The sequence below is a fragment of the Hypomesus transpacificus genome, chromosome 2, assembly GCF_021917145.1.
Source record: "Hypomesus transpacificus isolate Combined female chromosome 2, fHypTra1, whole genome shotgun sequence".
NCBI lineage: Eukaryota > Metazoa > Chordata > Actinopteri > Osmeriformes > Osmeridae > Hypomesus > Hypomesus transpacificus.
Genome location: NC_061061.1, coordinates 8028446 through 8316803, shown reverse-complemented (window position 1 = coordinate 8316803; position 288358 = coordinate 8028446). Strand labels below are relative to the sequence as shown.

The window sequence follows — 288358 nt, the reverse complement described above, 5'->3', positions numbered from 1 at the left end:
GTGCAAACTTGTGATATCAAAAAGATTTGAGAAAAACAACAATATGGTCAAGTATGAGTTTTCATGTCTTTTACCCCCATTACTATTCAGAAAATCTTGCCCTACATGGAAAAGCTACTCAGTCATTTATACATGACATCGGTCATGCCTCCAACGCCATTGATGGAAACCGAAATTCACAATATGAGGCTGGGTCCTGCTCTCACACTCCCACTCAAGCGTACCCCTGGTGGAGAGTGGACCTGCTTGATACGTACATCGTCACCTCAGTCACCATCACCAACAGAAATACTTTCCATGAGAAGCTCAATGGGGCTGAGATCCGCATCGGAAATTATATAGAGAACGATGGCATTGAAAACCCACTGTAAGATAATTCAAGCTTCAGCTTCATTTTCAACAGCAAAGCAACATTTTAATTTGATGATAAATGTGTTATGTTCTCTCTCCGTTCTAATCTCTCTTACCTCTCTCCATCTCTCTCTCTCTTTTTCAGTGCTGGGGTTATTAACTTCATTCCAGCAGGCAGATCTCTCACTCTTAGGTGGGACAAAGGTGTAAAGGGACGCTATGTGACTGTAGTTCTACCGGGAACGGGAAAAACTCTGACTCTATGTGAAGTTGAGGTTTATGGGTACCTCGCTCCAACTGGTAAGTATCTGTGTGTTACATTGATAATTACATTATGATTAGAAATACAATTACACTACTACACATGGATCAATAAACTAGGCGCCACCATGCTGCCGCTCTTAGGCCACACAACTGTGTCATGAAGAGCACCCTGAACATCTGATATTTTCATGCCACCAAAGGTCTGCCACAGAGTATGTGAGGCAGGTTATGGGTGTGTCAAAAGAGAAGTTGAGAGAAGGAGAGGTGCATCAGAGCACAGCTGCAGAATTGATTTTTAAAACCAAAGTTTGAATAAAGGAGCATTAGACAATATCCTAGAGTGTTAGATGACACATTTAGTCATTCTTCATACTCACTTTAAAGGTTTAATCATATGGTTACACTTTCTCTATATGGTATACCCTATTTGAAATCAATCATAAAACTTTACTGAAAAGAGAATGTAAAAGCAAAGAGTAATGGTCACTACAGTATAGTTGAACAAAGTGAGATGTGTAGTAATCGCAAAAGGTTTTTGCATTGAATTTGCTACTAACTTGGGAATGTCTCAGCAATGGCTGTTTTCCGGTTTGTTATTTTTTCCCTGCCCATAGTGTCTTCTGTCAGTCTCGCTGGGTGTATGTTCTGGTCCTGGTTTTGTCTCTCTCCCCTGGTTCCTGGTTCACTTTGTTCCTGTGTCACCCAATCACTCAGCTGTTGTCAATTGTGAATGTGATTTCCCCTCAGTTTTCTCTTTGATCTTGTCTGCTTCTGCTTACATGTAGGTCCACCACCACAACTCCCACCTGACAGTAAATCATTTTAATATTCATTGTTATTTCACTATTCTAGGAGATAATTTGGCTTTACAAGGAAAAGCTTCGCAATCGTCACTCCATTCAACAGGAATAGCATACAACGCTATAGACGGGAACCGTGCCAGTAAGTGGGCACAGGCCTCCTGCACCCACACTGCAGCAAATTTGAATCCCTGGTGGAGGCTGGACCTTCGCAGGATCTACAAAGTTTTTTCTGTCGTTATCACTAATTATGAGTCACCCGCTAGACTCAATGGGGCTGAAATTCGCATTGGAGACTCTCTCAACAACAACGGCAATAACAATCCCAGGTAAACTGTGGGAGTAGTAGTTATCCAGTTGTTGTCCATTGAACTCGAACCCAAGTGTTGCAACTTATCATGCTTCTACATTCATGTAACTTTTCAGGTGTGCAGTGATATCTTCAATTCCTGGTGGCTTTACTCAGACATTCAATTGTAATGGGATGGAGGGTCGCTACGTCAACGTGGTCATTCCGGGAAGGACAGATTATCTGATATTGTGTGAGGTGGAGGTGTATGGGTCACCCCTCAACTAAAATGTTGATAGTTCTGAATGAGTCATTTAAAAAAAAAATATGTGTATGTATGTCGGTGAGGTGTATAAGTGTATATATGTATAAACTACTGGATCACCTAAATTTCCCTTGGGATTAATAAAATATCCATTAATTCACAAAGTAACACAGTAAAATCATTTACATGAATTCTTATGTTTACACATATCGTTTTTTACTTTAATTCCATTTCTGAATCAGAATCAGTAAGGGTTTTAATCGCCATGAAAGTTTGCACAGACAAGGAATTTACTTTGGCAGGAAGGTGCATACATTAAACATATAAGAATCTTAAAACTTAAATATGTCGTCTCACTATACAAAAGGAACAAAGCTTAGCTAGGGGATTTTGAATTAAAAAAAATATAAAGTAGCCATAATTTACAATCTAAAAATACAGATAGTACAAAAGATACAATAGTACAAAAGATACAAATAGTGCAAATTGCAATGTGCCACAATCTTTCTCGCTTGCCTCAGGGTCCTCGAGGTGTGCAGATCCTCGACGGTAGGCAGACTTTTCAAATGACGTTTGAATCTAAACATAGTTTTTGAATTAGGGTTAAAGTAGCTATTCAATTTACCCATGCTATCAACAAAACTATGTGTGTTTTTTTTCAAAACCCGCTTTTGAACATTGTTATTTAGACCTATGAATACAAAACGACATTGGAGTGTGTCAATTCATAACTCAGAATGCCACAAAGACAGACTTGGTGAGTCACCAAAGTCACCTCCGCTTGCGTCCGGTGCAACAACTCACTTTTCTATGATATAATAACTATATACCACAGCTTGTCATATGCTATCACATTTCAGAAAATCTTCCTTTATATGGCAAGGCTACCCAGTCATCCTTGGGTGAAAATCCATATGCCCCATATGTTCATGCCTCCAACGTCATTGATGAGAACCACAATACATGGTATGAGGCTGGGTCTTGCACCTACACTGAATAGAAGAAAAAAAACCCTGGTGGAAAGTGGACTTGCTGGACACGTACATATTCACCTCAGTCACCATCACCAACAGAAATGTTGTTTCTAAGAGGCTCAATGAAGAAGGATGGCACCAGGGGCGTCGTTAGACACAAAGCCCTACTCGGGCACAGGCCCCAATTAACATCCCTTTTTCTTCTTCCAAGCGTGCTGCGCACAATGCACTACTCGGCTATAGAAACTCCCCTTGCTTAACTCACTATACAACAGTTCAGGGTCACAAGTTTGATATCAGCTTTGGCAGGGACATCAATAGTTGTAGCGAGGTGAAGTTAGTTTCATATTCGACATTCAACATTCGTCTCACATTAGGGTTAGGGCTAACCCTAACCCTTTTAAACATGTGTTAAGGTACTTAAAGGGTGTAATACACCAGGAGATAGACAATGAAGGACTCAAACTTGTAGCATATAGTGATGCTGATTGGGCTGCAGACCAAAGTGACAGACAAAGCACAACAGGGTACTGCTTCAGTTTAACTGAAAATGGGCCTGTTATCTCATGGAAATCTAAGAAGCAGCCAACAGTAGCTTTATGTACATGTGAAGCAGAGTATATGGTGCTGCTACAACTACACAAGAAAGTTTGTATCTTGTACAGTTGTTAAAAGGGATGGACAGTGAGCGTGAATATGCACCAGTGAAAATCTTTGAAGACAGCCAAGGTGCAATTGCTCTGTCAAAGAACCCAGTATGTCATCAGAGATGTAAACATGTCAACATCAAATATCATTTCATTAGGTCTTCACTCAATGACAATAAGATAACTATAGGCCCCATCACACCTTAACGTTCTGGTCAACGTTCTATGACGTTAGAGGAAACGTTGGTAATCGTCCACTGGTATAGCGCCAGAAAAGCGTTGTTGACGCTGGTAATCGGTATTAACCGTCGGTGATCGGCAGAGAACGCTGGTCCAAAAAAAAGTTTTGAACATGTACAAAAGTGCTAATAGTTTTCAGGGGTGTCTTAGTTGGTCGCTGTTACACGCTCCTCATGCGTCAGTCCCACGCTAGTCATGCGTAAGTCACACGTTAGTCACTCGCCCTAGAACGCTCAACATTGAATGATTAGAACTTTCAGAGAACGTTGACAAAAACGTTATAGTGTAACGGGACCTTATTGAATATTGTCCAAAAGCATACATTACATTTACATTACATTTATGCATTTAGCAGACGCTTTTATCTAAAGCGACTTCTAAAAGAGAGCTTTACAAAAGTGCATAGGTCACTGATCATAACAACGAGACAGCCCCAAACATTGAGGGTAACCAAAACATGAAGCATACATTGTGAAAACTAACTATAAGAGCATGTAGCCCCTCCCTGAGTCACCACCTTACCGCGGTGGAGGGGTTTGCGTGTCCTAGTGACCCTGGAAGCTATGTTGTCGGGGGCTTCATGCTCCTGGTAGGGTCACCCAAGGCAAACAGGTTCCAGGCGAAGGATCAGACAAAGCGTGGCTCAAAAACCAACCATAAAGAGTACAAACAATGTAATAATTCCTTCGTTAATAATTCGTTACACAGTTAATTTGGTAATAATTTGTTACATTAAATATTAATCCAAAATGATTCACACCTTCACAAATTAACAGCAACTAACATCATTTCTGCATTATGCATGTAGCAACGCTAGAGCTAAACAACTATTTAACTGGTCGGCTCCATGACGCCGAGTAAGTAGCTAGCTCTTGAGACTTATCACCAAAAGAACGAGGGGGAAACTTTGAGTACTGTCAGTCGCTCTGGATAAGAGCGTCTGCTAAATGACTAAATGTAAATGTGAGTAAGGTACCTAGCGAAAAGTAGCCTCAACTTTCCTCGAATTTTAGCTACGGCACTAATGCTGAAGGCTCGCTGATATAGCTGTCGGTCTTACTAGAACGGCATATGTATGCATTATTGCTAACGTGTGCTGACGTTGTGACTGTGTGCATATGTGGGAAAGACGCATGAGTGACAGAGAGATGGAGGGAGAGCAGGGGAAAGGAAATGCAGCTGAACGAATACGCTGCGAGTTTTAACCTAAATAGCGATAAAAAAAAAAGTTTTACGAAACGCAATGTGTGGCGGCCGGTGTTGATTCTGTGGCGCACCGCCACAAATTAGTCTATGTGTGGGAAACACTGGACCTGGAGGGGCGTGATTGGGAGGAACGCCCCCACCCGATCTGAACCCGATTGGTGTTTTGTTGTTGGACTTCTGTGCTAGACACGGCTTGTCCATAACAAACACCATGTTCAAGCACAAGGGTGTCCATATGTGCACCTGGCACCAAGACACCCGAGGTCTCAGTTCAACGATCGACCTTGTAGTCGTGTCGTCGGACTTGGGGCCAAATGTATTGGACATGCGGGTGAGGAGAGGGGCGGAGCTGTCAACTGATTTCTGGCTTCAATGGTGGGGGAGGACGCCGGTCAGGCCTGGCAGTCCCAAACATAATGTGAGGGTCTGCTGGGAACGGCTGGCAGAACCCCCTGTCAGAAAGAGCTTTAACTCCCACCTCCAGGAGAGCTTCGATCATGTCTCAGGGGTGGCTGGGGACATTGAGCCACATGGCCCGGAACATGGGCCATGTTCCGGGCCTCCATTGTTGAAGCGGCTGACCGTAGCTGCGGCCGCAAGGCGGTCGGTGCATGTCGTGGCGGTAACCCTCGAACCCGGTGGTGGACTCCGGAGGTGAAGGATGCCGTCAAGCTAAAGAAGGAGGCCTATCGGACTTTATTGGCCGGTAGGACTCCAGAGGTTTCGGCGAGGCCATGGAGAATGACTTCCGAACGGTTTCAAAAAGGTTCTGGACCACCATCCGGCAACTCAGGAGGGGGAAGCAGTGCTCTGTCAACACTGCATACGGTGGGGTGCACTGCTGACTTCGACGGGGGACGTCCTGGATCGGTGGAAGGAATACTTTGAAGACCTCCTAAATTCCACCAACACGCTTTCCGACGTGGAGGCAGAGTCTGAGGACATCGGGTGGGGGCCCTTCTATCTCTGGGGCTGAGGTCGCAGAGGTGGTTGAAAAGCTCTGCGGTGGCAGGGCCCCTGGGGTGGATGAAGTCCGCCCGGAGTTTCTTAAGGCTCTGGATGTTGTAGGGCTGTCTTGGTTGACATGACTCTGCAACATAGCGTGAATATCAGGGACAGTCTCTGGACTGGCAGACAGGGGTGGTGGTTCCCCTCTTTAAAAAGGGGGACCAGAGGGTGTGCTCCAACTTTAGGGGGATCACACTCCTCAGCCTCCCTGGGAAAGTCTATTCAGGGGTCCTGGAGAGGAGGGTCCGTCGGATTGTCGAACCTCGGATTCAGGAGGAGCAATGTGGTTTTCATCCTAGCTGTGGAACAGTGGACCAGCTCTATACTCTCCGCAGAGTCCTGGAGGGTACATAGGAGTTCGCCCAAACATGTTTTGTGGATTTGGAAAATCCCTCGGGGGCATGTGGGGGGTGCTCCGAGAGTATGGGGCACCGGATTCCCTGATCGGGGCTGTCCGGTCCCTGTACGACCGGTGCCAGTTTGGTCCGCATTGCCGGTAGTAACTTGTTCCCGGTAAGGGTTGGACTCCGCCAGGGCTGCCCTTTGTCACCGATTCTGTTAATTACTGATATGGACAGAATTTCTAGGCGCAGCCAGGGCATTGAGGGGGTCCGGTTTGGTGACCTCAGGATCGGGTCGCTGCTTTTTGCAGATGATGTGGTCCTGTTGGCTTCATCGGGCCGTGACCTTCAGCTCTCACTGGAGCGGTTCGCAACCGAATGCGAAGCGGCTGGGATGCGAATCAGCACCTCCAAATCTGAGGTCATGGTTATCAACCAGAAAAGGGTGGACTGCAATCTCCGGGTCGGGGAGGAGATCTTGACCCAATTGGAGGAGTTTAAGTATCTCTGGGTCTTGTTCACGAGTGAGGGAAGAATGGAGCGCAAGTTCGACACGCGGATCGGTACAGCGTCCGCAGTGATGCGGGCTCTGCATCGGTCCGTCGTGGTGAAGAAGGAGCTGAGTAGAAAGGCGAAGCTCTCTATTTACCAGTCGATCTACGTTCCTACCCTCACCTATGGTCACGAACTATGGGTAGTGACCGAAAGAACGAGATCGCGAATACAAGCGGCCAAAATGAGCTTTCTCTGCAGGGTGTCCGGGCTCTCCCTTAGAGATAGGGTGAGAAGCTCAGTCATCCGGGAGGGGCTCAGAGTAGAACCGCTGCTCCTCCGTGTCGAGAAGAGCCAGCTGAGGTGGCTCAGGCGTCTGATCAGGATGCCTCCTGGACGCCTCCCTTGTGAGGTGTTCTGGGCACATCCCACTGGGAAGAGGCCCCGGGGATGACCCAGGGCACGCTGGAGGGACTATGTCTCTCGGCTGGCCTGGGACGCCTCAGGGTCCCTCAGGAAGAGCTGGTGGAAGTGGCCGGGGAGAGGGAAGTCTGGGCCTCTCTGCTTAGGTTGCTGCCCCCGGCCCCCGGACAAGCGGCAGATGACGACGACGAGAGCATGTAGTTAAAAAAGATACAATAAAACAACATGAACGAAAAAGTGCAAGGGTACACCAGCGGTAAAAAGCAAGCAACAAAAAATATACATATAGTACAATAGTTTTAAGTCAGTTACAACAAACCAACAAGAGCAACAAGTCTCTCAATAAGAGTCATTGTGATCCTGGAGGAAACATCAGGTCCAGACAAACATTTGTAAGTGCTGTTATTCTCCCGGAACAAGTGCGTCTTGAGCCTTTTCTTGAAGGTGGGGAGACAGTCAGTGTCTCTGATGGAGGTGGGGAGTTGATTCCACCATTGGGGTGCCAGACAGGAGAAGAGCTTGTGTTGCCACTGGTTGCTCTTGAGTGGTGGGACCACCAGACGGTTGTCAGAAGAAGATTGTAGGTGGCGGGTGGGGGTGTAAGGCTGGAGGAGAGACTTCATGTAGTCGGTTGCAGTCCCGTTCACCGCTCGGAAGGTCAGTACCAGGGTCTTGAATCTGATACGGGCCGCGATGGGAAGCCAGTGAAGGGAGATGAGGAGCGGGGTATCATGGGAGCGTCTGGGTAGATTAAAGACCAGGCGGGCTGCCGCGTTTCGAATCCTCTGGAGAGGGTGGGTTGCTCATGTTGGGAGACCGGCGAGCAGCGAGTTGCAGTAGTCCAATTTCGAGAGGACAAGTGCTTGGACTAGTAGCTGGTTGGAATGCTCAGACAGGTATCTCCTGATCTTCCGGATGTTGTAGAGGGTGAATCTACACAACCGGGAGACCGCAGCAATGTGGGCTGTTGCAGATGTTTTGACTACGCTTGTAGCAGAGTTCAAAATTGAAAAGTCTGTGGGTTATATGTTTGGAATGTGAAGTACCAGACAGTTGTGAAGTGTATAGCTGAGTAAAGTTTTAGCATGATTTGTACAGTATAAGAGAAAGTGGGGGTGTTGACATGCTGAAAGTTACGATGCTGTTTAAGGTGTGTTCTTACACTGATGTAATGACGTGTGATTGGTCTTGAGAAGGTCCTACTGTAGTAGGCGATGACTCGTTCCCCCTTGGCTGTAACCTGGGCCAGGACTGCTCCCAGGCCCTCATTGCTGGCATCTGTATCGAGTGATGCTTCGGTGCTGCTCGGGTCCCCATGCAAACCAGATGTTGTTGTTCGTCAATCGGTTAAGCAGGGCTGCTTTCATAGCAAATCCAGCAATGAACCGACGGTAATAGGACGCCAATCCTAGGAATGATCGATACCTCGGTAAGGTTTTTGGGAGTTGGCCAATCTCAAACAGCAGTGACCTTGCCTTCTTCCTCGTCCACTCCTTCCCCACTGACCTTATGGCCCAAGATGACCAGTTCCTTCCTCATCAGCTTGCACTTCCCTGGGTTTAACTTGAGTCCAGCCTGTTGAATTTCTAACACTGTTTGAAATGTCAGCGCGGTTTTTAAGTTGATTCCGTGAACCAGTACATGTCTAAGTACACCAGCAGGTTGCTGGCCGGGACCCCCGCCAGCACTCTCTCCATTAGCCTCTCGAAAGTCACTGGTGAGTTGCACAGCCCAAACAGCATGGCAGTGAACTGCCCTAGGCCTGAGTCTGTTGAGAATGCAGTCTTGGGGCGGGCCTCTGTAGACAGTGGGACCTGCCAATATCCACTTCTCAGGACCAGCGAGGAAAACCACACCGACCCGTTGAATTGGTCCAGTGACTCGTCGACTCGGGGCAGTGGGTATTAGTCCTTGACTGTGATGTCGTTCAGCTGTCGGAAATCAACACAGTAGCACTAGGTTCCATCTTTCTTCTGTACAAGTACAACCGGCGACATCCATGGTCTTTCCGATGGTTCTGCCATACCTGCTTTGTGCATCTCTTCTAGGCACTGGTCTGCTGCTGTTTGCTTCATGAGTGGTAGTCGTTGTGGCCATTGAAGTATCGGGTGGGCTGTTCCGGTGTCAAACTTGTGTTTTACATGGGTATGGCCCAAGTCTGGTGTTCGTAAATGATGTCCCACAGTTGTTGCTGGACCTTCTTTGTTCTGTTCCTTCATTACACTAATGGTCTCCTCCACTGCCTGGTCTGTTGTTGGGCCGTTGGGCTTCAGGGTGCGATGCGTGTGGGGGCCTACTCAGTGGGGCAGGTGAGGCAATTTCCATCAAAGCTGGATCAGTGGGTCCTGCGCCTATGCTATCTCACCTATTGACGGCAGCTCTGTAGAGCTGGGGGTCTTTCACTTCACTGGATCCTAAGGCCGAATCCCAATACTCCCCCTTACCCCTTCCCCTTACCCCTTCCCCTTAGTTTTGCGCGTTCCCGTGAGAGCTAGTGGTGTCCCAATACTCTTTTGGAGCTAGGGGAAGGGCTAAGACTAAGGGGTATACACCCCTTAAAACCAAGTAAGATCACTTACTTGAAACCTAGGGCTATGTGAAAACTGCGCGACCGGCAACATTGGCAACCAGATCATCCAAGAGAGTCCGATAAATGCATTATTTTCGGCTTAATTAATAGATAAAAAAATTATGACAGTCTTGTTTTGTGTTATATACAGTCATGAACATATATATTTGCAACCATTTTCCTAATTGAAACGTTTCTAAAATCGCTAGTTTGGTACGCTAATGTTACAGTTCTGAATTGCACAACAGTCCCGCATTTCTTTGACTAGCATGTCTACAGTTCTAAGTAAACTCCATTATCAGCGAATTTCGTTTAATATCAGTGCTTAACACTGCTTGCTTTGGAGATATCGATACGTGCTAGATGACGTACCTGTAACCAAGTGGCGTCCCATTTCCTAGGGCTATGTAGCCCTTACCCCTTACTTTCGAGGGCCAAGGGCTAGGGGTAAATTAAGGGGAGGGGGTAAGGGGTAAGGGGGAATATTGGGATTCGGCCTAATTCTTCGTTTGGACTGGGCCTAAGGCATACTAGCTTTTAGGGTCACTCATGCTTATTGTAATTGTGTTGTTTGTCTGTTGTTCCTACTTATTGTTGTTTTGCCCTATTTGATGATTTTGTACAGCACTTTGGTCAACATTGGCTGTTGTTAAATGTACTCTAAAAAACAACTGACTTGACCAGAGATTATTATTCCCCAGTATCACAGTGTTCTTGACTAGATTTAACACACAGCCGGAGGCCCTCATACAATTTGTATCTAGTAGACTTTGTTAAGGAATGTTGGCTAGCCAGGTCAGATGTGGGAAGGTCTGGTTTCCGATTTCAATGTTGACCTTGCTCTGCCCTAACATTGCAGCCATGTCCCCAGTGACCGTGATCAACGAAAAGGTTGTGGAAAAGAGTACCTTCCCCTCCCCTACCAGGTGGGGACGGATGAGCGTGACTGTAGACCCTGTGTCTACCAGTGTATAACTGACCTCTCTTCTACTTTAACAACTGGCACTCCTCCCCTTCCGGTGACCCCAAGCACTAGCCCCTATGACATAATTATTCTTGGCTGACAAGGGTTGGAACAATACTGTTTCGGGGGCGGCGGTACTGTTCTTTACACCGCCCCCGTGCAGTTTCCCAATGACAACCTGTTGTTTTGTGTGTCATCCAGCACTGGGCAGTGGTATTGGATGTGGCCCTTTTGCCCACACCGCCAGCAGGTCTGGTGTGGGTCTGGCGGAGTCTGATCTGCATGTGTTATGGCTGCTGGACTCTGTGTTTGGGGGATTTGTGCCATTCGGGGCCGGGTCGGCCATTGTTGGTGGGTTATGGTCTCCCTTCCTTCTCACAAAATGTGCTCCCCCTTCTGGGCCCGTTCCATCGCTTCTTCCCAGGACCCGGGGTTGTTTAGCCGTACTTGTTGTCTCAGAGTGTAGGATCTCAGTCCACTGTTAAATGCCTCCTTGGCTAGGAGGGACCACTGCTCCCCGTCCTTACGGCCCCTCTCAACAAATCTTCGCCTATCTGCTGAACTGGACATTGGGTCTCCAAACTCTCTCTCTATAGCCCGCTACTGGGTCAGTCATGTCCACAGCAGTGAGGTCCAACTACACCTGACGAGCTTTGCCTTCCAGTGCAGCTGCCAACTGCACTGCACTCTCTCTGTGGTACCCCACCGGTTGGTACTGGCTATCAGTTGTTTGAGGAAACTTCAGCCAGAGCAGGGGTGATAGCTTCGGTCAAAGCCGCTATGCCCATTGTGGAAGTAGCGTTGGTTTGTTGGGTCACATTCCCTACCCTTCCCTCACTATGAGATGCCAAGCCACTTGGGTTGAGCACTGCCAGGGAAGCTACAAGTCTGGGGCCAATAACACTAGCTGTTGCTGGGACAGACTGGCTAACCAGAGTACCCCAGCTAACAAGGAACGTCCTGAGGATGTTCGGTGACGTTCCTATTTGGTCCCCTAGAGGTTATACCGTGACGTTATCTTTAGGACGTCCCTAGGACGTCCTTAAAGTTCCTAAAAGGTCACAATTTAGACATTTATTTTTAAACTTTCAGGGGACGTTCCAGGAACGTCCCAGGAACGTTCCTGGAACGTCCCAGGAACGTCCCTGGTTATGATATGACATTATTTTAAAAAACTTTCAGGAGACATTCGGGACGTTCCAGAAACGTCCCTGGTTGGTTATGACGTCCCTGGTTGATCACTTCAACCACTTGTTAAAGTTAGCTTTCTCGGCGTTATCTTTAAGCGTGATTCCCAGCCGCTTGCTATTACCACCTGACGTTCAGCCTACCTCGCTCCAGTCGATAGTTCTCTTCGACTCTCCATCACAAGTAGACGTGCACTCACTGAAGTGCCATAGAAAGCGTTCTCTTCTCCCCTCCGTTTCTCTTTTCTGCCATCTGTCATCTTCCGACTCCAGTGGTGTTAGCAGGTCTAGTGAGGTCAGCAAGACCACAGATACCCCTTTTCCACCAACGCATTTTGGGTGCCGGTGTTACGTCCCAACTGGTTCCCAATTCAACTGGTTCCCCAGCTGTGCGTGCACCTATCAGTCCGCCTCCATCACCAGATTCGTCACAAATTCGCAAACATACTACTGGCGATTTTTAAGTTGGATCTCATATTTGCTGCAGCAAATATTTCTTAGCTATCCATTTAGTATGGTGTGCTTGGCTGTAATGTAGCGCTCAGTACATTTGTTCAGAATATTCAATTATGAAACGAATTGATTTCAAAAGATATAGCGAAGAAACACTCAGCTATAGGCTACACAAATCGCATAGGAAACGGATGTTTCCATGTTGTGTTACGCGTATTTTGATTGTACGACAATACGTATTTCGTATTGTCTGGGTTAGCAGCAACGTTCTTCGTATGAATTTGTAATATGTGGTGTCAGAAGGAGCTTTGATGTCGTGGTAAATACGACTATTGCCTCTGAACAACCCCAAATACGTGATTAGTAGCCTACATTCGGGTAGTGTCTATGGGAACCAGTTGATTCAGAAGAAGCCAAATCAAAATGTTACCTGAAGGCCAACGTAGTTAACAAGTACGTAATCATATTGCCTTCATCTCAGAGCTGGTATGGCACGTGGCATAAGTCATCGGACTTACGTGTGAACGTATTTTTGCTCTAGTGGGATTGAATCCCACTTCATGCGAGCCTGCAAATGTTTTATTTTGTCTCCATTTATTTTGTCGCAAATGGTAGCCTTATGTAGTGCGCACGTAGGCTATTAGCCTACTTTCATATTTGCCGCAGCAAATATGAGATCCGACTTGAAAATCGCCAGTCATATGTTTGCGAATTTGTGACAAATTTGGTGATGGAGGCGGACTGATAGGTGCACGCACAGCTGGGGAACCAGTTGAATTGGGAACCAGTTCGGACGTAACACCGGTTCGGAGCCGGTGCCTAACCGCGAACCAGTTCTTTCTTTTTCGACAGACTGGGAACCGGAAAAGTGGTTTGTATGTGGTTCGTACGTGGTTCGCAACGAGCACCACTTCGGAGCTGGTCTAATTTACAAACCAATAAAGAACCGCTTGGGGCGGGGTTACCGTGACCAACAAAACGCTTTGGCCGCCATTGCTTTTACAATTCATGTCAGCTAAACGGTACTTGTAAATCAGAATCTGAATGAAAATGTATCGAGAAGGGGGCAGTGTAGTTGCTGAAAATGTGCTTATTTTATTGATGAAACTGCTAATTTGTAAATTTGCTCCGACTTTTCGGGATGCGCGCTCAATGTGGCTGCAGAAAACCGGGAAAGGATAGCATTTTTAATGGCAAAAGGACCACACGGATAATACAAATAGTTAGATTTAAAAAGACCAAAAAGGTAGAGGAGTAAAGCCTTTAAAAGAGAAAGCGATTACCCATTGATCTGTCGCATCAGAATTTTTATTTGGGTCATGAAAGTCTTGAAATTTGAGTGAGAATGTCGCCCGGTACAGACCGCATAGTCGAGCGGCAACCATGTCTTTGTCATGTCACTAAGTTCATAATTTTACAGTTTTAAAGTCAATTTTACATTTTAAAAGTCGAGAAGGACAGCTTTCAAGAGATATGGGAATTCTGCTTTTAGCCAGCTAGTCCGATTGTTTTTCTGATTTGTTCAAACTGGCAATCTGAGGGTGCTTTCACACCTATTAGTCCGTTTGCTTGGTCCGAATCAGTGGATGATTTGCTACTTTGTTGCATTTTTCATTAGGTCCGGTTTGTGTTCACACGGTCCTGTTTTAAGCGAACCAACGTTTGTAAAAATACAAGGACGTTAGTAAAAAACAATGACACACGGTCATACAGGTTGTTAATCTATTGGACAGAAAATTATTGAGGGAAAATCACTTCCTTGTCACAAACAACAATGTAGCAACAGCAGCGAATTGAGATTGCAATTTATCTTTAATTGTTATGACCACGTTTTTTGGCTTGCTCGTTGGTCTTAAACTCAGGATTATATCCAGGTCATCAAACCATGGGAATTATTTTTTAGCTACCACTTTTCCATAAAAAATCACACACTTTTCTGTATTGCTGCCTACGTTTTTTAAGTTTCAAACGACGTTGGTCCACTGTGCAATAATAACCCTTTATTTCAGTATATCACTAAATCATTTAAATACCTCGCTATTCTTATGTGTCTCCACAAGTATATCTGCAATATGATCATATTTGCAGACAAACTTTCACTTTATCAGTTCCCCACGTTTTCCCTCAACAAATTTTGCTGCTAATGAGTGGCACGGCTGTCTCTGTCAAGTGTCAACATCCTTTTTCAACCCACAATGCACTACATTTTGGTTTGCTTCCTGGAATAGGTCAATAATATGTCCGATTATGTTCACACCTAAAGCGAACCGAACCATGGTTCACTTAGAACCGGACCGAGTCCCGTCTTCTTAGGGGGACCATGGTTCGGTTGTTTGGTCCGTACCAGAGTTAGAATGCGTGTTCTTACCTATCCAAACGAACCGGACTTTCAGAGAAAACGGACCATGGTCCGATTGAAACGGATCAAACATGTCAGGTGTGAAAGCACCCTGAGTGAGACTGCGTCCCCGTTTTGACGTTAGCTTCAGTCAGACTCGCTCACTGGCAGTGTGCACAATGTTGGGATTCACTAAATTTTACACCAGAAACGTCAGGGAGGACTGCCTAATGTAGATACGGGCCTGATGAAGATAGCCAGCATCTCGGATTTCTTTAACCAACCCTGTTTAATTTGTCATTTGCCTGAGAAAGCGACCTCAGTTAGCCAGGCTAGTTTTGGCCGATCACTTGGTCAGGCTATTTTAGGGTATCGGGGTCAAGTGAATTTTGTGCATAGACAAGTGAAAAGTAAATGTATTTGTCCAAAGGCCAAGAGCCTCAAAAAGTTAATATCAAGCCCTGCAATCCAGTGGCCAGAGATATATGATGACCTGATCGACACTCCAAGTGTAATAGACCGGGGAGAAGTTCGTCTTTTACAACCGACATGCGCAGTTGAGACTGCTTGACAGTTGTGTGACGTAGGGTGATTATTGGTCTATACAAATGGCGAGTTGAACAAACACGTCGGATGCGCCGTGTTTGGATGCCGATGTAGGTTCGCAAAACCATGAGCAACAACTGCATCGAAACGTCCGCCATTGTTGATGTTGTGTTTGGCGCTACCGCGTTAGCGTTGCTGGGAAATATGAGACGTATACAGTGACGTAATGACGTGGCTCTGTGGTGGCTCTCGCCCGTAGAAAAGCAAACCGGTTCTTAGTAAGCTCCGTTCTTGAACCAGCTCCGAACTGGCTCTAGCACCAGCTCCGAACTAGCTCCCGGTTCACTTTGGTGGAAAGGGGGTAACAGAGCCAACATCTTGCCACACCTGAAGAGTGATTCAATCACATCAGACAAACCTAATCAGCCCTTGTGACACCCTCAGTATGCTGATTACCCACCAAACGCCGATGCAAAGGAACCATAGAATTGGGGGGGGACCTCCCCAATCTCAGCCCTCCTGCTAGCTTGCAAGCTTCAAAGGGCCTGCTTGAGACAACACGTCTCCAGCAACCATTTGCATCCGTTTTGGCGGCAGTTGAACAAAGAACATACCTTAATCAGAACTTTTGAGGAAAGTTCTTCAGACTTCACCTTTACCACGAGAGTACAAGGTGAGGGATATTTGTGTCATGTTTGTTAGTTTGTTTTAATGTTGTGTTCACTGAAATCTTGATTCTAGTAACTACTCCTTCTTCCTGAAAGATAACCATGTCATTCTTGGTATCTACACAAAGCTCTCATAATAAAACAATCATTCAACTATATTTTGTAACTGTACCAAGATGTCCAGAACAATATTTGAATGATCTTTTGAACCAGTCAGAGACCAGATCACACCTTTGGTAGGTGTGAAGGAAGGAGGGGGGTGTTGACAACCCAGCTTCCCCCAATCAACGTCTGACCCCAGACAGGTCCTCCCTCGAACTCTGAACTGTATAAATATCTGAGATGACCATCAATCTCGGACTCCAGCAAAACCAACCATGGCATGAACGCCATCGGGATTGGCGTTCCAAAGGACGCCCCCAAGCTTCTCCTGAGATTCAACTTTATAGTGATCGCGACACTATCTAGACGTTTCAAAAGAAGAACCAAAAACGCAATTATCATTGCGACTTGACTGAGATCCCGCATATTCAGCCACATGACCCGGCAGCGCAGCCGCGCTTTCACTTCCGATTCTTCAAATGGACCTTTGATGCAAACCGCCCTCAATCTCATTGATCAACCCCTGATGAAACATAACTATGGCCAACGCTCTTTCCTCCCCGACTTGGCATTGGCGTGAGCTCTGTTTATGATTTGTAAGGATGTAATCATTGACTTACCGTTTCTGTCTTTCTTTAAGTTAGACTATTTCATTCTGTTCATTGAAACCAATAACTCATATCAAACTCATAATCTAAGTTGTTCATAAGATCTGTTTACCTTACTTGAATAAATTAATTGTAAAGATATTTTGACGTGCGTGTTCACTGATGTTACGATTGGCTCTACACTTAAAACAAATTCATTCCTGAAGATAAGACTGATTATTACATGATAAATATAGGATTCCCTAATGTCCTAAACCAATATTAGGGTGGTGCCCCGAAACTTTATGATAAATTAAGTATTTCTATTTTAACACCACGAGACCCCGCTACACAGGTCCCTGGTCTTGTCCACGTTTTCTGTTTTCGGCTCTGAGAGTTTAATTCCACTTGTCAAAACCCAACAGTTTTCCTACCCAGTCAGGTTCAAAGAGACCTGGGAGGTCTGAGAGACCTTACCCTCCCTCTCTGTTCTCTCACCCCACCCCCTTGAACCTTTCCACCAATACCCAAACCAGGCCAGACATCTCCCCCAATTAACCAATACAACTCAAACTTATGTAAACCAACCACTCCCAAGTCTATTCCTCCGTAGCACCCCCCAAAGTTCTACATCCCAGCGTTACAATATTATAAGTTTCATATTATATAGGTAAAAATGAAATAACAATATTCAACATTTCATTTTCTAAAACGTACCCTTTTCTTCGCAACTGTCAAAATTTAAATGCAATATGCAGTGTAGCCTAATTTTAAATTAAAGCACTATTTAAGTTTCAATTAAAATTAAAATGCACTTTCTTATTATTAGAAAATTTAAATTAATGTGACATCTAATTTCTCATTGCTCTCAAAGAGCCGAATGTGCTCGGTGTAATGTTTTGATTCAATTTTCAGATGAACTTGCATCCTGGTACCCCGGATGTTGCTCTGATTTTTTCGGATCAAATGTTGTTGAGTTATACTGTTGTTGCAGCTAACGTTGTATTCGGAGGAAAAGAGTGGACGATAGGTTGATCACCTTTTTACGGTGGCCCTGAAGTGCAAAACACACCCCCTAATATGAGTATATCCCCCAAATGAAAGTACTCCCCCCGAATACGAGTCAACTCCCCCCAAATCGGATGACTTGTTCACCTCCCCCCAATACAAAAACACGCTCCCCCAAATGGAAAACGACATTACATTAACTCAAAAACACATTAGGCTACATTAACTCTGAACGGAAAGGGTACTACACTGCAGCACTGATTGGATGCAGTAGGCTAACTAACAAGAAATTGAAGTACGTGCACCAGGACATTTGTTTGGCTATCGAAGAATGTAGCAAATAGGCCTAGGATACTTATGCAAAAGTATTGCGTGTTAAATGTGAAAATTGATAGCCAAACAAGTATCCTTGTCCACGTTACTCTGTCATTGTGGCATTTCATTCTATAGTGGACTATTAGTTTTCTCTTCTGAAAAGTCCTGTTTCCTTCAAATAAGCGGAGCTAGTTCAGGCATGGAACTCGGGCAGCGCGCGCCATATCACCCATCGCCGTGTTCTCAGCTAATAGGCTTAGCTTGATAGGCGGCGCTATAAAGTCGCACACATGCACGCACACGTCGCGTCCTCGATTACCCTTGTGTTCTGCGCTGCTGCCATTGCTGGTCGCTCCCCGTTCTCTGTGTTGTGTTGGCCTGTCTGTCGTTCGCGTTTCCCTGTCTGTCGTTCGCGTTTCCCTGTCTGTCGTTCGCGTTTCCCTGTCTGTCTCTTCGGTCCCGGACGCCGTGTGCGTGTTTTGGGGATCTGAACGAAGGTTTCGAGCTGCTTCCTGATGATTCTCCATCCGAGAAGCCCTGCACCGATGGGGTCGGTGGAATTCGGGGCGCCAAGTCAGGCGCAGTCCCGTTTGACCAACAAAGGACTGTCCGTTGTACAACATGGGGTTCTGCCACTTGGAGCTGTTTGTTCCTCAAGTGGCGAGGCCGTTCCTTCCGCTCCCCTGCATGCTGCCCGGGGAAGGCTCCGGCGAAGGGCAGCTCCGTTTCCCGTGCTGCTGTTGTGCTGTCCAAAGGGGGGCTCGCGTTCAGGAGCCGACCACGAGCAGTAGCGGCATATCTGGCATATCCGAGGAGCGACATTTGCAGGTACCATCGTGAATCACGTTCAGGTTTTCTCGGTGCACTGACCTAGGTCAGTTAGACAGGCGTCTGATCGAGTGCGGGGGTGTAGGGTCGGACATATCGTCCAAGGACAATGCTATGTGCATGCTTCTCAGTCTACAATAATAGGGGCATTAAGGCTTTGCTGCACAAACCCGCATTCGAAGAAGCAGCCAGAGTTCGCTAGGTAGCTGCTAGCCATTAGTAGTGTTACTGTTACTAAGCCGCCCTGTTTGTCACTGCTTGAACGAGCCGAACAGAATTACTTGCTGTATTCGCGCCATTTAAATTGATTGTTAGAATCGTGGAGCAGATCCAATCTACTCACTCCCGTTTGATGACGTTCTTTCAATTCCGTGCAGCGGTATTATGAATACAGCGGAAGCACTGGAGTACATCGTCCTAGTGAGATTTAGCCTAACAATGGAGACGGCAAACGTTGTCGGTTAATAGCAGTAATAGTTTACTAGGATGCGTCCTGTAAAGGAATGAATACACTATGCTAATCCTGCTGTAATTCCATATACCATACTGGTTCCGTCTCTTACTTAATAGAGACTCATATAAAGCCCCATGACATGCTGTTTTGGATGCTTTATCAGGGTTTTTCCTACATAGAGAAAATGTTGGCGCGCGCCAAAGCCGTTTTCCCAAGCGCCAATGACAAATCCCGAGCGCCAAAGGCAAAAAAACCTGTGTTCATCATGCGTGCAATGCATGTCAGCGAATATGTTCTCAATAGTATGTTTCAAGTAGGCTACAGCCATTGTTGCCAGGTCCGCGGTTTTCCCGCGGAATTGGGCTACTTTTGAAGTGTTGCCGTGGGTTGAATTTTTGGTCCGCTGGTTTGGGTAGACCTATTTTGCATGCAAATGACATGAAAATCTTTAAATAAAAATCTATATTTTAAATGAAATCATTTATTTATGCCCAAATCCTACCAAACTGACTCCAGATCAGCACATACACACATGGACATGGGGCATGCCCACATACACACACGCACTGTACGTGTGCACACGTGCCTAATGCTCTCAGTCTCCTGAGAAAACCTCCTAAAAACTGCTTTTAATGCTGGCATACTAAACATTTGGTGTTACTTTGTAGATATTACAATACATTTGGCAATGATAGCAATGCTGTTTGACTTTAAAAGCAGTGTATATGGTTTGGCAGACGAAAATATGTGTGTGTGGGAGGGGGGGGGGGGGGTGCAAAACACTTGGGAATAAATACATTGATTAGAAAAAAGAAAATATATATACATATGTATATTTTTTTTTGGAGCACCGAAGACCCATTTTAACCCAGGAAAAACCCTGTTTATACAGGCCGTAGCGGTCCCCTAATATTGTAGCCTATCTGCATGTTGTCTTGCGACATCCTAAGAGGAACATGTTCAATTGAAGCATTGAGCTGCGTTTTCTCAAGGCAGAGAAGAATACCCTGCCCCGGTTACACATGTAGATATACCAATGTGTACTGACTATGCTGAACATGTGTCTGATGTAATCAGTGTCAGAAAATGAGTAACGATAATGATGAACCGAGAAGCTTGTGAGACGGTCCGCATGAAGCCAGCTACACTGATTGCAATAGGTATCTGCATGCTGCAGGTAGCCTGCAGGGACGCTTCCCCGATCTGTGCCCTCGTCAAAGGGGTGCACCGTTTTGAGTCCCGCAAGCTGCAACCTTGTCCATCAAAGCATTGGTGGCAGGTGTCCAGTTGAACGTTCGGTGTGCGGATCCTTCATCATGCAGCCTTCTGGGGAGCCCGTCTCTCCGTCTTGTAATGAGCGGTTCAAGGAAGCAGCGGGCCGAAAGCAGACAAACGTCTTCCTAACACTCCACCTTTACTGCACAAACGACCACTGAGACAGGGGTGCTTCGTGCTAAGTCGACACCCTGCTCGATAGCGTTTCTCGGGTTCTGCGGTGTAAAGGTACCCCCACTGTGATGGTCCACACTAACTACCTTTTGTCCCCTCTCCCTCATGCGCCAGTACCTGCTGTACTGCCCCGGGCGACACCTGATGAGCCCCTGTTTACCAGTGACGCAGCCGGCAAGGCCACGACCGGATCGTAGCTCATGCAACTCCACTAAGTTCTGTGCGAGTGCTATGGCCTGTCCCCGGAGCTGTATACGGCGTATTCCTGCTGGCGTATTCCTGCTGGCGTATTCGGGGTGGCTGCTTCTGGTGTCCACGTCCGCGCTGGACGTCGTGGAAGCGCAGAACTCATGAGCGCTTGAGACCGGGACCGTGTCGGGCGATGCTTGCAGCCGGTACACAAGAGGCTTGCATTGGATAACGCTCTGCGACTATCTACTCTAGGCCGAGCAGCTGAGCAGGCGCTCAAGAAGAAACCGAGCAGGCCCTCAGGAAGCTGAGCAGGCGCTCAGGAAGCTGAGCAGGCCTCCAAGCTGAGCAGGCGCTCAGGAAACCAAGAAGGCGCTCGAGCAGAAGCCGAACAGGCGCCCGAGAAGCAGCCGAGCAGGAGCTCGAGAAGCAGCCGAGCAGGCGCTCGAGAAGCAGCCGAGCAGGCGCTCGAGAAGCAGCCGAGCAGGCGCTCGAGAAGCAGCCGAGCAGGCGCTCGAGAAGCAGCCAAGCAGGCGCTCGAGAAGCAGCCGAGCAGGCGCTCGAGAAGCAGCCGAGCAGGCGCTCGAGAAGCAGCCGAGCTCGAGAAGCAGCCGAGCAGTGTCTACATGGGGACGTCCGTCCAGACGCCCTGTGAACAGCGGATGCACCGCTGATTTGACTCACACATAGTTTTGTTGCTAGTAACAGTGGGATGTCACATGGTCCTCCTGAGGCTCAGGAGGCTCTCCGCTCTGCTCTACGCATAGTATAGACTGGCGGAGTGTCGGTGTTTTGGGGATTTAACTTGTTGCTCCCTGCCTCATGTCATGCATGCTGCAGTGAAGGCAGGGAGCGCTTCCCCATGTACATCCATTCCGCCAATGTTAAACCATTTGTCATGTGTATAAATCCATCACGTGAGTGTCTTGACTGAAATAAGCGGAGCTAGTTCAGGCATGGAACTCGGGCAGCGCGCGCCATATCACCCATCGCCGTGTTCTCAGCCCATAGGCTTAGCTTGATAGGCGGCGCTATAAAAGTCGCACACATGCACTCACACGCGTCCTCGATTACCCTTGTGTTCTGCGCTGCTGCCACCCACCTCCATCCCCTTCGCCCCCATGTGGTCTGTCTGTTCTCCCTGTGGGGGATTTAACTTGTTGCTCCCTGCCTCATGTCATGCATGCTGCAGTGAAGGCAGGGAGCGCTTCCCCATGTACATCCATTTCGCCAATGTTAAACCATTTGTCATGTGTATGAATAAATGGTGAAATCAATCACATGAGTGTCTTGACTGAACTGCGTTTTTGGCGTGCGCATAGTACTTATTTTAATATTGTGAAACGGGCATTTCTATCTATTTCTATTTCTATTATTTCATAGGAATGACCCTGATTCAAATAAAGAGTATAGTGTCTCTGAATGACTCTGAATTGTTATCACAAATGTTTTCGTCTTTCCTTCCAACCAAAACGATCAAGTTCATGATATTGACAATGGACTAGTTGTTTGGCTATCGATGTTTACGTTTAACACGCAATTTATGCTTTTGCATAAGTACCCTATAATACATGCTTCCATACCCTATTAAATGTCCTGGTGCACGTAACTCTGTGGGTATGGCATTTTGTTCTTCTGTCGATCAATTTCTTATTTCTTGTTAGTAAGCCTACTGCATCCAATCAGCAGTGAAGTATAGTACCTACCCTTTCCGTTCAGAGTTAATGTAATGTGTTTTTGAGTTAGTGTAATGTAATGTCGTTTTCCATTTGGGGGAGCGTATTGGGGGGAAGTAAACAAGTCATCGAATTTGGGGGGAGTTGACTCGTATTCGGGGGGAGTGTTTTCATTTGGGGGATGTACTCATATTAGGGGGTGTGTTTTGCACTTCAGGGCCACCGTACCTTTTAGCCGTTCTTGGCATATTTATTGTATGAGCTGCAGACACCTTAGTTTCACGGTCAGACAGCTTCTGATTGAACGTATCAACTGAAACAAAAATTACGCCGAGGCGCCCCTCACAACACACGCTACAGAGGTAGCGCCTTCCCGTGGCACAAACAAACATCCAACCACAGAACAGAACAGCACAGCACCACATCACATACAATTGAGGACATAATGAACGCATTTTAACAGATGTTTTTGGTTTGAATTTTTTGGATCTGAATTTAACTTCAAATCTGAGTGATACAGAAATGTGTGTCATAGTAAACTGAATTTGACTTATTTTGAAAATTGCTCAACTTTAATAATTGTATTAAAAAACACATTTAAATTTTCTTTGAACTATTTAGGTGCATTTTCAGATCCACCTTCTGTTCGTGAGTCACTACTGACCCCTTGTGGATGTGGATCTGCGCAGGACCTACAAAGTTGTCTCCATCCAAATCACCAACCATCAGGAACAAACTAGAATTGATGGGACAGATATTTGCATCTGAAACTCCCTCAATAATGGCAACAGCAATCCCAGGTAAAGTGTGGGAATTGTAGTCATCTAGTTGTTGTCCATTGGATTCCGTTATGCCGAGTGTTACAACTTATTGCTCGTACCATCTAACTTTTCAGGCGTGCAGTGATATCTTAAATTTCTGGTGGCTTCACTAAGACTTTTCATTGTAATGTAATGGAAGGTCACTATACATCAACGTGGTCATTCCAGGAAGGACAGAATATCTGATATTATGTGAGGTGGAGGTGTATGGGTCACCCCTCAACTAAAGCAGAAATTAACAGGTCCTTAGTCTTAAATCTTATTGTCCTAAATCCTTAATTCTGATTCAGTCAAGCAGATAAATGGTAACACAGATGGCTAGGTTACATTCTAGTGTATTTTTTATTTCTGTTCTAATTGTTTTTGGAACCATATGTTTTCATGAAAACCACACTTATTTGTCCAAACAGGTGTTGATATGGGAATGGTGGTTGATACTTTAGCAGTGTTGTTCCTGTATTTAGATTTATGCTATGCAGTTGTATATGACAAATGTAAGAAAGCTTAGTGTTGGAGCTGCAAACAATTTAATTAATTGATTAGAGCAGGATAACCTAGCAAAGTAACCAATCAAAGGGGGCCTTACAAGCAGATTTGACCTATACCAAGCCGATAACACTATGCATTATCAATCATGTAATAACCAATTAAATACTGTATTGGTGGTTCTTCATGAAATAATATGGTAAGATTTAATTATATGATTGAACATTTGGAATAATGAGTATTTTAAAACTGTTTCTTTTGGACCTTTCTTTATTCGTTGTCAACTTACTTGCTGAATCTTTATAGATATATAGACATTTTATTATAGTCCATTATATCTAATGGTTAAATATTGTGATTGACTTCAGTGATGGTAAAGGTTTACAGACAATACAGGTTGTATAATAAATAACTTTCACCACGGAGTAGGTGATGCAGGTAGGGGAGTATTGAGCTCACCATACTGTACAGATCCTGCACCTCACCAACACAATATGCATGCAACCAATGCTATCAACAGACTGAGATATAACAGAAAGTGCTTCCTTTGTGGAATGTTGTATTCTTTATAATGTTGTCATTGCCATGCCTAATGAATGGCACATGTACATCACTAAACAGACATTGCGGGGCTGTAGGAATCGTCAGCTGGTGGCAAACCACAAGAGTACCTATTAGTGGTAAGTTGTTTGTAGATTTTCTTTCTTAATTAACTTGAGGTACCGGCATGTTTTATTTTAGGGAAATGGGCCTTAGAGTTGAGACATCAATATTATTACGCAATATGACATTATTATTTGTAAGGAGTGGACATAGCCTTGTTACAGTTGATAATTTCACAATCTGCAAAGAGTTAAACCTTAGCTGGTATGACACGTAACAGATTCTTCATCTTAAACCAGTAACAAGGAAATAGAATAAGGAAAACTAGATTGGATATTTGTTATCTTAAACCTTTGATCGCTGTAATTGGACTGACCCTCCCCTTGAAGCCTATCTATACAGATAAGCTCCAACAGTGTTGCCAGTTTTACTAATAAACAAGCACTATCAACAACAATCAAAAACGTGGTCTATGTGGACTGTATAAATACCTCACCGTGATCATGCTTTGCTAAAAGAAGATTTACGTCAAAGTCTTGTGGTCACTGTGTGTTAAGGTAGGTAAAACAGTTTTCTTTAGGACGTCATATGTTAGCTTGTTTAAACTTAAACAAAGTGGTTGTGTGAGGAATAATTGATGTTTAGTGACACTGATGATTGTGTGTTATAGGGGAGCTATAAATAATGTTGCTGTTAATAACTGTAAATCAATCTCAACATTGACACAATCAACATCAGCTGAATAGCCTGACATAATATGAAGGCTTCATCTTATTTGTAACATTTATTACCCATGTTTTTATGATAATGTAAAACAAAAAAATACAACACTCTCTTTCAATATAAAACTCTTTTATAAATCCAGTTTGTGTCTGTTGTTTCCTTATTAGTATGTTAAAACACGTGGTTTTCTTCCTCTGGTTGGATCTCCTTGGGCTGTCCATTGGTGCCGCTGCCCAAAGTAAAACTTTCAATACACCTCCTCTTTGTTATTAAGCTACAGATACTAGTCAGGTGAACATAATTACCTTTACATTATAGCTCACAAATAATGTAAGTCTTATTTTAATGATCTCATACATCTCCTCAAGGTCAAGTTCTTTTTATTAGTTTGAGGCTTTGACTATCCCATATTTTAAGCCTATAAGTTATAATTAAGTTATAGTGACCCTCCTTTAAGTAAGTAAATAAACTGTTTGCATTTGTACAGTTCAGTACAATTATGTCCCTTCATTTTGCCATCCAAACAAGCTTCATTATGGCTGAGGGAGTTAAAACAAATCACTGGAAACTTGTGATATCATAAAAAATGAGAAAAACAGCAAAATAGTTGTGTTTTTCATGTCTTTTATCCTCATTACATTTCAGAAAATCTTGCCCTATATGGAAAAGCTACCCAGTCGTTTATACATGACATCGGTCATGCCTCCAACGCCATTGATGGAAACCGAAATTCACAATATGAGGCTGGGTCCTGCTCTCACACTACCACTCAAGCGTACCCCTGGTGGAGAGTGGACCTGCTTGACACGTACATCGTCACCTCAGTCACCATCACCAACAGAAATACTTTCCATGAGAGGCTTAATGGGGCTGAGATCCGCATCGGAAACAATATAGAGAACGATGGCATTGACAACCCATTGTAAGATAATACAAGCTTCATTATCAGTAAAGCAACATTTGAATTTGATGATAAATGTGTGTCTCTGTTCTAATCTCTCTTCCCTCCCTCCCTCCCTCTATTTCAGGTCTGGGGTCATTCACTTCATTCCAGCAGGCAGATCTCTCACTCTTAGGTGGGACAAAGGTGTAAAGGGACGCTATGTGACTGTAGTTCTACCGGGAACGGGAAAGAATCTGACTCTTTGTGAAGTTGAGGTTTATGGGTACCTTGCTCCAACTGGTAAGTATGTAAGATGTGTAAAACATGCAAATGTTTGTGTGTTGTCAATGTACCTTGAAAATGACAGTGTGATGTGAAGTACAATCACACTACTACACATGGATCAATACATTAAGCGCTACCATGCTGCCATTCCTGGGCCACACAACCGTGTCATAGGGAGCATCCTACTCATCTGATATTTTCATGCCACCAAAGGTCTGTCACAGAGTAGGTGAGGCAGGTTAGGGGTGTGTCGAAAACAGATGTGAGGAGGAGAGGTGCATCAGAGCAGTGCTGCTCCGTCTCCTAAATGGCCTCTTCATTGATTTCATACATTATAAAAAAATAACTACACAATTTGAATAAAGGAGCATTAGACAGTATGCTAGAGTGTTATATGATATATTTAGTAATTCCAGAATGTTAAAACTCACTTTAGAAGTTTATTTAATATGTTTACACTTTCTCAGCATGGTGTACACTGTATACCCAATGAAAAATCAATAATACAATTGTTTTGAAAAGCGAATGTAAAAGTAAATAGTAATGGGCAGTACAATATGGTTGAAAATAGAAAGATGTGTTATAATTGTAAAAATGGGAAAAAGATTTTTAAATTAAATACACAATTTACTAGCAAACGTCTCAGTTAGTTTGTTTTTCCAGTTTTCCCTGCCCCGAGTGTTTTCTGTCAGTCTCACTGGTACCCCTTTTCCACCAACGCATTTTGGGTGCCGGTTCGGAGCCGGCGCCTAATCGCGAACCAGTTCTTCCTCTTTCGACAGACTGGGAACCGGAAAAGTGGTTCGTACGTGGTTCGCAACGAGCACCACTTCGGAGCTGGTCTAGTTTACGAACCAACAAAGAACCTCTTGGGACGGGGTTACCGTGACCAACAAAACGCTTTGGCCGCCATTGCTCTAAGTTTTTACAATTCATATTTCAGCTAAACGGTACTTGTAAATCAGAATCTGAATGAAAATGTATCAAGAAGGGGGCAGTGTAGTTGCTGAAAATGTGCTTATTTTATTGATGAAACTGCTCATTTGTAAATTTGCTCCGATTTTTATTATTCTTGATTGTAATGTAAACATTCGGGATGCGCGCGCAATGTGGCTGCAGAAAACCGGGAAAGGATAGCATTTTTTATGACAAAAGGACCACACGGATAATACAAATAGTTAGATTTAAAAAGACCAAAAGGTCGAGGACAGCCTATAAAAGAGAAAGCGATTACCCATTGATCTGTTGCATCAGAATTTTGATTTGGGTCAGGAAAGTCTTGAAATTTGAGTGAGAATGTCGCCCGGTACAGACCGCATAGTCGAGCGGCAACCATATCTTCGTCATGTCACAAAGTTCATAATTTTACAGTAAATTTTACATGTTAAAAGTCGAGAAGGACAGCTTTCAAGAGATATGGGAATTCTGCTTTTAGCCAGCTGGTCCGATTGTTTTTCTGATTTGTTCAAACTGGCAATCTGAGTGAGACTGCGTCCCCGTACACTGTTTTGACGTTAGCCTCAGTCAGACTCGCTCACTGGCAGTGTGCATAATGTTGTGATTCACTAAATTTTACACCAGAAACATCAGGGAGGACTGCCTAATGTAGATACGAGCCTGATGAAGATAGCCAGCATCTCGGATTTCTTTAACCAAGCCTGTTTAATTCGTCATTTGCCTGAGAAAGCGACCTCCGTTAGCCAGGCTAGTTTTGGCCGATCACTTGGTCAGGCTATTTAAGGGTATTGGGGTCAAGTGAATTTTGTGCATAGACAAGTGAAACGTAAATGTATTTTTCCCAAGGCCAAGAGCCTCAAAAAGTTAATATCAAGCCCTGCAATCCAGTGGCCAGAGATATATGATGACCTGATCGACACTCCAAGTGTAATAGAACGGGGAGAAGTTCGTCTTTTACAACCAACATGCGCAGTTGAGACTGCTTGACAGTTGTGTGACGTAGGGTGATAATTGGTCTATAATGGCGAGTTGAACAAACACGTCGGATGCGCTGTGTTTGGATGCCGATGTAGGTTTGCAAAACCATGAGCAACAACAGCAACGAAACATCCGCCATTGTTGATGTTGTGTTTGGTGCTACCGCGCTAGCGTTGCTGGGAAATATGAGACGTATACAGTGACGTAATGACGTGGCTCTGTGGTGGCTCTCGCCCGTGGAAAAGCAAACCGGGTTTTTAGTAAGCTCCGTTCTTGAACCAGCTCCGAACTGGCTCTAGCACCAGCTCCGAACTAGCTCCCGGTTCACTTTGGTGGAAAGGGGGTATGGGTGTATGTTCTTGTCCTGGTTTTTTCTCTCTCCCCTGGTTCCTGGTTCCCTTCACTCCCATGTCTCCAAATCACTCAACTCTTGACTATTGTGATTTCCCTGTCCTCTGTATGTATGACCGCTCCTTTTGTCTCCTACGTTTGATTATTCCCTCATGTTCCTTAGTTTTTGAAAAAAAAAAAAATCTTAATCTTGCGTTTAGGTCCAACTCCACAACTCCCACCTGACAGTTAATATTTGTTTATATTTATTGTTTTTTGACTACTTTAGGAGATAATTTGGCTTTACAAGGAAAAGCCTCGCAATCGTCACTCCATTCAATAGGATTTGCATACAATGCTATAGATGGGAACCGAGCCAGTAAGTGGGCAGAGGCCTCCTGCACCCACACAGCATTGGAGGATAACCCCTGGTGGAGGCTGGATCTGCGCAGGGTCTACAAAGTTTTCTCTGTCGCAATCACTAATCGTTATGAAACACACACTAGACTCAATGGGGCTGAGATTCACATCGGAAACTCTCTCAACAACAACGGAAACCTCAATCCCAGGTAAACTGTGGGATTTGTAGTCATCCAGTTATTATCCATTTGATTCCGTTACTATGTTAAATGTTACAATTTATCGCTCTTCTACATCCATCTAACTTTTTAGGTGTGCAGTGATATCTTCAATTCCCGGTGGCTTTACTGAGACATTCCATTGTAACGGTATGGAGGGTCGCTACATCAACGTGGTCATTCCAGGAAGGACAGATTATCTGATCTTGGGTGAGGTGGAGGTGTATGGATCACCCCTCAACTAATATGTTGATAGTTATACACAGCTTTTCATCTTTTTATCAGACACCTTTTGGCACAACTCAGTCAAATAAGTAACAATGCAAAAATCATTTGCATGAATTCAGAAATATTTACACTAATATTGGTTTTTACTTTCATAACTTTTCACTCGTAACAATGTTATAATATTCGCATATATTTTATTATATGTCTAAAGCTTCTGTATCAAGGGTTGTTAAACTGAAAATATATCAAGCCATATTAAATATATATTACAATATTTTAGCTTTTGTATCAGGGGCGTAGCAAGAAAAATATTTTTGGGTAGGCCTAGAAAAATATGGATTGGCATCTTTTCAGTTTTTTTACTTATTTACCTTGCGATGTGCACCCGGTGCAGAATTCTTCTGAGATATTTTTGCTTTTTGGTAGGACTTAGAACAAATTGTGTAGGCCTGTGCTACCCAGGCCTACCCATTTTTTCCTACCCCAGTTTGTGTATTATTGTATTATGTGCTGTTGTATATTAAACATGTATTGCTTTGTCTTGTAATAGTCATCCATTTTCTACTTCTGACTTTTGTTAGGTTGAGAATGTGACAAAATTAGAAGTTAAGTAGCATATAGGCTACATGTACTGTACACCAAAAAATATATATTGCAAGGATTGAATTACAATTGTGAGAACTGAGTGTGGAAATATATATAGAGAGTTACATTTTCAGTGAGGATCCATTACAGTTTCAGAGCAAATGAATTCAGTTAAATTTTATATTCAGTTCAAAACTATTCCTGATAAGTAACGTACAGAGTACTATTATTACACATCTTTATGATTGAGGTGGTGATTGATGAAGCAACATGTAACATAAATACAAGGATAGATATTGATTTCAGATTAAGAGAGTTGTTGTTTGTATTATCAAAGTTAAAATTCTATTATAAAAATTCTTTTCGCGATTGAAAAAGGCCTAATATTTGAAGTTAAGGTTTGCATTGGGTTGAGGTTTCCTAACATTTACGAATGTTGATTAGCCTACAGTAGCTGTGTAAGTTAATGTTGGAACTTCGACTCCAATAACAGACAAACTGAGACAGTCAGTAGGCTTGTACTTCGTAAAAAAAAATGTAGTCCGGTTTTAGAACAAAAAAGTGGCTTTGTCTCAAGATCTCTACAGACCGTGCAGCTAATTTAATGCTCAACACTTGAACGGGGGCTTATTACTTGAAAGAGGAATTATTTAGGCTATCTCAGTTACACTATCAGGGCTTGGAAATTCAGTGACTTGCTAAAGTAGGCAAATGGCTAGTAGAACATAACATTTCATAATAATTTCAGTTAATCAAACAGCTGCAAGACCCAGTGAAATTTTATAGGCTAGCTAACTTTAGCAAAATAACGCTAGCATCGCTAACAACATTACTAATTTAACTTTGGTAGTGTATCCGAGCTCTTTGTAAGTTCGGTTTAGATCTACTTGTATATGATCCTGTGGACAAAAAGACACAGACGGTGTCTCTTTTAAAGGGGAGATTGATTGCAAAACCGATTTTACCTTGTCATAGTTGAATAACGACAGTTTGGTGGGTAAAATGAACATACAGTGAATATCAAAGTCCATTGACAGCTCTTTCCTATGCAAATCTCAAAAAGAAAGATTTGGCTGTAAAACGCTAGCTTTTCAACAAAGCCACCGGTGTGACGTAGGACGGGGACCGCCCTTTTTGGCTCTGGTCTGTATCTTTGTCATGCCCCAAACTTTACATCCAGACCAGCCCGAGGTAGCGTCTATCTCCGATACTAGTTTAGCTGCGCGCTACTCTGTGTGGGCTACTTATAAGGAATTACAAAGAAGAACGTTTTGAATTATAACAAGGATATTGAAAATGGACCACGGTCGTAAATGCTGTGTTCCAGGCTGTACAGGGAAGGCTAACACTCAGTCTTCCCAAGGAGCCAAACATTCGACAGGCATGGCTGCTGCTGAGAAGATCCCGGTGTTACAAGCCAACTGGTTTTCAAGCCAACTGGTTTCCCAGCTGTGCGTGCACCTATCAGTCCGCCTCTATCACCAGATTCGTCAGAAATTCACAAACATATTACTGGCGATTTTCAAGTCCGATCTCATATTTGCTGCGGCAAATATGAAAGTAGGCCAATAGGCTACGGGCGCACTACATTAGGCTACCATTTGCGACAAAATAAATGGAGACAAAATAAAACATTTGCAGGCTCGCATGAAGTGGGATTCGATCCCACTAGAGCAATAAAACAATCACACGCAAGTCCGTTGACTTACACCACATGCCATACCAGCTCAGAGATGATGGCAATATGATTATGTAGTTGTTGACTACGTTGGCCCTCAGGTAACATTTTGATTTGGCTTCTTCTGAATCAACTGGTTTCCATAGACACTACCAGAATGTAGGCTACTAATCACGTATTTGGTGTTGTTCCGAGGCAATAGCCGTATTTACCACGACATAAAAGCTCCTTCTGACACCACATATTAAAAATTCATACGAAGAACGTTGCTGCTAACCCAGACAATACGATCAAAATACGCGTAACACAACATGGAAACATTCGTTTCCTATGCGATTTGTGTAGCCTATGGCTGAGTGTTTCTTCGCTATATCTTTTGAAATCAATTCATTGAATATTCTGAACAATTGTAATGAGCGCTACATTACAGCCAAGCATTGCCTTGAGACAACTCCAAATACGTGATGAGTAGCCTACATTCGGGTAGTGTCTATGGAAACCAGTTGATTCAGAAGAAGCCAAATCAAAATGTTACCTGAGGGCCAACGTAGTCAACAAGTACGTAATCATATTGCCAATATTTCAGAGCTGATATGGCACGCGGAGTAAGTCAACTGACTTACGTGGCGATTGTATTTTTGCTCTAGTGGGATCGAATCCCACTTCATGCGAGCCTGCATATGTTTTATTTTGTCTCCATTTATTTTGTCGCAAATGGTAGCCTAATGTAGCAGTCAGCATCAGACTAGCTGCAGTCAGCATCAGAAGTGAAGCTTCCGAAAAAATAGCCAGAAAACGAACAGCAGTCTGGCTTGTTGCTAACGCCAGTCTAGATGATCTATTTGAAAGAACTGGAGAAAGGCAGGTGCTACATACAGGATACGTGAGCATTGCTAGTAACTGTATTACTAGTAACACCCAGACTGTAAGCATGTAAACTAGTTTAGCTGGCTAACGCAAGAGCATAGGTAGAATGTGGGATAATTTAGCCTAGTTTATTGGCAATGGGGCTAACGTTGTTTCATGTTCCTGACTGTGTTTCATTCAAATAAATAACCTGTGTTTTGTAAATCTACAATTCTCGATGCATGTTTGTCCAGATCTTTGTCATGTTATTTTTCAGCAAGATATCTAGAGCTAGCGAACTGAAGCCGATTAGAATCACGATCTGGTTTGGTTGCTAAGCTGTAGCTGTTACGTTCTACCCACCTAAGTCAATCCAGTTTGCTTCAACAACACAAGTGGAAACAAGTAATGTTATCATTTCAAATGATATGTAGTCAATCTGTTGAAAACAGTGTTGTGTAGACACAATATATTTATTTGCACGTTTTTATTTCAAGTCTCCACCTTCGGTGTTTCAGTGAGTGCTGTTGTTGGCCGTGTTGCGTTTTTGCTCCCCAGCTTCACTCGTTGAAAACCAACCAATCAGCGCGCAGCTTATCTAAATATTAATGAGCATACCATAAAAATAGAAAAGCTAGTGTTTTTTCCCGGGAACATTTCAGAGGATCTATCAGGGGGCTTAGTACAGCACCTGGGCCATTTTCAACCCAACCAATGTTACATACCCTATTCTGAGACCTTAAGGAACAGTGTGAAATACCCCAAAAACCCAGTCAATTGCCCCTTTAAGGGAGGTTTCATTAGATTCCGTAGATGCAGAACAATGCGACGGAACCCTATGGCGACTTTATTAAAAGTTTTGCTTTGCTGCTTTGGCTACTGAATTTCCATATCGAATGCTGCTTGGCCCCTTCATTGCTGTTTGCAGCTATATTTATCTCTGTGTTTGTAATGTAAAATAAACATTGCCATTTTCCAATTGGTAAAACCTTGTCTAGGAAGGTAAAGTCTTCATCATTTCTGGCTCCAAATTGTCGACAGGAGAAGCAGAAACATGCTACCTTGGCTGAGTACTCATGTTCGAGAGCGATACCAACTTGGGTTGAATGCCCGAGGACGTTGGCTGAAAATGCGCATGGGGTACGTTTGCAGAACCGGCTCCATTGGAGTGCTGTCATTCAACCAATGCTCACCTTCACCCAGTTAAACTTTGCGTTTAACACTGATGTGCATACACTGCTCATTAGAGGCGGGATGTCATCACTTTGCCGTAACATAATCGAAATGCATTGTGAGAGATGTAGTTTATGGTCAATGCACGCTGTAAAGCAGCGGAGACTTATTTCAATACACCATTTAACTTCCGCGGGCCACATAAAATGACGTGGCGGGCCACACACCAACCACTGAGGTGCTATGATCAGTGAGGGCTAATTATTTACTATTCACAAGATATTTAAACTCTTCTTAAGTTGATTGTTTTCCAGACTCGCAGTCAATTCACAACTGACAATGGTCATGGAGGTAACTGAGCTACAGCAGAGGTCTCTATCAATTGCGACAAAAAGCCACATCTCTCTGCCCAACTTAAACTACACAACATGCAAAATCAAAGTGACCAACAAGATTATATTAACCAACCAACAGTAACATTACTAACATCTAACTAAATGAAAAACAACTAAAATCCTTCGCAAGGCTGTTGTAACCAAACTATTTTCCAAAAGTCTTTGCGTTTTTTGACATGCCACACTGCATGCTGGGTACCCAAGGGTGCTGACGCTGATTATCTAGCTCTGCTCCAACTGCGTGATATGAGTATTCGTTTTGTCAGCTTTGGGACAAAGGTTAAGAAACGGTTGACATTTCAAGGTGAGATTGCATGAAATTGTGCATGGTATTTCAGAAGGATGCCTGGTTAACTAAACAAGTAATCAAAATTATGACAGGTCAAAAGACTGTGCCAGGATTCGAATCTGTGACTTTGCACTTTGTAGGACACTTTTTCAACCCCTTGAGCTACCCTCAAGGAAGAGAATTATGGTCAGTTACTCTACAAAAAAAGGAAGCCGTTTCTCCTGTAGCACGGTTTGTTTGATTTGGCCCAAGTTTAAACAGCTGTAATTCAATGATCTTTTGACATAATGATTATGTACTTAATTAACCTGACTCATGAATGACATAATTGCTGCAGTAGTTCCATGACATGGTCTTGTCTGTGATTTTTGAACAGTAAACAGGCCAGACGCACACAAAGAGCAAATGGTCAATGAATTCCTCGGTTTAACCTTTGACCTTGTAATTATATATTTCTAGGGGTTGTTGAACATCTACAGACTCCACTGAGGCCAACCGTACTAGTGTAGAGACAGTAAGTTCCTGCAATCCTTAACTCATTCAGGTAATTTACAGTTCAATTGGATGCATACAAATCTGAAATAATGTTGATCATATACAATTGTAGCTACATTGCATTCAAATGTAGAGTGCATAGAATATGGAAGGAAATATTGATGGATGATTTTAAACCATTTGTTACAATGTGTTGTCATTATAGTATTTCAAGCAAAACTATTATACAATTATTTTTATACACTGACTGACTGTTGTTGCTGATTAAACAGACATATTGTATATGTCTAACATATCTTCTGAGGTCATTGAAATATACAATAGACACAAAAAAACCTCCTCATCCATTTAATTGTTTCTATATGTATAATGAAATGAAATCCCAAATAATTATAGGTTATTTGTACATTTCAAAGAAACTAGTATATATGATTTGTGGATCATATTCACTGCTTTGTCTCTGTGGTTGTTGTACCTGTAGCCCACAACTAAAGCCACTGTTACTTTGAATCCAGTGACCTGTCATATATTACCAAGAATATTATAAAAACGACTCAAGTGTGGTCATAGTGGAGGAAATGTTTGTTGGTCCAGTGAGCTTGTTTCTCATTGAACACTCAATTTTTCTTTCAGGAACATGGGGGAAGTTATTCTGTTTATCCTACTTGCAAGTGTAGGATTGGGTCATTGTTTTGAAGATAATACCTCAGGTAAACAATTCTTTGTGGTTTCATTATGACTCCATAAACATCTGATGGATTAAAAATGTTTTTCCTCCTTAATGCATCTGTCTCTTTGAACAGATTTGACAAGAAAGTCTCCACGCATTTTAATAAGATGATTTGTTTAGCTACAACATGTTTGTCCTATAAAGGTGGTTAAAGAAGACAGGAAATTGAAATGACCAACACAATCCTTATTGTGGTCGATAATGGTAGCATTATTGTGGTTGATAAGTAGCATGCCTTGCACATAACAACATTTTAATACCATCGAAATAACTCTTTGTCCCCACAGTAAACGTTGCAACACGGGGAAGAGCGACTCAGTCCTCCACTTTTGAAGTGGAGGGATCTGCAAAACACGCCATTGATGGGAATAGGAATTCAGACTATCATAAGAATTCCTGCACAAAAACAGATGGGAGAACCAACTCCTGGTGGAGGGTGGACCTGCTGGACACCTATGAAGTTTCCTCTGTCACCATCACTAACAGGAATCAGCTTCCTGAGAGGATAAACAGGGCTGAGATCCGTATAGGGAACTCTTTAGAGAACGATGGCAACAGTAACCCCAGGTATGCATCCTCAATTTAAGCACAATATTAAATAGTTTACACTCAAAGGAATTTAAAGAGCTGGGATGCTGATCTATCTATTCTAATAATTTACTTGCAATGATGCTGTAAATTCAGAAGTAGCCAGGAAACTTACAGTGAAATCATTTTCTAATTTTACACAGGTGTGCTGTGATCTCTTCCATACCAGCAGGAGGCTCTACCACGTTCCAATGTCAGGGAATGCAGGGGCGCTATGTAAACGTTTTTCTCCCAGGATACAAACAGTACCTGACTCTGTGTGAGGTGGAGGTGTATGCTATTCCACTACATTCAGTTGGTACGAACTCAATGTGAACCTCACATAATCATTCTGTTTTACTGAGTGTCATCTTTTGTAGTTGTCTAATAGTTTGTTGGGGGAAAAAAACATTCTGATTGCATATGTATGTTTTATCAAGGACCATCTCAAACTCCTGAACTTGATCTTGCTGTTCCAGTGACAGGTAATATGAAATCTGAAAGAGCACACATTTTGTTGTATGTTAACACTGCTGCTACTGTAGTTTAGTGAGTAAAATAAAAACAAAATCATTTTAAAGAAAACGTGGCCTTGGGAAAGACAGCTGTGCTGTCCTCTGAGTACAACTCCAATAGGAGAGCCAGTAAGGCTGTCGATGGTGAACACAACTATAACAACGGATACAGTCGCTCCAAGACTCAGACCAACCCATGGTGGAGGGTGGACTTGCTACAGGCTTACAACATCAGCTCCATAACTATTGTGAACATTGAAGATGATAATCCAGAGATGATTGACGGAGCTGAGATCCGGATCGGAAACTCCCTGGAGAACAACGGCAACAGCAATCCGTTGTATGGGAAGACATTTGATTATTTTCATACACAGATAATGTATACAGATGAGCCACCTGCTTATTTTCAAATCAACCAATGAAGGACTGTACAGCGTGGTATTTTAATTCTCTAAAGTGTTGATCAGCAGAATTTTCTTAGTATTATTTCTGTGTTATTCATGACTTACATGATCACACACATTGTTTGACTTCACTTTAGATGTGCTGTGATATCTTCATATCCGGCTTGGAGGGTCAGGATCTTTCAGTGCAGAAGGATGGAGGGACGCTATGTGAACATTTTCTTGCCGGGCTGTGACAAGCACTTGGCACTGTGTGAGGTGGAGGTGAATGTGGGTGGGGATAAAGGTGAGACATGAGGTTCATTTACACAAGAATACTGTTGCTATCAATTGCACTGCCTGTTGTGAGAGATTCACAGTATTTAATCCATGAAGTATTGGACATCATGGCTAGTAAAGTAAATGTTTTACAGAAAATGATAAGCGTGTATTAACTTCATCCACGGCCGATTCTGGTATGTCCATTTACTATGTTTATTTGGAGTTGTATAAATATTATGATGGGAAAAGTACGATAGCTGTCTTAGGAAAATTCATACTCCTCTTCGTTATGATCTGTCTCTTTCAGAAACAAGGGCACAGGTTCTTCAGAGACGACAAGATGACATTGTCTGTCCTAACTACAAGAACAAAAATAAGACTATACAGGGTACACAATAAGCTTCAAGTTCAAGTCTTTTATTTGTCAGGTGCACAGAGCAACACAAGGTTAGACTGGGCACTGAAATTCTTAAGACAAGACAACGCAAGCACTTGGCATAACATAACATATAAGTACACAGAACAAATTTACATCTATGCCGAGCTTCTCAAGCGGTCTTATTTATAAACAGATTAGCATTTTGTGTGTTACAGTCTAACTAGTGAATGGTGTACAATAATAAATTAAATGAATAATACTGTACTGTATATCATTCACGTATCTCTCCTTGGCAAAAGTGTCCAAAGGGAATAGGTGAATGACACAAGAAAACTCACACTTCCCCAAAAATTACCAGAGTTCACTCATATCATCATTTTGTAATTAATATTGCATACATTTGACTTTATTTCCATACAATCAAGAAAATGCATCTACTGGGGGAATTGCAGCTCAATCATCACAATGGAATAAAGACGGATCTGCAAGCAACGCCATTGACCAAGATCGGAAGAACATGTATACAAGTGGATCCTGCAGCCACACCAAAGCAGAGATCGACCCCTGGTGGCAAGTTGACTTAAAGAAAACCTACAATGTCACCTTTGTCACCGTCACCAACAGAGGGGACTGCTGTTCAGAGAGGATCAGCGGTGCAGAGATCCATGTTGGACACTCCCTAATTAACAACGGCAACAGCAACCCAATGTGAGTCGTCATAACTCTGTACATTTGCATGCATATCCTTCTTTCCTTTCTCTCTGACAAAAGCCTAGACCAGGTGTCCCCAAACTACGGCCCGCCTTTATTTGGACCGGCCCTCTGAACAATGGCAGTAAAAAATAAATTTAAAAAATATCATTTTTATTTTTATTAAGTAGATGTTTTGATTTCAATAGCAATGAATATGAAAAAAGTTATTTACAATATTAATAATGCTCTTTTAATAGGCTGTATATATCCTTTGATATGTACGAATGTACGGTGCATAACAGTAATAAACTAATCTAGCATAATAAATACATTTAAAAACATAATAAAATCTCCACAATAATACTGGTAGTTACTCCGGCCCAATACATTTTCTGTTCCGACCCGGCCCCTCATTAAAGAAAGGAAAATTATCTGGCCCTCGCAGACAAAGGTTTGGGGACCCCTGGCCTAGACGCTTCCCCATAACTTTCTCAAATATCCCACAGATGTGCTGTAATACCCTACATCCCTCTTGGCCAAACCAGAACATTTCCATGTGGAGGAATGGAAGGGCAATATGTCAATATTCTCCTTCCAGGCCGTGAGAAGTACCTGACTTTGTGTGAGGTGGAGGTGCATGCAAGAAACTTTATAAGAGGTACGTCATCCATTCCGCTGCAGTTTCTTTTTGTAAAGTAATGCTTATTCAGCTTGCATTCCTCTTTGAACAGGAATCAACGACGGTAACAGTATGCAAAATGTCAGTGCTCTAGTCTTCAACATGGTCTGTGTAATGGCTGGTAAACTACTTATACTAATGTGGCTATATTTCTTACTGCATGATTAAACAGCACTACATTTTTCATGCTCAATTGGGGTAAGGTAACCAGCTCTTGCAAAAATAAAACAACACAGAACATGCTGCGGATATAATTGATGGTAGATTTCATAAATTGACCTATTACCATGTCTCGTATTGTGCCCCAGAGTATCCCCCTCCCGCCCTAACACCACCTAACAACCCATACCTGGCCTGGCTGTGGGAACCATTACGCCAGCTGAGGCACCCTTTAATTCTTAAAGGTAAGACATTTTACCCACTATCAATGCTGAAACGCATCATACAAATATTACTCACTCTCTTTGTTTTACTTTTATACCTCTACTTATTTTCTTGCCTTGTCATCAGAATTTCATTGCCCAAAATAACCTGTGCACATGATACATTTTTTGTTGTTGTCAGTGACGACATGATTCAATATTTAATACATGATTAATCCAAATCATGTTTCTATTGTGTGAATGAAGGGAATGTGGCATTCATGGGAAGGGCTGTCCAGTCCTCTCGATTTACCCAGTTGACAAGTGCAGAAAATGCCATCGATGGGCGCCTGGATACTGATTACCTCTCTGGCTCCTGCACTCAAACTCGCCTCCAGAGTGACCCTTGGTGGAGGGTGGACCTCATGGCCATCCATAAAGTCAGTTATATTACCATCACCAATAGGGAGGATTGCTGCATCTGGAGGCTAGATGGTGCTCAAATCCTTGTTGGAAACTCTTTGCAGAACAATGGCAACAACAATCCTATGTGAGTGTCCTGAGAAATTAAATTGACCAGATATTTCTACTGACAAATCTAGCAAAAAACGGTATTGTTTGTTGCAGTATTAAACAATTCAGTCCAAAACTGTCACAATTGCAATGCTACTTTGGAACAGATAAATAATCACTGACCAAGGTGAGCATCTCCACAAGTGTCAAAAATGCCCCTTAGAATTAGTTCTACTACTTAGTACTACTACACAAGTACATGTACAGTTAAAGGAGCCTTGTACCACCATTACACAAGAGTACTGTGAATTGCTGGCATGACAGATCCAGCAATGTCACCAATGTCTGTATAGTATGACCTTACCCTCTGACCATTACCAGGTGTGTTGCAATCAGCTCCATACCAGCTGGGGACTCTGTCACCTTCCAATGTAATGGGATGGAGGGGCGCTATGTCAACATCATCCGTCCTGGGTGCTTCAAGATATTGACTGTGTGTGAGGTGGAGGTGTATGGTGAATCTTTAAAAGGTGTGTGTAGTGTACACGTGTACCAAAAATCCACAATACCAATGTTTGCTTAAATTAAAGATGTTTAATTGAAATTGAAGGCAAGCCTTCTAGTCTAGGAATTTCTCAAATCTAACCCTTTTTTTCCACAGAGGCATTGACAGATACTCAGCAAGAGAATAGTGAGAGTCAGATGATAAATCATGAGTGCATGCAGGCATGCGAAACACAATGTCCTGTTGAAAACATTCCTCGTAAGAAACTACTATGTGGTCTAAGCACAAACCTCTTTCTTTGGCTCTTACTTGACATGTCAAATATTTTGGTGCATTCACATATTGGTGCCTAAAGACTGCTACAACAAAAAAGCAAATAATTACGACTGTACATTGTTTTTCTTCATTTGTTTCTGTCAGAGAATCTGGCTTCAGCTGGATCAGCCACTCAGTCATCTGAGTATGACAACCTGGGAGGTGCCAGCAACGCCATAGACAGGAAGCGTGATCCGCGGTACCACTCTGGCTCCTGTAGCCACACGAAGGCAGAGACCAACCCCTGGTGGAGACTGGATTTGTTGGATATTTATAATGTCAGCGCCATTAGCATTACCAACAGAGGGGACTGCTGTCATACAAGGATCACTGGAGCCGAGATCCGCATAGGAAATCACTTGGATGGAGTGAAGAGCCTATTGTGAGAAGTTATTACAATGTTTATCATAACAAGGGTTTAGAGTTTTAGACTTTGAGTCTTAATGTCCTCAAAAAGATACTTTAACATGTTTGTGTGTGTGTGTTTACCAGGTGTGCTGTGATTCCTGAGATGAAAGAGGGAGAGGTGAGGGAGTTTGCATGTGGGGAGATGGAGGGACGCTACGTCACTGTTGTCCTCCCAGGGAAGGACAAGTATCTCAGTCTGTGTGAGGTGGAGGTCCAAGGTGGCCCAAGGAAAGAATAACACCTCAACAACCACATTCCCATGAAACCCAACAGGAGTCCAACAATATAATAATATCTTTAAGCGGACCTCTGCCTTTAATAAAAAATACTTTTGAAGCTCCTGTCCAGTTTATTTGAGTTGAATTTCTTTTTCAGCGTGACAGATTACAGTTTTTTTTACAATCGCTATGACAGTTTTTTCAATACCTTTAACAAGTTCCCGAAATTCTTAACACAGTTAGCACAACATCCGTATGTGTTGGCTATACAATTAACACATTTCTTGTTGCTTTGACACAAAATGCATAGAGTAAACACAAATTTTAAATGCTTGAACTTCTTTTACACACAAGCTCAACCAAGACCAAAACAATCGATTTTTACGGAGCATTTTACCAATGCTTTAACACTGTATGTCAGAACAGATAACACTATGTTCAAAACCTAATTTATTGGCTAAAGTCAAAGTGAATAGCTGTTCATGTTGTGAATTGAAACACAAATATATCCCCTGTATTTTACAGTATTCCATTGCTACTGAGAAAAAGCTGGTTGAAGTTATGCAAATACTCTAAAGTTGATTCCCAACTAGGAAACACTAGGGTGTTGAGGTTCTTTCAATCGCATGACCATATGGTATATATACTGCAAAGTGGAGCTCTTTGTGCTGATCTTGTGTGGAAAAAAAACTATATAGAGCAACAATAAGAAAGTAAGGATACAGTAATACCTGCACGAAATAGAGGAAGACAAGTACCAGGACAAGGGAGAGGAGTGGGACAAAGGCAAGGGAGAGGAGTTATAATGTATGGTGGCGTTCAGAAAAGAGCCAGAGCTAAGGTAATACCGTAAATGGCAGCTGTATTGCATATTTCTTGCAGTAATGTCCTGTTGCAAATGAAGCCTTTACTGCAGCAATTATGTTTCTGTCTTCTTTTTTTCAATACAGTAACCGTACATTCTATAAAGGTACTCTGACATCATTTCATGTCATTCATTTTTTGTTCTGAATTCCTGCAGCAAAAGAAACAAAATCCATGCATTTACTAAACCCAACAAAACAAAAATGTAGAGGCTTCAAAAGAAACTGCATTGCAAACACAATCTATAATCTATATAATGTGAGACCTGACACATAAAAGAATGCAGTTTCTGTAATTCCATCTGATGTTAGTGTTTTTTATGACATTGTGCTATGATTGACTAAATGTTCCTGTGAAAAGAGAACATGTGTTAGTGTTTGGTAGACATGGTGTCATGTTTAGTGTATTTTTGTGTTATGACAATTAGTGTTTGAGTTTAGTTTACACTGTGTGATTTTGAGCATGAAATTTACAGTTTTGCCAATGGTGTGTGGTAGGTGTGTTGGTGCGTTAAGAGTTTAGAAAACTTGTTTAAGGTATTGAAAAAAGTGTCATAGCGATTGTAAAAAACTGTAAGACTTGGACTTCAGTCCAGAGAGGATGACGCATGGGCAAGGTTCAATTGGTTCAATGTATGTTCCCTGCATAAACTCTCATTAAATACACAATGTTTGGCAAGGTAACACATCAGTGTTGAGTGTTGAGATCAAATTGGATTGAATGTGATAAATTTGTTAGACACCCCTGCTATAAACAGTGTCCACCATGCACCACCAAAAAGGAAGAATAAAGTAATTACTTTAATCATCTTTAAATATAATTGTTCACTTATGAAATAACTAGACACGCAATGTAACATAGTTACACAAAGTACCTTCTCTTAGTGTTACCAGTAGAAGGTAACATTTGAAAATGAGAAAAACTATTTTTTTATCTGCTTTTTTGTCTTAGAAGTCGTATTTTCCTGTACTAACCCCAACAGAGCAAAAGGACTCTTGGAGTTTGGACTACATTTTGATCCAACTGAGGCCGTAAACAAACTCTTATCAATGCGGGGCAACAGACGGTACATTATGCAACTCTTGTTAATTTAACATATACAGTAGTGCCAATGCCTGTATGTCACTTTGTAAGTTAGGGGTAATGAAAATAGCTGAATATACAGTGCGATGGCTGGATAGTTATTCTATAAGGGTTAGGATGATGAAAGTAATTACTTTATTCTAAATTTTTGGTTGTGCATGGTGGATACTGTTTATAGCAGCGGTGTCAAACTAATTTGAGGTCATTGGTCATATTCAGTCCAATTTGATCTCCAGTGGGCCAGACCATTAAAACCACTGATAACATAATAGTTTTTCCCTTTCTTTTACTGGAAAGAAGTGCTATACAGTCTGAAAACATCACAATTAATGTGATTAACTATTTACAAAACAGATGTTGAACAGCCCTTAGATGTCCGAAATGTCAACAATATTATGTCTGCTTATGTTATATTGATCCAAATGTATTATATTTGTAAAAAATGTCTGCAATGCTGTAAAATAGTCTTGTATTTTCTGTATCGCATTCGCATAAATGAGACAACTGAGAGAGGAGACTAAATGAGTATTGTTCCTGTCATGTGCCCGTTTGCAGTGTTTGGAAAGTTCACTTTCTACATGAACTAGTTCAGTTCATAGTTCACAAATTTAAAAATGAACTAGTTCAGTTCATAATTCAAAATTTTGAACTAAGTTCACAGCTCCAAAAAATGAATTTCAATATGTTGCAAGCTATAATTTGTCTAAATTATTTCCACAGCCCATATACAACCACAGACAGCAATTATTTTATTAGTTTAACACTGAAACGCATGTGGCGGTGCGACACTGGTGGCTGCCGTTGCCAGATTGAAATCTCCGTCTGAAATACCGCTCTCGGCCTCTACGCAACTTCGGCGCTCTCACACTTGCCTGGCATAGACAGTAGAAGAAAGCACACGCAGCGATCAGAGAATGTCTAATATAGCCTTAAACAGGCTCTGCAGCGATTGACTGGTTGGGCAACCAGTGGCGGATTTAGTGATTTGACGGCCCCAGGCGAACACAGTTATGGGGCCCCCATAACTCCTATTCTCACTCGTTTCAATCCATATAATAATTATTAATATAATAATAATAACTAGAGAGGGTACAATTTCTAGAGAATTTGTAGGGTGTGCTTGCTAGCGTCGGTTGTAGAAAGATGCGTTTATTAACTGTAATTTTTACAACTGATATTTCTGTATATTTTATATAAAAATGCGTATGCCTATACTATTTATGGAGATTGCATAGATTTAAAAGCATACATTTCTTGCTGCTCATTTACAATTCAAAATACAAAAAGTGAAGTGTAGAATGAAACGGTTGTCTTCTCATTTCCCTTGCAAGAGGGAATATTGATAAACATAGCAGCCTCAGTTGAAATGATGGATCAAACGAAGATATTGGGCAATCCGGTGTAAAACGGTGCTAACCTCTATGACACCTTAAGTTTTTCCCTTCTAGCGATATTTTGAAGCATTTAGCCTACTCATTTAAGCAATAAGCCCCAAGAGGCCGTGTTTTGCGCTGATTTTAGAACAGGTAGGGGTTAGGCACGACGGGAAGCGGAGACTCGTGGGCCTTATTGCTTTTCTAAAACTTTACTACAAATATTTAATACGGTTTCATAAATAAAAACAATTAAAAACGAAATAGTTTAATAATAAACCGTCATTCTTCCGCCACTACAAAGTATAGTTCCTACGTAAATCGTTGCCACGCAACAGCCAGATTGTGAAGTCCCTATGCGTTTCACGCTGGTATGCCCTTACGGTGCGTTCACACTGCAACGGGGCGGGCAGAGCGGGGCGTCGGCTTCCAATTCATTTTCAATTAAACCAGGCGTTGACACCCGCGTAGGGCATTGTGGAAAGGCAAGCGGGGCGTCAACGCTCGAGTAGGGCATCGTGGGTAGGCGAGCGGGGCGGCGAAAGTTTGATTTTCTCAACTTTATGTAAATGAGGAGCGTGAAAACGCCAGCGATGGCCAATCGGGTTGGTTTCTTGTTTCTTGTAATGTAGCAACTGTTGGTCATGGTAAACATTTCTAGGTTTGACAATTTCAAGATGGAAGAGCAACTCATCGCATGTGTGTCTTCATACCCAGTATTGTATGATACGTCTTTGTTCGATTACAGAGACGTAAACAATAAAAATGATGCCTGGCGCAGGGTTGCTGAGGTTGTCGGCGTCCCTGGTGTGTTGTATTTTGTACTTTAATTCAGTTTCTTCACATTACGTAACTTTCTTCTGTGCTAGCTGCATAGTCTAGCTAGCTCACCCGGCACACGATTTGACATTCAACGCTGAAATGCTGGCTGGCAGCCACTCGCTATCCATACAGTGAATGTGTAGTGGCAAGTCATAATCTAGTGATTGATTTGCAGAGATTTCGAGTAATATAATAAAAGGTTACACATGTCAACGTTTATGTCTGATGCATCTTTTTTTCCAGCCGGCACAAGACCCGTTACATAGAGTGCGGATTTATGCTTAATGTGTGTAAAAGTTGTATTTTGTCCGCACATTTGCCATGACATTATACGAACTACAACAGTGATTTAAGAAAACTACAGCTCTGAATTAATCTGTCTGGAACACCCCCGAGCGTGGTGCACTGTGGGAAGGCCGGCGGTGCAGAGCGGTAAAAAACGCTGCAGTGTGAACGCACCGTTAGCTGACTACGTAGGCCTACTCCACAACCTTCAGGGGGGTGTTCCATCAACGTCGATTAAGGAAAAGCGAGACTTAAGTTGCTGTAAGATGCCTCACATTTAGCCATTCTCATCTGATCACCCTGGTTTGCAGAGTATGAGGTGCACGCTCATAGTCATTTCAAAGAAGAGAAAGGCGGATATCGCGCGCCATAACACCAACAGCAGAACGGTTATCCAAATAACAAAGAAGTGTACAACACTCGCGTTACAGCGTTTGTATTCACACACACACTTGATGCCATCTACCTTTACATTAGCAACAATAACTCAGCTGTTAGCTGCAGAGCTAATGTTACAGCCACATTCTAAGGGTAGCAAGCTAGGTAACCATATACAGTAAAGCAACAAAATTATATAGCGTTAGTTAACTTACTTGCCCAAGGTTTGTAGCTTGACCAAGGAGAGTTAGTAATGATACAGAATTTTTTTTCAGCAAGGCCAGTTTTGTATTGGCTCAAGTTGAGGAAACAGTAGAGGCTGAAATGTTTGGCGCAGACATACAAAACTTTGTAAAGTTGTGTCGGCGCAATTCCAGCGAAAATCAAATTAAGATACTGGTTGTGCAGAAGCTTGGATGAAGGAACTAAACAAATACTTTTGTTTTGATTTGTACATCCAAGCACTGAGCAACTGTTATGCTTCGTTTGTTTGCTCGCCATGATGTCTCTCCAGGAAAAACCGATATCGCACTCGCCCTTGCACGGTGGTAGCTCAGTTTCTCATGGGCGGGCCAGATGATCTGGGTGGGCAAAGCAGAAAGAGGGGAGGTAACCTTGGTCCTATCTACGTCACTAGGAGTAGATTTTCAAACAGAGCAATTGAGCCTTCATATTATCAAAGGCGGAGAAGAACACGCAGGGCTTGGTTTACACTTATCGAAAATTCTAGCCACTGGGGGACCAAAGGCAGGCTAGGGGAACTCATATTAATGTTAAATAACCTCATAAAATGAAGTTTTCATGTCATGTCTCCTTTAAAACAATTCCATTCTGTAGGAGAGTTTAATGGACTTCTGCTTGGGGGCAGAGGTTATGCTTGTACGCCATATCTGCTGACACCCTACCCAGAACCAGCAACAGACCCAGAGAGAGCCTTCAATCATGCCCATGCCAAAACCAGGGCACGGATTGAGATGGTCTTTGGCCAACTGAAATCGAGGTTCCAGTTTCTAAAGGGTCTCAGGGTTGCTCCAGACAGGGCCTTGACATTACAGTTGCCTGTGCAGTCTTGCACAACATCGCCACCCTACGCCTTGAGAGACTGCCCAGAGTGTTGCCGGAGGAGCAATGGGAAGATTTGAACCCAGCCCTTCAGGACAGAGATGGAAGAACCGTGCAGGATCTTTACAAAAATATTATTTCAGTTCCATGCCGTTTCAACACATTTTAGTCACGGTCACCTTTGTTTGAATTAACCATTTATTTCAAAGCTCAGAATTTAAGTTAAATTGGTTTGAATTAATTTAAGAGGGAAGTTTTTCCTTGTCTTCCTTGAGGGTTTAGGGGGGTTTAGGTGCAGTTCTATGGGCATGTGTAAAGGCCTCTGTGACATTGCTTGTAAAACATAATATACAAAAAACATTGCAATTTCATTGTATTTATTCATTAATTTTCATCAAGCTGTGAAGACAAAAAAGAAAAGTTATTAAAAAGCCCAAATATGACCTTCTGCAGGGTTTTTAAATGTATACATACATCCTTCTCCAGTTTCTTAATCTCCAACTGCAATTTTTTTTTTTTAATCTTCTGTACTCCATGTCCAGTTTTTTGTGTTCAATATCAAGAAGCAAATGCCTCTTGTATATTGCCCGGACATCCTGTGAAAAAGAAGATCGTCAGAGTAGCCGATTATGTCGTCAAAAGCAGTATTAATAGTTACCTACTTCGCTCCTTGACAATGTTCTTGTCATTTCCTGCAACAAGGTGTATGGTTAAACATAATTTAAAAGAAAACAGACATCCAATTACATGATTTGGTCTTACCTCTGGAATTTCTGTCATGGCAGACATGCTTCATCAGGGGCCATACACATGCTAACACCTTCTCCCTGCAAATAGTGCACAGCTGTTAAAATGGCAAATAATGTAATCATGCACAGACTTTAAAAAAGGAGTACTTACGGGTAAATAATTTATAATACATTAAAGAACAACTCCAGAACTATAATCATTAGCTGTATCACGGGCATGGCACTATCTATAATTCCAGTCATTAATAATCATTAGCTGTATCACGGGCATGGCACTATCTATAATTACCATTTTTTAATATTTCTGGCAACTTAATCACCAAATACATCACAGGCACTGTGCACTATATAGCAATGGGAACAATGCTCGTAAGACTTTATTAAGAATGCATGTATTAAAGTTATGTATTGTGCTTATTAAAAGTATGCCTAATGAATTTAGAAGTGTGCTCAGGCTTAAAACATTGTGTCTCACACAGGGTGTTGGAAACAGGCTGTATTTTGTGTGTTATCTCTCCATTTCAGAAGCAACCTTGAATCCAGGCTGAGACAGCACCCGAGCAGAAGGGATGCGTAGGGAAGAACAAACTCCTTGATACACGAGAGAACAAGCTCAACCCTTTTTGATATTTCTGTTTCAATTGCACTGTATAATACATGCTGGGGCAGGGACAAATAGCCAGTTGGACTTCGTGAACCAGCCCAAACTCTGTTGCGGGTAGGGAAACGTAGACAACCTCAGACCTCTGTACTTGTTGATTTCCAACTGCTGCATTAAAGCTGATATTATCGGACCTCTGCGACTCCAGACCACTCTTTCTAGAACACATATTTGTGTCATTGATTACCATCATTACATATTGGATTAGACACAGTAAATTTAAATCCTTCACGGGATCAATGTAATGGCCTTGGGCCCCTTCAGTGGGATCAGTTTCATCTCCAGTCACTGAGAGATAGGCCTATTAATTTTACTATAGAGAGACTGATACCTTTTGAGGAAATGTATAGCAGTCAAAATACCTTGAACATATTTCTCCCGAACACCTTGGGGAAGGACGTCAGAAGAGGTCCCACCCTCTATTCCCTCTACTAGAGGGCGCCCCCGGTTGAGGCCCCTCTGCAGGTGTGAGGCTCTCTGGAGGTGGTCCCCCACCAGTCGCAATGGTGTCACCCATCTTTTTAGTGGCTATAAAGGGTGCAATTTTACAGAACACTTACACTAACCTTTGAATTTACTAGGCTACTTATACTTACCACTCTGGAGAATGTTCTTATATTTAATTTTGACTTGTTGCCAAGTCCGTTTTTGAGTGTTCAGTTGGCTGCTGTTGAGAATAGAACAATAATTAGGCCTACGGTCTGAAAGGCTTTAAACACCTCATCAAAATGGACTAAAAACGGTAAATGCATGAATTTGTCTACACACCACAATAATTAATAATAAAACAATCCTACAATTAACGCATTTAGTCGGTCAGCAATGGTTTGCCAAGCCACCTCCCTTGCTTTATTAATATCGGCTGTATTTCCATTTTTGACAATGATGTCTCGATAGTCCTGATATAATTGCATTAAAAATGTATGCTCCGCAACTGAAAAAACATCAGCTCGGGCTGTCTTTGCTGTTCTTTTCGGCATTTCTCTTCTTTTCGACAATCGCCTGCTCTGGACTGCATTAATACTACGTGCGCGTCCACAGTTTGAGATTACGCAAGTCTGGTTTGTGTTAGCAATGATTGTTAGTGGAACGGCTTGAGGCTTAAGTCTAAGTTGACGTTTACCCAAGTGAGACCTATTCGTGTTAGCGCGAATTGCGTTAGCGACGTTGATGGAACACCCCCCAGGTGTAGTAGAAACAGGTTTATTGATGTTTAACCTCCAGCAGGTTAAACGTGTGCATTTGGTGCTTGCAGTAGAATAACCATACATTACGAGAAGTATTTGTACATGTTTGTGTGGTTTCTGTAGAATAAACGAAATACAGAATATAACATAAATATACATAATTAGCAATATGTACCAGTATGCGTAAATATATGCATATCTGAACAATATAGGTAATTACATATCGATTATGAATCGTTTATAATATATTATTCACTGTTATGCAATAAACAGAATTGCTAATGCTGTTACATTATTAGCCTACCATAACATAGCACTCTAAGACCACAAATGGCCTGGCAGTCTGAACTCTAAGCTACCAGCGATATCAAACAATTGGATCTCCAAATCAACGTTGAAGACAGGTTAGAACAAATCGATGCAACATATGCGAGAAATGACTAGTTATAACAGCTATTTATTGCCGCGGGAACTAGGGGTGCTGCAGCACCCCCTGACAGCACAAAAATTTAAAATGATAATAATGATAAATGAAAATCCACCACCGTGGCACAGCACCGCAGTAGCGGACTGGCAATCGGGAGCACCGGGAAAAGAATAACTATGGAAAACCAGGGTAAGAAACGTAGGGTGGGGCTGAAAAATTAAGAGACAAAGAAATCACCTTCACTAGACAAGGTTTTACAAATTGAAAAACTGCTGTTTATTTACATGAAGCTCAACTATTTTGCGCTCAAATAAAGGCCCCAATTTTTTTCGGCTTGTGCGCTATGCTTATGTAAATAAGGGGGAAATGGCTAATTGAAAAAAGGTTTGCTGGAAGCGATCATTGTCAGTAACAATGCCAAATTTGGTCTCAGTATAGAGACCTGCGTGGAGAAGCTGTCCCTGATTACAGGGAAGGCTAAAGCCTAATTTACACTTAGGTCGCAGACACTTTTGAAAAGGTCGCCGGCAGAAATGACATCACGGTCGACACTTTTAACCGTCGCTTGAAAGTGTCGCAACAGAAATTTCTACTGGCGCTGATGTCGTCGCATAGTGTCGCGCAAGTGTGATTGGCTAGATAGACGGCACGCGTCGTAGACTGCATTGTTTTGAATTTTCAGTGAACGCTTAACAGCTGTTTAAGATGCAAGGAATAAACCAATTATCACCCTACGTCACACAACTGTCAAGCAGGCTAAACTGTGCATGTCGGTTGCAAAAGACAAACTTCTCCCCGGTCTATTACACTTGGAGTGTCGATCAGGTCATCATATATCTCTGGCCACTGGATTGCAGGGCTTGTTATTAACTTTTTGAGGCTCTTGGCCTTTGGACAAATACATTTATGTTTCACTTGTTTATGCACAAAAGTCACTTGACCCTGAGACCCTTAAATAGCCAGACCAAGTGATCGGGCAAAAATAGCCTGGCTAAGGGAGGTCGCTTTCTCAGGCAAATGACGAATGAAAAAGGCTTGGTTAAAGCAATTCGAGATGCTGGCTATCTTCATCAGGCTCGTATCTACATTAGGCAGTCCTCCCAGACGTTTCTGGTGTATAATGGAGTGAAATACAACATTGTGCACACTGCCAGTGAGTGAGTCTGAGGCTAACGTCAAAACAGAGTAAAGGCCGATATATGCTTCTGCTCTAAAAGCTCTCCGTCAGCTTGACGTGCACATCCTTAATTTTGTAACTATCCGTCATAGCTACGGAGAGCTACGGAGACCCCCTTGGCTGTGATTGGTATTAAGTACCGCTTGCGTCAGGGGTAGGGGCGGGGTTGCCGTGATAGCAGGACAAACAGAATCCTTTGACCGCCATTGCTTGTAAAGTTTTTACAATTCGTATTTCAGCTAAACGGTACATGTAAATCAGAATCTGAATTAAAATGTGATGAGAAATGGGCAGTGTAGTTGCTGAAAATGTGTGTATTGTATTGATGGAACGGCTAATTTGTAAATTTGCTCCGACTTTTCGGTAACCTAGGTAAATAAACACTCAACGACGTCTAAACAAAAAAACGTTGCGCCACCTACTCTTCTGGCGGTGAATTGTTTTCAGCACCCACAGCCTACGGAGAACCATAAACGCAGTCTATCCGTCCGTATCCGTGCGTATCCGTGCGCCCGCCCATCCGTAAACGGAGACGCAGAAGCATATTTCGACCTTAACGGGGATGCAGTCTCACTCAGATTGCCAGTTTAAACAAATCAGAAAAATAATCGGACCAGCTGGCTAAAAGCAGAATTCCATATCTCTTGAAAGCTGCCCTGCTCGACTTTTTAGATGTAAAATTGACTGTAAAACTGTAAAATTATGAACTTGTGACATGACGTGAAGACATGGTTGCCGCTCAACTATGCAGTCTGTACCGGGCGACATTCTCACTAAAATTTCAAGACTTGAGTGACCGTAATCAAAATTCTGATGCAACAGATCAATGGGTAGGCTAATCGCTTTCTCTCCTAAAGGCTGTCCTCCTCAACCTTTTTGGTATTTTTAAATGTAACTAGGGTGAATACTGGTAAAGTGGGACAATGGGTAAAGTGGGACAGTTAAGCTTTATAATTGTTATATTTACATGTATATGTCTCCATTAATAAAAATCAACACTGAGCTCATCCTAAGCAAGTATGTCATAAAAAAATATAGGTTGTCTGGCTATGACATCACTTCCGGGGTGTGTGGCTTACCATATTCAACAACCTTGCAGTGATCGCGATGGTAAGTAAAAATACATAGCATTCTGAGGTAAATAATGTTAAGGTTATATAAAAAATAAAAATAAATGGATTGTTTGTAATTGTTACATATTTTGTTATGGGATGTAATGGTTAATATTTAAAAAATAAAATAAAAATTCGATTTTGACACTGTCCCAGTCAGCCAATTGTGTATTGTTAAACTGGGACACGGTATTACTGGCAAACTGGGACATTCAAATGTAGTTCCATTTTTATATACCCCTCATCAATTTAGTTAGTTAGCTAGTTGCTAAATGAGTAAATGTAGATATTTCAACCAAGATTGATTCAACTGACTATATTGAGCTAATTACTAATATGCTAATACACAAATTAGCATAATACACACACGCTTTTTAGCATAATTAATTAGCCAACTTTAGAATGACTGAATAATATTAATGACGATAATAATCATGTATTTCAGAATCCAATGACAGAACAGAGGTCAGGGAAGAAGGGGAGGAAAGCAAAGAAGAATAGGCCAGGCCAGAAGCCGGGGCAAAAGTTGAATCAATGGATTGAGGATAGGATGAAGGGTGCGATAATGGAGTATAGGGAGCAGGTGGAGGCAGGGCAGGCTCCACAACTTCGCATGATTGCACGTGCATGGAACGTGCCAAAAAGCACTCTACAGCGGAGGGTCAAGAATAATGTACAAGGCTACAAACATGCTTCGGGTCACCAACCATTCTTACCTTATGAGAGTGAGGCAGAGTTGATTAGGCTGATTAAGACCCTTTCCAAGAGAGGTTCCCCACTTAGGAGAAAGGATATCCAGTCGCTTGCCTACCAGTACGCAGAGGCAAACAACTTGCCTGGATAAAAAAAAAAAAAAGAAGAGGGCTGGGCAGTACTGGTTCGAAAACTTCATGCGCCGAAATCCTGACCTCAGCCAAAGGAAACCTGAGGCCCTCTCTGCTGCAAGAGCAGCAGGGATTAACCCCATAACAATAGATAAATGGTTCCATCAATATTTCCTTACTGAGTTGGGAATCAAGGATGTGCCTTCCCACATTTGGAATTGTGATGAGACAGGAGTGCAGGACCATTTTCTGTCAGCTAATGTGATTTCAGAGGTGGGGAGTGCCTGCTACGAGGTCACGTCAGGCGAAAAGGGGGAGACGACAACAGCTTTGGCAAGCTTTAATGCTGCAGGGGACTACGGCCCTCTTTTGACTACGGCCCTCTTCTTGGCTTTATAATGTTACCCCCAACACAGTGGTGAAGGTGTCTGATAACGGGTGGATAACAACGGACCTGTTTTTGGATTGGGGCAGTTTGAGGACATGCTCCCTAAGGATGACCTCAGACCACGTGTTGCTGCTTGACGGCCACACCAGCCATGTATACAACCTAGAATTCCTGAGGCTCATGCAGTCACATAGGGTACATGTGGTTTGCTATCCTTCCCACACCACCCACTGTCTGCAACCAGCAGACAAGTCCCTCTTTAAGTCCCTGAAACACCATTGGAATGAGGAGGGACGGAGCTTCATGCGGCTAACAGGAGGGAGAAAGCTCCTTAAGGCAGAGTTTTTTTCCAGGTTTGGGAGGGCATGGAGGAGGGCAGCCACAGTCCAGACTGCCCAAGCTGGCTTCGGGGGGACTGGAATATTAAGTTCACTGTATGGTAAGTAAGGGGTTTGTCAGTAGGTAATGGAAAAGCCTAGTGAGTTGAAGTTCTATTAACTATCTGTAAAGGATACTTACATTCTGAAATATTTGCCCCTTGATGGCAGTATGTCATTGGTCTGGCCACCAATTCCTCCATCCAACTCGATGTTGTGACTTCAAATAAAAAATCATTAATTCTTATGGGTCACACATTTCTTTTACCAATGGCATAATTATGAATGCTTGTGTCAGTGAATTGTTCATGTCCATTTCTTCGCTATGTCCTATCTCTTACATTCAGAAGAGTCCACATTGCAAGGTTGCCAGGCTGGAGCTGAACCTTGGCAGCTGTAGGAGGCTGTTGGTCGGGCCTGTGAATTCTCTGTTAAGAATTGAAGAAAATATTTCTACATCAATCTAGCATGTCTCTATCAGTGTAATATTAAGGTTATTTTAGATCATTGTTGTGTTTTATTGATACAACATAGATGCAATAGCAAGGAAGTCTGGTGAAAACTTGAAGATAAAATGAATGTATGTCAAGCTTACCTACTCTGATGGCATTTTCTTGGCGTCTCTTTGGTCTTATGACAAGTGGTAAGGGAGGAGGGGCTTTTAGAGCTTTTGGAGGGGCTCTCTGAACTCTTTGTTTTTTTTGGGGGGGCAGAGGTTGCTTTTGAGGTAGAGGAAGGTCATCTTCCTCTGAGGACAAGTGTGATGAGGATGATGAGGGTGATGGTGTCCTAAGCCGTTTTGGTCTAAATATGTAAATAAACCATTATTAGAATTGTTCATGCATAATAATTTGCAATAGAAAGAAGGCTAATGGTAACATTTTCAAAGAATCACACAGTTCTTGAATTTGGTGTGATGTAGACAAAACTCAGTTAAAATGATGATGATTTCATAGTCAACAAACATGTGCTCACTTTATCCGTTTTCGGATTGTTTGGGTTTCTTGCTCTTTGTCCGTGTTGAGGTCTGATGTTGCACATGACCTTTCCCACCGCTCTTGAATTTTTTCATTTAAATCTGTATGCCCCATTTAGCATGTCAACTATTATTTAACAGTTACGTAAACTTGTGAGTATGTAATGATAGTAACAAGTGACAATATCAGAAAAAATCAGAAGTTATTCATTTAACTTATTAGACTTGATTGATGCATTAAGGGCTCTACTTTGAAAATTACCTGATTCGAAGAGAATGCGTGCAGCGTACTGCTTCCATCCCTTCAAGGGTTGTGGGACAAGCCTCTTTTGAAAACTCCGGATTATTTGAACCTTGTCCTTATAAGGGGGCCACCAAGCAAGCCCATCCGAAAACCACTCCTTTGCCAGCGGGCCAGTTCTGTTTTCCACCTCAAAGAGTACTATTAGGTACATATTGAGCCTAATACAAAATGATTCACACAACAAAAAGTGTATTTCAATCAGTAATCAGTTGGGCATAAATATACCACCTGGTACAGTGATGAATATACATTCATATATATTCAGTAAAGTAAAACAGTAAAATATCAAACAATCAATTAATATGAAGACAACATAGTGTAGGTTGATAAATACATTTTCAGGTAATCACTTACTGTTCAGACTGGCTAGGAATTCAGGGCAGATCAGGGGAAGATGCTCTAGTGAGTGGAGAGGCTGCAAGAAGGGGGACAGACAGTAGTAGACAGACAACATAAAAAATGCATGACAAAATAAACATACCAAAACAAGCAAAATACCCCCAACTGCACTTATTATTGTTATATGGTGTCTTATACACCCAGTACTTCTGAGCAAGCAATTTGACTGGTTGACAGTCTTTACGGTTCATTTTAATTACCATTGTAGATATTGTTCAATATTGTTGATTAGCATGAATGATGGATCAGTCTCTGCTGAATTTACGTAGTAAAGGAATTTTGATTGGTGGGATTCGGACAATTTGGAGCTCAAGGTTATCCGTACAACCTATGTATATGTTCAATTACTGTAACCTTTTTAGCTGTATACAAGTACTTACTCAATTAAACTAGGTACACCTCCTCCTCCTTAACAATGATATTTCTGATCTTTGCTACCTTTCCTTGAATGTAGACATGGCTGTTGGCTTGGTCCAGTTTAATGGTGAAGAGCTCTGTGTCATATTGGGTGTACTGTTTTGCGCAATGAAACAATGGTGGCAGAGGCCCTGATGTGTGCTCTCTCCTTGCACCTAAACTTTCCACTCTCTGCACTTTTACAGATGCTTTCTCTGAAAGCCTCTTCACTACTTGACTGCAGGGAGATCCTGGTTTCCTCACAAGCTTCTTTAGCTTTTGCATGAAATTTTCGAACTTGAAGGCACTGAAGGAGTCCAGGTTCCCATGCACCTGGATGTCTTGTGCAAGATGCACAAGGTTGTGGACATTGTAGGAGAGGTACATCTCACCATACAACTCCCCAATGTGCTGAACAAACAACACGACAGCCTCATTCCCATACTCAGTGTACTCCTCAAGCAGTGCCTTGTTTGACAGTATGAACACTCCAACAAAAAGAAGTAAAAAAAAAAAATTGCTGGTACACTGCGGTATGCAGGAGGTTTTTAAGGAGCACAGGACCGGTATAAAGCAGGAATTGGCGGAATTCAGACCCTTTCCATCGGTCTACCTCCTTCAGGGATCTTGCCCTCGCAAACTCCACTGGCACACTTGTCCTGATCTTCAAGAGCTTCTTCACCTGAAATCCTGAGAGCCTGCAGGCCAGTGGACCTTTGAGCCACAGGTACAGGAGTCGCCTCATGACACCCAGGCAAACAAGATGCATTTAGTCTAATGGGAACCCACTGACCATGCCCAAAGATGTGGCGACAAGAGGTGAAGGCCCGAGATGATGCCCTTCATCAGACATTTCTCTGAAGTTCTTGTCAGTGCGAAGGAGGGCATCAGTTTGAGGGAATATCACCCGGTTGCTCACATATTCCCTTTCCTGCATGCATTTCTCACACCCCGAGTATAGCCTGAGTGTCCTTTGACATTCTTTACAAATGCTCGGGCTGGAGCATCACAGACCATGGAGGACAGTTGGAGCCTCATGGTGATTCCTTGGAATGTGAATCCCCCCTCCAACTCCAAAATATCAGCAACAAAATCTTCCAGGTATTCATTGAGTGATGGTTTGCTGGTACCACAAAACAGCCAGATCACAAATGGCTGATGCTGGGGAAGGTTCTTGATGACTCCAAGAATGGGCCAGAATTGGGTGGAAGAACTTTTAAAAACTGGCAACCCGTCCACATTCACTTGGAGTTCTAAGCAGACACCACACGCCAACTTGCATTTATTTGCCTCCAAAGTGGTCTTCATCGACTTCAGGACTCCAAAGTAATGGTATGTCCCACCAGCCTTTTCCTTGACAACTACTGACTCTGACCGTGCAGTCTGCAGCAGTGTTCTCGCATCAACTGGCAGTGATGGATGATGGTACTTCAGAAATGTCAATAATTTATTCAATGCGCTGTGTGTTATATTTTTTTCTAATGCCCGGTAGCCAAATTACTTTCCAAATGATTCCCCTCGTCTTCGCTATCAAACCTATTGTTGTCAGAATCTAAAGTGTCTTCAAACTCCTCCGGCTCAGCAAAAGATGATAAACAATCCATAAAGTCCTCCTCAACATTAATTGGAAATTCATTGCAAGTATCAACAAATTCCTCTTCATAAGCCTCAAAGCCAGTGTGGATAGACTCTAATTGCTTGTCAACCCTTGCCCTAGATTTCCGCTTCAATGTCCAGTAAGAGGGTGTATTTGTCATACTTTACGCATCAACATGTACACATCAGGGAAAGAAAAGAAAAAGCATTCAATACTACGTACAATGCCACTCTAATTCACTTAATGCTACTCTATTGTCAAATGTGACACACATACCTTATTGGCTGGATGGGATGGTCTGTAGGAGAAACAAAGTTTCATATTACTGTACTGTGACAAGATAGCTATTGCATACTTTTTCAATCACACCCATCACACATCTCATTGTCAGGTTTCATCCAAGTCTGTTGAATCTGTGTTTTGTCATTGGCAGATTAAATTGTCTTACCATCTTTGACCACTAGATATCATATTTATGTACAAATATAAATGTAATGAATGTATTATAATGTATGTTTTTGCTCTCGGGCGAACGAATCCCACTTCATTTGGCCTTTCATTTTTTAAATTTGGTCTCCATTTATTCTGTCGTGAATGGCAGTAATGTAGTGCTCACTTATACTTCGAAGTCTAGATGTAGGTCTATTGACTTTTTTCCTCAAAGAGGTCAAGAGATATGACGATATATAGGTTCAAAGGCATTTGATTTTAATGCAGTTAGCCTGTGCGTAGGATGGGTTACTCAGACAGGTCGAAAACAACAGCCTTCTGATCCAGAATAGGCTCTCAGCAGTCCTGAAAATGGACCAAAGGTTCACATGCCTATAGCCTATAGTATTAGTAGCCCTATGGACTGCATCAACTATGTATGAACATCAAAAGAAATGTTCTCACCATAAAATCCTTTTTTAAGATAGGATATATTACTTCTATTGTTTAAGTCAATGAAATAAATTAAAAAATAAAACATAATAATCCCCCACCTACCACCTATTCTGTTTTCAGACCTGTCCAACCTATACACATGTATTGCTATTAAATGTATGCTATTAAATGTAGATAATGCCGGGGTGGAAGGGAAGAAAAGTATGCGGGAGGAGAGCATTTCATGGCAGGCCTTGTTTTCCATTTGATGTAAATGCAATGCACCCCTGCTAACTCTGACTAGAAAAGTGTCACATGCCTGCACCTTACTCTGTTTACTTATACTTGGCCCCTCAGTGTACAGTAAGAATCATTTGATGCTGGGATATACAGAACAGACAATAGATGAGGTGCATCTCATGGCAGCCGTAATGCACCCCTTACTAACTCTGACTAGGAAAGTGTCACATGCCTGAAACTTACTGTGGTTACTCATACTAGTCCCCTCAGTGAACAGTAAGAATCACTTGATGCTGGGATATACAGAATAGACAATAGAGGGGGGTGCATACCGTGTTCCTCCATGAGGTAAAAATATTAATAAAGTGTCTAGATACAACTCTATTCAATTCTGCCCATAGTATCTCAATCCTTTGGTTGTGGACTGAAACACCTGTAATAACACTACAACTGTTCAGTCTTCCAACATAAAATGGGCATTATGAGCACATTTCACTAGTATGTGTGAGAGCTTTTCAGTACTGTGTTGTAACGGTGGCAACCCAAGGTAGTGAATGTTCGGGCGCCAGGCAGGCCCGGAATCCTGCCAATTAACTACGGGTGTGTTACCGTCAGCAATTAAGGAAAATACAACAAATTTAAATAAGGAGAACAGTTCAGAAACTCAATGCAAATGTATGTGGTACTCTTTACTAAACAATAAACACACAATCAAAAAGCAACATAATTCCCCCCTTGGACCCACGTCAAGGCAAACGAAACAAGATACGTTAGTAATTTAAACGCCTGTATCCACGACACTCAAATCCCGATAATAAAACAAACAAACGATGCAGTGTAACAGTCTGTGGTGTGTAAGGGTGTGTGGGTGTGGGTGCGTTTATGGGGTGGTGGAGTGGCTTGAGAGTCGCACAGTAGTCGAGCAAGGTGTTACTCCAGTCTCCACTCACGGACACGTTAGACGCCACGGATCTGCCCTGCTCCCCAGGAAGTTAGAACGGCAGGTCGGCGGTTCACGTTGACGATCATTTGATTCTCCATGTCGCGTCGGGTGGACTTCACCGGACCACGGACTCCAGCACTTCGGGTCGGTGGGCAATCGTCGCAATTTCGATGTCCTGATTAACTGGATAACCGGATGACTCCTCCAGGCTCCGTCTGTGTCCGTTTCTCACCATTCATTCGGAGCACCCTCATATGCGCAGGGACACACCCACGTTTATGTGATTGGAAACCGCGTTCCTGACATCGTATCATTTAAAGCTGCGGCATGAATTAGGCACTCTGCTACAGTGTGTGAGAGCATTTCAGTAGTGTGTGTGAGAGCTTTTCAGTAGTGTGTGTGAGAGCATTTCAGTAGTGTGTGTGAGAGCATTTCAGTAGTGTGTGTGAGAGCATTTCAGTAGTGTATTTGAGAGCATTTCAGTAGTGTGTTTGAGAGCTTTTCAGTAGTGTGTGTGAAAGCATTTCAGTAGTGTGTGTGTGAGAGCTTTTCAGTAGTGTGTGTGAGAGCATTTCAGTAGTGTGTGTAAGAGCATTTCAGTAGTGTGTGTGAGAGCATTTCGGTAGTGTGTGTGAGTGTATAGTTTTTCAGTAGAGTGTGTGAGAGCATTTCAGTATTGTGTGTGAGAGCATTTCAGTAGTGTGTGTGAGCATATAGCTTTTCAGTAGTGTGTGTGAGAGCATTTCAGTAGTGTGTGTGAGAGCATTTCAGTAGTGTGTGTGAGCATAAAGCTTTTCAGTAGTGTGTGTGAGAGCATTTCAGTAGTGTGTGTGAGAGCATTTCAGTAGTGTGTGTGAGCGTATAGCTTTTCAGTAGTGTGTGTGAGAGCATTTCAGTAGTGTGTGTGAGCGTATAGTTTTTCAGTAGTGTGTGTGAGAGGGTATTCTGAATAATGTCCCTCATGGCCCCTCATAGTTAACCGTGTGTTTTTCGCCTGGAAGTCTTTAGAAATCTGGCACCATAGTGAATGAAATTTAAAAAGAGTGAACGTGCCGTGCCGTTCACAGACACCAGAATGAACGCGTTCACAGTATCGTTCATCAGGCAGTAATACAGTACGTTCAGTTCACGTTCACCAAAATTATGAACAAGTTCATGACCTTTCGTTCAATGAACGCGTTCGGACGCGACACTGCCCGTTTGTGGATTGCTATAGCCATGCCTCAAGAAAACGACCAAGAAGGCTAAAGTGGTAGGAAGGTGCCCATGTCCGTGATGCAGCTGGTGATTATAATGTTGTACAGTGTTGCAGGGGCGGATCTAGAAAAATATTGTTGGGGTGGCAAGAGGGTGGCAGGAGATTTTGAGGGGTGGCACCCCAGTGAGAGAAGTATATGCTGATTTAATCTCAGTCATATTAATCAATGTTTATTTGGAATCAATGTCTATTGAAATGGCTGCTTGGTTTTTCGGCATTCGGGCTGTCTACTCTTTTACCCCGGTCCCTAAATATGACACAGAGCCTTAACGGAGGTACGAATATGAGTGTCTGTTAAATCTCCAATATAAAATTGATTTCACCTCAGTCTCAGTCGGCGCAGTGGGGAGGGTGGGTTGGAGTCGTCTAGTGCTCCATTCACTTGCAGTGGGATATTAGCAGGCCCAAACGTAATTCGCGAGCACAGAATTCCGACAAAAACCTGCAGAATTGCAAATCGAATGCATTGGTCTGAGGCAATGCAATTAATATGCTTGTCAACTCATTACGTCTCTACTCTTTCTAAATATTTTACCTGTAAACAGAGCCCATTGCCACCAGTGTAGTGCTAACATTCAAACTGGTTGTATTGAGAATGAACACGGGTCCTAAGAAAAATCTACAGTAGCCTAATGCTGCAGAATGTTGTAGCCGCAAAAGGCCAATTCAGCAATAAAAACGGTGCTATCTGGGGAATGTGCAATTTAAATAATATTGTATAATTATAATTCATGTAACAATTTTTTTTGTTTGTAAATATTTGGGATGCGCTCGCAATGTGGCTGCAGAAAACCGGGAAAGGACAGCATTTAAAACGGCAACAGGACCACACGGATCATACAAATAGTTAGATTTAAAAAGACCAAAAAAGTTGAGGAGGACAGCCTTAAAGAGAGAAAGCGATTCCCCATTGATCTGTCGCATCAGAATTTTGATTTGGGACACGAAAGTCTTGACATTTGAGTGAGAATGTTGCCCGGTAGAGACCGCATAGTCGAGCGGCAACCATGTCTTCACGTTTTGTCACAAAGATCCTAATTTTAACATTTTACTGTAAAATCAACACCTAAAAAGTTGAGCAGGGCAGCTTTCAAGAGATATGGGAATTCTACTTTTAGCCAGCTGGTCCGATTATTTTTGTGATTTGTTTAAACAACCTCTTATGAACAGTGGCGGAGCCAGACTTTTATATATGGGGTGGCCATGGGGTGGCCAGGGCTACTTCAGGGGGTCCACAGACCAAGACTGAAAATGTGTGTGTAACCTTAGCCTGGCATCTAAGCAGTGTAAATTATTCATATGATTGCTGATGAGAAATATACATTTAAATTCACTTAAGCCTGAGTTCTTCAGTGTGGCCTAGTATGGTCCACTAGGGTTACTTTAATCAAATTATACATTTACTATGAATAGACTGTGTCTCTACATCTGAATTGCAACTCATTTCTGTCCCTTACGGAAGGAAAATATATTGCAGTATATTGGAAAATATCATGTGATATATTAGGCAATATATGTCCATATATGGGATGTAATATTTATATTGTACGAAAATACATGGGATGATATATTGATGCTAAATATATTACTAATATATTATAAACTATAATATATATTCATGTAATATATTGCAATATATTGCAGAATACAGCAATGATTGCTGTTTTCCATATATTGCAACATATTCAACATGAATATATAATATGTGTTTATATATCCCAAAATATATGCAATTTTATATCTATAAAAACCACCATAATGTATTCCGATTTATATGGGAAAATGTATTGGTAATATATGTAAAGATATAGTGTCACATGTATGTTTAATATATGGTAGAATATATTTGAATTATATGTAAAAAAAAATATAGCTGCAAGCAGCAATGGCGAATTCCTCCTTCAAAATGTCAAAATATTGTAAAATTGACATAATAGATAGTTACACCGGGATTACCCAGAAAACCAAAAATTGTTTTGTAAAAAAAAAAAATTGCCTATGTCTGGAGCTGAACCTGGTACCCTTCATTTACCAGCACAACCTCTCATCCAATTGAGCCATTCTAAGATTTAAACTTTGCAGTGTTCAGTTACTGAATAATAAAATAAGACGTTTCTCCTATGGCAATCATAGTCACATTTGGTCCAAGCTCAAACAGCTCAAATTCAGTCATATTTTCACATATTAAGGTGAAACGTAGCAGGGTACTTCAGGCGGAAGTCACCTTAAAGCCTATTCCTGACGGGGGAATCCCAATTATATAGAAAGATGTACATTATATAAATGTACAGATATGTGTTCAATAAATTGTGGAATATATTTTTAAATATAGGTAAAATTATATGGGAAAATATTTGAAATATATAATAACAATGATCGCTTCCAGCAAACTTCTTTTGAATTAGCCATTTCCCCCTAAATAAATGTCAATCTTACGGTATTTACGTTTTTGGGGGCACATTTTCAGTTAGCAGGTGGTACTGTTTGAATCGGGATTCCATTCGCAATAATGCCATTGACAACCTTCTTAGAATACCTTCTAGATGGCTGAGCGGTTATGGAATCAGGCTATTAATCAGAAGGTTGCCGGTTTGATTCCCGGAACCGCAAAAATGAAGCTGTGTCCTTGGGCAAGGCAATTCACCCTACTTGCCTCGTGGTATGTCCCTGTACTTACTATAACTTACCTGTAAGTCACTCTGGATAAGATCGTCTGCTAAAGGACTAAATGTAAATATCACCATATATGTCTGTACATTGTATGGGCATGTTCTCATTTATATACACATGCATTGTACAATATATCTTTCCATATAATATTACATATATTTAAAATAAATTCTACCATATATGAAGCATATATGTGACACTATATCTTTACATATATTACCCATACATTATCCCATATAAAGCGGGATATAAATTGCATATATTTTGGGATATATAACCACATACAGTGCCCTCCAAAAGTATTGGAACAGTGAGGCGAATTCCTTTATTTTTGCTGTAGACTGAAAACATTTGGGCTTGACATCAAATAATGAACGTGAGACCAGAGATCAACGTTTCAGCTTTTATTTCCAGGTATTTACATCAGCACAACTAAGAAAATATCACATTTTGTTTGAATCCACCCATTTGTCATGTGATCAAAAGTATTGGAACAGATATACTTAAAACATATTTAAGTGAATAAGACTTAATATTTAGTTGCAAATCCTTTGCTTTCAATAACTGCAGCAAGTCTGTGACCCATTGACGTCACCAAACTTTTGCATTCTTCCTTTTTGATGCTTTCCCAGGCTTTCACTGCAGCCTCTTTCAGTTGTTGTTTGTTTTGTGGGGTTCCTCCCTTCAGTCTCCTCTTAAGCAGGTAAAATGCATGCTCTATAGGGTTTAAGTCTGGAGATTGACTTGGCCAGTCTAATACCTTCCATTTCTTGCCCCTGATGAACTCCTTTGTTGTTTTGGCAGTGTGTTTTGGGTCGTTATCTTGCTGCATGATGAAGGCTCTGCCAATCAGTTTGGTTGCATCTTTCCTTAAATTGGCAGACAAAATGTTTCTGTAGACTTCCGAGTTCATTTTGCTGCTGCCATCATGTGTTACATCCTCAATGAAGATTAATGAGCCCGTCCCAGAAGAAGCCATGCAAGCCCAAGCCATGACATTACCTCCACCGTGTTTCACAGATGAGCTTGTGTGTTTGGGATCATGAGCAGTTCCTTTCTTTCTCCAAACTTTAGCCTTTCCATCACTTTGGTAAAAGTTAATCTTTGTCTCATCAGTCCATAAAACTTTGTCCCAGAATTTTTGAGGTTCATCTCTGTACTTTTTGGCAAATTCCAGCCTGGCCTTCCTATTCTTCTTGCTAATGAGTGGTTTGCATCTTCTGGTGTAGCCCTTGTACTTTTGTTCATGAAGTCTTCTGCGAACAGTAGATAGTGATACCTTCACTCCTGCCATCTGGAGGTTGTTGCTGATCTCACTAACAGTTGTTTTAGGGTCTTTCTTTACAGCTCTCACAATGTTTCTGTCATCAACTGCTGATGTTTTCCTTGGTCTACCTGTTCGACGTCTGTTACTTAGTACACCAGTAGTTTTCTTCTTCTTCAGGACATTCCAAATGGTTGTACTGGCTATGGCCAATGTTTCTGCAATGGCTCTGATTGATTTTCCATCTTCTCTAAGACTCACAATTGCTTGTTTTTCACCCAAAGACAGCGCTCCGGTTTTCATGTTGTTTTCACCTCTGAATACAGTCTGCATAGACAAAACCTATCTTACCCAATCTGAACCTGAGTGTAGACATTCAGTGGTATTTATTGATTGAATAATGTATGTAATAGGACACACCTGGGCAACAAAACACACCTGTCAGTCACATGTTCCAATACTTTTGCTCACGTGACAAATGGGTGGGTTCGAACAAAAAGGTGATATTTTCTAATTTGTGCATCAGATCCTGATGTAAATACCTGGAAATAAAAGCTGAAACGTTGATCTCTGGTTTCACATTCATCGTTTGATGTCAAGCCCAAATGTTTTCAGTCTACAGCAAAAATAAAGGAATTGGCCTCACTGTTCCAATACTTTTGGAGGGCACTGTATAATGTATGGAAATACATGGGATAATATATTTATGATAAATATATTACTAATATATTATAAACTATAATATATATTCATGAAATATATTGCAATATATTGCAGAATACACCAATGATTGCCGTTTTCCATATATTGCAATATATGGAACATTAATATATAATATACAGTGCCCTCCAAAAGTATTGGAACAGTGAGGCCAATTCCTTTATTTTTGCTGTAGACTGAAAACATTTGGGCTTGACATCAAACGATGAATGTGAAACCAGAGATCAACGTTTCAGCTTTTATTTCCAGGTATTTACATCAGGATCTGATGCACAAATTAGAAAATATCACCTTTTTGTTCGAACCCACCCATTTGTCACGTGAGCAAAAGTATTGGAACATGTGACTGACAGGTGTGTTTTGTTGCCCAGGTGTGTCCTATTACATACATTATTCAATCAATAAATACCACTGAATGTCTACACTCAGGTTCAGATTGGGTAAGATAGGTTTTGTCTATGCAGACTGTATTCAGAGGTGAAAACAACATGAAAACCAGAGCGCTGTCTTTGGGTGAAAAACAAGCAATTGTGAGTCTTAGAGAAGATGGAAAATCAATCAGAGCCATTGCAGAAACATTGGCCATAGCCAGTACAACCATTTGGAATGTCCTGAAGAAGAAGAAAACTACTGGTGTACTAAGTAACAGACGTCGAACAGGTAGACCAAGGAAAACATCAGCAGTTGATGACAGAAACATTGTGAGAGCTGTAAAGAAAGACCCTAAAACAACTGTTAGTGAGATCAGCAACAACCTCCAGATGGCAGGAGTGAAGGTATCACTATCTACTGTTCGCAGAAGACTTCATGAACAAAAGTACAAGGGCTACACCAGAAGATGCAAACCACTCATTAGCAAGAAGAATAGGAAGGCCAGGCTGGAATTTGCCAAAAAGTACAGAGATGAACCTCAAAAATTCTGGGACAAAGTTTTATGGACTGATGAGACAAAGATTAACTTTTACCAAAGTGATGGAAAGGCTAAAGTTTGGAGAAAGAAAGGAACTGCTCATGATCCCAAACACACAAGCTCATCTGTGAAACACGGTGGAGGTAATGTCATGGCTTGGGCTTGCATGGCTTCTTCTGGGACGGGCTCATTAATCTTCATTGAGGATGTAACACATGATGGCAGCAGCAAAATGAACTCGGAAGTCTACAGAAACATTTTGTCTGCCAATTTAAGGAAAGATGCAACCAAACTGATTGGCAGAGCCTTCATCATGCAGCAAGATAACGACCCAAAACACACTGCCAAAACAACAAAGGAGTTCATCAGGGGCAAGAAATGGAAGGTATTAGACTGGCCAAGTCAATCTCCAGACTTAAACCCTATAGAGCATGCATTTTACCTGCTTAAGAGGAGACTGAAGGGAGGAACCCCACAAAACAAACAACAACTGAAAGAGGCTGCAGTGAAAGCCTGGGAAAGCATCAAAAAGGAAGAATGCAAAAGTTTGGTGACGTCAATGGGTCACAGACTTGCTGCAGTTATTGAAAGCAAAGGATTTGCAACTAAATATTAAGTCTTATTCACTTAAATATGTTTTAAGTATATCTGTTCCAATACTTTTGCTCACATGACAAATGGGTGGATTCAAACAAAATGTGATATTTTCTTAGTTGTGCATCAGATCCTGATGTAAATACCTGGAAATAAAAGCTGAAACGTTGATCTCTGGTCTCACGTTCATTATTTGATGTCAAGCCCAAATGTTTTCAGTCTACAGCAAAAATAAAGGAATTCGCCTCACTGTTCCAATACTTTTGGAGGGCACTGTATATTGGTCAATGTAATGGAAAATAATATATTACAATATATTAAAATGTATTTCAAATCATATATTGGTAAATATATTTTCATTCCGTATGGGGTCTTACACACACTGTAGTGTAGGTTACTCACAAACTGGAGACACTTTGGTCACTCTGTTTTCGCGAATACACTGTATTATCTGGGTCTAACCAGGTTAGATCCTTCTTTTACATTAAAACATAACTTTTAGTGTATACTACTCACACACAAAAATGCCACAGCCATCAAAACAAGAACACTCATGAATCAACAACCAACATTTTAAAGTAAGGCTTAATCTGGGGAAAAACTTTTGTGTAGGTTTACATGTGTGGCCTACAAACACAGACTAAACTAGTCTGACTGACTAGTATGCTCCTCTGAGCTCTTGGGGTGGTGCAAGGACTGGGGTCTTTTTCCACCTGATCCTGTTTGCTCAGCTTTTTGAAGAAGTCTGCTATCTCACCCTTTCTTTTAATGTTTGAAGTGAACACTAAGCAAAAATAACATGTAGGCTTACACATCCAATTACTCACATTTGAGTCCAATCTCAATCTTAAACATATTCCCATTATTATCTACAATCAACTACTAGATCATGGCTATCTTTACTCTGAAATTTCGAACAGGCATTATACAGTAGCAAACAGGGTAGCTATCTGACTGTAGCGTTAATCTTTTGTAACGTTAATAAATTGATAAGGCATCAAGGAATCTTATCAGTTAAAGTACAAAAATAGTGTAGCGACCTACATCGAAAGACGTGTGTTGTGTTAGGCTGTTAGTTGGTTGTTTACCAGTATTCTTCGCGGGGTCCGACATGCCAATCAACCTGCTGTCTGCTAATCACGGGAATGCCCAGAATGTTCGGATGCCGGGCATCCTGGTGGTTGGAGAAGGGGTATGGAGGAGGGTTTGGTATGGTAGCAAATCGTGACCAATATTCAAATGAAAATGCATTTCTGGAAATGCATTTTCATTTTAAGAATGTGGCTGCATTATTTGACTCATAAATAAAATTAGTAATCAATCATCCTATTTGCATTTTCTTCCTCAAGACTGCACATGTTATGCCATAATCAAAAAGAAAACAGAGCGGACATTGCATTTTCATTTTCATGTTCTGCCCGCAAAGAACTTAGCCTGACGTTGTCATACTCATAATTCTAGTCAGAATATGAGTCTGAGAACTCTCCGTTGGGCTTTGACTACAGGGCGTGTTTCAAACGAGCCTGGAAAACAAATGCCTCTTCGCTCAATTGGATAGATCTACAACCAATCAGAGCAACAGAGTATGTGACGTATGTTAAGCACCGCATAGTTGTTGTCAACAGAATTAAACTACAAGCAGACTTGAAGTATGCTTGAAGAATGAATACAAACGATTTTTGCCGGTGTTGTAAAATTAATTTAAGGGTAGGGAGAGTACTTGTTCACACGGTCAACCTTTTTGAGCGAAACAATAAAGGGCAATGCATATACGAAGTTCTCCGTTTAGGATTACAACTCCATCGGGGCCAGCTGATAAATTAAACTTTTACCGAATCCCGTAGGAAGGACGGCAAAAACATATTTTCCATCGACAAATGCCTTGATTGCGTCTCTCTGTTCCTATTTCAAAATTAATGCGCTGTCGATGTCTTCAAAAACAGACTCGATGGCAGAATCACAACATCCCAGATCTCCGGCGGTAGCCATGTTTGTTCAAAACAAATTCAACTTAAGCGCTCTTTTGTGACGTGGGTGATTACGTTACTGTTGATCATCTGTCCATCATCGTATAAAGCCCGCCCTGGCAATTTCATTGGTTCGCCCAGATTCTGGTTTTCTGTAGTTGGTCCCCAATACGAGACCCTCCAGACCCAATTTCCCGAACAAATTTCTTTTGGGAGGGGAGAAGTTGGGCTGGCAGCCAGGCTACAAAGAACTGCCCATAATTCGAAAACGAAAATGCATTCTGAGCGGCGCAGTAGAGTTACGTCAGTAGCCGCTCTTCTTCAGCTCCCTGCTGACCGAGCTACCCATCTTCTTCGTTAGGGGGCGGTGTGCACATACGCATTGCATTACATGGCAAATGTGCCGGGAAATTGATTGAATTGCCGGGTCTTTAGAGGACGCATCACAGATCATGGCGCTCCCTCAAATTGTGCAGACACTGATAGAATTAGCTGAGCTGGTAGAAACTAATAATATATCTGAGTCTGATGCCCGTGACCGAGTAGAACAAACTGAGTTGCTAGTTTGAGGAAGACCCAGATCATCTGGGATAGCACACATGTCTTGCCGACGTCGGCCCGATGTGTAGAAGATACGTCGGCAAAATGTAGTATGGAGGTCGTTGGTATTTGATCGAAACTGACTTCCAGACGATGTGTGGACGATGAATCAAATCACACCCGGCCGCACTACAGATATATTCTGATAGATAACTCCTTATATGCTGTTAAATACTAGGCTATGTCCAATCTCTCAGAAAGCAAATATTTCACTATCCATAACAGATATGAAATGTCACTTAGCAAATGAACATAGCCTATAGGCTGAACATTGACTTTGATAGGAATAAGGAGACAATGACAAATATGCTTGACCATTAGCAATACAGTAGCTAGCTAGCGTGACTTGATTCAACCTGGATTTTCTGTTTGGGTATTATAATTTAGAGACACAATTTAAGTTCATGATTTTATATCAGGCTATGTTGATGGCATCAAGCCATTAAAAGAACTCCAACACAGAAAAGAGAACAACGGAACATAAATATATAGGCTATAGCTTTGCCAGTTGTTCCACGTCTTCCATCGGTCTCCGCCGCCCTCCAAGTTTGTCTCAACTCACTTGGTAACAGTAACTGCCGATCTTGGCAAAGGAGGAGACACAAGTTATTACAAGTTTCATAAGCACTTGCTCCATACTGTTCCACCAAGGAGCAACTTAGCTTTTGTTCTGAGGTAAAGTTCGGTCGTTCTGAAATCGTCTACTTTTCCCTGTGAAAGCAAGCTGTTTCACCTTTGCCCTCAGACAAAATCTGAATTTCCGCAATCTGAATTTGAATTTCAGAAATCTGAATTTCAGAAATCTGAATTTCAGAAATCTGAATTTCAGAAATCTGAATTTCAGAAATCTGAATTTCAAGAATCTGAATTCCTGCAATCTGAATATCAAGAATCTGAATTCCTGCAATCTGAATTTTAGAAATGTGTATTTTTGGATACAAATAATTCAGTTTTATTAAATTCGGCATACAAATAATTCTGATATTATATATTCAACAGCAAAATATTTAAGTTTTATGAAATTCGACACACAAATATTTCAGATATTTAATATTCAAATGTAGATACTTTTGTCAGCTTTCTAGCTCCATAAATCTGTTGCTTTCCATCCTCCGACGGATGGTCTGGTGGCTTACGCCGAACAGCTCCGTTATGTCCTTTATTTTTAAACCATTTAATAAATAGTTTTCGAAGGACTCGAACGGAATGTGGATGGTTGCTCGTCCCCTTCCCATTTGAGGCTCCACAGCATCCAGCCGTTCCAGGACTGAAGAGAGGTTTACTATGGCAACCTCATTAATGTGTACGTCTGTGACGGCAGAGTATGCAGCCAAGCTCTCTGTGACTTGTTCTACTCGGTCACGGGCATCAGACTCAAATAAATTATTAGTTTCTACCAGCTCAGCTAATGCTATCAGTGTCTGCACAATTTGAGGGAGCGCCATGATCTGTGATGTGTCCTCTAAAGACCCGGCAATTCAATCAATTTCCCGGCACATTTGCCATGTAATGCAATGCGTATGTGCACACCGCCCCCTAACGAACAAGATGGGTAGCTCGGTCAGCAGGGAGCTGAAGAAGAGCGGCTACTGACGTCACTCTGCTGCGCCGCTCAGAATGCATTTTCGTTTTCGAATTATGGGCAGTTCTTTGCGGGCAGAACATGAAAATGAAAATGCAATGTCCGCTCTGTTTTCTTTTTGATTATGGCATAACATGTACAGTCTTGAGGAAGAAAATGCAAATGCAAATATTATAATTATAATTATAATAATATATATGATTGATTACTAATTTTATTTATGAGTCAAATAATGCAGCCACATTCTTAAAATGAAAATGCATTTCTGGAAATGCATTTGAATTTGAATTGTGGTCACGATTTTGCAGCCACGTTCTTGAAAATGAAAATGCATTTCTGGAAACGCATTTGAATTTGAATTGTGGTCACGATTTTGCAGCCACGTTCTTAAAATGAAAATGCATTTCTGGAAATGCACTTTCATTTTCAAATTTTACATTTCAAATTGAATTTTGGTATCTATTTGCTGGGGCATATTTTGAAAATTAAATTTCAAATGTCTTTTTCGTTTCCATTTTAATTACGTGAAAGAATGAGCAGTCTTAAAGATGAAAATTAAAATGCAAATAGGATGATTGATTACTAATTTCATTTATGAGTCAAATAATGCAGCCACATTCTTAAAATGAAAATGCTTTTCTGGAAATGCATTTTCATTTGAATTTTGGTCACGATTTGCTTCCATAGTTTGGCAGGGGGGTTGGAGCGTTCGAAGTTAAGACCAGGTGTAGCGTTGTTCTTTCTGTTAGGTCTGGGTTTCACAAGAGACGGTTACTATTGTTTTGTGGGCTACCTTTCTTTTATTTAGCATGGGCTAGGGCTAAACAGCTGTTTGGCTTATTGTGCCTGTGTACCGTGTGGTTAATAAACGTCAATTCGGGAACTTCATCTTATGCCTGGACGATTGTACCTTTCTGACCTAGTATGGAAGCAAATCGTGACCAAAATTCAAATGAAAATGCATTTCCAGAAATGCATTTTCATTTTAAGAATGTGGCTGCATTATTTGACTCATAAATCAAATTAGTATTCAATCATCCTATTTGCATTTTCATTTTCTTCCTTAAGACTGCTCATTCTTTCCCTTAATTAAAATGAAAACGAAAAAGACATTTGAAATTTAATTTTCAAAATATGCCCCAGCAAATAGATACCAAAATTCAATTTGAAATGTAAAATTTGAAAATGAAAATGCATTTTCATTTTAAGAACGTGGCTGCAAAATCGTGACCACAATTCAAATTCAAATGCATTTCCAGAATTGCATTTTCATTTTCAAGAACGTGGCTGCAAAATCGTGACCACAATTCAAATTCAAATGCATTTCCAGAAATGCATTTTCATTTTAAGAACGTGGCTGCAAAATCGTGACCACAATTCAAATTCAAATGTATTTCCAGAAATGCATTTTCATTTTAAGAATGTGGCTGCATTATTTGACTCATAAATCAAATTAGTACTGATTAGTACTGAGCGGACATTGCATTTTCATTTTCATGTTCTGCCCGCAAAGAACTGCCCATAATTCGAAAACGAAAATGCATTCTGAGCGGCGCAGTAGAGTGACGTCAGTAGCCGTTCTTCTTCAGCTCCCTGCTGACCGAGCTACCCATCTTGTTCGGTAGGGGGCGGTGTGCACATACGCATTGCATTACATGACAAATGTGCCGGGAAATTGATTGAATTGCCGGGTCTTTAGAGGACGCATCACAGATCATGGCGCTCCCTCAAATTGTGCAGACACTGATGGAATTAGCTGAGCTGGTAGAAACTAATAATATATCTGAGTCTGATGCCCGTGACCGAGTAGAACAAGTCACAGAGAGCTTGGCTGCATACTCTGCCGTCACAGACGTACACATTAATGAGGTTGCCATAGTAAACCTCTCTTCAGTCCTGGAACGGCTGGATGCTGTGGTGGAGCCTCAAATGGGACGGGGACGACCAACCATCCACATCCCGTTCGAGTCCATCGAAAACTATTTATTAAATGGTCTACTTTTTCCTGTGAAAGCAAGCTGTTTCACCTTTGGCCTGGTTCAGACAAAATCTGAATTTCCGCAATCTGAATTTGAATTTCCGCAATCTGAATTTCAAGAATCTGAATTCCTGCAATCTGAATTTTAGAATGTTTTATTTTTGGATCAAAATAATTCAGTTGTATTAAATTTGGCATACAAATAATTCAGATATTATATATTCAACAGCAATATATTTCAGTTTTATGAAATTCGACACACAAATATTTCAGATCTTTCATATTCAAATTCAGATACTTTTGTCAGCTTTCTAGCTCCATAAATCCGTTGCTTTGGATCCTCCGACGGATGGTCTGGTGGCCGACAACAGCTCCGCTATGTCCTTTATTTTTAAACCATTTAATAAGTAGTTTTCGATGGACTCGAACGGGATGTGGATGGTTGGTCGTCCCCGTCCCATTTGAGGCTCCACAGCATCCAGCCGTTCCAGGACTGAAGAGAGGTTTACTATGGCAACCTCATTAATGTGTACGTCTGTGACAGCAGAGTATGCAGCCAAGCTCTCTGTGACTTGTTCTACTCGGTCACGGGCATCAGACTCAGATATATTATTAGTTTCTACCAGCTCAGCTAATTCTATCAGTGTCTGCACAATTTGAGGGAGCGCCATGATCTGTGATGCGTCCTCTAAAGACCCGGCAATTCAATCAATTTCCCGGCACATTTGCCATGTAATGCAATGCGTATGTGCACACCGCCCCCTACCGAACAAGATGGGTAGCTCGGTCAGCAGGGAGCTGAAGAAGAGCGGCTACTGACGTCACTCAACTGCGCCGCTCAGAATGCATTTTCGTTTTCGAATTATGGGCAGTTCTTTGCGGGCAGAACATGAAAATGAAAATGCAATGTCCGCTCAGTACTAATCAGTACTAATTTGATTTATGAGTCAAATAATGCAGCCACATTCTTAAAATGAAAATGCATTTCTGGAAATACATTTGAATTTGAATTGTGGTCACGATTTTGCAGCCACGTTCTTAAAATGAACATGCATTTCTGAAAATGCATTTGAATTTGAATTGTGGTCACGATTTTGCAGCCACGTTCTTGAAAATGAAAATGCATTTCTGGAAATGCATTTGAATTTGAATTGTGGTCACGATTTTGCAGCCACGTTCTTAAAATGAAAATGCATTTCTGGAAATGCATTTTCATTTTCAAATTTTACATTTCAAATTGAATTTTGGTATCTATTTGCTGGGGCATATTTTGAAAATTAAATTTCAAATGTCTTTTTCGTTTTCATTTTAATTAAGGGAAAGAATGAGCAGTCTTAAAGAAGAAAATGAAAATGCAAATAGGATGATTGAATACTAATTTGATTTATGAGTCAAATAATGCAGCCACATTCTTAAAATGAAAATGCATTTCTGGAAATGCATTTTCATTTGAATTTTGGTCACGATTTGCTTCCATAACCTAGTCAAGTCATTACAATAGATTTCAAATGTCATTGCAAGATGTCAAGCGAGGCGGACAAACCTCACAACTAAGTTTTTACTTTTCATATTTCAGCTAAACGGTATGTGTAAATCAGCATCTGAATCAAAATGTGACGAGAAATAGGTAGTGTAGTTGCTGAAAATGTTCTTATTTTATTGATGAAACGGCTAATTTGTAAATTTGCTCCAACTTTTCCAGATAGCATCTCAGTGCAGTGCAGACACTAGTTAACATTAGGTAGGCATACTGTAAGTTAGCAAGGGCTACAGAAAACGTTAAATTACAGGTAGACAGACCATTTTTTAGCTTTGTTATCTAGTTTTTGTAGGCAGTCAGTGTTATCATAATCCTACGAGTCCAGGAAAACCCTAACCATCTCAATTCATTCTCCGTCCTTGCATCCTTGCAAGACCATTCTCGCAAGGACGCTTGCAAGAACGTTCTTCAAAAGAATGTACTTGCGTTCTCAGCGTTCTTCGGATTGATAAACAGCCATTGCCATTTACAGCTAGCGCTAAGCTACAAGGATAACTAGCTCATTTCAGAGCCAGTCGAAGCCAGTTAGAAAGAATTGTGTAGAGGGGGTGGGACGCACAGACCTAGTTGGCTTTAGAGGGCTGTCATCGGGGCATAGAAGCTTCTATTGGGTCAAACAAGGTGTCAATCGAAAGGGTAGAGTGTAGCGGCCATTTTAAGACTATCCCTGTTTGTACTCAACCCACATCTCCTCCTATGAGCTATAGTGCGTGAGAGACTGAAATAAAAATAATTGGCAAAGGAAGAATGAAGCAACAAGATCGTGGCTATGTGTGGATATAATTCACTGTTTGGACAACTACTTGACATGGTTAGATACTTTGGACCTTTGGGAATTATGCCGATTAGGTTTTGATGGGTTGTGTGCATACCTGGAACATTCTGAAGTAATGGTAGGTAAGTAAAACCTTTTTCTCTGGCATTGTTGAAGGAAATGTTACCGGACAAAGACGTTGACGGTACTTGTTGTTGCGAGTTGAGCTTGAATTGGTTTATTTCAATGGAAGCACGTAGCTTTCCAAGGATGTATCATTTGTGTAGCCGTCTAAAAAATATAATAGTTACGATTGAGTGCGTTAACTGAGGGAGGGAGGGGCAGCGTTTCTGGCTCGTGGGCGCACCAGGAACATGAACAGGTTTTAAACTGGCAATCTGATGGAACGCCGACAAGGTCATATGTACGCTCACTTGCAGTGTGCATGTTGTATTTCACTCCATTCTACACCAGAAACGTCAGGGAGGACTGCCTATCGTAGATACGAAACTGCTAAGATAGCCATCTCGGATTTCTTTAACCGAGCCTGTTTCATTCATCATTTGCCTGAGAAAGCGACCTCCGTTAGCCAGGCTAGTTTTGCCCGATCACTTGGTCAGGCTATTTAAAGGTACCGGGGTCAGGTGACTTTTATGCATTGACGAGTGAAACGTAAATGTACTTGTCCAAAGGACAAGTGCCTCAAAAAGTGAATTTCAAGCCCTGTAATCCAGTGGACAGATATATGTGATGACCTGATCTACACTCCAAGTATATTATACCCGGGAGAAGTTTGTCTTTTGCAACCGATATGCGCAGTAGAGCCAACTTAACAGTCGTGTGACATAGGGTGAAAATTGATCTATATACACACACCATCAAAACCTACCTCATTTAACACTGTCCACAGAGTGTAAGGCACGTGGCACTCCGTGCCCCCCCACCTTTGGCTCCGCCCCTGCAGTGTTGGGAATAACGCGTTACACAGTAATGCGTTACTGTAACTCCACTACTTTTGGCGGTAACTAGTAATGTAACTAATTACTTTTGTCAATTAAATAACGCATTTACATTACTGAAATTTAAATGGGCTCGTTACTCGTTACTTTTTTCTTGCATGAATTCCCCAATTCCCTGTTTTTAATCTAACTTAAATAAGTTTACGGCGACGCAGTGTATGAATGAATCAATCCGCAATTTAGACTTGCCCACACAATGGCCGACAGTTCGGACCGTGCAAGCTTTTTGTCATGGAAATATCAACATTATTTTCCCTTGTCCAGATCAAGGATACAAATATACTGGTTAGTTGTAGTTTGTGTGCAGGTGCGAGAACTTTATCCACTGCGAAGGATAGTAATTATAATCTTCACAAGCACCTAGTAAAACAACACGCTTCTACAAAGCTAATTGTGAAAGAACCCAGTGATAGCTCCGCTGATCAAGCAGTCGGAGCCACTTCATCAAAACAGCCAAGGCTTGATTTTAAGTATTTCCACACAGCAAAAATCACAGTGTATATATGACTCTATAGGAGTACATTTAACACCAGTTTCGGGGTGTATATAGGTCCAAGAGTTTGGTGTTTAGCGAACACTGTCAAAAGTGTATAATTATATACTTCCGATATAGAGTAGATTTCAACCCTTGGAGAGTGTAAATGTACTCTAATACTGGTATTTTTTGACACTGCAGAGTAAACATTGAACACTAGTGCAAAAAAAAGTACTCGTTAAGCACTTTGTAGAGTTTTACTCAGTAGAAATGTACTCTATAATTAACATCTATAGTGTAACCCTTTAACACCCTTTGAGTAAAAAATGTACCCCAAATCAGGGCTTTTGTATCACTTTCTAGAGTTGATTATTTACACAGCAAGATTGAAAATATGCTCTAATAAGCGGAGCTAGTTCAGGCATGGAACTCGGGCAGCGCGCGCCATATCACCCATCGCCGTGTTCTCAGCCCATAGGCTTAGCTTGATAGGCGGCGCTATAAAGTCGCACACATGCACGCACACGCGTCCTCGGTTACCCTTGTGTTCTGCGCTGCTGCCGTTGCAGTGCAGAACGCTCCCGAACGCTCCCCGTTCTCTGTGTTGTGTTGGCCTGTCTGTCGTTCGCGTTTCCCTGTCCGTCTCTTCGGTCCCGGACGCCGTGTGCATGTTTTGGGGATCTGAACGAAGGTTTCGAGCTGCTTCCCGATGATTCGCCGTTCCATCCGCTCCCCTGCATGCTGCCCGGGGAAGGCTCTGGCGAAGGGCGGCTCCTTTTCTAGTGCTGTTGTTGTGCTGTCCAAAAGGGGGCTCGCGTTCAGGAGCCGACCACGAGCACTCGCGGCATATCTGGCATATCCGAGGAGCGACATTTGCAGGTACCATCGTGAATCATGTTCAGGTTTTCTCGGTGCACAGACCTGTTGGACAGGCGTCTGATCGAGTGCGGGGTGTAGGGTTGGACATATCGTGCAAGGACAATGCAATGTGCACGCTTCTCAGTTTACAATAATAGGGGCATTAATGCTTTGCTGCACAAGCCCGCATTCGAAGAAGCAGCCAGAGTTCGCTAGGTAGCTGCTAGCCATTAGTAGTGTTACTGTTACTAAGCCGCCCTGTTTGTTACTGCTTGACCGAGCCGAACAGAAGTGCTTGCTGTATTCGCGCCGTTTAAATTCATTGTTAGAATCGTGGAGCAGATTCAATCTACTCGCTCGCGTGTGATGACGTTCTTTCAATTCCGTGCAGCGGTATTATGAATACAGCGGAAGCACTTGAGTACATCGTCCTAGAGCAATTTTAAGTAGCCTAACAATGGAGACGGCAAACGTTGTCGGTTAATAGCAGTAATAGTTTACTATGACGCGTCCTGTAAAGGAATGAATACACAATGCTAATCCTGCTGCAATTCCATATACTACTAGTTATGTCTCTTACTTATTAGAGACGCATATAAAGTCCCATGACATGCTGTTTTGAATGCTTTATGCAGGCCGTAGCGGTCCCCTAATATTGTAGCCTATCTGCATGTTGTCTTGTGACATCCTAAGAGGAACGTGTTCAATTGGAGCATTGAGCTGCGTTTTCTCAAGGCAGAGAAGAATACCCTGGCCCGGTTACTCCTGTAGATATACCAATGTGTACTGACTATGCTAAAACGTATGTCTGATGTAATCAATGTGTCAGAAAATGAGTAACGGTAATGATGAGCCGAGAAGCTTGTGAGATGGTCTGCATGAAGCCAGCTTTACTGATTGCAATAGGTATCTGCATGCTGCAGGTAGCCTTTAGGGACGCTTCCCCGATCTGTGCCCTCGTCAAAGGGCAAGTGAATACCGTCAACCCCTGCCTAGCTTCGATATTCTTATACATACCTTGATGCGAGCCCTCTGCCTGTAAACATGTCTGTGCTGTGCCCTTAGCAGGGTGCACCGTTTCGAGTCCCGCAATCTGCAACCGTGTCCATCAAAGCATTGGTGGCAGGTGTCCAGTTGTACGTTCGGTGTGCAGATCCTTCATCATGCAGCCTTCTGGGGAGCCCATCTCTCAGTCTTGTAATGAGCGGTTCAAGGAAGCAGCGGGCCGAAAGCAGACAAACGTCTTCCTAACACTCCACCTTTACTGCACAAACGACCACTGAGACAGGGGTGCTTCGTGCTAAGTCGACACCCTGCTCGATAGCGTTTCTTGGGTTATGCGGTGTAAAGGTACCCCCACTGTGATGGTCCACACTAACTACCTTTTGTCCCCTCTCCTTCATGCGCCAGTACATGCTATACTGCCCCGGGCGACACCTGATGAGCCCCTGTTTACCAGTGACGCAGCCGGCAAGGCCACGACCGGATCGTGGCTCATGCAACTCCACTAAGTTCTGTGCGAGTGCTATGGCCTGTCCCTGGAGCTGTATATGGCGTGCTGCTTCTGGTGTCCACGTCCGCGCTGGACGTCGTGGAAGCGCAGAACTCATGAGCGCTTGAGAACAGAGACTGGGACCGTGTCGGGCGATGCTTGCAGCCGGTACACAAGAGGCTTGCATTGGATAACGCTCTGCGACTATCTACTCTAGGCCGAGCAGCTGAGCAGGCGCTCAAGAAGAAACCGAGCAGGCGCTCAAGAAGAAACCGAGCAGGCGCTCAAGAAGAAGCCGAGCAGGCGCTCAAGAAGAAGCCGAGCAGGCGCTCAAGAAGAAGCCGAGCAGGCGCTCAAGAAGAAGCCGAGCAGGCGCTCAAGAAGAAGCTGAGCAGGCGCTCCAGATGCTGAGCAGGCGCTCCAGATGCTGAGCAGGCGCTCCAGATGCTGAGCAGGCGCTCAGGAAGCTGAGCGGGCGCTCAGGAAGCTGAGCAGGAAGCTGAGCAGGAAGCTGAGCAGGAAGCTGAGCAGGAAGCTGAGCAGGCGCTCAGGAAGCTGAGCAGGAAGCTGAGCAGGCGCTCAGGAAGCTGAGCAGGAAGCTGAGCAGGCGCTCCAGATGCTGAGCAGGCGCTCCAGATGCTGAGCAGGCGCTCAGGAAGCTGAGCAGGCGCTCAGGAAGCTTAGCAGGAAGCTGAGCAGGCGCTCAGGAAGCTGAGCAGGCGCTCAGGAAGCTGAGCAGGCGCTCAGGAAGCTGAGCAGGCGCTCAGGAAAGTGAGCAGGCGCTCAGGAAAGTGAGCAGGCGCTCGAGAAGGCGCTCAAGCGGAGCAGGCCTCCAAGCGGAGCAGGCCTCCAAGCTGAGCAGGCGCTCAGGAAGCTGAGCAGGCGCTCAGGAAGCTGAGCAGGCGCTCAGGAAGCTGAGCAGGCGCTCAGGAAAGTGAGCAGGCGCTCAGGAAAGTGAGCAGGCGCTCGAGAAGGCGCTCAAGCTGAGCAGGCCTCCAAGCGGAGCAGGCCTCCAAGCTGAGCAGGCGCTCAGGAAGCTGAGCAGGCGCTCAGGAAGCTGAGCAGGCGCTCAGGAAAGTGAGCAGGCGCTCAGGAAAGTGAGCAGGCGCTCAGGAAAGTGAGCAGGCGCTCGAGAAGGCGCTCAAGCTGAGCAGGCCTCTAAGCTGAGCAGGCGCTCAGGAAGCTGAGCAGGCGCTCAGGAAAGTGAGCAGGCGCTCAGGAAAGTGAGCAGGCGCTCAAGAAAGTGAGCAGGTGCTCAGGAAAGTGAGCAGGCGCTCAGGAAAGTGAGCAGGCGCTCGAGAAGGCCTCCAAGCTGAGCAGGCCTCCAAGCTGAGCAGGCGCTCAGAAAGCTGAGCAGGCGCTCAGGAAGCTGAGCAGGCGTCCAGGAAAGTGAGCAGGCGCTCGAGAAGGCGCTCAGGAAGCTGAGCAGGCGCTCAGGAAGCTGAGCAGGCGCTCAGGAAAGTGAGCAGGCGCTCAGGAAAGTGAGCAGGCGCTCAGGAAAGTGAGCAGGCGCTCGAGAAGGCCTCCAAGCTGAGCAGGCCTCCAAGCTTATCAGGCCTCCAAGCTGAGCAGGCGCTCAGGAAGCTGAGCAGGCGCCCAGGAAAGTGAGCAGGCGCTCGAGAAGACGCTCAAGCTGAGCAGGCCTCCAAGCTGAGCAGAATTACAACAAGTGGCACATGTTTAAAGTGTACTACCTTTCAGATTACTTGGTAGTGATTATGCCAACACTGATTATATTGGGTTACTTTTCTGCTTACTACACAAAGATGCATTAGAATATACAGACAGTATAACGTGATCCTCTGAAATGATCCTCCTTGTAATATCAACATCATCTGATACTTGGATTGGAATTGAAATTTGTAATATGGGTACACAAATAGTGGCAAATGATGGTTAATTAAGAAAACATAACCTTAAAAAACTGTTTTAATTAATGTTAACTATAATCGTACAACCCTTTACCTGTCACTGAAAGGAAATCCACAATGGTCCACAAGATCTCGGGTTTTTCTTCGAGGATATCACTGAAGACGTCTTCATCAACTTCTGTTCCAGTATCATCCCACACTTGTATGTCTGCCTCTGTAGGAATGTGGAACTTCTCTTTGGCTGTTAATACAGGTACAAAATCGATTGAATGAATTACTAAGCTAGAATGCCTTTAGACAAGCTATCCACCATGTTGAATCAAGGCGTTAATTGAAAAGGCAGCAAATTAGGAGCAACTAGCTGGTAACGTAGCTAACTCGTAATGACACAGAACTTCAAGAAAACATGGTCCTGGAATTTGATCGACTTCAAATTTTCCCCGCTTGGCGCTTCTAGTGTTACGGTAAGGATTCAAATGTTACCCGCGAACATGTGCACATTACAAAAAGCAGTTGGTAGCAGGCTTGAAATAAGAATAAACATTAACATGCCCTCCTTGAGAAGTGCTGCATATGACACTCAATTTAGTTTGAGGTACTTTTTGGATCCTCGGTATTGGACTTTGAAAAGCATTGTTGAATTATACAACAAAAGGATAAACTAATTTCATGCAAGGACCCAAATGAAGTTGCAAAATCCGTGCATCCTCAACTGAACATTTCAAGCGGGAGTCTGGACTTTGAAATTTAAAGATAAATAGGCTGCAAACAGCCAACATACATGTTGAGTTTAGCTGCTAAAATAGTTTTAACCCAATGTATGGTAAAATTCACAAGTAATTGTACTCAAGTAGTCAACTCTCACAGTAGCAAGCAACGTGGCATCATGATAAACCAGTTAGCACCTACAGTAGCTAGCTAGCTTAGCTATAGGCTACTAACGCTACTAGACTAGCGTTAGCTAGTACCTAGGACGCTTTCCACTTTTTACATTCTGGTAAATCGGCCTAATGGCGACTCAAAAGCGTAAATACTTGACCATTATAATGACTAATATAACCGACTACCATACTGTAGAAAGAATAGCTTATTTTAATGTAGTTATAAAAAACGTGACTAGAGAGAATGCAGATATGCTGCTTACCGCTTCTAAATCTTCCACAAGTGGCAAAACGCTTCCCAACGTCACAACTAGCTGATAAAAGCCCGGGAATCAAGCAATCGACCGTTGACGTTCAAACTTAACTGTGTGGGACAGTACTTCCGGTGAAAACTATCTAAATCTGCTGAACATAGGCTATCTATTTCAATAAGTACTGGTGGCCAAATTAAATTAATCATATTTCAGTTGATTTCTTGCCTGCATTCTTGTCTCAGTATCTTCAGAAATATCGCCTTCATCCGTTGTTTTTCAGCTGCCCACCAAAATCAAAGTCAAATTGATCTAATTTATAACAAATGGGAATACTTTCAGGGGTGGCCAATGTGGCGACTACAAATACATTTTGACTTGATTTTTTGATTTGACAAATAGACAACTCCACGGCAACCAAAACAAAGAATATTACAAATCACTGCAAACCAAGAAATAAGTCAATGCAACTACATATACACACACTGTACCTCAACTCAAGCCTGTGACGCATGCATCTGAATAAAAATATTTTGCAATTCTTTGGGATGGAGCCACTTCATCACCACTTTATTCATAGCTTTTGGGATTTAACATCTTTAAATTATCAACAGTAGACTAATGGGCAAGTTCATAGTTTTGCTCTGTATCAACTCACAGAACACAAATGTTTGTCAAGACACATTTCTCCACATTAATGAAGTTTCATGTTATCTGCTTCATGTTTGCTGTCCAGATGTCTTCTTTTTCTCGGAACTCAGAATCAGAAAGGGATTTATTCGCCATGAAAGTTTGCACTGACAAGGAATTTGCTTTGGCAGGAAGGTGCATACAATAAACATATAGGAATCTTACTCCAGCAAACCATTGTAAGCAAATTGTATTAGTGAAGCAATTTTGCTAAATTGCAAAAGGAAATTACTTTTGGATGCTATACTGCATTTTGACCTTGATCTTTGAGACTGTAAACACGGCCTTATCAACAGCCTGAGGGGCATGAGACAATAAGTTATTTAAGACTGATTTTGTATATGCCTACTGCCTACACAACATGCCTGTATACTGTTACTGTCCAATTTAAGGAAAATAAAATAGATGAATTTTGAGTGTAATATCAACGTGATTATAATGTTGAATAACGCCTTTTTCAGAAAGATGAAAGACATTTCTTTATTATTTCTGTTTGGAGGTGCATGGTTTGGACAGTGTTTGGAAAATCATCAAACTACAGGTAAAACTAAGTTGTTATTCACATCCACAGATCATTTGGCTTGTAACTTAGTAGAAATATGATTTAATTGAAAATAGGCCTACAGTTGGAGTGGAGAATACGTTTAGCAATGCCAGACAATTTGTGGAAAAAACTATGCAGCAAATATAGATGTTTTTAACTCAGTATCAGAAGTAGGGACATACATATGGTTAATATTATTTGTTGTGGTGGGCATAGATTCATTTTTTTAATCTAGAGTAATCTCACTGTAATGTTGGCGATTGGCGATTTTAGATTAATCTAGATTAAAATGGCTCATTTGAATTCCGCCGAAGGCATTCAGAATATGTGTGCTACCCAAATAATGACTAAAAGTAAGTTTTTGACCAGGGGCTCGTCTTCTGTTTCCAAAATGCATCACAAACTGCTTGAGAAAGCTGTTCAACTATGACAATTGGTAATGAAAATAAATTATGTTGAATAAGATGTACTTGTGTTTATTAACTGTTTAATAGATTAGTTAGCTTGGCTGATAGAGCTGTGCTGACGGGCTTGCCATCGGTTGCACTCAAACAAAGTAGGTTGACGACGACTCTTTCCCTGCGGAACATCAGTGCTTGGCCCGGCATCTTCCGCATTAGCTAAGGCAGCGATTCCCAAAGTGTGGGGTGTGAAGGTACTAGCCTGGCTGCCAGCCCAACTTCTCCCCGCCCAAAAGAAATTTGTTCGGGAAATTGGGTCTGGAGGGTCTCGTATTGGGGACCAACTACAGAAAACCAGAATCTGGGCGAACCAATGAAATTGCCAGGGCGGGCTTTATACGATGATGGACAGATGATCAACAGTAACGTAATCACCCACGTCACAAAAGAGCGCTTAAGTTGAATTAGTTTTGAACAAACATGGCTACTGCCGGAGATCTGGGATGTTGTGATTCTGCCATCGAGTCTGTTTTAGAAGACATCGACAGCGCATTAATTTTGAAAGAGGAACAGAGAGACGCAATCAAGGCATTTGTCGATGGAAAATATGTTTTTGCCGTCCTTCCTACGGGATTCGGTAAAAGTTTAATTTATCAGCTGGGCCCGATGGAGTTGTAATCCTAAACGGAGAACTTCGTATATGCATTGCCCTTTATTGTTTCGCTCAAAAAGGTTGACCGTGTGAACAAGTACTCTCCCTACCCTTAAATTAATTTTACAACACCGGCAAAAATCGTTTGTATTCATTCTTCAAGCATACTTCAAGTCTGCTTGTAGTTTAGTTCTGTTGACAACAACTATGCGGTGCTTAACATACGTCACATACTCTGTTGCTCTGATTGGTTGTAGATCTATCCAATTGAGCGAAGAGGCATTTGTTTTCCAGGCTCGTTTGAAACACGCCCTGTAGTCAAAGCCCAACGGAGAGTTCTCAGACTCATATTCTGACTAGAATTATGAGTATGACAACGTCAGGCTAGTGAAGGTACTGCAGGTGGGCCGAAAAAATAAAACGTTTTTAATTTTGAAAAGTTTGACATTAATATAAAATATTCATGATTTAAATTACGTGTTATTCTTAATTTATCTGACCTATTTTTGATCCGTGACGTGTCTTGTATCTCGTCAATGGCGGGACATTTTAGTTGAAAAGATTAGGCTACCTCAAAAATCGTGCAATGGAGCGGTGGTTATTATATCGTAAAAGGAAAGCTGGAGAATCAAACGCAACAAGCGAGTCCTCAGAAAATGAATCCCTGAAAACTAAAAGGACTCATAGAAAGTACTCAAGTGAGAACCTATCGATGACCTGAACCCGTGCAGTTGCTCTTGAGAAAATGCGCTTGGCTACACAGCCTGCAGTTCTCGAATCGATCTCATTGTAGCCTACTTTGATGGCGAGGTCACAGTGACGTATCCTCGGCGCCGTCTCAAGTCGGACAAAAAGTCTAACCAGAATTCACTGAAAGACTTGAAACAGTGAATTCTGGTTAGACACCATTTAGTGGTCATTATATAATATCACATTTTTTCCGTTGGTCATTTGCAGCAGCTACAGCTGGCTCGTATTATTGTTTATTGTTTCCAGGGCAACAGGCAGGCTCTGAAATAATTCATTTTTTAACGTAGCTAATACAAACAACACTACTCTTTTAATCTGAAATCAATATCTATCCTTGTATTTATGTTAAATGTTGCTTCATCAATTACCACCTCAATCAAGATGATAATAATATGTAATAATAGTACTACACGTATATTCCATATTCCAATAACGTGGGATTGCGGCACAGTGTTCATGGGAAACTGAGGCTACTGCAGGGGGATAAATGAACAATAACCATGCCGAGAAAATAGCCATATGTATCGTTCATGAAATGCCTCATGTATCACCGGCCAAACTGGCTAGCGAGTTTTTATTATGAAAATAAAATGTACCCCGCATTTGGCGGGTCGGCGGGTGTTAATTTAGAACCTTGTACGTAACGCTAGCCACAATGATAGCTAATTTCCGCTATGTTAAACTCTATTGACTTATGCTAAAACCGAAGTTCAATATAAATTATGCTATTAATATAAATAGCCTACAGTATCCTCCGACCAGCGGTGGCGCTAATACCTCGGATACACATGAAAAAAGGGTCCTGAGGAGAGAGTTCCGGCTTCAGGGGCCTGAGGAGAGAGTTCCGGTTTAGAGGGGCCTGAGGAGGGAGCACCAGACATTCTCTGGGAGCACTGTAATAGGGGTTATCATAGAAATATATATATATCTATGGGGGTTATGCGGAGCGCTCAACGTTCGAACCGGAAAACAGATGTAATCGTTTCCGCTTCTCACTTCTGTACACATCTGCAGCGCTAGGTGATCCAAATAACTTATATTGACAGGGAAGTTCAAGGATTTTATGAGTTGTATTACTCTCTACAGTAGGGTAAGTGTGACAGGAATAAAGTGATGACTTCATATAACGTTATAATAGCCTAACATTAGACCGTTTCCCAGGAGGTAGCACTAACACTACCTCTACACATTAACTACAACGTTACAGTAGGCTAGCTACACAACTAGTGCTAAGTTATCAATGAATTTGAATTCAGCAAATTAATTTAAGAAGCTCATTTTAATTTAGTGTCATATCCATATCATTAATCTGGTTTCTATAGCTAGGACCTATCGTTCCTAGAAGGAATTACGTTTACTAGCCTACTACTATAGGCCAAAAAACGTTAAAGTTAGCAGGTGTATAAGATTACGCTACCGACAAAATTGACCTGTAAGTAAATACTGTCACACTGGTAGTTGTTGCAGTTGATTGCCAAACACTGCATTCTTTGTGTCCACTTGGACTTCTACAGGTAGTCTTCGTTTGACTGTTTTAATCGTCTGCGGCCAAAAAAAAAGGGTACTCCCCAGGTTACTCGGGGCTCTGGAATCCTGTGTACATGGGAAATTGTAATTAAGGGTAGCTCCTTAAACACCGGCTATAATGGGTGGCCTTTACTACGCTGTGTTTACCTCAAAAGTGGCCGGCCGGCAGTAGTTACATCTGTTTTGTAGAACCCGGAAGAATGTTGCGCATAACCCCTATTGTACCCTATTGGCATTTGGACCCTTCTCGCTAGCCTGGCTCTGCCCTCCTACGTACTTCCGCTCAATTTGGATTTTACAAATGAAATGTACGAGGGTCTGGTTAGCATAAACATATACATGTCTATGCTGGTTAGGACCAGGCTACCTTGCTGCTGCTCCCAGCACCAGCAGAATCATCAATCTAGACAACATTAACATTGTTTATAATGTAATTGTTGTGTGTTACACGGTAATTTTAGCATAACAAGCTATAGCTGTTTTTTTTACATAAATTAGTAGAAATAATAAGATTGCCCTCTTTACAACTACCACAATGGATAGCTTTCTCATCGATTGTGAGCAAGTAAATACGATTGACATGTTAAAATAGATCATCTTCATGATAACAACAGCGCCAGCATGCTTATTTTATCAGATCATAACAGTCTCAATTTTAGACATTTATCTACCTAATGTTAACTAGGCTATAGCTTGTAGGGAACGTTACATCATCTGTGAAAAGCAAGCTAACATTGGCCAAACGCCACAACTTATCATCGTATCACTGTCACCAGTCGGTGGTTTCCCAAATAAATGAGAGATTTTTTAACATTTTGATGCACCTTCCTCCAGATATCTTTTCATTTTCTCCCTGAGCTTTTCAGCTCCTTTGCTTTTGGGTACCGACATGCTCTCACTCTCAAAAACAACTTTGTTGTTGTCTGCTCGCTGCAGCTATTTTCCGTATTACATAGATTACCACGTATAACGTGTCATATATAAAGTTGTCAAGGCAACACGTTATACGTGTTCAAGCTGTGATATATGGAAACTAGTTCAACTAGTAGTTGGAGGTGCCAGCGATCATGTCAGAGGGAGGGCCGGTTGGTGATGGAAATGGGCCGTTATTTTGGACCATCCGAACCCCGTCGGCCCACCGGGGATTCCCCCGGTATCCCCGATGGCCAGTCCGGCCCTGAACCTGCTACACGAAATATATTTCCTTTGGTAATCATACTGGGGTATATTTCCTCAGAATGCGATGTCGTGGAGCAAGAATGCTGGTTCGCGTTCGTAACTATACGTTTTTTGTGTTGAAAATAGCATCTGACGTTTTTTTGTGTTGAAAATACGTTACACAGATAACCGATATTCTTCTCTAGAATTCTATAACAAAGAAAGTAAAGAATGTAAAGTGACTTTGAGTATCCTGAAAACCCTGAGCAAGAATGCTGGTTCGCGTTCGTTACTATATGTTTTTTTTTGTGTTGAAAATAGCATCTGACGTTTTTTTGTGTTGAAAATAGCATCTGTTACACAGATAACCAATATTCTTCTCTTGAATTCTATAACAAAGCAAGTATAATGTGAGACTTCTGTCTCCCCTTCGTTTGGTTGCGATATGAAGACGAAATACTTTACTATTTGATTCGCGCGCGCTCTCGCGAGGGGGTGCCAATCCAGAGAGTCATGCATCGGGTGATACAACAAGACAGTAGTACAGCAGGAGGATTTAGCATAAAGATTTACACCGGAAAAAATCTTATCTCAAAACATTTGTTGAAATAAGAGAATATATACGGGGATGATAGTTTTGGATATTTTGACATAAAGTACAATAGAAAGATATAATGTACCATGTAAAGTGACTTTGAGTATCCTGAAAAGCGCTATATAAATACAATGTATTATTATTATTATAATGTCCTGTTTCCAATTCACATCAGTATCTCTTAAAGATGCATCTCAAGAAGGTGCTAATCATGTACTACTCTTGAAAAAGTAGTTATAAGACACTGAACTTTTGGTGGATGGAGGACACTTATAGAACGTGTCCTATTGTATATGATGCCTGGACTCTAAGTTACATATTTTGACAAGATTAGTTCATGTAATTTGTTCCAAACATGCCACTGACAACCCTCTCAACTCATCTCTTGCTCCAAAGAACTGCCAACTGTTCCAGGGAGGAATGTTTTCAGGGCCCTTTGTCACGATGAAAAAGTACCTGGGAAGGAGCAATTGCTGTGTGCCCTCACTGCCATGCAAAATAATTGCCTTTGGTCTTTAAATTATAACCTTGAAATTAGGTATTTTAGGAAAGTTTGGCTAATTTGCTGTTCATTACTTATGTATTTCTTTATTATTGCCTGTGTTTAATCGTGCTTCTTTCAGAGAACCTGGCTTCGTCTGGATCAGCTACTCAGTCGTCCCAGTATAACAATCTGGGAAGTGCCAGCAACGCCATAGACAGGAAGCGTGTCGCAAATTACATGTTTGGCTCCTGTACCCACACAAACCCTGAGACCAACCCCTGGTGGAGAGTGGATTTGTTGGACACTTATAATATCACCTCCGTCACCATCACCAACAGATGGGACTGCTGTGGTGAGAGGATTGCAGGAGCTGAGATCCACGTAGGAAATGGAATGGATGGAGTCAATAACCCTCTGTAAGGAGATAAGATATGATCCTTTATAGAATGATAACGCTCACGTAATCATTAACTTGTTCTCATTTGAATTAATCTCTAAATATACAGGACCTGGCAGTGCTGATGCTTTTCTACAAACAGGATCAAGAAAATGTGAGGTGTGCTCTCCACAAAATGGTCATTGCCAACTTACTTACATTACGTGTTTGTGTGCTTATGTGTGATTGACCAGGTGTGCTGTGATACATGAGATGAAAGATGGAGAGGTGAGGGAGTTTGCATGTGGTGAGATGGAGGGGCGCTACGTCACTGTTGTCCTCCCAGGGAAGGAGAAGTATCTCAGCCTGTGTGAGGTGGAGGTCCACGGTGGCTCAACAAGGAAGACAACAAGTAATTCCTTAGCGCATATTGTACATACACCGGAGGTTCCAAATGAAACCTGTCATTTTTTCCAGATACAGTACAAATGTTAAATGTCCCGTATCCAGTTCACCTCCGTATTTGTTAAAGTTGCATCTGAAAAGATGGCTACTCATGTACTACTCTTGAAAAAGTAGTTATAAGACACTGAACTTTTGGTGGATGGAGGACACTTATAGAACGTGTCCTATTGTATATGATGCCTGGACTCTAAGTTACATATTTTGACAAGATTAGTTCATGTAATTTGTTCCAAACATGCCACTGACAACCCTCTCAACTCATCTCTTGCTCCAAAGAACTGCCAACTGTTCCAGGGAGGAATGTTTTCAGGGCCCTTTGTCACGATGAAAAAGTACCTGGTAAGGAACAATCGCTGTGTGCCCTCACTGCCATGCAAAATAATTGCCTTTGGTCTTTAAATTATAACCTTGAAATTAGGTATTTTAGGAAAGCTTGGCTAATTTGCTGTTCATTACTTATATATTTCTTTATTATTGCCTGTGTTTAATCGTGCTTCTTTCAGAGAACCTAGCTTCGTCTGGATCAGCTACTCAGTCGTCCCAGTATAGCAATCTGGGAAGTGCCAGCAACGCCATAGACAGGAAGCGTGTCGCAAATTACATGTGTGGCTCCTGTACCCACACAAACCCTGAGACCAACCCCTGGTGGAGAGTGGATTTGTTGGACACTTATAATATCACCTCCGTCACCATCACCAACAGATGGGACTGCTGTGGTGAGAGGATTGCAGGAGCCGAGATCCACGTAGGAAATGGAATGGATGGAGTCAATAACCCTCTGTAAGGAGATAAGATCTGATCCTTTATAGAATGAAAACGCTCACGTAATCATTAACTTGTTCTCATTTGAATTCATCTCTAAATATACAGGACCTGGCAGTGCTGATGCTTTTCTACAAACAGGATCAAGAAAATGTGAGGTTTGCTCTCCACAAAATGGTCATTGCCAACTTACTTACATTACGTGTTTGTGTGCTTATGTGTGATTGACCAGGTGTGCTGTGATACATGAGATGAAAGATGGAGAGGTGAGGGAGTTTGCATGTGGTGAGATGGAGGGGCGCTACGTCACTGTTGTCCTCCCAGGGAAGGAGAAGTATCTCAGCCTGTGTGAGGTGGAGGTCCACGGTGGCTCAACAAGGAAGACAACAAGTAATTCCTTAGCGCATATTGTACATCCACCGGAGGTTCCAAATGAAACCTGTCATTTTTTCCAGATACAGTACAAATGTTAAATGTCCCGTATCCAGTTCACCTCCGTATTTGTTAAAGTTGTATCTGAAAAGATGGCTACTCATGTACTACTCTTGAAAAAGTAGTTATAAGACACTGAACTTTTGGAGGATGGAGGACACTTATAGAACGTGTCCTATTGTATATGATGCCTGGACTCTAAGTTACATATTTTGACAAGATTAGTTCATGTAATTTGTTCCAAACATGCCACTGACAACCCTCTCAACTCATCTCTTGCTCCAAAGAACTGCCAACTGTTCCAGGGAGGAATGTTTTCAGGGCCCTTTGTCACGATGAAAAAGTACCTGGTAAGGAGCAATCGCTGTGTGCCCTCACTGCCATTTAAAATAATTGCCTTTGGTCTTTAAATTATAACCTTGAAATTAGGTATTTTAGGAAAGCTTGGCTAATTTGCTGTTCATTACTTATGTATTTCTTTATTATTGCCTGTGTTTAATCGTGCTTCTTTCAGAGAACCTAGCTTCGTCTGGATCAGCTACTCAGTCGTCCCAGTATAGCAATCTGGGAAGTGCCAACAACGCCATAGACAGGAAGCGTGTCGCAAATTACATGTGTGGCTCCTGTACCCACACAAACCCTGAGACCAACCCCTGGTGGAGAGTGGATTTGTTGGACACTTATAACATCACCTCCGTCACCATCACCAACAGATGGGACTGCTGTGGTGAGAGGATTGCAGGAGCTGAGATCCACGTAGGAAGTGGAATGGATGGAGTCAATAACCCTCTGTAAGGAGATAAGCTCTGATCCTTTATAGAATGATAACGCTCACGTAATCTATAACTTGTTCTCATTTGAATTCATCTCTAAATATACAGCACCTGGCAGTGCTGATGCTTTTTTACAAACAGGATCAAGAAAATGTGAGGTGTGCTCTCCACAAAATGGTCATTGCTAACTTACTTACATTACGTGTTTGTGTGCTTATGTGTGATTGACCAGGTGTGCTGTGATACATGAGATGAAAGATGGAGAGGTGAGGGAGTTTGCATGTGGTGAGATGGAGGGGCGCTACGTCACTGTTGTCCTTCCAGGGAAGGAGAAGTATCTCAGCCTGTGTGAGGTGGAGGTCCACGGTGGCACAACAAGGAAGACCACAACATCCCCCAAAGATGCCAGACGTACTTGATTTAAATAAACAAAGTCACACAAACGAGTCACAAATCTTGTTCCATGAAATTACTTGTATAATTTCCAACAACGGTCTGTATCAGTGTTCAGGATATACGGACACTGAATGTCTTGAATTAAAACATTTTAAGACTGGCACCTGAATCTCAGTCGTTTACAAGCATTTATTCACAAAACATTTTACTAAACGTTTGAGAGAATATTGCTTTCAAAAAATCAAATTAACAATTATTATAAAATACATTGTAAACCAAACTAGTCCTTTAACACACAAACAAAAGAGAAAAAAAACTAAACAAACAAAAAAGTAACTTGTTACATCAAACCACATCCAAATGCAAATTCTCAACTGTGTTAATTATACAACAAAAAAAGTGAAATTAATAATAATCAAAAAGTAATGTCAGATATTTTGACTGTATAAATTTCCTCGTAAGAAAAACTGGAATTTAGGACCACAATTACATTTTTGGCCAGCTGTACTACACAACTGTAAAGCTAACATTTGTAAGTGATTTTCTTTGCAGAACACAATTTGTAGTGTCTCTTGCTTGGAGATTTTATATTGTGCCTACTGGATTGAATGATTTAATCTCCATTATAGGTGAGCAGCAAAATGTCCAGAAGTTGGACATTTGCACGGTAGAATAAACTAGACTGTTACAGTCAGTTCCATGCTTAACAATACCACAATGTTTAAAGGCAGAGGGAATCATAGGATTGATGAGACTAATACTAAAATCTGGAAATATTGTGCCCAGCAGATTAACAGGGTCGTTTTGTCCAATTCACATCAATACTGTATGTACAGTACCACATTAATACTTTATTTAATGTTAGTGTTGACAGCTTTAATGCTGTTAAATAGATGGATGATACTGCAACGGTATTAGAACGGCAGCCCTAATGTTAAAGGTTCAAGAGAAAGTGAAAGCAAGAGCATTACAAGGGTGCAACGCATTCATGTTGTCAAACATGGATGTCCTCACCACATTTTACTGTGTCCAATTACTTTATTTAAGCTCAAATACCACTGTTGAAAACAGGTGCTATGGTAAATGTTACAAATACATACAAATGTGCAGTAACTCCCTTCTTGTGCTGCAGAGTACGAGTCTTTTTAAAATAAAAGTGAAAAAATGAGTTTCAAAGGACTGCTAAGGAGTAAGTAAAAATACTGTATCTTATGATTTAGGGCAAAATGTACTGCTGCTAGTTGTAATGTGTTACCTCGTAGACATTTCAGATATCCTTTACAGTACATGAACCAGAATATTTTATCTGTAATAACAGGAATTGACCTTATGACAACACAACACTGTGTACTGTAAATACAAACAAATTAAAATCAGTAGGCCATAGAACAATATCGGTACACACACTGAACAGGCCCTTAAACACAAAATAAAAACCTAACATACAAAATACACCACAAATTAAATTTGCGATACAAAAACTATTAGCACAGGTTTGCATAAAGCTATCAAATAAATTGCTACGACCAATAAATTATCATAAATGTATACTAGATAATGACATGTGAAATCTTATAATCATTGTAAAAAATGAATAAAGCCTTTGTCAAGTTTGAAAAGATATTGCTTCACATTACAATGTACCTCTAAGATAGTTCCTGGCTGACAGCATAGGCTACGTATTCTATAATGAAAAATAGACCAAAAGTGGGGGCGTTTTAAAACTTCTCAATAATACTGACATTGTATAGCCTAGCTACAATAGCTTGTTCAATTAACTGAACAATTACACACAATAATCATCTCAGGTAACAGTGAGTACCAGGGAAAACTCCAACACCACAGGATCAATACTCAAGAGCATAAAATACATTTCAGAAATTCAACAATAACCTTTGAAAATGCAGCATTATTGATGGCAGATTTGTCAGAACACAAACGCTCTCAAAAGTAGCAACACAAAGAAGAACCGGTAGGATCATCCTAAGCCTCACGACACAAAGAGGGACATTGATTCATCAATACCTCCCCTATCAGAACCAGAGCTTCACCAAATATGAAGCAAACACAGCACAGGTCAGTGGCTTCTTTAACAGGCAAACTGACCAACCAAAATAGAGGAATAATCCCTTATTAAAAAACACACCAGCCATTGAAAAATACTAGAAGGTGTGGCTAAAAACAGGACTGACCCTGCTGTTATCTGAAGTCTGTAGCTGCTTTGGGAACTTCCAAGACTTTGTAAACATTGTTTTGAAAGACTGTGGTGAAGTGAGGTCTGGAGTCCCTGGAGATGAACGTGCACAGGGGAACTTTACCCATGTTTTTGGGGTCCTCCACGTCCCAGATCTCTGGCATGCTGCAGCCGGGCCTGCATTGGACAAACAACAGAGTCAGGTTAATATTTAACCCCTCTGCAAATTTACCATACCTGATCAACTAATTTGTCAGGGTCACCAATCATTTCAGACCATGTCAGTAAATATTAGGACTATGACTCGCTGAGTCACCTGGTGCGACGTGTACACCACGAGTCCTCTAGGACAAAGTAGTCCACCTCCAGCTGCAACAGGTTCCTCTTGACCGCCTCAGCTGACTTGCGACTATACATGGAGTACACCAGCTTCGTTCTCTCCCTAGAAGAACAGCATAGATGGATTATGCTTTTTTGTGTGTGTGTGTGTGTGGGGGGGGGGGGGGGGGGGTACGGTGGGGGATGGGGCTACGGTTGTCATATCTGAAATCATACAGTGAGTTTGACACATATCTGTATCGCCGTCAGTGGTATATTCATGCTTGTTTTCCACCCGATAATGAATTATTTCCATACCATTACTAGTAGTAACTATTAGTACTAAGTCCTTAGTAAGGGTATGGATTTCAGGCAATACATTGCCCACCTCAGTCCTGCGTCTTCATAGTGGGGGTGATTGACAATGGGACGTCCGGTGGAGAGCTTCACACTGGCCATGGTGGGCATGGCCCCAGCAAACACAGCATCTGTTAGACACAAAGAGTAACAACCACTTATCAGAGTAGAGTACCCCTAAAAGCAGTAGCGGCTGGGAAACCCCCCGCAGCCACCTGCATAGCAAAAAAAAAGACTAGGCTTAAAAAAAATGTACATATAAATGGAAAAAACTTTGAGGGCACTCATTGAGAGCCCCAAGTTTCAACTGTCAGTTAAAGGAATCCCGTAATGTAGGCAACGTAACAGATCTTCATCCACTTCTATGGGCTAAATAGTCTCAAAATCTCTGAATCTAGCAACAATGGCTTTTGCGTATCTTAGGTGCACTATTACGCCATTACGCCTCTTGAACGTGCACATTTCAAAAATGCTAATCATTACGTTTTGCTAGATGACGGTAGAGACATGAGTAAAAGAAAATATGCAAGCGGTGCTCAAGAGCACAGCAATAAACTGTTGTCTGAACAAGCTCGAGAAAAACACCCAAAGATTACACACTTATTTAGAACAGCTAGAGAGGAAGCTATCATCAGCATCTCCACAGACAAAACACTACCGCAGCCGCAGGTAGCTAGCAGCAGCATGTCTTCACCAGCAACCAACAATAAATATACTTGCTTACTTATTGTCAAGAATAAATGTTTTCCTTTCCCTCCATTGATTGTGTGTTATTTCATAGTGACGATGCTATCCTTGGTGCTGAACTATCAGAAGGCTATAGCACCGTCTTTGGTTTTGAACAATGATAAATAGCTTGCTGTTGTGCTGACGCAATTGTGCTTTTGTTATTTTTAAACTTTTTTTTATTTCTCTCTCACATTGGGGAATGTAGGCCATAGTTAAAGGTAGACATAAATCTGTCTATTGGCAGTGGTATAAGATAATAGATTGAGATACATTTTGAGTGGATTTAGGGGAGGGGCCTCGAGCTCCGAGATGGGAGGCCTCTGCAAAGTCCCGGCCGCTACTGACTTAAAAGAAGATATATGAAATCCATTCAGACTTATAATGTCCTAAATGGAACGTCACCACAATGTATTGGGATCATTCAGATCTGCTCATGCGATATTGTTGAGCCATTATCAAATCTACACAAATGCCTACAAGAAGGGAAGTTCTGAGTCAGTTCATGCTCTGAGGAACAGCACTGGTGACTCACCGGGCTGGGTGTTGTCACGGATCCAGTCCAGCATCTGCTCCTGGGGGAGGTTGCTGAATTCCCCCATGATGCCCCACTGAGCCTGTAGGTTGGCCGCCCCCTGCATGGCCATGATGGAGAGGACCGCGAAGACCATCATCTGGAGCTTGAACTTCTCCCCAATCCAGCCAAACAACTGGCAACACATACACCCGACAAACAGACAGACCAACACAAGCCCAGTGAGGAGGAGGAACGTGAGGATAACTATGATCTAGTATCGTAACAGGCTTGCTAACGTCTTGTATGTTCTAAGGTGGGCTGACCTGTTTGGAGCAGATGAGGGAGGCCATGATGCACATGTGGGGCGTGAGAAAGAGCTTGAGCCTCATGATGAGAACCGCCAGGACTGCGAACGCGACCAGCTGTAGACTGTGGTAGACCAGCTGAGACGGAGGGAGGAAGGTCCACATCAAAGGACAACAAGATGGAGAGAAAGAACAGAGCCCGGAGGCGTGGTGGGGGTGTGAAGGAGGGAAAAAGAAAGAGGGTGGAGGAAGAGCAGGGTGAGGAGAAAAAAAGAGGCGTGAGTGAAAGTTGAGAAAGCTAGAACAGGTGATCAAAACTTCACTTCAAATAAAAAACAAATGACTTATTTTTTATATTTTCTAGTTTTTGTGAGTGGATGAAAACAGCTGTGTTGAAAAGAAAGGGAAATGAAAATTGCATGATAATAAAGGCAAAAAAAAATTCACGGAGGACATATAATGTAATCCTGTGTAATGCTTAAAGGTTGCACAATACAACGGTGTGAAAGTGTGTTTGAGAGTTGCAGGTCTAAACCAGCTCTCAAAACATGTTCAGGCTAAGGGTGGGTTTAAAAGAGCAGTAGCAAGAGTGAGCCCCCACCATCACAATGCTTACCTCTCCTTTTGCCAACATTGAAGGAGCACTGTAACAACAGAAAAAATGTTTTTCCTTTACATTTAAAGCCATTCATTTAATGTGCATTCATTGTGGAAAAGTTTGAAGACGGACCAGAATAACATTACTGCTACTAATAAAACACAAGAAAATGAGTTCCCAAACAGTCAAGCTCATAATTGTGGTGTGTCTGTTGACACCAGGTCAGCAACAGTCATTCAAGGGCCTGAACTTACTCTTCAGAGTCACTGTCTTCAGGTTTCACAGACTCTCTCTCTCCTCTCAGGAAGCTCACAACATCCTGGATAGTCTGAACGGGGACACAAAGATGACAAAGAGCAAAAGCAACCAATTAACCTGGCATCCATATCCTCTTATTTACAATATGTGGCCTGTATCATTAACCTCTTTTCTGTGCATTGGAAAGTAACATATCTCACTGTTACTGTATATATTTGCTTAATCAAAAGCTGTCTTTATTGTTAAAGCAGGTCTTTCATGGAAATGTTGAGTGTTTTGGCACACAGATTAATATCTTGGGCAGTCCAAATGTGACAGTTTGATATTAATGTTTGTGTCCAATGAAGAACGTTTGAAGGCTGCCTGACTTCTATCAGGGCGTATCAGGTATCAGTGTGTGTGTGTCTCCATACCCTCCCAGCAATGACTGCAACCACAAGCATGTTGATAGGGAGCAACAAGGTCTTGATGTAGCGCAAGGGGGTCTGCAAAAAAGAAATCTCATAAACGGCAATACTCCTTTCAACACACACACTCTCCCATTCATCACTTGGCAAATCCCCCACACATGATTTGTTCAATGGCAACTGACAAAGGATTAGCCCTTTCCTGGCTTTTGGGAAACAAGAGCTCATCAAGCTTCAATTTCACTTCTAGCGAAAGCAGGAGCGGATGCCAAAGTGCTCCAGGCAGTTCATATTAAACCAGGTCTCTCACCTCAATCTCCATGAAGTCAAATTCAGCAGCACAGGTGTACATCAATGTGTGGAAGTCCTTGTAGCTGGTGAACTTGGACTTGATCAAACCACTGATGTGAGCCTTCACAGGAGGAGACAGACACTGATGTTCATTGTTCACACAATTCTACATTTTGTCTTTTTTTCTTCTTCACTGCATTAAGTTAATGGGGTACACTTTTTTTTGTTATGCAAATCTACATAAAAAAATAACAAATGTCAGATTTGTCAGATTCACATCCATGATGCGCATCTCCACCCCATCCCAAAGGTGCTCTAATCTATTAAGATTTGGTGAATGTGGAGGCCATTTGAGTACAGTGAACTCATTGTCATGACGACAACCAGTTTGAAATCATTTGTGTCATGTCACTTTTTCCTGTTAAATAGGGAGAAGAAGATGGGTATGGTCGCCCCATGACAATAAGTTCCGATTCCCACTTTGAGCAAAGTTCAGCGCTCTGGTGGGCCCGGGCCTTTCTGTGTGGAGTTGCAAGTTGTCCCTGTGCTCACGTGGGTTAATAATAATGTTATATTGGAGTAACAACCCCAATATAACACATGCAGAACAGATCATTCTATTGACCATGTCCCTGGCCAGTATATGGGTGAACCTTTGGGATGGGAGAAAAGCAGAAAGTGAATTGTATTGGTGGACATCATGTTGGTGTTGCCGCTCCCTGCGTGCGTGTCACATTGCATGATAAAAGTTTCTTTGACTTCACAGTGGTCATAAAGGGACGTGGTCAGCAACCATACTCAGGTAGGCTGTGGCATTCGATGCTCAGCTTGTAACTAAGAGGCCCAAAATGTGCCAAGAAAATATCCCTCAAACCATTACACCACCACCAGCAGCCTGAACCTTTGATACAAGGCAGGGAGGATCCATGATTTCATGTTGTTTACGCCGAATTCTGTCCTTACCATCTGAATGTCACAGCAGCAACCAAGACTCATCAGACCAGGCAACGTTTTACCAGTCTTCTATCATCCAATTTGGGTGCCTCGGTTTCCTCTTAGCTGACAGGATTGGCACCACCCGGTGTGTTGTTCTGCTGCTGTAGCCAGTCTGCTTCAAGGATCGACATGCTGTTGCGTTCAGAGATGCTCATCTGCATTTCTTGGTTATAAGTGGTTACTGTTGCCTTTCTATCAGCTCAAACCCATCTGGCCATTCTCCTCTGGCATTAACAAGGCATTTTTATCCAGAGAACTGCCACTGTATATTTTCTCTTTTTCAGACCATTCTCTGTAAACCCTAGAGATGGTTGTGCGTGAAAATTCCAGCAGATCAGCAGTTTTTCTCAAATACTTAAACCAGCCCATCTGGCACCAACAACAATACCATGTTCACCTAAATAATTTTCTACTCCATTCTGAAGCTTGGTCCAGTTCCAACTTCAGGCGATCGTCTTGACCATGTCTACATGGCCTAAAAACACTGAATTGCTGCCACAAGATTGGCTGATCAGATATTTGTGTTAACGAGCAGTTAGAGAGATGTATCTAATAGGAATGCTTGGCTGGACATGTTGTTAGTTTCCTCCAGGATCACAATGACTCTTATTAAGTGACTTGTTGCTCTTGTAGGTTAGTCATAATGAAGTTAAGTCTTGTACTCGCTGTGAAATATTTTACTGTTGATTGTTCTTCTACAGGTACAGTCCTTCACTTTTTTGTGGTTCATGTTGTTTTAATTTGTAACTTGTATAAATGCATGCTCTTATGGGTCTTCCCTTTTGGCACTTGTTTAGTTTTTTCACAATGTATGCTTCATGTTTTGGCTGCTTGCAATGTTTGGGACTACCTCGTTGTTATGATCAGTGACCTATGCTCTTTTGTAAAGCTCTCTGTTGGAAGTCGCTTTGGATAAAAGCGTCTGCTAAATGCATAAATGTAAATGTAATTAAGTGGCCGGTGAGTGTATATACTGTATTTACTTACGTCATCTGAGGCTCCGAAAATGGCAGACATCATGAACTTGAGGATCACCGTAGAGATGAGCCACGTCAGGCCCTGCATCATCTTAAGAGATCAGACAGACGAGTAAACTAAGTGAAACACACACGCATACGCACACACACTCACACATGGACATTTCAAGACGCTCCAGGGACCCTTACCCAAGTGATGAGGCCAGGTTGGAAGGCTTCAGCAAATCGGTGCCTCAACGCAACTATTGCCTGTAAAAAGGGGAGAAACATTGTCACTTTTTAAAAACCTCTCCCGGTTTAACCTTCAAGACATTTATCACCCTTCCAAAACACTGTGATGGATCAACACTAGAAAATACATGAAACATAAATGTAATCTGTGTACCAACATTAATCCCCCCAACAGAAAAATTCTGAAAACGAATTTCCTTTGTTGGTTTTCTTTCAGGGTACACTCTGGTACAACACAAAGAGGATCAGATGAGCATTAGCATTTTTTTATTTTTATTTTAAGCACCAACTCCTCCATGCTTCCAGGACAGACCGATCGCACTCACCCAGATGGACACCAGCGAGGAGGCATAGAAGGAGGTCAGCAGCATGCTGTTGCCAAACATCAAAATGAAGCAAACGCCCAGGGTGATCTAGACAGAATGGGGAGGAGGCCTTTGTGATTTGTGCAAAGAACTAGCATTCTGTCACCTGCAAACTGATTCTATAGCAACCTACTTCACAATTAGATGTGCCTGTGTAGATCTCCACAATGCATGTGGCTGAAATCTCTCAGCCACAGTGGATGGCAACAGGACGAGCTTTATCAAATGGACTTCATAAAATGGACGCTAAATATGCAATAAACAGCAATAGTATGTAAACTATCACAAACAGTAGAAGTTTTAGATAGAGTGAAAACAAGAGCTGAACACGGACATCATTGCGTACTTATGACTTGATTACATGGAGCAAAAAAGCAAGTGGAATTTACAATCACATCACCCAGGCATAGCCGTGTATGCTCATATACTATAAACCACAGCACAATCCTGAAGCTTGTTGAGATGGTGGTGAGAGCTAGCATGTTAACATGTCTTTTCACACTTGCCACTTTCTTGACAGTGTGGTGTATGAATAATGCACAGCCATGATATGTCCCCCACTGACACAAATCTAGACCATCTCCACCTACAAAATACCCTCTTCTCCTTATCTCTGGAGCACACGGGCCCCAGCTCTGCTATGCCTAGCAGCCCAACAGACTGGACCGCTGAGAGGATTAGGGAGTGTGGAGGAGAGGGATGTAGATGGCCAGAATTACACACACACTTTTTCCCGTGGAAGGATGCAATGTCTGGATTTCCTCTGCACACCCACACACACATGCTCATTAATCCTGCCCTCCCCGTTCCCTAGCCTGTCTAGTTTGTCAACTTCCTCACCGAGAGAGGACACTGTATTATAGACAATGTTGATAAATAAGAACAAAGGACATGGTCCACTTGGGACATGGGACACTTCCGTATGTTTCTGGTGTCGCTCCCAGAATGCATGTACAGTGTATGTCATTGCAGTAAGACAAATAAACTTTTCTTCTTGTGTAGGACACAGTATTTACCATATGAGTGACCAGCAGGGACTGCATCTTGGTTGGACTCAGGTAGCCCAGGATATACGATGCAAACAGAGAAGCAACCTAAAACACAAAGATACACCACAGAATCAGCACAGAATATAGTTTTTTAGTAGGGACATTTGCATTGAAGGGTGGATATGACATAATTGCTAAAATAAGCAAAACTGGAAAAACACAACAGTATATATTTTAAGTGTCTTCAAAATGGCATCTCTCCCATGCATTCCGGTAAAGTATCCACACTATTTGCTTCTTCCGTTTTCAGCTTCTTCAGATTATCAGTTTTGCTTTGAAGTAACAAAAGTATAAACCTTAATCTAACTATTGGAAAACCTTAGACAAGCCTCGCTGTGGTATAAAAGATAAATGTTTTTTTCTGTCCTTCTGTTAGCTGAAGTATCAGTACCAAGACTCATTTTTGGAAACAGTTTCTAGCTGAGGAATGTTGGCTACTCTCTTCTCTGTGTTGCATGTATGCCAACACATTCTGTTGTTGTGAAAGTGTGACTGACCTTTGATAATGATACATTTGTCTATGACTACCTTTTGTCAGTTCAACTTCAACATGTTTTTGTGTTGTTTAAGTTATTTTTCTCTGCTTGGATGTTTTCCATCTCTCTCTCTTCCTCCGCCCTCCTGTCCTCCTCCTCTCCATTCCTTCTCACACAATTTATTATCCCCTCCATCCCTTTGTAATTTCTTCTCATTCTCTTAAAATTACATTGTCTGATTCCCTCCTTTGAAAACATCCTCTCTTTATTCTCTTTCTCAATCTGTCTCTCACCTGGGTGAGCAGTACAAACTGGGCAAATTGCCAAGGCAGCATGAAGAACAAACTGGAGACCCCCAGAGCCACCATGGCCTTTCTGCTCGGGTTCCGGGTCCTGGCGAGAGAAAAGACACAGAGGGAAATAGAGAGACAAACGTAAAAAAGGATGACAGGTACTCCAATGCAGATATGAGGGCATGCATTCAAGACAAAGACCTTGACCTATGCTTATTTAGATACCTTTTTTCACTATAAAGACACACTAAGAATAGTAGGCACATGAACTCAGATATACACAGCAGCCAAGGTGGGAATGGAGTGTGTCAGATCATTTAGTCACAGTGAAATATATATGACAAAAAGGGGATGTGACTGCATCCAGTACAGCAAATCTGCAGGCTGCTACAATGGGAATTCAAGAGAGATTAAGGGGGGGATGGAGAAAGGATGGGAGGAAGGAGGGATGACGGTGTTACCGGAGGATGTAAGTGAGCAGCAACATCTGCAGGACCAGGAAGGGGTAAGCGAAGCTCTCTCTCAGGGGCGGAGTCCACATCACACGGGTGCTCTGTGATACGGGGGGGAACACGTCACACACTCACACACTCCACACACACCCCATTTGCGTCAACACATTCCCTGCCACAGATGCGTGGGAAGGGATTTCTAGAACACGCAATCGATGACAACTGGCAAGCTATTTGTATACACTTACGGATGCATACTCATATTGGCTACACACTTTTACTCATCAACAGCCCACATTGCCATGAGGGTTCATTGACACCCTCACCTGCCAAAAGCTAAATGCCACAGATACTTCCAAAATGTCAATCCACTGAGGAAGCAGGAGGTGAAGGACGCAAGTGGGCAAGTATTGAGAAGCAAAGCTGAGGGTGTGATAGAAATGTCAGTGTATTGATCTGGATAAGGAATAGAGTGAGATGCGGACTGTATTGAAGGCAGTGGGGAAGCACTCAGCCTGGCAAATACAGACTGTGAGTCTCTATGATGGCTGGTGGTGTTGCCAGCCTGATTCTCTAGAAGTAAATTTCCACAGGGCAGTGACATTGGGGAAGTGTGTGTGTGTGTGTGTGTGTGTGATGCAATCACCTCTCCGTGGTTGAAGAAGAAACACATGACCGTAACTGTGCCACCCAGCCGGCTCCCACTGCAGAGAGCGAGAGAAAGGGGAAGGAAAAAAACAACATCAGGGTAGCAATGAAGGGAGGATTTTTATTTTCTTCCAAGTGCATCTACATTCTACATTACAATAATTTAGCAGACGGTTTTATCCAAAGCGTCATACAAATAGACAGTCAGTACAGCATATAATCCATGGCCAACATTGATTTGCAAGAGAAACCAGACACAGTTGACTGATCATATACATTTTCCCACAACAGTAACAAAATTAAAGGGTTACCTAAGGTAGGTTCCATAGAGGAAGAACAGGCACATCATCAGGCCATTCAAAATAAACACAAAAGTGACATAGAAGTAGGCCGGGTCACCCAAACCTGAGAGAGAGAGATAGAGAGAATGATTGAAGAATGAATGAATGAGACTGTATAATATCAGCCTTCCTACATTGACCGACATGCAAACACACAGTGGAAAACTTTAGCCGGAAGACAATTTATTTTAATTTCTAGACTGAGGGGGTCATTCTTGTGTAGCAAAACCTACTGAAGATCAGAACAGGACTATTGGTCATTGGACAAAAAAAGAAAGATAGATACTGTAGGGATCTTTGACTGTAGCCCATAGGACTTCAACACAAGTAAAAGTTGTGCCAGAATGCTCAATGAAGACATTGTGAAATCCCCAAGCCTACATGTCCTTGGAGTGCCTATGAAGATATTGAGATTATAGCTGCACTAATATATGAACATATTTTAACAAAAGAGATTGGCAAAGTACCTTCACAGCTGTCGACAGGGGCCAACCCATCCCCTCTGTTGATAGACCAACACATCTTAGTAGGGAGTCCAAAGAAGTCCATTGTGCCCGTGTAGATTCTGTACCAGCTGGCCAGGACCACCTAGGGAACAGGGGGGGGTGGTTGTGAAACAGAGACAGGATGAAAACCCACTACTAAGACTGTTACAAGTCTTCATTTTAGGAGAGGCCCTTTCGCTTCGAAGATTTATAGAATAGACGTAATACCTCACACCAAGTAGACAGATATAGGCTTAATAAATGACAGTTTTAGCAAAATGTAACGACATTATTTTACCTCTGGATAGAGATTGAACCGCTTTAGTGTGTTTATAACCAGGGGATACTCTGTTAGACGATCATTCATGATCAGATACAGGCCACTGAGGAAGGACGGGGCTTCAATGATGGTCTTGAAGTAAGAGTAGTATAGGCCCTGTAACAGGAGTGGAACTGTCAGACATGAAAACTATGCAAGAAAATCGAATCTTAAAGTTTAGATACCATAATTATGTCAGATATACCATTTCTGTACGAAAGGCCATTTCCTTCTCTAAGGCTGACAGGTGTGAAAAATGTCTGTCATTCTCAAAAAGGTGTGTGAGATGGTACCTACAAAAATTTAAACCTTCAGATTATTTTCATAAAAATTATAATCACATTAATGTAATGATTAAGGGACAAAGAAGAGAATTTCCTGACAGGTTGCAGACTCCTTACCAATGGAGGTATCCAGCCAGAGCAGCTGTGAATAAACAAGACAAAACTTTAAACTTTGAACCCAGTTAAAACTGGCAAACATTCTCGCTAGCTAGCTAAGGTAGAGTCCTGCACCAAGCTAATGCAAATTACTTATTTTTAAATGTTGATTGCAGGCAGTAGTAGAAAGTACAATTGCAAGATGCCAAGTGTGGTTAGCTAGCTTGTTGCTGCACAGTAGTCCGATACTGTAACTCACTCACGTTTGTAGTTAGCTAGCCAGCTAACGTCGTTGCGTTAGCTAGCTTGCTAACGTTAGCTATCTAGCTACAGTAGCTGCTGCTGGTGACACGTACCCAGTGCCAGCGTGAATCCAAGCTTGTTTCTGATTAATGAATGCCCAGGGAACAATCCATTCTTATTCTGCAGCAAGCTGTTGAAAGTGGTCCCTTTGCCATCTTTGCCAGTTCGCCTACTTTTCCCAGTGCCTGTCGACATAAGCGGACTCCTGTCTTTGTCGCTTGCCTGGGGCGCTTGATCCTTCACGTTTTGTTTTCTTGTTTTTACCACCATGTTGTCATGGATGAATATAATGAGTCTGAGGTCAGTTGAAAGGCTGTTTCCTAGGTTGGTGCACAGTTGTAGCTAGTAGCGAGAGCCCAGGCTTCTGCTGCTCTTTCTTTACCTGGGCAATGATGTTGAGTTCACTCTTTCACAGTGTCTCATAAATCTTGTGAAAACTCGCCCCCAACTGGAAATAGCAAGATACTACAAACTTCACGATTTTGTAGTTACCATGGTAACGAAGACATCAGTTGGTACTATCGGTGCCTGTTTAAGGAGAGCCTTGCCACTCCCCCATTGTACCGAATTTTGTAGTAGTTCCACCAGAGTTCCACTGGGAGTGATCGCGGTCGAGTTCAAAATGAATGGGAGTCTATGGAGCTAAACGGCTAAATTTGTCTCTTTCGCCTGATTGTCGTTGAGAAATCTCAGATTTGATTGTAGTTTTTGCATGTTCAACATAGATTACAGGTCAAAAAATGAATTAACGAGTATTTACTTCCTTTTGATTTCTTACAGTCAATGTTGCCCATAGCACTCTAGCATTCTGCTAAGGAATGCTGATTGGTTAGTGAAGGACTGACTACGACCAGAGATCCCGCTTGATGGCATCCGAAGCAGAACCAGAATGTCAGAGCATTAGCAACATTAGCAACAATTAGCAAGCCAAAACTCGTTCTAGCATGTGTATTGACCATAGAGTTAGGTATTGACAGGGAGAGCCTAACCTGTCAGCTATGTTGTCGATGCCTCGAGATAAAAATGGAAGTAACCAGAGCTTGCCGTCAAGCAATAGCTCTGGTCGTACGATGTGTATGACGTCAATGACATTTTCAAAGGCTTATTAGAACAAAAAGGCGACTTAAAAAAAATCTAACACCCAGCGGTGTATATTTTTTTGCCTCCCCTTTCGAATTCAGAATTCAAATTACTAGACAAAAAATTATATCCTGAGAAAAGTGGATTTTGAGGGCCCGCCTGGTCTACCCAGACATTTACATTTACATTTATTCATTTAGCAGACGCTTTTATCCAAAGCGACTTCCAAGAGAGAACTTTACAAAGTGCATAGGTCACTGATAATAACAACAAGATAGCCCCACAGCATTGCGGGTAGTCAAAAACAAGAAGTACATATTGTGAACAACCAAAAAATAGTGCTAAAGGGAAGAAACCATAAGAGCATGTAGTTAAACAAGTTACAATTACACAACATTAATCTCTAAGTGCAGGTGTACCTGTAGGAAAGCAATAAAAATAGGATTAACTAAAATAGAATACAACAGTTTAAATCAGCTACCACTAACCAACAAGAGCAACAGTCTAAGCAAGAGTCATTGTGATCCTTGAGGAAACTAGCGTTGGGTTCAGCAAACCATTCGTACCATTGTACTCCCGGAACAAATGCGTCTTGAGCCTTCTCTTGAAGGTGGAGAGACAGTCCCACGTTACCCCGCTCCTCATCTCCCTACACTGGCTACCCATCACGGCCCGCATCAGATTCAAGACCCTGGTACTGACCTTCCGAGCAGTGAACGGGACTGCACCCGACTACATCAAGTCTCTCCTGCAGCCTTACACCCCCACCCGCCACCTACGGTCTTCTTCAGACAACCACCTGGTGGTCCCACCGCTCAAGACTGCCTGGTCCCAACACAAGCTCTTCTCCTGCCTGGCCCCCCAGTGGTGAAATCAACTCCCCACCTCCATCAGAGACACAGACTGTCTCTCCACCTTCAAGAGAAGGCTCAAGACGCACTTGTTCAGGGAGTAGGCCTACAACGGTACTTAGGAATGGTTTGCTGAACCCAATGCTAGTTTCCTCAAGGATCATAATTACTTACTTAGAGACTTCTTGCTCTTGTTGGTTAGTGGTAGCTGATTTAAACTGTTTTATTCTACAACAGTTTAAATGTTTTTTTTATTTTACCGTTGCTTGTTTTTTCTACAGGTAAACTTGCACTTACAGATTCATGTTGTTTAAATTGTAACTTGCTAACTGCATGCTCTTATGGTTTTTCCCTTTAGCACTTATTTTTTGGTTGTTCACAATGTGTGCTTGTTTTGGCTACCCGCAATGCTTTGGGGCTATCTTGTTGTTATTATCAGTGACCTATGCACTTTGTAAAGCTCTATCTTGGAAGTCGCTTTGGATAAAAGCGTCTGCTAGATGAATACATGTAAATGTATAGCTCCTCAGACCTCCATTCATTCTGCACTCGACCGTTAGCGCCCTCATATGGAACTTGAGTGGAACTGCAACAGAACCCAGAAGTTTCTCGAGAGTGGCAGGTCTCCCTTTGTTCGACATTCTCTCTGGTACTATTCATTCAAACCACTTTACTTTCATTTACAATACTTACAATACTCAATTTGTCTCGCGATAGAATATAAATTGCACACTTAATGTGCACACAGACATCTCACGTAGGTCCTCATGTCAAGGGAATAATTAAATGTAACTATTAATCTTACAGTTAGTGGAACACACACACGCATGCCAGAGCATCTGCCTTTTATCCCATCGCTTCTTGGTCATGGGACATTGGCAGGAGAGGAGAGTGATCTGTTATGTTGTTTTTTATGGCCTATAGATTTATTTATTTTCCCCAGTCGTATTGTGTCCTTACAAGATCAGAGACTGTTCCATAAAGCGAGTTTACCGAGTAAGCCAGACTTATGTCAGTTAGTCGGACTAATTTCTTGTTCATTCGGTTCCATAAAGCTTGCTCAATGTAGTTCGAACTCAGTTACTATGGTAACTTAAACTGCGAAGCTAGTCTGGTCAGGGTCAGACTAACTGTCAGGCTTGACTTGGTGCTTAACCAGACGTTCCTGTACCACTGACCCAACGGGAAAACGATGATTTACCACGTAGGCCTAGCCTATATTCTAATTTTCTTAATCTCATCAGTTCAATATGTTCAACATTGATAGAAAATCAACGTAAATAGCCTACATAGGCTATTTAGCCTAATGCATTAAACAATGATGAACAATTGCTTTGATAGGTATAGCCGTTAAACGTATGGATGCTAGTTTGTGATTTCAAATGTTTAGGCATCAGGCATAGGCCTTTATCTCAATCTAAATAATCCGAGTATAATTATCATAGCAATATAATTTTTAACAGTAGGCTATAGCCTACACTTGCAAAACGAACGTAAATCCGCCCTCCATTTCCCCGACACAAAACCCATGTTAAAAAGTTAGGCTACTGGATAATGTTTCGATTAATAGTAGGCTATTTATTTTAAACAATGTCAAAAAAATCAATTTAGATTAGTTTAGAGGGTGTTTTTTTAATCGAAGAAGGTCTAAAAAGGTGCTCGACCTACGTAGCCAATCGTTCACGACGTCAATCATGGCGTGTCATTTTATTTTATTTTGAATGAAGCGGTGGATGTGGATGAGGGAACTGTCATTGTACACGATTTAAAGGGAATGTTTTCTGGAAGAAGTCACGTGGCCGTGTGCATTGCTTTTGCCGTGGTGGATTGTATTATCCATGTTTTACCTCTCGGGCTGCTTAAGAACAGGGTGCACGCGCAATTAGCTTGACTACTTGCAGTTTTTTTTATTCGCTTACTATTTTCACAAGTATGTGGTAAAACCTCACAACTGTTAGTACAAAACTCAAAGCAGATAATCAAAAAGTCAGTTTTTTAAACATTTAATCACATGTTCAATTGACAAAGTACAACGCACAAAATACACAATCAGTTTTTCATATGAAGTAATTGTCTTTCACAATGCAATGCTCATGATACTTTTGATATGCTTCTCATTAAATTTGCGTAAATATATTTGACCGACACTGAATCCAACAGATCTTAATGGTTAATCACTGAACCGTTTGGTAAACCTATATATTTTCATTTCAGCAATAAACAGTATATCGATTGTGAGAACTAAAGAAATACAATTTGTTTTTGTACGAACATATAAATGACTGTAACCACACATGATGAAAACTCGTTATTACTACTTGATTTCAAATTGGGGTAACCACAATTGGTCATTTGATATACGTACTGTAAAAGTGGGGGCGTAAACACTGGCAAATTATCTCAACATGGAGCAGGATAGACAGCAGGGAATAGGAAGAGCTTGTGGACAAGAGATCCGTCAGAGAGGTGGGCATGGGCACCAACAAATAGGTCAGTGAGGTGGGCATGGGCACCAACAGAGAGGTCAGAGAGGTGGGCATGGGGCCTCTAAATGTTATGTTTTGTTCTCATTCAGTTACATACGTACAGTACAGTAATAGAAAGTTAACCTATGTACAATTATATCTGAAAAATTGTATACTATTGTAAAAACTAATTTGGCCAAATGATTGTAGACAATGTCTTCATTGATCCTTCACTTGATTACACATAGGATGGATATTTAGGAAGTTATAGATTATGTAAATGTAAGTAATGTAAGTGTATTGCCTAATGTGAAACTGTAATCTGTCTTTTACATAGTACTGTAGCATTTTAATTTCAGCACTTTTAAGGCCGATTTGAAACATGTATCTTGCATTGTTTGCTGATGAACTGATTGTTAAGAGTACCAAACTGAAAGAAGATCATACTGTTGTGTTTAGGTGATTAAACCAAATTTCCCATTACATATTACAATAATCTTGTGTTTGAAAGCATTCCATGAGGTTTTGAAAGAATGACTAGCTGTGTTACAAGTGTGATCAGTTTGGATCTTTGTACTAAGAGTTTTGAAAATGTACACCTTACTTGTGAAAATAGTACCAAAGCGAATAAAAAAAACTGTAAATCTGACTTTAATTCTAGCTTTTTTGAGCGGCCTTTATTGAACAAGCCCTAGGGTTGGTTTGATAACTCCTTGAACAATGTGAGCATAGAAATCCAGTGAATTCTTAATTAAAATATACCTACTACACTTACATTACATTTAGTCATTTAGCAGACACTCTTATCCAGAGCGACTTACAGTAAGTTCAGGGACATTCCCCCCGAGGCAAGTAGGGTGAAGTGCCTTGCCCAAGGACACAACATCATTTGGCACGGCGGGGAATCGATCGGGCAACCTTCTGATTACTGGCCCGACTCCCTCACCGCTCAGCCATCGGACTCCCCTGACTACTAAACTAAAACCACAAGATGTCACTACAGAGCTATGAATTAAAAACTTTGACTCACATTTTTCCTCTGCGTGCATGTAGGCCTACCATATTTTAATGTTGAAACAGCAGACAATATAAAAAGATATGTTAATTTGATGTTGTTGCTGCTGTTAAATGTACATTTCCTGTGAGATACGAAAGAGGGCTCAATGTTAGCCCACAATTCAAATCAACATCTTGATCTCTCTTGTCAGGTCTGTTTCACCATTGAAGTCTCTCTGCATGAGTATGCAGTCATGACTCTTTCTCTTGGTCAAGTAGTGTTGAGCCCCCAAGGTCCTTGTGGACTGCAATACATGAGCTACCTGGCTCATCTGTATAACACTCGAGTTAGTGCTTAATGTTTGAACGGTGGTTTGACTGTCCAAAGGAGTGGGAAGACGTGGAAAGATGAACTAATACATCTGTTTTGCTTGGAGAGGGACATGCTGAGCTGGAGTTGCCTTGTGGTGGTGACATCATGACAGCTTCTCACCATCTCCACAAACAAACATGTGAGTCGCTTGATTGGTGTACTGTTTCCCGGTCGGGGAATGGGTGGTGGGAAGCAGGGCAGATGTAGTGGAATGAGGGGTTTCAGGAGACTGTGTTTGTTTCTCTGTGTCTAGGTGTCACCCGAGCGCTGCTCGCTTTTCCTGGGAAGCTCAACCGACAAGGAGATAAGACCCCAAGCTGCCCATTTGGATGCCTGGCTGGACAGGTGCCTGTGAACGTACATGGATGTTTTGTGAGAAGTAAAACATTGGAAGATCATTCTACATAACTCTATATGCCATGAAATACATACCTGCTATAATACAATCTATAAAAAAAATCTCAGTACAATGGCCATTATCTTTGTTCTATGCAAAGTGTGTTTTCAGGAGATAATGGTCAAAGGCTCTAATATTGTATATGGATTTGCGTGTGGTTCAGTGTTAACCACCCATTGGTTCAGAATATAGAGATGGAGTATAGCACCTCTATGGCATGAAATGTCTTCTCTTTTGAGATGAACGTTGCAGAAACAGGACAACTGCCCCCTCCTCATTCCAACAGCGTCTTACTGACCTTTACGTACACATATGTGACAGGATGCTTATTGTTACACCACCCTGGAGCAGTTGTGGTTGGAACGGTCTGGTTCAGTGCATCATCACCCTCCTCCACGTCCTACCTCTGTCTCCTGCCCTCCTGTCCCAGCCCCAGCCATCCGGCCACTCCTGTGCCAGCACATGTGCACGTCATATGGAATTCAATCCCTTTTCTCTGCTGCCTCCAAATGCCAAGCTTTCAACATCACTGCCCCACCCAACACCAGTTTCACCATACGCCTTCCACCCCCCACCACCACACCCCAGCCAATGCCAAGCTCAGGGTGGCATTTTCTAAACCTCCTGACTGATTCATAGGTGCTAGACTGATCCCAAATACAGTAAGTGGGGGCAGAGTCCCTATCCGTCCTGACAGGATCAGAGGTGGTGGGCTTAGGGACGGGGACAGGGGGGCGGTCAAGGGCAAGGGATGAACCATTGAAAACTGCTGTGCTGTTAGCTCAGCTTGCAGCCACACTGAGGGCATTTGTTTTTTCACCAAACAGAGCGCAGCAGAGCCGCTGGCTTGGCTTGCCCCCAAGCCGAGTGGACGGAGGGGGAGTAGAGCAGAGCGAGGGTTGAGATGTGTGGCGCTTCTGGCGTAGTGAACCGATGATGGCCCGGGGGTTGATGACACCTTCTGTCCAGGAGGCCCTGGGGCTGCTGACTGTAGACCTGGTAACTGAAGCCAGCCAGTCCACACAACCTCTGAGAGAAAATAACATTCTGGGAAGAAGAGGCTAAAATGCCAACATATATGGTAGATAGCCCTGGTGTGTTAATATTTTATGTTTAACCTCTCATCTGAACTATTTTTTATAATTAATATGACTAGTGCACAGTGCCCCTGATGCAGCTGTTGGTGGCACACACAGGATTCTGGAATTATAAATAGTGCAGTGCCCTTGATGCAGCTGGTAATAACTTTCTTCTCAGTGGCTTTGGTACCTATATATTTCAAAATTCTCTGTCATCTCTGATACACTTTTTTGACCTCATCTTTTCTAGTCACTTATGCATATCATAAAAGCAAATTCTCATTTATCATTACATAAGACACGACTACTTACCGATGAGACTAAATTCGAACGAGTAATGTTCCTGTCGTACGCCCGATTGTGGATTGCTATATCCATGAGTTAAGAAAACGACCAAGGAGACTAAAGTGGTAGGAAGGTGCCCATGTCCCTGATGCAGCTGGTGATTATAATGTTGTAGAACGTTTGCAATGTGCAGGCAGTTTTGACATCAGTAAAAACATTAAATTGATGAAACAAAATTCACTGATCTATACTTAAAGTATCCACTTTATATTGTCCTTCTGTTAGCTAGTCAGCATATCATCCATAAAGAAAACCCCTTTTAAAGCAGCTGATTCATATGTCAGCAGTCAGCACTGCTAACCTGGCCATATAGGTTATAAAATTCGGTTCTAAATAACAGTATGGCTATATGGTACCCAAAAACGTATTTGTGAATTGCCAATTGAAAGGTTGTCCAGCAAGTGATGATGCCTAAAGCAATGAAAATCTAATACCTGTTGTCTTTCTAGGCTAAACCATTGTGACTTGTAGTCCAGACTCAGAGCCATTAGTCTACACAGCAACAATTGTAGATAGGCTAATAATTCCAATACTATACTGAAACAAACCATCCACTTGAAATAAAGTATTTTTCTTAGTTAGCTAACCAGTATTTCATCAGTTAAATAGTATTGGATTTTCTGTATCGCACTGATATTAATAATATTGTTCATGTCTTATGCCTGTTTTCGACTTGCTATATCAATATAGTTTCGGCTTGCGACAACTATCTTGGTGCAGCTTAGTCAATTCATGATGGCTGTCCAGAGCGAAGAGAACAAGCCAAACTGGCACCTAATACTTTTTTCATTACTTTATGTTGAAATGCTTATCCAAACAACGTCAATCGCAACACTGCTGTTTGTTGGATTAAAAAAAGTACACCTGCAACATATAAACTTTGCAGAGTTCCCGGTTCTTGAGTTGATCGTGGGAAACTAAATCCATTCTAATTTGTACACAGATACATACACACACAGATTCATGGCATTATTAGGGAGATGTGCTATGTAATCCTGTCAAGATCACATTGATCAATTGTCTGAAGGAGCACCTACAGGATTGTTAGGTAACATATTCATGTTTAGGAATTAATCATATAGTAAGCCACATGTTGACATAACACATGTTTTGTTCTATATCCCATTATTAGAGCAGTGTAAGTGTGTTTTTTTGGCAACTTGGGTAGAAAATGACACAATGGGCAGGCCATAGTGTGACTTGTGTTTACGTACTAAGCTTTCAGGCCATTGAAGCTTTCCCAAGTCTGCACTGGACAAACATCTTCCAGATGGGCCCAAAAACTGAGGGACGCATCTAGGGCTGGGGCTGGCAATGGGTGCCAAAATAACCACAGGACAGTGGGAAGAGGTCTGTAATCACTGACAGTGTGTGGATGCTAGGGTTTGTATGTGTGTGTAAGAGCTTGAGTCCATGCACATTTCAAACCTATAAAAGTTTGAGTGAACATTTTGATGTTTTTCATCCATTCATAGAGTAATTATAGAAAAGCTAATTTTCAACTTGAAGCTGAATATACTGTATGTCTGTTGTCATAGACATAATGGTTGTGTTTGTGCCCATGTGTGTGTGTGTGTGTGTGTGTGTGTGTGTGTGTGTGTGTGTGTGAGTAGTGGTAGGGTGTCAGAAGTGAAATGAATTATGCACCAACTGGCTCACTGTTTTCTGTGACATGTTTATTACTGGCAAGAAACACATGCTGTCAATGATCACTTATTCTTTGGGTATCAGTTATCTCAACATTACGCCCCATTAGTATTCTCTGGAAACCAATTCAATTAGGGGTCTCCAGGGGCACAGGGCCGCAACACTGCATCAATCAGGGAGAGAGGGAGAGCGCCTGTCAAATCAGTGTTTGTGTGTGGAGGGGGGATGCGTCACTCACTGTGAGGGGGAATTGATGGGGGGAAGGGGGGGGGGGGCAGACAGGGAAGTTTTGTAAATTGGGTCTTTGTTTGCAGTTGTCTTGTAGCGTTCCGTTGTTGCTAGGTTTTCGATGACCTATGTTCTATGCTACTTTATGAAGCAATGTAGCTACTACATACACACTTACCACACAGTGCTCACATTGTCATTGCCTTTCACAAATGGGTACACACAGCTAGTTATCATTGTCTTGCAACAGATACACTGTCTTGCAATGTTAATTGTAATATGTTGCATCCTAGTGTCAATTTAATGTGATGTTGTGTTGTCTGAGATGAGACAATTGGTTGCATGTCACTATAGTTGCTGTAGTTGATAGGGGGATAGGTTAGGCTCAGAGGTAGAGCATTTGATAGCAAATCAAGAGCTTGCATGTTCAAATCCTCGCTGTATGTCGCTTTGGATAAATGCTTCTGCTAAAAATAAACATACTATTATCAAATAATTTAAAGGTGATCTGAAATAAAACTTTGCTTTGATTGACCCCCTATAAAAATTCTCCGGGGTCATCACATTGCCATGTTACCTTACTTTGTCAGTTTTGCTTCCATCTTGGACGAGATCAGCAGGTGCTCCAGTGGTTGTCAAGGAAGCCAAGGTAATCTGAACACCTGTTGTGGTGTTGTGGCGGAGGACAGGGCAGTCTGCCTCATCTTAATCCTACAAACGCCGGTTGGATTACCCGCACACCTTGACCTCGGCTATCTGACTTCCACAGATAAAGCACTCACCTGCAGGACAACTGATGTGATGAGATAAGAGAGAGAACTCTATGTGTAGCCCAGATACGCATGACTCGCAATGCTCTCTTGAATCTCCTTGTCCTTCTACCAGGCAAAGGAGGCTTTGTTTAGACCACAGTGAAGGTTGATGTGCCTAAGGTCTTCCCTTCCTGATGTTTGTCAAATGGAATTTTATGATGTTGTTTTCACTTTTATCTAGCAAAGCTAAAAGGATTAGATGCAAACAAATACATTTTTTTAGTTTACTACTACAGCTGGTTATCATTGACATGACATTGCTTTGTTTAAGTTAGATCCGAAAACCATTCTCCTTCATATTTTTGCCACAAAAAAAAAATCCACATACAGAACAAGGACCTTACACAACCAAATACCAGAATGAGAGAGAAAATAAGAGGGCAAGCTAGGGGTCCAGCCACGAGAGAGAGAGAGAGAGAGAGGACATGATTGGCTTAAGCCAGTGCAGAAAGATTGTTTCCTTTGGCCCTGTGCTACGATTTTCTGCCCTGTGATCATCTCTTCCATATGATTAGACCGATGTGCAGAGCATGCAGTCATATGATGGGCTTCACGCCACTGGGTCCGTACTGAGCGTGGAAACCGACCAAGCGCAGCAGCAACAGTGCAGGGCCGGGCTAACTGAGGGATTAGTTCGCTTTGGAAAGCTGTAGAGAAAGAAAAAAAAAGCACAGAAGTTATGTGGCTACATATTAGCACTGGCGCTTAGCCTCCTAACATTTAGCTCTGTCAACAAGAGATGAAGACATTCTCGGTTTGATGAAACAGGGTGAGAGTCGGACAGCCCTGCTGTTGAACTTACATGTGAACTTACACATTTGCACAGACGTGCTTACTACAGACATTAAATGTTGTCGTAGTAAAACTCACACTATCTATCACACACACACACACTTTTACACACTATCTCTCTCTCTCACACACACACACACACACACTCACTTTTACAGAAACACATGCAGACTTTCATAGAGACACACACTTTTATACTCACATGCAGACCTAACTAGCACTAAGGAGCTGTGTAATTAAATTAGCCTAACATGCTAACCTCTATTTCAGACCCTACACAATACCAGGGGCCCCAGCCTCCCCTCACTCCCCCGTCTTCAGGGTGACCCAGCTGGGCCCTTCCAACTAATGGAGACCATCACAGCCAGAATTCTTGCATTGTCAATCAAATTAGCAATTCTAGAATGGTAAGGGGTTTAACTGAGATGATATCGAGGACATGCAGTGGTGAAAACGACATTTGCCTTAGTCCATGCATCTTTCTCTACCTTGTCAGTGTTCATGATAGGAAATTTAAATGTTTTGCTAACCAAGAATGCACAAGAAGAAGTTAAGTAAGTCTATCTGCTGTTACTCTATATTTGTACTTACACCACACACACACACACACACACACACACACACACACACACACACACACACACACACACTCAACCCTATTTCCCCCCTAGACTGTGGCCTCCCTCTCTCATTAAGCGAAATATTTCTACTAAGCCTCTTACTCTACAGATGTACCTGATCAACTATTGGGAAAGCAATCTGGAAAGCCAATTACTTTAATTAAGGTGAAGAGCCCCTGACCGTTTGGTGAGGAGACCCCGTGCTCTGTGACTTCTTTAGAGCGGCTTACACACTTGAGAAGGTTCACTGTCAGTTGTCAACACCCCAATGTTTTAATCTTTGCTGCCTGTGTGCGTATTAAAAGATTATGAGCTTTCTGCATGGCTTCATGCACACCGCATAAGGGCCTGTTTTCCAGGGGCCCCCACTTGTCCTGTAGGGGGTGAGACTAAGGGTGAGCGGAAACAGGAGTTTTTTTCTCTGTTTCTTCAAAAGGGGATGCATACTTGATAGCTTGACCCCAACACAGTGCTGGAAGAATATTACAAAATGTTTCTTTACAAAGATTTGATTTAACATTACCTCCATTACAATTGGAAAACTTTTTTTATATGGTTTACTGGTGCCAAAGAGTTCCAAAAGCAGTAAGCTTAGCACTGAACTACTGCTGAGAAAGTAATATGTGTGTGTGTTTGCATGTCTGTACTTTAAATGACTGTAGGTGCATTTGCAAGTGTGGATGTGTGTGTTTGTTGATGCGCGAGTCTGTGTTTATTTACCTGTGTCTGTGTGGGTGCTTTTGTGTCTATATTTGGAAGACCAAGAGTTTATATTAACACTCCTCCCAGGTACAGAGGCGAGGTGTAATAGCCTCTTTCAGCACCTTGGTGGCCAGGCTCGCCGCAGTAATCTTTCAGCGGCAGGGCGGCCCGCTAACAGGCCGCTCACAGCGCCGCTCAATTAGTCGTTTATTATTACTGAGGCCCCCTGCCACGGAGCGCTGATAGCCACATGCCAATACTGCTACTGACACTTTGGGGGAGTGTGTGTATGTGTGTGTGTACGCGCGTGTGTGTGTGTGTGTGTGTGAGAGAGAGAGAGAGAGAGAGAGAGAGAGAGAGAAGAGAGAGAGAGAGAGAGAGAGAGAGAGAGAGAGAGAGAGAGAGAGAGAGAGAGAGAGAGAGAAAGAGAGAGCTCTTGGGGTGTTTGTATTTGGAGGGGTGTTTCTGTAGAAGGGGGAAAGGGAGAGTGGCACCTTTCACTCACCTCAGTTAACAAAGGACACAGTTGAGAAAATATGTAAATGATATTGGTGACATTTTTTGTAAGTGTCTATAAAGGGTAATGCAGAGGAAACTGTTGCACTGACTGTACAGTACACTTAAAGTTGTTTTGTGTCAATTTCCACCCTTGTATTTACTGTATGGTGCTCGAAATGCCCAGGGTGTGGTGTGTGTATATGTGTCTTCGGCCATTGGTGGTGTTTTGGACGGATTGGAGGGATGTATACGAACCAAAAAATAACCAGAGATATCTCTGTCTTCGGTAACACCAGACATCAACTGGGCTCCTCCTGTCCTTCCCCAAATAGACTTTGACCCCCCCACACCCACACCCACCACCTCAACCCACTCTGTATGTGTTTGTTTTAAAGAGTTGGGGGTTCAACAGGTTAGTTTTGGAGTCAAGAGTGGAGTCCGTAAAGCAACAGTATGAACAAATGTTGAACCAGCACATTCTCCATGTCTCTCTTTTTCGTACACCTAATTGCATGAGACTGCACAGACACACATATATACATACATAAGAATGCTTGTTTACTCACAAGCGCAACACACACACACACAGATTCCCCTCTCAGTGCCTTACCGAACCCTTGCTCTTCTATCTGCCAATGCGCTGCTAGAGATATTGTTAGCATTCCATTTGCCATTTACATTTTCTCTGCTTGACATAATTGAGGAATGGGTGCTCTTATGAAAATTAAACTTGTGGTCCTCCAGGGTTACTGTAACCCTGTTAAAATGTAATGAGATTCTTTATGCGTCTTCTTGTGATTTTTTATTAAATAGAATATCAGTATGACTAATTCCCCGGCCCTAAATGCAGACTGGGACAAGGCATTATTGATAGGCTAGTGCATAAGTGGTCTCCCTTCTCCTGCCTCTAATGGTCTAATAATGCATTATACTAGTATCTGTGGGCCTGTGGCTTGCAGTGCTTATTGTCGTTATTGAAAACACCTGGGCAAACCATTCATCAAGGTTAAATCAAGAAGGCTCATCCGTTCATTAGGCTGTCAGTAAACATCTTTATTTAGTTTCGCCAGCCGAGGCCAACCGGAGGCTTCCATGGCAAAAGGCCCAAACATGAGGTAGCACAAGCCTGAGCTTTGCCTGTAAAATGAGACTTGTACCTCGGTCCAACCGCGCGCAAGACGCACTGCGTTGTCATTGAGGACGGATGATGAAGCGGAACGGATTATGTTTGGACGTTCCCGGAACAGAGATGCAATTTTACGATAGCTCACCGCGCATATTTATCTTTCTGACGATTGTTTTGAATGTTAGCAGAGGCACTAAACTCACAGGAATATTTTGTTTTTTTCTTCAGGATGATTGATCTAGGCATGTTCCTCTGGATAGAAATAATACACACTTTCTGGATAAACTGTTAGGGCTACATGAAAACGTCATAAGCAATTATATCGTCAATATAGCTACAATAGTTATTGCCAAACATCATTGTTCAGAATTTGAATTAAAAGAACAAGTTTAGCATAAGATTAGCTTATTGTTTTGACAATTTCATAAACGCTACCCCTACATTATAGGTCTCTGCACATGGCCCTGTCAGACACATGCATTTCTGTACATTCAATTAAAGAGATTTAATAGAATTTCAGGCTTTATTTTTCCTGAATGAAATGTAGGTGGTTAGCTGGGACACTGACAAGAAATTCAGAGATAATTGGTACACATCATGATCATAATAAACAATCTATATAGCCAACATTTATTATAGGCTTCTCAGTTTGCCAACAAAAAACAGTCCCTGTAGGCTATTTAGGTTTAATCGGGAAAGTGAGTTTTCAATCGAAAAGAGCAAAGATAGATGGATTAAGTCAAGATAGTAGGCTATTTGTTTTTATTTGAACAAAAATGTATATGCAGTTTCGCCACTTTGTAATTTATACTACAGCCAATCTGGAGAATGAGAAACTATTCTATTCTTTCACTTATTCCTTTGTAAAACAAACTAACTTTTTCTTCATACTCCAGTCTACACAATCAATTTGTTTATGTTTTCTCAACTATTTTAATTAATTAATTATTTTATTGTGTTAAGTGAAAGGCAGAAATAACGGATTTACTTAAAACAGTCACACGTATTCTTTTAAATGCCAAATTACAATTGTAGCCTGTAAAAATCAATAACACAGACATTTGTCTCAATAAGATTTGGCTACCAAATCAATATTTAGTTAATTAATTTAACCATAACATAATTGGTCACATGTAATATGTGTACTATTTCCCCTATGTATATTATGTGCGACATTTCCAGTTTGTGCCTTGTGTTTAACGCTCATAACTGTCACTATTTTTTAGGCCATTCAGAAAGCACTGAACACCTATAGTAAACATGATTCTATCACCTTCAGCCCTGCATTAACAATGACACTGAGACTGAGAGAGTCAGGAGATTTGCAGGCGGGTCAGAGACAAAGGAGCTGTGTGTTCAGGACTAATGTGTGTAATACACACACACACCCTGGCACACTGTGAGGAGATGGCCACATGTGAAATTGGGCGGCGGCGTTGATGAATTGATGTGTTGGGGTGTGCTCCCCTTGCCAGCCTGGGACACAGCATGGATTCATGGGAACCAAGAGTTCCAGGGAACTATATTTCTCTCAAAGGCCGGAGGCGGGAGGGCGTTATAGGACTGTGCACGTCTGTCACTGGGTTGGGCCAGTCCCTGGGCCTTCAGACCAAAGACAAACAAATACTAGCAGCTGGACCAGAGACTTAATATACTCACACTTTCTCATACACACAGAGAAACCAATACACACACACAAGCATATAAATAAACATAAAGACATACAATAGCTGTCCCAATTATATCACAGACACCCAAACATCATAAATCTCAGCGTCTCATCTCACACCTGTAACTTGTCATTTTGTCACCTTTGCCACACCTTGCTTGATGTGAATAAAAAAAATATATAAGTCCACAAGCAACAACCAAGTCAATACAGTGCAACTTGGACTGACTATCTATTATCTAGAAAAGGATGTAAAGCTGCCTTGATCTCTTGGTCTATACGGCCATTGTAGCCTGAACCTCTAGGGGGCGATACTGGGATATGCAGTACAGACAGAGGTTTAGAATACTTAACATTCCATAATATATATTGTTTGAGATTTCAGGCAAGATGTTGGATGAGAAATACTTCAAAATGGCAAACTTTTTCAAATAAAAAGTGTTGTAATACCCCAATAATTTTATCCAAACCGAGACACAGTATCCAGATGTTTACTAGTTTTATCTATTGGTCAAATAAAAAACGCATTTCCACATGAGTGCATATAGTACCAATGAGTGTTCAAGGGAACGTTGTTAACAGCTGCTCTGGCAACAACATTACTCTTACACCAGCCAGCTCTCCTGGCAGGAGACAGGCCAAGAAGAGTTAAAGAGTGAACCGTTCTCGGCGGCGTTTGTCATCCGTGCAGCCTTCCCGAGAACTTCTGAATGAGTAAAATGATTTGATTATGTTGAGGCTAATGACGAGAGGCATACTTAAATCCATCTCCACGTTTTTCTTTGCTTCTGCCTCTGATTCAGCGCCCTGTCAGCAGCTTGTTACAGGGGTTTTACTGCGGTATTTCAGAGCAAGATGAGAGAGAGAAAGAGGGAGAGAGACAGAGAGAAAGAGAAAGAGAGAGAATTGGACCAAACTCAACCCACTGAAAAACAACTGGTAATACTTCATTTGAGTCCATCGCTGGGTGGCCTCAATTGGGTGTCATAATCTGTCATGACAGCTGGCAATATCACTGGTGACTGAAGAAGCCGTTGTCTCAAACAGATGTTTAGGGCAAGGCAAAAGGTGTGTCCGTACGTGTGTTTGTGTGTTTGTGAGTGTTGGGAAAAAGTGGTGGGTCACAACATTTTTACTATAAACATATCTAGCACAACCATGAGTGTCCATTCCAAAAAATCAATAACAGTCCATATGGATACATAGTTTTAGGGGGCCTTTAATTGTAAAGTGTTTGTAATTGACCAAAGTAATAGAACAGACTGTCCCTAAAGCTTGGAGACCAATTATTTAATTTATATACTAAAAGGGCTGAGCATAAAGGAGTCTACTGACAAAATGGACTGCTTTATTCAATGCAACAAAGAGTCTTGCATTGAGCAAAGGTCTAGTTAGCCAGCTGGTGCTTAACTGAGACAAGCATCACCATCAGGTGACCTGGTACATGACAATAACACACAAAGTCTGTCAGGCAAATTACTGTAAAGCTGTGCACAAAGAAAATTAGATTACCTTTTGGGACCCACTAGCACATAAAGCAAGATGGAATGTTAAATGGACATCAGAATGTAGGAACAAAGCAAAATTGAATGGAGCAAACTTTGGCCAATAAAGAAAGCATTAGATGACCTTATGTCTTTGGAAGGGAATATTGTTTATGGACCACTATGTAACATTTAACAGTTCAATATGTTCAATTACAGATAACACATATCACACACAGTAAAGGGCACAGTAAACACGGTTGGAAGTTAAAGGGACACAATAAAATTCAACAGTGTGTATTTTGTTCTTATAATTTTGTATATTGGTAGACTTGTTTATTACATTGTCATTAGCAAAAGAAAATCGTGTTTGTGTGGGACCTGATTGTTTTTAGGTGTCCATCTCGGATTCATGAGTTTATAACTACAGATTTGTGTTTATAGTCACTAGTATTCCCTACCACTCCCATAAGTTTTTGTGAACAGTCTGTTTGTGCATGTGTGTGTGTGTGTCTCACTGTTATCGTCACATCCCTCTCCATCGCAGGTCACATCGGTAAAGAGGAGATGGCAAATGGCGTAAAAGAGAAAGCGAGTGAGGGACGGAAAGAGAGAGAGAAAAACAATATTTCACCGCTTGCAAAGAAACTCCATTGGTGAGGAGCCCTGTAATCACATTACAGAAGAAAACTTTTACTTATGGCTAATGGAATTCATTTAAAATTGAACCGCTCCGGAATAAGTAGATTTGCATTGATCCAGATATGTATAGAGCCAAAGTCAGTCTATCTATTCTGTGAGGGAATTAAAGGCGGGTAAGCCTATAGAGCCAGACTGTATAATCCTATGTTAAAAGATCAATACTGGCTGGACCACTCATGAGCTTTTCCACTCGTGTGTGTGCGTGTATGAGTGTGTGCATGAATGTGCACATGTGTCCGTGCATGGGGCGGGTGCACATGCATTTTTAAAACCATCTATGTTCAGTCTGAGTCTGTGTTTGCATTTGTGTGTGCAAGTGTGTGAGTTAGTGTGTGTGTGTGTGTGTGTGTGTTTGTCTGTAATGTATATTTTGCCAGCAAATTCTTTAGTGTGTGGGAATTGCATTATTTTATTAGCTCTTACCTGTCGTGTTGGGTGGCAGCTCTAGCCCCATGTTGGAACTCTTGAGGTTTTTTCGTTGGGCTGTTAACACCATACAAATAAGCTTGGCTGTCCAGAGTTTATTTAGTCTGACACTCACAACATCCATCGTCTGAGAAGTCCTCTGACAGCCCTGCCCTTGGGAAGAGGAGACGATCTGGGACACCTCCACCAAAACACAACTGATGTGACCACAACTGATATACTGTAGACAGTGGCATGAAGGCCTCCCTACACAAAGCATGTATGACACACTAACTCGCAATATAATTTACAATACAAGTACTCATACAATTTTGTATGTGAAAGTATGTTTGCAGATTCTTTCTCAACTACGTATCTGCCCAAGTTGTTCATTAAGGATTTAATGACTAAGATGATAGACTGGACAAAGGGGTGATGGTCAACTGGTTTCACCAACCATTTAGCTGGACTGGCCTTTATTGATTGTACCTTGCATAGTATTTGAGACTACAGTTGATAATTTGTACTCTACATCTTGACGGCATTAGCATATTACTAACAAACCCCGAGAATGTGCTAAATGACCTCCCAAACACACACAGAATTGCAATACACTTGATAGTGACCTCATTGGTGAGCTAAACTCCACCCTCTACCCTTCCAACCCAAATACTCCCACACACACACACACACACATACTCATCAGTCAGAGAGGTCAAGGTGACCCCCATCATCATCACACTGGTCAGAATGGCCATTGGCAGAAGACCACAGTGACATTGACCATGGGTAGCGCACGGGCGAATCTGATGACTAAGAACCCCAAATATAAGATTAGTCGCTCCAGCACCCCCCCACCCCCACCCACACCCGCATTCCCCCTCTCCTAAGTGCAACTCGGCACAAATGGGGCCCTAAGAAGATAATAACCTTACAATTGCTTTTATAGGGATTGAGTCATTCAATTACAAGCCCCATGAGTGAAATGTAGCTCTACCTTTACGGCTGCTGGACATGGGGAGCAAAGCCATTTTCGCAACCTTTAGGAATTGAATGGGAAAGCCTGTAATGTCTAGGGAGGGGGTGGGGGGTGAGCAAGAAGAGGTGGCAACCAGGGCTGGCAGAAAACACAGGAGATGAAGACCTGAAATGGAGATGATCTGTGAATGGTGACCTTTGACACCTTTGACACCGCATCTTGATTTTGTAGCTTGTTTTTTTTGTTTCAGCAGGACGTGAAGAGATTAGTTCAATTCTGTGTTTGACAAAACAGACAACCATGACTGCTTAGAGTCGCTGGCAGATTAACAACACTTTGAGGCATTTTAATGGTGAGATACTCTGATAAACAGGTAAACTCAAAATTAATATTTTTCAATTGGCATGTCTTTTTCAATGCCCTGCACTGCCTTCTACTCTTTGTGTTTACAACACATATACTGTAAATTTTTAGATGTATATGTCTGATAGTGTACACATACATTGTGTAAGACAGGCATTTTGATGATGTTGCTATGCTAGTGAATAAGATCTGTTATTGTTTACGTATGGCAATGACCAAGCTTGAGACTAATAGGTCTTAGGTCCTAGAACTTCCTGACTCTCCTCTTCTTCACACAAGATGTTAGGTGCCAAGATGCAGAGCTGTTGAAAGTTCAGAGGTCCCAACCCACACACCCCTCCTCCTTTCAACCCACAAGCTTCGAGATAATCCTGTTTGTCTCCCTTTACCAGGATTGAAGTGGAGAGTTTTTTCAGAGTTCCTCCTCACTCACTCCCTCCCTCGTTTAATAAACATTAGTGGACAATATCTATGTGCCCCTTACTCAGGACAACTTCTGCTGCTTGCGAATTACAGGCACTGTAACCCACTTTAGAAACAAGCACATATGATTCTTCTAGAAATCTGGAGCAGAGCAGTTTCCAGGAACAGAGTTTCATCCAAGGGCAAATTGCAGTGCACTGAGGTACTCTTCATTTTAGTTACCATAGACCTGCAAATAGATGTTCAGAAAATCATGGTGCATTTGTTATTGTTGACAGCAAGGGCTAGATGTCTGTCAGATATTTTGAGGATCAACTGATTTAAAATAGTTTTTCAGCATGAAATGAGATTATATAATGCACAGGTGGACCTCTAACATGTAACAATTACATTGACGGCACAGGCCGACAAAATCATCACTTTCAAATAGATAGACCTTGCTCTTGTGTCAGTGTTGTTCTATGATCAATACTCGTGTCAACCCTGAGAAAAAATGCAGACAGAATCCCTATGAAAATTATTGATCAATCAGACACAAGGCAACGTTGCCCCGCTGCCGCTGGAAGAGTGACCTGGGGAGGCGTGCCTGTAGATAATGTCCCATCATGCCCCTGGGTTGGGTGTTGATGTATGGTGGTAGTGTAAGGGCACGTGTGACTGCTCCATCTAATAGAGGTCCTATTGAACCACAATGGGAGTTAACACCTTGCCGTACTGCTGGGCGGCAGAGTATGGTGTTTCAGTCTTAATAGAATGACCTCCCTACTCCTTTAATCCCCTCAGCAGCTCATCAATGTTTGGAAATGTGAAATGTTTCAAAGGATGAAGTGCCAGTAATGTGTGGAATTTGTCCACATTGCCAAGGAGATGCACAGGTTGGGGATTTTATACGTGGTGACTAAATTGGTAATGTGTAACAGAGCAGACTCTAAAAGTGAAGTAAACTTTCATGTCAGGACATAAGGCATACCCAAACTATCTGTTATTGACACGCTAGATTAACTCTCGGTCTTAAACACTGACAGACTGATTCACTATTTAACTATAAAACAAGCGGTCAAACATGCCACTCGGTAAAAGTAGCCCACTGTCCCTTTAAACAAATAAACAGCTGACTTTAGCTGTCCTATCGTGGCCAGACAGCGTGACCACACACCAAGATTGTCCGTCTGTCTCAACTCGTTGTCTTGGAGAAACAGAAATCCTGACTACCAGTCTTCCATCCCGCACTCCCAGGTCACCCGTCTCTATTCTACAGCACAATACCTGGATGCTCTTCTGTTTACACAGAAAACAGAGCATGAATCAGCAGCAGGCTAAGACAAAGCAGGCCTCAGTCATGGACAACTGGGCCGAAGCCTCGAAAGGGACTATTTTTAGCTCCTATCGGTTCCTGTCTAGAGTTGGATCTAGGAATGTGCTCCACATGCCATTTACATGAATACGTAAATGGTCTTCACAGAGTTTGTTGATCTTATAAATAACCACCACACAGACCATAATATGCTGTGTCGCCAAGGTTGATATGTTGTCTGAAGCTCAATCCAATAGTCCCATCTGCAAGATTGGATCTTTTAACAAAGACATCCATCTAATACTGTAAATACAGATCAACCGCTCTAATAAAAAATGTTAACCATTGATCTTCCCCTGAATCCCCAAAACTGGTGAACTGGTCTTTCCTGATTCAAAATGTTGAAACTCATGTGAAGATGTTGGCTACAGCTACCATTGGACTTCCACAATATGAAGAAGGAGGATTTGGACTGGTCACCTCCTTATAATACCTCAGTGATTATGACGCTACATTCAGTGAAGTGGAGAAATCTCAGGACAGGAGTCTATCAGGTTGCTAGAGCAACGATCAGAGGCCCCTAAATGGGGATTAGTCTAAGCTAGCTTTCAGTAATTTACAGCTTATCAAGGAGAGTCCATTTCTGCCAGCAACTTTAGAACACTTTCAACAAAGAGGTCAGTCCTGGGGAATTTCCGACAGATTCACTTCTTCTTTACCTTTCTACAGCTCTCTACCTCTCTCGCTCTCACACTCACTTGCTCACTCAGTCACTCACCCACTCTCTCTCTCTTCCTCACCTCAAGGTTTTCTCCTCAGATGCTGGTGATACCTACAGAGGGCAACACCAGTGAGCTAATTAGCTAATAACCAGCTAATTACATTGACTGCGACCACCCCTTTGACAAACAAGCACATCAATTATTATTATGTTTGTCATGGAAGTCATGTCTCACAAAAAGGCAGTTTCAAACCAGAGAACTCTTTTTTACCATCACATTAAAAGAAAGCTCCCTCATAAGGCTACCATTCCACTGATACAGCCAACCTCCCTCCCTCCCCGCCTCCCTCCCTCCCTCCGTCCCTCCCTCCCTCCACACACACACTCGTGACACACATAAAACTGATCTCCCCTTTTCATGGTCCTCAGCTTCCAGCGGCCCGTCCCTTTAAGAGTGCCGAGCTCTCCTCGCCTCCCCAATTAGGGCACTAATTTGGCTAATGGAGCATTAATGGAGAAAGAGACTGCTGAAGCCCCAAGCTCAGCACAATGTGGCCCTCTCCACACACACACACAAACACACACACACTCTCTCATACAGACGCATATACACACACACAGTACAACTCACACAGAACAGATTAGATTTCACTAACAATGGCATCACAATGTCCTTCCCCAGGGACTAACATCTTACCTTAAATACACACACACACACACACACACAAAAAAACACACGTACACACTCACTTTAGTGTCTTCACTCCATTATACACTGGGCAAAATGTGTAAATGGCTCAATTCCTGCTGAAATAAATATCTATGTGGTGCCATCAAGCCTTTCCTCACACAGACAGATACACAAACACAAACAAATCCACAAAATTTACACTTTGACATCCTGATAGTACTTCATGTGTTTGTTACCCAGTGGTCATGTCAACAGACATAAGCTATCTTGAGTAACCTCATGCTCATTGTAGGTTTGTAGATCATTAGCGTATGTGATGGAACTGTTATGATAAGGTTAACATTCCCTCCCACAATGCTGCCAGCGCTGGAGTTTCCAAAGCATGACAACACTGGCGACAGCCATATCTATGGTTGTGAACCCTTTCAAGTCAATCGCTACAACTTCACTCCCCCGCTACACACATACACACACACATGCACACACACATGCACACACACACACACGCCCGGCTCCCCAGCTGTAGATAATGACATTACTCTCGTCTCCAGCTCTTTGATAAGGGACCCCTAAAAAAAGGAGGAGGGGTTGTTGGGCCTACTTGCCTGTAAAACACTGATGGAGGAAGATGGTTGAGTGGAGGGAAGGAGGAAAGGGGGGACGGAGCTAAAAGAAGAAAAAACAAGCGGAAACCCAGAGAGAGAGGGCAGCAGTCAGCCTAATCTCCAGTCTGGCTCCATAAACAGTTTGTGGCCTAGCAGAGCCAGGGACAGAACCAGAGCCAGAGAAGCCTTGCTACTCCAAGCCCCTGCTCTCATCAGCCAGGCAGGCAGCCTCTGGTCTGACGCGCTGGTCACAGACAACAAACCCATATTACAGCTGGCCTCAGCTGATGATGTCATCAGCAGCAGCTTTTTCCAGTGGCTGGAAAGGGAAATAGGGGGCAACTCAACTTTGTAATGATCATGACTAGCTTTAGCTTTTGTCATTTATTCATTTACGAATGTTACGAATGCAAAATGTAACACAATAGGCTACATTTCACATGATTGTTAAAATTGGATGGTACTTCAGTTCCCCATTTTTGGAGATTTGGAAACAGCAGGTCATTTACACAACTTTCCAGTCAGAAGCATATCTTCCTGTCTGTCCCAACATCACATTGCCAGTTTACGGGGAACCACCGGTTGCTGGATGGCTATTACACCCAATCTGAAAGGGACATTTCTATTGGCTGCCGTTACTTGCAGAAGCTTAATGCCGCATAGTCATTGGCTTTTGCTGTGTTTAATGTTAGGTTATACATCCTTATATACTGTGAAGTTGAGCAGAGGCAGATAAAGCCTGGTGCCAGAGACTAATAAAGACAAGCAGAATGTTAGCATTCCTTGCATCGCTTGATACCAGCTACCACATACAAAGACATTTGACAGCACACACACACGGACAATTACACATACAGTACACACATACACATAAACCCCCTCTGCACAATCACAAACATAGACATCTGTGAAGACTTGCTCAGACGATAAAAGAGAGACAAATGTACTCTCAGACATGTACACCACACAGACGTTTCCAGATGATAATGGCTAACCTTAACCCTAAACATGAACAGAGAAACTCATTGGTAGCACTCTTCTCTCGTTTAACCCTTGTTGTCAAGCGTGCCAAAGAAGCCAACAACTTTCCCTTTCACCATTGCTCTTATTTAGACTTTATAGTTCCTGTCTGAGGCCAACAGGAAGTCAATCACTTGGACCTCCTGTTTGGTGAAGGAAAATTCATCCTCATGGATAAATATCTCCTATGTCTTGTCCAGATCGAGATGGATGAGAAGCTGTCAGGACAAAAGCCTCAGAGTAGGAAACTGCCAACAGCTCCCAACATGCTATTGACACAGAACACTTTCCCTTCCTAAGGAAAACAGAAAATAGCAAAGACAACAACCAGGGCAACAATTTACTTGAAACACCGGCTCAGAACAGCGTGAATGACTTCTCACACTTGGGTTCATTCACGCAACGGGAAGAAGGATGCTGTTTGTTGTGTTCTGCCTGTTTTGGTTGCGTTGGTTTTGGGGTGTAAACAAAGGAAAGGCCATTTCCTCCCCCAGACCACTAGCTAACGGGTCGAGCACGGTCCAAATTGAAGCAGAGTTACCAGATGACTACAGTAGTTTGAGCACTGATTGCTAACCCAACCTTTTTCATGGGAACACATTTTTGTAAACACTTTTCAATCTATAAACTCATTCAAGAAACAACGGCCACACCACCCTTTCATACACACATATTGCTCAAATCTCTGTTTTGTCTTGAGAACCAACTTGAGGTCACCACTGTAATCAAAGCCAACCATCAAGTTGCAAGTCTGTCCCTCATGTCAAAACTCAAATCCCCAGAATGCCAATTTGCCTTTGATCCCCACAATACCTTGGTGCTCACGCCTGGTAAATCACTGGTGTTAACAGATGAGCTAAACGTGAAGAGAAAAAGAGTTGTTGACGGTTTCCTCAGGCTTGTGGTGAGTTGAGTCGGTTCAAAGACTGAAAACATGGCCCGAACAGGGAGGTGCATCTTCCTACACACGTCACATGTCAGAGTATCTCTTTGTCTCTGGGGATTGAAACAGTGAGGACCAAACACAGAAGTCTACCTGTGTGAGGGGGTGTAGCAGCAGAACCTGCCCCAGGGGGAGACAGAGTGGAAGATCTGCCCCCGTCAAAGCTACACATGAGCAGTTAAGCCCTAGTGAGGAGAGGCTGTCATCCTTTCCAGGCTGCACCTGTAGGGACTGGTCTAGAGCGCTATTGCTCTGGTGGGAAAAGAGGCACAGCTTTGGGGGATTTGAACAATAATGGCAACCCACTTTACACCTTTTAGACACTAGAAGTCTGAATGGGGCAGGCATCAGTGGGCCCTGGGGGAACGGACAGAGGTTGACTTTAAAAGCCAAATGTATAAGTGTGCTGGTATAAAAGCAGCTGTTCATACTGAAGATGACACACACACACATGCACACATAGGTGAATGCACATGCGTGTGTACTGTACACATACATAACTGTGTAAGTAAAAAATTGACGCATGCAAACACTTCCACCTTATTCAATCACATATAACAGAATACATTAAGCAGGTATATGCGTGCGTGCGTGTGTCTCTGCACGCATATGCGTACGTGTGTGTGTACTCTGGTTGGGTTAATCAACTTTAGCCTCCGCTGAGATAGCTATCAGCTCATCAGAGAGAGAGAGGGAGGTGTGTAATGCGATCGGCGGGCTTTCTCTCTTCATTACTTATGTCTGGAGCTAATTAGCATTAGCGCAAAGGTTATCACCCCCTCCATCTGATTAAAACACGCTGAGGGAGAAAACTGAAAGAGCAGGTGTGCACACAGGCACTCAGTAGAGTGGTGGGGCCTGTCCATTTGCTGTACTCTCACTGTTGGGATTGTAATTCATCTGTGATTTTAAGAACAGTAGATGGTGTGGACATAGGTCTGAGGAGAGTGAAGGGGTTTCTCTTAAGAAAACTCCCTTGTGCTTTTCTACAACTGAGTTTTACCTTATACAAATTGTATAGATAAAAACTCAAAAGAGAGCCCTTGAGGGCATCACAGAGATAACTCAACCAATCAGCTGAGACTGGAGGAGCAGCAGGGGGTTATGGGATGGGGTCATCACTAGGGTCAGGGAACATTCCATAACCCATCAGCCATTAGTTCCCATGAGCCTTGATCCACCCCAGCACACACACACACACACACACTCACACACACACACACACACACACACACACACAGCCCAACCAGCACACCCGGCAGCCACATGCAAACATTTGCTGAAAAACACACAAGGAGGTACCTACTGTACACAGCAGGCTACAAGTATGTCATAGGTGCATGTAAACTTCAATGCGCACGCACAGACATTACAGACCATCATGCTAACACAGAGGCCCAAATTTACGACCCCCTCCTAAGTGAACCGGGGCTTTGAACCGTCAGCTCCTGAGTTTGTTTCTCTTCATTGTAAATGGCCTCGGGATTAGCGTCCAGGAAGCTACTGAAAATAATTGTTTACCTGCTCAGATTTTTCAAATTAGAAAGGAGGAATGCTTGTGTGAAGTTAGAAGAAAAGGGCTGTCTTGGAAATCTGAGGTAGAGGAAGACTAGAGCAAAGTGTTTTTATTTGTGTACAAACATAATACCCTGCGTTTGTATTCAAATTCAGGCATCTTATACTTTCAACTTAACAATTGCATGTCCTTGCCTAATCAATCAAATTAATTTGAACACCCTTGATTTTGGATGTATTACCCTCATCTAAAGAAGCTCTCTTCACTGAATGAAAACACACAGATTGCATCTCTACTTAAGTGGAGTGGTTTAGCCAAAAGGAACCAATGATGATTTGTCTAAACCCTTTTGTAAGCATTTAATTGGCCTTAGAAGAATATACTTGAGCCAACATGTATAAACCTGCGTTCATTCAAAACCTGCTCATCAAACAAAATGCCAGCAGGTCAAAAATGATCCGTACCAGTTTGAACATCAACACATGCAATATCTCCATAACATTGAGATTAAAAAAGGCTCTACTGGAAATGGACAAGCAGGCTGGGATGGATATCCATAAAGTTTAAAATGTACGTCATTGTAATTTATGAAATCCAAAACATACAAATTGGAAACATTTGAGCCATCTACACAATAAAAAAATAGATTTTCGGATACATGTGTATAAGGTATACATAGTTTATTTTTATGTTTTTTACACATGAAATCACTGCATTACTTCCTTTTTGGCCCTTGGGTTTGTACTGTAGGTTAGGTGTAAAGGAAGGTATGAGAACATTAATAAAAAACAATTTCACATACTGGAACTGATACTCGTTTTTGAAGCTGGTTGAGTGAGGATGGTGTTTCCCTAATTGGATGGCTACATTGTCCAATCAGCCAACGTTCTGTGCCTTCAGGCAGTGATCTCACACTAGAACCAGGTTCAATACATGAACCTTGTGTGACACATTAGAAGATAATATCATGACACCATAGATCATCACTTTGGCATCATAACGAATCAAAGGAAAAGAGGTTGGCCCACTTGTCATCACGTTCTGAGGGGTCACAAAGCATTGTACAATGGCTGTCTGTAATGTCGCAATGATAATCTCTGACGCAATCTGGTGATTGTCATACACCAGACAATCTTTTAATTTCCTTACGATGGAGACAAATCAAAGAAGATAGAGGGATGATATGGCCTAATAGTTCTCATTCTTTTGTGACTCAAAGAAGTCAGTGATCACATCATGTTTAGTAAGACACAGGAAGATACACACATACCCATACACACACACACACCCCACCTCGTGCAAAGTGTTCCGGTAAGCATCACAGGGCTCACAAACAGACCATAAAGAGGTGAGGTGGAGACACACTCTGAACACACTCAATCTTCCTTCCTTCCTCTGGCCAGGAGGGTGTGTGCGTTCCACACTCTGGTACAGCAGACGTGTTTACACACCCCTAAAGCCCATCTGTATTTATGACCAAAGCAAGCATCCCTGTTACACACAAGCACACACACACACACACATGCATAAGTAGACAAACTTGAACGGGCACATTAAGTGAATCTACACATAAACACTCTAATGTGGAAACAAATGTAGAAACATGTTAAAATATGCACTCACTTTCTCTCTCTCTCTCTCTCTCTCTCTCTCTCTCTCTCTCTCTCTCTCTCTCTCTCTCTCTCTCTCTCTCTCTCTCTCTCTCTCTCTCTCTCTCTCTCTCTCTCTCTCTCTCTCTCTCTCTCTCCCCCTCTCTCTCTCTCTCTCTCTCTCTCTCTCACAGACACACACACACAAGCAAGTACACACACACACCCTTCTTACAGGTACTTAACGCATTAGAGAAACAAAACAGATCCGCCACTCAGCACGCCCTCTAATCCCCAGGCATCCAGCTCTGCGATCGTGTGAGAGGGTCTGGAACTGCTGGCTCCGTCCACAGTCCCACTGCGCTGACAGGCAGGCCTCGGGTGAGGTCACCGGGCCGTGTGACCCCCACCACCCTCCCCACCACCCTCCCCCCACACACACACAGCAGAAATACGGAGCCTTCCGGTAATGTGGACATCCTTCTCCTGTCTTCCTTTCCATCCTGGACCTACGGCAGGCTGCAGCTCCCTCTCAGGTGTGTGATAGGTCCACCCAGGGGTCGACTGACGGATCTTTCCTTAGAACCACAGAGTTTAGAGTTTGACCTGTAGGGACCTGTGTGTATGAGGGAAAGCAAGAGACAGAATGAGGGAGACAGACAGACAGACATAAAGAGAGAGAGTCAAGCGGAGAGAAGGAGTGAGAGCCTGAGAAAGGATAATTGTGTAATTGGTGAGTGATAGAGTGATAGAGGTAATAACAAAAAAGGATAAATGAAAAGAGGAGCAGGAGTGGCGGAGGGGAAGGAGGGAGGGATAGCCAGGGCATAATGAGCATGTGGAGTCTGGAAAAGAGGGATGGAAGTGGATGAGGAAAAATAAGTGAGTGATGGATGAGAGAAGTACAGACGGAGATGGAGGGAAAGTGTGTGAGTGAAGGACAGTGATGGAGAGAAGGACAGAGGTGGGGAGGGAGAGAGGGAGGGAGAGAGGGAGAGAGGTAGAGTGAAGGAGTGGGGTGAATGCAGATAAGCAAGGCGGAGGATTAACGTGTCTTGGGTTTGTCTCAGGGGCTGCATGGCTGAGGGACAGGCTCTCTGCTCTCAGGCTCTGCTAGATCTCACCACAGTCCAGACGGCCTGTCTACAGCCCTGTTAACACACACACACACGCACAAACACACACTTCTCACGCACGCACACACTCTTATACACACACACACTTACACACGCAAATGTTCACACACACAAACACACGTACCCACATGTGTGCACACACACATGGAACAAATACACACAAAACCACTTCAAAGTTATTCAAAATACCTGGCATAGGATTTGTGTTGCACAAACATTGCACTAAGCACATCCAAACACATTCATTGCAATGGGCATTTCTTAACAGGGGTTTCATAGGCTAAAATAAATGTGAATCACAGATCTCACCTCCATTACGACTCATGAAGGGAACAGACACAACCACACACAGCATGTGAGAGCCTGACCGACAGACCCTCCACTCGAGGTGACAGGAGAACAGGGATGTTTCTCACCACGCCACACTAGACCCACCGTCCCCCTGCGCTGGTGTCATTGGGGGGGTGTCGGCTGAGGAAGGTGACAGGGCCTTGTGTGATGGAGCCGATACAGGACGCTATTCCTGACTGTTCCCACGGACCGCCGCAAAGTCGGGAACGATGCATGCGTGTGTGGAAGGGAAGAGTGTGTGAGTGGAGGGGAGGAGTGTGTGTGTGTGTGTGTGTGTGTGTGGAAGGGAAGGGAATTGTGTGTGTCTGTGTGGAGGGGAAGAGTGTGTGTGTGTGTGTGGAAGGGAACTGTGTGTGTGTGTATGTGTGTGTGGGGAGGGGAGTGTGTGTTGGTGTGGGTGTGGATGGGGGAACTGTCGTTGTCCCTGACGCTGACAGCATGGCAGGTGACAAGTGTGCCTGTTGTCAGTCACCCTATCAAGACTATGTGAGAATCTCTGAAACAAACCTGAACTCTCCATGTGGAATGTTGACATGGATACATGGAAGAAGGCATGGCAAATGTCTACGATAAGAATCACAGCCTATGCCAACATTGCAAATGTTAAATAACATGTACAACTATCTAAAAAATAATTGAAGGACACCTACCTTCATGATTGACAAAGCCTGATAGTCTGATGTCTGATGATAAAAATGATTTATGTATGCATGACCGTCTACATGGAAAGCATTTAGAAAGAACACAAGCACTCAACACCACATACTGTACACACACACACATGCTAACACACACCGAATACTGTACATATACACAGCACATAATATACACACATCACAGTAACACACACACCACATACTGTGTGTACCCCTGCCATGTAATACACACACACACACACTAGCACACAGACACCACATACTGTGCATACACTCTAACACACACATCACATACTGTGCACACACACACTAAGATACACACTACATACTGTATGCACACACACGCGTTGAACTTGCGTTCCCTCGCAGTAGCTTGGCTGGAGGACAGACAGAGAGATGCAGCCCTTTGTGTCTGGGCTGGTGTTGAACTCCACTGAAAAGCAACAGGGATGAGGGAATGAGCTAAGTGATATTTCGCTCTTTGCCTTCCCCAACTCACACACACACAGTCATACACCCACACATAAACACACACAAACACACACTGTCACTGTCACCCATGTAATACACTCAGCAGCCCTTTGAGCTGGTTTCATCCCCCATTGCACACACAAACACAAACACACACACACACACCAGAACACAAATACACACACCCTCTGCCCGAAGCTGACGCTGACAGCTCTCTCTTTTGTCCATCACTCACCCACAGACGAGAGCACAAACAGGAGGAGAGAAAGACAGGGGGAGAGGGAGAGAGAGAGAGAGGCAAAGGGAGAGATAAAAGCCCTCCCCCCTGCCCGCCGTAATCCAATTACGGGCCAGCAAATTTGATTGGTGCCCCCAGGAGTGTGCCTTCAGCTGGCTGTCATTAGCAGCTGGAGAACAGGGGGGCTAGCTCAGGGTGCTGTTAGCGGTGAAGGGTGGGGAGGGGGAAGAGTGTGTGTGTTTGTGAAAGAGAGAGAGAGAGAGAGAGAGAGAGACAGATGGATATCCCATCAAAGACAAGACAGAAGATACTACTGGATGGTTTTGTGGTCATTTCAGCCATGCCTGTCTGTTTATCGATTCAGGAGGAGTGTGAGTGAGGAAGGATATCTCTCCTTCGTCGAAAATCAACTTAGCTTTGCAGTTTTACACACTAAGAAAGGAAAAGTCAGATACAAATTTAAAGAACAAGGAAAGTTATTTTTGCATGCTTGTGTGTGTGACGTGTTTGTGTGTGCGTTTGACTGACCAGGACACAAGAGGTCCCTGTGAATGCCAGAGAGACGCCAGGGATATCAGCACCGAGCCTTGTATCTCCAGAAGGAAGATCAGCGAGGAAGTCACAGACATGCCCGGGGTCTTATCTTTCATTGGCTGGCTCCTCGAAGGCTTATCTTTTATTGGCTGGCTCCTCCGTGGAGCTTATCTTTTATTGGCTGGCTCCTCCTGAGGAGAGTCCGTATGCCCGTCCTCTGCCAGCATGACAGCTCTATGGTAGATAACTCTATCACCAGTCTGGGAAATAGGACTGCCTGTTTCCACCTCTCTCTCTGTCGGTCTGTCCATCCATCACGCTCTCCTTGTCTTTCTCTCTACATCGATATTTGCTTAAGAGCTTCTTCCTCACTTTCTCTCCTTCTTTGTCTCTTTTGTTCCCACCCCTACCCAGGCTCTTTCTTGCTTTCTTTGTCTCCCCTTCCTCTACTAAACTTTTTTCTTTCTCCACTTCTTCTGTTCCTACTCTTCCCTACTCTCATCCTCTTTATTTTCAACTCTCTGGCTTTTTTCATCTATTGTGTCATAGTAATTTACCCACAACTCTGTCCAGCAACAAGTACACTCTCTTTTTACTCTAAGCAAGTGTCAAATACAAAAATAACAGACAGTTCCTACTGACCTGAATGCTTTTTATTTATTTATTCAGGAACATAAACATGTATTATACTGTTACAGATGCAAAAAACACAACTTTAGATGTTGGAGACACCACAGTGCTCATGCAGGAGTAAATTCTTCTTCCAGTCTCAGGCTCTGTTCTCCAGGGTGTGGTTGGGGATGGAGTTCTGTCTTCATGTATGAGTTGAGAATGCTCTGTGATTCCATCTATCTTCTATTCATAACCAGAGATGGTGACAAGGTGTACAAGGTGTGTGTGTGTGTGTGTGTGTGACAGAGAGATAGTGAGAATGGAAGAATGGAAGAGAGAGCGCGAACGAGAGAGAGAGAGAGAGAGAGTGAGTGAGAGTGAGAGATATAGAAAGAAGAGAGAGACAGAGACAGACTGAGGGTGACGGAGAGGGATAGAGATGGATAGAGATGATCAAGTCCACAGAGTTAACGGGACAGCCTGCCATTGGTTCCTCTCTATCACACACACACCATTAGTTATCTCCTAATGAAGACTAATTTGAAAAGTGAGAGAGCACTTGTGAGGCCTTTCCCACTGGAGGGAGGGGTCAAAGGGAGATAACAGGGTGTGCTCTGTCAGGCCTACCTACTTACAGAGATCACCCCCAAAAATGTTGGTCATTAAAGTTGTCATTCAAAGAGTTTTACATGATTTAATTTGAATGTTTTGTGCTGAATAATTTGTTACGATAATATGTAGTGTAATGGAATTAGATTGTGTTGTATGTAATTGTAAGTATTAAGGCATTCGACCAATGGTGATATCAATTATCACTCACTCGGTGAACAGTATTTTGAGACAAAAGTCAAAACCTTCATTTCATGGTTTCATAGTTCTACTGTGGTCATAGTGGAAGACAGGCTTCCTCCTGGTAGAGTCCAGCCATGAGCCTGGGAAACATCCCCATTAACGCCAATCCACCACAATCAGGAAGTGTGGTGTATCAGTGTATCCTATCCCCTGTAGCCTGCCTGTCTCTTCCCCTTATCACAACCCCCACCCCCCCCCCCCCACCCTCCCATTCTTCCCCCACACACTCTTGCACACACAAACACACAACTTTCGGACCCCTTTGTCCTTGTTATTTGTTTATTTCTTATTCTCTCGATCTTTTGTCATCCCAGTGTCTCCATCCCCGACAGTATTGATAGTTCTCTTCCTGTCTTTGTCTCTCCTTTCATCTATTTCTCACTTCCTGGTCAGGAGGCTTGCCATGAATCCTCAGACTCTCGCATGATTGGTCGGCCGCTGGTCTCTCTCGCCGGCTCTCTCGCCGGCTCTCTCGCCGGCTCTCTCGCTCTATCGGCGTGTGAGGGCAGCAATACAGCTCTGGTTCTGACCCTTATCTCTGTTCTGCACCTATGGGCACACACACAAGTACACATACACATGCACACAAACACTATGCCCCCCCCCCCCCCCTTTCCCCACATTGCCCCCACCCCCATTGCCTCCCCGACACACACAGATACAGTACAAACACACCCAGAGCAGTTTAACCAGTTGAGTCCCCACTCGCCACTCACACACACGCTCTAACATGATTCTGGCCCCACACAGACCGACGCTGTCAGACACAAATCACACCGCCACAAGTCTTTCTGTGATGCGTCACTGTGGCGAGAGAACCTGCCATCAACCTATCACCTCACCCTGCTCACACTAGGTGTGTGGGAAAGAATGTGTGTGTGTTTCAGCTAACAAAATGAGGCAGGGAACTTCAGGGAACTTGTACAGACATTCACACACACATTACTCATACGGCTCTATCTGCCACGTCCGAAGCCTACTGGCCGAGTCGAACGTATCTCCCAGTCACCCATGGGGGTCCAGATAGCCCTGGCTCCCCAACCCAATGTCCTCGGGCCCCCTTATCAACACCCCTGGCTCCAGCATCCCTCACTCAGCCCGACCCTCCTACCACCTTCCCCACACACGTCCACCAACTCTGAGAAGTACATGAGAAAGACAAAAAAGAGAGACAGATACAGAGAGAAAGAGGGGGAGAGAGAGGGGTCAGTGAGAGAGAAATAGGGAGGGAGGGAGGGAGGGAGAGAGAGAGAGAGAGAGAGAGAGAGAGAGAGAGAGAGAGAGAGCAGAAAGAGAGAGAGAGAGAGACAGAGAGATGCATGCGTGTGTGAGAGACACATTTCCTCCAGTTGCCCCTAACAGTTTCCTGGTCCTGAGTGACATCATCAGAACTGGGAATCTGTGGATTGCCATGACAATAGCACCCCCCCCCCCCCCCCATTGAACTAAACTTAAGGCTTATCACCCAAGAGCTTTTAAAACTGAAAAAAAACTTAAGACTTTAGGAAGCAGAGCTAGATGGCCAAATAAGGGTAAATAAGTTAACCAAGCCATCCATCCATTTAAGAGTGGTTCCCGTATTCCTATGATATTAATAGTGTGTGTGCATGTGTACGGGTGTGTGTGTACGTAAGTCTTTGTGTATGTGTACGTACTTGTGCATGTGTGCTCACACGTGCATTTGTCGTGTGTGTGTGACACTGGCCGGCAACATCAGAGCTCTGACTTCGCGGCGTCCCGTTTCATAAAGGCCTATTGCGTAATGCACTTCCTGTCTGTCTGAGAGTTTATTAGCCAATAAGGCGACAGAACTGTAGAATGTCATGGCGCGCTGTCATGGTTGATTTCATTACCTGCATGGATAAGAGAGGCCGGGCGATAGGAAGTGTGGGGGTGAGGGGGATCATTCAGAACGGGGTATTGATAGGGAAGGAGAGCAGAGGGGAGCCTGTCTCCAACAGAACATTTCCTTCCCCTAATCAGCGAGGAGCAGCCCATTACAGGATCATTTGGATACAATCCCACACACACACTGTCATGTAAAAACACACATTCAAGTTGCCCACAAAACACATAGCAGCTCAGATTCCTACTCTAATATACAAACAAGCTTATTTTCCACGCATTACTCCTGAACAAAGATCCATACACACCACACACAGTGACACGCACACACTCACACAGACAGCCCCCCCCCCCCCCTGCCCCGTCCACCCCGACCATGCAGTCTCCGTCCTTATCTTCCAGGGCCAGCGGCATCTTGAGACTCTAACTGGCTACAAATATGGCGAGCCCAGGCATTGTCAACACCATCCCTGGCGATACAGCCTGCACCCCCACCCCCTCCCTTGCCGTCTCGTACCCCCTCCCCCACCCCCGCCCTCCCTGGGAAAGGGTGAGAAGACACGGGCCCATCTCTGATATCTGTTACATACCACTCAGAGTATGGAGGGAGATAAGCTAAGAACGATACCACCCCCCCCCCTCCCCCACACACACACACGCACGCACACACACTCCCCAGGGTTCCACTCCAGGCAAGGATGTGTGCGTCTCTATATGGGGCCTGGGAACGGAATCATGTTTATGTCATTTTTATTTTAGAGATATTTTTCCTATAATTAGCTATACATTTGCACTGCAAATGCACTGCAATCTTCACTGCAGAATGACCATTTGCATGACTGTTTAAATTCTATTCAAGAGTATACATATTACATTTCAGGCAATGCATGCCACCACAGAACTCTAACACAGGACACAGTGAACTTGCCAGTCAGGCCTGCACTGCAGTTAGGCAAACATTGTCCTGTTGTTGTGGCACACAGTAGGAGATCCGAGTGAGGGTAACAGAACGAGTGGTGCAGAATAAGCGTCAGGCTTCATAGTATGAAGACTGGCAACCAGCCACATGGCAAAACCCCGACCCCATGCTTTGAATGTTGGGAAACGTGCATGCACACATGCACACACACACCTGCACACACTTACAACACTTACACATGAACTGAAAACAGGTTTAGGTCATTCAAAAGAAAATCTAAACTCCACACAAGTCTTGCTACTGTAAAACACATTCTAACCAAAACATGAGCTGCTGTTGAACTTCTACACCCACTTGGCAGCAACTCAATGTCTGGATCTCAAAGTAAGTTGACCCCTGTGCTTTCACAGCTCTGGTTGGAGGTATGAGGCCCTTATCTGCCCTCTAAGCTCCTTTCTCTGGGCGCTGGGGCCCTATAGCTTTGGTCACAGGAGTGTGTCCCTGGGCATGCCGGGGGATGGAGGGGGGTCTGTCAAGACCAGACCTGGGGGTCAGCCTGTCTGTCTGACGGGCTAATCCTGCCCCCTGCCCTGACCTCCCCAGGGCCAGGGCACCTACAAGAAAGCATGGGGAAAGTGTGTGTGCATTTCTAGATTGTGCCTTGAAAGTGCGTGTGTGAGACTGGGTCTATGTCTGTGTTTATGTCTTTGTGCGAGGGTGTATGTGTGTGTGTGTCTGTCTGTATGCGTCTGTGTGCCTGTGCGTGCATCTGTACCTATGTGTAAACAAACGTGCCCATCCATCGTCATTATAGTCAAACAGGCCGCAGTAACACACATTCTGTAAAGATTGAGAAAGGGATGGGGTCAAAGGTCAGTCAGACAGAAGGCTTCAGCCACCTCTTTCTTTCAGCACTCCATCATTCTGCACCTCCCTGTTTCAGGGGGGTGGAAGTCAGAAGCATCTATAAACCAATGGTGTGGCTTGATCAATGCTGACTTGTCTGCAAAAAACTCACAATTTACAACTTATTCCTATTAAATATATACTGTGGTTTATATAGCATAGCTGTATCTAGTATTATCCAACACAGCTAAAAGAAGCAAAGCCAAAACTGTTTTTATCCTCTTTTGACATCAAGGGGAAGCTAACCCATCAAAAACAGACACACAAAACGTCTCTACAACAAATCCTTGAAGAAACTGTAGCCCATTGATTTTTATTGAAGTCAGATGAACATTTATCAGAAGGTGGAAAATATGTTGGCTAACATACTCAACATGGATTTCATTTGTGATGGTGTTTGACTGGTACTGGCAGTGTAACTGTGTAGATCTGAAAGAGTGGTGTTTGTGTGTTCCCAGGGGTGCTGAATTACTTTTAGAGGTGTGATTTAGTATGTTGAGTGTTCCATATATTTTAGTGGTGTGCATCCCCTGAGTGTTTGATCAACTCAGTATGTGGGTGTGTCTGTGTGTGTGTCCGTGTGAGTGTGCCCATGCATGTGTAAGTGCATGCAAACCTGTGTGAATGAACATTTTGTAAGTGTATATTTTGTCTTATTGGTGGGTAAATCCACGAGTGTTTGATCAAATCAGTGTGTGTGTAGATGTGTGTGTGCGTACCCCCTGGACTCCAGTGAATATCCACAGAGTGAGTATTTATTTGGCGCCTCTGGCGGAGTGCTAATGCCGTATGAGCATTTGACAGCTAAACGGCCAGCGCTGGGGTCGCCGGGGGAGACGCCCGCTACAAGCCCCATCCACCCCCCTCCTCCTCCGCCCTTCTGCTGCTGCCAAGAACCAGCTGTAATGGTAATGGACGAAGAGGGAGAGGGGGAGAGGGGGAGAGGGGGAGAGGGGGAGAGATGGGTCGGGGGGATAGAGTGAAAGGGGAAGAGGAGGAGGGGAGGTAATGGTTGAAGGGGGGAATGAAAGTGTGTGTCTGTGTGTGTGTGTAGGGGGTAAGGGGGGTGTTGCGCCTGTGCCCATCCCATGCCGGCCCCCCGCCACGCTGGATGAAAGCTCCCCTGACTGCCGTCGTCGCAGTAACTAATTTGCAGAGATTTTCCGCTCGGCCAGAGGCACGAGGAAGCTCCCCCACCACCAACCCACATCCCTCCCGTCTCTCTCTCTATGCCCTCTGTCTATCCACTCTGGACAAACTGTTTTATATGACAAACGGAATATTCCTCGACTGTTGTGGCAGTGTTTGATACAGACTGTCAGTTGAATGTGTTTATTTTCTAAAAACTCTAGTCATTTTGATTCTTTTGATTCTTTTGTAACCTTAAGACGTATCTTCTTTGGAATACGAACTTGAACTTGACAATAATTCACTTGTCAGTGGAATAGTTCTAGTAGCTTTTTGACTGGTGTTGATTGTCCAGATAATTTATGTTTAATGTACATTTCAGACACTTATGTATTTCCCCTCCATTTAAATATTTACTAATAAGCTTTCTTGCAGCTTTTGGGGTTCAAATAAAGACACTGCTGAGGCCCATAATCCTGTGCTTGAACCCTGACCTCTGGTAGCTCTGTAATGGGGGAGAATATGGAGAGGAGGGGGAGGGGGAGGGGGGCGGGTTCACATCCTGACCACACCACCTCTGCCGACCGCGTGTCAACGGAACTAAGAGAACCAGGGCTTTTCAAGCATTTCACACCTTCTGCCTGCACTCACACACCCACACACCCCCACAGGCTCACACACGTTCATGTTAATCTCCCACTCGCGGGCAGAGACACTCGCGGATACACCACTCTGAAACACTAACACATACACAGACACACGCACATGCAACACAGCCAGTTTTCAATGACACCTCTGCAATTATGTACCTGCAGTGGATAAACATGCGGATTAAACCCTGGGAATCAATATTATTGATGGGGACACAGCACAACAGGGTTCATGATTGCTCAGAGAGTCAGAGTGTGTGTCTTACTCAGTTTCCCAGGGGGCCACAGGGTTTATAAATGGGAAGGCCAATGGGTAGCATAGATTAGCGGTGTAACAAGTGAATTAGAATTGCACAAAAATAGCAGTGTGGGGTTAAGACTTTTGTCTGTGTGTGAGTGGATGTCTAAGAGCATGTGTGTGGTGGTGTGTGTGTGTGTGAGTGTGTGTGTGTGTGTGTGTGTTTGTGTCAACATGACTGTGTATCAGTGATGGTGTAACCTACAGCAGCTAATACCTGGCAATAACAACATGAGGGTAACAATGGTTCTTTTCTTTGAGCCGGTTGGCTCCTGTCCAGTTTATTCACTGTTATTTTAGAAGTATTAGTAATCCTGATTCTGCCCCCTTTCAGCCAATCGGTGGGTCGGAAGGAAACTTAGGCCATGAGACTAAAGCCAGGAAAGCGATTACGGTTTACAAGTCTTTTTTCTGTTCCACACGGTATGTGTGTGTGCATGCCTGCACGCGAATGCGTGTGTATGCATGCATGTGGGGTTGCGTATGTGTGTTGAAGTGTGTTAAGAGGGCAGTAAGGGTTATTATAAGTGTAACCACATCCTGTCAAATTCAGGTAAACTGAACTTCAATCGATCTTTGCTCGCGATTTACATTTCACAGCTGTGATTGTAAGGTGTTGACATATCCTCCAGATCTGTTTATGCTGAATCCAGCTATTACACAAGAAAATACTTCTAAACACACACACATGCACTCACACTCAAACTCGCACATACATGGTGTGTCCAGTGACTGCACATTCAGTCTGCACCTGCAGCAAGGACATGAGGATAAACAGGTTAGCAGGCAGTTCCAGGAAGGTACCGGCCCGGAGCACAGAACCAGGACTTGTTCCTGGAGTGCCTCCAGGTGAAAGGGGCCAGAGGGGGGAAGGTCCGGGGAAGGTGTGTGTGTGCGTGCCTGTGTGTGTGTGTGTGGGGGGGGTTCTTTAAGTGAATAAAGGTTAAAGTCAGCACTCCTAACAGGAGCTCTTAGCACATGCGATGCCTCTGCCTCCTCTCACCGGGACAGCTGTTAGCACCCTGGCTCCCTGCGTGCTTGCATTTACACACAAACACACACACACACATATTCCTGGTACACGTCTTTACCACATATTCTGACTTAAACATACCATAGCTGAATCAAAACATTATCTTATATTTCTGGGTCGATGATGCCAAACTGTATGAAGGAATTCATTCATGTCATTTAATCTCAACTTCTTGTCAAAAAACTGTATGACCAATAGTCTTTTAAGCATATTTTTTTGCAATGACAAATTCACATTTACCAAAAACCAAGCCATACCCTGTGTATTTAGTTACCAAGAATATGAAGGAATAAAATAAATAAGAAACAAGCATACAAAAAAGAAATCCAGTCACAGATAGGACATGGACGGAGGGCAGTAAAATCACGTTATTTGGTGGACGGACATTTAATCCAACAACAATTTGGACCACTGTTGCAGTATTATGATTCTAGGACAAATCATCTGCAAGAGGATGTCTCCTTGTCAAAGTGAAAATCTGTGGAAGTGAAGTGTGGAGTTCTGAAGCAGAAGTCAAATGAATGGAAGGATGCCGTGGCGAAGCCTACAGTTGAACAAGTGGAGCGGGAATCCCACCTCCGCCATGGAGACGTGATTTGTCACAACCCCTGCTCCTTAGGGACTCAAGATCCACTTCCAAGGACCACAACCACAATTACGGGGCTCCTTAAAGGGATGTCAACTGTGGTTGACCCCACGGGGATCAGGCGTGTCTAAAATGTACATCTAACTGTTAGCTTTTAGCACCACACCCTTTACTGCTAAAACCTCAGGGATGGACAATGAGACTGCGAAAAGGGTTGGGATGTAGCTGTGATGCGAGGCGTCCCACTTGGGCGTCTGTCGCACTACAGACACACACACACACTCAGTGCCTGTAGAACCACATGAATTATCTTTAACCACCCAGCTTCTCTATTATTCATAAGGCTGTGGAGTCAAACATTCCCATTTAGAGACAGGACACTTGTTTGACCAGGAGAAGGTCTGATAGTTGTGTGACGAGCAGAGGGAGAAGCTGGGTGAGGGGCACGAGGATGCGCTGTCCTGTAAGTAACCTGCTTGATGAAAAGAAAGTCTAAGAGAGAGGGAAAGAGAGGGGGAAGAAAGAGAGGGGGGAGTGGAAAAGGTAGAAGAGAGAAGGACACGGAATGACAAAAAGAGGGAGAAGCGAGAGGGATAAGAGAGCAAATCCAATGAAAGTGAGGGGCGTCTGAGAAGGACAGCTTTGAGGTTCGCTGCTCCGTTATTGATCCAGTTTGACCTGTGAGACCACAGATAGGTGCTGCTGCTTCACAGGGTCCCAACTCCAGGAGAGGATAAAAGGGACATCTCAATGTCATCATCCCTTTCACCATGTTCACTAACACACCCTTCTCACCATGGGCCCAGATGACATCTGTCCTTTGGCTCCTGTCCCCGGACACACACACACACCCACACACCTACACACACCCACACAGTCACGCACAAACACCCACACACATGTACCCACAGAACTTTCTCTTCAACTTTGTCCTTGTCTCATCAAACTCTTGATCTGCCACATACCTCCTCTTGCATCCCCCCCCCAAACTGTGGCCCAGTGTAATCCTTATGACTCACAGGTTGGCAGGAGAGGAGAGGAGGGAGTGCTGAGCGAAGGCAAGTTTTAGAAAGTTGAGGCCATCCAAGGTACTGGTTACAGGGTCTGAAGGGATTGAATAGGGTGGGTGGGGGTTGGAGGGTGCTTATAAGGGGGTTGGGGTTCTGGGAGTTTGAGACAGGTTGACTGAGAAGGTCCCGCATTTGAACTTAACCCGGCCGTGCCCTGGGACGGACGTAGCAATTAGCACCAAGGCTCTGCATCAAAAGAAATGGCGCAGCGTGAAGCGCCTCTAATTAGTCATATGAACAGAGGCAGCCGCCCAGCCACCGCATGCCTTAGTCTGGGGGGGGGGGGGGGGGGCTGAGAGGAGAACAGGAGATGAGAGGAAAAATAGAAAGGAGGAGAGAGAAAGACAGATAGAGGGGAGGAGGGGGATGTCTGCCTTAAACTGGAGGATTGAGAATTTCAAATCTACTTGCTACAATTTAGGATATAAACCCTAGATGGGTTTTGCAGCAGAGGTGACAGTTCATTTTTGAAAAGTATTCATTTAGTTGCAGACCAACTTTATTCTCCGTTTTGTAGAAAATGCACCTGCTGCAAACTGAAAGCTGGTCCATTAGCATCAATCGTTAACTTGAAACCTTGAAGTGTTGCTCTCATTGGAAAATATCTCACATTTCCATTCAATCAATCTCATGCATTCAATAATCCCAAATTACTAAATTGAGTTATAATTCCTGATTTCTCTGTTACTTAATTAATAGTACATCAATTATTCAACTTTGATCGTGTTAGGTTACATTTACTCGCAGAAATTGACATACTCCATTAATAAAATTGCATCAATGCAAATAACAGATTGTTGCAAGTTATACAATTTGACTAACATCCTCTTTGACTCTGAGAACTGAGGTGAACATTGAAATGTAATGTGTTTTACGGGTCTCATCGATAATGGGGATTTACATGGATATGTGCCTTCACCCGTGGAATAGGGTGACAGTTGAAATGTATTTCATCTGCAGGCAAATATTCACCCCGGTCTCCGCGTCTGTGTATAATCGGGTAACAATTCGTCAGGGCGGCGAACGGGTCGGGTCGGGTGTCGGTCACGACAGCCATTTCATTACAGTGTCTCTACCGTCGCAAGTTCCAATTCAATTAACTGGCGATTATTTTTCTCCAATTCCTCTCCGCCGGGGATTGACGATCATGGGCCCTGACCTTCACTGTGCCCCCTAGCTTTCCAACCATAATAAAGGTGGAAATCGTTTAATCTTCATATCCTTAAGTGGCATATGCTGCATTGGCCTGTGTATCACATTATGTCTTGTTATCTGCAAAGTCCAGTGAATGTGTGTTGGTAGCCTACTGTGGAGGGAGACGCCAGTGAAAATGTTGCCTACATCTTTTGAACGGCTGGGACCAGTGGCTGCGGTGTTGGAGTATTTAAACGGTATTGTTTTGTGAAACAATTGAATACGTAGCCTATCTACTGAAAATATATTTTTAAAAACTGAAAGTGCCCTCCAAATTCAATAGGCTATGTATGATTACAGCCTATGTCGTATTCAGTTTGCGATCTTTGCTAATTGGATAGGCCTAGGCCTATATTTTGTCTATACAATATGCTTCATATCCGCCTCATACGGAATTAAAAACGTTTCTGCGTCAATTATCACCTTGGGTGTTCTGAGATTGGGGATAGCAGTCGATGTAGTTTTAAAAGAAAGGAAGCTAAGAAAGAAAGGACTGTTTCACCATCAGTTTAGAAGCCACAGTTCCAAGCGCACCTAATCTCAGTGAGGATTTTACACCTTAAATAGATTACTTGTTTGTTTATTTGTCATCTATACAGAAAGATGGATAAATGAATGCTTTGCCTGAAAATTCCAATAAAGTGAGAGTAAACTTTATTATGATCACTCTAACTCAGGTCTCTACAAGACACAAACAACCTATACATTTATCTTTCAGGTTTGCTGTGTCTTTAAGGTATGTCTTTGACCGCCGCCGTACCGGCCCCCAAAGTGTGAATAATATTCGGTAAGGAGTTACGCTAAGTGGGAAAGCTTTTAGCACATTATCCACTGGCAATTGCAAGGTAATCTAATTTGCCGGCACAGGTCCCTTATTAAATATCTTGCAGCGTCGAATTTGCATTCTAGAGTCGCCTAATGGGTTTAGTGGCCCCGTGAATCCCAGCTCGTGTTTCTGTAAGCACCCATATCTCTTGGAGTGAGTGACATTGAGGATGAGAGGTGATCCGCTGCACCCAGGAAAACACAGGAGTCAGCGCTTTTGAAATAAGCTATATTTATATATACGGGCGGCCGACATGCGTCAGTGGATGCGACAAGTGGGAGAATGGATTGGCCTATGCGAAAATAGGATCTCGCCAACGAGATGGGGGGAGGAAAAGACATAATTAAGCAAGAGATGGAAGAGTCGTTTTGTTTTGTTCCAATAGAATAAAGCCGGATTCTTTTGGAGTAAAAAGCAAGATAGGTGACTGTACTATTTTAGATGTACATGGCACAGTTAAATTAGCCGATGTGTGAACTCTTAAAAGGCAAATTAGAAAAGAATTGCCTATAATAAATTTTAAAAACACAATAGGCTACTATAGTTCCATTGATTTATTGGTAGACTTCGTCAAGCCTTTTTTGTTGGTGGCACTGCATGTAGACTATAGTGTTTGGTTTCTTTCAGGTTTTTTATTCCTGATCAATTAAAAGAGTTATAGGCCTATATTATTTCGATATGTTTAAAGGTTTGTGGTTCTGGTTCAGATACTGAAACCGTTTTCAACGGGTTTTAAAACAGTTTTATTAATAATAAAATTAATATGATTAATAATAGCCTTCTGACAGACCCTTGACAATAACAATAAACACTAATAATAAATTAAATAATAATAACCTACCAATAGGCCACTGCAACAAATATAATTACCAAAAAATGTGTAATGTTTAAAAATCGTAAACCATTGTGTGATTGACATAGAGGCTATTGTACTGTAGTTGTAGGCCTATCATAATTGTATTAGAATTTTACTATAAAATGCCTACATGTCGATCACACAATGGTTTAACATTGTATTAATCGAATGTAAAACAAACTTTTCATGTTCGGTCCTACGAACAGTTGGTTGGATCTTGGGCAAACCTTAGTGCAAGTTGTTTTTTCAAAGCTGTGAGTGAGTGAGAGGTGAACGGTTAGGCACTGGTGTGTGTCACAGGGCGGATTAACCCAGCAATGCCCTTCAACTGCGATGTCCCGTTCGTTAGCCTACAGATTTCTACAATCATTGTAAAAACGTGTGATTGTATTATTAGTAGACTGGATCCTCATGATTTTTGGTATATTAACTTGACTTCAATACATGTCACAGCACTAGTCGAAATGTAAAATCTCATACACTCTTTCTTTTTTATTTCTCTTTTTTCTCTCCCTGTTTGAGGCCTATATAACACAAAAAGTGTAGGCCTTACTAATTATTATGGAAAATAATAACTAATAAATTCGAGTAGCCTATTTTATATTGACATAGGGCCTATGCCTAGAAAACATTCTTAAATAGATGACCCATAGCCTATTAATCTCTTTCAATTAATTGATCAATTCCAATATTAACGTTTCTGGTCTACCCCGATGAGTGAAGTGTCGGGCTGAAATTGGTTCCCACAAAATTGGGGTTAATGATAAAAGACTGAAGTTGCTTTTAATAGGCCGATCGGCTTGGGTTTGTGGGACAGTGGAAATGTGACGTCGAAACCGAAGCAGTGATTGGTTGCTCGAGCTGGCGATGGATGGGAGTCTAAAAGTAAGAGGAGTGCGAGAATTCTGGAGTCCCAATGACTATTTGGCCGCAGGACTGAAACCACAGAACGATCTTGGTCTTTCAGCAATGTATCCAACAAGTCAAAGATTGCAAGTGCTGTAAGATTTTCGTATATAGTCTGCCTGTTAAAAACCCGCTACAAAGCTTCCATTGAGCTACTCGGTTTTGTGTGCAGTTTCAAGAGGACACAAGTGGAGACAAACGGACCTTCGTAAGATTTCGTTCAAATATCCACAATATGGAGTACACCTCGTCTCCGAAGCCTCAGCTCTCTTCTCGGGCAAATGCGTTCTCAATAGCCGCTCTGATGTCTAGTGGGAAAACAAAAGACAAGGAAACGGAGGAAAACACAATCAAACCCCTCGGTAAGTTAACGTTTGATTGACAACAAAGGTCTGGATTCTGAGGCATAGTCTGATTCATTTTAATTGCATAGACCAACGTATAGGTTATTTAACATGGATAACTGTAGGCTAAACCTGATTCTGCACCTTCGGGCTACAATTCTAGACGACAGGTGTCATGACGGATGGGTCTAAGCTGCTATTCAATTGGTAGACGTATATAGGCCAAGATTTGATCACAGTCACAACATCACAATTTTAACAACAAAAAATGTCCGAAAACTGCAGCATATAGGCAATATGAACGGGGAAACTTTTTATATAGCTTACCTAGTCGGTATAGACTTCATCCCAAATAAAATGTAGCCTATCACAAAAAAATATTTTGCTCAACTCAAATGTGTCTTTTGGGTTATTATAAGACACTTTTCATGTGCCATACAAAAAAAGGATATCTCAGAATGCATTCCCATTTATCGTTAGGTTATATAAAGGACTCTGCTTTTCTATTTTGTGCCATTCTGAAAACATTTTGTTTGGTTATTTCACGAGTAGCCTAATTGAAACTTGATGACATTGGAGTTTTCAAACGAATCACACTTTTGATTCAAGTAATTCCATAGTAGTTCAATATAGGCCATTCAAATTTTAAATTGCCTAGTTAATAGCCAACTCTATGGGCTGATAATAATAACTAAAAAAAAATATAAGATATTACATATTTTATTTAACAATTGAATTCAGTAAGTGTGGTCCTTTTTTTGATAATGATAATGGTGATTATTATTATTAGTATTATTATTAGTATTATTATTATTAGTAGTAGTAGTAGTAGTAGTAGTGGTGGTGGTAGTTGTAGTAGTTGCCGTATTGTAATACAAGGCTAAACATATAGCCTAACCCAAATGCAGTTTTGATCATTAAAGCCTAACCCAAAAATATGAATAGATTTAGTACAAAAATATTGTTACCCATCATATTTACAACAATTATAGCTTAATAGCTTAACAACATCAATGATTAAAAAATAAAATAATAAACACTATGCTGCCTTGTAATCGACCTTACTCATTGAGCTATTTCGTTTAACTTTCTTGTAAATAGGTAGGCTTGTACCGGCATAAACATAGGCCACATAAATTGTACATTAATTATGATTACTTGTATTTTTCCATTCTTAGAGCAATTTGTAGAAAAATCATCCTGTAACCAAGGCTTGGGAGAGCTGTCTTCTCTCGATGCACATGGAGACTACGGAGGAAGTGCGCCTGCGGTGTGCACGGAGCCTCTCATCCCAACTACCCCTGGCGTGCCCAGCGAGGAGATGGCCAAAATCTCCTGTAGTTTGGAGACCAAAGAACTATGGGACAAATTCCATGAACTTGGGACAGAGATGATCATTACAAAATCTGGAAGGTAAATTTCAGTTTCAGGGTGATACATTTAGTGTGCGGTCTTCACTGGGGCCCCATTAAATCATAATGTCATGTGAATGCGTTCCATATATCATTCTGTATCTATAGGTCGTCGTCGGTTAAGTTAGATTTAGGTCTACAAAGGCAGATGTAGCCTATCCTTGTTGACCTGTTGCAAATATATTTTCATTACACATTAACTGTTTTTTGGCCAATATTAAAACAAACTAGACTACTTAGTAACATTGGCAGAATAAATCACAAACTATGAGGGGATATAGGCTATTTGGATGCTCTGTCATGTTTAGAGCATACAAATAAATATAGTCGAGAGATTTATGGAAGAAGAATTTGCCAGAAAGGCCTATGACACCAATTATCTCGTCTTTTACTAGTGGTGGGCTTTGAGTAAATATTTCTTTTTGAAGAAGAATGGTTGGCAACGTGCCGTGTTCTTGTAGACTTAATGTTTACTGTCCACATTCCCCCAACAGAAGAATGTTCCCCACCATCCGTGTGTCCTTCTCTGGGGTAGACCCGGACGCCAAATATATCGTGCTGATGGATATTGTTCCAGTGGACAACAAACGTTACCGATATGCCTACCATAGGTCATCATGGCTCGTGGCGGGCAAGGCCGACCCTCCTCTGCCTGCACGGTATGCCGACCCTCTGCCTGCTTAGCTCATCTTCCTAAATGTATTAGGCCTACGCCACATTTAAGCTTAGACATGACAAAATTGTAGGTAGGCTAAATAATAATCAGCAAATATCAGTAATTAAAACAAAAAAATAATAATATTAATGTTGATAGCCATTGATACAACGATCTGAGAATATTCGAATGATATTCACGTACATTTAAATTATCTTCAGTTAAGTTTTTTAAATGATGCTGAAACTAGAATTGCTGTAGGCCCTATTTATTAAAGCGATTTATTTCCCTTGTGTTTACAGGTTATATGTCCATCCTGACTCCCCGTTCACTGGGGAACAACTGCTAAAGCAAATGGTCTCTTTTGAGAAAGTCAAGCTAACCAACAATGAACTGGATCAACATGGACACGTAGGCTATGCGGTTTACACATTTTTCACAGTAACACACGTGATAAATGCTATTTAACAAGCACAGTTGAGACTTAGGCAATTTTTGTTTGGCTACATGCGACTTTTAATCGACGAATGCATGTTTGTGTAGGCTATTACGAACTGAAAAGGTGATATTAACAGCGATGATTATTTAACATAGATGAATAAAGCTACTTTATTCATTTTAAAGCTTTATTCAAAGCTACTTTATTCATATCCTATGGGAAATTGAGGATCTGAAGTTATTACAAACGAGTCTAACAGCGAAAGATGAACATCTTAAAGTGTGAAATGTTGAAAATAGAACATTTTAAAATATTTTTTTTCCAATGTTAATGGGTGAACTAAATTATGTACTATGCACATTACCAAAAGATTCAGAGGTTCTAAGCGATAAATGCTGATAAGGTAATGCTAGCTGCAGTAATAAAAATAAATTACAATTACATATACCCATATCAGAAACAATGTTATGGACTTTCAAGGCTACTAAGAGAAAACAAAAAGTGTTCATTCCGTTACTGAAGTATGTAAATAATGTTGTGGGTTTTTTCCCCCTAAAGCATTTTTCTCTAACAAGGAAAGAAAATAATTAAAATAATTTGTTGTTGTCCATGATATCAGTGCATATTGTAGGCCTTTAAACTAGTTAACAAAAGTAGTTTTTGCAGGTCATGTGCCTATACAAAAAGAACATCTATGCATGCATGCTGTTTAACAATTTGCATGGGTTGAATATGGTGGATTGAAGACCTACCACAGTCAATTACAAAATAAAAAAGTTAGCCCGAAGTAGCCTATATTCGATAGATTATGACACAAAACAATGGCTTAAAAAGAGTGTCATGGGGTTTGCCCTCCATAATGTAGACTAATAATGAAGTCTAATAAAAGCCGCTTGGATAGGATAAAATAACTTCAAGTTTCAATGGTGTGTGTTTGTGTGTTTCTGTATAGCTCAATGTCCCTATTATGGTGTGCACTAGCCCTTGAAAATGATTGATCTAAAACGTTCCATAGGTCTACATTTTCATCGGTTTCATTTCAAGTTTTTTATTTAACTTTATTCATGATTGTTTGAGAAAATTTTGCATAGCATATATGCCTCTTATGTCAAAATCATTTTGGTGTCAGTGTTTCTTGGCTGCCCTGCAACAGCATCCATCTGCAGTCAGATGAATGAGAAAGGCTTTTGATTGAGCCAGAAGCTGAGAACCAAGGGGAAAATGTGTCTCTGACCTTGTAGTGTTAACAAGTTTATCTTTTCACACTCTCCCCTCATGCCATCCTAGCCATCCTCTCTCACTCACTCTTCCAACAATCATCTTTCTCCGAGCGCCTCATTATCTTACTCTTTCTTTTTTCCGCACGTTTTAGTTTTCCCTCCTATCAAGGTATTTTGTGTTATCTTTCAATTGTCTTCTCCCCTCTGTTTTCCCCTCCTTAAATTCCTTTTGTTGCTTTTCATTCTTTGTTCTGTTTTATATTTTTATCTCTATACATCCCTTCTACAGTATCCCTAGATTTGATTTTTTTATTTTTTCTCCAATTTAGAGACGATACTATACCTCTTCATCTATTTACTCTCTACCTCTGCCTCACCCATCCCGCCCCGTCTGTACCTGAGTCTTTCTTTATGTGTCTGTTTCTCCCCATACAGATTATCCTAAACTCCATGCACAAATACCAGCCCCGTGTCCACATCATCAAGAAGAAGGAGCACACCGCCTCGCTCCTCAACCTGAAGTCAGAGGAATTCCGCACCTTCGTCTTCACAGAGACTGTCTTCACTGCTGTCACGGCCTACCAGAACCAGCTGGTGAGTGACTGGCAGCTGACATCCAGACACAGCTTTATGCAAAATAATAAACTGGATTCCGAGGGTCCCATGTTTGTTTTGTGAGAATAGGCCTTGTATGGGGTTATCAAGCATTGTGGTTCCATCTTGTGTATGCAGCTGGAAAACAATTAGCTCTAAATGGTAGCATCTAAAGCAAAACAAAAACACCTTCTTGGAGGTAGTAAAATACACCAACTGTTAAAGCAGAGCTGGGATTGAAGTGTGAGACGAATGTGTCCAGCACGGTTTAAATCCAGCTCTGCCCACACTGCCTGACTCCCTTTGTGTGTTTAGTCTGTACAACATAGATAGAATGTGACAGATGGGCCGGGAGAGGGATTGAAGAGTCTGAGACAAGAGAAAGAAGAGAAAGAATGGAGAGTGGCGTCTGATGTGATTCTGTCCCCCCCCCCCCCTCAACCCCCTCCGTTGTTTTCCAGATAACCAAGCTGAAGATCGACAGTAACCCATTCGCCAAAGGCTTCCGTGACTCCTCACGGCTGACAGACATGGAGAGGTACAGGGAATTCTGTGTCCTCCACAGTTGGTTTATTTCTGTTCCTATGTTGATAAAGATAACCACGGGGAATGGAACCAAAGAGAGTGTGTGTGTGTTAGAGAAAGTGGAGAAAGGAGGGGGGCAGAAAATGGCGGTGCACATGTTAGCCTCTTACACTGAGTGCTCATTAATAGGAACACAGGCTGTGATGTGTTTATTTACTACTGCATACTACTAACACTGCACTTCAGGCCAAGATGTCTTTGAGGACAGGAGAGGACACATGGATTGTATGGATGAGCAGCACTTGTCTCTCTCTCTCTCTCTCTCTCTCTCTCTCTCTCTCTCTCTCTCTCTCTCTCTCTCTCTCTCTCTCTCTCTCACACACACACATACACACATACAAAAGCACACAGTGCACAGACTCACTGTCTTGACACAGACCCACAAAAGGCAGGTCCTGCCAAAGGATTTATATCCCCTAGCCAAATACACCTTTTTATTTATCCTTTCAATTCCGACACTAGGGCCAAAATCAGTCGACAAAATCAAACCATCCAGACACATTTCCTCAAATCAACCAAACAGACAAAATCACCTGCTGAAAAAAGGGAAGCAGACAGCTCTCCCTCCCATCTTTCTGTCTTTTTCTTTTTGAGGGCTGTGAATTAGATCTGATCAATTGATCTTCAGGGAGCTGCAGAAATCACATTAGTCTGGAGTCGGTCACTGCACTAAAACACGATGTAATTCGATTGGCTGTGGTGACTGATTGAAACCAGCCCCCCTTGTTGCTGTATTGGGGGGTCGGGTTGGCCTCTGAGCTGGACAGGGGCAGCGCTGATAAAAACACACACATTTGTACTGCGTCGCTGACAGATATTGCACTTTCCTAACCTAATTGGGTGGGGGGGTAATGTGTACGCATGGCTGTTGTGATGCAGACCACTCCTGCCTATCCTCCTACACACACACACACACACAAGCCAACCCGACCATTTCTGTCCTGTGAGGTGCTTTCTGGCAAGAATAATAGTAAATAATGCACTTAGCGTGACAGTGGAAACAGAAACACAAATTTGTGAACATACAAAGAACAATGCTGAACACTAACAGCCACTGCGTCACATGTAAATACTGAATTTGTGTGTGAGTATACCTTTCTGCATGGGTGCAAGGACATGCATTTTTATGTATTTCCTTAAGTTACTGTGTCGTTTATATTTTATTTCTGTGAGAAAAATAGCATGAAATCAAACATTGAATGAATGTAGAGATATATTTTGGGCATCTCTCTTTGGCTTTTGCTGCAGGGAAAGTGTTGAGAGTTTGATCCACAAGCACTCGTATGCCCGGTCTCCTATCCGCACCTACGCAGGTGAGGAAGAGACCCTGGGGGAGGACGGCCACTCCGCACACACTCGGGGTAAGAGGACGTGGCCCCAGATTCATGTTTTGTTTTAAGCAAATTCTTACGAATGCTTTTGATAAACAAATGTATGTACACATTTTCACAAAGTGAAAAAATACCTGACTTCATGCAAAACATTTATTTTTGTTTAAAAGATCAGCAGTCTTACCTACTTATTCTTGGCTCCCTCTCTCTCCCAGGTTCTGCGTTCACAGCCTCAGACAATCTGTCCCTCACCTCCTGGGTCACCACCACCTCCGGCTTCTCAGGCTTTCAGCACCCCCAGTCCCTCTCCGCCATGGGCACCAGCAGTGCTTCGCTGGCTGCCGGCTCCCTGCCCCACCCAATCCAGGGCTCCCTGCCTCCCTACAGCCGTCTGGGCATGCCCCTGACACCCTCAGCCCTAGCAGGCACCATGCAGGGCAGCGGGCCCTCCTTCCCCTCCTTCCACATGCCACGTTACCACCACTACTTCCAGCAAGGCCCCTATGCCGCCATCCAAGGACTACGCCACTCCTCAACGGTCATGACCCCCTTTGTATGACTCAACCCGGGGCACTAGGTCAGAACCAGACTTCCATTTCTAAACCCCATGCCAGCTCATAGACATGTATGTAAACACCCAAATATCTCCCACCTACTCCCATTCAGAATCGTCACCCCTCCCCTTTATGTAGTTTTTTGTATATAATGCACCTGGGGCGCTGCAGGTGCCTTTAACGACCTGGAGAGGCTGTCGCCTGCTGACCGCCGTACCGGAGAGACAGAATACATTGGGACCCTCATAGGAACCCTCTGAGACGTGATGAACATTCTTCACATGAACATTGAAGACCCCCAATTTGAAGATGAATAACTGAATAGGAACCATGGACTGAAGAACAGTGGACTACTAGACCCAGAGGCGAAGGTATTCAGAGCTTGGGAGTCATCATCTCAGTGGACGCGCTTGTTGGGAGCCCATCACCTACAATGTGAACACATGGCTTTCCTCCCTCGAAACGGAAACTTACTCAAACTCGGCTCGGACATCGTTTTTTTTTATTGCTATCTTTATCTCTGACTTGCTGTTGCCATAGCAATGATATTTGTGCACATCCTGTAGAAAGGAGGCAGACCAAGTAACTCTTTACCATAAAAAATGCCAGCCATTTGCACAGTGCAAACCAAATCATAATTATTTAATGAACATAATGACATAATGTATAATAGCAGTTCTTAAAAGATGCGAATACACACTGCATAAACACATTTGAACTCATAGGACGCATGCTGACTGCAACAGATAACGCATATGAATAACTTTTATGTTGGATGAATAACCTAATGTTACCAAGCTTTTAGGATTTGTTCCTGTTTGCCATGACCAAGAGGAAGGTGTATACTAGTTTATATTGACCTCTATTTATATCCAAGTTGTGCAACTCTGGAATGGAATGCCAAATGTCAAGTTGTCATTGTCAATATGGTCACTTTTTATCCATTCCCATAAGTGGTTGAACTAAGAAAAAAGAAATGCAGACTGAATATAAAAAAACATCAGAAGGAGACATTTTATTCTTTTAAATATTTTAAAGAACACAAAAAGCAAGAGTAAAGATATTATGATATAATTTGTACTGACCATCGAAAAATTACTTAGTCATTCATGAATCACAAAAAAGATTATTTAGATAAGATACAAACTGTCCTTCGCACTGGGCAACAGTTAGAGTTAACTAACTTAACACCTTATCCTGAGTGGCCTGTGCCCTCCATTGCTGCTTCAGCCTGTGTCGACAGTTCTCTGGGAGGGAGTCCACACCTGTAAATGATGGTTCTGCAATTCCCCACTCTGCAACAGGCAAGGAAAACCATGGAAAGGAGTGATTCAGGAGTGCATCAGCTTCATTTGGGCTATCGCACAGGGGGCAATTCATCTGGACACAATAACCAAATTACACTGCAGTTCTGATAGTGGTGCAGCGAAAGCTGTGTGAAAGAGAGAGAAAGCAAAAGAGAGAAAAATACATAGGTTACGATACAGGTTACGATCCCTTGGAGAGAGACAGAGATAGAGAGAGGTACTCCCTACTACTGTACACATAGAATCAGATTTGTGTATGTTTTTTGGCCTGAAAGACAAGCAGTATTTCATTTATCACTGTTGCCATTTTTTCCTGAGACCTAAAACCTTCAATCCAATGAGTTAACTTTGGGCAATTTCTTTTCAGTATCAACATGTGTATTTTGGGTCATAAAGTGGGGACAAATTGGATGAATATGGTGTACTGCAGTACCGTGTGTCTCTAAGTTTGTTTACAGTCTCTCTGATTCATGGTTCTCAATGTAGCAATCACAGAAAGCCAAAACACACATCTTTTGGGTTCAGATTTTATTGTATAATTTTGGGCACCAACTGTACTCTATTTGATGCGATTTATTAGTGTCCCAAGTCTTTGTTCCAGTGGTAAGCCAACTTTGATGAAATACAATAATAGAATATTGCCAACTATAGAATGTCAACAAGGATATAGCTATGTTGAGGAATATTTATTTAATAGCGTATCCAGTTATTTTTCTATTGCCAGTTTCTTTTGACAGAGGGTTAAAAACTGATTGAAAGACATGGTGAAAAATGTTGCTACCATTTTTCTTTCTTTGGAACAGTAAAACTAGCATGGCTGGCGTGCAAACCAGTCCGTTGCTAAAGCCATGACATGGGAAAACTTCAAGATGCTCTGAAGCCTCAAACTTAATGCTGAACATTGCCTTTGACTGTGTAAGCAGTGGTCGATGATGTTGTGATTTATATTTTTGGTTAATTGTTTTCCAGCTGAACAATGTGTATGCACATTTACAGTGTAGCATTAGAAAGAGAGAGGCAATTATTTTTTTCTTTTATTGTTTTTGCTGTGTTTAAATATTATGTTCTATATAATCCCAAAAAATGACATCTAACAAGATTACATTTTGTTGATTTTTAAAGTGCAATATATTTATTTCTGTCCTGAAAATGATAATGTGTAATGTACTATCTGAAGCATCTAGATGTTATTTGTAAACCATGACAAATATATATATTCACCCCCCCCAAAACAATCTCAAATATGTTTTATTTTGGTTCACTTATCTATTACCCAAAACAGGTATATAGAGTGTGTGTGTGTGTGTGCAGGTTTATTTATAACAGTGATGATTTGTCTTATTAAAGAATGACTCACTGGAGTGTCCATATTAGACTATTTACTTTCTAGATAAGAGGCTTAAAGCTGCTCTTTGGTAGTGGCCTGTTTCGTAACTTTTAGCCTTAGCTGTTGGCTACATTAAAGTATGCATCATAGCCTACTCAGACAAATCACTCAAAATTGTAAGACTTGTGCATGAAGATTTGATGAGGTGTGTCCCTCTGTCAAATAAGGTTGTTTCCTTTCCAGACCATTTGTTGCTAATTAAACAAAGGAGAACAATTAAAGATAGGCCTAACAGCCTACAACGTATTTTACTTCTACTTTGGAAAAGGGGATGCTGGTCTAGAGTGCCACCAAGTGGCATATATTGAGATTAGGGTTAGTCTATGAAAACAGAAAAACCACAGGTCTCTTTTCCACAACATAACCTACACCAAAATGTGCTTCTTCATGACCCAAACCTCAGTTGGGCTGACTAAATGTCTCTCTTTTACCCTACTACCCATGCTGAACATCTCTGGCAACCAAAGTCCTACAGTGTAAACCCACAAGACACACAAAACCACATAGCCTACACACTTTAATACACGCCAGACGCATTGCCCTGACCGCCACAGACAAACCGATGGGATCGATGGCGGGACATTAGTCACCGTTTCACCAGGAAGAAAGGCCCACTTCTAGCCCTGATAAGAATCTGTTACATCCTTTGAAAATAAATAAATAAACAAATAAATAACATCTAGTGCTAGCCTTGATTAAATTAAAGGGATAGAGGGAGGGCAGACGAGCCACCGTGAAGTATGGGGAAACAAATTGAAAGAAGCAGTTGGGCCAGTGAGTCCATTTTGGGGCATCACAGGCATAATTTACACACTGAGGAGCGAGAGCTGTATCTAATGTCATTTCCATCAATTTAGCATTTTAGCCTTTTTTCTCATTGCTTTTAGCGGTGGTTTAAATAGTCTAGGGGAAGAAGACGGGTGCGCATTAGGCTGCAACGTTTAGCACTGAGAGATTGTGCTTTATGGTGTGGTGACTGGGTCGAATAAGGTCGTTTATCCTCCAACAAGAGCACCACGTGACTATAGTGGCTAAACATGAAGTGCACACAACCTAAAACTGTTATTTTGTCAGTATTTTCTTCATTTTTCATATTGGAAATCAGCAAAATCAAGTTTTCTAATTGGTATTGCCTAGTCTAGACTTTAAGCCTGTTGTGCACACTAACCTACAAGGCTATAGGCCTACAGGCCTAAGGATGTCATTAATGCAATAGAGACTGAAACACAGACGCTGACCACTACAGAGCTTTTCCTCGATTATCAGACAATACACATTAGCCTATTACATTTTGGATGTATGCAGTTCCCCTTCAAATAGATGTCCAAGCCCTCCAGCATCCATTCACCTCACCCTCCGCCGCCTTTTGTGTCACAACTCCTTTCATCTTTCCCCCGACACCATCCAGCTTACTGTCCCTTCCTTCCTCCCTATAATGGCAGGTGTCCAGACTAACAACGGAGTCCCCAAAGACAACCAGGTCTGATAGCAAAGAAGGACAACGCTGGTGCATAACAATGGCTTATTATGATGATGAAATGTCGTACAAAGCCCCAAACACCATCTTTACTAAATCTATTCCATTGATAAGGGGTGTCCAACCTTCGGGCTGGAGCCAAGGGATCGTAACCTGATTGGATCAGTCGCCTAGGAGGGCAGCGTAACAAAGTGAGCGGCCCGTCAAGCCTCTGTCATGCATAATTAATTGAGATTCTACGACGAACTACAAAAAATCCATAGTCATTTGATTAGAGGGTTTTTGGAGGACTCCGAAGTGCATCGCTGTCTGTGCAGTTTCCCCACTCTTCTCCCTATCTGTGCATAGAGGATGACATGGGGAGAACAGTGTGTGCGTGTCTGTGCATGCCGCACCTTGGCCCAATAGAATGGCGATGTTGGCTACTAAGGTAATCTGCTAATTATATTTGGTCAATATATTACACATACATCCTCTTGTATACTAAATATATAGGCCTAGTTTGATCATTTTTTACCCTAAAACATCTTGGTACCTATAAACCAAGAAGGGGGCAGTTCCGAGAAAGCAGCTGTGCTCTCTCACCATCCTTCTTTTCTTTCATCATACCTACAGCTTTTACTCAGTCACATGTTCTCAATATGGTGAACTCACTGTTCACGACTATATGTTGCGTTAGGTAGGCCTACATAAAACCAGTTTAACACCTGAGATTTGAAACATTTAAACTTTATCAGCATTACAAGGAGCAGCCTGTAATCCTAAATGATTTCAGATTTTTTTTTAAACATTTAGTCATTTTACATTTAGTCATTTAGCAGACGCTCTTATCCAGAGCGACTTACAGTAAGTACAGGGACATTCCCCCCCAGGCAAGTAGGGTGAAGTGCCTTGCCCAAGGACACAACATTTTTTTACTTAAGGTTATCTATAACACCTTTTTGGGATGTAATGTTTCAAATAAATGAAGGGTTCTTTCAAAGGTTGAGTACTGATGTGAAGTAGCTGGACAAGTTGACAATAGTGCCATCTGTAGGACACAAAAGCAACTTTCACAAACGTTCCTCAATAAATCTGACATAAGACACTAGTGCACAGTGCCAATGATCCAGTTGGTCGGTGAAAGACAAAAACTGGTTACTTTAACTATAGATAACACACTTGATAAAACTGGTGGCACACACACAAACACGCAGATTCCTGGAATTATAGATCGGGCACCGTGCCCATGATGATGTCGGTGACAAACAGATGTCTGGAATTATAGATAGGTCGTGCCGTGCCATGATGCAGCTAGTGATGACAGTTCTTCTCAGTGGCTTTGGTACCTATATTTATCAGATCACAATTGAAATTCTCTGTCATCTCTGAAGTACTTGTTCAACTTCATCTATTCTTGTCACTTATGTGAGGTACATCATAAAAACAATTTCTAATTATTTTAAGCATTGCCAATGCTGTAGTAAATTTATGCAAATGATAATGTAGTCTCCATTTGTCTGCTGTTTCCTACATTATCAATCTGTTGTTAACATAATCTTATGTTATGTTGATCAAATGTATTATATTGGTTCTCTGTTAAATTATCTTACACCCGCAAACATATAGACATTTAGTTCATAACAGAAGTCATAACATGCACAATGGTTTAGCCAGTTGTCATGATTGTAGGCCTCATTCACCGTACGGTGCTTGCACTTAAAGTTCTGCCAAAGATGTGTTTGCTATGTTTACATAAACTAAAAAAAAAGATCCTTTGTGCTATACAATGCTGTAAAATAGTTTTGTATTTTCTGTATCGCATTGGCACAGAACAACTGACCGAGGAGACTCAATTTGTATCAACACTGCTCCTGTCTTATGCCCATTTGCCTCAAGAAAACGACCAACGAGGCTAAAGTGGAAGGAAGGTGCCAACATCCGTGATGGTGATTATAATGTTGCAGCACATTTGCAATGTGCAGGTAGTTTTGACATCCGTAAACACATTATATTGTCGTTCTGTTAGCTAGCCAGCTCCTTTGAAAGCAGCTGAATATCGGTTGTAAATGCAAATTTGAAAGAGAATGTCCATTGGGTTATAAAGAGGACACCTGCAAGATATTAATTTTGCAGAAAGTTCTTTCTCTGACCGTGGGAAACTAAACCCATTCTAATTTGTCCACACACACACACCAACACACACAGATTCCTGTGATTAATAGAGATGACAGACACCATTTTATAAAACCACATCTAGGTTTTAATAAAAAATAGTCAGAAATTAGGATGCATATATTATATGTAATATATATATATATATAAATAGCCTTTACGATGCTCATATACACAGAAACAATTCTGCAAGAATCTTTGCAACAATACACATTCTTGTGTACAGAATATTGTGCTGTCCTTGAACAAAACCTCTTATTAATCACCAGGATATATGCTATGACTACTTACAATGGAAGACAGGTCCCTGTATAGGACAATGGTCTATGGTCAACATGATCAAATATAGAAAGAACCTATGCATGTTTGAGTGTCCTTGTATACATTTTTGGTAAACAACTCAAATATATTGACATCAGGGTGATAAACACAATCAACTTGAATGTTTGAATGCTTCAATGTTTCTTTATGTGTTTATTCATACATCATACCCTCCCCCTTTCCCCCCATCACTGACTAACACTGCTAAATGACCCTTTTTGTAGAGAGAGCAAGAGTTTGTCTTGGGTGCTAGCAGCAATAGGAGTTTGGCTGGAGTTGGAAGGATGGAGGAATGAAGAGATAATGGGAAAACACGTTCATCGCATCTTAGCAGGTGGTTCAGTTAGCGGGATGGGGTCGTACCTCTGGGATAAGTGAGGTGAAAAAGGTGTTGATGAAGGACCAGGCGGAGGACAGGAAGCCTGGCTGGCGAACAGCTGCCTCGTCTTCCTGACCATCCTCCCCATCACTGTCGCCCTCCTCCTCCATCCCTTCATCCATGATCCGCTCCTGAAAAAGAGGGGGAGAATGGAGAGAGAGATTAATATAAAGAGAGAATTATTACAAAGACAATCCAGGTTCCAAGGCAGTTTTGATAGTTAAAGAAAAGCCAAAGGAACAGGGAGATGGTATATGTGGAGGAGATCCATAATGATAGAAACCTACTAACCTACAGTACTTTGCGCAAAAGTTTTTCATTATATATCACAATTTTTGCTTTACTATTTATCTTCATGCTAAAGACTTTTACACAATACTGTACATTTACCTCAACTGTTAACAGAAGGGTCTTGATGGCTGGGAGGAGCCCGAATGCTTATGAAAACTGCCCTAACCATTTCCTGTATGTCCTGGTGTCGGTCCGCCTCCTCCCGCGGAGCTACAGCCCCTCCTCGTGCTCCTACTCCCCCGGCTCTTGGGTTCTGGAACTCTGGCCTGAAGGGAAACCAGCCAGCCTGGTGCCTGCAGGGCACACGCATATGTGCAAACCCAAACACCCACACCCCCAACAAAAAATTTGCTTCTCAAAACAAACAAGATGGTGCTTTGAAGAAACACATGCTCTGATTTCGCACCAAACCTAAGAGAACTCACAAATAGACAAGCAGCATGGCGCCCATCACCATGACGAAGCGGCTAAAGGAGGAGTAGAAGTAAACGATGCTGACCAAGATGGCCGCCCGCAACACTGTGTACATCCAGTCCAGCCAGTCTCTGTTCACCTCATCCTCGTTCATTACCGGCCCACCCTGAGCGTTCATTTGAATGTTGGGATTGACTGGCCGGTCCTCTTGGATGGGGTTAGGGGCGGGGTTAGGGCCGAGTGGGGGCGGTGCCTCGTTGGGCTGTACGGGCTGGGGGGAAGGGAAGGGGCTGGGCAGTGAGGGAAGGTTGGCACTGGGGGGTTGCGAGGCTGCTACTGCTGCTTGACTAGAAAAAAAAGACACAGAAAACAGGCCCAACATGATTATTACTAGGGATGCACAATATAGCTGCGGCCATATTGGTATCGCCCGATAAATGTACATTTTTTGTGTTGTTATCAGTCCGATAAGAAAATGTGGTCAATTAAATTAAAGACGATAAAGACGCCATTGAACCATTTATTTGTTTGTAATATTTAAGAAATATTATCATTTTGATCCAATAAATATCTAGATGTTTTATGCAGTTAAGGTTTTAATAAAAGCAGTTGTCCACTGTATTGGTTTGCCATTTGTTTTTGTAATTAGATTCAGGCTTTGTATTTATCGGCATGTATCGGTTATCGGTATCCAAATATAAAGAGTTATCAGTATCAACCAAATTATCCATATCGATGCATCCCTAATTATTACCAGTTGAACATCCAGTACATTATAACCTTATTAGAAGATATGATTCTTAGAATGTACAAGAATTGATGTGGTAATGACTCCCTAAAGTCCAGGTGCCCACCACCCTAACTTACTATTGCATGTAGTAGTGTCGTGCGTACATTTGCTGCCACCAGAGCATCTGCATGGGCATGTATATGGGATGGGAGTTTGTGCCAGCAGCCAAGCGCCCATGTAGGGGATATCGAGTCCCATCTGGCCTGTGGAGGGTAGACCAGAGGGTTAGGGCACACACATACACACTCAAGCACACACACAGTGCGATGGGTGCTTACCATTGCATACCACCAGTGGAGGTAGGGTTGTGAGGGCCGAACTGGGGGAAGCCTCTGCGATGCCTCAGGCCGTCATCACTCCCTCTTACTGACACGGAGGAGGGGGAAAACGAGGCGGACTGGGTTTCCTGATTGGGTGCGGTGGCCAAGGAGGTGGAGCCAATATTATCGGAACTCTGAGAAGATGGAAGTCAATCGAGAACCTGCTTACACACAAGCAATGCAAATAGGGCTGCAACTAACGATTATTTTTGTAATCGATTAATCTTTCGATTCTTTTTTTGATTAATCGATGAATCGGATAAAAGCACAAAAAAGCATTAATTTCCAACTCTTTATTCAAAAACAGAACTGACAGTGCAAATTCACAGTGCAAAATATCTTCAGAATGTGCACAAACAGGCACACAATTTTGAAAAAGTTATTAATATTAGCGTGGATTTAATGCTATTTTCAGAGAATAGCAATTTATTTGAGTTTTGTTTAAAACATTTTTGAAAATTGAAAGGTTGTGTAAGTAGGCCAGACTTTATTAGAATAATCTGGTGTCTGCAAGATTTTTTGACACAATTTTGAAAAAAGTTAAAATTTGCGAGGATTAAGCTATTTTCAAAGTTTAGTGATTTTCTATCATTTTATTTGAAACTTAATTGAAAAAGTAAAGGCTGTGGAAGTATTCCAGACATTGTTAAGATATTTTGGTGTCTGTTTGAGGTTTTATATTCATACAAATATTATAAAAGTCTACTTTTTTTTTTTTATGGTATGGGTAGTTTTCACCCGGTCCCTAAAGCGACGCTGCAAAGTAGCGTCTTCCTCCGCTTTGAGCTCAACTAAACTATGACACAACGAATCGATAATGAAATTCGTTGCCAACGCTTTTAATAATCGATTGTTGCAGCCCTAAATGCTAAATCTGCAGCTATGACCACTAGATTGACATACATCGCAGACAGTACTGATTCAGACAGGTGAGTTAGCTGCCTATATTCCCGATGCATGAGAATAATCACAGAAAGCCACACATTAGACAAAACAATAGGAGAAATATCTGATTCTAAAGGACCTCTAGTATTTATTAATTTTTATGTGTGTATTGTGTAAAACAGTCTACTGTAGGATAGAGAGATGTGTCAAGGTCATAGGTCACGACAGTGGGACTCACCATGGAGCTGGTGCTGGGATGAGAGGTGGGGTTAGAGGCATGGCTGTGAGCTGAGGGGGAGGGTGACCCCGGGGGGCTTCGAGAGGCACAAACCAGGTGCATCATGTGGTACTCATCCTGCTGTGATTGGAAGGGGGGGGGGGGGGTAGGGAGAGAGATAAAGACCAGAAAGAGGGCCAGGCCAGGTTTTAGAAAAGAAATGTCCAGAATTCAGAAAGAAAGCTTTGTGACTGTTGATCCAAATAGCTATTGTCAAAGAGCAATGGTTTCGGTGGAGGGCTTCATTGAAAGCACACTAACAAATACACAAGCGCTGGCACACACACACACACAATAACAAACAGCACGGCCAAGGCAACTCTTAAATACCTTCCTCAGGACATCCCTCAGCTGGAGGTGGTCTTGGAGGAGTCTGCCTGAGTACACCAGCCTCTGATCCTTGGAGGACTGAAAAGGACACAGATACACTGTCACTCTGACAATGCAAGCAGTTGAATGAGGCCTAGTTTCCTTTTTCAGTCGTGAGAATGTGTGCAATTATGGTTTGTAATATAGCTGCTAAGTAGGCTGTAGGCTTTTCAGTGAAAACAAAGTAACCTACCACTGTATTACACCTTTGTTTTAGCTGTGCTAGCTTACAATGGACCTCATACGATATATTGCATTGAAATGAGATATATCCTTACCATTCCTAAAGAGATTACACAACTCCAGGTAAGGATTAAGGCATTATAGTACTACATTATATAAAGCACAAGAGCATGTACCTGCCCTACAGCCTATCACCAGCCTAACAAAATGCCACTCCACTGTTCCTTAAGAAACATGGTGTTTCTGGAGAACGTAAGCTACAGAGTCCCTAAGACACCATATTTCATGCAGAATACCAACTAAAGCATAAATAAACATTCACTGGTCCTAGTAGAGTAAATAGCCTAGTTTCCATGACAAAAGTCTTAATTTAGACTCCATTTGAAAAAGATGGACATGGAAAGGCTACGTGACATTACACAGAGCCTGCATGTTCACTTACCGGCTTGCTAGGGTACACATCGGAGATGTGGCACTTCAACATTTCCACCGTCCAGTTCAGGAAACAGTTGACGGTCTGGTCGTCATACTTTTGGTTGGGGGTCTTGATGACCAAAGTGATGGGACTGTCAACTGTTCCAGAGTCCATGTTTCATATTAATGAGTGGGTAGGGTCTTAAAAACCTATACTTGGCGGGTGGGGGTTGGGTGGGGTTACGGTCTGCCTCCTCCCATGCACCTGAGTGAGAACTACCTTAATTCTTCTTCATTGTCATCTCAAGTCTTAGCCAATAAAGGTGGGAGATGGACCAATCCACAACAATTATTCAAGTTATGCTAGCTCCAAATCACAATTGTCTTGGGGATTTCCACCTCACGTGACACATCCACCTCCAATGGCTCTGGAAAGTAAAGTGTTTGAAGCTTTATGTAGACTAGTTTCATTTCAAGATCAGTTTGTTAATGCTGGGTACACACTAAACAATTTTAAAAAATCTTCTTCCGAGCAGGTTCGGTCACTCTTAACAAAATCTGATCAAATAATCTGCAGAACCATCAAGATAATCGGGACATTACCTAGGATTGTCGGAAGGGGGGAAATCGGCCATAATCTTGTGGTGTGTACCCAGCATAATTAATCTAGAATTACCTTGTGAATTACCCAGGTGACAGTCCCCACATCAGAGTACACAGACGGAAGATGCTGAGTACACAAAGATAATCGGTCTGATTTTGGGCCGATTACCCCCTTGCGACAATCCTAGGCAATGTCCCGATTATCTACAGATTATTTTATCAGATTTCCCCTTAGTGTGAGGTGTGTTAAGAGTGACCGAATTTGCTTGGAAGAACGTCGGAGCAGCCCCAATCGCGAATCGTAAATATAGAAATCCTGATGTGTGGGGGGGACACCACAAACACCACACACTATAGGAGCAAAACTATAGGAGCAAAACGGTTAAATCTAGGATTGTTTTGTCCTCATGAGAGTGGTCTCTCACATTTTGAAAATCTTAAAAGATTGTAAAAAATATTTTTGTGTGTACCCAGCATAAGACATATGATATGCGATGGTATTCCATTTCAAACACTGTCTTGTATCTTATCAAAACATCAGATGTTAGCCAACACAAACAAATCACGGAAACATAAAAACAAATGTAGCTATTACAGTGGACCTATCTAAATGTACGGAGTAAACATTCTAGTTGTCAGAGCACATGTCAGGTTGCGTCATCTTGCTAGTGATAGTATGTACTTGGGTCTGGTATCAAAACAACTCATCGGGCAGAATTAGAGCTAGCTAATGCAGGATGTTTTTAGCAACAATTTGCTTGCCAGGGTCTATAAAATCAATTGTGTACCTGAACAAACTAAAATTCCTTCAACCATCACTAAAATCTACGATGTCGATTTTAAAACGAACGTTACATACCGTTATTAAGTTAGCTAGCTAAGCTTGTTATGTGTTAGTTACATTACAACTAGCCACATCTGGCACTAGCTACTACTGTACAGTACAGTACTGTACAGTAGCTCGCTAATCAGTGCTGTCTGATGGGGACTATCACTTGGGTTATTCAATTACTCAATCATGTGCTGCATGACATACGGAAATTGAAAGTTATGCAATATAATATGTACATCTATTTTGCCTTCTTAAAGTACCTGTTTTTCTCGGTTTCGTCCTCTTGTTGGGCTAGCTCAGACGCCTTTTCCAGTACTAATGTTAGCCGGTTGGTAGGACGCCTTGAGTTACTTGCTTCCGGAAGTGACGTCATCATTTATTTTGACGTTTAGAAAAGTTCATGGATGGGCTGTCACACCCATAGATATATATATATATATATATATATATATATATATATACATATATATATATATATATATATATATATATATATCTATGGTCACACCTAGGGGGAATCTATTTTGGAATTCACTAATAGAAATTATAAATTGGGAAAAAATCACGTCTTTCTTACCATATACATTCTGTATCCCCAACAAAGTTAGAGATGTGCATTTAAGAATTCTACATAACATCGTATTGAAATTTGGCAATAATGAGTTGACTTGAGTTTAACTTTTTGTAAAACCGATAGTGAGTCTATTGATCATCTTTTTTTTATGCCCTCTTATTGGTCAATTTTGGGTTGCCTTCTTTTTTAAATGTATTTCCCTCCAAATGTAATTCAGATATTGTATTAACAATACATGATATAATTTGTTCTTTGTCTCACTGTAATTCTAATGTAGAATATATAGGGCATGTGTTTATTTTCATGGCTGAAAACTGTATTAATAAGTGTACATTTTCTTCAACAGCACCTACATTTATTTATTTTTTACATTACTTAAATGACCTCTTTAGAACACTATGCACTATGGTAAAACTAGTTGCATTAAAACATTTTGTTCATTATATTATACCTTGTGCCTCTTTTTTTGTTGTTGCTGCTGAATTTTTTGTTTGTACATTTATATAGGTCTCACTTTCTATTTAATTTACATTCATTAATTTGTAGTATTTGTATTTCTATTTATATGTTGTTTATTTTACTCTTGGATATTTTTCTCATCCAATGATAATTGATCCAATTGTTCTGAATTGATTGAACTTTCATTGTATTTCTTAACATTTTAGCAAGAAAATTAATTAAATAAAAATGAAAGTTAGACAAAAAAAGTATTGTCTTTATTGGATTAATGTATTTCTGTCCAACAACTCTTCAGCTAAGATCCAGCCCACTAACATGATGAATATCAGCAGTGTTGAGTCAATCATAAACGCTACCATGAGTGTCTGTGGTCCTTTCTTCAAGTTCACCTGTTAACACTCTTACTGTTGAGATGTCCTGCTGTTGTTGCTGCATCCATATGCAATCGTAATGTTTTTCCTTCTAGTAAAGATCATTTCACTGTCCTTCTCAGCTGCCTTGGCACAGCTCTATAAGAACACAAACATAAAATATGGTCGCCTTACAGACTGCACCATTTTTGTTTTAATAGAGTTAGAGGGATGTTTCTGGTTATCATCAGCATTATTATTTCAATGGCATGTACTTGCCTAAACATGTGTTTTATTATGTTTTGTTATGCAGTTGTAAATGTTGGACATTGGAACTGGGTAATCTCTTGTGGGATAATTTACTATTTAATTCAAATCAATTTATTTTAGTAGGACCCAGTAGGTATTAAGGAGGAGATTGGTGTTCTTGAGAAGGAGTGAAGAACACACCTGGAGAGCTGCAGGGGCCCCAAGAGTCTGTCAATGCCTTGGACTTATCCTTAGTTTTCCCCAGTTGTTACATGTCGGATAAGAGTTGGGTTTGATCATTTATTTCTACACAACATTGACAGTTGAACAATTCAGTAAGTCAATTTGAGAATTACAAAACTTCAATTTAGTTTGCAAAGTTCATAATTGGACCCACGTATACCAAAGGACCAAACCCAAGACAGTGGACACTGTGGATGAGGGTGTTAGAGGCACTGTGGAAGGACAGACTACTTTCCCTGTGATTCAGGTACCCTGCTACCCTGGAGGACAGTGGGCCTTATACTTTAGAAAAAACATTCTTGTTTCCCCAGTTGTTACATTTCAATATCCATATATACTTTTTGGACTTTCACTGTGAATATTTGCACCGGAGTGTTGGTTTTCACTATACGAAATACACCTGGACACCAGTTTCTGGATTAAAAAAAAAAAGTTTTTTTGCCCCTCCCCTTGGCCAACCTTACAGCGTGTGTTCGCGTTCTGGTAAGTAATTACAGTGAAGACTCCACAGCCCGTTGAAACTCTTGCAGCTCCTTCTCTCATTCCTAGGCTCTGCTGCTGTACTGCCCAAAATGTAAAGATGATTTTAGTAGTCTGGGAGTTTATAGAATTCACAAGATCCACTTTGTTTCTTTACACATTAAAGTGAACCAGATTATGCTGGGATAAACCAGTAAAATTCATATTCATTCATGTTCTTTCTTCTCTTTTTTCTCTCTTTTGTTTCAGATCACCAGCTTCTATCCTTAGGCAGTTACTGACTGAATCAAAGGCAATTTGAAAATCAGCATTCACTGTCCACTATTAATTGTGGGTCAAATGTGATTGTATAATGGTATAATTAAGGTTTCTAATACATGTACCATGAGTGTGGACAGAAGAGAACATTGTTCAATTTGAAGTAAGAGTTTCAACTGTATACAAATTGATGGGGGAAAAGACAAGAACATTTGATAAAGTGTAAGTATAAGAATGCAGTAGATCAATGAAGAATTACATGCTTCCAAAACATTTCTTCATCTGTTGGGACTGAATGATGGGCTTTATGTCCATCCATGGAACACAAACCACAGATCGGTATGACAGAAAACATAGAGAACCTCCAAATGACAGGAACAGATGTATTGTGCCAGTAGTTAGGAGGTTTTGACCAGCTTGTGCTTCTTAAAGGCAGGCGACTCATGGTGAGGCTGGAGGTAAGCCTTACAGTAGGAGGCAAGACACACCAGACAGGGCTTGAAGGCTTCCTACTTTCTCAAAGAGCAGATGTCACAGAGCACTTGTCCAGGTCCAGCAGAACTGTCAGCATGTTGTTTAGGAATGATTCCAGTGAACATCGTCTCTGTGGGAGTGTGTGCATGTGCACGTTTTTGTGTGTGCATATGTGTTTGTAAGGCTACTATACATGAGCTTGAATACTTCAAAAGGTCAATGACAATACAAAAATAAAACTTACACTGTTTAAGTAGCAGCTGTTTTTAGGCATCTCTCAGCCCTGCAGCTGAGACAAATCAGATAAGGTTTTCTCAAAACTATACATCGCTGTTCTATAAAACTAAAATCTGTGTAAATTATACTGTATTGATATTTAAGATGTCAGATATCAGAGCAGGCTGATGCCTCATTTAGCATTAGACATCAACAAAAAATTATGAGGAACCACCTTTGGCAGATGTATTTTCAAGTGGTGTGTGTGTGCATGTGTTATGTGTTGATGGTATTCATTGTACATTCTTGTATGGATTGAAAATTAAAGGAACAGCATTACAGCTCCCTTGTCTGTATTTGTTTATTTGCGCAAGCGTTTGGCTGAGCTGGGCTCTCCTTCACTCTAGATGGCTGTTCTCTTGCTTCCCCTGCTGCCAGGTGCCTTGACTGACGTGTGAATGGAGCCAAAGGTTGACTATTGACTGTTTTGTGTAGGAACATACGTTTTATTTGTATCTAAACTAGTATATGCTAAGCAAGTTATGGAGCATTTGGCTGAGCTGGTCTATCTTCCTTCAGTCTTTCTCAGTCTCAGGCCTGGACACACTGAGGCCTGCTGGGATGGCTGGGGATAGAACCCAACCTTCTGAAAGGAGTCTGGATATCTGACCCTCCTCAGGATCATCTTGATAGCAGTGGGGTTGTTGGGGTCCTCACACAGGATGGACTCCCAGAGGTTAGGAGCCTTGTTGGGCTCAGAGGGATGCAGGACAGGGGTTCTGTCCTTGTAGGTGGCTGGAGCTCTGGTCCGGCTGCTCCCTTCAGAGTCCAGAGGCTTGACCATTTGACCACTGGCATGATGTTGCTACATGGAAAAACAACATAGCCCCATTATATGTGTAAACATTTGAATTAATTTGTTCAGGAGTAGCGAACTGTTTGGATCTATAATTGTATAGTGTATTGGCACATTTTGATTAGAGTATTAAGTTACATTTACATGAGGGACATTAAATTGATCATTTTATCATATTTTGTTTTTCAAGACTCACCTTTTCCATTTTCTGAGAAATGTTCAAATGTTATGTTTTGATTCATAATAGATATTATTTGTTTCTAGCTTGCTGTGTAGGTTGGAATGTTAGAACTAAATGTCACAATACAGCCTGCTCCAGAATTCTATGCGTCAAAATACTTGTTGTTTGAGAATCTTTGGTGGCACTCAAACGGCAGACTTATTTTTCCACAGTAGTAGCTGAAATCCATAAAACATTTATCATTGCAACCTATTGGACACCGTTGAGCTGCAGTCAAATATCGTTTCAAAGACGTTTCAGAAGACTAATCAAAATGGAGCAGGTGAATTAGCTTATACAATTAATGTATAAAGTTTGGTGTATCTAACTTAGATTTTAGATACACAAACTATAAAGGGGATGCCCAGGGACGGATGGAGTAAAAATAGGCCCTGGACTTTAATCCAGACTGGCCCACCAGGACCAGCCCCTGAATACGCCACCACAGCTTCCCTGCCAAAGCATCCACATTCTGTGTTTGATGTAATGCAAGTTAGGGAGTTTCACAGTTCATGCGAGCGCACATGGCACACAACATTTTTTGGCCTTTATTTGAGTGGAAAATAGTTTTTTGAGGTTTAGGTAAAATAAACATAACCTTTTACCAATTGAAAAACGTCTATCTAGTGAAGATTGTCTTAGTGTCTGATTTTTCAGCCCCTTATGTTTCTTAGCCTAGTTTTTGATCGTTATATAGTCTCTATTAGCTAGCTTTCGATCTCAGTGTCACTGTCGTGTGTAAGCAAGACAAAGGGGGCGGGGTAAGGGCTGCACAGACGTTCATTTGGAATAGATCAACCGGCCTTGGGGAAAGTGGGGCCGGCCAACAGTGTCACTCAATCTTCTGGCAACATTTTATTAGTAGTTTGAAAAAAAGGCGAGCAACACTTCGGCCCAGAAGTGTCTCGGCCCACCGGAAATTCTCCCGGTGCTCCCGATGGCCAGTCCGCTACTGGGGATGCCTGACTGCTGTTTTGAAGGGGTTTTATGAAAGGATATTATGCCAACAGATTCAAACAGTTTCATTTTCAGAAATCCACATCAGACAGATTGAAGATGTCTGCATTTAATGACAGCGGTGGTCTACAGGACCAACACAAGTCTTTGTGTTCTAGTGGGAAAAGTATGGTTACAGCTAGTACATCTCTAAACATCTGCCACATCAAAACCCCTATTCTCCAGGACTCTAAGGCCAACAAGGCTCCAGACCTCTATGAGTCTATCAGACCCCAACAACCCAACTGCTATCAAGATGATCCTGAGGATGGTCAGATGGTTTTGTACCCAGCCATCCCAGCAGGCCTCAGTGTGTTCAGGCCTGTCACAGTGGTCGAAAGGACAAGTATATGTGTTCTGTTGGGATGAGCCTCGATACAGCTACCTCTGGACAGGGATCCAACACCAAAAACAGCTGCCAGAGCTTCCATTGACTAGTTCGGTTATTTTCAATTTTCTTTCTGTCTTTAATTTACTCTTATTTCTTTTAATTGAATTCAAACCTTCTTGAACATGAACATACCCGTCAGTCGCACTCTTCGTGAACTAAATCAGGATGGGGAAGCAGGCGTCTCCATCCCGATATGAGACAACAACATCATGACATTCCTGGAGCTGGATCACCAGAGCTCCGTTCAGACATGGGCCTGGAGAGCTGGCTCCACCAGAGGGAGCTAAGAGAGACATTTTGTTTATTGCGTTTGTCTGCGACCTCAGCAGCTTGAAGAGAAGCTTGTTTCAAGTCAAAGCACGGGCAGTCCATGACCCCCTCCTCTCTTTGGCAGAGACAGGTTATGTCTCTGTACTTAATATGGCCTGCCAGGGAACTCATCACCTGATGAATTTTCATTGTCCCTTTCACAGCTGTCAAAGGGGGTACCTGAGAATATAATTGCGATTTCATGGCTTGTTATTTGTGTGGGCTATCGATTGAGTATAATTATGTTTAAGGTGAGTACAGAATACATTTAATTCTCTTTACTCAGGTGAGTATGCAATACATTTCATTTTCTTTCAGGTAAGTATATGGGAATGTATATCTTTCAAGGTGTGATTAGCATACTATCAAGTTCTTGGGATCACTTCAGGACTCCCCCCCCTAAGGAGGGAGAGAAAGAGAGATAACAAAAAAAAAGAGAAATCATGCGTGTACTCACCGCCAGCATTTCCTGCACCTTCCTCTCAACACTGTCTTCGCTGACAAAGAACAGCTCCACTGATGACTCCTGAGTCTTCCGTTTTTGGAAGAGTGCCCCAGCATCTTGGATATCCTCTCCCAAGCGCACAAGCCTGTCTGCTGAACGCTTTAGGGTCCCCCCCCAATACCATCCGGCACCCCTTTGCCATGACTTGCTTCGAAAAAATTCCAACTGATGTCATGGATGCCTCTTTTGAATGGTTTGGTAGAAAGAAGGAAGAAGTTCCCCTTTTGTCTATATTGGGTTGCTGGTCCATCGCTGAAAAAGTGCAACCGATTCACTTTGGGGTACTTCTCCTTCACCATCTCCAGAATGGGATCCAAGTGTGCCCAGATGCCTGGTGGGTCACGTCTCCTTGAAGTGGAGATGGAGCAGAACGCTAGAGGTGACTGTGCTCTTGCATACAAGACTCAAGTGTGGAGGGTCGCTTGTTGGTGGGATCCACCAAAATGTACAGACTGGACTTCATTTGTGTATTTACACACAGTTCTCACTGAAGTCCACGTGGATTAGACATTCATGGTCCTTCAGGCTTTCCCTCAGGTCCCTGTAGCCCTTGTATTGCCAACGAATGTTAAAGAGGTGCATTTTAAACTTTGTAAGTTGCTTTTGGAATTTTTTTACGGCTTCCTCCTCAGTCATTGCTCTCTCCTTCCTCACAGTGATCATGGCCCGCTTTTCATCTTAATTTGTCCTTGTGCTCTCTGTTGACCATTGAGTGATTGCTATTTCATCATTGGAAGGGGGTTTCATCATGGTAGCAGGGGTAGAGTGGCACACTTCACACTCACCGTAGGCACAGGCTTTAGCACCTGGGTTGCACACAGTGGTATCTGCGATCTCCTCGAGATCCTTGGAAGAAATAATCCCACAGCTGAAAAGGCTGTTACTAATTAATAGAATTTTCTCATGTTTTTTGCATTGGCAGGTTTCACGGTGTTACGCCCCCTCCAATGGCTCGGGGGAGGAGGAGCACGCAACTGCCCTAGGCCGCAGTGGTGAAGGAAGCGGGAGGGTAGCGCCAATAAAAGTGTTTGCCACAACCAAGAATGCCGTGTACACAGTTTTAATAAGTACACACATACATTTACATAGACAAACAACAACGGGGGAGGGACAACAACAACAAAGGGGTAGGAGTAGGGCAGTGCCAGCGGTCCGTCAAATCAAAGAAATAATACAAAAGGTCCCTAAACTTCCCTACCCCTCTACTCCTTCCTAACACCAACTAAACTACAACTAACCTCACTGCTACAAGACACAGGGTGACAGCCGCTAGCTTCTAACCTAGTGTGTATAACAGAGGGTTACCTACGGGTGTATGTAAACCCCAGGGTATCTTACCTAGCCCTACTCCACAGACACCACTAACCAAATTCAATATACAACGCTCAATAGTCAATAGTCAAATGCTCAACGTTACCAACAAAGTTCCTACCAACCTCTCCCCACCTAACACAAACACATACTGACAGCTAAATACAGTGTGATGAGCTCCTCCGATTGGATAACGATGAGCCTTGTTGGACACGCCCACGTCATCAGGCCGGGAACGCACCACACCTGAGAGCTGACAGACAGGAGACGAGAAACAAACGACCCATCTCCCCAGAGAGAGAGACCGCAACAACGGTCACTCTCATTGGGTGCCACAACCCAAAATGGCCTTTGGCTGCAAAAAAAAGAGTATGACACCTGGTGTGTGCTCTCAGACTGGAACCTTCTATGCGTGTTCTTCACAGTATCATATAGCAACCTCTTGCATCTTTACCTTCTTGCGTGTGACTGTCTTTTCTCCCCGTAGTCATGCGGCTCACATCATCCCTCAAGTAAAATACTGCTATGCTTTGCTTGCACTCTGGTGTTACTCTATTTCTTTTATTCCACTGGAACGAGCACAGGTCCCCGTTCATTAATGCTCTTCTCTTCGAAAAGCCTAGAGCTTTTTGAGCTAAGCTCTGCAGTCTGTATTTTTTAACAATGTTGCCACAGGTGGCTTTTGCCAGCATTTGCTTTCGTCTGTCTCTCCTTGTGGCCTGGTATCTTAGTCTTAATTCTTCCACTACAGATGCATGTAGCAGTAGTTTTCTGCGTATGGAGGGTTGAATAGGATGTTTTAGCATTTGATTAAGTTGTGTGCGAGGAGATTTGTTTTCTCCTTTTTTCGTTTCTTTTGTGTTGTGCCGAAGCAATCTCTTCTTGTACTTCTCCTTTTTTTCTTTTTCCAAGGCAGCTTGCAGATTTTTTACTTCTTTCAAGAGCATTCTCTTGTTTCTATTTCTCTTACGTTGACCTTCTCGTCTTTGCCTGAAATAGATTAAAACAGTACACACACACACACACATTTAATCAGTGAATACATTTGCTCAATCCACCAAACAGATAAGTATGTTACCAATAAACCAACCACTTATTTCACAATGAATAATAATTGATAATAATGTAATAACTCAAATGAGAATTGTTCCTACTCGTATCAATTCTAACCTTGAAAGCCCTGCCACTGGTTCTAATTCAGGCCATGCAGTTGGAGTTGCAGGGGGAGAGGGTATAGCTGCTTTGGCTTCCTTTCTGGCTTTCTCTTTGGCTTTTGCATCCCTCTTCCTTTCTCTCCATTTTTGTCTTTGTTGACTCTTCTCTTTTTCACTGAGGTCTGCTATTCCCTTCTTTTTCCCTGCTTGTCTGTCTGCCATTTATCATTTTCAGCCATTTATGTATACAGCCTTTTACTTCTTATATAAAACCTTTTTTGAAATTATAAAATGTTATTTATTTTCTTAACAAAGTAGCCTAACAGAGTGGAAATTTAAGGTTGTGACCAACAGGTTGACATTATGAAACTTGGAAAAAAAGATACATCTGAAAGTTCATACTTACTTCAGTTGGCCATGTTGAATTCCCGCCACAGGAAATGTCATTTCATGAACTTTGTGTCATGGGAAGTGTAGGCTATTTTCTTAAGAGGGAAAAACTACAGCCTAACAGGGTGGAACTTTTTGGGGGGAACACAAAGTAAATCCCCCCAAAAAGGGTTTACATTCTTTTTTTTAATGACAAATATGTATAAGTAGAAAGATTTTAACTTGGTCTACAACATAATGAGCAAATAATTGGAATATTTTATTATTTAATGATAAATGATATTTATTGTAAGAGTTTATCATTTGTGCTGGGGACATGGCAAAACATGGCAAAATGAACATGTGTACAAAATACAAATTTGGTTAAAATACTTTTCCCCCCCCTTAAAGACACTTTTTGGTTATTTCAATGATAAGGAAAACCTAAACCTATAATTAAAGCCTTTTAGAATAAACATTTTTAAAATTTTACAGCAATTATGAAGTAGGATTTCCTGGGGACGTTAAAAGGCACCGGTTAACAGGATTGACCAAGACGCCGCATCAACCGCTACTGCCTACTGGTGCTGACGAGCCGTGGGGAAAGCTCAACCGCTCCACTCAGTGTACTCTGTTTGGCTGGGGCAATGAGCTGTCAGCGTATTTAATTAGTGTTTGCTGCAAGCAAGCAAAAACACTATTGTTATTCTGCATACTTATTAGTGTGTTTGCTGCAAGCAAAAACACAATTGTTATTCTGCATACTTTTTTGTTCTTTTTTTCAGATTTTTTTTTTTGCTCGCCTACTCCTTTCACACCGTTTAAGCTAGGAACACCGTTCAAACTTCACTTGATAAAGTCTTAACTGCTCTAGTGTGCCATTACTTTTCTCACAGATAACTTTTAAAGTTTTAAAGTTTTTAAAGTTTAAAGTGCTTAAAAAAAAAATCAAGTCAAATTCAATTGTGACGTCATGCACTGACATCTGTTTCTCACCGAGTCCATTTTTTACACTGTTTAACACTTTCTGGCCTGAATATGCAGACTTTTTCAAATAATATACCTGAACTGTTTATACCATTTTGAAGACAAGATATAGTGCTTTCTAATGATGTAATTATTTATATGATGTTAGGCAAATCATCCTTTATCAAGACGATTTCACGGAGCCATTCTGACAAAAATCTTCTCCGTACTCAATACTTTTATAGAAAGCGTCATTTTTAACCACTTTCAATACAAGATATAGGACAGGTTAGGGAGTATGAAATGTGCGTAATATTGTCATGAATTCAGAACAGAAGACAGATTTAAGATAGACTATTTTGTTTAAAGGTTATGACCACTTCAAGCTAGCGCGATGGCTCTCCACAACTAAAAACGGTTCTGCTTTTTTCCACAATCGACCAATTTGGCCAAACAAGATATGTACATTGAGCTTAAATTGTACATAATTTAACTAAATCATTTTTCTTTGATCAAGTTTCACAGAAATCTGAAAAAAATCGAGGCTCAACACTGTTATAGCTGACCGTCACGAACAGCCAAACCGGGGTTCACGAAAGGCTTACTGCAGCAAGCCATACTACGAACAAATGCTTCGTAACTGAAACGTTTTTACTTTTAATTGACGATATTGAACACAGATGTTAAAAAACGTGTCTTTACTCTAAATATCTTCTCCGTTTTCAATTTGAAGCAGTAAATCTAATACAGTAGGAATTCTCCCACAACATCAGCTCGCTCCGCGATACATTAGACAAGCTAATTTTCGAGCACTTGCAATACAACATACAGGCCATGTTAGAGTTGATAAATATATACATAATTGTGTGGGCAATGTAGAACAGCAGACAGATTTGAAATATGATCTTTAGTTTTAAAGTTATGGCCATTCTAGTGACGAGTGCTTACAAGGCTAGCTACGACTGTCATCATAGCTGCCATAGAACGGCGAAACTAGCTAGCCTACGTCTATCGTTCGTTACCTACAAACAAATGCTTCCTAACAGTATTTACTTTTTATCGGCGATAATGACAACAGAGGTTAAGGAACTTGTCTTTAATCAAATGATTGTCTCCGTTTTCAATTTGAAGCAGCATCTAGCTTACTGTAGGAAATCTCCCATTGCATCCTCTCTCTAGCTTCTTCGGCTAAAATCCGATGCCAGATGGACGACGATGAAGATGCATGCATTATTCACGGCTACGGTGTTACTGTAGTCTGTAAAACTACCACTTTTGACACTCTTGCAAGAAATGATCCGCTGGTTAGATGTAGCAGGATCTTATTTACCACCCACAATAGTTCCGCTTTTTTTGCAGCAGCATTCTGAGTTATAGTAGCTAGCTTTTGCAGTTGCACAGCAAAGTCACGTAATGGGACGAGATTGAATTTAAAAGTATAAAAAAGCTAGTAACACTGTTCAAACTGAATTTCTGTTTTGACATCTTTCAATTATTAATACTTTTCAGAATCAGAATGCATTTTATTCGCCAAGAAACTTCAAACAGACATGGAAGTAGAAGTGCACCATCATTGTCTTTGGCAGGTTTAATTTCTTCAGCTGCCATAGGAAGTACATCCTCTTGTGCTTTCTTGGTGAGGGAGCTGATGTTCAGTTCCCAATCGCAGCAGAACTCCAGTGTTGACTGGGGTTGCACAGGGTAATGGGGGTGACTGTCTTAAGAGCATAACATAACGCTTTAACATTTATGAAATTAAATACGATTTTCTTTCATGATTTCTTGTCAAGATTTGTTTTTTCATCACACTTTTTTCTCCTTTTTCAACTGTTAGAATTTATTGCAATGCATAACAATGACAGATATGCCTTTAACACTGTCTCACCATTTTGGTTTCAAAGCAACTCTTTTTTTCACCTTCATACTACATTTACATTTTACATTTAGTCATTTAGCAGACGCTCTTATCCAGAGCGACTTACAGTAGGTACAGGGACAATCCCCCCCGAGACAAGTAGGGTGAAGTGCCTTGCCCAAGGACACAACGTCATTTTGCACGGTGGGGAATCGATCCGGCAACCTTCGGATTACTAGCCCGACTCCCTCACCGCTCAGCCATCTGACTCCCTGCCTCTGACTACTGACATACTTTTGTCTGCTATGATATCGATAACTGTTATGCAATATACATCTTAATCACTAAAATTGGTCAATTTTTCTAACTTTTTAACTTTTTTCTGTTTTTCAGTCTTTCATTCTTTAATACTTTTAACGCTTAAACATGTATGAAAGTCAATAAGATACTGTTTTCATAACTCTTTTTTTTCTCCTTTTTCAACAGTAAGAAATTATTGCAATGCATAACAATGACAGACAGTTTTAACACTTTCACCATTTTGTTTTTAAAGTACATACCTCTTTTACAAACTTTTAAAAACCTTCACTATTCGTCTTTTCAACTGTTCGCAGCAAACACACACATTTTCTTCAGGAAATTTACCTTTATAGTTAATCTAGTTAAAATAGTAATTATACCGAACTGAATACCGTACTGATTTTCAGTTCGGTATGCTTTGCTGCAAAGGTCATACATGTATCTATGATACAGGACATGGTTATTATTTTCACAAAATACAACCAATAGTATGGTAATGTTAAATCTTACTTGTGAAAAGTAAACCTGAACCCTGTTTGCGATTATCCGCCGATTTGAGCAGGAATATGCTGCACAGTGCTGGCATCTTGTTTATTCTGATGCTAAGCAACTCTTTATTATGTCTATGCTTATTTTAGGCAGGTCTTGGAGAAATCTACTAAAGCTGAGCATTTTGGAAACTCGGGTGATCGCCTCCAGTAAACCGGAAACTGATTTACCGAATTTTGGCTACAGCGGAAGTTCGTCAGTACAATTGTGCATAGAGCCTTTTGAGTGAGAGGGCTACAGACATATTTCTACCGTCACCGTCATACCGCCCAGCCCTTACGGACATTCTCATTTTATTTCTCATCAGTTCAATATGTAGGCTACATTTATAGAAAATCAACTTAAAAAGCCTACATGGGCTACAACATTTAGCCTATTGGGGATGTCACGAGAACCGATACTTACGGTACCTTCCGATGCTAAAATAACAAAACACAGACGATGCCCATTTTTTTGAAGCACCGTAAGTACCGTGAGCGCCGATGCCAGATGTTAGCATCGGTGCTGCGCCTTCAGGAGTGTTCCAGTCGACGTTTACATTAATAAAAACAAGATAACAACTGCTGCTTTAGCGATCGCCCCGCTTCGACTTGTTGACAAGAAAGGCAAAAAAAGTAGTTTGCGTTTGAGGCAGATGACCGTGGCGTTATAATTAATCCGCAGAAGCCATTATGCATATGCAGAATGCTACCGCAGTCTTCAGACCAAAGGGGAATACTTCCAATTTAGCTAAGCACCTGAAAGATCGTCATCTGGATTTGTTTAAAGAATTCAAGGCAAGTTCTGATTCAGTTCCAGAAGAGGCGCAGCACCGATGCTTACATCTGGCATCATACAAAATAAATCAATGTTCGTTGAAATCGCGGCGAAATTCTGAATACATCCAAAGAATGCTCTTTTTCTGTTTGTTTAATCTGTCATACTAAAATACACGTTACATGATGTTTGAGATGGTGGGCACGTGTGTTACAATGGCTTATGTACATAGTTTAGGTTAGCTGTAGTTTTAACGTTAGCCCATAGCTTAGAAGGTAAACTCATGTCATGTTCATCTTGTTAGCTGAATGGCTTAATTGCACTTTATTATGTTGTGCTATGCTCTATTGCACATGTTTTGTATGTCTTTGTAGGGCATTTTGCTATTTTTCAAATATTTTAAAGAAGTTCATGGTTCAAGTAGCCTACATGGAATCTTAGACAATCCTCTTTTTTTTACCATGGTATCGAAATTGGCATCGAGAATCGTGTTATTTTAATGGTATTGGCACCGACTACTGAATTTTTGGTATCGTGACACCCCTATAGCCTAATGCATTAAACAATGATGAACAATACTTTGACAGGCTACACATAGCCGATAAATGTATGGCTATGGTAGTTTGTGGTTTCAAATGTTTAGGCATCAGGCATAGGCCTATATCTCAATCTAGATTATCCGAGTATAATTATCATAGCTACATAATTGTTAACAGTAGCCTACAATTGCAAAACAAACCTAAATCCATACCCTCCATTTCCCTGACACAACAACCATGTTAAAAACATAGGCTAGTTGGTTATTTATTGATTAGGCTATTTATTTTAAACAATGTCAAAAAAGTCAATTTAGATGTGTTTAGCCTGGCTCTGCCCTCCTACATACTTCCGCTCAATTTGGATTTTGCTTCTGTACTAGGTCTGGGATTTTGACTTTGAAGTCAGTTTTCAGAAACACATTTTTTGTAGGTCCAATCAGCAAACAGATGGAGTGGCTGAGAACGATGACGTTAATGTCGTGCACGAGTTTGAGTAGTTCAGTGATGGCGGCGGAGAAAGATGCGAGCGAAACTATTCTGCGGTTATGGCAACGCTGCCGAATATAGGTTAAAGCCGGAGCAAGAACATTCCTTGCTGAGTTTTGTTGGTGGCCATGATGTTGTGGCCCTCCTCCCCACGGGGTTCGGGAAAAATTCGATTTTCCAGCTACGGCAGCTAGCTCCGTTACAGTAGTGGTGAAGGAGTTGGCTAAGGCGAACGCTTGCTATTCTATTGGTTATGGCAAATCAGAGTGGCTTTGGGCAGATCCAATATTTTTAAACTTCAACAGAGGACCCGCTTTCAAGGAAGTTAACGCTTGTCAATGGAGCGATCCTAGACCCTCTGTTCAAATGAAATGTACGAGGGTCTGGTTAGGACCAGGCTATTGTGCTACAGGTCCATGAGGAAAGCTGAGAAACCTCACAGTCTGAGTGTATGGTGAAGTTAGGATTGATAAGTTCAAGTTCAGATTCAGCCAACACTTATAAGCTTGTTACTTCAATAACCCGGCGTTCCCAATGATCCTGGGGATTTAGTTAAGGTCAGTTACGTTTATTATAACTCTCAATAATGATCTTCATTAGGCAGGTAAGTTTACCTAGCTGATCCCCTCCAGGTTAAATGCATTCTTATTCAAGTTTTCCCCAATCACTATTCATTTAAGATGCAATCTTGGGTTCAAGGTATTAGGCTATCATGTTTCAAAAGAAAAATTGATTTAATGCAGTTGGCAATGGCATACTTTACAACATACTGTAATTCAACATATATAAATAAATGACATTTGATCTGTGATTATAGAATATTAGATATGGAAAAAATTGTGGATTCAAAAAAAGATTGTGTCCTAAAAGAATGGTTAAACAGTGACCAAGCTAACATAATTAAGTATTTACTATGACCTTTTACTTATGAAGGTGGTACTGAAAGATTCCAGTCCTGTGGAGCTGCTTCATCACAGCTGCACATGTGTAGCTGGAGCAGCATTATGCAACCACTGTGTCGCTTTGCTGTTCCAGTCAGCACATTACTCTCAGCTGAAGGTGCCAGTGGTCCCTCCTGTGCTAAGCTGTACTGAAGGAGAACAGCAGTGGCACAAGTCCAGAACTTTGTTAAGTTTGCACTGTAATTATGGAGCTGTTGGATATATTTTCTAACTATATTTAACTTGTAACTGTATTCTGCATAACTTGATAGGGTGTAAAGCCAGGCCCTGCGGATAAAATGGCGGTGCTTTCTGCAAAACCAAAGTGTAGAGCAACCAAAGATGGTGTAAGGTAAAACCTGAATATTGTCGATTTATTCCAATATGTTGCCTGTTTTAATTAAAATACCTATGTGGATATGCCACTTTCCACTCATGAAAGTTTTATGTTCCACACAGGAGCACACTCTACAAAGGCCTCAGTGGGGATTTGCCTGATCTTTCTGTCCTTCGGGTGAGTAGGGATTTCATATCACACATTTAAATAGTATTTCATGATTTTCTTTTTCCTCTCCTTTTGATTAAATGTACTGCCACAGAACTGGATGGTCACTACAATGATATTATTACATCCCTAGGTGACAGAGGCGTATAAAGATTTTTCTATGGCGGAGGCGCCGATGATTTGCAGCATGGGCATCAGCTGTGAAATTCCCCTTGTTGACTCTGCCCTTGGCAAGGTTCAAGCCGGAAGTCCATTGTCCTACCAACAACCAGCAACAGCAAAGAGAGACCTGTCCTTCCATGCTACCCCACCACGTCCATGTATGCCTCTTCAGAATTACCACCTACAGCCATCAAGTTGCATGTTTGTCTGCACTGAACCACAACACCAACACTATAGGAGTCTGGAGGTCACCTGGGACATGGTACACAAATTTGAATGTGCTACTAGAGCACAAAGTTTATGTACTGAATGGCATCAGCTAAGGAGGCATAGATTGACGGCCTCACGTTTCAGGGAGATCTGCCAGGTTGGAGAGAACGCTGAAGAAGGTCTGGCTAACCATATACTGCAAGTAACCCGTCAGACGGCAGCTATGAAGAGGGGGCTCAAATTAAAGGCAGATGCTATCTGGGAATATTGCCAAATGAAAAGGGTCAACCCACTAGGGTGAATTCAGGTATATTGGGACATCAGGTAATTTGGGACAGCATAAGGAAAAAACATTTTACTTCTGCTTTGAAAAGGCTATGGTAAAGTTAGGGGTGCTAATACATTGCTTAGGAGGCCTATACAGTCGTATGCAAAAGTTTAGGCACCCCTCTGAGGCTGCATGATAATTTCCTGTCTTCACCAAAAAAGATCAATATAATATTGTAATATTCCTTTTCTAGTTAACACTGAGTGCTGGGGTGTTTTCCAGACAAAGATATTTGGTGTAGCAGTATTCAGTTGTGTGAAATTAAATCAAATGTGAAAAAAGGGCTGTGCAAAAGTTTGGGCACCCTTATCATTTATTTGATTTGAATACCTCTGCCTAATAAATGCTGATTAACTGCAACACATAGTTAGTCTGATTAACTCGTTAAGCCTTCAATTACATAAAAAGGTGCATTCAATCATTAGAAAGGGTATTTAAGTTAGCCAATTGCAAATTGTGCTTCTCTTTGATTCTCCTCTAAACAGTGGCAAAATGGGGGCATCAAAACAGCTATCAAATGATCTAAAAACAAAGATTGTTCAGCAGTATGGTTTAGGGGAAGGCTACAAAAAGTTATCCCGGAGGTTTCAGTTATCAGTTTCCACTGTGAGGACTGTCATTAAGAAATGGAAGGCAACAGGCACAGTTCTTGTTAAGGCCAGAAGTGGCAGGCCAGGAAAAATAACAAAGAGGCAAAGGTTAAGAATGGTCAGAATGGTCAAGGACAACCCTCAGACCCAATCCAAAGACCTGCAAGGTCATCTTGCTGCAGATGGTGTCACTGTGCATTGCTCGACCATTAAGCGCACATTGCACAGAGAACAGCTGTATGGGAGAGTGATGCGGAAGAAGCCTTTTCTGCACACGCGCCACAAACTCGCTTTAGGTTTGCCAAACTACATTTGAACAAGCCAGGCTCATTTTGGAACAAAGTGTGGACTGATGAGACAAAGATATAGTTATTCGGTCACAACAAGAGGCGTTACGCATAGAGGCAAAAGAACACAGCATTCCTAGAAAAAAACTTGCTGCCCACAGTAAAATTTGGTGGGGGGTCCATCATGCTGTGGGGCTGTGTGGCTAGCAGGAACTGGGAATCTAGTTAAAGTTGAAGGACACATGGATTCAACTCAGTACCAGCAAATTCTGGACAAAAATGTTCAAGAATCTGAAGGCGTTTTCTATTAGTGTTTTTAGTTTCGTTTTCTATTAGTGTTTTTAGTGTAGATTATATTGTGAGTTAGCTAACGCTAGGTTTGTACGGTAGCCTACTACAGTACACAGCTGACCCAAGACCAACACATTTTGTCAGGTAGGCTACACTGATGTATGTTGTACATGTTAATCCAAGTATTCACGGTTGATGTGGATATGAACGTTAAAGTTATGAATCTCATTTTTCTTACTATACAAATTTAATAAAGTCAGGTTCCCTATGCCAATGACAGTTGAATAACCTCGGAGCTAACGGCTAAAATCAAACGCAATTGCGCGAGCGAATGAACAAGCGAGCTAGCGAGCTGGCTGTCAATGTTGGAGCTATACTCACTCAGCCTACATTACTGGTGGTTAACTTTCAAATACACGACATAATGGTAACTGATAAACGAATATTAATGAGACAGTTACAGCATTAATCCATATCCTTCTGTATGAGATAAACAACTTGCCTCTGTCTCGAGTGTTATGGATGATTCCCCTCGTTCAAGTTAATTCCTCGACTGGTGCAGACAGCTGCTGGCTACTGCTGCTCAGCACATTACGAGGTTGTCTGTTAAGTGTGTGCGCCTGGGAACGCCTCGGGGTCCCCCAGGAAGAGCTGGTGGAAGTGGCCGGGGAGAGGGAAGTCTGGGACTCCCTGTTTATAAGCCTACCTATAGGTTGCTGACCCCAGGACAAGCGGTAGATGACGACGACGACGACTATAAAGATTAAGCACTAATTGCAAGACGCACACTTCGACACCAGCCCTACGTAATGCAGAAACCGAGCAAGATTGGAGTGGGATTTCCCTATATATGTAGCCTGCAGAACTATATATATTTACAAGATGTACTCCGGCATTTCTCGAAGGGTGCTGCTTCCATGCTCCGTCGGACAGATGAAAAAGCGAACGACCAAGATGCACCGCATTACTACTTGCCTCATGACACCGCCACCTAGTGTCTGAAATAAATAACTGAAAATGTACCTTCTTTCAAGTTTATAACACAAAAACAAAACAAACAAAAAAATATATATAGGCTATATATACTTTATGTACACAGAAATAAATGTGATGGGGGTGTTACACCAAATTAACCAACCGGCTACATATAATAGGCTCTATCCATTTTATTACCTCCAAGTTTATTTTACTTAAAACCCAGTCTAGTTTACAGACCTACCGAAATGAGAACTTAACGGTCTCGCTTCCCTTCATCATAATTCAGAAGCTGAATCAAATGTCAGATCAAATTTATCTCACGCTTTGGCGCCAAAGACTGCATATACAATTAGATACAGTTTGGTGCCATCAACTGGTGAAACGGTTAGCTACCGGTTATGATTCAAAACATTTCCTTTGTTAAGGAAATAATTTATATCAACAGACGTATAACGAATTATACAGGTTTACAGTGAATTTAGCTTGCAAGCCTTTAAAAAAATTTAACTGTAAAACTAATGTTTTTTTTCTGTTCCGAAAATGGAGGTCAAAGGTTACAAACAAAATGGCTGAACTTACTGGGAGAGGATTCTCATTGCTCTGAACTTTCGAGAAAACGGGATCTCTTTTTATATTTTGATATGGATCGTTTGACTACATTGTCTCATTGAATCCAACTCATTATCCCATAATTGAATGCATCACGGAATTATTTCAATGTGACTTGGACAGAAGACAATGCACACTGACGTGTTACACCGCTAGCTAGCGTTTTTGCTAGCCGTCTCGTGACATTCATTGTGGGATATTTACCTGCACATCGCTAAAACAGCAGGTTTACTGATAGAGGCGAAGTGTCTATATTCTCATTGTCAATCGATAGTAGACCAACAATAATTAGAATGCAAGGAAGAGTCAAATATGAATGCTTATAGCCTGTGTTTAGCCAGCAAGCAAGCACAGCTGTATAAGAAAGTGGATGTACTATAGCTAGACTACTCGTGAGACATGTTTTAAACGAAACAAGACAACGATGAACAGAAAGAAAGATAAAGGATTTGAGAGCCCACGGCCTTTTAAATTATAAGTATTTTCTCTAATTTTGTGACTCAGTTGAAACCACTTTCACACATGGGTAATATACAATTTACATACTCGATTACTGAGGTCGGTTTAAGTATTGATATCCTGTTTTGTTGTTCACACGACCCATCAGGTGGTGTGCATCAACAACATTAACTTCCAGAGGAAATCTGTAATCGTAAGTAGATGCTTATTCCCTTATACCACCTTCATCACAAACCCATCACAATAAAGTAGGCTTAATGGAGCCAACAGATGGCATCCTGTCCCGAATAATTTCTACTCAACATTCCGTGCATGTAACAGGGTTATGTGGAGCTGACCATCTTCCCTACAGTGGTGAACCTGAATCGCATCAAACTTAACAGTAAACAATGCAGGATCTACAGAGTGAGAGTCAACGACTTGGAGGCTCCCTTCATCTATAATGACCCCACCTTGGAGGTCTGCCATCATGAGTCCAAGCAGTGAGTAACCTTCAATCAAACTGATGTTTGTTTTTTAACTTAGGACAGGTACTTTACCTGTACACAGTTCCAGAGAACCGTGATGATGCATTATTCCTTTGCCATAATTTGCCTTTAGAAGTTTGAATCCTTCTTAGCCTAAGTAAGTAAAGTTCCATAATGCACTGCTGTGCAGTGCCTACATTGCATTGTGCGTCCCACAAAGATTCTGACTGCAAGTAACCTTGGATAGCAGCATCTGCTACATTGAAGTGCATAGTACGTTGAACATTGAGGCCAAAATGAATCATTTTGTTGCTAAGTAGGAATAACACTAGTAGGTACATATAGTTACTTCTCCTCATTAGATAGACAGCACCAGTGCTGTTATACCTCTCCTCCCTCAACACATCTGCCCATGTTCTGCCTGCAGGCGGAACCTGAACTACTTTTCCAGTGCCTACACTGCTGCAGTGAGCGCTGTGGACCCAGACGCAGGTCACGGGGAGCTGGTCATCAAGGTTCCCTCAGAGCTGTGGAAGCAGGGAGACGGTGAGACTGGAGAGCAAAACTAGGTCATTGGTTGCCAAAAAAACAGAAACGTGCATAGTGCTTGCCATGCTAGATTCCATGATACTTTTTTTGGAGGTTTTATTGACACAATAAGTTTAAGCAACTCAACTAGGTTGAAACGTGTTTATTATGTTTCAGAAATTTTCCATCAAAATGGACTGACAAACATGGTCTTGGTCTGCTAACTATAGCCAACCCCTTACCTTGTGTTTTGACTACTCTTCTTTACAGAGATGAATGTCCTCAAGGTGTACATTGAGTTTTCCCTGGACCAGCCCAAGGGAGGGTTGCACTTTGTAGTGCCTGACGTAGAGGGCAGCATGGCTGAGAGAGGAGCACACGTCTTCTCATTTGGCTACCAGAACTCCACCAGGTACTACTAATAAAAAAAAAAACAATAATTATGTGATTCTAGAAAGAAACTGTTATATTATGAAATCCAGCTAAGGTACACTGAATACTTGAATTGAATTGACTAAATACATTTTTGTAAATGGCTCTCATCCCAAACATGTAAAGGTTGTTTCTAATAGTAGGTGCAGTTTCCTCTAGGATTTTCTTTTTTTTAGCAGTGGGGGCAGTTCAGTATTGTCATAGTTCATAAATTAATAGAAAGTACCTGGGATGCTCTAGTAGACTCCAACATCCACAATGCAACATGCTCATGTTTGTCCATTAACATTTGCAAATGTATGCCTTCCCCTCCCACCTGCGACCAACCCCCTCCCCTACCCATTCACCCCTGTCAACCCTGTTCCCACCCCAGGTTTTGGTTCCCTTGCGTGGATTCATACTCAGAGCTGTGCACTTGGAAGCTGGAGTTCACAGTGGACGCCTCCATGGTGGCTGTGTCATGTGGCGACCTGGTGGAGACGATCTACACCCACGACATGAGGAAAAAGACCTTCCATTACGTGCTGCCCATCCCCACTGCTGCCCCCAACATCTCACTGGCCGTGGGGCCCTTCGAGATCCTCGTGGACCCCTACATGCACGAGGTGAGGCGGCTCTCCATGAACCAGACAATCAATTCACCAATCCTTTATTTATCCCGTCCGTCCGTCATCTGCCGCTTGTCCGGGGATCGGGTCGCGGGGGCAGCGACCTAAGCAGGGAGGCCCAGACTTCCCTCTCCCCGGCCACTTCCACCAGCTCTTCCTGGGGGACCCCGAGGCGTTCCCAGGCCAGCTGAGAGACATAGTCCCTCCAGCGTGTCCTGGGTCTTCCCCGGGGCCTCTTCCCAGTGGGACGTGCCTGGAACACCTCACCAGGGAGGCGTCCAGGAGGCATCCTAATCAGATGCCCGAGCCACCTCAGCTGGCTCCTCTCGACGCGGAGGAGCAGCGGTTCTACTCTGAGCCCCTCCCAGATGACCGAGCTTCTCACCCTATCTCTAAGGGAGAGCCCGGACACCCTGCGGCGAAAGCTCATTTCAGCCGCTTGTATTCGGGATCTCGTTCTTTCGGTCACTACCCATAGTTCGTGACCATAGGTGAGGGTAGGAACGTAGATCGACTGGTAAATAGAGAGCTTCGCCTTTCGACTCAGCTCCTTCTTCACCACGACGGACCGATGCAGAGCCCGCATCACTGCGGACGCCGCACCAATCCGCCTGTCGATCTTGCGCTCCATTCTTCCCTCACTCGTGAACAAGACCCCGAGATACTTGAACTCCTCCGCTTGGTTCAAGATCTCCTCCGCGACCCGAAGATGGCACTCCACCCTTTTCCGGTCGATTACCATGGCCTCAGATTTGGAGGTGCTGATTCGCATCCCAGCCGCTTCACATTCGGCTGCGAACCGCTCCAGTGAGAGCTGAAGGTCGCGGCCCAATGAAGCCAACAGGACCACATCATCTGCAAAAAGCAGCGACTTGATCCTGAGGTCACCAAACCGGACCCCCTCAACACCCTGGCTGCGCCTTGAAATTCTGTCCATATTGGTAATGAACAGAATCGGTGACATAGGGCAGCCCTGGCGGAGTCCAACCCTCACCGGAAACAAGTTCGACTTACTACCGGCAATGCGGACCAAACTCTGGCACCGGTCGTACAGGGACCGGACAGCCCGGATCAGGGAATCCGGTACCCCGTACTCTCGGAGCACCCCCCACATGAGCCCCCGAGGGACACGGTCGAACGCCTTTTCCAAATCCACAAAACATATGTAGACTGGTTGGGCGAACTCCCATGTACCCTCCAGGACTCCGCGGAGGATATAGAGCTGGTCCACTGTTCCACGGCCAGGACGAAAACCACATTGCTCCTCCTGAATCCGAGGTTCGACAATCCGACGGACCCTCCTCTCCAGGACCCCTGAATAGACTTTCCCAGAGTGTGATCCCCCTAAAGTTGGAGCACACCCTCCGGTCCCCCTTTTTAAAGAGGGGAACCACCACCCCGGTCTGCCAGTCCAGAGGCACTGTCCCCGATGTCCACGCGATGTTGCAGAGTCGTGTCAACCAAGACAGCCTTACAACATCCAGAGCCTTAAGGAACTCCGGGCGGACCTCATCCACCCCTGGGGCCCTGCCACCGCGGAGCTTTTCAACCACCTCGGCGACCTCAGCCCCAGAGATAGAAGGGCCCCCCCCGATGTCCCCAGACTCTGCCTCCACGTCGGAAAGCGTGTTGGTGGAATTAAGGAGGTCTTCGAAGTATTCCTTCCACCGATCCAGGACATCCCCCGTCGAGGTCAGCAGCGCACCATCCCCACCGTATACAGTGTTGACAGAGCACTGCTCCCCCCTCCTGAGTTCTGAGTTTATTTATCCCCAATGGTGAAATTCATCCTAAAAAACTAGCAGACAGCAGTTAAATCACAGATTAATCAAGACAATATTAAACCAGCAGTATCCACCAACATGAGAGAAGTTCAGGATAGCCTTCTGACTTGACAGCTGTTTGCTATGAAATTGGGCTTTTGCAGTGGAATGATAAATACATTGGAGGAAATAATCAGTGTTGACTACAGGGGGAAAGCCTTCTCTGTTGGTAAAGTGATGGTTGTATTTGATTACTGGTGTACTTTTGGAGATTGACCACTAGGTGGGGAAGTGCTTCTCCAACTGTGCGTTCCATTGACTTGTGCTTCATAGCGATGTGCTGAACCAATGACTTACTTTTGAAGGCTTTATGGACATTACCAGTGAGTCACAGACATCCTAAAAGTGACACTACTTTAAAACGTATTCTTAAAACTGTTTTCATGTCTTTATTGAACAGGTGACCCACTTCTGCCTGCCCCAGCTCCTGCCGTTGCTGAAACACTCCATGTCGTTCCTCCATGAGATCTTTGAGTTCTATGAGGAGATCCTCACCTGCCGCTACCCCTATGCCTGCTTCAAGACCGTGTTTGTGGATGAGGCTTATGTGGAGGTTTCCTCCTATGCTTCCATGAGTATCTTCAGGTAGGGCTGTGTGGGTGTGTTTGTTTGTGTACTGTTTGTGTGTGTGGGGACTGTGCTAATGTGTGTTCACGGAGTCATTGCATGCTGGTTTTGTTGAATTTGATGTTGACTTAATACCTCCCCTTATCTCCCCCAACCTCACCTCTCTGTAAATCTCCTCTCCATGACTGCCCCTCCTTGCAGCACCAACCTGCTCCATAGTGGCATGATCATCGACCAAACCCCCCTGACACGGAGCTGTCTGGCCCAGGCTCTGGCCCAGCAGTTCTTCGGCTGCTTCATCTCACGCATGTCCTGGTGAGTGCTGTCTTACGTTGAGATCAAATAAGGTCCCTCTCCCACTCTCCCTCTTTTTATCTCCCCCTCACTCCTCTCTTTCTCCTCTTCCCCCCCCCCTTTCTCTCCCTCCTCTCTTTCTCTCCTCTCCCCCTCTCTCTTTCCCTTCTCTCCCTGTTTCTGTCTTCTCCCCCGCTCTCTTTCTCTCCCTACTCTCTTTCTCTACTCACACCTTTTCTTCTTTCTCTCACCCATCTCTCTTTATCCCTCACTCTTTCTCCTCTGTTTCTGTGTCCTGTTCTCTTTCAAGCTTGTTCTCTCTCATTTTCTTTTTTACTTACCCTCTATCTCAATATCGCTTTTTCTCTCTTTCTCTGTCTCTCTCCTCACAATTCCATCTGTTATTCCCTTTCAATTCCTGTATTTCATATGTCTTGTATAACTGCAGTAGTTCAGGTCAGAGAGATTTCGTACAGCAGGACAGTATGTTATCACCATTGGCAGTCAGGCCAGGCCAAGGCTGGGAATATTACATCCATGATGGATGTGTGTGTGGCTGGAAGCCTGTCTGAAGGGGAAGCAGAGGAGGCCTCAGGGGATGGGGGCTCAAACTGGGAAGGTAGAGGAGGGGGGCAAGGGCGAGGTTGGAGAGAAATGCTGAAGTTTCCAGAGGTATCCAAGACTTTGATCTTCCACCCCCAAACCCCCTCGCAAACAATGGACCCCCTGTCTGGAGAAGCGTTTCAGACCACATGAGACGGGCCCTGCGTCGGGTTACGGGTTGTGTAACCCATGGGAAAATCAAACAGGCCTTCCTTTGATACGAGGGAGAGCCGGTGTCTGCAAACAATTAATGGCGCAGTGTGATTCTGTTCAGGCCTTTAAGTGAGGCAGCTTTATGGTGCCAGCTCAATGTTTAGAAGTTGGCCTCGCCTCACCTTACCGATGTTATTGTCGAGCTTCGCAAACGGGTCGTTGCACAGGCAGGCAATAGGACCATGTCTCTGATACATTAAAAACACTGTAGAGGATGAAGAAAAATAGTTGAATGTTGAAGTTCCCTGTGTTGTGGGACCATGTTGCAATCGCCTTGTTTTCACTTCAGAATGGTAGCATGATCTGTGTTACAGTGATTTGTGTTAATGTGGTCTGTGTGACATGAAATTAGTGTTATAGTTTGTTAACCAACTTTAGTTTATTAATGCATGAGTTCTAAATATTTCCGACGCTTCCACCAGAGTAAGTTATTTTTCCAAAACGGAAGCTAGCTAGCTTTAGTTAGCTTCCATTACCTAGCAACCTAGCATAATACTCGTAGCAATGCTACTACCTGCTAGTGTTACTTGTTTGCCTCCTTATTGTAAGTTTGAAGCCATACTATAGCGTTTGTCATATAGTTTTTGTCTATCAGATAATAGTCAGTTGGAATGTTCAGAATCACACATGTGCGACGTTACTCTGTGGGGCACAGAAGAAAGTTACGTAACGTGAAGAAACTGAATTAAAGTACAAAATACAACCCACCAGGGACGCCGACAACCATACTGGGTATGAAGACACACATACGATGAGTTGCTCTTCCATCTTGAAATTGTCAAACCTAGAAATGTTTACCATGACCAACAGTTGCTACGTTACAAGAAACAAGAAACCAACCCAATTGGCCATCGCTGGCGTTTTCACAGTCCTCATTTACATAAAGTTGAGAAAATCCAATTTTCGTCTCCCCGCTCGCCTTCCCACAATGCCCTACGCGAGCGTCGACGCCTGGTTTCATTGAAAATGAATTGGAAGCCGACGCCCCGCTCTGCCCGCCCCGCTGCAGTGTGAACGCACCGTTACAGTAAGTATAGGGGCATTCCCCAAGGCAAGTAGGGCGAAGTACCTTGCCCAAGGACACAACGTCATTTGACGCGGCCGGGAATCGACCCTGCAACCTTCTGATTAATAGCCCGATTCCCTAACTGCTCAGCTATCTGACTCCTGTTATTATTTCCTCACTAAAATATGATAATGCAGTTTAAAAATAAACTTGTTTGTTTTATTCTCACAACAGAACAGAGGAACATCAAAACATATTAAAGTTATGATAAATAAAATGTATAAAAATACAAACTCAAGATATGTAACTTATAGTTCTTTAAACAAAAACACAGTAATAATATTATTCTAAAAAACGTTAATATTAGTTTATCGCCGATAATAAATGCCGATACCGATAGATCGGAAAAAGCCTAATATCGGCCGATAATATCGGCCCGCCGATATATCGGTCAGCCTCTATCTAAGACTGATGTGTGTGTATCTTTGTGTGTGTGTATGTGTATCTGTCCATGCATGTGTGTGTGTTTCCCCCTAGGGCCGACGAGTGGGTTTTGAAGGGGATCTCAGGATACATCTATGGCCTTTATCTGAAGAAAACCTTCGGAGTTAACGAGTACCGACACTGGATCAAAGAGGTCGAGATTCTCAGTTTTTACTGACATTTTATCTTTTTGGTTTTGAGTGGTCCGGTTTAACGATTTATTCCAGGACTGCTCAGTCCTGTTCTTGAACACTCCAGATGTAACTAATCCCATCCATGGTATCAACCAGCTAATTATTTAAATTAGGTGTTCGACATTAGGGTTGGAGCAAAATCGTACAGGACTGTTGCTCTCGAGGAACACGGTTTTCAAGCGATTCAATCCAACAAATTCCCCAAAAACTGGATGTCTTTTTTCACTCTCAGGAACTGGACAACATCGTGGAGTACGAGCTGAAGATGGGAGGTGTCCTGCTCCACCCAACCTTCAGTGGTGGCAAGGAGAAAGACAAGTGAGACCCTCTACATCTGTGTCTGGGGACGATGTGAAGTCAGGCTAAGACCAGTACAGGAGGCTTGACTGTTGATAATTGACAAGTAGGCTGTTCGTGCGTAATCAATGGCAGAAGTTACCTTTAAAGAAAATACCAAAATACCACATCATAGAAGAATAAGTGCATTTCTGGTTGACTGCTTTTTCAATTATTTCAGTAGGCTGTATTAGCTGGGGCAAGCAAATGTGCATCAGCCTCAATTGAACAAGTTCTGTTCTGTATTTTACAGTATATGCTTGTTGCATTGAGTAGGACTCGGGCATTACAGCGTCTTCTACAGCCAGCCCTCATGTCAAACTGAGTGGCCAAGGGCTGTACACTAATACTGTACATTACACCAAACACTGTGCTTCAATTCCAGAGTTCGATATACACACTCCCACATCCAAGTAGCACTTAAGTACTCAGGAGAGAATGGGATACGCCCATATTTCTTTTGCATGCAGGCCTCTTTCACATGCCAAGAGCATGCCTTGCTTACGGTGTGTGTATTATTTTTTGTTGTTTAATTAAAAACTTTTTTTAAAGAGACTCTAGCTTTCCAACACATAACCAGAACACTGTGAGGGAGAGGCGCGTTGAGTGGTTTCATTCATCCTGACCCAGTAAGCCTCTGGCGCAGACTCCAGTGTTTGTTGTAAATCAAATCTATTTTTGTGGGGGGGAGAGATTTGGAGAACTTTTCACACATTACCCCAGCACTAACTCATGTCTGTGTGTTGGCTGTTGTGAACTTGGCCTATAACTGTAGACAAACGCTTTTCTTGAGAGTTGCTGACTTGCAGGGGAAGGTTGAAGGATGGAGTTGGCATTAATTGCTTCAGAAACGCCAGTTAAGATAGATCATGTTCCCGTAGAATTGGCACCTACTCCACTCAACTTCAATTCGGTGTTTTAAAAAAAGTTCTTGAAGAGAGCATCGGCCCAAACATGATAGAAGCAGAATTGAGTAATTTTGACCATTTCAATGTTTGATGTCTAATTGTAACTCAGTGGTCAAACATCTTGTTTTTTGTTTTGTTGTACTCGTGTATGTGTGTGTGTGTTTGTGTGTGCAGCCCTACTCCACACCTCCACTTCTCCATCAAGCACCCACACACCCTGTCATGGGAATACTACAAGATGTTCCAGTGCAAAGCCCACCTGGTCATGAGACTCATAGAGAACAGGATCAGCATGGAGTTCATGCTACAGGTCTGTGAAGCCTCATCCTGCTTTAGTGGCTGCCTTCGGCTGTCCTCATTTGGTCTAGAAATGTTCTGTTTTAGATGTTGATCCGTTGCAAGTTTATTGTTAGTAACTTTGTAGGGGGGCATATAATATTGGTTATGTCGCATGGTATTGTATCATATATAACTCTTCGTCTATTCACCTCTCGCCTCTACTCCCCTCTCTTCATCACACCTCTCCACACCATCTAATACCACCACACCATCTAATCTCACCACACCATCTAATCTCACCTCAACACACCATCTAATCTCATTTCACCAAACCATCTAATTCCACCTCACTACACCATCTAACCTCACCACACCATCTAATCTCACCACACCATCTCATCTCACCACACCATCTAATCTCACATCACCAAACCATCTAATCTCACCTCAACACACCATCTAATCTCATTTCACCAAACTATCTAATTCCACCTCACTACACCATCTAATCTCACCACACCATCTAATCTCACCACACCATCTAATCTCACCACACCATCTAATCTCACATCACCAAACCATCTAATCTCACCTCAACACACCTTCTAATCTCATTTCACCAAACTATCTAATTCCACTGTACTACATCATATAATCTCACCTCACCAAACCATCTAATCTCACCTCAAAAACCATCTAATCTCATCTCGCTGTTTTATCTCACTTTACCTCTTCTCTCAGGTGTTTAACAAGCTCTTGAGTCTGGCCAGCACAGCATCCTCCCAGAAGTACCAGTCTCACATGTGGAGCCAGATGCTGGTCTCCACCCACGGCTTCCTCAAGTCCATCTCCAACGTCTCCGGCAAAGACATAGGCCCCCTCATTAAGCAGTGGGTGTATCCTTCAACCTGGAATTGCGCTGCCAAACACTCATTCGTGTATTTAGTTTAGCCACACTAGTAAAGTATCTACCTTTCAGGAACTGTAGCACTGTTGTACACACATGTAGTTATTGCACAGATGTACACCAAAACTCACAGGAACCCTCACAAAAAAGTGTAATTTGTAAGGTGGTTGTTTATAAAAGTGTAATGAACTTGGTGCTGCCCTTAACCCCTGCCACCCAGAGACCAGAGTGCAGTGGTGAAGTTCTTTGGCAGTTTTGCTTTCAACAGGAAAAGGAATGTTCTGGAATTGGAGATCCGTCAGGACTACACCTCCTCAGGAACACAGAAATATGTGGTAAGCGGCCTTCCTCAGCGGAGGTGGTTCAAGACGACATTTAACCCAATTAATTGAAGAGCACGCAAGTGCACCCGGAAAGTATTCACAGCGCTTTCCTTTTCACACATTTTTTATGTTTCAGCCTTATTCCAAAATGGATTCAATACAAAAAAGTACACAAGTATTCACAGCCTTTGCTCAATACTTTGTTAAAACTCCTTTGGCAGCAATTACAGCCTCAAGTCTTTTTGAGTATGATTCTACAAGCTTGGCACACCTATTTTGGGGCAGTTTCTCCCATTCTTCTTTGCAGGACCTCTCAAGCTCCATCAGGTTGGATGGGCAGCGTTGGTGCTCAGCCATTTTCAGATCTCTCTACTGAAGTCTTGGGTCTGGCTGGGCCAATCAAGGACATTCATAGAGTTGTCCCAAAGCCACTCCCTTGTTATATTGGCTGTGTGCTTAGGGTTTTTGTCCTTTTGGAAGTTGCCCCAGCCAACTCTTGGAAGAGTCCTGGTGTTTCCAAACTTCTTATTTAAGGATGATGGAGGCCACTGTGCTCATTGGGACCTTCAATGTTGCAGACATGTTTCTGTACCTTTCCCCGGATCTGTGCCTTGATACAATCCTGTCTCAGAGGTCTACAGACAATTCTTCGGACTTCATGGCTTGGTTTGTGTATAGACGGGTGTGTGCCTTTCCAAATCATGTCAAATCAACTGAATTTACTACAGGTGGACTCCAATCAAGTTGTAGAAACATCTCAAGGATGACCAGTGGAAACAGGATGCACCTGAGCTCAACTTTGTGATTTCTTTTATTTTTTAGATTTGCAAAAATTTCTGCAAACGTTACGTTCACATTATCATTATTATTGTGTGTAGAATTGTTTGGAAAAAATGAATTTGATCCATTTTGGAATACGGCTGTAACATAACATCATGTGGGGAAAAAAGTGCTGTGAATACTTTCCGGGTGCACAGTATTCCCCTAGGTTAATTGGTGATTGATCTGCTCTCCCCAGGGTCCCATCAAGGTGACGGTGCAGGAGCTGGATGGCTCGTTCAACCACACTCTCCAAATCGAAGAGAACAGCCTCAAACATGACATCCCCTGTCACTCCAAGAGCAGACGGTCAGTCCCTGAACTGCGGGGTCTGGGTTTGGGCTGGCTTACCTTCTGCTTGCGTGTCTTTTACTCCATCTGCTACTGTTCTCTAAAGTTAGTTGTTTTGGCATTCAAGTCTCATGTTGGCATTCAAGTCTCACAGTGTCTGTGTGTGCACGGTTTGTTCCAGAAACAAGAAGAAAAAGATTCCTTTGATGAACGGCGAGGAGGTTGACATGGACCTCTCGGCCATGGAGTAAGATTTTCCACTATTTCTCTTTTTCTCTCCCTCACTCTCCACTCTCTTTCCCTCTCTCACTCTCCTTCCTCCCACTTTCTAGCTGTTCACACATTTAACATGATTGGTATTAAAGCCTATTCTGGGCAGACCCCAACAGTCCATCTGTCCTTCCTCATATCTCCTCCGTCACCCAGCAGTCAAGCCACAGGCACACAATCTTACCCCTTATTAGATCTAGTCCGGCACCAGGATAGCATGATTCTAATCCTAGCTAAGAGCCATGAACTACCTTTGGAATGAGCTACAACGTGCCTGGGAGAGTGTCCTCTCCATGTATCACAGTAGTCAGAACATATAACATGGCAGATTCTACAACCATATCAGAATTTCGTAATAGGTTGTTAACCATATATATTGACTACTGTCAGTGAAGAGTGAATTCTTCTTGATCACCTAGCCAGAATTGCAGCAGTCAGGAGTCTGCAGCATGAAAGTACACGTCCAGGCAGGTTTTTTTCCCCCCGATGTGTTTTAGCCTCTCTGGCTATAGTGACTCTGGAGACATCTGGAGGCCCATTAGGAGTGTTCTAACATGGACGCCACAACCAGACCTATATCATTACGGACTCAAAGATGCAGGAGAGCCTGTCACAGAGTGTTTGTTGGGCGTTGGACCAACTATCCACAGATCTGAGGACTGTGCAAACAAGTGTGTTGTCCACCTACGTTGAGCAACAACATTAATATTTAGCCTGGTCATTGCTGAAAACATGCTCATGGCCATGAATAACATTTGCCCAACAGTAGTCCAACTTGGCATGCACCTGTAGGAGCCTCTGTTCCAAGCGTCGTTAAAGTTATGTCTCCTCCATCTCCCCCCAGCGCCGACTCACCACTGCTGTGGATCAGGATCGACCCTGACATGTCCATCCTGCGCAAGGTGGAGTTTGAGCAGGCAGACTTCATGTGGCAGTACCAGCTGCGTTACGAGCGGGACGTGGTGGCGCAGGAGGAGGCCATTTCAGCACTGGAGAAGTTCCCCACGCCAGCCTCACGCCTTGCCCTCACAGACATCCTGGAGCACGAGCAGTGCTTCTACAAAGTCCGCATGCAGGCCTGCTTCTGCCTCGCAAAAGTGAGATGGGAGTTTTTTGTGTTTGTTATTTCTTTCTCTGTATTTCTCTCTCTCTCTCGCTCTCCATCGCTCTCTGTGTTTAGACAAGGCCAACATGGAAAGAAAATCCACCATAGAAACCACTAAAGATTAAAATGGAATAAAATATGCTTTACTTGCTTCTATACCGAAGACCCTCTCTCTGGATCGTTACTAAAAGCTAAACTGGCCGGGCCCAGAATTGTCTGGGCAGCTTTAGCCTTCAATTTGGAAAGAAGGACAATGTGGCCGCCCACCCAAATAGCATCAGCCACAGTTTGTGGGTTTCATTACATTTGTATTCCTTTATTCCATTGAATTCCTCCTGAGTCGGGGTTCTCTTGACAGCACTAAGTGAATGTAGATGGTGAGAAGGACAAACTATGGTTTGTCATGTAGTTCTGGGAGCTGAGCTGCGTCACTATGTATTATGGTTGCTGGTTAACCGTCGTACACTTGGCTGGTCCACAACTCAGTGAGAGACGAAGGCACAGGAAATGCTCAGGGGCAAATCCAGGCAGCACACCCCTCTCAAACACCCCCCACCCCACCTTTCTCCAAAATACACACACCTTGTGTTTATCTTACCAAATGATAACATCCTGAAGAACCCCTTTAACTATATATCTATACACCTCCTATACTTAGTCGCTCACTTTCTCTCCAACACACAAACACACACACAAGCGCAAATCCTTATTCATTTCCTGCTGTGGCAACCCCCCAGCTTCTCCTGTCTGTGATGAAAACATGGAGGTCCCGTAGGTCCCAAAGATGCTGTTAAGTCATTCACTGCAGCTGTTATGTACCGATGCTGTTCTGAACTGATGCTGTTCTGTACTGACTCTACTGCTGTTTTGAACTGCCCAGTCAAGGGTTCATCAATCCTTAAGCCTCAGTTACATACAAATCTCCTCTGACTCGGATGAGCATCTGTCCCCAGCCTAGATCAAGCTTGTACCTTTCGTGTTTCTGGGACTGTTCTGTTAATACTAATTGTACTGAGTTACATGAATCGATTTTTAATAAGCATTTTAAGATGCCTATTAACATTAATAGGCATGTGTTAACATGTGTTAAGACTATAAGTGTTAATATTAGTAAGGGTTAGAATAGTGATTAGTAAGGGTTGAGTAAATATCATAAGATGAGAGAAGCATTAGTCAATAGGTAATAAGGCCCTTAAATGATGCGTAAAGACATTGATGGGTGTGAATAAGACTTAACTAAGTTATTATCTATAAACAAACGTATTACATTTACTTGTATCTAAAGTGTTACCTACCTACACTGTTCTACAGTATAACAGTGGTTAGTGCCAAGGAACATTCTGTGATTCTAACACCCTATTTACACTGGACGCTTCTGAGGCACGTTACGAATCCGACGAGGTTCTCTTCTGTCCTCCACAGCATTTAAGAATTGGCAAGTTAGTGAGAACAACAAACGACTGTAAACTACTTTGTCTGTCCGACATTGACTTCCTTTTGATTTTGTATGCTAAGTACAAGTTGATAGAACTTGCTACATTGGCAATTGTTTTTTTTTTGTCCGGTGTAATTGTGGTAATCGTGTTAATTGTTGTTTTTTCCTACTTTGTTGTGCTGTAGCTATACTGAAAAAGTTAATAGGCTATACTTAAAGTCCAGTTATGAACGACATAGATAAAATATTTGTAGCTGTAGTTGTTAAAAAGACATTCATCCTCAATGATTTGTATCGATATTCACAAAATGTGAATTCTGTGGCTCTGTGGCTTGGATGTGACGTCTGTCAAAAATTGAAAAGCTACATAATTATCTCTCGCGAAGCAGAGCTGAGATCTCTGGGATTCTCCTGAAACGCTCTCTCCCTCCCTCCTGTAGATCGCCAATTCCATGATGAGCACGTGGACGGGTCCCCCAGCCATGAAGTCTCTGTTCACCAGGATGTTCTGCTGCAAGAGCTGCCCCAACATCATCAAGACCAACAACTTCATGAACTTTCAGAGCTACTTCCTGCAGAAGGTAGTCACACACAGTGGTGCTCATTATAAATCGAGTCAGCACATCCTTTGCCATATGCCGTGAATGCAGCAAAGTGTACACATTGCTGTTAGCAAACAACAACGTTGTGTTCCAGACCATGCCAGTTGCCATGGCGTTGCTGAGAGACATCCAGAACCTGTGTCCCAAAGACGTGCTGAACTTCATTCTGGACCTCATCAAGTACAACGACAACAGGAAGAACAAGGTGAGCCTTGGTTGTTCACTTCCCCTGTTTTATAAGCCCCACATCTGTGCCCATTCGCCCCTTAACATGAAACCTGACCCGCCACAGCGTGGAACGGGAGAGGTGCGAGGACTGCCAGGACTACCAGACAGAATCAGGAAGTTCTGTTATAAAACACACACAGTGGGACTCATCAGAACTAGGAAGGACACAGCAGGGGTCTTCCAGAGGGCCCGATCAGTCATTCAGAAAGCTCAAAGTTTCAAAACAATTCCAACATGACTTATTTCTGAGGGAGGGGGATTGTCAGGAGAGTTTTATGCCAAACGGTTAAATCAGCCAAAGATATTAATAGGTTTCTAGCTTTTCTAACACATTTTAGTGTCTAAATATATAGTTATTGGCCTCGTTATCGAAATATTGTGACTACTAAATACTAGTAATAATTTAATTGGTCAAGGTTAGAGCTATACTGTACTAGTCTTGTCTTAATGAACACCATCCTGAGTTCTACTCAGCAGAGGATATAGAGCGGTCCTGTCCCAATGACCTTTGACCCCTCTCGCCTCTCCAGTTCTCTGATAACTTCTACCGCGCTGAGTTGATCGACGCTCTGACCAACTCCCTGACCCCAGCCATCAGCATCAGCAACGAGGTGCGCACGGTGGACAACCTGAACGCGGACGTGCGCAACATCCTGGAGGAGATCACACGCTTCCTGAACATGGAGAAGCTGCTGCCCAGCTACCGCAACACCATCACCGTCAGGTAACGGGCCAGACCCTTCTCTGAATGAGGCACTCAAAGGGGCTATTTTGAAAAAATGTATCACGTATGATGATGTTATTTTCTTTTTTATCACTGTATCTCACTCTGTACATCTGTCTTTATTTATCTTGCTCTCTCTTTCTGTCTGACTCTGTCTTTCTGTCTGTGTCTGCCTCTCTTTGTCTTGCTCTCTCTCTGTCTTTATCTTTGTCTCTCTATCTCTCATTCATTCTTTCCACAGTTGTCTCAGAGCCATCCGGATGCTCCAGAAGAATGGTCACATCCCCAGCGACCCGACTCTGTTCAAATCCTACGCAGAATACGGACACTTCGTGGATGTGCGCGTGGCTGCCTTAGCAGCCGTGGTGGACTACACCAGAGGTTCACACCTCCACACTGGAATCACACATGCCCACGCCAAAATCACACACACACACACAGCCAACCTAATGTCTGTAAGAGCAACAGAAGGCCAAGCACACACATTTTATATAATATGGTTATCTGAAAACCACTGTGAAGTCAGGCCAGCTTGTATGTTGAGTTAGATTGGTAATTCATTGCAGTCCCCACACTGCACACTCAACATTCCATAACCCTCTCCACCACACATGGCTGACTAAAAGACACCTTTATCTCCGTTAAAGATGTGCCAGTGTCTGACTGACAGCCGTGGGTGGGGGAAGGGTGGGGGCTGGCTAGCACAGAGTGTATCCCAACCAAAGGGCCAATGCTGCAATCTAGCTTCTGCAGACCTGCTAGCTAGCTAGCTAGCCAGCTGGCTAATATAAACCTCATTAATCAAATGTTAGGTTCATTCCAGCAGCTCTCTCTCTCAATGAGTCCTTTGTGTGCAGGGCCAGTCGGCCTAGTCTCAGCGTGTGTGTTTTGGGATGTGTGTGTGTTCTTAACGTGAGTTTTTTTCATGTGTGTGTTTTTAATGCCGTGATGTGTGTGTTTTACAACGTAATACCTGTGTGTTTTTAGAGTGATGCGTGAGGGAATGTGTGTGTGTGTGTGTTTATGATGGTGTGTTTATTTGCAGTTGAACGGAGCTCAGAGGAGTTACAGTGGCTCCTGAACATGGTCCAAATTGACCCCTCTCACTACGTCAGGTCAGCCACCTCTGCCCACACACAACACGGGGAATTTTCATGTAATCGTTCTCAATTCTGACAATATACTGCACAGTGTTTGGAGAACATGTCAATTGCCTTTTTGTAAGACAACAGATGAGAGACTTTAAGTAACCAGAAGAATTAATCCAAATGTAAAATGTACTCTCCTCACTAGTCATTTCTCGGATATTCACTTGCTCTTCTTTCTGTTTCCTTTTGTTCTCGCGTGTTTACTCCAGACACAAGATCCTGAGCATGCTGGGTAAGAACCCTCCCTTCACCAAGGCAACTGACTCCACCCTCTGCAACGAGGCCCTGGTCGACCAACTGTGGAAGCTCATGAACTCCGGTCAGTTTAGTTTAGCTTACTTTTTTTGTAAGAAAACCTTTTTTGGTGGGGTGGGTTCTAAATGACCATTCTCAATTGGCTACAGAAAGTGTTTCCTTGGCAGAATATGCCCTGAATATTAGCCCAGAAAGGCTACTTGGATTTTCCTGTTGGTTGTAGCATGTAGATACTCCTGTTCCAAAACGTCTCCACTCCTTGTCTGTATTGTTCTGAAAGAGTATGGGAGATGCCAATAAAATCATATGGTTTTGTGTCAAGCTTGGCCCACAGCAGCACATCCCCATCTGTGCCCCACATGTAGGAGCCACAGAGAGATGAGATTCAGATGGTCCAGCTCACACCTATCAATGTACACACACACGCACATGTACAACTTTACTGGAAATGTCAACTGTCTCTGAGTCTGCCTGCCACCCCCAGGGTTTGTCTGTTTAGGTGTGTGTGTGTTGCTGTATGTGTGAGGTTTGTGTTTTCATCTCCTCTGCCAATGCCAACCAGGGATCCCAGTATCCCCTGAGACACGCAAGATCAATAAACAGGATTGTTCACAGGCGGGCAAAACTACTGTGTTTCTCTTTACTGGACCAATTCCAGCATTGTTGAGCGGAGCCGCTCTTTTGCCCGGCATCGCCCCATGTGGTTAGCATAAGAGGGCTGGGGGGGTGCCAACGCACCCCTCTCTATTGTATTGTGGGGTTCCAGAGGCAGACCTGACTCCTTGGAGGTCTGTTAGCAGGCCGGGGTCTGAGCCTCTCTCTGGTGGCCAAGCCAAACATGCCTCAGCCAAGGCTGACAACCGCTAATACCCTGGCTCAGGCCATAATGCAGTGTTTGTTTTATTATCCTGTTCGCCACTCCTGTCCCCCCCCCCCCCCCCACCCCTCTCTCACCACACACACACAAATACATGTCTCGGCTTTACAGTTGTGAGCCTGCCAGTTTCCAGTTAGGTGTTTGATGTTCCAGTTAAGTGCTGTTGCCAATTGATTGAGTTAAAATTGATTGATGTGGAGCTATGTGTCTGAAATAAAGCTAAATTGAATTGAATTAAATAAATCCTGGGTGATGCGCTTGCAGAAGTGTACTTTTTGTCTCCGATCAATAATCAAGCTGATGTGACATTGAATGTATCCCTTTCCTCTCTCTCACTCTCTCCCATCCCCACACACACCTCCACCCCCTCTTCTCATCCAGGTACTTCTCATGACTGGCGCCTGCGCTGCGATGCGGTGAACCTGTACCACACCCTATTTGGCCTGACGCGGCCCTCCTGCCTGCCCCTGCCCGAACTGGGCCTGGTGCTGAACCTCAAGGAGAAGAAGGCCGTCCTCAACCCAACCATCAAGCCCGAGCAGGGGGGCGCAGCCCTGCCGGAGGTGCCTGGCAGTGCGGGGCTCCATGGCCCGCCCCTGGCCTTCACCAGCAGCGTGAGTATACCGGTCTGACAGGGTTCTGAAAGAGCTGCTTTGGTTAATGGCAACCCTCACACCCAAACATACTGACTTATTTACTTTGTCTGTCTCTCTGTCTGTCTATATCTGTCTGTATGTCTCTGTCTATCTGTCTTTCCGCTCTCTCTGTCTGTTAATCTATCTCTGTCAATCCCTCCAGTTGGATGAGGAGCACATGGGGGTGGAGGTATCCTCTGCTGGAGGCGGGGGCAGCGGTGTGGCTCTGCCCCCTTTGGGCCTAAAGCGCAAGGCGGACACCCCTCTGGGCTCGCCCCCTGAGCCGGGCCAGGTGCTGCACCCGGAGGAGGAGGTCAGCCGGGGACGACACAAGATCAGAGTAAGCTGCACCAATATATGTATTTATTTATTTTATTTTCTGTTAGGTTTTCTTTTAAATAACATAAATTGTGTAAACCAGACACAAAATATATATACAACAGGGGATGGATGCATCTCTTGTATCAACAGAATCCATATGCCAACACTCATACATACACATACCCACACCCATGTGTATACACATGCATGTGAATATCCATAAGCGTACCAGAGTAAGCCTGCATTTGACTGAACTTGATTTACCTGTTTATTGATGTGTGTGTGTGTGTGTGTGTGTGTGTGTGTGTGTGTGTGTGTGTCGTTGCAGTTCAACACCATGGAGGAGGAAGACATAGACATGGAGTCTGTTCACGACAGTCAGGCCTTCATCCACCACCACCTCAACATGCTGGAGAGACCCTCCACGCCAGGTCCGAACCACACACACATCTATAAACCACCTCAACATACTGGACCCCTCCACAACTGCATGAACAATCACACACTAAAACAACACACATGCCTCCTTCTAAACCTGACCCCCCCCTTCTCCTCCTCCTCCCCCACCCCCAGGTAAGGAGCCCCCGTCGATGGAGCAGGCCCTGCTGTCCATGCCCGCCACGCCCCTGCCCACCTTTGCAAAGGAGGCTGCCCCCTCGTTGCCGCCATCCTCCGCCAAGCACGCCGGCGACCACACCCACCACCACCACCACCACCACGAGCATAAGAAGAAGAAGAAGAAGCACAAGCACAAACATAAGCACAAGCACAAGCACGACAGCAGGGAAAAAGACAGAGAGCGCGATGGGAGGGACCCCCATACCTACAGCAACAGCCCAGCCAGTGGGCGTTCCATGCGCTCTCCCTCCATGTCCGACTGAGCCCCCGTGATCAGGCGAGGCCGCAAATGCTTGCAAACCTGTCTCCCGCTGAGACAGGTGCGTCTACAACAAACGTTTTTGTATTTTTCGACTATGTTCCTCGTTAGCTTATAGAGGTGTGTTCCTGAAATATGACGGAAGATTTAACAAGCCACATTCTGTGGTGTCATGGTGGTAGACCACAAATGGTATTCCCGACACACGCACCGGCTCACACACACAGAGACTCATAAAGCTGGAGGCCTTGCTTGCTTGTCTGCTTCCCTGTCCTTCAGTACAGAGACCTTCATGGCTAGACACACTCACATTCTCCTTGGTTAGGCTGACTCAATAACAACATTTTTTACATGGCTGCACAGGGACGTGTGTGCGTGCGTGTGTGTGTTAGGGACAAGGGAAACTCAGACCTGGTTGGGGCTGCGTGTGTATGCTACCTGGTTGTTGTCTTTTCTGGTTTTTATACTACCACTTGTCATTACTTTTTATAACACTCTGCTAATTTAATTGCAGGGTTACCTTAAGCCTACCATTACAGTGAAGAGGGGAATTTCCACCGGAATTGTAGTTGTAAATAATAGAAGTTGGGAAAAACATTTACGTTCTAGGTTTTCTAGAAACTTTTCTAATTGTAGGATTATCAGAATCTCAACCAAACTGAACATGTATTTCTGCATATTATGCTTTATGACATGACAATACTGTAGACCTGAAACTTGAGCCATTCAAAGTATTTTCCATAAATCTCATCTGTTTTCTATAATATTCATATTACCAGACATGTTTTAACATAATTGGTTTTATTGTCTAATCATTCTTCTGTTACTTCAACTGTTATATAACCACGTTGCCATTGTAATGTTAAAATAAAGCAATAGAGACAAATGTGGAATTACTGTTGTTTGGGTTCAACTTAGGATCAGCTGTGGTAGGTGGTGTACCCAGACTTCCAGGCAGAACTTAAACAGGAAATTAGCATGGTCCTGTTCAGTTCCAGGACTGTTTGGCTGTATCCTTGTTTGACCCAATCATAGTGCTTTTAAAGAAACCTAAAACTCAGCGCCCCCAAGCCACTGCCCTTAACGACTTAGAGTGGTGTGCTGTTAGACCTCGTATCTGAAAGATTTCGCCTCGTTGCTTTTCACATTGTCACAATCGTACCTAGCCTTAGTGTGCAATGTGTTGTTAGGTTAATTTATGGGACTCGATACAGAAGCTTATCATTTGACAGTGGTCCCACGTTATTCTATAGTATAGTCTGACAGTCCGTTCGTGAAGAATTTGCAATGCAGTCCGCGCTCTCTGGTTTGAGTTGTGTAAAAAGCAATGTCCGGACTGCATTCAGTGTATCATATTTCTATGAAAATTGTTGCGGTAGATAGTGAGCATACATGTTTGTGATTTGGAAGTTATCGGAATCGTACAACTGACCCAGTTATCAATGTATGATGCGACAATTTAAACAATAAAATCTAGCCTTTCCCACATTAAAAAAAAATCTAATGCAAAAGTGTTTTCTGAAACAAACAAAAACAAGAAAAATCTGTCTGGTCGACCCGGTCAAATTATCACATGCTGGTAATCATTAGCGAAACACGATGTCATCGCTTTAAAGTGCAAAGTGATTTGCAAAGGGTCATTGTTAAGGGTTTTTAAGGGTCATTGACATCATGCATCTCTTGGCAGTCGGGAGTCCCTTTCATCCCCAACATCCGATTTCCATTCTTGATTCCCACAAAGAAAGTAATTACCATCAGTATCCCACACCTTTACTAGACAGGAGTCAGTTTGCACGTTGGTAGCGATTGCCAATAAATGAAATGTATTGTGTTGCCAAATATCAATTATGAATAAAACATGGAATTTTAGACTGTGACAGCAGGATTACACACTATTTGGGGACCATACAGTGGCACAGCCACAGCCTGTTTTGCTGGCACCACACCAGAATTAGAATTTGAGAACCCCGTGACAAGCTGCGCAGGTGGTAAAGTGAACATACTCAACTTTGCCACTCCGCGCTTGGTCATATGCGCTATCAGGACGCTAGCAGAGACCAACTTTTACGCAAATTATGGGAATGTATTTTTACATTTCGTTCAAACAGGTAAGATTATTGTTGTTGAGAGGGAATATAAAACAAGATTTCGTGTTTCAATTACAATGCGTTATGTAGGCTACCTCTAATGTGTCCATGTATCTCTGACAGTCAGAATCTATCAGATGGCTTTCAATGGTATCTTACGCCTAAATTAATCTCTAACACATTTGTGACTTGTTAATAAATGTTTCTGCTCAGGTTCTCTGTTTTATCTCCATCCTCTATGGTTCCAATACCTGCTTGGGCTATGTCCATAACCGATTCAAACGCTCAGGGGAAGAAGCTGCGTCGCATTCAGAGAGTGAGTAGGCTAACCTTACTATTGCGTGTGTGTTTGTGGTGCGCTCATTTGAATTGAATTGCGTGTAAATATATAATATGAATTTAGATGTTTATATGCTGCTCAATTTGGTCTCTTATTCAAAAAGTAGGCAACTTTAGTAAACGTGCATGCTTTTGTAGGCATTACGACGTAGTAAGTTATTTACTTTTTTTTTTCTCCTAAAAATCCCATTTTGACTGAAGTATATTTTGGACGCATTTTATGTATTTTGGCTGACAATGTACGGTCAATGCCTAAAGCTGCTTTCCTTTTGACTTGTTCAACATGCCAGACATAAAAAACTAGCTTTGATTTGTGCAGCAGACTTGAACTGACTCACCATGGGCAAAGCAATCAATCACCCGACTCCGCTGAGCACCAACTGGAAGGCGATTGCTTTTAAAAGGAATAACATGGAATTATGCGAAAACCTTTTTTTCTCGGTTTATTTGCAGATTATTTTCTATCTGAAGTGCCAGCCAGCGCATGCAAAATAAATACGTGAAGCTTGTTTATACGATACAACGGATCACTGTTGCCCTGTCCAGCTTGTGATAGGTCTGTTGATGCATATTTGGCTAAGAGTTTACTTAGCTTTACCCTTGAGTCAATATTAAGAAAGTATTTCAGCTTTTCTAGACCCAAATTCTTTGACACTACATATTTAAAACTGAAGCGTTTGCACAAGATAAGGCCCAAGGATCCTACCAAACAAAAGATGGAATCTTTCCATCAAAGATTATCCTCATCTTCATTATGTATCACACTTAATTTAAATTTTCTCTGTCAAGAGTGGACAAGAAGGACTTGCTTTCATTCAAACTATGCAAGCGGAGTGAATTTGTAGTTTAAATTCTTCCACGCGCTTCTCTTGGCATGGCTATGGTTTTCCTGCTTGGATGTCGTTTTTTTCAGTCTAGAAGCACAAGGAACATCTTGTTATGGCTGTAACACTGCTCAAGTCCTGAGAGATCCACTCACCAGCCTCCAGCCTTCCAGACCAGGAAGTGCTCTGCCAGCCAGCAGTCTGGTTACGATGCAATAAAACAGCATATAACAATATCAGCTAATTGTCTTCTTTGTATATTGTGTTATCATAGAAGGACAGGACATCACTGGCATGTGCATGTTTGTATCTATTTAAAGTTACACAGGTCTTGGGTGGTAGGACACAGCAACCTATCAGCCTTAACCTAAAAAAGCAACAGTAAATTTGATTTGCTATTCTCTCTCTCTTTTTCTCTCTCTTGCTCCCTGTGCTGTAGCTCGTTCCGACTTCCCCTGGGTAAGCACATCAGGGTCCTGTAAGAACAGATGCTTTGAGCTGGACGAGGCAGAGCCCCCTTACTGTCGCTGTGACAACCTGTGTAAGACCTACAACAGCTGCTGCTATGACTTTGATGAGCTGTGTCTGAGAACAGGTACACTCAATACACACAAACAGAAACATGCACACACACTCTTACACGCTTGCATGTGCACACATGTATCACACACACCACACGCTCGCATAAACGTTATACACACTAACCTTGTACACAACACATGCAAACACATTGTGCTTGGGGTCACATTAAATATTTCTCCAACATTTCTTCATGGAATAAAACATTAACATTGTTTGATTTTCACTTGCCACAATCCAATATATGTTTTTCTAAAAGCACATATTAATAGTCATGAAGCTCTCTCAAAAGTTTAAAAAAATTGTTAATCAGGTATGTCTAATCTTAATCTTGCTGATGGGTGACAGTGTAGTGCAAAATGAGGACCTCTGTGAGGCTTTCATCTTCATGCATTCTGTGTCCAGGAAACCAGCTCTCATGTTTTTATGGGAGGTTTTATGTTTTTTTTTTTTTTATTTATGGTATATTACTGCAGAGTTGTATCAAAGTACATAAAGACCATAACCCTTGTCACCTTCATCACCATGGTTATTTTGAATTGGTGGCGGGAAAGGCTGACACCCCTGATTTTGAGCTAAAAGTCGCAGGGTCACAGTTTATAGGTGGGGTTGTGTGTTTGTTGTGTCCAGAGGGAGGTTTTCAGTGTAGTAAGGAGCGCTGTGGAGAGGCTCGTAAAGATCAGCATGCCTGCCACTGCTCTGAAGACTGCCTGGCCAAGGGAGACTGCTGCACCAACTACCGGACCATCTGCAAAGGTAGGAGATGCCTACATTCAGTGGACCTTGTTGAGTTCCAAAACTCAATTTTACACCTACCATGTGTCTCATACCCTATATTGGAAATATTGAGGATTTGATGAAATATAGGACCTTAGCATGTGATCGCCAAGAGTGAGTTGTTTCATGTCTCTCCCTATCTTTCTCTCCCTACCTTGTTTCTCTCTCTATTTCTCAACCTCCCCTTCCCCCCTCTTTCTTGAAGGGGACACATCATGGTTGCAGGATGAGTGTGAAGAGATCAAGACCCATGACTGTCCAGCTGGGTAAGTGTGTCGGAGGAGGAGTGGCATCTTTACCAGACTTTTAGACACTGCCCTTTCTGGGGTGGATGTTGTTTCAGATGCACCAAATAACATTCCAGGGAGAACAGATTCCACAGAGATCCAGGTAGAGTGCAACAACAAAGGTGATGTATTTTCCTAAGTCAGATGAGACCAAAACCCTACAGTAATCCATCCCAAACCATGAAATTCAAAGGGAATTCAAAAGCTGAAGGTTTGTGTGTGTTTGCATGTGTAGTAAAAACAACGGTCTTGTCAACACCTTCAGCAAGGACTTCCTGCTGCCTAGGACAACATCCTGCCTATATGCTTATATGCAGGTTAAGAGGAGGAGCTACACATTGTAATCAAATAACCCATACTCTACGTGCCAAACAAATGGGCAAAAACAGTATGCTTAATCAATATACATAAATGCATATACAAAGCACTCTATATGTTTTACACAATAATATAACAAATAATAAGAGGAAGCACTTATATTACCAACAGGATCTGCCCTAACAGGAAGGGCATGAGCATAGTGTTGTGTTTTAAAGTTGTGAGTTCACTTCATAGGCAGCTCAGGCGATGGTGTGTGTTAGCTGAATGCTTGTCTAGACCGTTCTTTGTGTGTTCCTGTTGTTCATTGTCAGGTTTTTCTGACAATTTTCTGACAGGTTTTTCATGGTCAGGTGTGTTCCTGTAGTTTATGGTCGGGTGTATTCATGGTCAGGTGTGTGTAGTTAATGGTAAGGTGTGTCCATGGTCAGGTGTGTTCCCGTAGTTCATGGTCAGGTGTGTTCATGGTTAGGTGTGTTCCTGTAGTTTATGATGAAATGTGTTCTTGTAGTTCTTGTTGTTCATGGTCAGGTGTGTTCCTGTAATTCATGGTCAGGTATGTTCTTGTTGTTCATGGTCAGATTCCCGTCCTTTTCCTGTTCCTGTCAGGTTTGTGCGGCCCCCTCTCATCCTGCTGTCTGTCGATGGGTTCAGAGCCTCGTACATGAAGAGAGGAAGTACAGTGATCCCCAACATCGAGAAGCTCAGTAAGACACTGATCCTAGAAAGTGCACTCATTTCCTGTCCATTGTGGATTCTTTATGTCTAAACAGATTTCTGTCATACAAATTATTAATGTTGTTTTTTGTTGTTGTCTGTATTAATCTTCAGGAACATGCGGTACCCATGCCCCTTACATGAGACCAATGTACCCCTCCAAAACGTTCCCCAACCTCTACTCTCTTGCAACTGTATGTAGTCTGTTACTTGTTTACTGGACTGAATTGGCTAAATTGAACTAAATGTGTCAAACACAGCTTTGTGCTTGAACCACATACAGCCATTACCTGTGGAGCTCTTTGTAACCTCAGTCAATTCTTTTTCAGGGTCTTTATCCAGAGTCTCACGGTATAGTTGGCAATTCCATGCATGACCCTGTGTTTGATGCCAACTTCTACCTACGAGGTCGTGAGAAGCTGAATCATCGCTGGTGGGGTGGCCAGCCTGTAAGTGATGTGTGTGTTTGAAGCTGTGTGTGTAAATGTTGGTTTGTGCTGTCTGGACTGGTGTGACACAGTGCACGAGCCTTAGCAACCGCACTTCTGTTTTTTTTCTACACCTGTGCTCTACCAGTACTGTCACATCCTCATTCTCTCACCTGTATGAAAGACCTCTGAAAGGGTTCTGCAGCACCTCTTTATTACTGTAGAAATCTGACAATTTGACTCTCCATCTGTGATATTAGAGCAGTAAGAGACGAAGATGTTGTCTGTTTTTCTCTTGTGTTGGTACTAGATCTGGATCACAGCCATGAAACAAAACGTGAAAGCTGGGACCTTCTTCTGGCCAGTGTAAGTTTTTTTTCTCTATCTCTTACTCTTTTTCTCCTACTCTCTCTCTCTCTCTTTCTCTCTCTCTCTTTCTCTTATATGTCCCTTTAACCATGTCCAAATAATATCTGACACAGGCTACTTTCCTCTTTTCTTTATCACCAAAATCCCTCAGTTCCTCAATATCCAAAATTCCAAATACTCTTTCGAGCCAAAAACCAAAGCCAAAAGGCCATGCATTATCATGTACAATATTAGAACTGTGGTGCATTCTAGGTTTAGGTGGAACTCAGGCATGCCTGGTCATGTGCGGAACTTCTGCACTCAGCTCAAAGCTGCAGCTTGCCCAGTCTTAGTACAGCCGTCTGTATCAACCTGAACCTACAAAACATAAAGGCTCCCACAGTTAAATACACAGAGGTCTTTGAGAAAGAAATCTCTTTGGAGGCATTTGACTCTAACTGTTTTCATTGCAATTTCTGCAAATGGGCCTGTTTACATAAAGCCCTGGGTGCCTGTGAACCCCGATCCGCGAGTCGCTTGGGGCCAAAGTGCATTTTAAGGTGCACTTCCTGTGGTGGCTCCAACACAGGCAGAGGGAGGATTAACTGTACATGGAGGGAGTGTATCTGGGCTGGGTTCACATGCAGGGAGTATATCTGCACTGTTTTATTATCACTGTGCCGGGGATTTGGGGCAACTGGGAGGTGGGTATAGGGACTGTGACTGCTGACTGTTCCTGCTCACGACTAGCAGGGAGGTCCTAACCACTGGCAGAGAAAGCAAAAGAGAGATGGAAAAGGGGGAATAAAGATGGAGAAGAATCAGAGCCAAGAAGAGGGAGGAGGGGGAGCGAAATAAGGGAAAGGAGAGAGAGAGACGCAAGGGGAAAGAGATGGAAAGAGACTGAAATAAGGAGGTGAGAGGAAGAGAGAGATGGAAGACAGCCTCCCCTAAAGGGTCATAGGTTTGAGCCCTATCCCCTGCCTCACTCCTCAGTTGGAGCAGCAATCTTAGGCTGGATGTTTGGCAGCTGGGCCTGTTGGGTTGGAGGCTGTTGGTGGCCCAATCACTCGACTACAGTAGGAGCATGAGGGGAAGGCTTTGAGGTTTAAATGCTTCAAGGAGGGTTGTGGGATAGCAGGGGAGACCTTAAATGTGTTATATCTCCACACTCTTGACGTCAGAGGCCTGCCAGAGGTTTAAAAGCCCAACATAGTTATAATATTGAAGATTTTAAGCAAAGGAAACAAGCAAAGTGCATAATGGTCGGATGATAAACAGTCTGCACATAATAGCATGTAGAAGTATGAGCCAGTGAGATGATTTATTTGCATTGCACTACCTAAAGATGTGTGTGTTTGTGTGTGTTCCAGTGTGATCCCTTCAGAGAGGAGAGTGCTCACTATGCTGCAGTGGCTCCACCTTCCAGATGGAGAGAGGTCAGCTGTTTTCACTATGACCATGTTCTAATGTCCATTTTGCTCATCTTCCTTTCTACTTTTTTTGTAGCGGTTTCCCCTCCTCTACACATACACACAGACTGCTCCCCCACAGAAAATTTCTATTTTCTGTGGTTCATCTAAACATGTGGTTGCGGTTGACTTGCTATTGGACCAATTTCCCTCTTGACACCATTTAGTGATACAGACAATTTTCCAAATGGGTGTTCAGTGTCATGCTCTGTGTCTGTGTATGTAGGCTGTAACGGTCACCTCCCAGTGTCTGTTCCAGGTGTCAGACTAGCCCATCCGTGCTGTGTGGCCGGTCTTAGCTGACAGCGTATATGTGTTGTTTCAGGCCTTATGTGTACGCCATGCACTCCGAACAGACAGACACAGTTGGACACAAGCTGGGGCCCATGAGCCCCGAGGTGAGATGGGTGTGTGTGAGAGATTAAGACACACACACACGCTCGCTCTCGCACATATACACACAAATATGAGGTGTAATACTATGGGGTGTAATGAGTGTCAGCGTATCTGCACATGGTGCATTCACCGTGTACCTGATACAGGTGAATTATGCGTAGGCTACTCTGGTGAGTTTTAGAAAGCGCAGAATGAATACTACATCTTACAGTATGATAGTAAATGTGGTGTGCGTATAAACAGGCGTAATCTGTGCATATTACATTTTATTAGGCGTGCGCAAAGGCAGGTGACGTGTGCTTTTCATACTGACACCATTGCGCAGCACAGAAACGCCTGCGAACACCTGTCCGCCTAGACGCATGAGCTATTAAGGCATGGGTTAGATCCCTGTTTTGAAATTAATTTTTTTAATGCACACGTCACCTACCTGTGCGCACGCCTTATCAAATGTACTATGCACAAATTACGCCTGTTTATACGCACACCATATTTTCTATAAAACTGTAAGGTTTAGTATTCATTCCGTGCTTTCTAAAACTCACCAGAGTAGCCTACGCGTAATTCACCCGTATCAGGTACACGGTGACTGCACTGTGTGCAGTTACGCTGATACTGATTACACCCCATACACAAATGCACACATATGCATGCAGGCACACACATGACCTGGCCGAGGCGTGACCTGCAGGCCTGTGAAACGTGAACGGTGGATCTGATATCTGCTGTGTGATTTGTGGTGCAGCTAAACAACCCCCTGAAGGAGATTGATAAGATTGTGGGTCAGCTGATGAACGGACTGAAGCAGATGAAGCTCCACCGCTGTGTTAATATCATCTTGGTGGGAGACCACGGTACAGGCCTCCTTCACACACACACACACACACATACCTGTGCTGTATGGGAAGTTAAGTTCAGACATACTGTACCTACACACGCAAACACACACGTCCTGACACACACAGTACTTCATAGAATGCCCTCATAAACAGTGCTGTAGTGGGCTGATGGTTCCTGGTGTTCCCTCAGGGATGGAGGAGGCTCACTGTGACAGAACAGAGTTCCTTAGTTCCTACATGTCCAACGTTGATGACATCATCCTGATCCCTGGTTCCTTGGGCAGAATCCGCTCCAGATACCCTAACAACCCCAAATGTGAGTTGAACATTCCACAGGGACAATGGAGAAAGATTTGAGCTGAACTCCCATTCTGCACCCTTTTTCTAAAAGTGAGCTTTCCAGAAGGGCTGAGATCATGAAAAGTTGATTTCAAGTGTAGCATTATGTTAAGCAAACAGTCTGTAGTGCATTAGTTGAAAATGATACCTATAACATGTGAAAAGTCTGATACATATTACAGAAAGCACTGTAGAGAGACAGAGAAGGGAAAAAGACCAAGTCCCTTGAAGTTTTCAGACATTTGAGGCAAGACCAAAACATTGTCAAAAACGAATTTCACGTATTCTGTTGAGAACAAAAGTAAATTTTGTTCAGTGGCATCTTTCCTATGAATACATGAATACATCATTTGTTTGTACAGAATATGTACTGAGCTGCAAAATTTACTTCAACAAAAAGCTGATTTGTACCGAAATGTACAAAATTACTGACCTGTTCATCCCGGCTCAGTGTCCCGCCATCTACACTCAAATCAAATTAATGGCGATTTCTTACTAGTAAACTCGGAATGTTGTTTGAAGTTCTTTATTTATTTTTTCAGATGATTCAAAATCTGTTGTTGCAAATCTTACAGTGAGTATAGCATCCCTGTCTACTTATTTTTTTACATTCAAACTGCTCAAGCAACAAGAAAGTGTATGTGGCATTAAAATACTACAGATATTTACTCTGACTTCTCTGAGAATGAAAATACGAGATGTTATAGAATCTATGTTGTCCACAGTTTGTGTTAATCTTTCCCTTGTTATATTTAGTGTAAGAAGCCAGACCAACACTTCAAGCCATACCTGAAGCAACACCTCCCCAAACGGCTGCACTATGCCAACAACCGGCGGATAGAGGACATCCATTTGCTGGTGGACAGGAAGTGGCATGTCGCGAGGTACGTCACATCCACTGACCGTATTGTACTTTATACCAATGGACCAAAACGACATGTTCCTAAAGTTACTTCAACATCTCAGTTTGGGCTGCCCAAGGGATAAGTACGAGAGTGGGGCTTCAAACCACCTCTTAAACATCAACACTTGAAAATGCCCAGTCATCATCAGATTTGTGAGGCTGGAGGAGCAGAGCAGTGACTCCTTCACATTAAACATGCCCATGTGTGTCATCAGTGAACTGGGCCCGAAAGCTGACTGGAAACTTCTCACTTACACAGTAAAACCATACTCTATGAGGTCATGACTGTCTTCTGTCTGCCATGAAAAGCAAGCTAGAAGATGAGAGTAGGATTGAAAGAGGTGATGTTTGGGAATCGGGAGGTTGAGGGCCCTGGAGGTAGGTTGTGGGGGAAACAAATCAAGCCACATTCCAGCCATGTCAGCCTGTTTAAGTTGGCCAATGAATGGAAACCCACAGAGCTTGAATGAAATAAATTGTTTTTATGATATCCATGCCTGACGCTGAGATACAGTAGTCAAAGGCTAATTGCAGGCACGAGAATGGTGAGAAGAAACCCCTAACCCTAACCCTCTGGTTGAGAGTAATCCCGTCCATTTGAATCACATGCTGTAACCACCGCTGCAAATGAAATGAAGTATTTGTCCGATGTTCGCTCCATCAGTTTGGGATTTGCGGAGTCTACGTGCCTGTGGCTTCTCCTCCCGGGTCGACATCACTGAGACCAGTGTTTAATACGCACTTAATAAAAAGTGTCTGTTTGTCAATTACGGTGCTGAGGTGAGTTTAGCGGGCAAGGCCACGGAGAGCTACAGTGTGAACACCATGGTCTGCTAGCCACTACTGTATAATGGCTACAGTGTGTCGGGTTTGCTAAATCAGGGCCTCATGTTCAACTCCTGCTTTTAATTAACGTCATCAATGTCATCAACGTCATGCTAGATATTGTTAGTCTGCATGCCGATGCTGAACTCAACACTTGATAATATCTGTGAGCACCGTTGATTGGAATGGTGCAGGTGCAGTAAACCCTCATTTGTCAGTGGGTCTAAAAAAAAAACACAACATTTATGTAAAATAAACAACAAAAACTAAGAAAAAATGTATGCATGTCGGACAGTGTCAGATTGTAGTCTTCCAAAAAAGTGGTTTTACAATATATACTTTTCTCATTCTGAACTTCAGAGTACCTTCGTCCCTGGCTACACTTTGAAGATATTAAGAAAATACAGGGTTTTACTAATCACCAGGCAGGGACATGTGGGGGCACTATGTGGACAGGGAACCATAAATTGCTTAGATATTCACATTGCTCATTGTCCACATGTTAATTTGCCCTAAAACAGGAAATCCCCTGAGGCAAAAAGGCACCCTGGGAAATGTGTTTTTTCAGGGGATCATGGATATGACAACAAGATAAACAGCATGCAGGTATTCTGTACATCATCCATTAACTAATGTATAGAGGCCTCCATTTATCAACTATGTTGCAGCCATAATTGTTGAATTATCCATTTCAGACCATTTTCTTAGGATATGGACCAACATTCAAATTCAAGACCAAAGTTCCAGCTTTTGAAAACATTGAACTGTACAATGTCATGTGTGGTAAGGCGACAGTTTCTACTACATTGACATTTACACATTTATTCAGCAGACACTTCTATCCAAAGCTATGGACAGAGGATGTGGGAATGAACCCACAAAGAAACCTTTAACTCTTGAGGATCTTGTGGCGGATCTTGTGGCGCATGGACTCAAGGGATATGTAGTTCCATCAAAATGAGTAATTCTTCTGGTTTCCAGATCTCCTGGGGTTAAAGCCAGCCCCTAACAATGGGACCTACGGCAGTCTGAACCACCTCTTAAGAAACCCGTCTCACAAACCTATCATGCCAGAGGAGGTCTCCAAGCCCACCCCCTCCATCCTTGTCACCACTGGAGGTGATGACCTAGGCTGCAGCTGTGATGACAAGGTCAGCCATTCATTTGTATCAGACAGTATCTACTTTTTTTCATTAGTCTGGTGAACATATAGATTGTTCTTGATTGTTTATCCATATTTTACAATCTTTATCATACCTCCATAATATCATGTAATTTTATACCAGGGGTTTCTTGAAGCCGAGTCTAAGATTGCTTGATGTTATAATAATTTTATGCTTGCTTAAAGAGTACAATCCAAAATGTTGGTCTCTTTTACAGATGTTTTTACAGTGTAAAAAAGACATTGCCTGTTCTACTAAATCATGATTTAGAACGAGTGTGTGTGTGTTACCATTATGCTTTATTCAAATGTAAACTTTTTATTGTTGTCTCTCCTTTTATTGCATTCTGTCTCACCCATCTACAATGTGTGTCGATTCCTGTCGTAACTGAACTGTCCAGTAACATTGCTTTTGCAGGGCATTATCATTTAGATCTCAGCAAGAGATTTTCACCTTCAATCTTTTGCAGTTGCGTTCAAAAAATAGGGGGCAGAGAGCTTTGAAAGTGACCCTTGTAAGAAGCTATAACCTGGAGTCACTGTGGCTCTGTCTGTTACAGAACAAAGTGGAGGAGCTCAGTCAACGTCTGAGGCAAGCTATTGATGGTCAGTTCTTAGTCCAGAGCCATGTAATAACTGGACCAGGTTACACTTTGTTTTGAGGGGCACTATGGATGATCTTGAGCAGTCAATGACAATAAACTACAAGCAAACGTATCCACTGCAACTCGATCCAGGTGCAACAGCTGGTTGAGGTTAGAGTTAAGTCCAGTGGATAGTTAGTTTATTGAATATTAAGTTTAAGATAGTTAAGCTTCTATAGGCCATCAGGACCCACAAAATAAAGTGCAGCCCAGTACACTTATTAACTGTAAGTGACACTGTTGCCAGTTTGCTAGAGGTGGACTCTGAAATATGACATCATCTTAAGAAACACAGAGCTTGAGGAGTTAACAAAATCCTGAGCAGCTCATAGATGTCATATCTGAGACTCTTTCATTTAATCTGCTTATTTAAATATGTATTTAATTAATTGAATGTGTTTGGTTCATAGACCATCATGAGCGATGGGACTAGAAACACACATACATACAGTTAGCTGTGAGCTGTTTTACGTGGTGCCCCTTGTCTTGTTACAACCCTGGTTTGGTCATCACCCTCCTTTTCAGACAGCAAAAACCTGCCGTATGGCCGGCCAGCGGTTCTGTTTCGTACTAAATACAGCATCCTACACCACAGTGATTATATCAGTGGCTACAGTGAGCCTCTGTCCATGCCCCTCTGGACCTCCTACACGGTTCCCAAAATGGTATGTGGTCCATTTATTCAATTTTTATTGTCGTTGTTTTATTGTCAGATACATGGGCGTTGTTAGACATAAAACTCTACTGGGATACAGGCCCCTATTCATATCCCTTTCTTTTTCTTCCAAGCGTGCTGCGCACAATGCACTACTTGGCTATAGAAACTCCCCTTGCTGAACCCACTATACAGTTGAGTTCAGTGACGCAAGTTTGATATCAGCTTTGGCAGAGACATCAATAGTTATTGCAAGCGCACACATTTTTTTCGCATTCATTTGAGCACAAATACAGTTTTTTTGAGCTTCATGTAATATTGTTTTTAAGTTTTAGTCAAAATAAGATGCCTATCATTTAGAAACTTTCTTTAGTTTTGTAATGTTTTCTAAGCCTACCTCAATTCTGTCTTGTGTGACGAGTCCGACACCTGGACTTCTGTGTGTGTGCTGCAGTGGCTATTTGGAAAGCTCAGAAGAGCGAGCTAACATGGAATTCTGCGTGCATCGGTTTGTGTTTTCGGTTAAACAGCTTTGATTTTACAAGCGTTGATTGGGATTCTACGTATTTTTCCGTGATTATCAATCTAAATTAATGCACTGACTAATACAGTAAATTGATAAAACTCTAACTCTAGATTTTACTGGGGCACATCAGATTTATACTGGGGGACGTGCCCCAGTAAAAAGGGTCTAACGACGCCCCTGGTCAGATAATAAGTGTCATTACTATAAATATTATAAATATAGTACAAATACAGGGGTACAGCAACAACAGAGTGGGCCACACAAGCATTTAAAATCTCTCTATCAAGTTCAAGTTTAAGGTTTTTGAGAGGTCACAGAAAAAATGAGGGATGCATTTGTGTTGCAGGTAGAGGTGACTCCTCTCCCAGAGGCTCTGACCAACTGCGTCAGACCAGATGGGCGTATTCCTCCAGCCTACAGCCAGTCTTGCTCCAGATACAGAGCTGACAAACAGATCTCCTATGGATTCCTCTACCCGCCACGTAAGTCCTACCAAACACCCTATGAACAAACTATACCACATACCCTAACAGCTAACCCGATGAAAAAAAAAACACCAAGTACCCCCCCCCCACTACCCTTAACCAAATACTCCTAACAACAACTTGTACACTAAAACTACCCCACAAACCTCCCTGTGGGAGCAACTTTCCTCCTACGCCTTGTTCCATGTTGTCCTTTGGTATGCACCTAGGTTGACGCGCTTAAAAAAGAATTGGATTCACTCCACAGTTTTCCTTTTCCTTAATTTTCGTTCAGTCTTCACAGTTAAATACGTTTCCACAATTAACGACAGCAGAGCAAAAATAAAAACGTAACAAAAAACAACTTCAACTCAGGTATCTGTTCTGAGCGGTAAGGTTTAAAAACCGTATGAGTACCAAACCAAAGGCCACTAACTGAATGACAGCCAGCTGCTTTATACCCCAGCTGATACAATTACCGCCTCAGCTCAGCTGATTGACAAAGTGCTGTGACGACATGCCACACTAAAGACAGACTTACATGCACAATTCATAACAATCTCATAAAGGCAAAAGGTTAACATTGAAATCATAATAAACATAATTTTGGCACTCCCCTACCTACAACTTCTAACCACTCTCACCACCGAACCCTGCCAACTATCCTCACTCATGGTGACCCCTGTTTTAGTCATATCATGCTCTCAGTGCAAATGTTTTATTCTCCTTCATGGGTTTAATCACTTGAAGACAGCACACCACTTGATTTGGAGTGTTGAAAGTTCTGACTTACCCTCTTTTTACTGTCTCAACAGAATTGTCCAGTACGCAAGATGGAAAATACGATGGTGTTCTTATCACAAACACAGTACCCATGTACCCAGCTTTTAAGAGTAAGTGCATCCAACCTCAAGTACAACACTTGGTGCTTTGTGTACATACTCTACCATGTGAAGTGAACACATAGTGTCCTATGAAGGTAAATCTAAATCTAAGTCTGGCGTGAGAACCTACTAAAACTGTCATAAGACTTTAGTGCAAGGGATGTGATTACTCAACTAAGTAGTAATGGTTGGTAAATTGCATTTGTGCATGTGTATATGTGTGTGTGTGTGTGTGGGACAGCAGTTAGGTTTTGGGCGGTGGTATGACCTCAGTGTGTACCTTCGTCACACTGAGGTCCAGTATGTAAGTACCGTAGATGAGAGGTCTTCACACCACTCCTGTCCTTCAGGATTACTTATGGGCCCATTAAACCACCCTCATTCCTGCACACACAGATACACACACACACAGATCCCCCCCCCCCCACACACACACACACACAAACATAAAAAAATGCCACACACAAACACCACACAGAGCCCCACACCCATACACACAGACGCACACACAAACAGACACACACACACACTGTCCTGTATTGGAACATTGGAGGAAACAATTATTTTTTTCATACTGAATGACTTCACTCAGGGATATGGGGCTACTTCCAGAAGACTCTGGTGAAGAAATACGCCAGTGAGAGGAATGGAGTCAACGTGGTCATAGGGCCAATCTTTGATTACGACTATGATGGCCTGAGAGACTCTGCAGAAAAGATGAAACAGTAAGGAAATAATCAGTTTGTACTGTGTTGATGTTGCTTGTAAAAAAGGTTATACAAAGAAAGTTTGATTTGGAGAAGAACTACTTACTGCTGTTGGATTGAATAATATAGTGAGTCTGCAGTGCCATCTACTGGCTGTAATTTGTCACAGTCACTCAAAGAAATTCATAATAATCCATAGTAATGTACATTTACATTAAGTAGTTTAGCAGACGTTTTTATCCAAAGCGCCAAACGGATTGTATGTATATGTTAAGAAGTGTGTGTGATGAGAGTGTGACATTATGTGGCTGTTTGACTCCATGGTTGTGTCTGTCTTCACTGGTATTGCTTTATGGACATAAAAAAAAAGAGGGATCAGAAACACAGGGCTAAACACAGAGGTTGAGTTCTACTCTCTACCTGCAGGTATGTGAGGTCTGTGTGTATCATCATTCCATATTGCACAGTACTGTAGTATAAGTAGTATAAAACACTAGTAATGAGTAGTATAAAACATTGTTATGAAATAGTACAATAACAGATACAGTAGTGTGTGGGCTGTCCTGTGCTTGCAGGTATATAAGTGGCTCAGTTCCCATCCCGACCCATTACTTTGCCGTGGTGACCAGCTGTCTGGACTACTCCCAGGCTGTGGACTCCTGCTCGGGGCCTTTCAGTGGCTTCGCTTTCATCCTGCCTCACCGGCCCAACAACGACGAGAGCTGCAACGTGAGTCCCGAGCATCCCAGACGAAGACCTCAGTCTACCACAAATGTGGTGAATGTGTTAGTCAGCTGAGCTAAAGCCAAAGCCAACGAAGGTCTTAAGGTCCCTGTCCGACTCAGCCTTGCTTTGTTCTGTTTCACTCCTGTGAGGATTTCTATGGCCTAGAGCTAGATTGTTGGATTACATACATATTTAATGATTTTCCTTGTTGACAGTTCATTATTCACTTTGGTTACTGGCTCAATAAATAGAAACATGTTTTGTATATATACAAACCACATGCATTAGGAGTGAGAAACACTTAAACACCAAAGAGAATGGATTTACGTGATGTAGGGACATTTAAGAAACTACATCTCTAGCATTAAATACTTAAATATGTAACACCCCATTACCTACTACTAATAATAATGTGTTCGTTATGCAGGCTTTTTTATCCAAAGCGATGTACAGTGAGGGATTTGAACTTGTGACCTCTTGATCTGCAGTCAAATCCTCTACCACTGAGTGATACCCAGCCCCACTAATATATACTTGGCACAAATGATTGCTGATGTGGATCCTGATCCTTGTTTTTGTCTACAGTAACCACTTAGTAAAATATTTAGTGTAGAATAAAGAGTTACCAATTCCTGGGACATGATGTACAAATACTGTATATACTATATAGTATATATACAGTCGGAAGTATATATGGACCTGTACATTTAAGTTTGACTATCAATACGTATTATGAAAGAATGGTCCCTAAGACAGGGTATGCCATCCTAGCTCCTGGAGATCTACTTTCCTGTAGGTGTTCCCTCCAACGTCAGCTGTCACAAACATGATTCAGCTTGTCAACCAGCTAATTATTAGAATCAGGTCTGCTGTAGTGTGGTTGGAATAGAAACCTGCATGATGGTAGGTCTCCAGGAACAAGGTGGGGCTGCCTTGCCTTAAACATTTGATATCAGATGGTTACCGAGGGTGTGGACAACCACATGATGACTGATGTGTTCTGTTCCCCCCTCCCCCCTCCCCCCACATACACGCAGAGTTCTGAGGATGAGAGTCGGTGGGTGGAGGACCTGATGAAGATGCATACGGCTCGGGTCCGAGACGTAGAGATTTTGACGGGGCTGGACTTCTACCGCAGGACCAGCCGCAGCTACCCGGAGATTCTCTCCCTGAAAACCTACATGCACACGTACGAAAGTGAGATCTGATCTGGAAAACCACTGCTACAGCCTCCCCATCCCTGAACCCCAACCTGCCAGCCCCCTGACCCCCTGTAACCTCTCACTGCGGCCTCCAAGCACCCCCCCCCCCATTCTCCTACCTCTTCCTCCCCCCATCCCCACACACTCTCTCGTTGACCCAAAGTGTGTCGATATAAGCTGTGTATGGATTGGAAGCGCCTCGCTTCCATTTTATGCAAATAACCTCCTGCACCTTAGCTGTGCCTTGTAAGGTGTTCAAACCTCTACAATTTTCACGCCATCACTCACACCCAGTGTGTTCGCTCGTAGACAAAAGAGCTTGTTCTCATTGGTTTGCTATTAACTTGAAGGATAAAGTCTGTTAGCTGTCTTGACCACCGCCACTCCCCTTCCCTGTAAGGGATAGGGCTATTGAAGGGTTATGAGGATAAACACGTATTTCATATGTATTATCTTTCCTTAAAGGCATAATTTCTAATTCCTACATAGCACATTCTCCTTTGAGTATGTTTAACAAGCATGAATTGTAATATTTTTGTTATGATGATTTTGTTTGAAATGATTGTTTGTGTGTTTCTGTGTGTGTTTGGAATTTGGAATGTGTTAGCCTATGTTTTATATGAATGAATGTTGGTTCTGAGCATTGAGAAAATATATTTTAATTCTGTTCTGTGTACCATGTTTGTATGATTCTATAATGTTCTTAAACATGTACCTGTGGGATCAACTTATTCATGCCTTATAGAAACCTGGTATTTCAATACAATAAACTGTTTTGTACTATGTGGCTCCATTCTTTGATTTAGCTTTGGTCTACCAACAGAGAAGTGATTCAAGGAAACACAACTGAATTATATAATTTCATTGAATGTTTTGAAATGTATCAAGAAATTTGTGTTACTTTATTCTTAGCGGTTCATTCTTATTATTTTATATTCTCTGTAGTATCTGTTTAACCCCATTTTATCAGCTCTATCAACAGAACCATAAAGACCCATTTTATAGAAAAAATATTTAATTCCAACAGAGTAAAGCACAATATTGTTCTTAATTACATAAAAAGCTGTATAATACAATTATATTTATCAAAGACTATATATATCTATGTACACATTTCATATTTACATATGGTTACAAAGTATTACAGATATTGTGTATTTCATTCACGCTTATAATACAAACTATACAGCAAGTATTTACATACCCTTTGTCTGTCTAGTAGAGACAAATACTTACAAGCGTTTGAAAAAGGGACCACAGAGGCACAAAAAGGAGCTTTGTGTTTTTTCTTTTTCAGGAAAAATATTGCAGTCTTTGACTCTAGGGTCTGGTTTGTGTGCATGGGGGTAGGGGTACCAAGTATTGGGGGGTTGAGAAAGGCAGATGTGAAAGTTGCCGCACCAATGTGAGCATGACCTCTGGCAGGGGTTGCCCCTGTGGGTCGTCACACCTCGACTCTGGAAGAAACCCCCCACCTGGGTCACTACTCTGTCAAATATGTGACTCAGGAGGAGCTGTCTTGATTCCTCACATCCTCTAAAATCCCCACCTCTTATAAATCCCCTGTGAGCAATCTTTTGTGATTCAACCAATATACCGTTGCCCTGAAGCAGACACAGTTTAACACTGACCTCAAAACAACCCCAGAGGGTTTTTTGCAAGCAGGACCCCAACTTCCCTGCCAGCAGCGTCAGAAGGCAATAGTGCCATTGTTTACTTCTAAAGACTAACCCCAAGTGCCTTGACTTTCACCCTAGCCAACTACTCAAGTGCGAGCAACACTCTAAAACCCAACACCCTAAACCATCCAGCAGAGGGCAGTATCTGCCAAGTGTGTCTAATATAACCTCATGCCGCTGTAGACCAGGTCCGGGTCTACCGGTTGCTGGTACTGGTAGACAGCGTTGTCTCGGGGGCAGTGGTGGTGGCAGGCACAGCTGCTGATCACCATCATGGGCCTTCTCACGGTCTTGCCTTGGTGGCACTGAAAGTCCACCAATGCCGTCCGGGTGCTGTGGGGGGTGCAGCAGCGCCCATCGGTACAGGAGCCGCAGTAGCGGGGTTTGTAGGCCTTGACGCTTGTGCAGTTCTTGTAAGTGAAGTGGGTGGCCAGCGTAGTCTTAATCAGTCGCTGGCACTTGCTTCCTCTCTGGGAGAAAACAAATAGGATGGAATTGTCAGTACAGGCAGGCAAATGAGGGGCTGCCTTCAGTGCTACCATGGAAAGTGCAGGTGTGTATATGTGCTTGTGTGTGCATGTTTAGGTGTGTGTGTGTTTGTATGTGTGTGTTTGTATGTAAATGTGTGTGTGTAGGTGTGTGTGCCTCTATGTGTGCTACCTTGGGCTCTTGCTGCTGCGGCTGCTCATCACAGGGGCGGGTGATGCACAGACGGCTCTGCTTGACCATCTCACAGCGCCTGTTCTTATTGGTCACCCTGGTGGACACGCCCATGCCGCAGGTACGGGAGCAGGCGCCCCATTCGGTCGTCTGCTCAATGCAGTTGAGGCTGGGGTCCCAGGCATCGAAGCTCACCGTCTCCTCCTGTCTGTAAGCTATAAGGGTGGGCAACGGAAATTGTGAAAATTCAATAGGGATGTCCATAAAGATAAGAGGATGTCAATAAAGTTATGAGGCAAAGTTTACAGATTATCAAGGTGTGGTCAGATGTTGCAATGTTGATATTTGTTGTGTGAATTCTAGTCAAGGCTGAACAGTTTGAAGCTTTACTTTGAATTGATTTAGCAAACGTGGGGGCAACCTTTCCATAAAGTAAGATGTTCTTCTTACTATGTGGAAGCACTATGTTTACAAAAAGTGTTTTAAAGACCTCTCCATATCTCCCAACCTCTCAGGTCAGCTATCTGTCTGTTGACACTGTGGATCACATTTGAGTGTCAGTAACGTCACCGAAAGTGAACGAGTGTGTGTGTGCGTTTAAGTTTCACTGAACTGCATGTGTGTGTGTTGGAGTCCTCACCGGCCATGGCAAATCCTCCGAGCGTGCTAGCCTCCGCCTGGGGCTCACACACCCACTTCTCGCAGCATTCCCCTGGCAACTGCACCCTCCGGGGCATAGGGCAGTCTGGGCCAGGCAGCATCACGCCCAGGTTGCAGCGCGGCACACAGGCAATCTGGCCGTCGCGACACATGCACTGGTACTTGCAGCTGGGGAAAAAGGTCTCCCCGTTCTGGTAGACTGACCCATCCAGCAAGCACACATCCCCCTCATTAGCTGTTGGAGAAGGTGGGTGAGAATATTGGGTCAGTACATGCGTCCAGGTACATAGCATCTGTAGAAGTGTTGTAATCTTAATGCAGATGCAGTTTTGAAACTTTAGCAGGTTCATCAGTAAAGAAGGCACTTACATTACTTACCGACTACTTTGTAGCAACAGTAGCAGTAACTTAGTTCTTTGTTGTTTTTAAAAAGAAGCCTAGCCCTGTCAACTCACCGATGCACATGCCTGTCCTCTTGTGAACGTTAGCTGTATAATCACACTGCAGTCCCTGGCGGGTGTCGCAGGGGTTCATGTCGGAGCAGATTTCCCCCCTCTGCTTGGCGCACACCAGACAGCAGGCGCAGTCATCCAAGATCAGCTGGACACCGGGGGCACATGGAGGAGGCTTCTGAGGACAGTGGCATTGCGAAGAACAAACCTGCGCCCACACCTCGGTGCACACCTGGGGATGACAGGAACTTCAAATATATACACTTTTTACCCCCCTTTTTTTCTTAGATTACTTTTATTTACGTTAGCACTTTAATTTTAGCGCTATCTAATTAATTATTTAATTATCTAATTTTATGAAATGTTGATACCATGTTTCGTACCCCACATGTATCTTAACGAAATCATAAAAATAAAACAGTACAACATGTAAAACACTACACAAATCGAATTAATATACAAATACATAAACGAATTCATTTATCACCCTAAATAACATAATTTCTCAAAACAATTACCTGTGTTGAAACATAGAAAAGAAAAAGAGCTCTCTGTGCTAGCTTTGACATCCTCAGTTATTTTTTACAGATTTGCTTTTACAGAAACTAAGCGTTCTCTTCCCGTGGTGTTGGGAACTCTGTAATCCTTGTAGTTTGCTGTGGCAGAGCAAGCGCCGGTCTTTATAACCCTCCTGTCTCAAGACACAGTGACGAGCGAGAGAAAGGAATGTCGGAGGGATCACCCGGAGCGTTGGAATTCTGGCAACAACGACAGGAGTCTCATTTATCTGTGAGATCCTGAAAGAGCGCTCATCAAACACACAAGCTGCAAACAGGTTGCCTGCCCTAGCCGTTTTTGTTTGGCAAATATATTTTCAGTAATCGGACATCTACTAAATAACCCAATAGCCTCTACGCTGTTTCTTATGCATACTATACTGCTCTAGTAGCAGTGTTGGGTGTAACGCGTTACAGTAGTCAGACTACTTTTGTTAGGTAATGAGTAACTTAACGCGTTACTTATTTAATTGAACGAATCCGTTACTAGTTCATTGTTCAAACAAGTAACGCCTTGTTCAATTTAGTCTTTTAATCGCGAGCCCTCAGCATGTAGCTAAAAGTCTCGGAAAGTTGAGGATACTTTTCGCTAGGTACCTACGAAAATAATTTACTAGACAGGTGATTCCTATTCGTTCTTTTGGTGAGCAGTCTCACGAGCCCAATTTACCCGGCGTCATGGAGCCGACCAGCTAAATAGTTATTTAAGACATGTACACAGGCTTACATAATGTCTCATTAAATAATGTATTGAACTCAAGCTTGTGTGATGTGTTGCTGTATCGTTTAGTGGTTTAGGTTTAAGATTATATTACAGTAAGTAAAATAGTCTGGTTCAGTAACTACATAAGTGAACACCATTTTGCTACCATATACCTAGCTTAGCTTCGTTTTGCTCCTAGATTCAAACCTAGTCCTGGTAAATTGTAGAGCTAGCTAACTATAGACTTCTGCATGGCATTTTACAACATTATTTATTGATTAAAGAGTTTCTTGATTCAAGAACTTAATGCAAATATTGCTTTTGATTATGGTGGATTATTACCTTGATCTGTCTTGCTGTAGCCTACAATGAGGATTGATCATGTTATATGCGAGTGACACTGAATATTCAGTACAATATGTGCTATTGCTGAGATCAACCCATTAAATGTGCCTTCTGGGCATTAGAGTGACCAAGGTGAATTGTCATAAAAATAAAAGTTAAAAAGTGTGAAATTCTATGACACAAAATACACACACAGTGTTTGATACACTCTTCCCGTGTCTGTTTGGCTCTTGGTTAGTGTGTGTGTATGTAGCCTATTTGTCCAGACAAAATGAACCAGCAGTGTCTGATTCCATGGCTGAGAGAACAGCACTGTTACATCATGGCTGGGTCTTCCAGGGTTTCCAGGCCATGTTCTAATTGACGCCTCTGTGTCTGAGAAAAGACTCATTGGGTTTTGTTGCAACGATGTGGGCTGTTGGGAATCTACTGGGCTGTGGAATGTACTGGACTCATAGGTGATGATTTGGGATTGCATCATGACCACTGAGTTGCTAAAGTACCATCATTACCCAACAAACCCACGTATTCATGTTATACCCAGGGTGTGTTCAAATGTTTACAAAGACCGGATCAAATTTTCAGTTGTTGTGGTGAGGTTGGTGACTTTGTTGCACTCCTGTAGTTATTTTGTTCCATGCTGGCTTGGCAAAAGCAACAGATTTTTGGCACCACTGCTCTATTCCATCTCTTCTGTTTTCAACATTCCCTCCATTCTTCATCTCTCAGGTATTAATCAATGAAATATTTCACTCCTTGCAGTCTGAACAAAAGCATAGTTGTCTAACTCCATCTGCTCTTCATGCAGGACTAGCAGAACTAAGGCAGCAACAGATGGATTCTTATAAATGACCTGTAATTCCACACGGTTCTCTGCCAAAGACTTGATTCACTGCCTCTCTCACTGGAAGTTGAAAAATGTCAGACTTCACAAGTCTTGTGTTTGCTGACTGGGTCTGGTTGAGTGTTCCTCTCGATTGGTGCCCAGCAAGCTGTCTGTGTGTTTCAAACTTTAATTTTTGTTAAACTTTTTATACTTGCCAAAGTGGAGAATGTGTTTGACAGGTGATTTGCTTTAGATGGAATGAAAATTAGGAAAACTGTGAATGCTAAAGGCAGTTATTGTTATGTTTGCCAAAGCTGTACGTTAAGAAAAGTTGCTGGTTCAAATCATCATCTAAATTTTTAAATCGTATCCACTGAAAAGGTAAATGGTTGCAGGGCCCAGTGATTGTACTCTACTTTTGTGTCCATCCTCTCCTTCTATAAATGACAGGTCCACTGGTCAAATCCTCTGGAATGTTTCCCTCAGAACTCACCAGGGTAAAAATGACAGATTATGTATCTCATGGCATAATTCAGGGGGGTGAGGTAGGAAGTCTACCTACGCACATTTCTGTGGGCTGTGAAATATTTCTGTGGAGCGCTGAACTTGGGGAGAGGGTGGGTAGACAGAGCGCCCAGTGTGACTACAGTGAGACGCACGTCTGAGTCTTATTGCTGTTGGCGTTTTTTCAGAATTACTGTCTTTCTCTGCTGTCTTGCTCTTATACCTGCTGGCCATGGCTGGGCAAAGGTTGTGGGTTGAAATCTGTCGGGATTTTATGTACTGTATATGTAGTTACAGCACAATGTTTCTTGTGATAGTGTGTCTGATCTTGGAAATGGTATTAATAAAATAAGAAATGTCCTGCCATTGTTCCCTGGAGCGAGGGACTAAGTTCTAAAACAACCCTTAAAGAAGGATGACCTTTCTGAAGCTTGGTTTTGTGTTGTTTAGGGAGGTTACACATCAAATTATCTTTGAAACTGACAAACTGTTCTGACCAATTAAATTGGACTATTTGAGAACTCAAGTGAGTCTTGAGTCTATAAACAGATACCCAACTAAGGTCAACCCAGCTGCCATTTCAGAGTCCATCAACAGAGCCAAACAATTAAATGGTCAGCATAACTAATGCCATTTATTAAGGGCGACAAGGTAAACATGGTAATAAATTTTTTGTTGTTGCTTGATTTAGATTTGATCATGTGCTATTTTACTTGGTTGTTTCCGAGGATTTCAGCAGATGTGGATGCTGTAATACGATTCTTTAAACTGTAAGGCTTTTGACAAATCAGCTTCAATAGAATCTTGCAAATAATGATAGTTTAAAACCAATTACATTTCATGTGTGTGGACCTTCAAAAGATTGTACAAACAGTGGGTGTTACACAATAATAGCAGTCTGTGTCTTATCTAGGGAACTGTGTTTATGGTCAATTGTATTTAGGGGATCAAATGTCATGATGGTTCATAGAGGCTCTGTCAAAAGTGTAAAATTAATAATGCACTAGGAAATGTAATCCTTTCCTAACCTGTAGTAGTTAAAAACGAGGTCCAATAAGCACAATACAAGACCCAAAGAAGCCTAGAACCTAAATCATTTACCCTGGTCTCATGCCCAAGTCCCTTAAGAGACCTGGTTGCTGTGCTCTGCTTCCCTGGTTTATCTCTCATAATGACAGAAATCTGTGTTTGTCTGTACAAATTAGAATGGGTTTAGTTTCCCACGATCAGCTCAAGAACCGGGCACTCTGAAAAGTTAACATTCATCATGTGTCCTCTTTATGACCCAATGGAGGGCAGTGCTGCGATTGACGTTGTTTGGATAAGCATTTCGGCATAAAATAATGAAAAATAATGAAAAAACAATTAGCCGCCAGTTTGGTTTGCTCTCTTCTCAGCCCCTTAATTCACTCTGATTGATCTTCTGGTCTGCAGCCAGTCTGGTCAAATTTCTCAAGAACCGGCAAGTAAAGTAAAAGAATAACACTCTGCAAAGTAAATATTTTGTAGGTGTCTTTTTTATAATCCAATGGAATGCAGTAGGCTACCGCAATTGAACTAATAATAATCTTCAAACCAAGCCTCACTATCACATGGACTTTTGATTTTCGAAACTGTTTGCCCAGTACAGCCAATCAAAATGTGCCATTAAGCCAGCAAACAGGAAGTCGGGTCGTATCTCAGCAAATCTTTCATAGATTCACACCAAACTTACTGCATGCATTCAGAACCCTGAGGATGTCTCAAATGTTATCTGGGTCATTTGACTGCTTGGCCACCTCATTGCTCCTTGCAGCTATATTTACATTTCTTTTTAAAATGTGTGATAATATATGGGTCATTTTGATAGTTATCTTCTTGTTTGCTTGTTACTATTCACAATTACCTTAACATTCGTTTTAATAACTAACTCAGTAAGGTTAGTTAGCTAAATAAGGCTAGACATTTCTGTTACCTAGAGAACTAACTGTAAATGTTAGCAAGTTAACATTGCCAAATTATTAAAAGAAAATCGCTTCCACACGTAACTATGCAGGAAACCTCTGCTATATATTTGACTTGTATAAAACTATAGGCACACAAGTATAGAGGGACATTATTCAGAAGCAAAAAAGAGGAATTGTTGCTAGCTAGCTAATGTTAGCCGCACATGGGAAACCAAGCAAACCTCTCAAAGGTGCTGTCAACTTTCTGAAAAAATTAATCCTCTCAGGTTAACTGTAATTTAGCCAGTGATGCATAGTAATTTAGTATTCAAGATGCCTACTTCAGTGGGTGAGTTCTGTAAATTTAACTTAAATTAATTTACAACATGCTGGCCAGACCTGTGAATACTGGAAAGTAAACGTAGTCCAACATTTCCAGCCCAAAGAGTGCTCAAAACTAGCCCAATATTATTTGGTTGTACATGCCTCCATCGTTAAAATGTAAAAATGACTGGTGGATTAATATTTTCCTTGTTTTCTACGGTGGCCCGGAAGTGCAAATCACAACAGCAAATAGAAAAACGCAACAGCAAATCATAAAACACAATGGCAAATAGGAAAACTTTTCAACAAATCATAAAACACAACGGCAAATAGGAAAACGAAACGGCAATTAGGAAAACACAACAGCAAACAGGAAAACACAACAACAAATCATAAAACACAACAGCACTAACTTCTACGGAAGTCTGCGGAAAAGGTAGGGCCTATCTAGCAGAGGACAGACCCTCCTGATTGGACAGACGGACTGTCTGTCTTTTAACAGGAAGGAGAGGTGAAAAACATGGAAAAGCGCATATTTTGAAGATACTTTCACTATTTTTAAGAATTATTTTGATGCAGGGCATACATACGATGTGATAGTTGATACGTTGTCAACCAATCACAACATCAGGATGAGTTGATAAGCACTTGAAGTCACGTTTGTCAAATTAGTTCTTGTTATTGGTGTTCGTTGGCATACAAAGTAAGTCTTTTCTTAGCCTAGTTAGTATCTGATTAAAGCTAGCAACAATGAATTGCAGATAAAGGGGTCCCATATCGTCCAGGTAGCTCTCAACACTCGGTCCACTCACTAAAAACTAACTTGACCCTCTCACTGGACATATTGTATAGTAAAATGTTTGATTGAATGCAATTGGTTGCCTTGTATATTTTGTTCTATTTACCAAACTCCTTTCGTGTCATAAATTAGGGAGTCAGATGGCTGATGGCTGAGTGGTTAGGGAATCTGGCTATTAATCAGAAGGTTACCAGTTCGATTCCCAGCTGTGCCTTGGGCAAGGCACTTCACCCTACTTGCCTCGGGGGCAAATGTCCCTGTACTTACTGTAAGTCGCTCTGGATAAGAGCGTCTACCAAATGTAATGTAAATGTAAATTGATTAGTTGCTGGTGTGATTCCTATCTAGATTAGATTCAACTTGCATCAAGTGCTACAAATATACATTTTGTTAACGTAGTGAATTGTTAGTGGACTGATGAATAAAAAAACTTGTTTAACAAGTTCCATTTACTCACAGTCAAAAGTTAAATGATCAGTTGAACAATAGTTCTCATAGGAAAACCTTTGAGATGAGAACAATAGTGAAATGAGAACAATAGTTCTCATTAGTAATTTAACATGTTTCTATCAACAGTTATCAGTGAGTTGTAAAGGGCCAGGTCGAAGGAGTGATTGGCTGAAAGATTAGCAGGCAAGTAGAAATCTGTGTATGAAATAATATTGCTGTTGTTAATGTTAAATGAAAAATGTTTTAGATCATTGCTTTAATATCACAAATGGTGTGTTCATTTACAGGGTGACCTTACTGTTAGGACGAGCCAATACAAGTTGAGGTGCAGGGAAGATAGGCCATAAGGTGAACCCTGTTATCTTTTCATCCTGCTCCACAGTCTGGCATCTACACAATCTTTAGCTCATAAAAAAGAACCAGTCGTGCTAAGCTACCAAAAAACAGTTTTGACTGGAAAACAATTCCAGTCAATTGTCGATGCGTCTATGTTTTATGCTGAAACACTTTCTTCAGAGCGTAATAGGATTTTGGGGGGCACGGCTCAACACATTATCGTTCTACACTAATAAGGTAGCTGCTTTTTGTCAACATGAATGGATATAGTTGGCAAATAGAGGATGGCACCTTTCACATCACCTGGATGACCAGAAATTCGGCCCCTGACAGTGTATTGCATGTGATACACTGCGGCTGCAAAAGTGCCTGTGAGACAGGCTGATGTTCCTGTTTTCCGCTAGTCTGTGTTGCACAGACTTACAGTACTGCGCAAAAGTTTTAGGCAGGTGTGAAAAAATGCTGTAAAGGAAGAATGCTTTCAAAAATAGACAGGTTAATAGATTATATTTATCAATTAACTAAATGCAAAGTGAGTGAACAGAAGAAAACAGAAGAAACAGAAGAAAAGTGAACAGAAGAAAAGAGAATTGATTTGATATACATCAAATCAATATTTGGTGTGACCACCCTTTGCCTTCAAAACAGCATCAATTCTTCTAGGTACACTTGCACACAGTTTTTGAAAGAACTCGGCAGGTAGGTTGGCCCAAACATCTTGGAGAACTAACCACAGTTCCTCGGTGGATTTAGGCAGCCTCAGTTGCTTCTCTCTCTTCATGTAATCCCAGACAGACTCGATGATGTTGAGATCAGGGCTCTGTGGGGGCCATATCATCACTTCCAGGACTCCTTGTTCTTCTTTACGCTGAAGATTGTTCATAATGACTTTCGCTGTATGTTTGGGGTCGTTGTCATGCTGCAGAATACATTTGGGGCCAATCATATGCCTCCATGATGGTATTGCATGATGGATAAGTATCTGCCTGTACTTCTCAGCATTGAGGATACCATTAATTCTGACCAAATCCCCAACTCCATTTGCAGAAATGCAGCCCCGAACTAGGGGAACCTCCACCATGCTTGACTGTTGCCTGCAGACACTCATTCGTGTACCGCTCTTCAGCCCTTCGGCGAACAAACTGTCTTCTTCTCTGCCTAAAGCACTTTGAGCTGCAATTCTTGTATGAAAAGTGCTATATAAATAAAGTCTTACTATATAAATAAAGTCTAACTTCTGCTACAGCCAAATATTTCAAATTTGGATTCATCAGTCCAGAGCACCTGCTGCCATTTTTCTGCACCCCAGTTCCTGTGTTTTCGTGCACGGTTGAGTCGCTTGGCCTTGTTTCCACGTCGGGGGTATGGCTTTTTGGCCGCAAGTCTTCCAGGCCACTTCTGACCAGACTTCTCCGGACATTAGATGGGTGTACCAGGGTCCCACTGTTTTCTCCCAATTCTGGGCTGATGGCACTGCTGGACATCTTCCGATTGCAAAGGGAAGTAAGCATGATGTGTCTTTCATCTGCTGCAGTAAGTTTCCTTGATCGACCACTGCGTCTACGGTCCTCAATGTTGCCCGTTTCTTTGTGCTTCTTCAAAAAAAAAGCTTGGACAGCACATCTGGAAGCCCCTGTCTGCCTTGAAATTTCTGCCTGGAAGAAGCTTGCTGATGCAGTATAACTACCTTGTGTCTTGTTGCTGTGCTCAGTCTTGCCATGGTGTATGACTTTGACAGTAAACTGTCTTCAGCAACCTCACCTTGTTACCTGAGTTTGGCTGCTCCTCACCCACTTTTATTCCTCACACACAGCTGTTTCTTTTTCAGTTAATGCACCTGTTTGGTATAATTGTTTAATCATACACCCGACTATATGCCTACAAAATCCCTGACTTTGTGCAAGTGTACCTAGAAGAATTGATGCTGTTTTGAAGACAAAGGGTGGTCACACCAAATATGGATTTGATTTAAATATTTCTTCTGTTCACTCACTTTGCATTTAGTTAATTGATAAATATAATCTATTAATGTCTATTTTTGAAAGCATTCTTACTTTACAGCATTTTTTCACACCTGCCTAAAACTTTTGCACAGTACTGTGTCATTGTTGTAACATTCAATTAATTAATTCTTCCCCTAATGAAAACAACACTGATCAACCATAAAAACAATCTTTATAAAAAGTATGAAATATGATATATAAAACTGTACAAAACAGAATAAGGAATAACAGATTAAGGACACACAGTCCTTACTGTCAGTGTCAGGAAAGTTATCTTCCAGTTCCTCAGTTTATTTTGTGTTGGCACAATTACAACAACAACATAAGTCTGTGCAACACAGTCCTAGCGAAAAACAGGAACATCTGCCTGTCTCACACGCACTTTAGCAGCCGCAGTGTATCACGTGCAAAACACTGTCAGGGGCCGAATTTCTGGTCATCCAGGTGACGTGCAAGGTCCCATCCTCTATTTGCCAACCATATCCATCCATGTTGACAAAAAGCAGCTACCTTATTGGTGTAGAATGATCACATGTCGAACCATGCCACCAAAATCCTATTACACTCTGAAGAAACTATTTCTGCATAAAACATAAACGCATCGACAATCGACTGGAAATTTTACGATAAACCTTTTTTTGGTAGCTTAGCACGACTGGTTCTTTTTTATGAGCTAAAGATTGTGTAGATGCCAGACTGGAGCGGGAATCATTTTCAAAAATACTTTTCGTGGTTCACCTTGCTGCCTAGAGGTCTGTTAGATGGATGTCATCAGTGAGAAACAGTAGGCCTCTTATATTTTGAGATGGTCATGCAAAAATTGCGAGTTTAGGACATCAAAACGTTAAGAGCTTTGAAAGCATTATAGATTGAAACATATACACACCGGTCATGGCCGGTCACTACCCTGCTTCCTGATGTTGTACTTGTGAATCTTTTGTCCAGTCAGATCAAACAGGAATTCAGGAGAATAACTGAAATTTCCCTGGAGCAGAGATTCATGTACAAACTGGATCACCACAAAAAAAACGTATATCCCTGATGAAGGCCAAGGGAGGTGTCGTGGGGTGTAAGCTGAGGCCATTCCTGGACAAACTGAGTCAGGTGTGCTTGTTCACTTTTTTGCAGGGGAGACTCACACACACACACTTTGCCCAATGCGTACACATATACAGCACAAATCCTCACACTCTATCGAATGCCCCTGTATGCTCCATCCATCCACACACGGGTCTTACTCCGTGAGCTCAAATCTCTGCTTGTGTTCTAACTCCAAAAACCTACACCCTGTGATTCAGACTAAAACAACATGAATCTAGTCACAGCACCAAAGCATTGAAATGAAACGTGAAGTTGTTATCCGCAACCTTATACTATACCTTGCTGAGAAAGAGGACGTTTTTGAAGACCGCTAAGTAAAACATGATTTATTTTATATGTTTTTTCATGACATGGTTTGCAATTTTAATGTGTTGTGATTTAAAGTGCCAGTTAACCCTTAATTAAAAGATGAAGGCAAATTAAAGGATCAAGATATTCGGCTTTGCTCAATGTAAAATATTCATAACACAATTGTCTTGGTTTTTCTTGTGAAGGGGTACAGCCGCAGGGATGCCACTCAACACATCCTGAAGATCCTGGTTGTTCATGGTGCTGATGGAGAGGATCCAGTGGATGTATCCATCCTTCTTGAAGGCAAAGAGATGTTGCGAGGATGCGGGAGTTCTGCTAAAGCTTGCGCACTGTTCATGGGGCTGATTATACCCTCAACCTGGCATACCCCTCAACACTGCGCTACACTTTTGAGGTGTTTCAAAATCTTTTCCTATAACTGGATGGGATTAATCCAGTCTGGCTTTAAAATCAGAGTCAGATGGCTGAGCGGTTAGGGAGTCGGTCTAGTAATCAGAAGGTTGTCGTAAATGTAAAATGAAAGTTGCTGTCTTAAATGCTACCGCCATGGCAGGTGTTGTGCAATCTTGTTAGAATTAATGACAGTTGAGTTAAGATATTTTACTCTACCACAAAGTTAATTATTTACAGTTTGAAACCCAAAATGTCATTAACACACCGACATGATAAGAAAAATCTACTTTTTTTTTTCATTTTCATGAGACTGTATTTTTATAAACACATGCAGCTTTAAAGTTCACCAGGACATGTGTTGGCTTTTTGATGAAGTACTTGTTAAACCACTCCTTACTGTTTGGATGCATTCACAAAGCCTGTTTTTCCTGAATTTACTTAACTGGACTTATCACTGGCATTCCCAACCCAAAGACTTTATTATTATTTTATTTAGTTATGTAAGCCCTACAGTTGTTGAAAAGGTCATGCTAGACACCCGAGTGTCTCACAGACTATCTTCTGATTTAAGAGTTTTGGTTTGTGCCTTGTGAATTGATTGTATGTTATGGTCTGCTGCACATTTGACTTTGCAGTGTGACAGTCTGAGTGATAATTTCTTGGGGACAAAATAAACTGTTTAAATGTATTTTTGTTGTGTGATCTGTGATGAAAGTATATTGAAAGCATAGAGAAAATGATTACATAAGTTTGGTAACATTTATCAAAAGATAATTTTATGAAAATGTCCGTAAAGTGAGTAATTTAACTTTAGACAGCTAACTAATTGAACATATAATATCCACTTATTTATTTCATAACAGTAAATATTACAGTCATAAGATGTTGAACACAGCAGATTTCCTGTCAGAATTTTTAATTGACTACTTAATTGGTTTAAATAAATATAAGTTATACAATAAATATAATTAAGTAAGATTTACTGTATCCCTATGAATGTGAAGTTCATGAGTTGTAAAATGAGTTGTACTTGATATAACAGCCGTAAAATGTACTCGAAAAGTGCTAGTGCAAATTGTTACAAGGAGTTTATCAAGTATATCCTACAAGTTTTTTTTTTCAGTCTATGTATAATTCCAGGCATCTGTGTGTGTGTGCCACCAATTTTATCATGGAAACTATGCACTATCTACAGTTCAAGGAATCTGTTATGTTTTACTGACATCTTAATCACCGACTGCATCACGGGCACTGTGCACTAGTTCAAGTAATTACTTGCACCTGTGTTTAGTTGAGTGTCCATGTATACCCCCGTGTTCCATGTAAAGTCCTGTTTTTTTGTCGTTCAATCGAAGAGGTTACCCAGTCTGTTTTCAACTGACCTTTTGTCTGTACCTTGATATCATTGGATTACCTTCTACATTGCCCTGTCTGCCGGTGAAAACAAATCTTTACCTGTACCTAACATCTCTACAATAAATGTCTGACAGGTGTGTGGAATTGAATAGAATACACAAATGAGAAAGGATTTCTACTACAGTTTGTATACAGTTTTACACGTGTATTCCTTAGTATTTCTACAAAATCAAGAGTTGTTTATTGAGATTCCTGAATGGATGTGTTTGTTTTTGCTGCCCTTGCATTGACCCAGTCACTTCCTGTGAACAGGAATAACTGGGCACCTTGAAAAGGGCTTGAAGTTTTTGGATAGAGCAAGTCCCTCTGGGAGTTTCTGTCAGGCCATGATTAGGGATCAAGCAAAGTTCCAGGATCCTAAAATAGTTTCCTTGCGTAACAGTAGCCAGCATCTGGTGCTCTCGTCATGTCATGAGGACCACAGTGACTACAAGCCATCCACAGAAATCTACTTCTACCTCCCACACACAGATGCATTAACCTCTCCTCCTAAGGTCAGTGTCAAATGGAGATGAGTCATAAATTACAGGGAACACAGTGGTTTTCACAGCAAGGGTCACTAAAAATCCATCACAGTTTATTTGAGGTGGATCCTCAAAATATCTGGCACCGGATTCAGACACAGACTGTCTGTGTGCCCTGGGTGGTGGGAGAAACAGTTACGCATAATCACTACTGATCTTCTCTTGTAAAGGAGTGTGGAAAAACTCCAAATGGAAATCAACACTACAGTCTAATGTACTGTTTCTCCCATCTGAGACAGTTACAATAACATAACTTCAAGGCCAGAATGACACATTTGAGCACCAAAGAAATAAAAATAGTTTTACACACTATAGGCCCATAAAAATTTTCATTGTTTGACAATGTCTTGCTGCAGTTTCAGCAACGTAGTTTAAACATGGGAAAGTGTGACTTGGACATGCCTGGCTTGGATATGCCAGAGGGACTTGAACAAGCCTGGTTTGAGAAGACACCATGTTGATTCCCCACAGCATGAGACAGGTTTATGGAACCAGCGACTGCTGCTTCCATGCGATTAAGTTTATTTTCAGTACTGATAGTGTGTAGCACTTCACACAGGTTTTTTTAAAAGTTTTTTTTTGTGAAAACAATATGACCTGCATGTACAGGTGTTATTTTTAACCATGTGCCTAAACTGAAACAGACCCAGGGATGTGAGGGAAGGTTGACTGGAAAGAAGGCAGACAATATACCATGTGAGATGTGCATGGAAGAGAGCCTCATCTCTGTAAGACCTTTTTTATGGGCCATGGAGGGAACTTTAGTTAGGTGGCTTAAGAGGGTTACTGAGGGTTGTATTAGAAAAACGCAAAAAACATTACAAGCGGATGCCATTGATGTCATGCTCTGCCTGGCTACCTTTGATAAAAGACACACGTTGTTTGACCTTGAGGGTGAGGGGTTGCCCTCCTCTCTTACCTCTCCTTATGTGCATGACAGTTCTGTAAAATGTCCCATCTATGGGACTTACTGAAAGTTGAAGCCAGCACTGTGAACAGCTACTTCTTGTTCTCAGTGTGAACAGCATGTTCCTCTCAGGAATGACTGTCTTCTGCTTCCAAACATACCTCAAACAGACTTCCTGGCTTCTCTGAGGTGAACTTGACTTTCTATGGAGAAGATTTCTTTCTTGAAACACATGCTATGAACATCTACAGGGGATCTTTCTTTTTGTGTTGTTTGGATTGTGTTCAACTTGTCCATCTTTCAAGATTCATGCATCATCACCTTCCTCTAGAATATAAACATTGGTATGATTTGTTATCAAAAGCTTAAAGAAAAGGTCAAATTGCTGACACTTCAGCCAGATATAAAATGGAAATCCTTGAATGTATTCAGGCGGAAAAAGTGAGCCTAGTTTTCCATGTTCCTTCCTAAATCAGCTTTGACATGTAACAGTAGATTGCCATCCATTTGCCCATTTTACTCCCTTTGAGGTCGTGGACAAGACTGAAGGGTTACAACATTCTTTCCGGGCTGCACAGACTATACAAAGTATCGTCCCTAACCCAGTTTTCAGTGAAGCCATTACACTATGGAACTTTATTTCAGATTTGTATGTGTAATGATGTTCCCTGGGCATAATACAGCATAGTACAGAGAGTTTTATGAATAATATTTATTATATATTTGTTATATTTAAATAACAAACTATTACCCCTCCAATTGCACTTATATAAAGATAATCCAGACTCGTACTGCAGCATATGTCAAATCTGACATTAAATGTCTATACAGAAAACATATGGCAATTTTATAAACATTTTAGTGCTTCTGGTCATTCACTGGGTTAGCGTTAGGATTGGGTGAGGTGAGAAAGAGGTGAGAAAATGTTGTGAGTGATGCAGATGCAGACCCTAGTTGTTTTTTTTTCCCAGTGGTGGTGAATAGTTCTGTTTCTGATGCAGCCGGATCTAGGAAACCAGGCCTGGGTGACCCTTGGTCTGTAGAATGTGCTGCTTTACTGAGGCAGATGTAGGTCCTGTGAACTCCATGCTCTTTGGCAATGGCTGGGGAATGCAGACCTCTCCCTAGGAGAGGGCCATGAATGCAGTTTTTGGGGCACTAAATTTTACAGCACAACCTTAAAGACTGTTTGCTCAGCATCCTCTCTGATGGTAGAGAGAAAAGCAGAGAGAGAGAGAGAGAGAGAGATAGAGAGGTAAGGAAAAAGGGATTATTTATTGGGTCGTCGTCTGCTCGGTGGAAGTGTCTGGTGCCGTGTCCTCTATAAATTAGACAACGCAGAACTACAACTGATGTTCTTGGCAATTGGGAGATTCCAGAAAAGAACAGCACAGCAGCACCGGGGCCTAGCTTGTCTGGGTTTTGGATGTAGGGTCGTGTGTAATGGAACCAGGGAGGGATGGGCCGACGCTTTCCCAAAACCAATGTTCAGGGTCATTTTGGAGAAAGAGTTATCATGAGAATTGAATGTAGCTCCACAGCGCAGCTCCTAGACATGCTGGACAAGGCAGAGTGGGTGAGAGCTGTGGACAGCACCATGGAAGTGGAGACTGGAGAGCATTCTGTTTATGGGAGGACGGGTCAGTGGTCAGCTATGTGGCTTCTTCCTGAGGCTGGAGGCGCCAGGTTTGTAAGGCAGACAGACAGATGAGGATGTCTGCTCGTAATATTTGGTGGTCACTCTTAAAAACACATGAAACACATAAACACAGACGCAGGTAAACATCTTCACATGCACTGACACACTATACACACACTTAGATCTCGGCAGCCAGCCAGCCAAACAGCCAGCCAGCCAAACAGCCAAAGGCTTGGAGAGCAGAGGAACTGAGCCAGGAAGCAGATCAATACCTCATCCAGGGGAATGGGAGGAAAGATAACCATTATTAATTCAAACCAACACAGATTTATCAATATTTTTTTCTGAACAACATGCTTATCCCTTGTATTCCTCTTCCTTTTCTTGCTTTTCACTGGTGGAAACTATTTAATATTCAAAGCCCCCTCTGTGTGCTTTGTAGCATCCAAGGCTTGAATAAGGGGTATATCCAACCCTATCTTAAAAAAAAAAAATATCTCAAGGTTGTTGATAGTTTGGCTGTTTAAGTGCAGAGGACCCAAGTTCATGCCCCACAATTACCCGCTCTCTGTTATTCACTGACGGTTAAGTTCCGTGTTCTCACCACTTACGCAAATACTCGGACAAAGCCATTGGTTGGACCCTGACGCAAGTGAACCTGTCTGGGGTGAAGGAGAGCTGTAAATTAATGTGGCTCAGAGAAGCCCGAGAGGTCAGAGAGATGAGTTGTGTTAAAAGTGATGACACACTGTCAATGTTGTAGGTTCCACATAGCTAGGAGATTTCCTTCCTTTGGTATGGGAGAGTGTCATTGATGTGAGGACCCAGACACATACATTTCCCAGGTCATTTCTCTCAGGTTCTGGGGTCGTATCAGTTATGGAATTCGATCTAGCCTGGAATATAGACAATTTACTTGTAATTGAATTTACAAACTGTACACAGATAAAGCTAGGACTCTAGAAAAGGCTGATGGGCATAGTTTGACCCCTTTCAATATTTAATAATGTAGTCTTGGTAAAGCAGGACTTAGTCATGTACTGCTAAATGTGTGTGCCAAAAGGATCTGAAAAGATCTAATATGGATCAACAATACTACAATTTCAGATTTACTAACTGCTTACACTGCTCGTACTGACTAGTCTTCATGTACTGTATGAGGCAACAGATTTCCACTCAATGCACATTGTTAAACACTAACGCCCCATACTGGTGTAATGCAAGGACCACACCTTATACACCACCAGGGTAAGAAAATTGGTTCAGTTTAATTGCATAAATCCATTAAAAATGTCACAAATACACAATTAAAAACAATGCACAATGTTTCACAACATGCACTGTTTTTGTAAATCATTCTAAGAACTATAATTGTTTCTACGTTTATCAATAATCTTTTAAATGTTAACTATGCAATGTTTTAGGAATAGGATTCCACAAATTCTTCAGCTTCCTCTACTATTATTGTATAACAATTAGAATTACACACCAATAAACACACAACTATTAAGATAATTATAAATTATAAAGTCAGTTATATGGTGGGCACAAGACTGCTAGTGCTGTTACAGTTACATCTGAAAAAAATCTATACATAACATTCTAATGTTTCAAAGATTAACAGGTGATCTTAATCACATAAGAATAAAGGAATGTGAATGCCATTAATATAATACTTAGTATTCTCATTAAATAATGTTGTTGAACATGTATCAAAAAGACAGGCACATAAAAAATACCATGGAGTGAACTTCCCCCCCAAAGCACTAGTTTCTGTGCAAGACACGGGCAAAACACTATGATGACTAAGATCCCCTTAAGTCCTTTGTAGGAAGCATACCTGGAATTCAATATTTTGTGAACATACTGGTATGATGCTAACATGGCTAAGATCACATCTTAGCCAGGGTTCTAAATTAACACCCGCCAAATGCGGGTTAAAATTCATTTTGGCGGGTGTAAATAAAAACTCACTAGCCAGTTTGGCCGGTGATACATGAGGCATTACATGAATGATACATAAGGCTCTGTTTTCGGCATGGTTCTCGGTCATTTATCCCCCTGGCAGTATTTCCTGAGTTTCCCATGAACACTGCCGTAATGCTACGTGATAACGTTTTATACGCCCATTGGCTGCGCGCAGTTGAAGTGAAACCAGCGCGAGAAACCGTGGAAACGAACAGAGTTTCCAGCAGAAAACACAAGGAAGAAGTCAAACGAAGCATAGCGGATCATAGGAGGTAATAAGAGCTAGCTAGAGTAGTAAAGTAAAAAGTTAACTGCGGCGGTTGTTAGGACAAAGTTCTGGGGGCGAGAAGAGGAACGAGGTAGGGGATGAGGATATTGATAGCACTAGAGCAGGGGTGTCAAACATACGGCCCGCGGGCCGGAACCGGCCCCCAAGGAGGTTCGATCAGGCCCGCAGGATAATTTGAAAGTGGAAAAAATGCATAAAAGACATGGAATTAATATTTTTAATTCGCTGTAATTCATGGATTATCCGCTAAGGGGCGCACTCTTTCCATCAGAGTAGAAGACAAGCCGCATCACTGAGACAGACTGAAAACAGCAGACGGTATCAATTAATACCTTGGTCTCTACTAGGGATGGGCGAACGATGCCTTGTGAAGCTTTGGTGGTTTCTTCCGGATTGTGCCGGCCCAAAGAGCCGAACTATCGGCGCTTTGAAAATGAACAGCGTCATCTAGCAGCCGTTTAAACTGGCTGAATGAGGCGTAGTGGTTGTCTCCGACGGTAGACTACCCTACGTTATTCAATATTTAATTAAGGCTACATGTGTTCATTTTGATCTGATATTAGTGCTCACACATTAAAATGTTGTGATACATCCGTAGGCCTTTAGAATTATGTCATTTTCTCACAGTAAAAGTTAAAGAATATCGTACGAGATTCACTGGACTGGGGCGCGAACTTGGGATCCCAGATTCGCATTAACAATATGTAGCCGTACAACGCTTTAACCAACTACACCACCGAAGAGATCATTACTTGTTAAAGCGGTTGGACGGAGTTTATACGATATGGTCTTTATATCAATTAAACTAGATAACACAGAAGAAAGACATGATATTTTGGTTATTTATAGCAGAGTATGGTATAATTTTAATGGTCCGGCCCACTTGACATCTCCCTAGGCCGTATGTGGCCCACGATGCGAAATGAGTTTGACACCCCTGCACTAGAGAAACGAAGAAAAGAAAATGTAATGCCAAATGTCTGACAGGTCGGGAATGGCTTGTGTTTGACAATGAAAATGTTGTCATGTTTTGTAAGGATTGCCGCATGTAGTCTACGCATAAGAAAATTATGTTGCTTACTGACACAGTCTAGTGTAATGTATATACACTGTTCCTAATAAAGAGTATATTGGGTCAGTTTAATTAAAGCCTGCTTAGGACAAAACGTTACTGTAAATGCATGGGCAGGAGTCAATCTCATCATGATGCGAATTGACGTTTTAGCCATTTATACGTGGCCGACATGTGCAAACGCGCTGCAAATATAGACAAAGTACACGCAAATTGACAAACACAAGCAAATTAAGAAAACATCTTCATGTATTTGACAACATATGCGCAGCATTCAGCAAAACGCGCTGCGAATATAGAAACGCGCTGCAAATACATACAACACAACCAAATGGGCTACATAAACACGCTGCAAATATAGAAATGCGCTGCAAAAAGGAAAGCACGCAAACCCCGAAAACAAATGCAAACAGAAAAAAGCTGCATCCAGATAACACAACGGAAGAGCTCCAGGCCTCTAGTAGGAGCGCTAAGTGGAAGAGCGTGATTTTCGACCCAGAGAGGGCAGATGAGAAGTTTGTTTTGAATAAGGGGACCAAAATCGAAGTAAAGAGGCAAAATAAAAAGATTAGTATTCATTTTTACACGTGCCCCTCCTCTTTTACAGTTTTTCAAAAAACTTACTTCGATGTTGGTCCAAACTTTTCATATGCTCTCTCTTTCTCTCTCGCTCCATGGGGCCGAAAATCAAGATGTTCCACTTGGATCTCCCCCTAGAGGCCTGGAAAACTTCCGTTGTGAAAACTGGATGCAGCATTTTTGGTTTGCGTGCTTTCGTTTTGGCAACGCGTTTATGTACTGCAGCGTTCTTGGTTTGCGTGGTTTCGTTTTTGCAACGCGTATTTGCAGCGTGTTTATGTATTTGTGTTGTGCGTATTTGTAGCGCGTTTGCTGAATGCTACGCATGTGTTGTCAAATTAATTAAGATGTTTTCTTAATTTGCTTGTGTTTTGTCTGTATGCATGTGTTTTCTTAGTTTGCAGTAGTGATGTGTCGTTCGTGAACGATTCGTTCATTTTGAACGAATCCTTATAAGGACTCGGGAGTAACGAGTCCTCTCAACGAACGATTCGTTCCTTTCCCGACTCGGTCTTTCTACGAGCCTTTGGATCATTTTTCACGTGACCTGTATAGGCTGTAGCAAGAGGAAACGAACGATTCGTTCCTTTCCCGACTCGGTCTTTCTACGAGTCTTTGGATCATTTTTCACGTGACCTGCATAGGCTCTGTAGCTAGAGGAAACGAATGATTAGTTCCTTCCCCGACTCGGTCTTTCTACGAGTCTTTGGATCCTTTTTTCACGTGACCCGCATTGTATTTTTTAGTAGAGGAAACAGTTTCCTTATTCCCTTTCGCGTGGCCGCTGTTTTAGTAAGACGTGAATGAATGATATTCGCTCAAGTCATCATACTGACTGGTTTTGTTATTTTCACTTTACATTTACACTTACAGTTTAGTGCAGTGTAATTGTTTGACGTGATAATTAAATGCTAGTGTGATAATACATGACCAAATCATACAAACTCATGATACATTATTTTAATGCAGGAATTTATTTTGAAATAGTATTTGCTGGTGCACATGTCATGCACCAACCTACAGTGGACGTATAGGGGCTATACGTCCTTTGCAGTGGACGTATAGCCCCCAACCCCCCCCCCCCCCCCCCCCCCCCCCCCCCCCCTCTGAAATGAACAAATGACTCGAAAAAAGATTCGTTCATTTTACTGAACGAGATTCAAAGAACCGAATCAGTAAAAAGAACCGAACTTCCCATCACTAGTTTGCAGCGCGTTTGCACATGTCGGCCACCGTACATTTACAATAAATCGTGTCCTTACAGTGTTTCCCACAGATTAGAAACCTAATTGTGGCGGGGAGGGGTGGGGGTTGTCAGACGGGGGGGGGGGGGGGGGGGGGGGGGGGGGGGGGGGGGGGGGTGTCGTAATAATTCCTTCGTTAATAATTCTTTACAGTTAATTTGTTAGTAATTTGTTACATTAAATATTAATCCAAAATGATTCACACCTTCACAAAATTAACAACAACTAACATATTATTTCTGCATTATGCATGTAGCAACCCTAGTGCTAAACAACTATTTAACTGGTTGGCTCCATGACGCCGGGTAAGCTAGCTCTTGAGACTTCTCACCAAAAGAACGAAGGGGAAACTTCGAGTACTGTAATTAGCTCTGGATAAGAGCGTCTGCTAAATGACTAAATGTAAATGTGAGTAAGGTACCTCGCGAAAAGTAGCCTCAACTTTTCTCGACTTTTAGCTACGGCACTAATGCTGAAGGCTCGCTGATATAGCTGTCGGTCTTACTAGAACGGCATATGTATGCGTTGTTGTTGCTAACGTGTGCTGACGTTGTGACTGTGCATATGTGAGAAAGACGCATGAGTGACAGAGAGACGGAGGGAGAGCAGGGGAAAGGAAATGCAGCTGAACGAATACGCTGCGTGTTTTAACCTAAATAGCGATAAAAACAAATATTTTACGAAACGCAATGTGTGGCGGCCGGTGTTGATTCTGTGGCGCACCGCCACAAATTAGTCTATGTGTGGGAAACACTGCCTTACTTAGTCACGTGTTGGTGATTTCACATACCCTTGCATCATATTTCTGTGCTTCATTTTACTTCATTTTCTGTGTTTTTCATGCCAACAATGTTATAAAATGATCAAATGCATTCAGTGAAACTCATAATTGTTCTTATTTTCACCGGAAAGAATTTGGCTAGTGGAAATTCTGTTTGGCTGGTAACTTTAGAAAGTTACCAGCCAAATTGGCTTGTGATCAAAAAAGTTAATTTAGAACCCTGATCTTAGCCCTTGGGGATATCCACAACTGTACAGATTAAGTTTAAACATTTGTAGTCTTCTGTATATCACGTTCTGCTATGCAGTGGACCCAAGCTGTCCTGTGGTGTACTTTCTTGTTCAGCATTACATCCTCCATCTCTTGAAACCCATGAACATGCTACATGCGTAGCTTACAGTCACCACAAACGCAAATATCTGAAATACAAACAGCTCCTGAATTTGACAGAGCCTTGCAGTATGTTTTAGAAATGTGTGTGAAGATCTAATGCAGTGCATGTCCAGTATGGAGTGAATCCATGTTGAACCCATGGCTTAGCTAACCCTCCACACAGTAGCTATTCTATATGTTAGCTTACTAACATTTATGAGAACACTTAATCTTTAACCCTTACCGTAGCCGCCACATTGATATTGTACTGTCGCTGGTCCAGGAAGGCATATATGTTCCCACTGGGTCTGGTCATGCAGAGTGTTGTGTTGTTTGTGATGGTGGTCCCAATGATTCGACCTCCATTTGCTGCAGTGGTGGCAGCTTCCAGCACAAATGCTCCAAAGTAGAATAGCAATGCTGTGAAGTGGTACACCACATCCTGAGTAGCACAAAATGAATGACAAATATCAGTATGTTGATGTGATGCATTTAAACCGTATTGGCACCTGTATTCAGCTTTACCACCTGTGCTGTATGAACAGATGGACAGTAATAAGTTTTTTCTCTTTAGGTGGAGTCAAGACATGCAGTCTTACTCAGAATTGTATTTTGAATGTTGCTATTGCCAACCAAGCGTCTTGTTGTTAGTAAAGATGCTCCTTATTAGGCTAACTATCGTGTTTTTAATGCCTTTCACATTTCACACATTAAGATCCTGCTCTGTTTTCTGTTTTGTTGTTTATGTTTTCAACTGCCCAATCTCTTTAATTTCAACTCAATATGAAAGGTCAATTGTTTGCAATGTCAACACAGGCGCAATGTGTTTATTTACACACTCTGTTGCTGTTTTCAGACAATAGGGGTCTGGGCTTACAAACTGTCCATTGTGAAATCAGTGTGAGCTCAGCTCACTATCACTGATTGTTCGCTTGACGAATATATCACATGCTTGAGTATGCTTGTTTAGAAGAGCAGTAGTCTTGCACCTGAGCGCTGTCTGGGTCCCCAGAAGGCCATGCAGACCTTCAAGTCACCTCTAGTAGTTCACTAGATATGTTTACATTTACATTTAGTCATTTACCATGCCCTCTTATCCAGAGCAACTTACAGTAAGTACAGGGACATTCCCCCGAGGCAAGTAGGGTGAAGTGCCTTGCCCAAGGACACAACGTCATTTGGAACCGCCAGGAATCGAACTGGAAACCTTCTGATTACAAGCCCAATTCCCTAACCGCTTAGATATCTGACTCCTCATGTTGTGGTTAATGTGTATTTAAACTGGGCTGAGTGTAGTGTTCATGTGGGGGAATGAGTAGGCGTCGATCGTGGTTATACATGAAGACAAAGTAGACATTCTAGTGAAACAATGGAGAAGAGTGGCACAACATTGGATACGGGCCAGTTGTTCAGTCAGAAGAAGTGAGGCTTTTCAGAGGCAGAACTAGGGCCAATGTGTTTGGCTATGACACCTGTAAAAAAAAAAAGGGTGCTATTCTTCAGGCCTAAGCAGTGATGCGGTCATACACAGGCGAGGGGGAGCCGTGTGTGCATTGCTTTCAGGGAAATCAGACAGTAAATGGGGCATTTACTGTAATCTTTGTTCTGTACTCTTTTCATCTTCCTGAAAATGGAAGAGTGGGACTGTTCCTCACCTTCAACTGGATAAATGACTGGTCTGATTATGGTGGTTCACCTTTAAAGTAAAAACTGACTGATCTTCACAGCTTAACTATTGAAATTGGAGAAAAACCTTAAATTCAAGTGATGATTTTTGACTTGATGGCAAGAAAAAAAGTTCACGTCAGAACTTTTTAGGTGTCATTGGTCCTACTTGAGTAAAGCTCAAATTTTCCCTGACCTTGCAAAATCCAGTCGATTTGAAGATGTGGTTCCCATGCTGAAGCTTGGTTCATTTCCAACGCACACAACTACCTGCTGCAAACTGCAAAAAAGAGACCTGTATACCGAACTCACCAAAAAGTTCCAATCAGTTTGGACTTTGTCAGCAACGCCCAACAGGAAAATAGCAAGGTAGGCAGAGGAGAAGAAGAACATGGTGACCGAGACAAACATCACCCATCCCTGAAGCAGAGGCACAGGCACATTGGAAGAAGCCACGAGGATCCATACCAACCCTCCAAACACCTGGAGGTGGCAGAGAGGGGAGAACAGCAATACGTTAAACAGCAAGACGAGCCACACTTGGAACAAGTGATTTTTAATTCAAACCAGTAAATCAGGCTGTTTTATGTTAATAATTTATTTTGGTCTTCAGTCAATGTGGCATCATGTGTGTGAGTTAACATGTCATCATGCCAAGAGAATAATATTAAAACCTGAAGCCTAGATGATTAACAATCATTGACTAGTTGCCTATATTCTTGACAAACAAAAGTGCGTTTACAGTAGGCTGTGTTCTGTGCATGTAGGATCCTCACATTATCGATAGGTTGCGCTTTGTGTAGGCCTAGGCCGAAACAATTGTACGTTACAATTGTATCGGCCATTAACGTACTTTAAATCTGAGGTCATTAGGATTTTTTTGGTCAGAAGTACACAGATAACAACCAGTGGCACGGCAAATCCTTAATCATAAATACTGAACAAAAGCCACGTAACCCTTTTTTGTTGTTCCTAAAGTTTATTACGTTTACAGCCTATGGGTGGATGACGATACACCCGCTTAGGCTATAGAATGAATAGGCCTATATGTTCTTCAAAAGCTATGCTATTTGCCACAGCCGACGTAAACAAAATCGTAAAGCAGCACTTGACTTACAATCTCCAAGCAAATAAGCGCTCCAGAGTAGGTCTTCAATATGTCCAAACCCAGCGGCAAAGAAATTGTTGGTGCCGGGAAAGAAGTCGCCGCAGGATTTGTAGGCTCCGACATCGTTCCGGTGCTTTCCAGGCTCAACAAGGGACGGCTACGACACAGACAAATTCCTCCGGAGTCATGTGGTCCCAAACTGGTCCAACAGGTGCACCTGCCACTCCCTTGAAAATTTCTCCAAGTCAATCAGGCCAAAAAAAGCTTACCTGAGGTATTAATTCGTCCTTGCTGCAGTAGGCAAAATGTTAGTATTGACTCAGACTTGTAACTTACTACCACGATGTCCGTGACTATATTCTAACTTCTCCTATTTAAAACTACAGATGTAGGGAGTTGTCTCAAGTAAACATTATCATAAATACTAAGAGCGATAAGGAGCACAGCAGTGATTTTCAAACCGACACTGCTTCAAGGGAAGGTAAATAATTGCGCAAGTCAACTTAACACTGTTTACCCAATAACCAACGGCCAAGAGATCACTGCCTGTGCGGATAGGCAACACACTTGTAATCCAAACCTATTAGTTGAGTACAGCATGCAATTGTCATTGTTGACACTAATTGACAGACTGGTATGGAATACATTTGTTGAGTGAATTACAGTAGTTAAAATGCTTTGGATAAGAACATCAGAGGTTTCAGGTTTCTGTTGCCTTATCAGGTTATAATGTTTACCTTAATTGTGGATAGAGGCAAGAATGTTTGCATAACCCCATGCCTGTAATGTTAGCAACCATTACACAGATTTTCTCAACAGAATAGAATCGGGGTTGCAAGGTATATATCCCACCGATTTTGTCAGCTCTTCTCCCAAGTTTGTCTCAAATTAAAACATAATTGTTCTTGTTTCAAGATATGACCATACAAATTATACTTGATCGTTTAATGGAGATTCACTTTAACAGATAGGATCTAATGGTTTGAATCTTGGAGAACATTATAAACACACAAGAAAAGGGGTCCTATTAGAGTTTTCAGATGATTCACACAATTCTTAATTCATTCAATTGACAGGGATTTATTTTAGTTCTACACAATATATTTATTTTGTTGCTTTATAGATATAACAATGTTGTGCCGCCTAGACTGAATAATTGAGAGTGCACTGTATCTTGTAGACATAACCTGTATTTCATGAGGTTCCCATGGGATCTCTGCTCATAGCAGGTGGCACAATCCCTCCTCCTCCTCCTCTTCCTCTCCTCAGGAACTCACACACATAGTACATAGTGATGTCACACTCCACCTGGCTCCACCCCCCAGTGTTCTGCAGCTCCACACAGGTAGCATTGGATCTGGTTGGAGGGGTCACATGAGGCTCCTCCCCCAGGGTCCAGCCTGCAAATCCCTGCAGGGGGGTGGAGTCTGCATACACATTGACCCCGCTCTCCTGGTGAGACGAAGAAGCAGAAAAACTGTGATAAGGCCATGAGTCACTGCTGAGATGCATCTTCTAAAATCCTTGTTATCCTCAAAGAAATGTGAAAGGAATAGGACACTGGCATAGATCATTCTGGAGTTTTAGAAGTCTGGCAGTTAATAGAATTGAGCTGAACCCACCCACCAACGACTATTAAACTTACAAAGAGTCCCTGACAAAGACAATGCCGGTTATGGAATTAAGAGGCCCTTTTCATAGTATTATCTCCACTGACCAATTTTAAGTCTATGAATATTATAAACTGGACTTCAGTGTAAATCCTATGTTCTAGCTAACCTCTGTTCCTGCTGTCATGTTGTTCTCTACAGACTGCAGTCCTATGTAGACACGTGCGAGTCCAGCCTGGCTGATGTAGTCTGCCAGAAGCCGGTTGACTTCTCTGCTCTTGGGCATGGCCAGCATTCCTCCCCTTAGTTTACAGTTCATCAGAGCATCTCTGTACTTTCTGGCCTCCTTCACGATCAGGTAGAACCTTTCATCTGTTTCCTTCATGCCAAGAATAACTGTAAATAAAAGAGTGTTATTACTTCCCCTCCCCAAGTTTCTCTCAGAAAACCCTTTGCTTATCAGGGGCCGTGTAGGGCATAATTCAAACTCACCTTTATATACAAACCATTGAACACCTTTTGCCTCTCACAAACTCTACTGAAATACACTCACATTCACTACTGAACACCTCTCACATATACACATGAAAATGTAACCTCACCCAATGACACAGCAAACCTCTCATGACCACGAAAAATTACCTTGAGCTACTTGAGGACCAGAATACCAGCACCTGTCACGTATTATATTATACCTTCTGAGTATGACATTTTCAATTGTGTGTGAGAGGTGTTCAGTAGTGAATGTGAGTGTATTTCAGTAGTGTTTGTGAAAGGCCAAAGGTGTTCAATGGTGTGTATGAAAGATTTGTTTGAATTATGGCCTACACAGCCCCTCATATATTCTCTCCATGCCTGGTTTTACTTGAGTGTAGTATATTCAGAGATAGTTAGACATAATATAGGTATAATTTTAATCGTATTGTATTGTACCTATTGTGTTATAGAAAACAACTCAAAAAGCAATTTTTAACAATAAATCTGTTTTCTGCAAGACCTTTGAGAGACCCAGTCCAAGCCATTATTGCACAACATCACAATTCAAGACAAAATGGTGTATGTGCAATGTGTTGCTACATACATTTCCATAGCTGTAGCTAATTAGTAATGTGTGCACATACAGTATATGGTCAATTGTTTTAAGGCATACAACTAATGGTCTTGGTCTTTTATGAGACCAGAAAACAGTTTAGATAGGAAACGTACATACCATTCTTGACAAACTGAACTGTGTTCCTCAGCTTGCTCACATTGATGTCTAGCTGGCCAACAAGCTTTCTGTACCTCCCACAATCACAAGTGGTCCCTACAGAATCAGATACATGGAGGAAACAGACGGTTAGTGGACAATGGAACATCCATTCCCATTTTCAATATTGAGACATTGCAGACCCACTCCAATTGTATAATTGGACATAGAAAAGTACAACATATTCACTCAATTTCATAGATTGACATATTTTAAATATGTGGAATTGAAATAGTATCAAAATAATCAGTTTATCACCTGTAATAATCTATAAGATCCAGGTAATTGCTCAGTAAACAACAATAATTTCAACAAAGCATCCATTCAATTTCGGGATTACAATGAAAATTGTCACCTGGTTTCCCCTTTAATCCTGCAGGCCCATCAGTTCCAGAATCCCCCTTTCTCCCTAGAAATCAAAAGCATGCATCAACACAAACCTATTCCTGAAAAATCATCCATCTGTAGCATGGATTCAGTGCTGCCTTGAGGTGGGCAACTACAGTAGACAAGAACCTACCACTAGATAGCGCAACTGTACAGCACTACACCCACCTTTTCACTGAGACAAAAGGAATAGCTCAATTTATCCCTCAAAGATTCAGCCTTCACTGGCAGTTGCACATTTAGGGGAAGTATAGCACAATACAAACAAAAAGCACTGTCTGTTTTTTTATGGTTGTTACAAGGGGATACGATACCTGTCAGGAAAGACAAAAGTGTACATTGATTTATATGATTGGTTTAGTTACATTACTTTTGCTGTTATTTCTTTCAGATGGCAATTACTAATATAATGAGTACATTATATGACAGACTGGAAACCAAAAGTAAAATACTCAACAGTCTTTTAACATATTAAATATGATGATATTTAGATTAGCATTATGCCTCTTAAACCTCTAGCTGATATTGTCATTATGGACTAACTTAAGCGAGTTCAGGATTTCTGTGTCCCTTTCCAAAGCATTACTGGCTCAGATTACCTCAGAAGGATTTCCTCCAGTCCCTAACACATGGTCATAGTTAAACTCTCAGTAAACATGGTACATTACACCTTGTATGACTCCTTCTGCATACAAGCCCAGAGCACCTAGAGACTCTAGACTATGTTTGTAATTATGAAGAATCTTAGATACATGGGTTCTCCTCTGGTCCAAGCCGAGGTAGTCGTTCTCACAGACCAAGACAATGGCGCTCCAATAGCAACATTTTTGCCTGAGAGTAAACATCTATGTAAACAGACCTGATGAGGGTCCCTCCCAGGTAGTTTAGACTGTCTGGATGAGGTTTATGTTGCTTCTTGCCCTCCATGTTTAAACATGTTTTTCAAACGCTTTCCTACATGGGCCTCATTCAAACTTTCACCTAAAAACACTTCCATGGTTTGTGGGGTCTCCTTCAGTAAATTCTAAAGGTTCAGATGTTTTACTAAAGTGAAAACAACCTGAGGAACTTGGTTGTTGGATACATGAGGACACATATTAAAAGCAAATCCAACAGGGGTTTTATGGTCTAACTGATAACCAAACTGTACCTCTCTCTCCCGCAGGACCCATCTTTCCCATCTGCCCCACCTCTCCTTTAAATCCTGTCTCCCCTGGCAACCCTGGATGGAGGGAAGGAGACAAAGGGTGAACAAACTGCTAAATCAATAACGCTATTGTAGCAAGCATGCGAGAAAGGCACAGTGCTGGGATTAAATCTCTCTGTATTATTGCTATCTCCCACAGCAGACATCGGTTGTCTGATTTACAGTACTTGTCTAGGAGTTGGACTTAAAGATAGTTACCACAGTCCAAGACTTTCATCCAGAACCGGAGTATTCCTTTAAAAAAATCCCTCAGCAAATCCCTAGTATTTTAAATAATTGGTTGCATGCGGTATACAGTAGCTCTACTCTCTAAAGGAAACCTACAAAGCCATTTTACCATGTTAAACCTACTCTAGACCGAGATGCTCTCAGACTTGTGTCTGATAACTGTCAGTGTTCATTTATTTTAACACTGTTAAAATTAACTCAATATCCAAATGATACAGTTAACCCTGTTAAATTTGATTTGTTACAAATCAAATGAATAAATAAATGGAAACATGAACCTGAAAATCCCATGGTGTTATGATTACATGTGCAATTTCATTCATGCAAGTACATTTTTTTTATAAATAAAGTACAATTGACAAAACAGAGGAGATTGCTAAGAATGTTCCCAGGAGATACAGTTGCTGATCTCAACAAATGAGCAAACTCGTTGTTCTTACTTGGGACTGCCTTACTTCCTGCTGATCATACATAACATAAATGGGTTGAAAACAAACAAGATTTGGACAATGAACTAGAAACACTCAAAACACATACAGATCACAAATGATATGTAGTAGAAGTCACAAATATGACAAAGAAAAATGTTCTGAAAGACAGTCTAACTCTTGGTCTAACATTACAGTCTATACCTAAGCAACCTTTGGGTAAAATACTTGCAATAAGGCAACAATTTAGCATCCTGAGTCAGCTTCTCATTCTGGCCAACTTCCTTCTTAAATTAAAGTTTCCCCTTAATGTGATATAATCTACTTTTAGTCTCCAGTCTTTTTTTTCTCCAGACCATAGTAGTCGCCAAAGTAAATATACAATTATTTTGTAGGGAAGCAGGTGTCAAGGAGCACAGGGAAATATATAATTTCTAAACAACATTTATTATTTTCTGTCTACTGTGGCTGAATCATTTTTGTTTTCTTTGAGGAACTCAATTCTTCAGCCCCTGGTTGGTGCCAGTTGAACCGTTTTTTTGAGCCTGAAGATAACAATACCTCATATCTCATCTTCCTATTTAATGAGAAACCCCCTAAACTGCTGTAACGTCTCTCCCTGAGCCAGGTGTGGGGTGGGGTACAGGCACATACCCTCAATCCAACCAAGCCAGCCCTAAACACTACCTTATTCAGGTGAGTTGAAGGCTGGCATTGGAGAAGTAAAACCAATATCAAATTAATATTCAAGGGCAATATATGCCAAAAATGCCAGTTCTTGACAAGTTTATAACATTTGGCACTAGATACTGTCCACATGGTTTACACATTCAAATGCCAGTTGGCTGAGATAGTCATGTTAACTTGGTGTCCTACTTTTTGGGCATTTTTTCTTTTTTTAGTTTTAGTTCTTAAAGTCTTTAGTTCTTAAAAAACTAACAAACAAAAAAACACTGGAATATATCCTTTTCTAATAATTTATAGTTTTCCATTCGAAGTAATCAGGCTTTGCACATTTCTTTTAACATGGAAGATAATTCTATGGTCTAACAAAGTATTATTAACTGAAAAATTGGCACAAATTCTTTCAAAGAGAACATCATAACATAATGTAGAAAAAAAACAATGCATAATTGAAGGTGATGGTAAGTCACGCCATTACACATACATACAGCAAACCAAAATGACTGGTTTCTTATACAAATGTGACCTAGGTTGAAGAGTTAAAAAAGCTGGCTGCTAAGTTTGTTACTTTCCATTTCTGGAAATGACTCAAACGATCCTGGCATCTCTCTCTCTGGCTGCTCACTGATGAGAGAAGTGTGTGTTTGTAAAATAGGGAGGTGTGTATTTGTGTGTGTGTGTGGCTTCTCTCTCTATGATTGCCTTGTGAGCTCTGTTCACAGTGCACCGAAAAAAACAAACATCTGCATGAAAGAGGCCAGCCAGAGAACATTGACTGTCTGCACGCCTGTCTGTCTGTCTGTCTGTCTGTGTCTCTGTAAGTGTCTTTGTACTTGCCGGCCAACCTGCTTACCAGTCTGACAGTCTGTCCATTTGTCTGTCAATTAACATGTGTGATTCTCCCTGAGCAAACATCAGAGACACACACACACAGAGAGAAAGATAGAAACACACCCCAGCTGTCTGGGCTTCAAGGATACATTTACAGTAAACGATTCATATCAGGCTGAATACTTCAAGTTATACTGTATGCAATCTACGTCAGCAATGTTAAAAACGTTCAGTCAGTCACCATTTGTCAATCGTGTCTTTGGTAACAAACCAGTGAGTAGTAAATCAATGAGGAGATTAAGAACCTGGTTGTCCTGAAGGTCCGCTTTTGCCCAGCCTGCCTTGGTCTCCCTCCTCACCCTTCTTGCCCAGGTCCCCTGTTAGGAGTAGAGAAACAGGCCTGGGCTGAGGAAATCAAGCTTCTGCACACATACCTGGAGAATAACACTAACTACAGATTGCATCAAATACAGTATGCATGAACAGTGTAAACTATACTGTTATGTATATACAGTGCCCTCCAAAAGTATTGGAACAGTGAGGCCAATTCCTTTATTTTTGCTGTAGACTGAAAACATTTGGGCTTGACATCAAACGATGAATGTGAAACCAGAGATCAACGTTTCAGCTTTTATTTCCAGGTATTTACATCAGGATCTGATGCACAAATTAGAAAATATCACCTTTTTGTTCGAACCCACCCATTTGTCACGTGAGCAAAAGTATTGGAACATGTGACTGACAGGTGTGTTTTGTTGCCCAGATGTGTCCTATTACATACATTATTCAATCAATAAATACCACTGAATGTCTACACTCAGGTTCAGATTGGGTAAGATAGGTTTTGTCTATGCAGACTGTATTCAGAGGTGAAAACAACATGAAAACCAGAGCGCTGTCTTTGGGTGAAAAACAAGCAATTGTGAGTCTTAGAGAAGATGGAAAATCAATCAGAGCCATTGCAGAAACATTGGCCATAGCCAGTACAACCATTTGGAATGTCCTGAAGAAGAAGAAAACTACTGGTGTACTAAGTAACAGACGTCGAACAGGTAGACCAAGGAAAACATCCGCAGTTGATGACAGAAACATTGTAAGAGCTGTAAAGAAAGACCCTAAAACAACTGTTAGTGAGATCAGCAACAACCTCCAGATGGCAGGAGTGAAGGTATCACTATCTACTGTTCGCAGAAGACTTCATGAACAAAAGTACAAGGGCTACACCAGAATATGCAAACCACTCATTAGCAATAAGAATAGGAACGCCAGGCTGGAATTTGCCAAAAAGTACAGAGATGAACCTCAAAAATTCTGGGACAAAGTTTTATGGACTGATGAGACAAAGATTAACTTTTACCAAAGTGATGGAAAGGCTAAAGTTTGGAGAAAGAAAGGAACTGCTCATGATCCCAAACACACAAGCTCATCTGTGAAACACGGTGGAGGTAATGTCATGGCTTGGGCTTGCATGGCTTCTTCTGGGACGGGCTCATTAATCTTCATTGAGGATGTAACACATGATGGCAGCAGCAAAATGAACTCGGAAGTCTACAGAAACATTTTGTCTGCCAATTTAAGGAAAGATGCAACCAAACTGATTGGCAGAGCCTTCATCATGCAGCAAGATAACGACCCAAAACACACTGCCAAAACAACAAAGGAGTACATCAGGGGCAAGAAATGGAAGGTATTAGACTGGCCAAGTCAATCTCCAGACTTAAACCCTATAGAGCATGCATTTTACCTGCTTACGAGGAGACTGAAGGGAGGAACCCCACAAAACAAACAACAACTGAAAGAGGCTGCAGTGAAAGCCTGGGAAAGCATCAAAAAGGAAGAATGCAAAAGTTTGGTGACGTCAATGGGTCACAGACTTGCTGCAGTTATTGAAAGCAAAGGATTTGCAACTAAATATTAAGTCTTATTCACTTAAATATGTTTTAAGTATATCTGTTCCAATACTTTTGATCACATGACAAATGGGTGGATTCAAACAAAATGTGATATTTTCTTAGTTGTGCATCAGATCCTGATGTAAATACCTGGAAATAAAAGCTGAAACGTTGATCTCTGGTCTCACGTTCATTATTTGATGTCAAGCCCAAATGTTTTCAGTCTACAGCAAAAATAAAGGAATTCGCCTCACTGTTCCAATACTTTTGGAGGGCACTGTATATACTGGTCCTTGACTAGACCACCAAAATACTGTAGAACTATTCCTTACAAGTCTGCTGTACTATGTATATGCAGTTATTTGACACGAAAAGAAAAACGTGCCAAATAAATAAAATCTTTATTTGTTTATGTATATACATGTATTCTCTTGTAAATTACTTGGATTTGTGTCTATAGCATCAGTTGGACTAAAGCAGTATTATTTGAGATTGGACTTAACCAAATAAGCTCCAGTGTTCCCTAGCAGCTGTTTAAACACACAGTCATTGTAGGGACTTCTCTTGGGCTAGCTAACAAAAGCATTGGAAAACAAAACGACATTTCCTACCGTTTGTACCGCAGGCCACAATCATATACCTAAAATCTCAACATGGCAGCATTGAAGTCAAAAGTGATTAGTCCATGTCTATACAAACAAACTGACTTGACCGACGATGTGTTAGGATGAGAATACTGGACAGGTTGTATTGTTGAAGACCCTAGAAACTGCTGCCAGATTGGCCTTCTTAATTTATCTCTGTTAATTTAGGTTAGAATTTTGGAACAGGTACCCTACTTAGATCACTACCAAAGAACAAAATTAAATCCTCTGTCAGACTACCACACAACACCCATTCTTAATAGCTGTGAATGAAGAAAATGGCAGTAGTATTCCTACACATGGTTATTGTTTTCTATAACAGCAGGGTGAGTTTTGGGGAACTAACTACTGGTGTTGTAAAAACAAAGAAGAGAAAGAACGTAGTTACTGGATTGTGTTCTTAGTGTCTGGGCCTTCATTGGCTGCCAGCACACTTCAGGGCTTGACTTGATCAACTCCATCTCCAAATAGATGTGTCAATCCGGGATCTAATTCCATTATGTCAGTATAATTGTAATGCCAATTGACTGACCATTGTTCTTTTAAAACATCACTGCTTCTTCTCTCAAATTCTTGGTAGACTGACTAAGTTAGAGGCTTTGTCATAGAGAGAGGGAGGCCACTAGGACACAAAGCAACCCAGTGCCCGAGTCACCCCAAAAAACTAACAATCAAACATACAACTAGCTTCAAATTTATGAACCAGAAATGTGACAGTACCTTTGGATCCTGGTAAGATAGTGTTGGAACACACCTCGATGGCATTCAAATGACCAATGATGCTTAGAGCCACAAAGAGCTGCAGTGGCCCTCTGCTGAAGCCTGCTTCCACCATGTCCCTTGTTTGGAGGACCTCACACTAGCACAAAAAACACACAGTCACAGCCTAGCCGGGGTACTGTTTACAGAAGCTTATCATTCTGCTGTCATCCTATCAAATAACACTATCCAGGCTACACATTCCTCCTCTCCGTCACCTTCCTCTCTTGAGATTCTAAAGGAAAGTTTCAGAGCGTTTCAGAGCGGCTTTGAAATCAGTATTTTTCTGTGGATAAAGACTAAATCATATACTTCATCATACAAAATTGGGATAGCAATGTGGCAACCTAACTACACTGCACTTAAGTCATTCGTACCGTACAGACTGTAGAAGTGGTCTGAGTTGTCGAAATGAAAAGTCACATCAGTGCATAATCTGGTTGTTCTTCTTTGCATCAGTGTTTGAATGTTCTACACCCCGTACATCAATACTGAGGGAACAACAACACCCCTCCGACCTCCGCCTGGCACCTTTCACTCATCCATCCCTCCCTTCTCTCAAATAATTCTTTCCACCACACCTCAGACAGCGGGAGTGGTCTCAGAACGTTTCCTGTCAACTCAATCACACAGATAAACATGCACACATAGGAACACACACATACAGCATGCACACATACACACGGAGACGCACACGTGCGCACAGACACTTGTGGGTGTGGTGGCTTGGCCATGCGGTCGTCAAACCCCCGACCCTCATGAGACTGCCTGATGTAACTGCATCCTCTGGTTTAAAACTATGTGATGAAACCAAGCGTGGATTTTTGCAGGGATTCAAGTAGTATTCCCTCTGAGGGGAGAATGGTCTGCTCCAACCACATGTCTTGGCAGGGACATCGATTCCTCCTAGATTATGTTTCCTCTGGTACGTTCAGCTCATGTCAGTTTGACATGCTGTGGTGGGACTGTCCATCCCGATCTGAAGAGGGGGGGGGGGGGGGGGGGGGGGGGGGGGGGGGGGGCTATTTGTGGGCTTTCTCATCAGAAGATAAAATAATTTGTGGCCTTCTTTTTAGGGCTTTAGCACTCTGTCTTCCTTATTCTGAAATGTAAGCATCTCACTCTCCAACATGTTTACCTGTCTCCATCTCTCTTTTACTCTCTCTTTCTCTATCAGGCAGTCTCTCTCTGTCTCCTTATCACACAAACACAAATATACATAGTCACCTTCCAACAATCCTATTACACACATCCCTTTCTCTCTCTCTCTCTCTCTTTCTCTCTCTCTCTCTCTCTCTCTCTCTCTCTCTCTCTCTCTCTCTCTCTCTCTCTCTCTCTCACCATATACTCCTAAAAAACAGTTTTTGGCATTCATTGTCTAGAAGAGGTTTATTATCATGAATCATTGACTATGTTTACATGTGGTTAAGATTGCCTACCAATGTGCCTGAGTGATTCACACTCAAGAGATGATTAAATTAATTAGATGGTTGACCTGGTTGGACCAAAGAATCACTTTTAGGTGCATAGCTGAATGACTGCTCTTATGAGAGATCTAAAACATATTTGGGACAGCTGTGAGGCCTATCACAGGTGATCAAACTGGGAGTTGATGCCTCCCACTGATTCTAGACGTTTCTCTCCATTGCAATATGGAGTTACATTACCATCCTATTAGCTTATTCCTTACCTGTGTTAGTATCACAATTGTGTCATTCATAAAATATCAGTTAGAATTTCACAAACAGTCCACTAAACAAATTTTAACCTATTTTTATGTGGTGTGAGTAAGAGAAATGCCATGTGACCAAAGAAGTAAAATATTAACCAGCTATTCAAATGAGGAGCAATAGCGTCATGGCTGAGTGTGTGAATGGAAATCTTTATGTACCAACCTTACTGTAACGTCATCACACTTATACTTTCCACTATAACACACAGGCAACCAACTGCAATATCCTAATCGATAAGCCCAAGCTTTTACTATTATATCCAAAAGATAAGTCTGTGGTCCAGTGGTATGATGAATTTGTGTAGTCAATAATGACTGACTGAATGTCTTGGGGTTGACTAATAATATAATTGTTTTTATGTCTACAATTTAGGTTTATCCAAGGGTAGGTAAAATAATAAAACTGTAATGTCATTTGTGTGATAAATGTGTCTTTTTACTTTGGACCAATTTGTCTTACAAATGCACCCATAAACCTTCAGTTAAATGTATACACTTGCCTGGAGGGAAATCGTAAACAGTAGGAATGCCTCATCATTCATCGTCATTTATCTGTGAGACCATAATGTGTATGTGTGTTTATTTCTAATGGATATACAATACGTATTCTGGCCAATGTAATGCTGTGTGTCTGTATGTGTGCGTGTGACTGCCCAATTTGGATAGTAGGTTTGCATCTAAAATTATTGTAGCATACTGTACTCATGTAAGGCTTGATTTGTTGATATTTACTTAATTTTATATCCAGATTCCTTCAGAAAAGCCCTTTCTACTTTGCTTGCTAAAGTAACATAAAATGAAAGTGGAAAACAATTTCTTAATCAAGTTTCAGTTTCAGTTGTTTAGTGTTTAAACAGTGTGTTTAGTGTTCTACAGTGGCATATTGTTATGTGTATAGTTGTGTTTCTTATTGCAACGTCATTATGCAACTGTATGTCACAAGAATATCCTCAGTCATTGACTGGACTTTTGTTATCTAAATTTAGCAATTATTTCACTTTCTGAAAAGGAACTTTTTTTTTATGCATTATACCGCATAACCACTCATAGCCTCTCAGCTGATGATTTTTCCCGGGCTACAACTATATGAAAAGCCTACCATTCTGGTTCCTTTTGCATCCAATTCACAATGAATACTAGCTTTTTGTGGATTTGGTAATAGCCTACCATACTTTCTCAGTGTCTCTCAGTCAGACAATAGTGCCTTCTATCTATGAGGTGCTTATGTTGACAGTGTGGATTTAGGCTGAGGGCTAGCTAAACGGTCTAGCCCTTACTGTCAATGAAACACAGACTTTGCAGATACTGTAGGCCCATAGCTACGTACTGTCAGTCAGCCAAGTGACTCAGAGGGGTGTTATGGGATCAGATCACTTCAGAAGTGTCTGTCTTCTCCCAGGTTTCCGCCTAAGCTTTAGGTTACGAAAACCTCCATGCATTTGAGCCAAATAGAGCATGTATTTTGAGCCACACCAGGCAGTTTTGGCCAGTTGAACATGGGGTGTATGGGTGGTACGCTGATCGGAGGAAACGATCCAGGCACAGGGAAACCTCTAATAGGGTTTTTATAAAAAGCAGTCTTTGTGGCGAAATCTAAGAAAAATCCCCACCAACCCTCTAACACATTGTGAAACTAAGAGTTCCCACCAACTGTGCCTCTGTCTCTTGGCAGCTAGGCTGTTTGTTGCACGCTGTGCCCATTGAGAGTGACTGCTACATTCTTCTCAATCCGGCGTACTTCCCGAGGAGTCTTTATTGCCAGAGGGCAGAGTTGCGAGTGAGCTATAAAAAAATCAAGTCTGTCACATTATACTTGAATTCAAGTATCAATCTGATTCATCTAACTTTCTGTCTGTCTGTCTATCTGTCTGTCTAACTGTCTGTATCCATCCATCCATCCATCCAACTTTCTTTCTTTTTGGATGTTGTCTACGTGCTACACAGGATATTTGCTTTAATTGACATTTCACTAAATGCTCAACTCAGTGTCCTATCACAAGGTTCATGCACATTCGTGAGTTATTTCAAACTGAGATTTGTGATTTCATGCCTTCTCTTGGTGACACACAAGATTTAATTAGCAGTCTGAAAGATTTGAGCAGATTTATGAAATGACTACAAACTGGTGGAATTGCTTTGATAGATTCTGACTGAAGTTGGACTTGTTGGTGTTTCTTTAGTTAGACCGGTTTACAGCTAACACCAGACAGACTTCATGTAAAACCATACCTTGACATGTGGTTTCGTGGATTTTATTACATAAATATGGGTCAGATGGCTGAGCGGTTAGGGAATCAGGCTATTAATCCGAAGGTTGGCGATTTGATTCCGGCCGTGCAAAATAACATTGTGTCCTTGGGCAAGGCACTTCACTTTACTTTTCTCGGGAGAATGTCCCTGTACCTTACTTACTGTAAGTCGCTATGGGTAAGAGCGTCTGCTAAATGTAAATGTTAATATATATAGAGCTACCAAACAGCAGTAGGCTGGTGATGAATAGAAACTTTCTTTATTTCTGTCTCTCTCTTTCTCTCTCTCTCACTCTCTCTTCCATCTTCTTCCTGTCCTGCCCTCCCTGTAAAAGCCTTCCTCGCTTCCCACCTCATATTGTAGGTGGAAAAACCTTCTTTGGCCTGAGAAGAAACAAAATAAATCATCACTAAACTGTCCCATATGGCTGTAATCTAGCCATAGCTAATACCGTTCATGTCATCGAGCAAAAAAATTATGATACTCCTATGGAGGAGGGTGGGGAGCGGTGTCAGAACGTTGCTAACAGATCTGTGTTCTCCTTGTTCCTGTTTGAGCGAGCCACAGGCCCATATGTTACCACAAGTCACAAGTGGTCAATAGAAACGGTGGTCTACTGGGTTTACTACGGGGTTTGGTTTGCTTTTAAATAGTGTAGCTGAAGTTTGAGTCTTTTGAAGGATCTCTTGGCAAGTTTATATCCACAGGGATTCTACTGTATTGATATACAGTATCATAAAAATTGGTAGAATTGGTTGGCAATAATACCTAAAACGATGTCCCCATTGAACCCTCTGCATGTTAAAACGGTTTAATCTGCCATAAACCACTACCCAATTATCAATACGTGATGTCACTGTGCTGACTGCCAGATCAAGTGTTTTGTTCTTCTAAAATGTGTTGCTCAACAGGGCTTTTATTCATGTTGTTAGTTTGTTTAGATTCACGCTGCGCCTCATTAGGACCCTCACCATGGAAGTGAGACAACTACTTTGGAGGCCAGACTCTCATACGGCCACACACACAGAAATACAGTGCATACAGTACCACCATGACCAAAAGCACGCATGCAAACACTCACAAGGCCAAATACTCACGAGAGCACACAGACACACACATTTCTGGAGCCAAAATCATAGGCGGAAACGATGAGGCAGAGTTCCTTGTCAGTTCCTGCCCGACAAATCAACAGACAAATACACAGACACAGAGGGTTCTGTTCTGGTCTAAGGCCGGCCCTGGCTGATAAAAGACAAGAACAGACATGATACTAGCACCAGGGTCCATGGTGTCTTGGCGGGACCAGAGGAAAACATGAGGATTGCCATGCTGACCACAGGGTCGGACCCTCTGCAGACTGTGCCACTGTATTTTTCCTGGCCCTTGTTTTGGTGGATGATGCTGTGTTTTAGTTTCTAACAATTATTCTAGTAATAATCTCTGTATGTGTCTGTATGTGTATGTCAGTGGCATGATTATCTCGAGAACCAGAAACTGTATGAAATTTCAAGTCGACAGGTGTCTTTATAGGGACCCAAGGACATGGAGTATCGTGTGTGAAGTTATTTGGATGAGTGGTTTGTGAGACATAAATATAAATATGTAAACATGTTTGCTGCCAGGCTGCACCAAGCAATGAAGCAATGGATCTCGCGAGAAATACATATTAACATGTTGAGCTGCCCTCAGCGATGGGGCCATGGATATTGTGAGAAATAAATATACAGGCTTTTTCTGCCAATGAGCACTTTACTAGTCAAATAAAGAAGGACAATGTAAATGCATAATAGGTTGTACTGCAACCAAATGTTGGGCTTGTACTATGGTGTGCATTTTTTTATGATTTAATTACACATTTTCGTTTTCTATCCTGTGTTTAAAAGGGAAGCACAGGCCCAGAAATACTGTATTTGCCAAAAGGTGAAAAAAAGAGTTAGTGAGACACAGAGACACATTTAAAAAGATACAAATTTATAAAAACGGCACACAAAAGCACACACAGTGACCCCATGTGAAAAATTGGGAACTTCCCTGGCCAATGCTCTGCCCTCGACTTGTCACAGCCACAGACCCAGCTGCATCCAACATCTTTGTTCTGGGTGATGGGCTTTGGACAGGGGCCCTAGGGGTAGTTGGCTGGGGACAAATGGGTACTAGGGACTTGGACCTGGGGTCTGGGGCCCTTGAGCTAGGGGTTGAGGCTTGGGGGAAAAGAGTTAGACACTGACCCTATGTGGCCCCTTGCTCCATTGTCAAACAACATGTAAAAACTATTAGCTGAAAGTAGTCTGCAGGTTCCATATATTTAAACAAATTCAAAACAATAATAAATCTGTAAAGTTTTCTCCCTTTCACTGACAGGACGAGCTCCATATAACATTATGGGTCTGCTTTTACAGCACTTAAATTATGGATGTGGGGATGATTAGGTCGGATTTCATGCTTTTTGAACATACAGACATTTATGTTTTTAGCAGACAGTCATTGTCCAATTTATCACATGGGTGTGGATCTTTAACCATCTTCTTCCAGTAAACACTCCAGACCCACCACTGAGGGAATCTCTATCTGTATAATTCTTCTGATATTTTGGTTGTACCTACCATCATTTTGCATCATGTCTGAAAGCAATTTTGTCTGATTTTCTCTTCCAACACTGATGCAGACATGCATCTTTTTCTTTAACTGCATTCTCAGTGCAGTTGGCTTTTACACATTGGTGTGTGTTTGACAAGTATTATTCATTCCATTTTCACACATGTACCTATCAAGGCCTCTGAGAGACATCTTCCAGGGTAAACCAAAAATGTGATTAAACTCGGACTACAGATGTTTTGTTTGGCAACATGGAAGACAAGAAAATCCAATAGGAAATTGGAACAGTGTGTGACCACAGTAAAGGTCTGAATTCAATGCAGCTGTAGTAAAAAGTTGGTTTCTAAGCCAGAAAAACTAAAAGGGTTAAGTGCCACTCGATGAAGCATCACTACTGGAACAGGCCAGAACATCTGCACAGGCCGGTGCAGGACAAGCGTAACAGGGTGTGTCTGTGGCAAGCTGCTGTGACATACAGTACTCTTCAATAGGACTCTCTCTCTCCCTCTTTCTCTCTTTCTCTCTCTCTCTCCTTCTCTCTCTGTCTTTGAAGTGACCTTTCCAAAGAGGAGCCCACAAAGGATAAACCCTTCTGTATACAGTACCAGACCAGCTGGGGTTCCTCTAAGAACCAGCAGGAGGAGAACCACCCATACCCGGTTGGGTTCATGAACACCCAGTGGACTGTTGTTTAGAAATGTATGGTCCATAACCATGTGTAAGACAATTAGTGTGGTAAAATGTCCATCCATTCCACACCCACACCCACTTATTTCTGATTTGATAATGTGACCGATGTGCCTCACTCAGACACTAATTTAATGTACATACTAACAACCCAGGCTAGCCTGTTGCACAGCATGTGAGTCTGGATGAAGATAATTGCCTGAGCAGAGGAGAGGAAGCCTGAAAATAAATCCCCAACAGGAGGACCATGGCAGCAGTTACAAATTCTTAAGCCACATTTTAGGAGGGACACCACATGGCACTAAGTTCCACCAGACGTGTGTCGTTTTCCAGAAATCCCATTAGAGGGAAGAACGAGTGGAAAGGACGTCTGGAGTAGTGTCTGAACAAAGATGGGTTCAAGATGAAGAGGGCAGTGTCGGTCAGATGCATGTCATGAGAGGACATGGAGGTGCTGTCAGTTCACACAAACGTCTTATGTTCATTTTCTGTTAAAATAAGAGTAACAGAGGAACCATTGTAACATCATGCTAAAACTCAAACCTGGGTATTTGCTGTAAGCTCATGGTGAGGTTAACCTGGTCTCCAGCTTTAACATAGTTATAGAAGTTTTCAGCAACAATTTACTTTAAAGTTATTTTTACTACAATGGGCCTACATAGCAATATGTTTAGTAAAACCATGCCATGGAATTATGATTCCAATAATAAGATACATCAGACAAGATTATTACAAAAGTGCAAGAAGGCCCAGGATGGGGGAAGGGTAAGGGGTGTGGGAATGTTATGAAGTGGCAGTTGAAGGTTGTGTTACCAAAACAAAATCGATATTCGTATCCACCAACTCCTGAAATCCCAACCTCCCTCATATGAAGTTTCACTTGTATTAGAACTTGCACTGCTAAACCATAATGAAGTGCAACTACAAAGCAGTTATTATGTAACTACAATGTTATTACTATAGGTGTTGCTAGTTACATGGTAGTTAATATAACCTTGATCTGTGTTGCCAACCCTAACGATTGAGTCACTGTCTGCAATGTTGATAAGCAACACAGCACCTTCTCCAAATCTATTGGTTACAACGGACAGGTTAGTCGGTGCCCAAGGATGGAGGCTTTAATTGCCAATGTTGCCACAACTCTACAGTACCTCCATTAATTCACAATGGTCTTTTCTTCCCACTCCTTGAACGTTGACACCAGGACCATTTGCCATTTCCAAGACAGCTGGAGGTGGGGGCAGGACCACTGCCTCAAACCCCAAGGACTCTTTGAAACCCAATATGGAGGTTACATTCACATTCTGGTTACCCACAATCCACCACACACACACTCTCTCTCTCTCTCTCTCTCTCTCTTTCTCACTCTGTCACCAAACACACACAAACACACACAAAGGGGCCAGATGGTGATCTCTCTAATCTATCTACTCATGTGGGCCAGGCTCCTTACCTAGTCTGTGCAGCATGTCACAACCATCGCCATCTCTGATTCACACAGCAACAATGCGGTGTCTCACACATTAACAAGTCCAAGATATCCTGCTTCATGGTGAACACTTTTACCTCAGTGGGGTTATGGTTGCTGAGTCACAGCACTTTCTCGTTTTTGTGACTTTACTTTTTTTTACTTAGGAGTTCATAGTTCACACGCCTATTGAACAGCATGTAACACAGGACCAAACTACACTGTACCATATTTCTACCCTTCTCCATGTTCATGGACAAATATTAGGAAATAAATTATCTGATCCAACTGCACCGCCTACCTCAGCCCGACCCAACCCTGACCACCACAGACTCATCAAACGGCATAGCGAAGCTCCCGATCTGACTCACTTCAGGAGAACTTTGAATCACCTCGCCCTAGTAACGGTATTTCCTCACAATCTGTGTCACAATGTTCAGGCAAGTGTGAATTTAGAACTAGCTGTGGTTACGGTGTTCTCCAACAGCATTTGTTTGCCAACCCGCATTCACATAAACCAAGGGGTGGTGGTGTCACTGAGCCAGCGTAGAAACACTGCAGGCCTATACTGTCTAGATAGCATAGTTGGTGAGAGGTTTGATAGGCTACTGGTGACATTAGGCCATTGAGTAAACATATATGCACTCTCTAAGTTGCTGTCCATTGACTGTAAGTGGGTGGTAATTGCAGAACTATGAATTGCTGTATCGGTTTCCCCTTTACACCAAATGTCCCCTCCCCGAAATCTCTGTCTTACCATGGTCTCTTTCAGGGCTGCCTAACATGGTGCTACTAAGACGTAGCACTTCTGACAGCATCCAACAAAAATTTTTGGATGCCTCCAGCCATCTACCAGGCATTACACTGGCCCATTATCTGTTTCCAATTGGTCAATGTCCCCTAAATGCCTACTGGAAACAAAATAGTTTCTGACCTGTAGAATACAATTTGAGTTTTATTGGTAATGCTTTGCAACAAGTTAACCTTAATGTTTTGCACACATTAGGAATGGTTACAAACATGCATGTAAGTCATGGGAAGGTCAACAGGTTCAAACATTTAAAAAGGAAGAGGAGAATTTGCCCTGTCCAAGATGGCGGCTGTATTTCTCGCACCTAGCAGCCAATGCGGCGTCTACTCTTTAATATGGCTGTGTCTACTACCGCGCACTTGTGCACTTCGAGCACTGACTTTCAGTACTTAGGGCGCTTCACTCACAAAACCAGAAGAATTCAGTGCACTGAAAGTACCCAGATGGCGCACTGCAAACGGTCCAAAAAAACAGTGTACAACGATGGACACTACTCGCCCTAAACGGGCACCATCTTGGCTACGTAGCGGAAAAGGAGGAGCCCTTTCGGCAACTTTTTCCACTTGAGTGGAGAAGCGCGTTCATTTTGGCAGGTTTTGCGGGTGTGGCGAGCAGATTTGCGACCGTCACTTCCACCAAGTGTTTAACGTAAGTGTTCCATTTGAGACAGCACTTATCAGCGACAGAGTGCACTGAACATGCAAGTGCACTGTTTTGCAGGGCACTGTATTGCAGTGTACTTCAGAAAGTGCGCGGCAGTAGACACAGCCTAAGTCTATGCTGTATCCAAGCCCTCGCCCCTCGGCTTGAAGCAACGGCCCCAGTGGATGTAGGTGGTATTGCATTACGGTTAGGTTTCCGACTCTTCCGGTCGTTTTTATTCTATTAACTCCAGTCAACATTTACAAAACTATCTACCTAAGTTAAATTATAAATAAAGTAAAGTAAGCAAACAGCGCTTGATCGGCCATGACTGACATCAACGCAGCAAACCACGAGAGGCTGGAACGTCCGACTTCACAGAGCCGTTTTCAACTCCTCCCCGACTGCAAGCGGCTACTCTCGCCGGTCGTTTCATGCAGCCCCAGTCCATGTCGAAGGCTGTATCGGGTGCTTGTTTGGGTGCCATCTTGTGAGGTCAACGGTAATACAACATACATCAGTGGGCGTCTTGATCAGCACATTTAGAGGCGTCTGTCACGGCCACAGCCGTGCCCCCCTATTGTTTTTGGTGTTGCCCTGTCCTAGTGTGTCCTGTCTTGGCTGTTTATCGATCCATGTTTTTTTCCGTTCTTGTGTTCTTGCGAACTCGTTTGACGTCATCTTTTATTGCCCAAGTACAGTTCCAATCCAAAGAACACAAGTCACCAAGAACGCCAAAAATACCCGGAAATGTTCCTGATCCGCCCCTTTTATCGAGGATGCATCAGATCATGACTTGACCAAGAGTGTATGGCTGCAGCCTGCAGTCTCCCGCCTCATGCCCTCCCGTCTCATGCTTCTACTTTTCAAAATAAAAGCTTGTCTGGTCCGCTATTTCTCCTTTCTGCCCTCCCGTCTCATGCCCTCCCGTCTCATGCTTCTACTTTTCAAAATAAAAGCTTGTCTGGTCCGCTATTTCTCCTTTCTACTTTGGTGTACGTGTTTTTTTTAGCTAGACTACAAACTTAAAATCCATTCTAGCAGCCTGGGAGGCCCGGTTGAGTTTAGGCGTCACAACAACGGTTGAGGTTAAGGCCAGGAGTCGTAGCAGAGGTCGAGGTTAAGGTTAGGCACAACCACGACGGTTGGGGGACAATGATGGTCGGTACAGCACACCGTGCATTTTGTGATCGGCGGTGTGTTCTTTTTTTTAAAGACACTGATGTGTACCTTAAGGAAAATCACAAAAAGAAACCATCAAAGTCTGCAACCATACATTGCTCTAGGTAACGTTAGCTAATATTCGCTAACAAATGTCAGCATAAAACGCTGATGCAGTCATCGCAGGTTTCATTACGTTAACATCAGGGAAAACATCCAGAAATCAGCAAACTATATGGATAAAAAAAGCAAACTTTTTAGTTTTTCAATTTATTGCAACAAACGTGCTCACGAATTTACCTTTAACTCCATCCATACAATAATTCGCGATTTGGTATTTTTGACCCTCTGCATTTATCGTTGGACAGCTTGGGCATGAGACGGGAGGGCATGAGACGGGAGGGCATGAGACGGGAGGGCATGAGACGGGAGGGCATGAGACGGGAGGGCATGAGACAGGAGGCTGCAGGCTGCAGCCATACCCATCTCAACTTGACCAGCGAGAACGCTTCTGATTTCCCAGAAGTCATTGCAAGATGTCAAGTGAGGCGGACAAACCTCACAACTGTAATTTTTTACTTTTCATATTTCAGCTAAACGGTACGTGTAAATCAGCATTTGAATTAAAATGTGACAAGAAATTAGCAGTTCAGTCGCTGAAAATGTTCTTATTTTATTGATGAAACGGCTAATTTGTAAATTTGCTCCGACTAGTCGATAACCTAGCTAGCATCTCAGTGCAGTGCAGACACTAGGTACTAAGTTAGCAAGGGCTACAGAAAACGTAAAATTACAGGTAGACGGACCATTTTTTAGCTTTGTTATCTAGTCTTTGTAGTTAGTCAGTGTTATCAATGCTGCGAGTCCAGGAAAACCCTAAGCATCTCAATTCATTCTCCGTCCTTGCAAGGACGCTTGCAAGAAGGTTCTTCAAAAGAATGTACTTGCGTTCTCAGCGTTCTTCGGACTGATAAACAGCCTTCGTCTTCACCTGTGTCTGGTTCTCGTTAGTGTCATTGTCTTCACCTGTGTGTCGTTTGGTTCTGTGTATTTAGGTTTCTGTTTTTTGTCCAGTCTTTGTCTTGTCATACTGCTTCTCCTGTCTGTGTGAGTACCCTACTTGTTCCCCGTTTTTGGATAATAAACCCCTTCGTTCTCCTGCGTTTGGGTCCTACCTAGCCTGACGTTGTCATACTCATAATTCTAGTCAGAATATGAGTCTGAAAACTCTCCGTTGGGCTGTGACTACGGGGCGTGTTTCAACCGAACTGTAAAACAAATGCCTCTTCGCTCAATTGGATAGACCTACAACCAATCAGAGCAACGTAATATGTTGTTTGTTGAAAGCGAATTCAACCCAAGCGCTCTTTCGTGACGTTGTTTATTACGTTACTGTTGATCATCTGTCCATCATCGTATAAAGCTCGCCCTGGCAATTTCATTGGTCCGTCCCGATTCTGGTTTTCTGTAGTTTTCCCCAATACGAGACCCTCCAGACCCAACTTCCCGACCAAATTTTTTTGTGGGCGGGGAGAAGTTGGGCTGGCAGCCAGGCTAGGTCCTACCCTTCTTCACACCCTGACAGCATCAACAATTTCCAGGGAGGGCCCCTCTGTACTGATCCGAATAAGGTAATCGGTGGTGGATGGGTTCAAACCTTTTTTCTTTTCTTTTTTACAGTCAATGGTTCAAACCAATCGTCAAAGGAAAAAGTAGTTTTGATGTTGTTGCCTAGCCTCATTTCCGGATCAAAATGATCGTATTTGGAGGATAATTTTTGTGCATCTGGCAACACTGAGAGCTTGAGCAAGAAGGTGGAACTTAAGGGAGATGCCCTTTCCAAAACTTGTAAGGGCCTAATAGTTTGTGAAAGACCCAGAGAAACACAAATATCCGAGAGGCAAAATCCCGGACAATTTTAGAATCCGTGCCGGACGCATTTTTTAAGTTCTCGAAAAGAGGACATGTCCGGGTAAAAGAGGACGTCTGGTCACCCTACCTCGCACTGTAGTAAAGCCAATATGCATAATCATGAGAAAACAACATACGCCCTTATAAGTTTTGGAAAGGGTATCTGCCTTACGTTCCACCTTCTTGCTGGAGCTCTGACTGTATAGAGAACTGTCATTGGTCGACTGCCTCTAAACTGCCTATGAGTGTTGCCAGATGCACAATAATTATCTGATCCGATGGCGCGGCATGCAATACACGACCAGCACCCCAACCACCCCCCCGCGACGAAGTGTCCTCTGTTTCACAAACTCAAATCTGGTCACCCAGGTTATATTGTTTTAGAAAGTTTCACAGAAATCTGCAAACAAGGCATAGGCTACAGGCTACGGTCAGTAGCTTCCTGTCACATACCCATAAACCGGATCGTGTAATTTTGTCCTGAAAAACTCGCGTTACTACAACAAATGCTTCGTAACAAAAAAGTTATGATTTTTTATTTACAAAATTGACAACATATGTTAAGAATCGTGTCTTTACTATAAATATTGCCTCAGTTTTCAATTTGAAGCAGTACATCTAACACATCTCCCATACCATGGTATCTTCTCTGACTCTGTTTAGGCAAAAGATGGATGTATAACGATACATTTATTAATTCACGCCCATTAACCCCTTGACCAAATTAGATGTGCTTTTAGCTTATGTTGTCACGACTATCTGGCAGTTTTCAGAAATAAAATTGGTGATTGGACGGAGAAAATATTGAGGCAGGAGCCATAGGAATTTAAGTTCCCATATAGAGGGTTTTCACCGACATCACGTTCTGGGTGGTAACCCGGATGCGCGGCCATATTGGAGGCACTCGGCGTAAACAACTGAACGGAGTACAACCAAAGAACGTATATTCTATTCTCTTTGGAACAACTGTAGCCATGTCTAAATGATCGAAATGGTCATCAAAACGCGTCCAAGATCCAAAGGCATATAGGGAAGGACTTGAACCACAAGAAAAGGGTCGATATTTTGAGAAATTAGGATTTATTGGCGGTGCAGATCCCTACCAGTTAGCTCCCTCTACTTGGATCCGTGACGACCCGGTGATTCTGCCTTCAGTTGGATATCCCGATATTGTTAACTACCTGGTTTTCGCGCCGAACCCATACACATGCAGTAGTTTGATATGAATTATATTATGTCAATGTCAGCTTTACAGTAAAATAAGCGCACAGTAAAAACAATAAAAGCAGTAGGCTAATTGTTTTTACTATTTACTATAAAAAATATTATCATTACAATAGAACATTTGTTATGAGCCGCTGAAATAAACATTTCACAATTCCTGACAAGAAATGTGCCGAACAAATCCGTATGCTGTCTAAATTTATCCCTCATAGATCTTGGTTGAGCTTTGCCAAACACAAGCGCCTCCTTTCCTCTGACAATCTCTGGCATTCATTTCCCTGGTTTTTAATAACTTTTGGAAGTCGATAATATACCAAATGTTTTTCACGATCTGTCCTATTTGTACAACCTGAAACACTGCAATAATGCACAATTTTCCTTGACGACGTTCGGGATATACTTCAGTGCCAGTGCTTTGTTGTGATGCGGAGGCCTCCAAGATGGCGACTTCCGGTCTGATGACGCGTCGGTGAAAACCCTCTATTTGGACTGGCCGGCTGGAAAGGGCGTGTAGCCTGCAAAGGTGGTGGCGATCCCAAATATGAAACAAGGCGTGAGTATCGTTAACCTACAGTGACGTAACTTTGCATTCTATGGTTGAAATGAACAAAATGTATATTTCTGCCTGATTCACTATGTAGATTTGGTATTGTTGGACCGTCTGGAATTAGTGGGATTCCACCCGAAATTCTGAACTGATCTATCATACATACAGGCAGATAGACAGACATACATACTCTCACAAAATGCTGGGTTGAAAACAACCCAGGTTGGGTAGTTTCCAACCCAGCGTACGGTATTCATTTTAGGACATCCTTTGTCATTCTCAGATAAAACGCTCTCAAACCAAACGCCGTCATTCTCAAACAAAAAAAATTTGGACCGGCCCTCTGAACAATGCCAGTCTTAAAAAAAAGACTTTTTTTTAATTTTTTTATTAAGTACATGTTTTGATTTCAATAGCGATAAATATGGAAAGTTATTTACAATATTAATAATGCTCTTTTAAATAGGCTGTGATATGTACGGTGCACAACATAGTAATAAGTAATAAACTAATCTAGCATAATAGATACTAGTGCTGTCAGTTTAACGCGTTATTAACGGCGTTAACGCACACCCATTTCAACGGCATCAATTTTTTATCGCGCGATTAACGTTCTTTTTGGCCCAGCAATTGTTGTAGTCTTTTTCACATCCTGTTGCAACAACTACTGACTACAACACCACACCGGATCTAGCTACACCGAAAAAAAAACAACAGGCACGCCGCACACTTGTTTGGGCTTGCGAGCCGCCTAAAGAGTATTCGCTAACTTTACGCTTTGAGAAGATGGCGAGCGCGAGACCCCGAAATGGATTCCAATAAGATTCTGAATGCAAAGTTTACTATTAAAAAGTTGCCAAATGGTCCCATTGACAAAAGCAAAGTGATCTGTGTGTTTTGTCGTTGTGAACTGAGCTATCATCGCAGCACGTCCAGTCTGAAATACCACTTGATGGCAAAGCACACAGCTGATGCGAATAGGGGTTATGCGCAACATTCTTCCGGGTTCTACAAAACAGATGTACTACTTCCGGCCGGCCGCTTTTGAGGTTAACCCAGCGTAGTAAAGGCCACCTACTATAGCCGGTGTTTAACCCTTAATTACAATTTCCCATGTACACAGGATTGCCAAACGGACTTCCAGAGCCCTGAGTACCCTGTTCGGCAAAGTATTTACGTTTTACGCCTCCTCCTTTATTCATAATTATAAGGGTATTATGTAGCTTTTGCAAATGGCACCAGATATAGCGATTGTGTTAGGTAACACGACTGTAAGCTAGTTAGTTTAGACTTGTATGCTATCAGTAGTTTAGCCTTTTTTGGGGGACTCGCAAACGATTAAAACAGTCAAACGAAGACTGCATTCTTTGAGTCCACTTGGACTTCTACAAGTACAGTGTTTGGCAATCAACTGCAACAACTACCAGTGTGACAGTATTTATTTACAGGTCAATTTTGTCGGTAGCGTAATCGTATACACCTGCTAACTTTAACGTTTTTTTGGTCTAGTAGTAGGCTAGTAAATGTAATTCCTTCTAGGAATGGTAGGTCCTACCTATAGAAACCAGAATAATGATATGGATATGACACTCAATTTAAATAAGCTTCTTAAATTATTTTGCTGAATTCATATATTTCATTGATAACTTAGCACTAGTTGTGTAGCTATGTAGCCTACTGTAACGTTGTAGTTAATGTGTAGAGCTAGCGTTAGTGCTACCTCCTGGGAAACGGTCTAACGTTAGGCTAATATAACGTTATATGAACTCATCACTTTATTCCTGTCACACTTAGCCTAATGTAGAGAGTAATACAACTTATAAAATCCTTGAACTTCCCTGTCAATATAAGTTATTTGGATCACTTAGCGCTGCAGATGTGTTCAGAACATAGAGTTAATTAAACTAGAGTAAGCTACTTTTGTCTTCCAAGATGGCGTCCCCATTCATTTCTATGAAAAGTGCTCAGTGGCGCAGTGAGGCAAGCGAGAGCGCGAGTCCGGACGCGGCCATCTTTCCACTTCCGTGTCTTCCGGTCTAGCTTTAAACAGTGGCTCTTTTTTTCCATAACTCCGAGAGCTCATGTAAATCGGCTATCGGCCAATGTGAACTTTTGTGCTCGTGCCCTGTTAGTATCCGCGAGCACATTTGCAGGCAACTTTCATTGACTAAGCAAATAAATGGGTTGCTAGTTTACCCATTTCGGATTGGTTTCAAACTTAGCAAAAATCGGGAAAAAATCTTCTATGAAAAAGCTAGTAGTATGAGCCAGGTTCGAGAATCAAACCAAAATTATTGGGGGAGATAGTTTTGTAAATGTTGAATGGAGTTAATATAATAAAAACGACCGGAAGAGTCGGAAACCTAACCGTACATGCAATACCACCTACATCCATCGGGGCCGTTGCTTCAAGCCGAGGGGTGAGGGGTGGGGGCTTGGTTCAGAAGTGAGAAGCGGAAACGATTACATCTGTCTTCCGGTTCGAACACTGAGCGCTACGCATAACCCCTCGTCAAAGCCAGGCGATTGCAATGTTATTTTCAATTTAAAAAACTATTTGCACCAAGCAATCCGATCCACTTTTCCATGTTGATGAGAATTAAATTGAGAAATTATTGGACAAAAAGAAATCAAGGGACATTTAGAATAGACAAAAATGTACGATTAATTGTGATTAATCGCGAGTTAACTATGACATTAATGCGATTAAATATTTTAATCGTTTGACAGCACTAATAAATGCATTTAAAATCATAATAAAATCTCCACAATAATACTGGTAGTTACTCCGGCCCAAGTAGTTTTCTGTTCCGACCCGGCCCCACATTAAAGAAAGAAAATTAAAATATTAAAAAAAAAAAATAAAAAAATTAATTAAAATAAGAAAATTATCTGGCCCTCGCAGACAAAAGTTTGGGGACCCCTAAATTAGAGCTACGGTACTGTAAACAGTCAAAAAGCAGACAGGTGCAAATAAAAAGTCCTTAAAACAAATAGTTTGCAATACAGTACGTTTATTTTGGTGGGGTTCTTCTGGATAGTTAAAATTTACCTCGCTGGCTAAACTAGTAAATGTAGACTAAGTTAGCCGGTTGCAAACTGAGGTAACGGCTACAACAAGCTATCCTCAACAACACCTAGTTAAATAGCTAGGACTCGGAAAATCTCACCATTCATTTGCTGCAAGAAATTTGGCTACACCGCCGGACTAGTATTTTTGCTGTCCCTTGTCTTGGTAGGAAGGCTATAGCAGATATAACCCTTAAGTAAATGAGCATAATATGTCTCTGCCATTGTGCGTGGACCCTGCTGACTGTACAAAACTTAAGAGCCAATGAGAAGACCATTGACAAAGTTACCGTAAATTTATGCTGCAGATAAACCAGCAGCTGAGTTAAAGTGAGGCAGGCGCGCTGGGTAAGGTACCAGGTGACGTAGGATGAAAGAGAGGAGGTGGACAATCTGCATTGTTTCAACTGTCGCCGATAATGACCCAGCCACTAACCCAGCGGCTGGGCTGGCAGGGCTGCACTAAAACTACCCAGCACCATGGAAATAACCCAACAAAATAACCCAACAGGCTCAACCCAGCATTTGGGTAGAAAAAATAACCCAGCATTTTGAGTGTATAGACAGGCAGGCAGGCAGCTAGATAGATAGATGAAGAAAAACAGGTAGAAGGGGAACAGACAGGTCTTATGATGGCTTCTAGACAACTCTGGTGGATGTAAAAGGTTGTTATTATTGAATGTAAGGAGATGGCAAGGTTATACCTTACCAAATGTCCCCCCCCCCAGACAACTCCTCGTCATCGGAGCCCTTCTCAAATGGCTACAGAGCAACTATATTTCCCGGAAGGACGTTGATGTGGTTGTAACTTGGCCAAAATGCAGCCACAGAGTGACCGTCAGAGAATCACCAATGTGGTCAGAGGGAGACCTCGCTGAAAGCTCCTCAGGATGGAGCAACTTGAAGAGAAATGCTCCTCACAACCCCCTTAAACAAATATGGTGTGGTGAAGAAAAAAGCCAAGGAGAGGCATTCAACGATATTTATTTTTTCCTCCTCTTTCAGAAGGGGATCTCTTTTCTTGAATGAGAGGCTTATTTCCATTCTGCACCTATCAATTTCTACAGAATGATTAAACAGTTTCTTCAGTTCTCCTTCCAGTCATAAAACCTCGGCCGACAAATATAGTTTTCAGCGCCCTTTTACTGGCAATGAAATCATTTGAATTTAGCTGCTTTCCTTGTTGGACATACTGCAGTTTTAAAGTAATTGGTTTTTGTGTCTATCTGTTTAACCTTGAGCCTAGCAAATGTATCTGTCATCCAGGGATCCACAGAATGAGTCACAATTCTATATATATATATTTATTTTTTTGAAATAACATGGTTATAAGAAATAAAGTAAAGAAAGGAAATTGAAGTCAGTGTGATGGTATGCCCATGTACTATGAGGGATTTAGTCATTGGAACACTGGATGTGGCTCACAATGTTTATTGTGAATACTTAACAAGGATGATTCATTCCTCAACATTTGGAATGTTGAGCACAAATGTATCAGTGAGTTCCAAGTTGGTTCAGTTGCCGTAATAATCAAATATCCAGCAGTTTTCCAGAAGTTTAATAATGTGTGACAAGACTGGGGTGAATTCCTTTTGTTTGCTGCTAAATATGTTACACTGTGAACACCATCAAAGTACACATTGAAGTATGTTGCTTCCAAATAAATATAAAAATCCTCAACAGGAGCATCTGTTCATCAACTAGGTCAGTTAAAATTAAATCTAATGAAATATTAGCAAGACAGCATTACAGTATTAAAATATTAAAGTTTTAAAGGAATTGAAGTTGCCATGTGTGAAACATGTGAAACCTTCTGTGACATCCAATCTCTGATCTCACTGTATGTGCTGTTAATGCCAGAGCTACCACACTGTAGAGACATAGAAAAATATTTCCACTGTGCAGACATTCTCAAGGCTTTGGTAAGTTCCTTAAGTGTGGGCACCCTACTGCTGGGAAAGTTGTGAAGCCTTAGAGCTATTGTCAGTTTTTCCAAGGTAAGATGCAAGTTGCTGAAGATTTAACAGTTTGGAAAATTCTGACAGGGATAATGTTGGAAGAGGAAATACAGTACCAGCAGAAAGGTCAGGAACTTAAGAAGTCCTATGTGGGAACTCTGTCTTCCTTGATTAAAATTTGGATAGCATGTTCAGCCACAACATTACAAAGAAATAGAAAGTGCAATACTCAGGAAAAAGAACTGAAGCCAAAATACCCTTATCTTTTAGGGTGCCACATTACTTTGGTGATGCAATATTGTTTAGAACATTCTCTATTCAAAATGTATGCCATCTTGAAATACCAGTTGAAGACTCCATTTCCTATTATTTCAGTACAATTTATATATTTATGTCATAGATTAATTTGCAAACTTTCCAGGGAGGTTTGTACTGTGCATGTAAAGTAAACTTTTTATTTTGATCTTTGGCCACAGCATATTGTGGGCAGAGCGAAGGGACTATTCACCCATATGCTAGTTTTAGATAGTAAACATTACACATTAAACACACATTCAGGTTGCTTCACATTAAATGAATTAAACAAACACAAAAACAGTTGCCTCTATTTGGTGACTTTCCCAAAGCATAGTTTTTTGGGGAGTGTTTTCATTATGAAAACACTCAAATTCAACCAAAGGTTTGTTTAAAATGCAGATTGGTTTGATTCCTGGCAGGAATTGTGTGTAAAATGGTTCATTCAGTCCTGAAACCCACAGTATGAAACACATCCTCAGGTTTTTGTTACACTACAAATGACTTGACTTGACAGATGTTGTAAATTAAGCTGTGCCATTAGAAGCTTCTCCATTGGAGTAAAGCTGAGATCTAACCCATCCTAGTGTTTATTATGGCCAAGCACACGACTAGACATGAGAGAATCTTTCCTGAGCACATACTGTACCATATTGTAAGTATAACAATACACAGATACTTACACAGTCTATAGGCTAACTTATTCAGAGAACATGGATTCACCCCATGTTTTTCTCAGTATCTGTCACCCAGAACATTAAGCATAATCTTAATCTGACCAGTGACGAGGGGACACTGCTCTAATGGCTTGAGGTAACGTGATGTACAACACTCACTGGACAGGATTGTAGTCTCTCACAGGGTTTCCCATTAATTGCAAAGAAAACAATGCACATGGAAAGCCATCGCATCATCTGACATCAAATTTTCAGGTCAGGGTTAGTGCTTCCCAAGATGCCATTTGACTCTTTGCTTTGACTGGCAGACGTTCTGAAGCTGGTAGGCTGGGAGCAAGCCTTTCTTATGGCACTCCTCAATGCACTTGCCCCATATATATTTTGGTTGCCTTTTGTGTCATTCCATCAGTCACATATAAAGTGTTGTCCAGTTGATTTATTTCTGAGAGGCCCAGAGAATATGAGAGAGAGCAACACAGGATGAAATTAAAACTGAACCTCAGTTGAGGCAGGGAGGAGAGCTAGAGAACACTATAACGTAGATCCATACCATGCAGCGGATGTAGATCCACACCATGTAGCTGACATAGA

General features: G+C 42.3%; 12 protein-coding genes and 1 long non-coding RNA gene across 20 annotated transcripts in view; 9 read left to right on the top strand and 4 right to left on the bottom strand.

The window, feature by feature from the left end:
* LOC124474249 (pentraxin fusion protein-like) overlaps nucleotides 1–1992 on the top strand; it is a 3042-nt gene extending 1050 nt beyond the window's left edge. Inside the window, exons 3-6 of the mRNA XM_047030228.1 lie at nucleotides 91–367; nucleotides 497–651; nucleotides 1468–1744; nucleotides 1842–1992. Coding sequence (XP_046886184.1) covers nucleotides 91–367; nucleotides 497–651; nucleotides 1468–1744; nucleotides 1842–1992 — 860 coding nt within the window. The remainder of the gene's footprint in view (nucleotides 1–90; nucleotides 368–496; nucleotides 652–1467; nucleotides 1745–1841) is intronic.
* Nucleotides 1993–24174: 22182 nt separating this feature from the next.
* On the top strand, nucleotides 24175–29557 carry LOC124476124 (fucolectin-4-like). The gene is made up of 5 exons (XM_047033136.1): nucleotides 24175–24244; nucleotides 25897–26188; nucleotides 26295–26449; nucleotides 28989–29268; nucleotides 29372–29557. The coding sequence occupies exons 1-5, from the start codon at nucleotides 24175–24177 to the stop codon at nucleotides 29520–29522; spliced, it is 948 nt and encodes a 315-aa protein (XP_046889092.1). The 3' UTR covers nucleotides 29523–29557.
* Nucleotides 29558–35603: 6046 nt separating this feature from the next.
* LOC124475997 lies at nucleotides 35604–41614 on the top strand. The gene is made up of 16 exons (XM_047032939.1): nucleotides 35604–35676; nucleotides 35984–36263; nucleotides 36428–36582; nucleotides 36704–36748; nucleotides 36845–37118; nucleotides 37320–37468; nucleotides 37596–37637; nucleotides 37751–37831; nucleotides 38248–38530; nucleotides 39022–39173; nucleotides 39503–39598; nucleotides 39824–40106; nucleotides 40451–40599; nucleotides 40731–40832; nucleotides 40995–41271; nucleotides 41382–41614. The coding sequence occupies exons 1-16, from the start codon at nucleotides 35604–35606 to the stop codon at nucleotides 41533–41535; spliced, it is 2595 nt and encodes an 864-aa protein (XP_046888895.1). The 3' UTR covers nucleotides 41536–41614.
* Nucleotides 41615–83723: 42109 nt separating this feature from the next.
* LOC124474237 lies at nucleotides 83724–92854 on the top strand. 2 transcript variants are annotated; one of them, XM_047030207.1, is made up of 9 exons: nucleotides 83724–83918; nucleotides 89628–89904; nucleotides 90119–90276; nucleotides 90606–90668; nucleotides 90833–91109; nucleotides 91324–91481; nucleotides 91811–91873; nucleotides 92038–92314; nucleotides 92529–92854. In XM_047030207.1, the coding sequence occupies exons 1-9, from the start codon at nucleotides 83783–83785 to the stop codon at nucleotides 92713–92715; spliced, it is 1596 nt and encodes a 531-aa protein (XP_046886163.1). In that variant the 5' UTR covers nucleotides 83724–83782; the 3' UTR covers nucleotides 92716–92854. The 2 variants fall into 2 exon arrangements, with proteins under 2 accessions (XP_046886163.1, XP_046886171.1); XM_047030215.1 differs by lacking the exon at nucleotides 83724–83918 and adding an exon at nucleotides 86765–86814.
* Nucleotides 92855–92866: 12 nt separating this feature from the next.
* dpy19l1l (dpy-19-like 1, like (H. sapiens)) lies at nucleotides 92867–106413 on the bottom strand. Its single transcript, XM_047030194.1, has 22 exons — nucleotides 106032–106413; nucleotides 105697–105721; nucleotides 105501–105588; nucleotides 105275–105412; nucleotides 104959–105079; nucleotides 104462–104555; nucleotides 104149–104206; nucleotides 103512–103603; nucleotides 103051–103150; nucleotides 102249–102326; nucleotides 101194–101280; nucleotides 100826–100885; nucleotides 100647–100727; nucleotides 98683–98784; nucleotides 98379–98450; nucleotides 97962–98035; nucleotides 97726–97753; nucleotides 97128–97247; nucleotides 96823–96997; nucleotides 95593–95692; nucleotides 95203–95328; nucleotides 92867–95063 (listed from the first exon to the last, which is right to left on the bottom strand). The coding sequence occupies exons 1-22, from the start codon at nucleotides 106246–106248 to the stop codon at nucleotides 94892–94894; spliced, it is 2208 nt and encodes a 735-aa protein (XP_046886150.1). The 5' UTR covers nucleotides 106249–106413; the 3' UTR covers nucleotides 92867–94891.
* Nucleotides 106414–151469: 45056 nt separating this feature from the next.
* Nucleotides 151470–161122, top strand: tbx20 (T-box transcription factor 20). The gene is made up of 8 exons (XM_047037036.1): nucleotides 151470–151822; nucleotides 152983–153217; nucleotides 153711–153875; nucleotides 154174–154282; nucleotides 155966–156124; nucleotides 156586–156662; nucleotides 157958–158070; nucleotides 158256–161122. The coding sequence occupies exons 1-8, from the start codon at nucleotides 151696–151698 to the stop codon at nucleotides 158597–158599; spliced, it is 1329 nt and encodes a 442-aa protein (XP_046892992.1). The 5' UTR covers nucleotides 151470–151695; the 3' UTR covers nucleotides 158600–161122.
* Nucleotides 161123–164997: 3875 nt separating this feature from the next.
* On the bottom strand, nucleotides 164998–171352 carry herpud2 (HERPUD family member 2). 3 transcript variants are annotated; one of them, XM_047032493.1, is made up of 9 exons: nucleotides 171258–171352; nucleotides 169591–169990; nucleotides 168927–169004; nucleotides 168558–168677; nucleotides 167393–167568; nucleotides 167219–167317; nucleotides 166336–166671; nucleotides 166077–166203; nucleotides 164998–165750 (listed from the first exon to the last, which is right to left on the bottom strand). In XM_047032493.1, the coding sequence occupies exons 2-9, from the start codon at nucleotides 169735–169737 to the stop codon at nucleotides 165580–165582; spliced, it is 1254 nt and encodes a 417-aa protein (XP_046888449.1). In that variant the 5' UTR covers nucleotides 169738–169990; nucleotides 171258–171352; the 3' UTR covers nucleotides 164998–165579. The 3 variants fall into 3 exon arrangements, with proteins under 3 accessions (XP_046888449.1, XP_046888443.1, XP_046888457.1); XM_047032487.1 differs by having other exon boundaries at nucleotides 165000–165750; nucleotides 167192–167317; XM_047032501.1 differs by having other exon boundaries at nucleotides 165662–165750; nucleotides 166010–166203; nucleotides 167192–167317.
* A 15729-nt stretch (nucleotides 171353–187081) lies between these two features.
* On the top strand, nucleotides 187082–188065 carry LOC124482709. Its single transcript, XM_047043183.1, has 3 exons — nucleotides 187082–187155; nucleotides 187263–187317; nucleotides 187442–188065. The coding sequence occupies exons 1-3, from the start codon at nucleotides 187103–187105 to the stop codon at nucleotides 187979–187981; spliced, it is 648 nt and encodes a 215-aa protein (XP_046899139.1). The 5' UTR covers nucleotides 187082–187102; the 3' UTR covers nucleotides 187982–188065.
* Nucleotides 188066–190688: 2623 nt separating this feature from the next.
* taf2 (TAF2 RNA polymerase II, TATA box binding protein (TBP)-associated factor) lies at nucleotides 190689–211673 on the top strand. The gene is made up of 26 exons (XM_047035694.1): nucleotides 190689–191237; nucleotides 191361–191415; nucleotides 191544–191704; nucleotides 192117–192235; nucleotides 192488–192629; nucleotides 193023–193254; nucleotides 195481–195665; nucleotides 195849–195962; nucleotides 198301–198400; nucleotides 198673–198758; nucleotides 199859–199994; nucleotides 200705–200859; nucleotides 201091–201205; nucleotides 202212–202321; nucleotides 202485–202550; nucleotides 203418–203670; nucleotides 205554–205694; nucleotides 205810–205920; nucleotides 206474–206667; nucleotides 206909–207048; nucleotides 207713–207782; nucleotides 208025–208134; nucleotides 209329–209561; nucleotides 209746–209922; nucleotides 210232–210334; nucleotides 210477–211673. Exons 1-26 carry the CDS (start codon nucleotides 191188–191190, stop codon nucleotides 210782–210784), a joined length of 3666 nt encoding a protein of 1221 aa, XP_046891650.1. The 5' UTR covers nucleotides 190689–191187; the 3' UTR covers nucleotides 210785–211673.
* Nucleotides 211674–212764: 1091 nt separating this feature from the next.
* enpp2 (ectonucleotide pyrophosphatase/phosphodiesterase 2) lies at nucleotides 212765–230004 on the top strand. 3 transcript variants are annotated; one of them, XM_047041544.1, is made up of 25 exons: nucleotides 212768–212888; nucleotides 213081–213183; nucleotides 214470–214625; nucleotides 215240–215365; nucleotides 215592–215652; nucleotides 216601–216698; nucleotides 216823–216902; nucleotides 217038–217157; nucleotides 217447–217502; nucleotides 218858–218923; nucleotides 219282–219354; nucleotides 220098–220206; nucleotides 220382–220507; nucleotides 221073–221104; nucleotides 221287–221414; nucleotides 222781–222865; nucleotides 222955–223042; nucleotides 223241–223410; nucleotides 223982–224027; nucleotides 224591–224730; nucleotides 225593–225728; nucleotides 226526–226603; nucleotides 227187–227319; nucleotides 227877–228030; nucleotides 229065–230004. In XM_047041544.1, the coding sequence occupies exons 1-25, from the start codon at nucleotides 212856–212858 to the stop codon at nucleotides 229233–229235; spliced, it is 2568 nt and encodes an 855-aa protein (XP_046897500.1). In that variant the 5' UTR covers nucleotides 212768–212855; the 3' UTR covers nucleotides 229236–230004. The 3 variants fall into 3 exon arrangements, with proteins under 3 accessions (XP_046897510.1, XP_046897500.1, XP_046897492.1); XM_047041536.1 differs by having other exon boundaries at nucleotides 223892–224027; XM_047041554.1 differs by lacking the exon at nucleotides 229065–230004 and having other exon boundaries at nucleotides 212765–212888; nucleotides 223892–224027; nucleotides 227672–227944.
* A 222-nt stretch (nucleotides 230005–230226) lies between these two features.
* mal2 (mal, T cell differentiation protein 2) lies at nucleotides 230227–257323 on the bottom strand. 3 transcript variants are annotated; one of them, XM_047033465.1, is made up of 8 exons: nucleotides 257092–257323; nucleotides 256832–256979; nucleotides 256027–256197; nucleotides 254294–254491; nucleotides 232684–232912; nucleotides 232209–232463; nucleotides 231569–231783; nucleotides 230227–231378 (listed from the first exon to the last, which is right to left on the bottom strand). In XM_047033465.1, exons 2-8 carry the CDS (start codon nucleotides 256943–256945, stop codon nucleotides 231067–231069), a joined length of 1494 nt encoding a protein of 497 aa, XP_046889421.1. In that variant the 5' UTR covers nucleotides 256946–256979; nucleotides 257092–257323; the 3' UTR covers nucleotides 230227–231066. The 3 variants fall into 3 exon arrangements, with proteins under 3 accessions (XP_046889421.1, XP_046889430.1, XP_046889440.1); XM_047033474.1 differs by lacking the exons at nucleotides 254294–254491; nucleotides 256027–256197; nucleotides 256832–256979; nucleotides 257092–257323 and adding an exon at nucleotides 233199–233513; XM_047033484.1 differs by lacking the exons at nucleotides 230227–231378; nucleotides 231569–231783; nucleotides 232209–232463; nucleotides 232684–232912 and adding an exon at nucleotides 254018–254096 and having other exon boundaries at nucleotides 257092–257316.
* Nucleotides 257214–261775, top strand: LOC124476382. The gene is made up of 4 exons (XR_006957036.1): nucleotides 257214–257303; nucleotides 258634–258790; nucleotides 259674–259770; nucleotides 261234–261775. It is a non-coding gene; the product is annotated as an uncharacterized LOC124476382 (long non-coding RNA).
* On the bottom strand, nucleotides 257887–266838 carry colec10 (collectin sub-family member 10 (C-type lectin)). Its single transcript, XM_047033494.1, has 7 exons — nucleotides 266703–266838; nucleotides 263752–263823; nucleotides 261219–261290; nucleotides 260037–260090; nucleotides 259643–259738; nucleotides 258602–258828; nucleotides 257887–258274 (listed from the first exon to the last, which is right to left on the bottom strand). Exons 1-7 carry the CDS (start codon nucleotides 266815–266817, stop codon nucleotides 258017–258019), a joined length of 894 nt encoding a protein of 297 aa, XP_046889450.1. The 5' UTR covers nucleotides 266818–266838; the 3' UTR covers nucleotides 257887–258016.
* Between the last annotated feature and the right edge of the window lie 21520 nt (nucleotides 266839–288358).

Coding starts and splice junctions, on each gene's coding strand:
- LOC124476124 (XM_047033136.1), top strand. CDS start 24,175: ATGAGTATTTTAAAACTGTTTCTTTTGGACCTTTCTTTATTCGTTGTC. Junction 26,189..26,294: donor GATGGCATTGACAACCCATT/GTAAGATAATAC, acceptor CCTCTATTTCAG/GTCTGGGGTCATTCACTTCA. Junction 29,269..29,371: donor AACGGAAACCTCAATCCCAG/GTAAACTGTGGG, acceptor CTAACTTTTTAG/GTGTGCAGTGATATCTTCAA.
- LOC124475997 (XM_047032939.1), top strand. CDS start 35,604: ATGGGGGAAGTTATTCTGTTTATCCTACTTGCAAGTGTAGGATTGGGT. Junction 35,677..35,983: donor TTTTGAAGATAATACCTCAG/GTAAACAATTCT, acceptor TTGTCCCCACAG/TAAACGTTGCAACACGGGGA. Junction 36,749..36,844: donor TCTTGCTGTTCCAGTGACAG/GTAATATGAAAT, acceptor ATCATTTTAAAG/AAAACGTGGCCTTGGGAAAG.
- LOC124474237 (XM_047030207.1), top strand. CDS start 83,783: ATGAATTTTGAGTGTAATATCAACGTGATTATAATGTTGAATAACGCC. Junction 90,669..90,832: donor TCACGATGAAAAAGTACCTG/GTAAGGAACAAT, acceptor TGCTTCTTTCAG/AGAACCTAGCTTCGTCTGGA. Junction 91,110..91,323: donor GATGGAGTCAATAACCCTCT/GTAAGGAGATAA, acceptor GTGATTGACCAG/GTGTGCTGTGATACATGAGA.
- dpy19l1l (XM_047030194.1), bottom strand. CDS start 106,248: ATGGTGGTAAAAACAAGAAAACAAAACGTGAAGGATCAAGCGCCCCAG. Junction 105,722..106,031: donor TGGATTCACGCTGGCACTGG/GTACGTGTCACC, acceptor GTTTATTCACAG/CTGCTCTGGCTGGATACCTC. Junction 105,080..105,274: donor GGTTCAATCTCTATCCAGAG/GTAAAATAATGT, acceptor CCTGTTCCCTAG/GTGGTCCTGGCCAGCTGGTA.
- tbx20 (XM_047037036.1), top strand. CDS start 151,696: ATGGAGTACACCTCGTCTCCGAAGCCTCAGCTCTCTTCTCGGGCAAAT. Junction 153,218..153,710: donor ATCATTACAAAATCTGGAAG/GTAAATTTCAGT, acceptor TTCCCCCAACAG/AAGAATGTTCCCCACCATCC. Junction 153,876..154,173: donor GACCCTCCTCTGCCTGCACG/GTATGCCGACCC, acceptor TTGTGTTTACAG/GTTATATGTCCATCCTGACT.
- herpud2 (XM_047032487.1), bottom strand. CDS start 169,737: ATGGACTCTGGAACAGTTGACAGTCCCATCACTTTGGTCATCAAGACC. Junction 167,569..168,557: donor ATCCCAGCACCAGCTCCATG/GTGAGTCCCACT, acceptor CCATCTTCTCAG/AGTTCCGATAATATTGGCTC. Junction 165,751..166,076: donor ACCAGGACATACAGGAAATG/GTTAGGGCAGTT, acceptor CCTCTTTTTCAG/GAGCGGATCATGGATGAAGG.
- LOC124482709 (XM_047043183.1), top strand. CDS start 187,103: ATGGCGGTGCTTTCTGCAAAACCAAAGTGTAGAGCAACCAAAGATGGT. Junction 187,156..187,262: donor GCAACCAAAGATGGTGTAAG/GTAAAACCTGAA, acceptor TGTTCCACACAG/GAGCACACTCTACAAAGGCC. Junction 187,318..187,441: donor CTGATCTTTCTGTCCTTCGG/GTGAGTAGGGAT, acceptor TTACATCCCTAG/GTGACAGAGGCGTATAAAGA.
- taf2 (XM_047035694.1), top strand. CDS start 191,188: ATGAACAGAAAGAAAGATAAAGGATTTGAGAGCCCACGGCCTTTTAAA. Junction 192,236..192,487: donor GCTGTGGAAGCAGGGAGACG/GTGAGACTGGAG, acceptor TCTTCTTTACAG/AGATGAATGTCCTCAAGGTG. Junction 202,322..202,484: donor TGTCACTCCAAGAGCAGACG/GTCAGTCCCTGA, acceptor GGTTTGTTCCAG/AAACAAGAAGAAAAAGATTC.
- enpp2 (XM_047041536.1), top strand. CDS start 212,856: ATGGGAATGTATTTTTACATTTCGTTCAAACAG. Junction 212,889..213,080: donor TTTACATTTCGTTCAAACAG/GTAAGATTATTG, acceptor GTTTCTGCTCAG/GTTCTCTGTTTTATCTCCAT. Junction 217,503..218,857: donor GGGACCTTCTTCTGGCCAGT/GTAAGTTTTTTT, acceptor TGTGTGTTCCAG/TGTGATCCCTTCAGAGAGGA.
- mal2 (XM_047033465.1), bottom strand. CDS start 256,945: ATGTCGGAGCCTACAAATCCTGCGGCGACTTCTTTCCCGGCACCAACA. Junction 254,492..256,026: donor AAACTGATTGGAACTTTTTG/GTGAGTTCGGTA, acceptor TGTGCTACTCAG/GATGTGGTGTACCACTTCAC. Junction 232,464..232,683: donor GAGGACAGGCATGTGCATCG/GTGAGTTGACAG, acceptor CTTCTCCAACAG/CTAATGAGGGGGATGTGTGC.
- colec10 (XM_047033494.1), bottom strand. CDS start 266,817: ATGGTGGAAGCAGGCTTCAGCAGAGGGCCACTGCAGCTCTTTGTGGCT. Junction 261,291..263,751: donor CGGACCTTCAGGACAACCAG/GTTCTTAATCTC, acceptor CCCTCCATCCAG/GGTTGCCAGGGGAGACAGGA. Junction 258,829..259,642: donor AGTTCAGTTTGTCAAGAATG/GTATGTACGTTT, acceptor TTTTATTTACAG/TTATTCTTGGCATGAAGGAA.